Here is a 260,705-nt window from a genome sequence, read left to right as displayed (position 1 = left end):
AATAACCAATGGAAAACACAAATATTGCCCATAACTATACAGGTCAAGCCTTGATTAAATGGGCCCCAAAAGCTATCCCAAACCAGAACCAGGAAAAAAGGCCTAAATAACAGAGCTTTAGCTTTGGAGCAAGGGTTTTGGCTGGAAATTAGCACCAATGCCTTCACCAAGAGGGAGATCTTGCAGTATCAGTAGAGAATACGATCGAATCGAGAAACGCACCAAAAATCAAGTACAGTTGAGCCTACAAATAATGATTCCTCTCAAGCATTTCCTAAAGATTAAGACAGTCATATTGTCATGGGCCTAGGTTTTAGCACTCACCTGGGATCGTGCGGCACTTGAATTGAACTCTTTTAAGACAAATCACCAAAAAGAATCTCATAATAATCTGTCCAACAAGATAAATATATTAGCATGTCTTGGCGAGCCAATCAGGAAAAATATTACAAGGATTGCATATGAACAAGTATCTCAAGCATAATAAAGAATGAGGCACAAATATATCAAGAACGGGCTATTTTTTTCATTCATTGGTCACAATCGATACAATTAGATTGGTTGTCCTTACATCACTTATAGGCAGAGGGAAACGTACAATGAGTAGTGGGACAAGAACTCACCATGCCAGTGGCTAGTTATACCGATCGCTCCACAGTAGTCAACTAGTCACTCCCCCCCTAAAGAGCGTTAGGAACACAATGAGGTGTGGTAGGAGGAGACATCACGATACTTGAGCCATCACACCCCTAGTATTACATAAATGAAATTAAATACAAAATATCCCTTTTAGTCCTTGAAAATTACAATTTACTTCCCAAACTTCTAACCCCATAACACATATGACCCATGAGCATCAATAAAAGAAAAGCCATCAATACCAAATGATAAACCGGAAAAAGGTTAAAGAAGATTAAGGAAACTTTGCATTGACGCCAAGCAAACAGCGTAGATCGGTGGTGTGGTTCTATGGCATCCCACTCGCACATTCAAGACTAATCTCCTAAATTGCATCCCGTAAGCAACACTACCAATTGACTGTAACGGCTGCTAGATCATAGTTAAATAGGAGTACATCAACGCTTCAAACTTTCAACTCATACTAGAGAATTATAAACTCCTAGAAAATACGCATGCAATCATCAAACAAGACTACTCTAGCCTGTAGAATATACTCCTCACCAATTCAATTACTAATCCATCCAAAAAAACCAAAATACCTATATATCTACAACCACCACCCAACATTGGAGAGGAGATATACTCACATTTGGTCTTAGGGGATGAGGCCCCTCTGCCCTTGAGAAGTAAAGGAAGCCATTAGATCGATAGGAAAAAAGGGTTGAGAACCCTAGCTTAAAAAATCTGCAAACCATAGAAAAAAAAAGGGAAAAAAAACTTACAACTTTATTGATATTTAATGTTAAAGATTGAGAGTTCAAATATCGACGTTAGCCAAAAAGCCAATAAATCAGAGCCCTTATTTAGAAGACATGTTCATTTACTACTCATTCTAATGCAATATATGCTTGTAAATATAATTGAATGGCAGAGAAATAGAAACATGTCATGTCCACATCAAAAACTAGCAAGAAAAAAGAGAGAAATACAAGGTTAGGATAGAGGTAGGAAACTTGAAAAGAGAAGGAAAAGATTTTTTCTTTTATCTTGAATCATTGTGTATAATCAATATATATAGCGTACAACAGAGCTGCAATTTAGGAGAATAATTAGCTCTAAATCAGAGAAAGAATATATCAGTCCTAAAATAGGAAACCAAGAATATATCACTGCTATACAATCTCTAAATACAAGGAGATTTATAGGAGAGATTTATGGGAGAAAATCTCAACATTCCCCCTCAAGTTGGTGCATAGATATCATAAATGCCCAACTTGCTACAGCATTTGGAGAACATTTTATTTGAGACTGCTTTAGTAGGGATATCAGCCAATTGATTCTCATATTGAATCTTTGGTAACTCCATAACTTTCCCATCAAACTTTTAATTAATGAAGAATCTGTCTACCTCAATATGTTTTGTTCGACCATGTTGAACTAGATTATGAGCAATATCACATGCAGCTTTATTATCACAATACAATTGAATTGGTTATTCAGATGGATAACCCAAATCTTCCAAAAGAAATCTCAGCCATAACGCTTCACAAAGTCCAAGTGCCATACCTTTAAATTCAGCTTCTGTGCTTGAGCGAGCAACAACATTTTGTTTCTTACTCCTCCATGTAATAAGATTACCACCCACAAATGTAAAGTAACTTCTTGAATCTTCCAAACCATGCTTGTGGAGACTGCTTCAACCCATACAATGATTTCTTCAATCTGCACACCTTTTGACTATGTCTTTTTGGCACCATAATTCCTGGTGGAAGCTCCATGTAAACTTCTTCAGATAATTCTCCATGTATAAATGCATTCTTCACATCAAATTGTTGTAATGGCCAATCCAAGTTTGCAGCTAAAGATAACAATACTCGAACAATATTAATTTTAGCCATCAGTGCAAATGTATCCATGTAATCAATCTCATAGGTCTGGGTATACCCTTTTGCCACCAATCTTGCTTTGAATCATTCTATTGTGCCATCTGCTTTATACTTTATAGTGTAAATCCATCAACGCCCTACTGCCTTCTTCCCTATTGGGCAATCAACCAGGTCCCAAGTTTCATTTTTTTGCAAAGAGTTCATTTCCTCATTCATAGCTGCTTTCCACCTCAAATCAGCTAAGGCTTCCTGCACACTGTTAAGAATAACTATAGTAGATAACTAATTTACAAATGACTGATTTGATTCTAACATAGTGTGGTTAGACACATAATGACTCATGGGGCGTCACACCTTACCTCCCCGTAAGTATACTTAATAAATTACCGAACTTCACCTACCGATAACCCATTAAATATACTACAAGGGATTTTAAAATAATTTTCATTTATTTTAGGGTGGTGGGTAATGCTAAAGTATTATTAAAACCTTTAATTGAAATTTAGCCTCTAATGTAAATATTGCTTAATTTAATATTGCTTAATTTGGGTTTTTCTGCAAATTTTACAGAAAATTCGGCAGAGTGCCGGCTGTATTTTGAGAAAACAGTTCTTCAAAAACCTGAAAAGAAAGCATTTTCAATATATTTTCCTCAACCACAACTTCATCAAGTCTCAACTCAACACAATTTTTAACACAATTTCAAATTAATCTTAATGTTCACCAATTCTCAATTCAACACATTTTCAAATAACATAAATTTCATTTCATTCAAAAATATATACATACAAAAGTCATAATTTTACAGAAAAGAAAACGAAAGCAATAATATTACAACTTGTCAGTACAACTGCTCAACAAATTCAAAAGATACATATGAAAAAAAATATTTATATCAAACTAAATTACAAGAGTATAAATAATATACCCGTACAAAATCTCCAAGTATGCTCCTCTATCACTTTAGCAACTTACTCTGCTGCTTTATATTTTTCTTTATCTGCGACAGCAAATAAAAGTTATCGCTGAGTAACTTTTACTCAGTGGTACACAACTAATATTCATTAGAAATCATTATGAAATAAAATAAAACAATTCATAGCATATCAATATTTTCATACAAATGAAGCATGTCCAATTTATCAAATCACTAAAATCCCTATTTCAACATAGTTCACAAATTTCAAAGAAAAAGTGTTGCCAAGTACACACACCCTATACCATGACATAAAATTTTATGATCAATACCGTGTTGTACATCACGACAAAGTAAATCACCTGACTAACCATTATTAATGAGGGAAGGGCTAGCTAGCTAATGAGTACTCATATAGTCTTACTCCACTAATAGTTATTAATGGGAGACATAAGCAATTTTTAATTACCAAACCCCAAATAATCGTTACTACTGGGGATTTCCGAACGGGACTATCATGCTAACTGTGGTTTAAAAACTAGTTCATAAAATTCCATTCAAATAATTGCATTTCAATTCGTTTAACACAAATCATTCAAGAATTTACCCTTATAGGGTTGGCAATACATAATTCATAAAGTTCAAAGAGAAAATCACAACTGCCACCAAAACATTCAAACTCATAATTCATTCAAAATAATTTTTAATATTAAAATTAATTGAATAAACTTAGTTGTGTACAAACCTCTAGTGAGTCGTCTCTTTGCCTTGACTCACATTTTTTCTTTCTCTCCTTTCCAATCTCTTTTTCTACTGAAACACATAATTTAAAGTATTTCAATACCATGTCCCCTAATTAATCTAATAAGTAAATTCATTCACGCTTGATTATACTTTTTAAATTCTCTTAAAATGGAGTTCTTTGTATTTGGCATATTGGGGTACTATTCATTTCACTATTCATATCAAAATGTGACTTTTTCATACTTACTAGGTATGTTAATTATAATTATCCTCACATACCACATTTTGAGTCACATTTTTATTGGTATTGATTGCCAAACCCAATTTAAGGTTTCCTAGGAGAATTGGCAAATTTTCAGTTTTGGGTCACTTACTTCTATTGTTCCATTGGACCCTCTACAGTGGGAATTTGACTTACTTCCCTTCATCAAAGTTGTTCCTTAGTGTCCTAGCTTTAATTTCCTTTTTGAATCACTCCATTTGGAGTTTTGTAACTCAAGTTATGGCTATTTAACCATAACTGGCCGAATTGACCAAAGTCTAGATTTTTTGGCAAGTTTTATATTTTGGCAGATTTGGTGACTCAACTTTGGGTGGTAAATTGACTAGGTTATGGTTAGAATTTGGGTTTATGTTCTTCATGAAAGTTGTTGTACTATGTCATAGTTTTCCAATGGTCTAAAAATCAGGTTATTTGGACCTTTGTACACCAAGTTATGACCATTTAAATAAGTACCGTTCATATAGTCAATTATGTACAGTGGCAGTGTATGAAATCCAGATTTAACTTAATTTTATAACCACTTATGGTCAGTTTTAGGGCAAGGTTTCTACATGAAAATTGTAGCTTTGGGTCTTAATTTTGATTTCCAATTGACATCACATCAATTGGAGCAACAGAATTGCAATTATGGCCATTTGAGTGGACCATGGTCAGGCTATCTAGATTGGGGCAGCATCACATTCACATCTCAATTCATGTCTTGCATTCACTCACACTCCTACACACTCCAATTGACCAATTCAAACATCAATTAGGTCAAATGAGCATCAATTACTCAATTTCTCCAATTTTTCCTAAAACCCTAAAGGTCAAGAACCCTAATTCCATAATTGATTCAATTCATATCCAATTCACTACACTAATCACTTCTACATACTTAGTTAAGCCTAATTACACACTTAATTCCATTTAATTCACTTCAATCACACTTCCCCCATGGCTAGCAGAAATTCATGGAACTCCATACATGTGTGATTTCTTAATTTTCTATGTAACCATTTCTATACACATTACTCAATTTAAATGGGAAAGAAAAACTTACCTTATGGAGCTTTTCAAATCTTCTAAATTTCCACTTTCTTCTTGATTTTCTTTCTCTAATCCTTGTTACCAAGGTCTAGTTAAGGGTTTTTAGTGGAGAATTTATGAATTTTAGGGTTAAGTTTGGGAGTTTAAAAGCTTGATCTAGCTTGGCCATGGAGGAATTTTGAGAGAAATTTAAGAGAGAGAGGGACGGCATAGATGTATGAAGAAGAAGACAATATTTTTCTCATTTTAATTGTCATTATCTCTATTTATTTTTTTATCTCAAATGCTATACTTAATTAATAATTCCTTTATTGCATCATGCTTATCTAAGGTGATGTCATAATCCTTTTATATTTTTGAATTTTCCATTTCATTTCTCCTTTCCTTTTCTTCACCTCTTCTCTTTAAATTAAATTTTCAATATTTTAATTTCCTACATTTTATTGGAAAATTATGTCAAAAGTTACCTCTAAGGGTGAATTGACCAAATTGCCCCTTACTAGTCTAATCGTTTCTCCAATAGCATTTAATTGCTTCTGGAACTCTAGTTCAATTTTTCGAACTGATTTTTGATTCTTTTCTAGGGTTTTCATAATACTCTTAGCTTCACAATAATTCTTAGGCCTACAGTGTCACAATGTCTCATACGAAATTAGAGTTTTGACTGACCTCGCAGTCACTTTCCAATACGGTCACCCATCGCTGTGGCCTTGGCTCATTTAACCTTTTATGCTTTGTTTTTCTTATTTGTATTTTACTTTCAAGTAATTACTATTAATTTTTATTTCGGACTTTCCTAGGTGGTATAGACATAGTTCTAGATATCCTAACTGTCCAAATAGACACTGGTCACCGGAACAGTAGAATGTATAGTACTATGCATGTAGGGGTGTTACAATTCTCCCCCCCTTAAATAAATTTTATCTCGAAATTTTATCTGGTATCAGTCTCTGAACAGTTGTGGGTGTTATCTCCTCATATCCTCTTCGTGCTCCCAAGTAGCCTTCTGGCCTAAATGATGGTTCCACAACACTTTCACTAATGGTATCTGCTTATTTCTCAGCTGCTTCACCTCATCTGCTAGAATCTCTATGGGTTCTTTCTCATATGTGAGGTCTGAATTTACTTCAATCTCTTCTACTGGTAGAACATGAGATGGGTCTGATCTATACATCTTCAACATGGACACATGGAAGACATTATGTATCTTTTTCAACTTTGGAGGCAGTGCCAATCGGTATGCCAAAGGATCCACTCTTTCCAGAACTTCATACGACCCAATGAAACGAGGACTTAGTTTCCCCTTTCTGCCAAATCTCATAATTTTCTTCCAAGGGAAAACCTTAAGGAATACCTTATCACTCACTGCATATTCAATATCTCTCCTTTTCAAATCGATGTAGGACTTCTGACAGTCTGATGCAGCCTTGAGCCTGTCTCTGATAAGTCTGATCTTCTCCTCTGTCTGCTGAACAATTTCTAGGCCAATCAGTTTTCTTTCACCCACTTCGTCCCAACATAGAGGAGTTCTACACTTTCTACTATACAAGGCTTCATATGAAGGCATCCCAATGCTTGATTGATAACTGTTATTGTAAGCAAACTCAATCAGAGGCAAGTGTGTATCCCAACTACCTTCAAATTCAATCACACAAGCCCATAGCATATCCTCCAATATCTGAATCGCTCTCTCAAATTGGCCGTCTGTCTGTGGATGGAATGCCGTACTGAAGTTCAATCTAGTTCCTAGGGCTCTTTGCAAACTACCCCAGAATCTAAAAGTGAACCTTGATCTCTGTCTGACACAATCAATATCGGCACCCCATGAAGCCTCACAATCTCATCGATATACAATTTAGCCAATCTGTCCAGACTGTAGTCCATCCGTACTGGCAAAAAGTGAGCAGACTTGGTCAATCTGTCCACAATAACCCATACTACATCATGATTCTTCTGTGTTCTTGGAAGTCCCATCACAAAGTCCATTGTTATTCTTTCCCATTTCCACTCAAGTACTGGTAGTGGATGTAGCAACCCTACTGGCATTTGGTGTTCTGCCTTTACTTGCTGACAAGTTAGGCATTTAGATGCAAACTCTGCTATATCTTTCTTCATCCCATTCCACCAATAGTGCTCCTTTACTATTCTGTACATTTTAGTCCCACCAGGGTGCGTAGTAAAAGGAGACTTATGTGCTTCCTTCATAATGAGTTGTCACAATTCTACATCATTAAGAATGCACATTCTGCCCTAGTATAGCAATAAGCCATCACCATTCATTGAAAATTCAGGTTTCTTGCCATCCCGAGTTTCTTCCATCAATTTCACATACTTTTCATCATTCTGTATAGCCATTTTTATCTGATCAATCAGCACTGGTTTCACTTGCCAAGCAGCTATCATTTGTCCCTTATCATCTATCTCCAAAATAGCGTGCAGTGCTTTTAGTTCATGCACCATGGACAAACGAAAAACTCTTAAACTAGCCATAGTCTTGCGACTTAAGGCATCAGCTACCACATTAGCTTTCCCTGGCTGATAGTCTATCAAACAGTCGTAGTCCTTTATTAGCTCTAACCATCTCCTCTGTCTCAAATTCAACTCCTTCTGGGTACCCAGATACTTCTGGCTCTTGTGATCTGTGTAGATGTAACACTTTTTCCCATACAGATAATGTCTCCAGATCTTCAGAGCAAATACAATAGCTGCTAGCTCCAAGTCATGTGTAGGATAATTTCTCTCATGGGGTTTCAGCCAGCGTGATGCATAAGCAATGATATTTCGATCTTTCATCAGTACACAACGTAGCCCGTTATGAGAAACATCACTGTAGACAGTGTATTCTTTACCCGGTGTAAGTAAAGTAAGGACTGAAGCTTTAGTCAAACATCTTTTCAATTCATCAAAACTCTGCTGACATTTATTCGTCCACTGAAATTTTACATCTTTCCAAAGTAGCTTGGTTAGTGGAAATGCCAACATAGAAATTCCTTTAACAAAATGGTAGTAGTATCCAGTTAAACTCAGAAAACTGCAAACTTCTGTAATATTCCTGGGTGGCTTCCAATTAATGATAGCTTCAATCTTACTGGGATCGCCTTGAGCTGACACAATATGCCCCAAAAAAGAAATTTTTTTTAGCCAAAATTCACATTTTGATAATTTAGCATATAGTTGCTTCTCCCTTAAAGTCTGTAGCACAATTCTCAAGTGCCTATCATGCTCTTCTACGTTCCTCGAATATACCAAGATGTCATCAATAAACACAATTACAAATTGATCAAGATAGGGCCTGAAGATAGTATTCATCAGGTCCATGAATGCAGCCGGAGTATTAGTTAACCCGAATGGCATAACCAGAAACTCATAATGGCCATATCAAGTTTTAAAAGTAGTTTTTGGAATGCTATGCTCTTGCACCCTCAACTGATAATATCCTGATCTCAAGTCAATTTTGAAGAACACAGCTGCACCCTTCAACTGATCAAACAAATCATCTATACGGGGCAACGAATATCTATTATTTATTATCACCTTATTCAACTGCCTGTAGTAGATACACAGACGGAGAGTGCCATCTTTCTTCGTAACAAATAACACTGGTGCTCCCCAAGGTGACACACTAGGGTGGATGAAGCCCTTTTCAAGCAATTCTTACAACTGCACCTTCAACTCCTTCAACTCGGCAGGTGCCATTCTATAAGGTGTAATAGAGATTGGGTCCACACCAGGCATAACCTCTATTTCAAACTGCACTTCTCTTTCCGGAGGTAACCCTAGCAATGCTTCAGGAAACACATCTAGAAAGTAGCATACTGTAGGAGTATCCCTCACTGTGGGACTCTCTACCTGGGTGTTTATCACACGAGCCAAATATGCTTCACACCCCTTTCTGATCATTTTTTTAGCTAGTGCAGCTGAAATGAGATTTGATGGTAATAACTGCCTCTCCCCATGTATAACCACATCACCATATTGAGGGAGACTAAAAGTGATTGTTTCTGTCTACAGTCAATCATGGCATGATACCTGGCTAACCAATCCATGCCTAAGATGATATCATAATCTCTAAAGGGCATTTCAATCAAGTCGATAGGAATGTGTGTCCTTGGATCACCAAAGGATAATCCTTGTACATTCTGTTGACCCTGACCTCTTGTCCTAGTGGACTAGTTACTAGCACCTCAAAATCCATTTTCACATAAGGGATAACAAGATAACCAATGATGCTAGCACTAACATAAGAATGGGTGAAACCCGGATCAAACAGCACAAACACATCTTGATCAAGAATAGAAAATGTATCGGCAACTATATCAGAAGTTTCAACCTCTTCTCGCTACCTCATGGTGTATACCCTAGCCGGTACACCACTCAATTCCATTTAATTGATCAAGAATAGAAAATGTACCAGTAACTTAATTCCATTTAATTCACTTCAATCACACTTCCCCCATGGCTGGAAGAAATTCATGGAACTCCATACATGTGTGATTTCTTGATTTTCTATGTAAATTCGTACTTATTCAATTCCATTTCTATATATATTGCTCAATTTAAATGGGAAAGAAAGACTTACCTTATGAAGCTTTTCAAATCTTCTAAATTTCCACTTTCTTCTTGATTTTCTTTCTCTAATCCTTTTTACCAAGGTCTAGTTAAGGGTTTTTAGTGGAGAATTTATGAAATTTAGGGTTAAGTTTGGGAGTTTAGAAGCTTGATCTAGCTTGGCCATGGAGGAATTTTGAGAGAAATTCAAGAGAGAGGGACGGCATAGATGTATGAAGAAGAAGACAATATTTTTCTCATTTTAATTGTCATTATCTCTATTTATTTTTATCTCAAATGCTATAATTAATTAATAATTCCTTTATTGCATCATGCTTATCTAAGGTGATGTCATAATCCTTTTAAATTTTTAAATTTTCCATTTCATTCCTCCTTTCCTTTTCTTCACCTCTTCTCTTTAAATTAAATTTTTAATATTTTAATTTCCTACATTTTATTGGACAATTATGTCAAAAGTCACCTCTAAGAGTGAATTGACCAAATTGCCCCTTACCTGTCTGATCGGTTTCTCCAATAGCATTTAATTGCTTTCAGAACTCTGGTTCAATTTTTCGAATTGGTTTTTGATTCTTTTCTAGGGTTTTCATAATACCCTTAGCTTCACAATAATTTTTAGGCCTGCAGTATCACAATATCTCATACAAAATTAGGGTTTTAACTGACCTCGTAGTCACTTCTCGGTACGGTCACCCATCGCTGTGGCCTTGGCTCATTTAACTTTTTATGCTTTATTTTTCTTATTTGTATTTTACTTTTAGGTAATTACTATTAATTTTTATTCCAAACTTTCCTAGGTGGTACAGACATAGTTATAGACATCTTAACTATCCAGACAGACACTGATCACTAGAACAGTAGAATGTATAGGACTATGCATGTAGGGGTATTACATGGGGTATTTAACTTTACTAGAAGGTTCAGGTTCATATGTAGGTTTAAGGATACCTCTAGTGAGACGCTCTGGTAGTTGCTTCTTTGGTGGTTCATGATGTTCTTGACTAGCATCATCAGTAAACGATTCGTGTGGTATATTAGTGAGTAACTCAGTCTCTTTAATTAATGGACTTACATCTACTACTTCAATTTCTTCTTCGGCTTCCAAGTGTTCATCAACTGCTTCAATCTCTGCTTCGGCTTCCAAGTGTTCATCATGACCTAAAGATGCACCACTGTCATCACTCTGTCTAACATCATCATTTTCTTCATTTATCTTATAATCACACTCTATAAGATCATAATCTAGAGTCTTAATTTCCTTAGGATACTCCCCCAGAAATTTAGACTCAGAGGAAAAATACATTGGAAAACCACATCCATTATTATAAATATTCATTGAGCTGGGGGATGATAACACCTATAACCTTTTTGATGCATAGCATAACCAAGGAAAATGCACCGTAGAGCTCGTGGGTCTAACTTACTGCGTTGATGCTTATAAAGATGAACAAACGCTACACATTCAAAGACATGAGGAAGTAAATTTGGGACAGGAGGGGCAATCACAACATCAATAAATGCTTGGAATGGTGTTTGAAAGTCAATGGAGCTTGATGGGGTCCAATTGATTAAATATGCTGCAAAACAAAAGTGCTTCACCCTAATATGATAATGGCATATGAGCTTCAATCAACAAAGCACGAACAACCTCCAACAGATGGCGATCTTTTCGCTCCGCAATTCCAATCTATTGGGGTGTATTTGGACAAGTTGTTTGATTAATAATTCACTGTGCTTCAAAATACTATTGAAGTTTTGATATTCTCTTCCATTGTCACTATGAAGAACTTGAATCTATGAATTATACTGAATTTTAACCATTGTATGAAACTTCTGAAATAACAAATTTACTTCACTTTTGGATTTCATTAACCACAACCAAGTCATTCTGGTACAATCATCAATGATAGTGACAAACCAACGTGAACCACCCAAAGTTGGAATTTTGGATGGACCCCACACATCTGAATAAATCACCATAAAAGGAAAAGGACTCTTATTTAAAATCAATGGAAATAAAGTTCGATGACTTTTTGGAAGTTCACAAACATCACAACAAAAATTAGAAACATCAAATTTTCTAAACAAACTAAGAAATAATTTTTTTAGATAGCGAAAGGATGCATGTCCCAATTGTCGATGCCATAGCCATATTTCAGTTTTATTATTCTCCCCCTTAGAGCAATCCACCCTCAAAACCTTATGTAACTTGTCAAAACTCTTTGATATTAAGTTCAAGTAATACAATTTTCCTCGCCTAATACCACAACCAATCGTTTGTTTTGTTTGGATGTCCTTAAAAACACAAGTGTCAGGCCAATAAATTACAACACAAGATAAGGCTTTAGTTGTTTGAGAAATAGATAAAAGGTTATATTCTAGAGTTGGGACAACCAAAACAGAATCTAGATTTAAATGATTGGCGAGAGTTGAAGATCTTTCCCCAACAATTGAGGCCTCGTTACCATTAGCAGTGGAAATGAGTTTTTGTGAGGATGGTCTAATAACTTGTCTAGAATCAAATGTCATATGATTTGTAGCACCATAATCAATTATCCATGTACTATTAACAATAGGTGCAGAAACTTTTAAGACCTTACCAGTATCATTTGCAGTAGCTACCAGTGCTAAGTCGCGTCTAACACCATTATCATTCGTATTTGTTTCAATGACAGTGGCTATTGGTGTCCTCTTGAGGTTCCTTTTCCAGGGTGTGTGATTATGATCCCACCATTATGGGTATTCCACAAGTTCATAGCCACGATCTTTGGTATGACCAGGCTGATCATAATGGTACATTTATAGGAAGATTTTTCAGCTCCCTTGGCTGTCTTTGGTCAGTTTCGAGTCACCATCGCTATAGCTTCAGAACTTTTTGACTCGCCTTTCAATGTTATACTGTGTACTGCGTCTCGTCGAATTAAAGCATAAGATTCTTCCAAACCTGAAACTAGTTCCTTCTACAAAATCTCTTTAAGAACCTGTTCAAAATCACCATCTAGTTAAGCAAGAAATATATGTACCCATAGTCATTCAATGGACTTCTGGTATGCTATCAGGTCATTAGGATTTTTCATGACCACCTTATCTCGATGATCCAATTCTTGAAAAATTTCAGTTAACTCTCTGTATTACTCAAAGAGAGACATTCCACTTTGTTTGGCAGTGAAAGCCTTTTGGTTCAAAGCGGAGACCTACAATTCATTACTTTCATCGTAGAAAGCTTTTGACAGAGCACTCCATATTTCATGAGCAATAGGCAAGCGCAGGTATCGCTTCATAATTTCTAGTGTCATGGACATCAATAACCACATTTTCACTTTTTTAATTTTCGGCATACCACTTCTCATATCCATCATCTGATTCTGAGGGTTGCTTCATCTTATCATGAATATAGGAGAGTTTCTCCCTTTCGGCAATATGCATTTCCATCAACTGCAACCAAACATCATAATTTGATTCAATAAGAATGATTCCTACATTAAAAACACCTTCAGATTGAACAACAATAGAATTTGGTTTTATTTCTGAAGATTCAATGTTTTTTTCACTTATTTTGTCAAAAAAAAAATCAAGATTCAAAAGAGGTTGGCTCTGACACCAACTTGAAAAGAGAAGGAAAATATTTTTTCTTATATATTGAATCATTGTGTACAATCAATATATATAGCGTACAACAGAGCTACAATTTATAAGACTCATTAGCTCTAAATCAGATAAAAGAATATATTAATCCTAAAATAGGAAACTAAAAATATATCACAGCTATACAATCTCTTAATACAAAGAGATTTATAGGAGAGATTTATGGGAGAAAATCTAAACTAGGAATAGGCAACCAATAGAAAATACAAATGAGGAGTCAAAACAAGTAGAAGCCCACGTTAAGAGAAGATAAGATATGGATTGATTAGAGCCTGTGGGTGTGCATGCATCAAGGGGAGTGACTAGTGACCAGTGTGAGACAAAGATCAGACATTTTGGCCAATACATGTGGTATTTGGGTCCCTATGACATGTTTACTTAAATGAAGCATTACTACTGCTAGTCCCATTGTCAACAATGTCAAAATACCACACAGCAAAATCCCACTTTCTTTCACTTCAATTAGTTTGCCTCGATATTAGTATCTTGCTTTATGTGGACAATCCACCTAAATTATTATCCTTGCCACTTCTTCCCAGATTCTGTTGTCCTGGAAATTGCAATATTAGGGCCTAGTTTCTTAACTCTTAATCCAAAAAAGCATTAATTTTGCGTGCACTCTGTATTTTCATTTTTACTTCACCTTGGCGGCTTACTTATAATCATTTATATCACCTTTTTAATGGGCATAAAATTTTTAAAAATAATTTAAATACATGCACTCTTATAATATTAATTTTATAAAAAATTAATATTTATTGAAAATGACACAACAATTTGATAAGTGATGCAATTATAAAATCACAGGTAATTTATATAATGAATTTTGTATCAATTAACAGTCTAAATTTTCCTATTTTGTTGGTTTGGAAGTTTCTATAGAAAGATTCGAAACCCCCCATGTGAAGTTTCAGTACTTGTAGCGAAGGAGCTCAATCTTTACAGATTTTCAGTTGTCCTACATGTTTAAGGACTTTTCAACTACCAGACGTAGAGAAAGTCTAGTCCAGTATTGGGACTAATTAAAGACAGTGACACGGAAGCACTGGGGACAGGAATGTCTTGGCATTGCCAGGCATACGCCAAAACTTGGCATTACAGCCAGTTCTAATTGCTAGGATTTTTATGTTCAAAGTGCACACTTCACCACCAGTTTAATAATTTTTTCCTGAGAACCCTCAAGCATGGTCGCCTAATCCAGCCACGAATGATGTGCCGTTTGGCCAGGGCTCGCACCACCGACGGTATATTTGTCCTGCCTACAGACTCTTCTTGCACTCTTCCCTCTTCTCGCGCTCTGCCCTACCAGTACTTCTCTAAGTTTCATGGACCCCCACAACCACCCCTCCTCTGCCCCTTCCCCTAATTAAGACTGCGAAATGGTCATGCCCAACTCATCTACCCTCTGTTCATTATCATTTCATTATTTTGTTCCTCTCCTCTCTAAAATGGTGCTTTGTTTTCTTTAATAATATCATAATAATACTAAATTAATTAATTAGGGTTAATTAATTAATTAACCCTTTTATTTATTATATTAAGAATATTAAATATTGTCTCGAGGAAATTGAAATTAAATTTATAAAAAATTAGAAGGATTTCTTTACTGCCAATAAGATTGCTTTATTAATTACCACATTTTAGTTGAAAATGTTTCATTTCATTTTTATTAAAATATTATAATATATATATTTATTTATTATGCATTAAAAAGTCATTTTTATTATTTTTATCTAAAAAGTTATTGGAAATTAATTTTAATGAAATAATGGGCTCACCCCTTTATAGGTAGGGGTGAGTATTGTTCGGTTCAAATCGAATAAATCGAACCAAACCACCTTAATTCGATAATTGGGTTCGATTTTTAAAATAATTTGATTCGGTTTGATTTTATATTATTAAAATTTTAGTTATTTCAATTCGGTTTGATTTTAAAGAGAAAAAATCAGTTAAATCGAACCGAACCGAATAATTTTATTGATTTTTGAATTGATTTATTTTTATAAAGAATTTATGATATTATATATAATTTTATATATATAAATTATTTAATTTCATTTATTAATAGTTATTAGGTTTAAAATTATGTCAAAATCAGATCAAATAACTTAAAAATCAAGTCTAAATTAAAAAATAATCAAAAATCAAAACCGATCAGTCTGAACCAAACTAAAATAAAGCGGTTCGATTTGATTCGATTTTTCATCTATTTTGGATCGGTTTGATTTCTAAAATTTATAATTCGATTTTTATGATTTAATTCGATTCGGTTTGAACCAAATACTCACCCCTACTTATAGGTTAAAAACAAATTATTCACACCAAATTATAAATTATAATAAAAATAGCAGTTTAATATAAAAAAAAAATAGAGTGAATATATATAATGGAACAAGTTGTGTCATTTACATTCATATTCCGTTAGAAAATTAGATATGGAATGGGACAATGGAGGCGGCACATGGGAATGGGAATGGGAGATGGGAGAATATATACGTGATATAATAATAACTTAGTGTTGTAACATTTTAATATTAATTACTATAATTACTAAAGTATAATTATTTAAAATAACTTAAGCTTATTAAATTTAACTATTAATTGAAGTAAATTAAAGTATAACTTAAGTAATTTATTAAGTTTAAGTAGCGAATTAAGTTTTTCCATAAATATGTGTTTATTCTCTTATCTCTTACAATTCAACAACAGAAAATACTAAGAATAAAAAGTTTAGAGAGAATTTAAAAGTCAAAGAAATGCATATTTTGATGAAACTTTGAATTCAACCACGAGCACAATTGATTTCAATCACACAATAAAATTATTGGGTTGTTGTATATTGGAGGGAATATGTCAATATATAATATTTGTTACATCGATTTAAGAACATTGTCAGTACTATAAAGAGTTTAAATCTCCTTGAAAAGAGTAACATATATGTGTTTTAGTCTGATCAATTTTATTCATTTATTTCTTATATTTTAATTATTATTTAATTTATTCTTTATATTTTAATTTACTATAATTTTATCGACATTTGGAAATTATAATAAATAGGCAGTCACTTCAAAAACTAACTCAAGCAAATGTTGAACAAGTATGCCATTGCTCCTTCCCCTTATCCGGAAGTAAACTTAAAAAAAATGAATTATTTATATGTTAACGTTAGGTCATACGAAATTTTTTTTTCTAAACTCGATCTATTATGAATTTAAGATATAAACATATAAAATTTATATATTTAATGAATGAGTTTTATCATACATATTAAATTTACAATAAACCGATTTTAGAAAAAAAAAAAAATCCTAGACTGTTAAGCAATAACCCTCCAAGAGGATAGAATGTTATCTTAACCAATCCATAATTAGTCTAGGTTTCTGTTCATTAACTAACTACAAAAATAATCATAAGAAGGAGGAGGGTGGATTTTTATGGATGTATTGCTAAATTTATTATTAATAATATAGTTTAGTGAAAAATTAATAATAAATCAACAATAATTTTATAAATTCATCAATAAAATCCACTTTTTTAATAATTAATATTAATTACTAATTAAATTGTTAAATTCCACCAAAATTCATTTCTGTATGCATCTTATTGACTCTAATCAACTTATATAAAATTCATAAAACAAATTTAATCAAGTCAAAATAAAACCTTTAATAAAATTAAAGTATAAAAAAATTTTAATTTTTTAAAAAGTAAAATATTATTTTTAAAATACATATTAATATTTACATAAAATTAAAAAAAATATTAATTTATAACTTGTTAACAAACTAACTCATAAATTTTGATAAGTTAGTTATCTAATAAATTTAAATTTAATTTATTAATTTAATAAATTGAATCTAAATTTGATTTTAAATTAAGCTATAAATAACTCTCGAACATCTCAATTGATTTGTAATCCTATGTTAGAAAGGAATCTAGCCATAAATTTTAATTAAAAAAAAAAGAAAATGGTTCAATTAAAGAAAACATTTACGTCACTGTCATTAACCAAACTTACTGATTGATAATTGTAGGTTACAATGCAACTTGGTCTTAATTGATTGCATTCACTTGTACAAGCATATAGATCGATGCTTTTATCTTTTCTCTTCTATTTTTTTATTTTATTTTTTCAATCGATACCTACTCGTCATAAAATTAAAGCTGTTTATATTATAATTATTTTAATTTAACTTAATTTTATATTTTATTATTGCTTTTAAGTATTAATTCTTTAGTTATGGTTAATAATAAATATTTATTTTAATTTATTATTATAAATAAAATTTTCATAATACAATCGTATTAAAGTTTTTTTTTTTTTAAGAGATAGGCACACAGTACAGTGACAAAAATGAACGGTTGTTACGCGTTACTTAGAAACGGACGCTTCATGAGGAGATAACGAAGGAAGGAGTCAGTAGATGATATCGATGCATATATTTCCGCACTCTTTCCTCAAGAATAGCACGTGTCACGTGCCTAATTTCCTACCTGTGCAATGGTTGCCATTTTTCTATTTACGGGTAAACCATACGCAGCCTTTGACAGTTGACGTTACCCAATACCTCTCACTGCCTTTTCTCACCGACCAATCAAAACCAACGCAAGTACCTCTGGCTGCTGGGAACCACCATAGATTCCAAATCTCGTCCTCTCTATTGGCCTGATTGCACAACTCCAGGAAAGTCACAGTGTGTAATTTTATCCCCACCGCTTCACTCGGGGATTAGTATAGTATACTTTAGTACCCATTAGCCCAAAACTGAAGTAGCTGAAGCAGAAGCTCCCTCTCTCTCTCTCTCTCTCTCTCTCTCTCATTATCAGAGATAAATGGGATTTCCTGTTGGGTACACAGAAGTTCTCTTGCCAAAGCTGTTCGTGCACACACTATCCTTTCTCGGTTTTATCAGAAGCCTCATTCTTTGCCTTTTTAACTATCTGGGTCTCTCAGATTTCCTTGAAACTGATAACGTTTGGCCGGACAATCCGACCCCAATCCAGAGCCACACACTAGTTTCCGCCGACCTGATCCGGGAAATTCTACCCGTAATAAAGTTCGACGATTTGGTCCCAGGAGCCAGCGAAGTTGAGCTGCCGGAGAGTTGTGCCGTTTGTTTGTATGAGTTTGAGGGAGATGCCGAGATCCGATGGCTGAAGAATTGTAAGCACATTTTCCACCGGGCTTGTTTGGACCGTTGGATGGATCATGATGGGAACACGTGTCCGCTTTGTAGAACTACATTCGTGCCGGATGAGATGCAAGAAGAGTTTAGTCAACGGTTATTGACAGCTTCTGACGACGGTGACTTTTACAGTGAGTACAGTTCGGTTCCTGTTTTGTAGGAGGGCCATTTCGTTCTGTTCGTGTGAAACGTACATATATAATGAAATTTGGGCAATTTAGCTAAATAAAACAAAAAGGAAATGTTTTTGATATTAAAAAAGAAAAAAAAACTGAGTCTCTAAATATTGTTATTACTAATGCATATAAGTAGCATTGGAAAGCCTGGAATTTGAATTTTAATTAAATTTAATTATGTTAAAATAATTTTTTTAATTTAATTTTAATTAAATTTAAATTTAAAATTTTATTGTTTAAAATTAATTTTAATATAATTTTTAATGTTATTAAAATTTTTACTAAAATTTAATTAATCTCAACAAGTGGCCATTCTGCTGGTGTTGGCAGCTAATTTCATAGTTTTTTCATAGCTTTTTTTTAAAGTGTCTTAGGTAGGGTTGACAATAAATAAGGTGCTCATAAAAATCACTTTATTTAAATTTAATTAATATTTTAAAAATTTTAAATTATTTAATTTTATATATTTTAATTAATAATTTACATAAAATTTATTTTTTATTAATAATTTATTTTTAAAAATTTAATAATTTTATAAAATATTTAAATTTTATTTTATTTTAAATAAAAATATTGAATTTATAAATTTTAGTATAAAAATATATTTTTTATATTTAATTAAATATTTATATAAATAAATTCGATAACATATAATCAATATGTAAAATTTAAACCTGTCAAGAGCATTATTTTTCAAACAAGAATATATTTTGAACCCAATTATATATTATCTAAACTCGTTCTATTGAGATTCGATCAGATTCAGTGTCCGTAAAAATCAAACGTATTGCTATTATAGTCTTATAAAAAAGAGGTTTTTGAGATTTTTTTTTTAAATGTCAAAATTGAAATATAAAACAATTTTATTAAAAAATATGCTAAATGGTTAAGCAAAGAATCAGCTTTTTTAACAGAAAGAAAGGTTGCTTGAATTTTAGTACTTATAATTAAATCAATACTTACAATTAAATTGATACTTGTGATTAAATAAAGTAATTAAAAATGCTTAATAGAACACATATGATTAAGAGACAAGGGGGAAGGGACAGTTATCTGATGTGTCTTTGACTGACATATCTGATACGCGTTCTCAGGGTGTGTTGCTACTGGTAGTTATGTAAATTTGTGTAAATATAGCAATATCACATGTAAATGGAGATTCTTGCTTAATCACTCCATGTTTGTCTCATGGGTAGAGGCCTCCCCTGCACATGTTCCTTCATATGGGTGGTTACCTTATCGGTTTAGTCATCAAAATTGATGATTGTAGTTTAAAATTGGAATCAAATTGTAGTATTTCACTTGGTTTAAATTTGGTTATACTTTTTTTTAAGGAAAAAAATTAATTTAAAAAGAAATCAAACCAAATGATTTTAATTATAAATTAGATTAATTCGAATCATAACCAAGTTTAATTCTTCATATTTGTTTTGGGTCATATTCACTGGCAATTTCTGATTGATCGATGATCAGAATTTGAAGGTTTAACTTTTATAGGATAAATTATAGATAATAATAAAATATTTATATTTTACAGGATAAGGAAAGTGAAGAATAAAAAAAGTTATAATAAAAAAATTTATATTTAAAAAGAAGTGAATTAATAAAGAGTTAAAAAGATATATATATTTTTTATATTTAAAAAGAAATGAAAGAAAAATAGACTAAAAAGTGTAAAAATAAAAATACTCATAGGTTTTAAGTCTTTCCTTATCCTTTATTGTACTATAAATTAAAATTTAAAGAATAAAAAAAAATAAGACTTATTTTAATTCTATTAATTCACCCATTTTTGAGTAAGGGTACGTAATTCATCACCCTCACTTCTTTTATCCTTGTACAAACCCCTCTCTCTCCTCTCTCCCTCTCTCTCCCTCAAAATATGAAAATTCCATAAAGCACAACTCACAACAAATTGCAACTCTCAAGCACAAAAGATTTTATTATTATTTTTATATTTAACAACTAATTTAATAATTATTTTTATCGGACATTTTTATTTTAATAACTATATAAACAGTTAATTACTAACAGTTAATATCTAACATTTAACAGCTATTAAAATAATTGATAGCTCTTAAAATAGCTAACAGCTACTAAAATAACTAATATTGGCTAACAGGATTTAGTCTTTCTCTCTTTTTTTAAATTTTTTACTCTCTTTTTTTAAATTTTTTATTTTTTATAATTATTTTAGTCAAATGTGATCAAATGGGGTATTTTTGAATTTATGATTTCACTTTTTTTTTTATCATTTTTCCTTTGACTAATGTATTAGTTTGTTTCTGATAAAAAAAATGTATTAGTTTGTTGACTTATAAACTAGAAAATGTCATTAGTTAACGAAATTAAAATTAAAAGATTAATTAAATTAATATATAACCTTTTATCAAATTTTATATATTATTATGTATTTTATCCTTTCTTAAGTTTTAAACAAGGCTGAGGTGGTAAAAAAAAAGCCTATAGAGTGTAAACTTATTTAATGAAAACAAATAAGGATTTTGTCAACCAATAAATTTTAGTTCAAATTAAAACTATTTTTAATGTAAAAATATTAAAATTATTTTTAAAATGATAACATTTTAAATTTAAATTTCAATTAAAAGTAAATATAAATTAAAAAAAAAAAGGATTTGGTGAACTTGGATCTCCTTCCTATAAAACCAAAACAAAAGTAGTAAACTTTCTGTCTATTTCATATTTTTTTAAAGCAACTTTCTGTCTATATCTAATACTATAGGTTTGTGCTTTATATCATAGCTACTGTATAAATGATTGTGGCTTACATGGTGATTCACAGTATCCTGTAAGAACTGTGAAGAAACAAGCTTAGTTGGATCCCAACCTCGGTGTTCGTGAATCGTTGATTTTGACTTGCATAACAACAAAGAATATGATGCCTGAAAACACCTTGTTAACAGTAATGGTGGCCATCGCTCTTCTCGTACTGCCAACCAAGCAAGTCAATAGATATCTTGTCAATCCCAAACACAAGCAATTTTAACTGAAAAGTTACTACAACCTCGTAACAAATCCTATCATTTCCGCTTTGTCACTTCACTTAAATCCTAAGCTTCACTTGCAAAATGAAGATCAGAAGATGGACATGAACATGCTACAGTATTATCATAGTTTACTACCGATTTCAGTATGGCTTTCTATTGAGGGGATATCTCACAAATTCTATATGCGCACCAAAATTGGGGACTTTCACAACTTAGAACTCTGTTTTGAATTCAGAACAGATTGGGAGGAAATTTCATATATGGATGAATGACAAAGAACGACGCCCGTATGTCGTCGAAGTGTAGCTATAATGACAGGCAAGGAGGTTGGTTTAAGGCTGGCTGACATATTCATTCGTTAATTATTATAAACGACGACGCCATCGATTGCCAAAATATTGATTCGATAGTCACCAGTTTTTCACATGAGGTTCAAAGAATAACAATTGACCATGGAACTTTGGGGCCTACCATGCGAAAACACCGACTAGCTAGACAGTTTTCTTCCAAATTCTGAATTAGCTTAGCTTTGGTCAAGGCATCTCTGACCTTATGCAAGCTGCACCAAATTTGATGAGAAAATATAAATTCAAGAAATTAAAGTGGCGGAGTTAGTAATGCAGAGGTAAAGTAGCACAAGCCCATCGAAGTGAAAGTCGCAATAAAATGGCGTGTAGTATCATACGAAGTTTGGAATTTTATTTTTGCCTACAAAAACAAGTTCCTCTTTGCATCGATAAGGATTCAACACTAAATTGCACAAACTGTATTGAATAACCCGTGTTTATAGTTTCATTTATCCATTCCTGATTTTATACGATGAGCTATTTCACGTGTAATCAATGGACAAGTTTAAACTCAATTGCTAAACTGCAAAATGTTATAGCTATAAACGGGGCAATAAGTAAATATTACTTTATCACTTTGCATCTCTGTCCAATTCACTTGGGGTAGCCGCCCGGAGGATAACCAGGTGCTGGAGGATAAGCACCAGGTGGTGGTGGTGGTGGATAAGCACCAGGAGGGTACCCGGCAGCAGGATAACCTTGGGCATATGGGGGTGGGGGTTGCCCGTAAGGTGCATGCGCTTGTTGTGGTGGATAGCCCACCGGTGGAGGAGTTGGCTGATCAATGCGTGACATTTGCTGCATCGGAGGCACTGCCATTACAGGCTGTGGCCCAAACTTGCCGTCTCTTTTATCCATTTCGATCTTGTGCTGGGTCTGCATTTATACCACAATGTAAGGAACTTTAAAATCAACTGATTATATAACCATTCCTTTACATCATGAGTGAAGTAGAAATAATCTACAAGCTAGGAGTCTAGTTAACGCATTCATTGCAAAGCAGAAGCCAGATTGCTTGTTTATCACCAGATTTTACTTCTTATGATAGATTTTAGCCAAGAGAAATGGATCATATAACATTAACCGGGCCTAACATATTTTGTTACAAGAGTAAGATGCTATAACTTTCAAGCACATTGAGTTATATTTTCTGCATACCTGAATGCATGGGCAAACCCTGCCGAAACAGAACAAAGCATAGAATTAATAAAAATTTTAAAATCTCTCATTCCACAAAGAAAGGGTTGCACTAAAGCCTTACGAGCAAAAAACCAAGTCAGCCAAACAAGTCAACATGTCAGCAAGGTCTCCAATTTCATCACTTCCGGTTATACAAGCAACCAAGGAACATATGCATGCCAATTGCTGCAGGCACATCATGAATCCCTACAAAAAGAAGGCAATGTATTATTATTGGAATATAAGTAAACATGGAGAGAGAGAGAGAGAGAGAGAGAGAGAGAGAGAGAGAGAGAGAGAGAGAGAGAGCACAATGATGCAATTGTCACACTGTGTAGTCTGTATGTTGAATTCGTCTTGCAGTAGGAAGCGAGTTGAAGCAACTGAATTTGAAAAGCAACAGAAGACCTGAAGAAAACAGCGAATTTGAAGGAGAATTGATTTTTGAAACTACAGATATACACAAACGTATAAAGTGAAATGGCCTGGTGTTCTGTTGTTTAAGTTACTCTGGGTCAATAAGAACGGGGAGATCAGATCAGAGTCATACCTCAGTGCAGAGACATAGTTCAGGGCAATGACTTTCTCCGCACTTGCCACTACACGGTATGTATCCAGCACAGCAGATGTACCTAAAAGGATGTAAACGTGAGCAAGGGATAATTAGGCTAGCATTCACTATGGATGTTTTCAAGATATCACTTCTATAGAGAAAAACCAATTAATACCTTGACATATCATTGTAAAGAGCTCGTCTGCGCAGCATATAAGAAGCACATGGTCCGCTATAACATAATGAAAATGGTAAGGTTTTCATTTCACATATAACAAATATCTCATCTATTCCGTAGAGCTGAAAATAAAAACTAAAATATAGCTAATCCAAGATGGATAATCGCATAATTCCTCAAAAATTATATACCTCAATAATAACTAATTACTGATTCTTTTGAAGTTCAGAATCAACTGGAAAATTGAGACCCTTTTAGGTAACAGAATATCTACATTTTTTTCCTATTTGGCAACCATTTCTCCTAAGCATACAGCTGCAATGAGAAATGGTCATATCTTTACTGCAATGAGAATGGTCATATCTTTACTCATAATAATAAGCTCCTGAAGGATAGGAACTGCTATTTCAAAGAAACAGACACTACAATGTCAAGCAGTGGAGCAATTTCATTCATCCAACTCTGCTTATTCAGAAAGTAATAAGCATGACAAACTTACGGCCAAAACACTAGGAATCATATCCCTTACTGACAAGGAGTCTAATTCATTTAGAAAAAGAATCCGCTATTAGAAATTAGCCAAACAAAACGTTCCGTCACAAACAGATACAAAAAAAGCAAACAAAGATCCAAAGGCTATGTCAAACAAAAAAAGATGAGAGATGAGAGAACTTACCAAAACAGTGCGAAACAGCAATCTGTACGTTAGAGGGACAAAAAATAATCAGAGAAGCTCTAAAAAAAGTAACATAAAAAATTGATCAGTGACTCAATTTTCTGTTTGGCCACTGGGAAAACAAAGAAGTAGTAATAAATTCTACATACAAAAATAAAAATCTCATGTTCTCAAGCATAAAAATTCATAATACTCAGTTGAGAGGAGCTCTAAAATGTGACTTTAGTGTTTCTAATTTTTCAATTGTTTCCTCTTCCTACATTTTTACCAAGAACCAATCAGTGCAGAGCTAAAAGAACAACCAGAGCAACAAAACGACAAACAAGAGTTAGTCCTATGGCAGATGAGAAGAAAGGAGAAAATATAAATTAAATTACACGGAATTTTACGTCTAAGCAAAATCTCAAAGTCAAACTACGCCAAAAGGTAGAATTATGATTACTTTACGGAGTTTCATTTTCCAGGAAGCCAAACAGATCATTTTCTTTTTAGCGAAAAGAGGACATCTTAAAAAATGAAATTAAACGTAAACTAAATATGGCCACAAATGAATACTAATAGAAACTCTCGATCCAGTGGAGCTACTCTCTTCCTATATATCTTTTGTCTTCAACACAAAATAATGATCTCATTCACAGATCAAAACTAACGCAAAAAATAAAAATTCTCAACTCAAAATCGCAATTATGAATGGCGTTATAAAACGAAGGTGATGAATTTTCTCAGGCAGCCAAACAAAAACTTAAGACATTCAGTGAATTAAACGATGAGGAAAAAGATAAAAAAGGAAATGGAAATAGATGAATACAAGGAGTGTCGGCAACGACAGTGCTCAAGAGATCTGTGTGCCAGAAATTCCTGTAACTCTGACGCATCTGCATTTTCTCAACCCGATCGTTCAGCCCCATTTTCCTTGAGATCCAAAGAGAAAAACCAAAAATAATAACAATAAGTCTACTGCTTTTGCAAAGAAACTAATGGGGGAGATAGAGAAGGAGGAAGAGGAAGGGGGAGAGAGAGAGAGAGAAGTTTTGAAACGGAATTGAAGCGTCAAAGACGACTCTTAAATATAAAATAAGGCGCCATGGTCATCAAACAAGTGCGCAAGAAGGAAACGCTAAAGGAGAAAGAGCAGCCGTTCGTTTTGGAAGTTGCACGTAGAATCTCGCAGGGACAGACGCGGGATGGTAATTAATTTGGCATTACTTTTCCATTCTATAAAATTCACCATAATATTTTTGCCAAGGTTAAATGCTTAAGCTGATTTCTTAGCCTGTTCAGAATCAGCTTTTTAACGCAGTGTTAGTTTTTTTAACTAAAATTAAAATTTTAATAAAATTTAATTTAATAAAATATATAAATTGAATATAAATTTATATTTCAGCTCATATAAAATTTGACTAATTATTAGATATATTGAGAGTATTAAAAAATATTACTTTTTCTCTCATAAAAAAGTGAGTCATCTTTATAATATAAATATTGAGTCTTATATAATTATAAAAGATGATGCATGTGTGTCAAATAATTTCTCATAAAATTCTAACAAATACTATAAATATTTATATTAATAATGAATCATAAAATATTATTCTCCTAATTTTTAAAGTAAGTGTTATTGTTTTTACTATAATTATATCACTATTTTTATATTTAATAATTAATTTAATAATTATTTTTATTAAATATTTATACTATAAATTATTGTATAAAAAATTAACTAAAAAAGTTCTAGATTAACTTGTGTTAAATACTATGTCATTAAAAGGATTTATTCCTTACTTTCTAAAACTAATTTTAAAAAAAGAATTTTTAATCATTAATTTGAAAATAAATCAACAAGAAATATATGGTAAGTCAAAGTCATATATTTTTACTGATTATAATGCATTTTTATTTTCAATGATATGGACGCGATCGTTTTTAGCTTCTAGAAAAAATTTGAAAAATATGCATGCGTAGAAATTTCAAGTCTGAATCTGGCAGCAGTCTTACAGAATTTCTCCCTTCAATTGATGTTTTATTTTTATTTTTATTTTTTGAGAAATCTCAATTTGTTATGACTTTCTATCAGTATAAAAAAAAAAAATGCTTTTATACCTATATTAATTTGTATTACATAATAAAATTATCGTAATAATAATCAAATCAATGGAGGCTTTTATACTCCACATGTATAAGATACATTGATAATGTCAAATCCCATTTAAAATAATTTTTTTTTTCATAAAAAAATAATTTTAAATATTTAAATTTAAGTTAATTGTTAAATATATTAAAAATATTAAAAAATAATTTTTTTTCATAAAAAATATCTGATATAATTATAAAAAATAATATATATATAAATTTTGAATGCACCTGCTAATTTCTCTCAAACTTAATGGCAAAAGGCATGCAATCAACATTTCTCCCCACCGGTGCACTTTAGCTTTATAGGACCCAAGCAGGTCTGGCAAAATTGCGAGTTAGATGGGCCTAGGCAATGTCCAAACCATGGAGACGACGTCGTGTCACTCTGTCATTATTGGAAACAAACTATTGAACCCGAGTTTAAGGAACTCAAAATCCCAACTTTAATGAAGCCAATCTGTTTAAGAATTTCCAGTTGAAGCCAATATTTATTTTGTGTAGTTGATAAAAAAATTTGATTCGATAAAAATTATTTTGCATTAAATAAGCATGCACTTCGTTTTCTTAAAATATCATCAACATATTATTTTTTATTATGCATCATTTATCTATAAAAAACATTAAAAATAAATTATTTAAATTTAATTTACAATTAATTTAAAATATAAATATATAAAATTTATATATTAAATATGTAAATTTCGTTATATAGTTTATATTTTATATTTATAATAAATTAAATTTAAATAAAAAAAAATCTAAAATATTTGAATACACAAAGTAGCTGGCTATTGGTATTGAAGTATATAAGTGAGAAGTTGTGCGCATTAGCAAAATTAATAATTTCATTCGTAAATGTCATTGAAACATAGGTTTCATTATTATGGAGTGAGTCACCTTACCTAGGTAGGAGTCTAGCTAAGAAAACGACCCATATGGAAAAGATCCTCCAAAAGAGCCCGACATTGAAAACGAGTTCGACAGTGAAAAACAGTGCTGCTTGTCAGTTCTGCGGACAGGTACATTTTGGGTACAAGTTACAAGCATCACGAAGAAAACGCCAAAACAAAGAAAGAGGCAAAGTAACATGCGGCTCACTTGAGGCTCACTTGACCATTAATTGAACTGGCTTCAACTGGAGGACTTGCGTATGTATTTGGTATGCACAAAACCAAAAGCAACGCTTAACGCTTCTGTACACTACACTTCTAGCTCAATTCACTTGGAAAATAAAATTGTCAGCTTCATGAACATATCTGTGATGGAGAGGAGAGACCAAAAGATGGAATGAGCCTCGTGACTTCCCATCACCTTGTCAAAATTGCCTCCAATTAATGTTCATGTCTCTTCTAATTTATATATTTTTTTACTTTCCCCATTCTTGCTTTTATGTTATGGCCTAAAGCTGTTTTGTTGGATTCATCAAACTTTTCATTTTTGGTATTGTTTACCCTATTTAATTATATTCCCCTTTATACAAGTTTGGCTTTTAGGTTTTAGGGTTTCACACATTTGTGTTGTGGGTCTGTCTTTCCAGTTAACCCTAAAAGTTACCTTTCTGTCATTAATCTTGATTTAACTCCTTTAATCATTCTGGTGATTTTTAATTACTGATAGCTATGTTACTGTCAAAAGCTTATTGTTAGTTATTATATCAAGATTTGCAATTACCGTATATTCAAACTAGACCAGCTTTTTTCAAAAAAATTTTCCTTTAAGGTTAGGGTTTTTTTTTTCTTCTTTACATTACTATTTGGATTGTTCAACCACAAGGCCCCCCCCGTTTGGGATAAATCCATTTTCTTCCCATATGAGCTTAGGACAGAGCTGGCTCTAAAGTGCACAGCACAATGGTTGGTTGCCTGAAAATTGGTTGGTTGTTCAAGAAGGAAATTGCTGTCTCGAAAAGCATTCTGCTTTGGACCTGGTTTCTGCAATTCGAGCTGCAATATGCTGTGTTCTGTTAGGGCTTAGGAAGTCCTTCCTATGGCCAAAATTTCGCATTAATTAAAAAGATCACAGATCCAGGTGCTGGATCGGTTGTTGTTTTACTTCCATGCTTGAGGAGAAGAAAAGAGAACCCATTGTGGTGTATTGGCCATGAAGGAAGCAACCTCTGGTTATTGTTATTTATATATAAAAAGAAGGAATAAACCTAGAAGACAGAAATTCATTTTGCAGGAGACGGGTTCAATCTCTAGTTTTATATTACAACTCTATATACCCTGCTGATCAATGGAAGCTTATCAATTCCATGATAATTCAATATGTTTTCCCCTCCTTAATAATGTCCTGCGATGGATCTCCTGTTGGACAAAAACAAAGCAAAGCAATAAAAAGATACTCAAAGGGAAAGGCTTTCTTTCTACGAGAACCTTTCCACTACTATAAATTGATGCGTCAGGGGAAAAAAAAAAGAAAAGGAAAGACAAGAAAGAAAATGCAGCTAAAGATTGGGAGGAAATTAAAGATTCTTAGCTAAAGGAGGATTGCATATAAGGTGCTGGTAAAGGAAGTTTATAATTTACATGTGGCAGGGTTCATTGGATACGCTTGTGTCTGATTTTTTAACACATTTTTATAACCCAAGTGATGGCCAATTCTGGAAAAAATTTTTCACCAATGCTAATGTAATGATTGTTCTGTCTTTTGAGATCATTTTGGAAATGTTTCTTTATCTTTTTTTATTGGCCATTTATTACATTTTTTTATATATATAAATAAATATCTTCTTTTTTTGAAATGGGGAACCAGAATAGAGAAAGTGAGGATAGAATCACATGTACATAGAATAAAAGGGTGGTCCTGTGGTTTCAGGTTCTGCTCTATAATTCTCCAACAGACACTGCAGATTCATTCATTAATTACAGAATTAAAAAGCAAAACAAATTGATTCATTACATTGATCAACCAAAGATAGCAATATATGAGCCCTAATATTTGAGAAATTTACTTTGGTGCATTCAATTATGTATATGTTACTTCAACGAAACATCGACATCGATGGCTGCAGCTTCCCTTTATCAAATATGCTTCACTGATCAAGCTTTTTGTTGCTTAGCCGTTCCATGGAGAGAAAGTACCATATTCTTAATTTCTGGGGCATGTGATTTGTACTCTGTAATCAAGCAATTCAAGATAATGGTAACTAATGTTTTTCGAGGGACACTGCTGAAAAATTTATATAACTTATATTTTTGAGTCTGCAGTGAACTAGTCATGAGAAAAATCCCATAAATGAGTAGGGCACAACTAAAAAGGGGAATCGGAGTAGTTCTTTTGATATCTTTTTGACTCTTTTGGATTCTAATGGCTCTATATATGTGTCATCGCTTTATATGGTAGGTGGGTCCTCTTGAATATGGCCATTTACATATAGCTGGTGATAATGATAACATCTACATATACATCTGTGTTACCTCGACTCAAAAAAAAAAAAAAGATATATATATATATATATTTAAAATTTACTTATTAAATATATAAATTTTATATATTTATATATTAAATTTATAATAAATTAAACATAAATAAGAATTTTTTATCACATCTCTCTACATTGGTGGTCTTATGTGCAAGGGTATAAATCTCCTCTAAATTTTTAGCTTCTTAGGCTCTGGTTATTTTATGAAAGATGACTTGCACATAAAAAATAATTTTTATGAAAAAATTATTTTTTATTATTTGATTATAATATTAAATTAATAATATTTATTTATTTTATATATATATAAATGTGTTCATATTTTAATAAGATTTTTAAAATTTAGAATACGAAAAATGACTTTCTCTTTTGAAAAATAAAAATGACTTAGTATTCCTTTAAGTAGAAAAATATTTTTTGCTAACTAATTTTTTTGAGTGCTCTTAAATACCAAAAAATATAAAATATATTTTTTAAAAAAATATTTTTTATAAAAAAAATGGAGTCTTAATATCAAATTCAATTAACAAGCCTTTTTCGACTTTAGTCTTTTTATTTTAGTAAAACATAAAAAATAAAAATTTTGTTGTGTATAAATTAAATTTAATTTTACATATTTTAAAATTATTTTAACATTTTTATTTAGTTTTTTACATCATTTTTGTGTTTTTTATATTGAGAAACAATATTTAATCAAGTATTACTTGATTTAGATATTTAAGTAATCAAGAAAATTGGTTTCTAAAAGAAAAAAAATAAAAATAATGTATAAGGAATTGAATAAAATTATAGTTGAATAATTAAAAAAAATAAATTTAAATATAATTTTCACACAATAAATTTTTTATTTTTCATTTAAAAATATATATTTTTTAAATATAAGAACTAATTAATTTAATAATATTTTTTAAAAATATAAATATCAATTAATTAATTTTATTAAAGTAAAAAAATTAAATAATAATTTATCTGATAAATAAAAAATTAAATAATTTAATAATATATAAATTAAATAATATATTTTTAAAATATAAAATTAAATAATTATTTTTATTAAAATATAATAATTAAATCGTAATTTTTCCTTTATAACGACTTTGGACAACTATAGGGACGAGTAATAACAGTAGCTGTCTTTGCCTCGGACCAAACAATCGTAAATAACATAAAGGCGTGAGGATAAAATGGTCCATAAAAAATAATAAATCGAAGCATATGGGGGTCAAAGAAAGCAACAGAAAGTTAAGAATCCTTGATTATCGAGTAGGGAAATTATTGCATACTATACCACCTCATAAGCTGAGGTGGTGTTCAAACTAAAAATAATTAAAAAAAATTATACCAGTAATTTTATTAAAAAAATAAAAACTTAATAAACTTGACCAGCCTGCCCGTAACAAAAAGTTATCCGTGTTAAATTTATTAAGAATTTATTTTTTAATAAAATTACTAATGTGATTTTTTTATTACGGGTTGAGAATGAGATTGTCCTCGTGTAGGAATGATAATGAATTGAATTTTAGTGAGTATTTGATTTGATTGAATCTTAATATGATGAATTTGAGTATTATATAATGGTATTTGTAACGAATTTGAGTTTAAAAAATAATATTTGTGACGGTTCCAGTCAGATTTAATTTTATATATTGAATATTTATTATTCAAACTCATTTATATAAATAAATATTTAATTAAATATAAAATATATATTTTTTATAATAATATTTATAAATTTTTAAATATAAAATGAAATTTAAATATTTTATAAAATTTTAAAATATAAATTATTAATTAAAATAATACTTTTATGTAAAATATTAAGTAAAATATATAAAATTAAATGAGTTTGAATTTTTTTTTAGTAGTAATAATCGAATTTGGGACAGATTTGGATAATTAAAAATAAATTTTAATCGAATTTGGAACAGCTCAGATTTTGATAATATTAATAAGATTCAGATTCAGATAGAGTTATTTTCGCGAGTATTCTACTCATTGTTATCCCTATTCTCCTGTCTCAAGTAACAATTTTATTATCAGGTTTTATAAGACATACAAATAAATATATTAAATTTTTTATAATTATCTTAAAAATTCATAAATAATTTTTAATTATATAAAAATCAAAAAGTTTCTTAGAAAATTTTTATTTATTTATTTAAAATTTCAGATGACCAATTTTTTTGTTATTATTTTTCTTTACTTATTTATTTAAAATTTTAAGTCAATAAAAATTGAAATATAGGAGACATAAAAATTTAATTTGAGGGACCAATTAAATGTGCAATTTGTTAATTATTTGTTTAGATGTTAATTGAACATATTGAATGACTAATGATGTTAATTTTGAAATGATTGATTGATAAAATTATTACATAACTATAAAATAAAATATTTAATAAATAAAAGTGATAAAATTAAATACTTTAATTTTTTTAAATAAAATTAACTTGTTAAAAATTGAATGGAATTGATATTAATTAAAAAATGTAATGAGTATTTAATATTATGAATTATTGAACTTTAAATATATTAAATAGTTTAACATTAAAACACTTGTCCAAATTATTTTGAATCTATTTTTTTTAAATACAAAATACAAATTTAATTAAATTATAAATAACATAAAATAAATAATATAATTATAATATTTAATATTATATAAAAAATAATATTATGAAAAATAAAATATTTTGTAATATAAATACGAAAAAATTTCAACATGCGAATAATTTTAATAATAATAATAAAATTATAAAAAAAATTCAACTCAACTCAACTCAACTAAGCCTTTATCCCAAAAATTTGGGGTCGGCTATATGGATTCGCTTTTTTCATTCTGAACGATTTTGGGTTAAATCCTCATAAATGTTTAATGCTTCTAAGTCATGTTGTACTACTCTCCTCCAACTTAATTTAGGTCTACCCATTTTTTTCTTTCTATCCTCTAACCTAATGCCAAACCACCTCAATCTCCTTCTCTCAACTTATCTTCAATTGGCACCACTCCTACCTTTTCTCTAATACTCTCATTACTACTTTATCTAGTCTAGTATGGCCACTCATCCACCTTAACATTCTCATCTCCGCAACTCTTATCTTAGATGAACACTCACTACCATATAACATATAGTCAGTATGGTACATGCAAAAAATTTTCCTTTTAATTTATTGGGAATCTTACGATCACATAAAAATCGTATGACTAACATCCTCCTCACATCCCCATCTACAGATATTTAAAGTGATTACTCAATTCAAACTAACTCCTTCCCTATCACTCATCTATCGAACAATATCATCAACAAAAACATCACAAAAAGAATACTCTCTTGTATATGTTCATCTAAAACTAATGTAAAAATCAAATTGAGATCGGAAAATCACTTATGTCCCCTCCAAAATTATAAAAAAAATTATTAAAATTTAAATGAATAAAAATAAAATAAATATGGTAGACTTTTTTAATGATTTTTAAAATATTATAAAAATAATAGAAATAATTAGCTTTTTAAAAATTAACATTATACCCTAAAAAATCGGAATTTTCAGGGAGCCCAATGCCCAAATTGGACCCAAAGTGGGTCCCTCACTGTTCCAAGGTGTAAAAAAACAAAATCACAGGACACTTTCTTTAGTACTTTTATCGAAAACTTGTTCACAGTAAAATTATGAGACGGAACCCCCCTTTCTTCCTCTGCGCTGTGTGTGAGAGATTTTTAAAGACAGACGGAAAGAGAAGCGTCTCACTTTTTTTTTTTTTTTTTACAATAATTTTTTTGTAACTATCTTAAAAATTCATTAAATTTTTTTAATTATATAAATTTTAAAATTTGTCCAGAAATTATTTATTTATTTTTTAAAAAAATTTTAGATGGCGTTGTTTATTATTTTTGTTTATTTAATATTTATTTAAAAATTTAGGTCAATAAAATTGAAGAATAGGCTCTCAGGTGTCGAATAGGACCTTTTTTTTTTTTTTAATACTTTTTCTCAAAAAACTTATTCACAATAAAATTATGAGATGGAGCCCCTCTCTTTCTCCTTCCCTCTGTGTCTGTGTGAGAGATAGACTTTTAAAGAGAGACAGAAAGAGATCGAAGTGCCTCACTTGGATCTATATATAAATCTTGCCTTCTTTATATATCTACCAATATCTCTATCATCTATCAAATATGAGGATTCGCAAGAACGCAAAACTCTCCTCCCTCATCTTCTCGCACGCTTCGGGGCCTGAGGCGCTCCAGACACACGTGTGCCAGCTGAACCAGTCGCCATGGGATGTGATTCCTTTCGCTCAAGAGACTTGCCCATCTTCGCTTCACCAGGTTACTTCATCTCTCTTTATTTCTCATTTTTTTGTTTATATTGTGACAGATCTACCAAAACCCTCTTAGCTTTTCTCTCTATTTATCTTCCCTCTACCTGCATTTTCTCTTGCTCTTTCTAGGTTTTTCGAGTATGTAGGCTTAGGGTTTCATTTAAACCCTAAATTTTCTCGGTTTTGTCGTGTATTTTCATCCAAATGGCCGATTAGGTTAATGGGTCTTCGTCATTTCATTCTATTTTATTCGGGTTCGGTTCTTACTCTTTGGCTTTTTATTTTTCCTTCAGTTAGAAGGAGAAGATAGCTTTAATGGAAATGGGAGCTTAGGTGATTCTATTGGGGCTGTTGAGAGGTAATTTAATCTCTGTACTATTTCTTGTCATGTTTTTCGCTTATCGAGCATTAGGGTTTTTCAAATAGTTGGATATATCGAAAGCAATTGCTCAAAATTTGTGATGGGTATGAAGCGTCGATGGTTAGTTGGTGTTTGTGGTTGTTGAATATAGTACTATATGATACGCAGCAGCGCCGCGTCGTTAATGGAAGACTCAGAAGACAAGGTAGCGATAAAGATGAGGGTCGATAACATGGTCATCCACGATAATTATGGAATGGAAGGGATCCCAGAGAAGAAGAGAGTGTTCGACGATTACGGAGTGCTGAAAATAGGTAACGAATTCAAGTTTAAGAAAGGCGAGAAAATCCACTGCTGTAACAAAAGTGATGGTAAGGGCTGGCATTGCAAGAATGAGCCGAGAGAAGGTCACTCTATGTGCGACCATCACTTGCTCAAATCCTATGTCAACAACAACAATGTTACTTGCTGTCTTGGTCTCCCTACTAGTCCGACCAGCAAGAAACAAGAAAAGGCTATAACTGGGGTTCGCCGGGGCCGGGCAAAAGGAGCCAAGAAAGGGTCATCATCGAGCTCGAATCCTTATGAATTTTACTATTATTCTGGGTTTGGGCCACTGTGGGGGAAGAGGAGAGGGGAAGGGAACAAAAGCGGGGTTAAAGAAACTGAGATTGACGGCATTAGCATTGCCGCTGTGTCCACATCTCAAAATACGACGCCGTCTTCTACGCTTTCGCCAATTGAAAATCACGAAGAGTTCGATTATGTGGATGAGGACGACGACGACGACGAGGATAGCGAAAATGCCGATAGCGGGAAGAAGCGGATGCGAAAACCAGTGAAAGCAAGATCCTTGAAGTCCCTCATGTAAGAAAAGAGGGTTTTGGGGGCCGAGGAAAATTCAGCTGCTTCTTGTTTTTATTATTTCTGTGTTTATTATCCGTTGTTTTTTTTTTTTTTTTTTTTTTTTTCTTTGCTGCTTGTAATAATTTTGGTGCGTACTTTGTTTTGTTGTGTTGTATGGGGGGTGAGATTATAATTTCTCTGTAACATGACAGTAGGAGTAAGTATAGGGTGTGCGTCCTGCAGACCATGAAGATTGTATTAGTCAACCCTTTATGGATTGAAGGGTAGAATTGTAATCTGACTTTTCTTACATTTTTATCTTCCTACGGGTTGCATAGATCCCTTATGTCCGCATTCTGTAGTGACGTGGCGCATTATATTATAGCTGATTATTAAATAAATAAATAATTGATAACGTAAACCAAGCAATGAGAAATTGATAATCTCTTTTATTTATCCTCTCTCTCTCTCATCGTGTCTTTCATTCCTCTCTTTTTGTCTCGTGGTATCATGTTGGAATCAGCACAACAGGGCCAAGAATGCCATTGTGCTTAACATTAATAATTATTCATGTGATATAAGGCAGGCCTCTCCTAGAGATCTTTTGAAATACAAAGCGTATATAAAAAATGTAATTATCATTACACAATATCATGAACTAAGCTTAATAAGTACGACAATGATATCCTAAAGATCAAAATTCTTCTTAAGCGGCTCACATGTTAGCCTCTTGAAAACTCATAAATCGAAAGATGCCGCTTACACTCTGCTTCAAAAGTAGTATAGAAGAGAAACTCTTAATAATTCATTCTCTTTAGAATTAATTTACTCTCTTCAGTCTCTAAAAACTGATTTAATCATTGGAGGGCCTTTTTTAAGGAGCCTACGTACCCCCTTCTATTTACTTTGTAGGTTTCACATGTCGAGCCTCAAAGGACCTGTCAATTTTAAGCCTCTATTGCAAATAATTTTCACTAAGGTAAGCTCCAATGCTTCATCATTGGTAGGAAATTGAAAAGAAAACCTAATTCGTAATAAGAAGAAGAAAGAGAGTTTGAAAATGAAACCCATGAGAAACTAAAACTCTCCCAAATCTAAACAAGCAAATGAAAAAGTGAAGTAGTTCGATCCATTTGTTCCCAAGCTAAAGGCGCTGAGAACAGTGAGTTCGGATGTCGGGGAGACAAAAGAATCAACTAAAACGTGCTAATTCCTTGTACCTTTTGGAAATTGGAACTTTCATTTTCATTTCGCTTCTCCATACTCCATATATATATATATATATATATATATATACTGAATACGCACGCTCATACTATGACCGTAGAAACCAAATCAGATGACGCTTGTTCCATAGCTGTCTTGGCCTAATTTAGTGCCGTATGCCACGTGTCACGCAACTCGGTTCATTGGATAAATTATTCAATTAACTTGGTACACATACATTTTCTTTCTCTATGTGTATAGATCTCATTTTTTTAAAATTAAGAAAAAATTAATCTTTTCTCTCTAAAAAAATATTATTTTTTAATACTTCAGCGGTATATAATAATTCTCCCTTCATTGTTCGCATGAGGAATATTTTTGTTTTCTTAGACTTGTTTATTTTACATAGAATAATATGTATATAAAAAATATTTTAGATGTAATTATTTTTTAAAAAATATTTTTTATTTTTTATTATTTGATTGATAATGTTAAATTAATTATATATATTTATATTGTATATATAATTTTTTTATAGTACTTCAAATATTAAAAGATATGAAAAATCTTTTTTAAAAATATGAAGTCTTAATCAGTGCTTAGTTGACATTATATTTAGAAAGTTAAAATTGTTTTTTTGAATAAATATATTATTTTAGATGTTATTAAAAAAATAATTTAAAGAAAAATTATTTTATTATTTTAGTGTTATTATAATTAAAATTTTTTAAATTTAATTTTAAATTATTTTTTGATACTCTTAAATAATATATATAAAAAAATAATTCTGAAGAAAAATTACCGGATTATGTTAGTTTCTTATTTGATATGAGGATCAGAATATAAACCGAATTTGTTCTGATTACCCAATCATTTCCATCTTTGATGCTTATGCACAGATTCTACGTTTGGCACGTGCAAAGTGGAGAAAGGACAATGTACCTGAAGAAGAATTTGGAATAAAAGAAAAGGGTAAATCATTAAATATACTGGAATAACATTTTTTTAATTTATTTTGATTTGACAGTTTTTTGAAATTCACCTATGTATATGAATATAAAAGAGCCTACATTTATATATATATATATATATATATATATATATATATATATATATATATATATATAAAGATTCATGATTTTATACATAGCGTAGAAACTGGTGTAAAGAAAATTCTGTAGCCGCAGAAGCTCATACCAGTAAATTAGAAGTCGTGGAAGTGGCTGCAGGAACACTTCACTTTCACACGCTGAGAAGCAAAGACTTCAAAACATTGAAGATCATCACCCATAATTAGTTAACAACTTGCGGGCACAGTGAAATTTATTTCACCAGTAGGAGGAAAAGGATTCATGTAAACCAACCAACTAATTTGGGAGTCAAGACAGCTTACTTGGAACGTTAAAATGGATGAATAAATGGATGAAGGCTATTTTGCAATTATGTATCTACATCATCAAAATTACTAATTCATACATCCCACATCAAAATTATAACACTTTAAATTTTTAAATAATTATTTTATACATAAATTATATATTTTACTTTATTAAATATTATGAAAATTAAATATGAATTTTGAAATTTGAGTTTGATTTTCTTAAAATAAAATATTTTATCTATTTTTAAAAATTAATTTAAAGATCACGTGATAAATTTAAAAATATATTTAGATTTCACAAATTTTTTTGAATTTTTTATAATTTTTTCAAAATTTTTAAACCTCATTTTTGGACCAATCGAATCGAACCATGTCATTTTTCCTTTTTCTTTCTCTCTCTCACGTCACACCCGACACCTCCTCTTCCCTTTTCATTTTCTCTTTCTTCTCTCCTCCCCACTGCCGGCCACCGTCTCATGTCACACCTTACCCCTCTGTAAGGTATAACATGATCCCGTAGTATATCTAATGAATTACCGACTCCGTCTACCGATAACCTATTAAATACACTACAAGAGATTTTAAAACAAATTTCTTACTTTTTGAAAGTGGTGAGCATTTCTAGCAGGCATTAAAAACATTTAATTAAAGTTTAAAACTAGTTAAAATTTTTGTCTATTTTTATTTTTCCGTAAATTTTAGAAAAATTTCGGCAGAATGCCAGCAGTATTTGAGAAAAACAAAAAATTTTATCTGTAGAAAACACTTCCAATATAACACTTCATCAAATCACAATCACCATTAAAAGTCATGTCAACATAATTTTCCCCAATCTACACAATTTAAATCAATTTTCAACTCAAATATTTCAGAAATAATACTAAATAATTTTCATTCACATTCCATTCAAGAAACATTAATTTACATTCATCAGTCTAAATTACATCAGAAAATCCAAAATAATATTATTATAAAATCTGTACAACTGCTCATAACCAATTTACAAATGTACATACCATCAATTACATCAAAATAAACATGTACAATCAGGGTATAAAATTATACCCGACAAAAGGTCTAAAAGTAGCTCTGAAATCCTCAGCAGCTCACTCCGCTGCTCTACTAGTCTCTCTATCTGCGACAGCAATAAACAGCCATCGCTGAGTACTATGACTCAGTGGTGCACAACATATTAAAATAAAATTTTATGCATAAATTAAATCAAATTTATTCAAATATGGTACTAAAAATGAAAAACAACTACAAAACACAATTTATAATTTTAGTCAAAATAGTCTCATTTCGGAAGTTACAAAACAGATTTCATAAAAACACACAGTTATATCATGCCATCAGTAAAATGTTCATCTCAATAGCCGGAGGCTTATGAGGAGTCTCAAGGCTAGCTAGCTCAAACTATGGGTACCCATTCAATTTATTCCTCTACTGGCACACACCTCAATACTTCAGCCAGAGAGGGAATCAAAGTTCAAAACTAATTCCTCCCACTAGGCATGCTAGTGAGGCATTCAGATATATGGTAATGACACTGTGCTTTCAAAAACATATAATTGCATTTTCAACAATTTAGGTCAAAAGCATAATATTCATTTCAGTCACAAATTTGCAATAAAGATAAATCATAATTTATTCATCAAAACAAATTGTCAAAGAGAATTTACAGAAAAAATTTTATGCTGTGCACAAACTTTGTGCGAGTCGCCTCTAGGCCTTGACTCAATGTCTCGAGTTCTTTCCCAGTATTCTTTTCAACTGAAACACAAAATTTCACAGTGTTTCAATATCACAACTTATAATAAATCCAATAACAAATTCACAACTATTTATTTCTAGCTTTAATACGCTTAAATTAATGTTTTTAAAATTTGCATTTCGGGGCTACTATTCACGGTACTATTCAAGTCAAAACGTTAACTTTCTTATGCTTAATAGGCATGGGAATTTCAATTACACCCACATACCACATTTTGGTTACCAAATTTATTGGTTTTAGTTGCCCCTTCAATTTTTAAGTCTCTTAAGTACAATTTCAAATTTTCAGATTTGGTGTCCTGTTTTGCACTATTCCATTGGTCATGTTGCTGTGAGAATTTGTCTAAGTGTTTTTTATAGAAGTTGTTATTTATTGTCTTAGCTTTAATCCTCTTTTTGAATAACTCCATTCGAAGTTTTGTAGTCCAATATATGGCCATTTGAACATAGCTGGCAGGATTGGTCTAACCCATATTTCTGGGCACATACTTTGGTTATGGCAATTTTGGACTACTAATTTTAGGTGGCATAATGACTGGGTTATGGGCAGAATTTGGGTTAGTGTTATCATGAAAGTTGTAGTGCTATGTCATACATTTCCAATGCCACAAAAATCAGATCATTTGGACCTGTATAGCTCAATTTATGGCCAAATGAACATTGGTCATTTTGGTACAGTGGCAGTGCACAACACTCAGTTTTGACCTAATTGTTCACTGTGTTAATGTCATTTTCTGAGCATAGTTTCTAAATGAAAATTATATCTTTATGTGTCTAATTTTATTCCCAATTGGCCTCACACCAATTAGGTTGGTAAATTTTCAGTTTTGACCCCTGAAAGAGACTTAGGTCAAGCTGCCAGAATAATGACCCTAACCAATCCTAATTGCAATTTCATTATACCAATTCAAACATACCACAAATGGTCCCAATTGACCATTTCTCATCTCAATTAAGGTCAATTGCACTAATTGACCATTTTCCCAAATTTTTTTCCAATTTTCAAGAGGCCAAGAACCCTAATTACACAATTTTATAATCTAATGCAATTTAAGTGTATATTCATTGTTTACATACTTAATTCAAACCTAATTAACCATGCAATTCCATCAAAATCATTCAATTCAACCTCCACCTAAGGCTGGCCGAAATTTCTGATTAATACCCCATAGTTGTTTTCTTTTGATTTTAAGTTAATTTCTCTGTTACTTGAACTAAGAACACAAGTAATCAACTAAAATTTTCAATTTAAACAACTCACCTTTCTTCGATGTTCAATTCTTCACTTCTTCTCTTTTTTCTTCTTTCTTTCTTTCTTCTAATGCCTCCTCAAGTGAAGATAACAAGCTTTTGTGGGTTAATTTTGGGGAAATTAGGGTTTAGTTGGGTGAACTCAAGCTTTGCCCAAGCTTTGATGGTGGATTTGGCAATGGAGGTGAGAGAGGGTGAGGGCTACCGAATTGAATGGGAGAGGAAAAAGTGATTTTCTTTTTCAATTTTAATGTATTTTATGTGTATTTTAACTAATTTGACTTGGTCAAATAAATTGGGTAAATTAAATTTAAATTATGACTTTTCTTTTCTATTTTTTCATTTTTCTAAAATTTTTAATAGTTCTTTAATTTAATTCTCGATTCCAAAACTTTCATTTCTCTGATTTTATTGGACAGTTAGGTCAGGAGTCAGCTCTAGAGTGAATTGACCAAATTGCCCCTCGCCGATTCGATATGGTTTGCAAGTTATTCGATATTTCTTCCGAATCCCTGACCTAATTATTTGACCTGCTTAACAATTCTTTTTTGTGATTTTCTCTTTTCCACTGTGTTCGCAGTAATCCTTAGGACCACGATGTCATAATTTCCGGTTCAAAATTAGGGTTACGATAGCCTTCGCAGTCACTTCCCAAGAAGGTCACCCATCGCTGTGACTCCCGGCTCATTTAACCTTTATGTTCTATTTTTCTTATTTATACTTAACTATCTGGTAATTACTAATTATTTGTATTCAGGGCTTATCTAGGTGTCTTAGATGTTGTTATAATCCCCTTAATTGTTCGAACAGACACCGATCACCAGAACAGTGAAATATACCAGGCTATGCAAATAGGGGTGTTACAATTCTCCCCCTCTTAAAATAAATTTCATCTCGAAATTTTATCTGGTATTAGTCTCTAAACAGCTGTGGGTGTTGTCTTCTCATATCCTCTTCTCTTTCCCAAGTAGCTTCTTGGCCCGAATGATGGTTCCACAGCACTTTCACCAGCGGTATCTGCTTGTTCCTTAGTTGCTTCACCTCATAAGCCAAAATCTCTATGGGTTCTTCCTTATATATGAGGTCTAGATTTACTTCAATCTCTTCTACTGGTAGTACATGAGATGGGTCTAATTTATACCTCCTCAACATGGACACATGGAAGATGTTATGTATCTTCTCCAACTCTGGAGGTAATGCTAAATGATATGCCAAAGGACCTACTCTTTTTAGAACCTCATATGGCCCGATGAAACAAGGACTCAGTTTCCCTTTTCTGCCAAATCTCATAATTTTCTTTCAAAGAGAAACCTTGAAGAATACTTTTTCACCTACTGCGTACTCAATGTCTCTTCTTTTCAGATCAATATAGGACTTCTGACGATCTGATGCAGTCTTGAGTCGATCTCTGATCAATCTGATTTTCCCCTCTATTTGCTGAATAATTTCTGGCCCAATCATCTTTCTTTCACCCACTTCATCCTAACACAGGGGAGTTATGCACTTCTTGCCATACAAAGCTTCATATGGAGGCATCCCAATACTTGATTGGTAGCTGTTGTTATAAGCAAACTCAGTCAAAGGCAAGTGTGTATCCCAACTACCCTCAAACTCAATCATGCAAGTCCGTAGCATGTCCTTCAAGATCTGAATTACTCTCTCAGACTGGCCATCTGTCTGTGGGTGGAATGCCGTGCTAAAGTTTAATCTAGTTCCTAGGGCTCTCTGTAAACTACTCCAAAATCTAAAAGTGAACTTAAGATCTCTGTCAGATACAATCGATACTAGCACTCCATGCAATCTCACTATCTCATCAATGTATAGCTTGGCCAATCTTTCCAGGCTATAGTCCATCCGAATTGGTAGAAAATGAACAGACTTGGTTAATCTGTAAATTAGGACCCATACTGCATCATGGCTCTTCTGTGTCCTTGGAAGTCCCATCACAAAATCCATCATTGTTCCAGCTGCTCAATAAGCCGAATCATCTTATGGACATAATCTCCTACATTCTGTCTCTCAAACATCCTCATGCGGAATAGTTATCTAGATATTTCATACCTAGCATTCCTGTTGTGCTCACCATACAACTCTTGCAAGTGAAGGAGGATCTCACTTGCATTTTGCATGTTTTCATGCTGCTTTTGTAACTCATTAGTCATAGAAGCAAGCATGTAACATTTGGCTCTCACATCATGCTCCTTCTACTTGTCCTTTCGAGTCTAAAACATATCTAATACATTCTAGGTTCAGGACAAGTTTTTAATTTCTGAGCCAATTAGAAAGATTAGGTCCCGTCAACCTATTGTGATCAAGTATGCTCGCAAGGATATTGGATGGTGGTGGTTGTTATGTGCTCATTATTATCAGAAAAATTAATTGCAGAAAATAACTAGATTAATTAGTGAATGTATCAAGTAATTAACCAAAATGATTATGGTCTTTTAATCAAATTGGTCCTCCCACTAACTTGGCGAATCCTAAACTTCCAAAGTAGAAAATGGAAATCCTAGTTGGATGGATTTTTAGTGGGTGATTGAATTCTTATAGTCTTATTAATCATCCTCAGGCATATTCATTATTGGAATTACAATAAACTATAAATGAGCAACTCCTTGCCCATCACATCTCATGTGAAGTTCAATTATTTATTTAGCCCCTAATGCTCAAAATCTCAGGCACATCCATTATTAATTTATCTTGCATTAGTTAAGTTGATCCCATTGAGCCAGCAAACATGCAAATAATTTTAATGTCCTCAAGCACATCCATTATTGGCCACCAACTATTTACATATTTACAATATCTTATACTTAACAATTATTCTTAAGAAAATCTCTTAAATAAATGCATCACATGCAAGTATTTAAAATAATTGCCTCAATGGAGGACCATTATATAATTACCTTAATTGTATCATTTCCAACTTAATCATTTGTTTGGAATATTTTGTGGTCGACTTAATTACTATTATGGTCTCACTTTGTATATTATCCAATTGGCATGCATATATCATATACTTGCATATATTCACATACATCTCATGCATACATGGATAAACAAATAATATAGTATGATCATGAACTTTCTAAGGGATTCAATTCTAAGCCACCAAGAATTGAATCAGGGCATTCCTAGGCGTATTTCATTCATTCATTTTATAAGAGTTGCTGAAGGAGTACATAATCAACACTTGATCTTGATTTCCTTCCACTGGTCCCACCAATGCTCTTGACCTCCTTGATCTTCTTGCAATCTAATTACATTGTAATCCTTGGTATACCAAAGCGAGTTTACAATAATATAGACTTTAAAGTCCTCAAATAAATGAAATTACAACCCAAATTATTACAATATTTATAATGCATGCCACTAAAATAAAATTAATTATTTTACATCTCAAAGAAGAATAAAACAAATAAATCCAATCACATTGATATTTTATTGTCCATGATCATCCATCATGCATATTAAAATTTAACAATTAAATAAGATATACATACTAAAAATTAAATTGAATATCACATATTTAACCAAAAATTCAGATTTGAATATTATTCAAATAATTTAAATTTAGAAATCATTTTCCAAATTTAATACATTGAAAACAACTTTCAAAAATTAATTGTGTGATTAAAATTCCTAATTAAACAATTTAATTAGGTATGAGCTTAATTATGGACTTTAAAATACATAACAATTACATAATGGGCCCAAAAACTAAGCCCAAACTCCAAACACACCTTTGGGGCGTGTTTCACATTCATGCCGCCCCCTTTGAGCACCCAATCAGCTTTGAATCACTCCAAATTTGATTCAATCACACAATTAAACCTCATATACAATCTTAATGGCAAATATAGTGTCTCTGATACCAATTGAAGGAGTGGAAGCGTGATTATTGGGTATTAGAACCTTGAATTTTAAAAATTATTTCTAAGGTTACATACACCATACCAAGTTTCTTATGAACCTAATCAATTTACAATGCCCAATTGCATACCAAAATATATTTTAGCATGCATTAAAATTTTATTTGTCATTAAAGATTATGATTTAATATTTAATTCAATTAAACCCTAACTAAAAGAGGGATTTTTAGGTACTAACCTCTTAATGCACAATTGATGCAATCTTAGGATATTCTTAGGACCCCAAATGTTGTTCCTCTAATTTGTGCACCACAAGCACACACTAAAGTAGCGATGACAGCCCCTAGATTGGCTTCTCAAGCCTTGTCAACCAATTTTGAGATGGGGTTTATGCTTTGTGAAGGTTGTATGAATGTATTAGGTATTAGAAACACTTTCTAATAATTTAATTCAAGAGGAAATCTAAATTTTTTCCTTTGAATCAATTGAGAAATTGAAGAGGAGAGGAGAACTCCATGTTGCCGTCCAACATGAAGAGAGGAAGAAGTGAGTGGCTAATTTTTTCTTTATAATCTCTCTTTATATACTTAGGTCAAACCCTAACTCCCTTGCCACATGTCATCATAAGATCCCATATTGTTATTATTTGATTTAATCCTATGAAGCTAAGTGTCAAGCTCTATTTAAATCATGATATGTGGTCTTCCATCATAGGAAGACAAGTGGCAAGATCATATGGTGCCATGTGTCACCATCTCATGGTGCCACATGTCACCATGTGAAAAGACCAATTTGCCCTTACTTTTTAATTTTAGTTCTCAACCCAAAATTATAATTTCTCCTATTTAAATCAATTTATATCAAATATAAATTAATTAATTAATCTCCATTAATTAATTTCTCATAATTAAATTCATATTTCATCAAATTAAATACAAATTTAATTTATATTATACATCCAATAACCTAGATTTGGTTTCAAATCATGCTAAGGACTTTGCAATCTTATTGCAAACCAAACCTCTTTAATTAATTAATTAAACTCTTTAATTAATCAATTAAATCACATTTTAAATAGTGACTAGATTGTGTAGATGTGTAACTTACTAGGCTCATTATTTATTGGCAATGAGAAATGATATTAACTCTTAATATCGTTAGAACTCTTTCTTATTGTAAATGATTTCTCTAAATCATTTTAGCTATCTCATAGACCATTGTTGACACCTGGCATAGTATGCCATGACCACCCAATCAGTAATAAGGAATACCTTAAATGAACCTTTAATCATATGTTACCATGCACTATAATCTCTCCATTACAAAATCTCAATTCGAGCTGCAATCATGTTTAATGTCAAACCCCATTTGCTATGAATATTATGTTCTCTTTTAATTCCAGTTCTTGATTAATTAGATTTTCTTGTCAAAAACTCTTTTCTGACTAAATCTGTCTGTTCTGGCCAGGAACTTGAAACATCAAGAACAATTAAATGGACATAGGATTTTATTCCTATTTACTTAGGGTAATGGATTCTATCTTGACCAATACCTATCTCCATATATAACTAGTAGGAGCCAACACATGCCCACATACCCATACACAATACAAGTATGAAAGCAGTATCAAACTCAAATTACCTTTGTACAAGATAAATGTGTTATCTCAGGTCTAAAGATTATATGCACTAATATGATATATGACAATACATTGACAAGAATAAACTCCATGTGCTTGTCATAAGCATCACTGGTTCAGCCTACTTATCGTGTATAAGTACCTATCATGTTTGTTATGTGGCATGAGACTCACTACTCCATCTTATTTATATCTCATATAAATACCTTGGGAACAAACATGATTACAATCTTTTTAGATAAGTCATGTCCTTTGTGAAGTATCTTTGATTGTGAACAATTTATGATACTTTGTGCTATAAATATTGTCACTCATATTCTTAATAACTTAATAATAAAATTCATAACAAAACATCAATGGACCTTTTCTATTACACATAAATATATTATGTAAACGAAAAAGTGAAATTGCCTTTTATTAATAAGATATGTACAAGATACATACAAAAAAATATGCTCTATGACATACTACTAACATTTTATAGTATTAGGTTTAGAATAAAATTCCATAAAATATTCGTGGGTAGCTAGAAAATTATAGTTCTTTTTGCGTTAGCTCTATAATATTGCTAAGGACCGCGGGATAAAATTTTAGAATTTTAGAGCTAGCTAGAATGACATTTGCAAAATATCCATTTTAAATCTTATAATTGAATTGTTAGATTATGTGAGATTTTCTTGAGTTGGAGGGTCCGGGAGGGGCCATATGCTGTTGTTGAGATGATGTGTGGCTTTAGAAGTGTGATTTGAACTACTTTGCAGGTTGGGTAAGTCTTAGGTACAAGGGAGGCTTTGCTAGATTTTCGGCATAAATTAGGGTGTCCTTATTTTTTTAAAATTTTGATTTGGGTTAGCATTAATAAATTTATATTATAATTATTTAGGTAATCAAGGTCATCCATCCTTCTCTCCTTAGCCACCGCAACAGTTTCTGATCAATCAGTAAGTAGATATTTATTTTATTTATAATTTCAATATTATTATATTTCCGGCATGCTCATGCATCACTTATACTTATATTTGTATAGTTAAATATTAGGCATGCTTTGTTTTGCATTTATACATAATGATATTACTTTGGTTGCTGTATTTTGATAATGTGGAGCTGTGTGTGTGAGTTGGTGTGTATGTAGAGTATATTGGATATGGGTAGGACGAGTAGACGCGGCTGAAGATTGACTCGCCGAGACCTGATCCTTATTATGGATAAGTCGGGGTAGGTACGGATTTAAATTGATCTCGTTGGCCCCTGCATATGGATTATTAAGCGAAAATCTGGCTCGAGTTGATCTCACTGGCAGGTCTTGGATTAAGAGAGCTAGGTAGGGGGATCAGCTCCCTATATATGTACGTGTGAGTATGGACTTGACACAATTGCGTGAGTGCTCCAAATTATCCTTGATTTGACTTAATATGATTTGTTTGATTTGAATGAAAATGATGTATTTCATTTCCAATTATGCATTAGAATTAGATAGTTATAGAAATTATATGTAAAATAAATATTTACTCCCTGAGTCGAATGCTCACTCATTTTCACTATTTTTCCAGGTTACAGGAGAGCTTTTTCCTTGAGTTTAAGTTACTTTCATTCCTCGTAGATCCTCTTACTAATAATTTTATGTTTTGTACTGTTAAATATAAATTCTAGTCCTCCGCATGTGTAGAAACATATCATTTAGTTTGTGATTGTAATATTTATCAATTTGGGATTGTAATCTATAAACTTTAGGTATGTGTAATTGTGCGATTGAATACTTATAATAGATAAGGAAGCTGAGCTCCCATTGATTTTATTTTGAATTATGGATGGTTTATGTTCCCCAAATGTATTTTTATTAAGAGTACAGGTTGAGTGAGTTAATAACTTCCCGTTGGATAATCTCTTTTATTGCCGAATTATGTCCAGTTGATTTTTTGAAAATTGGGCTCAATATGAGCTTATTGATGGGTTAGGGTTTAGTTGGGCTTACTACGAGTTTCGGGGGCCTTATGCTGACCCAAGTTCTAGTGCTAGTCTGGCCCGTGGGATCGGATCATGACAAGAGAAAAACAGATTTTTAACCTTAAATTTAGAGGATATTTATTTTAACTTATAAATTTGTCAAGTTCTAAAAATATATTGATCCATTTGTTTATAACAATTTTTGAATTTATAAGTTAAACTTACAAATTAAAAAAAAAAATTAAATTAGGGACCCAACTTTTTTAATTATAAATAAGATTTATTGAATAACATTTTTAATTAATATAATAATTAAAATATTATTTTCTCAACAATAATTTTAATAATAATATTAAATAAACCTTAAATTTAACTTTTTTTTACTGAGAAAGAGGATATTCATCGGATGAAAATATATTACAAGGTCCTCAAGCCCCGAAATATATAAATTTTGCTACAAATCTCCACCCAAGTTCATAAAAGCACAAGGCTTAAAGCCCTATGACTAAACGGGTAACACCCGAAATCCTCTCCTACGGTAGCAAGTAAAGTTGGAACCATCTATGAGCGGAGAAGTCGAAGAGGAATCTGCATTCTTGTATGATAAGAGGCATAAAAGGGAGAGCCAACACAGGTAGAATCAAAGCTTCCTTCCCATGACTTCATCTCCCTAAGCCAAACTAACAACCTTAGCAAAAACTGAGGAAACACAAAGCAAAGTCAGAGGAATCGCATAGGTTAGGACCTTGGCCAAATAAAATCAAGAAACAACATGGCAATAGACAAAACTCGAACAAACCATTGGCACCTCTATAAATACCAGCTAAAAAAGGGAAACCTTAACATTATACGGGAAGCATCGTTCATATCGTGATGCTTTTTAACTCAACCTATAGCAGCCATAGATAGATTTAATCAAAACCTCATTCATTGAAGGAAACTTAAAACTCCATAGAGAGAGACTTACAAAACAAAAGAGAAAGAAAAAAAAAAATCAAACAAAATGAGAAGATATGGAGAGGGGTAGATCGACGGCCAAGAGGTCAGATCTTCCCTAAACTGGAACCGATAACTGGAAGTTTAGAGAGAAGAGAAAAAAATTGATTTTTAACCTTAAATTTAGAGGATATTTGTTTTAACTTATAAATTTATCGAGTTATAAAAATATATTGATTCATTTGGTTATAAAAATTTTTAAATTTATAAGTTAAACTTATAAATTAAAAAAAAATAAATTAGGGATCTAACTTTTTAGTTTGATGCTTGTAAATTTTATACTTATAAATTAATTTATCGGGTATTTTACTATATCATTTTTATTTAATTTTTAAAATTTCATTATAAATTTTATTTAATTTTTTTAACTATTTTAATAACAAATATGCTTGTAAGTTATTTTTTTACTAAACATATTAACTGATTATCAGTCTTCACTTATAAATATTTTAACCAAACATATAATTATTTAAGATTTTAAATGTTTATAAATTTTAATTAATTTATAAATATTGAATGTTTATAAACTAATTTTAATTAATCAAATAAATAATTATTTAAGATTTTTAAATGTTTATAAATTTTAATTAATTTATAAATATTAAGTGATTATAAATTGATTTTAATAAGGTAAACAAAAAACCTTTTATTTCTTTGGATCGTTGCAACATATCATTCCAATTTTATAGCCACACGTATAAGGAATGACAAATCTTCTAACTCCATAGCATTTAGAACGATTTGTTAAATGTTTCGAGTGTAAAATTTAATGCTAGCGCTCATAAAATTAATTCAATAATTTAGTTATCATTCAAAAGCTCATCTTACGAGTAAAATTTAAAATAATAAAATATAATTTAATTTTTTTATGTCTTATGTGATTACTTTAATTTTAATTCACTTTTATTTAGTTTTTATATATTTCATCATTATTAGATTTTAATTGTTCATTTAATAATAGTTATTAATTAAATAATATTTACTTTTAATATTTTTGAAAAATATATTTTTATTAAACATAGTTTCAATCTAAAATTTCTATGCATATAATAATTTAAAGTATAATTTAAATTAAATTATAACTCAAAATAATTTCATTAAAACTATTAAAAAATAAAATTCTAAACTAAAAAATAAATTCAAAATGACATATTCATGAATTTGGACTCATTTGGATGTACTTACGAGGATCAAAGCTTTGGAAATGTTGGTATTGGTCTGCAGAATCTCTTCACGTAATCTGCTGGTTCGCAGACATCAGGAAAATCAAAAAGACGTGTTGCATTCCTATTTGTTAGAGTACAAAATCATCAATCTGACTTAATATACCAACTTCTCCTAATAATTTCTCTCTTATATCAATCTAAAAGTTATTTCCTTAATGGTGAAGTTTGAATTAGTTGGTTCACTAACGTGGTTCTATTTTTGTTATTTTTAGATTATAAGAGATTATAAATAAAGAGAAAATAATTAGATGTTCATTGGAAAGATCTCCAATGTGGACTTTGTTTTCTTATTGTTTAAATTATGGATTTTAGGGAGCCATTCCATAATAAGCCTTAAATTTTATCTATTTATTTATTTTTTTAATTTTAGAGCTGTTTAATTTTCTATTGTTGTTCTGTTAGATTTTTCAATTTTGGAATGGATGTTGAATTGGATTGTTTTTCTTAAATAAATACAAATTTTATAAATTATTTTACGTTGCAAAAGGCGTTATGGGCACGCTCCGCCTCAGCACGTGGTTGTGTCCTGGTCGCAAACAACTAGCTTGACACAACAGAGGTCAACCAGGGCACCTCACCAAGTCATCCATGATTAATCAGATAAAATAGACTCATTCCTTTAATTAATTAATTCTGAGCAATATATTTTTTTTACTCTAATCCCTTATTAAATCATCTCTCTCTTATCTGTCGTCTCTAGGAATAATAATCTTAAAAAGGGAGAGAAATGGCAGATAATTCGATTCTATGTTCTGCTTGTTATACGATTCCAAGTCTTTTCTTGCTCTTTTCTTGCCTCTCCGCCCTTTCTCTTTCCGTAAACGACTTGGGTCCATCAAATACATTCACTGTTTCGAGCTTCAGGTACCCTAAATCTGCAGTCAAGCCTTACGATTTGCGTTATATTCGAGGTGCGTAACCCAAGTGAAACAACGCCACCCTTCTGCTTATTTGATTCATTCACTCTTTATTTTTGTTTTTTCAAGGATCACTGGCCGCTATAATTGATGGGTCGTGCTCAAATTTCTAACTTGTACGAAGAATTTTTTCCAATGAATTGAACAGTGATTTCTTGCTTTTGCTACTGGTTCAGTTCGACGTGAAATTACGAATGGTTTTTGAACTCTGCGATGTTGCGTCAGATATAGTTTGGTCAATGTTAATGTTTTGATCATAATTTTGTTTACTTTTTTGTTTCTTGGTAGATAAGTTTAGTTTCTTTAATGTTTTCGTATCAAATTGAAACTCATTAAACTGAGTTAAACTCTCTTGAATTTTTTCCTGGGTTCTTGGGTTTGGGGTGACTCTGAGTAACATGTTATGTTTAATTGACGTTGTTTCAAGCAACTCCTCAAGTAGCAGAAGAGCTGATTTGCTGTGTACTTTTCTTTGATTAATTCAAAAGTTAGCAGTAAACCTTGGTTGATTAATTGTGCAATGCCAATGTTTTAAGGTTCTGATGTTGTGCCTTGTCTCAGTTGATTTGCCCCCCTGGTTCTCGTCTTTGTCCATAGCAGTGGAGTCGGATGTGGACCTTGTAAGTATGCATGTGTAATTAAAAAGAAGTATTTAAAGATTTTAAATTGATTGGCATTCTGCGATTGCTAATAGCTATCATTTAGGGTTTATTTATTTATTTTTATGTCAATTCCAATTACGTGGATATGAACTGGAGTTGTAATAAACACCATTCATATGGTTAATTTCTGTTTTAGAGTGTGTTGTTGGTTGTAAATATTGCCTCCATATATATGATGAAATTGCATCTTATAGACTTTGAAATTTTGATCATAGCCATTTTGTTGCTTTTCCATTAGCTTATGGTTCAAGATTTTCACAGGATGCTAAAAGCATATCAAAGGTTCCTAAAAGCACACTGCCTATGATCTGCTTCAGAGATGGCAGCCCACCTCTGCCAGATGTCCTAAACAGTTCTATTGTAGAATTAGGTAAAGGTGATACATATTATCATTTTTGTTCTCAAAAGCCATTTTTTTTTTTAAAAAAGAGAAATTTTAATATTTAAGAGCTCCATGACAACCAAAAATTTAGATCCTGATTTTTCTGTGCCTGCTGAGTTCTTAATGACACTGTTGTATCTGAAGTCCTCAAACTGCAACACTATCTATCTGCTCAACTTTCCTCTTTCTTTTTTCTACTTTTTGGCCTGAATGAATTGTGAATTTTAATTCACCTATGTTCAGCTTCATTAATCCAAGCAGATCAAATAATGACTAAAAGAGATCTTACTGTTTTGTGTTAGGTCCTATCTCAAATGCATCATTTGAAGCACTAACGGGTCCTCAGAATGTTCAGTGCTATCCAATGCAGAAAAATATAAAGGTGGAGTTGACAAATGAACAGGTTTGTTGAATGTTTTTCTAGCTGTGATAGTGATAGACTTGAGAATTGTTTGCAGGTGCCAAATCTTCAAGCTCAACTTATCTTTCTAAGTGCAAGCATGTTTATCCATATGAATAATATGGTTTGTTGTTTTCAGGCACACACTTTTTCCTTTTATTTATTTTTTGGGAGAAGGGTTTAGATTGTTAGAATGGTATTATTAGGGCATGGTATATGTCATAAGTGTTTTTTCATTTTTTCTTGTTATTTTATTGTATATTATGTATATGGTTGATAACAGTTGATATAGTTCAGCTTACAAGTTTTTTCCCCCCTCAGATATCTCCTGGAGTTTGGTATCTTGGTCTCTTCAATGGCATTGGACCTACAAGGTCGCAATCAAAAATGGTACATTCATTCAAACTAGTTCTTAGTGAGTAATTGTTGTGTGATGTCTCCTTTCATTCAGGTCTATTATTTCAATGTACTTCTTATGCTTAAGTAACTAGTCTGCATAGTCATTTGACTTGGAGAAGTATAGTGAATAGGATCTAGATCTAGTGAAATAGCTGTTGTTATTGTTGTTCACCATCAGAAGTGCTTTCTAAATAAAGACTTATTGGTAAGATGGGAAGTTTATTGATGCGATTATTGGCTAAAGTAGATATCTTGTTTTTCACAATGGAAAGAATGAAGGCTTCTTTTCTGAAGTCCTAAAAGTTGTGCTTGAATTTGATGTCTGGATAATGGCAGCACAGGTGCTTATTTGTGATTTTTGGTATAATAAATAGTGCATCTGTATAGCTGTCTTTAGTGTGTGGTTGAGCCATCCTGTTTGTCTTGTTTTTCCTCAGCTCTTTAAATTTATTTCCTCTTCCATTCAATGAGAGGTTTGATTTCAGAATTACTGAATATTGTAATTATTCAAAATTTAAATATTCTGGCATTGCAGATTATCCGCAGCCCAGAGTACTCTTTTAGTGCCAATGTCAGTGTGGAAGGATGTACAACCTCAACAATGTGGGGCCAGTACTGCAATCAGACAATTAACTCACTTTCATGTTCTCTATTTGACAGCTATAATCCTGCAGAAAATATTTCTGATGCTAACTTCCAAGTAATTGAAAATATGGTTCATTGCAAAAATTTGGAGACTTCATGCCATGGAGAAGGTGAAGTTAAAGTTTATTTACTGGAGGTTTTGGGAGTTGCGGAACAATTAACAATTATGACATCAAATGTTATTCTTAGTACAACCATGTCAAATAACACTTTTAAAGCTAGTGGAACTAATTTAACTTATTATGTACGGCATGGTGCAGTGCCTTCAATGGCACTGCATGACTATTCTGGTGACATAAGTAAAGATCCCCTGGTTATTCACTCACCAAAGGTTGGACGCTGGTTTATTGCTATTGTGCCTGCTCTTTCTAAAGAAATCAGTGGGAGTCAAAATAGTAATCTACAAGTTTGTTATTCCATTACATGGCAAGTGGTCCGTTGTCCATTGGGGAAGGCTGGATTGAATTGTACCTCAGAAAGATATGTTCTTGAGGTAAGTTGTGACAAAATTTGTGTTCTCTGCTTCTTGATTGTGAAACAATAGTTGACATACAAATCTCTACCATATTCTCCAATTTAAATGCATTGTTGAAGAGTTCTATTTTTGCTTAAATTGATCATATCAAATGATATGGTGAAGAGATTTTTATCATGAAGGTATATGTTCCACCATGGGATCCTGTAGTGACCTCTTTGCTGGGGTGAGCAGGAAAAGCATTTTCAGGTCTTTTTAAGCTTATTCTACACCCCAGTTCGACTCCAACCAAAGAACTTATGGTTGGTGCCAACTGCGAAGATTATAATAGTGAAGTGGCACAGGTGTCAACTACTGTGTTAAACTAAGTTTGATCCACATTTATCTAAATCAGATCAAGGTTTTGTTAGGAAGTTTGCATTGGAGGCATTGTTTCACATGTCAGATTAAGTAAATTGACTTATTTCTACAGATTTTAATGTTGATAGTTTTCTTGCTTTAAAATTGAGTTAATATAGAGCCATTGTTTCATAGCTTTTTTTTTTGTTCTATGCTTGAAGTTATCTGCATGAATAGTTTTATTTGGAATCTGAGACTGGTTGTCTGCAGACAGTTCTCAGGAGAGATTCCTCCCCTTTTGAATCCTATTATTTGCCAGTTGGTGGAAAAGTGTTGCCAGATTCAGCTAATTTTCCTATTGAGCCCCTTTCAAGCAATGCCACATACGGTGGGGAATCAAATAATCCTTGGACTTACTTTCTTTTGAACATTCCCCGCGGTGCAGCTGGAGGAAACATCCATGTCCGACTAACATCAGATACAAAGATAAATTATGAAATTTATGCTAGAGTTGGTGGATCCCCATCTCTTGACAATTGGGACTATTATTATGCAAACAGGACAAGAAGCAGTGATGGTTCTGCATTTTTCTTGTTGTATAATTCAAGTGAAGAAAAAGTTGATTTTTACATCCTATATGTTCAAGAAGGAACTTGGGCTTTTGGATTGAGGCATTTAAATACCACCAATAGCCCTTCAAATGACCAGACTATCATGTCTGTTTCAGTTGAGAGATGCCCAAGAAGATGCTCCTCTCATGGGGAGTGCATAGTAGCTTTGGATGCCAGTGGATTGACATCATACAGGTCTGGATACTGCCACTTCACTTCATTTCCTTTTCCCTGGGAACCCACTCCCCCACCAACTAAAAAGGGGGAAAAAGGGAGGAAATGGGTTGCTAAACTAATTAAAGCATGCATCTCTTGATAAATGACTTTGCCCAATGGTTATAGTTGATGTATTTTGGATCCTCATGTAGCAGTTTAGATTTCAGACCGCATATGTTCTTTGCCTTAATGAATAATGATTCTTGTAACTATGCCTTTTCCTTCGCTTTTTCAGCTTTTGCTCTTGTGATCGAACTCATGGAGGTTTTGACTGTAGCATCGAAATTGTATCGCATCGAGGTACATTATGTTTTACTGTCTTGCTTCTCTGTCTCTCTGGGTCACAAAAGATATTCTGGAACATCTTTAGCTAACCCTCTGTTTCTTTGTATACTGAATGCAATCAAATAATTTTTAACAAGGCTGTAATTACATGGACCAATTTGTGGTTTACAAGTTTGCCCCTTATATCTTGGAAAAGTAATGATCTTATTAAATCAAAGAACAATTGACCTGTGAATGAAATTGGTAATATGGAAGTCCCAGTTGGCCAATAAAGGTTAAATGTTTCTTATTGCTCTCAAGTTCATGAGGTGAGGCTTATATGAGAAGATTTGCTCTACACTGGTTCTTCCTTTAAGATATTCGGTTTGCATGTGAAATTAATGTCAGTACTTGATAGCATACATTATAGTGGTTTTTACCTAACCGAGTAGCTGAAAACTGTTTTAGGCCACATACAGCAATCAATTGCTCTTATTGCATCAAATGCTGCAGCTGTGCTTCCTGCATATTGGGCTCTTCGGCAAAAGGTAATGCTATCCATTTTGACTTTGATGGAATAGACAATGCTTTCAAACTTCTGGCAATGAATTTTGCTGGTGATTTTTTCGGTGAATAATAGATATCTCTTGTGGCGTTTATTATAATATTACTGATCTTCATTAAGGTTATCATTGCTGTATCACTTGCTAAACTTCTTACAGCAATTGCTCATTTAGTTCTATTATCAGACTGGTTTACCAAACAGCCATTGAGAGGTGTTTGTGATACTTCATATATCTAATGGATACCAGGGGGAGAGTTATCTAGAAAGATTAGTCATATTTGATAATTGGGCACATTAACAAGTGGAATTCAGTTATGTTAATTGGAGGAATGAACTTGTTGAAGTATTATTTAGTTTTCCATTACCAAACGACTTTTAATTGCTTATGCAGGCTTTTGCAGAATGGGTGCTGTTCACATCTAGTGGAATTTCAAGTGGGTTATATCATGCCTGTGATGTAGGCACTTGGTGTGCATTATCATTTAGTGTCTTACAGGTATGACTTGTAAAATATTTATGTAGAATTACATTTGTTTGAAAAACCTAGAATGATGAGTTGTTCATAGGTTTTTCTCTAACAATATCATGAAAACTATTGTCAAAGGATTTTGTGTACCTTTTGACATGAGAAACACAATACAAAACCGGGAAGCCATTTGAGGATAATGCCTAGACATTTCTTCTGGTTGAGTGTTAATTTTGCATCTCTTTCCACGCTTTCAAATGTGCATGCGTGCAAACACATACAGATTCATATTTAATATGTCCAGTTTTGTTGTTTGCACATTACTTTGTTAGAAAAATGAGAGCTTATTTTTTACTGGTTTTGAGATATTATTTATTCAAATGGAAAATGTTTCAGTTCATGGACTTTTGGCTTTCATTCATGGCTGTGGTGAGCACCTTTGTATACTTAACTACCATTGATGAAGTGTATAAAAGGACAATTCAGACAGTTGTTGCCATTCTTACAGCCCTCATGGCTATAACTAAGGCTACCAGGTATTTGGAACTGGTATATATTATATAAGCAGTTCAAGCACATTTGGTGCATCTAGTGGACACAAATTGCATTTCAGCATTTAAACTTGATAAAATTCTGCAGGTCTTCCAACATCATTCTTGTGATGTCAATTGGGGCACTTGGTCTTCTTATTGGATGGCTAATAGAGTTCTCCACCCACATTAGGTCACTTTCCTTTTCAACAGAATTCTGTCTGAATATACCCACCAGGTGAGTTAAGTATAGAAAGGGCTTTTACCTTGCTTAATTGCACCGATCTGATCCATTTACACATACTGTGTTGGTATATGTGTGCTCGGACCTGTAAATAATGCACATATTTATATGGAATTGTAGTTATTTGTAATTCTCTTCAAAGAAAAATAGCAGTAAATTGTAATTCTCTTCAAAGAAAACTGATGATATTTATTACTATAGATGGCAAACAATTAGGGGATGGTTCAATAATTTAATCAAGACACTTTGGAGAAGATTTCGGTGGGGTTTTGTACTTGCGGGGTTTACTGCACTGACTATGGCGGCCATAAGCTGGAAACTGGAAAGCAGTGAAAGCTACTGGATATGGCACAGGTAGAGTAAAATCACCCCCTCCGATCCCTCTCCCTCTCTTTTCTCTTGCTGAGACTAATAATTGGCATGTGAAATGTTTTGCAGTTTATGGCACGTCACTATATATTCGTCTTCCTTCTTCTTCCTTTGTTCAAAAGTAGACACTGTAAATAGTGAGAATCAAAGACCTCCAGATGGAAATTATGCATTAACCCGACAGGATTCATTTCCCCGAGGTGAATAGGAAGGGAACAGAGATATTTTGGCAAAATTTAGCTCTCAACCTCTAAGAAAATAAGCTGGTTGTCAAGGCCTAGAGGAAAATTGGTTTTTTTTTCTTTTTTAGTATATCGGGAGAGTGGGGACTTGAACTTGACCCTGACAGGTGAGTGTTGTGTCTTCAGTTACTGTGCCATGTCAGTCTAAGCAAGAAAAATTAGTTGTTAATGCTGAATAAGACTTGTTCAGCAGACAAAGTAGCTCTTGCCAGAGTAAAATGAAAGCAACAGCTAAAGCAGTCCGTTGCTAATTATTTCTGTTCTATGTCCCCATTTTTCAGTTGGCAATTTTGTTTTAACATTTATGTAAATTTTCTGTAAAGGCTTGGTAAATTAGGTAAGAGGATGGATTGTAGTGTTACCTATAAGTTTTAAAGGGGGAATAGAGCGGGACGTGATAAAGGTCAAGGTGCTTCGTTTGTGTACAGGTTACTTGTTTCAGTATTGATTAGAATTTTATTGTTTGTTTAAATTGTGTTATAGTGGCTTCTGTGGCCTTATTGTCAAGTGCTTATAGCAAAGTCTGTATGTGACGGTACATGTTCTCATTTGATTAGACAAGGTTGCTGATTAAAAAAACTATTAAATTACTGTAATTTATAGGAATTCGAATTCTAGATTATTAGTAAATACTGTTCCTTTGATGAAAATGGAAAAAACCTTTATATGGAAGATAACGGAATTGAATCACTCAACCAAACCCGGCTGTCTGGAATACCATCACACCATGCACTGCCCTGATCGACCCAATTTGCTGTCCTATTAGCTATCCTCCTAAACGAACGCTATACTAAGGCCACCAAGAGTCTGGAGGTTGGTTTCAACAGTACTGCACAATCGTACCTGATAATTCCAGGCTATCCTCTCACCCTGGTGACATCGTTGCACGATCTTATTCAATAATTTAATCTCTGCAAAACCTAGAATCATTCCAAATGCTGCCTAAATGCAACTAATGCTTTTGCCATCAAAGGGAGGAGCAATATGTGGATCAGCAACACTAGATGGACTGACAGAAACATAAAGATGGCAGTGAAAAGAAAATAATAATAATAATAATACAAAATGAAAAAGAAAGGAAATATATTGCACTAAGTCGAATGATTAGGGGTGGAAAATTGGAAATAAGAAATATTAGTTCAATACGCACAAGTACAAACGTCGTTTCACATGATGCTCTACAAGATGACAGGAAAAAGAATCAAAGATGAAAATTTAATGGGCACAGAATTGGTTAGAAGCAAGGAGCTTCACTCGAAGCAAATTTCTACATACAACCCAATTTCACGACCATATTCCCTTCTATGATCTTGCATTTGCTAGAGCATGAATTTTTTTTTTTGGCTTCTTTCTATCCTGAACCAGTACAAATATTCTTGAATCAGTTGCATCTATTAAAAAGCAAATGGCTTTGGCTTTCATTTCTACCCATTAAGCTATAACTTCGCAATTTGCAATTTGGGTTCTAGATCTCATCTAGACACTTCTTATTCTTTCCTCAATGAAGAGCTTCTTGAATTTGAGGAAAGTGAACGAAAATCTAAAGCTGATAGTTCTCTGCAATCCTTACGAATGCCCCATAGAATCTCCCCACATTTCTTCATGCCCGGTCGGCTTTGTCTGCGTGGGGCCAAACACTGCAAGGCTAATTCAAGAATCTTCTCAAGGAGCAAATTGGTTACGTCAGTACGTTCCAGCCTTGGGTCCAAGGTTGAAATTGCATCTCCCTCAGCAAATTTCTTCATAGCCTGTGCTTATACCAACCCAAGTCACGGCAGAGACAACTTATTTAAAGAAAAAAATGTTATTTATTAAGTTTTTTTTGGTTCCTATATCATTGGAAAAGAAATGGAGGACTTGAGAATATCTGGCATGGATTCAATAAGGATGCCCTAGATAACTGTCGAACTGTGATTTTATAATTAGTAGTTTAACACAGAACAACAATTTAATAGTTTACAAAATTAAGCAAAGGCCAGAAGGTAAAGAAAATCATACCCATCTTGCAGTTATCCGCTCCCTAAGTTCCCTTTTTGGTTCAATAGGCCGCCTACCAGTTACTAGTTCAACAAGTAACACACCAAATGAATAAACATCACTCTTCTCGGTCAGTTGATAAGTCTTCAGGTATTCTGGATCCAAGTAGCCAGCTGTTCCTTTAACTTGAGTGGACACATGGGTGGCACCTGAATCAGTGTCTGCTCCCATTCTAGCAAAACCAAAATCAGCTACCTTGGCTCTAAATTTTTCAGTGAGGAGAATGTTGGATGACTTTATGTCCCTGTGAATAATCGGGTGATCTACAAGGAAAGCAAACAACTAATCCGCTTATATCTCATGCAACAGTTTCTATAAGTCTCACAGATGAGTAGAGATCTAATTTCAAAAAAGTGAATTAGCTAGGTTCCCATCAAAAAAAACCTGTGTACATGTGAAGATAGGTAACTGCATGAGCCACATCAATTGCAATATCTAGGCGCACAGCAAGCTCAAGAACGTGTCCATGCACGCCTGCATTAATTTGCCTCGAGTTAATTGGATTATGGTCATAGACACAGGCAAGAGAAGGAACAGAAATAACGTTACATAGAAGAACTCACAATCCAAGTGTTCCCTGAGCGTTCCATTAGGAACATACTCCACGACAACAATTCTTTCTTGTTCATTTTGCAAAAATCCATAGAACTTTACTAGATTCAAGTGCTCCACTTGTGCAAGCGTTCGAATCTCACTCTGAAATTCTACACCTAAATGCTTATCGTATATAATCTGCAAAAAAAGGTAATTGAACAATTAGTAAGACACATTACAACAGTGAATTAAGTTCTTTAATTTGAAACTGAAACAGAAAAAATAAACTTTTTGTGACTGGACTTTCACACACACACACACACACACACACAAAACCACCTTCTTGGCACGTTTGATTGCAACAAGGGTTCCATCTTCAAGTCTCCCCTTGTATACTGTCCCATAGCCACCTTGTCCAATCTTGAAGGATGGGGAAAAGTTCCTTGTAGCTTTGTAGATTTCCTCCATGGTGAATCTTACACTCCCTGGTTCTCTTCCATGAGTGGAATTCTGTGGACTGCCATAGATACCTCGACCTGAAGTTCGCCTTCTGTCTCTGTTGGATCCCGTTGATACAACTGAGATAAAACAGAAATTGGGTATGTTCGTAAAAATTATAAGAATAAAATGTTACCGTAAATTCATTAATGGATAATCCATAGCTTACTGAATTATATTTTACACCGAATAAAAATTTCTAACATGATTCTGGAATTACTCAAGGATCATATAGCTGAAGGTAGGAAGACACGGGAAATTCTATACTATTATAATAACTACAAAAGCAAAATTTTCAGAAATCTGTCCTCGATCAAGTTTTTTAAGATTATAACTAAACTACTCGGCTACAAAGATCCAAAACCAAAAAGAAGAAGATAAAGGGCAGTTCCAGCCAACCAGTAAACACGCAAAAGTCGTCACCAATTTGCAAATAAACAAGAATTTACCAGAGGGAGGTTTGAACTCTTCAGAGTCGCCGAAATTCTTGGAGTCGGTGGTCTCAGGCGGTGTAAAGCAGGCAACGAATAAACCAGCCACCGATTTCGCAGCGACCACCAGCGGGTTCCCCTTCCTGACAGTGGAGACGTCAGAATATGAGGAAGTCGGTGAATAACGGAAGCCGTCGGGCATTGAACTTGTAACGGACTCAGTGTTCCGGTAGCCGTAGACCGAGTGCGGATTTTTCATTGTTAGCAGGGAGAGAGAATGTATTTCGAAATGGCGCGTAGTTGTATGAGAGGAGAGGAGAAAAAAAAGAGGAAAGTGTTAGCGAAGACTTCGATTTTTCAAAGATGGTTGAGGCTAGGCTGGCGTGCACCGTTGAAGTTATTAGTGCTAAACGGCACCCACTATTTTACGAAGCTGTTGGTACATACTTTATTCAGTGCTCTCAAGTATTGAATTTCTTTTTTTTTTTCTGAAAAACACTTTTTTTTTATTTAAAATAATAATAACAATAATAATAATAATAATAATGAATTTTTTTTTTTATTGTCTGTTTGATTTTCAATTGTGCGAATCAAACATTGCCACGATTAACGCGTTAGAAAATATAGACAAAACTGCAGAAGAATGCATACGACATTAGAAGGTCATCAGTAGCCAATGGTAATTAATGAAAGTGATGGACAGGGTTGCCAGCGGAGAACAGCTCTGCCTTTGGCTTGGATGTCCTTGAAAGCTATAACGATACAGAGAGATCAGATCACCCAGCACACACGCATATATCTTTCTGAAAAATAGATCCCAGCTTAAAATTAAGAAAAATTAATTATTTTATATCTAAAAAAATAATTTTTTTATGGCTCTAATATATCTAATAATTAGTTTAAAAAAAATATATCACGGACTTCATTTCGTGAGATTCGGGGAACATAAATGTTTAATATTTATACACTTAAAATATAATAAAATTTATTGTTTAATTTTTTATTTTTAATGAAAAATAAATTAATATTTACAATATTTCCTATTAATAGAATAGTCATTATATTAAATTTACCTTTAGTTGGTTATAAATTAAAGTAGTTAATCTAAATTTAAAAGATTAAATTGTTATAATTATTATCTTATAAAAAAGCTAAAAATATTGAAATTAAAAATTTTAAAAAGTAAAATATAATGAACTAATTGTTACATTTCTTAATCTACTAACAATACATTTTAATAAAAAGAGTATTTTATTAATAAAAAAATATATTTCAATATTAATTTAAAAATAAAAAGATTAAATTATAATTTTTATCTTACTTTAAAAATAAATTATAAATTACTTTTTTTTTAACTTTTCTTTATTTTTTTCTTTCTGACCATCAAAAACTTTGCATGAAAATAACGGTTAGATGAGGGGAAATTCTTGCATTCTACTTCAAAATGGAAACAGACAATGGTTGTTGGCTGTGAACCCCACCCATCCCAAGTTTCAAAAACAATGTCCCACTGGGAAACATCAAAATCAGGATCAATTAACAATTTTTTCCCTTTTTTTTTTTTTTAATGAGCTAAAGCACCACAACGGCATATAATTTAATTGTTTTCCAAACCCCAAACATTTTGAATCATTCGTCCCTTCCAATCTGTAGCAACGCAAGCAGGACATAAATATCCCCCTTTCATCAAAGCAGGAATATCATAAGATCTGAGTCCTTATTGAATTTTTTTTTATTTAAATTTAATTTATTATGAATTTAGTAAAATTTATTTATTAAATATATAAATATCATTTTTTGATGATAAATAAAATTATTATATCAATACAGTGTATCATATCATATACACGATGCAGTGCTTGAAACCCATAAAATTAAGACATATCAATATGATAAAACTTCTTCAAAAAAAGAAACTAACATGTAATAACAGTTAAAGTTTATCCACTCAAATTTTAATTATTAAAACTAATAAGTTAATAGCTGATATGTCTTCATTTTAATCATTATTTGTATGTATGACGTGGTAAGCCAGGACCATACTATAATTTCTCTTGTTTTTAGTTTTTCAGGTTAATTGTAGAAATTAATGACCATAAAAATTCTTGTCTAAACCTAATACACTATGAATTAAAAACATAAGAATAATGATAAAATTCACCTATTAAATATATAAATTTTATATGTTTATATCTTTCATCTGTGAAAAACGATGGCCATATCCACAAAAAATGAGAGAGAGAAAATAAATGTTGGTCATAAGTTATATATTGTAAGTTTTTAGCAGGTCAAAATCGTTCACTCCTTCAAAGAATACACAAGCTATATCACTATGGTTGATAAGAATACGTTCACATCTCTCATACATTTTACAATTTGTAAAGCAACTACAACCGGTTGACAAGAATAGACATAGAACCAGCAACATACAATAAATGTCTACTGCACAGTAAATAAAAGTTTATCCCTTCGATTAGAAGTCAATCAACAGGCATCTGCAGTTAGGATGGAGATTATCAGAATAGTGGACAATGACAGAGTTCTGCAGGTTGTTGGAGATTGCCAGAGTATCAAGGAAATCCCTTCCCATCAACACCTATATTACATCAAATATAAATGGTTAAGCAGAATTAATTCAGGCTGGTAACAGAGAGATGTGTGATAATAGTTAATCAGATTCTAACCTATTTCAAAATGGTGACTCGTCATTCTATTTGAATATCTGTACCTAACATATATATTAAGAGCCAATAACATGAAGAAAAAGACACAAGAATGACACTTCTAACATGGATGATGTAATATTACAGTATGAAAGTTACCCTGTTGATAAGAAACATTTTAATCACTATTATATCTTAGTTGACTCAAGCAGCTCACATAAAGCCTCAATGAAATTTTACTAAGTCAGACTTCTAAGTAAGCATGGCTGAGGTTTGATGAATAGCATGGAAAGCCAATTTTCACCTGGGAAAGGACAATCCAGGTAGGCTTGATCAGATAAAACGCGGTTAATGCCCATAATTGAACTATCACAAAGAAATTTCATCATCAAAGAATGACAAGGAAGACAAGCTGAAATGAATTGTTCTTTACATTTTCTAATAAACCCAGAATGAGGTGATAAGTATCTCACATAAATACTGTTCTTAATTTAGAAGGTAGAGATATTTTTGTGTTAGCTGCTTTTTTTTCTTGGCCTACGATAGCATGGGGGGAAAAACGAAGAGAAGTTAAACAAAAGAAGCCCAATTATGCGCTAGGCACAAGGTAGGATTTAAGTGTCATCTCATTTTGTGTAAGTTAATATATAGGAAAGAGACCTGGCAATCTATGGTTGAAATGCACACATAAAATCCATGAAAAATCATAATTCAACTTAGAATCGTTATTCCCCTCATTGTGGTATTTAAAGACTTCCACCAGCAAACCCTTAGAAGTATACAATATTGCAAAATGTAAGAATCAATTATGATGAAAACTAATACTTCCAACATTCAGAAGGACTTAGAGCATATGGAAGAGAAGAAGATTATGTTTACAGTAACATATAAAAGCTTGGCTTATTCAAGACTATAAAAAATAAAGAGTAAGAAAATACCTAAGACAGCTTATTTATATTTTCATCACAAGACGTCATAAACGTCCGTATAGCACCCCCAAGTTCCATCCAGAAACAACCTGGAATTTTGTGATCAAACCTGTCTCTCATCAGTTTTCGTACTCCTGCGACATCATGCCACTGATTCTCAGAGCTAGGGATGGCATAAGGTCGAGTACTCACAAAAATCACTATATTTAAATTCAATTAATATTATCAAATCTGAACCCGTCTCAAATTTATTTAAAATTCATTCTCAACTATTTAAATCCGTCCCAAACCTGATTATTATTACCCAAAATAATTTCGAACCCGTTTAATTTTATATATTTTAATTAATATTTTTATATAAAAAATTATTTTAATTAATAATTTATATTTTAAAATTTTAATAATTTCATAAAATATTTAAATTATATTTTATATAAAATAAAATATATAAAAATTTATAAATATTATTATAAAAATATATATTTTTTATTTAATTAAGTATTTATGTAAACGGGTTCGGATAACGGATACCCAATATATAAAATTCGAACCCGATCCGAACTCGTAATGAGTATTATTTTTCAAACCCAAACCCGATTATATAATACCTAAACCCATACTATTAGAGTTTGATCGGATCAAGTACCTACAAAAATCTGATCCGTTGCCATCCCTTCCCAGAGCCATACTGCATACATGTTAGATATGAAAGCATTATTTACAGGCATGTTTGGCTCAAATTCCAAAAGTTTTTTTTTTTTTTTCTACAGCCCATTTAGCTAATTTAGCTAATTTCAGCCCTACCCTTGTACATAACATCTTTTCGAACGTCTTGATAGTCTCTTGGAAGACTGTTGAACGCATAAGCACCGATAATTGAAGTCCATGTAACAAGATTAGGCTCTGGAACTGAGTTAAAGCATTCAAGCTGCAAATTTCTTTCTATCAACTGGACATTTCCAATTGATAAAAAGGAATGAAACCCAATTTTTACTGCATAAGCATGGACTTGCATAGTTTCACAACTTGCTCTGATGCATTGCCACATGAACTAAGGACGCTAGCAAGAGTTAGTTCATCAGGAGCAAAAACCTCTCGCAATAAAATTTCCTTTAGAAGTTTAATTGCTTCCTTCCCATCCCCTTCCTGCCCATAATTTCACTTCCCTTAGAAGTTTCACAACCCTGGAGCTCCAAGACACTACATTTTTAGTAGCCATATCATCAAAAGCCTTTTGAGCATCTTCTATATTTTCACTCTTTCCATACATATCAAGAAGTCCACTCGCCACTATAATATCTGAATCGAAATACAGTTTTATAATAAGACCATGAATTTGCCTTCCTAACTCACAAGAAGCCAGAATTGTACATGAATTGAGCATACTAGAAAATATAAAACCATCCCCTATCAAATTTTCCTGTCGCATCAAGTTAAAGACTCTGAAAGCCTCTTCTCCCAAGGAATTCAATGCATAGCAAGACCACATTCCACGATACCACCATCTCTGAAGAATACTTTACCAAATTAATGCTTCTTGCCCCCTTGACCAATCCACATTCCCATACAAATCAGCAAGAGCACTTTTGACACAAAACAGCTCAACTCCAAACGTAATTTCAGTACAGTGCAACAGTCTCTACCAATTTAGCACAAGACAAGCACGAAGCAAACCATTGAACATTATAGGATCCAAACTCACCTTATCCAGCAACATTCTCTTGAAATAAGAAAAGCCCACGTAGAGGCCTTGAGTCATAATTACTACCACAATTAACAAGCCCATAAGTCACGATCAACACATTTTCTTACTCTCATTTCATCAAACAATCTATGTGCATCATTGAATACTTTGCATTTGATATAAGCGTTCAAAATCTGATTTTGCAAGGATAATACATTAAACAATCTTAATTTCATTAGATGTGCATCCATTTGTCATTATTATTAGAATTACTATTAAAAAAATATTTTCTTAAATTTATTAATTAAAAAGTATTGAAAAATTAAATTAAAATATTTTAATTATAAATATTAAAGTTTTTAAAATCGGTCCAATCATTAAACTAGTGAACGCAAAGAGTTAAGAATTTAAAATTCAATCGGAATCAAACCGAAATTTAATCAGTATACTATTAAATAAATATTAATTACATACTAATAATTAATAATCTTTTGAAAAAATAATAACGTATTTTTATAACCATTAATTTAATATTTTATAAATAATTATTAAAAAAATTATTCTATTTTAAAACGTAATTTTTAAAAAATAATTATAAATTTACAATTAAATCTTAGACTTAAATAATAATATTTTATAATAAAAAAATACTTAAAATAAATTCGTAATAATAATAAAGTTATTTATACCAATAAAAATATATAATTTGATTTATTAAAATTTTGTAACAATGCAAAAAAAAAAAAAAAAGAAAACTTTATATAATTTTATGATTTAAACTAGTGTAAAATCGTAACTCAAGGCAGATCGAGTCAGCCCTTAAATTCAAAGAAAGAGATCATTGAGAACATGCTTGATAAAAGATTTGGAATTTTAGCCATTTTTACTACCTGCATCAATTAATCCTAAGCCAATGAATGGGGCCTTCTGCCACCATAAATCTAATGAACACTTCTCTCTTTAGGAATGATAAAAGCAAACACTTGATCCAATTATACCACTCATACAACTGTGTTACATTCATAACTAATGCTTCCTCTAATTGCATCGAAACCTAGGAAGGTTCATTCTTTAAGAAACAAATAGCATCAAAATTTTAAAATCAGGTCTTTCTTTACCAGTTTCTTTGAAGCACTGTCGATGCACACTTTAAATCAAACAGTTGGGTTCTTGCATACATTTACAAATCTCTCGAACAATTAGATCGTAAAATTCAACGCATTTGAAGAATTTGCGCAATTTGAACAAACAAAATCAAGCAAAACACAACAATGAAACTCCTTAATGAATGCCTAAATGATGTTAATAGCTCAACACAAGACCCAGCAAGTTAGATCAAAAATATATAAATCCAAAGTAAATCAGGATAAAGAAAACTAAAAAGCACCTAATATTGGTCCATAACCCAATTTGATCTCCAAATTAAGCAAGGTTGAGCGTCAAAATGTGAACAAGAGCAAAAGACAATCCAATTATTACCATAATCATCTTCGAAATGATGATAACAAAGAGAGGTCTTTATTCTTTTTCCCCTTGCGAAAATCATTCGATAATAAGAACAACCGAAATCCTATTTGTTGAAACCATGTTTCTGGTATTGAGCAACCTCACACTCATTTGGGAAAAACCCCATGAGTCGACCCGCGGAGTTTTGATAAGCGTACATGAAACCCCCCATAAGGCCTATCAATCCTCCAGTAACCATCGACGGTCCCTTTATACCTGGCTTTATCCCTATCCATTTCAAAAATCTAAAAATTAGAAACATTTTGACATAAAATCATTCAATTCTTACGAATCTATAAAGCATACACAAACAGAAAAAGAGAGGAAAGTACCAGAGAGGTAGCCGACGGTGACGGAGACGCCTGTGATGGTGGCAAAACGGCAGTAATCGAGAAAGTTGAAGTTACCGACGACCTTAGTGAATGGAGGATTGCGATCTATAACTGGGTACTCTGGTTTCGCCGATGCAGTGATATCAGTGTTCATCTTTTCTCTTGTTCTTCAGCAAGAGATTTTAGTCTCTGTCACTTCTCTCACTTCGTCCGCTGCTGGTTTTTCCTTGGATTTTCTTGCTATCACGTTTGAGAATTTCCTTCTCAATAGGCCGACTGGGCCCGAAATTCAATTTTCTGGGCCCGAATTGGAGCCCATGATGCTCGCCATCATAATTGTATCATAATTGTAGCTGGAAAATTTTAGAATATATATATATATATATATATATATATATATATATATATGCCCATGTCTAAATATCGTACGCCCCATATATCACTACAGTACTCTTAATTAATATATTTTAATATTTATATTTAATGGGTTAATATTTTAATAATTTTAAAAAATTATTAATTATATTTTAATTTTTTAAAATTTTATTTTTTTATTAACTTAATAAAATTAAAAAAAATTAATAACCAATATTTTAAAATTTTTTTAAAATAATTAAAAAATTTAAATTATAAATAAAATATACAAAATTTATACCTAAATATTATATTCGCATAACACTAAACTTTTTAAAAATTAATTTAATTAAATTACTAATTATAAAATTACGTGGTTAGTGGCTCACTAAATTAACGGTTAATCATAAATGTAAATATCAATTAATGATAATTTTAAATATTGAGCCAAAATTTAAGAATCTAAATTTTAACTTAAAAACTTTTAAAAATAAAAAAAAATAATTAAATAAAAAAATTAGGGCCATTACACCGTCATTATGGGTCATACTCTCAATAATATTTAAATATTCTAATATTAAAAGGAATATTTACTAAATATACTAAAGGTGTCCAAAATTTTTAATATTTTCAAAATATGATTGGTAAAATTTATTAATTAGTCATTTTTTTATTAATTCAATTTAATAAAAAATTAGTTATTAATATTTTTTAAATTTATTTTTATATAATAAAAAATTTAAAAAATTAATTTCTTTTAAACTTGCAATACATATTATTAATACTCATCACTCGTTAATTTATTTTCATATAATTTTTTTATTAATTTTTTATATATAATATAATATTATTATACTATATTTATTTTTAATAGCTAATTAAATTAATTACTTATTATAATAATAACAAATAAGAAGACTATATTTTACTTAATTAAATTTATTTATATTTTTAATTTTTTTATACATTTAATTTTATATTAAATCATCTTCTTTGATTCTATTTTCTATATAGTTCATATTTTTTTAATATATATATATATAATTTTAACTATTTTATCTTTACATATTTTCTTTAAAAAAAATAATGTAATTTATTAGATTATTAATGTCAATAAGTTTTAAGTTTTCATGTGCAAATTAACTTTAACTAATTTAAAATTTTCTTATTTTCTTAAATATACTATATAAATGATCTATTTAGTTATATATAAATATATAATTAATTATGTTAAAATTATATAATGTAACTAAAATATTATGAAATAAACATGTATAAAATTAATTTAGTTTTAGTTCTTTTATTTGATAGGATTTGGTATGATTTAATACAGTATGATTCAAACATTAATTATTGATAAATAATCAGAATTTTGTCAAAACAATAAAATATGTTTAACCTGGTGCATTTTGACTCTTATATTATCAATTTTTTGACTTCAATTCTTATCGATTTCATTGTTTGATTTAATTTAAAATAATAAACACCATGCAAAACTCTATAATCAATATTAAAAAGAATAAAGACATAAAAAATATATCATATTTAAAAAAAATTGTACAAAATATAAAGTAAAATTTGAAAATTGTAATCATTTATAAATTAAATATTTTGATAAATTAATTTTAATTTATGTGTAGAAATTAGATTTTTGTATAATGTATAGGAATATTAAAAAAATAAAATTATAAAAAGAATAAAAGTGGTGAAAAAATATGTAATTTCATTATAATTGTATTTTTTTATTATGTAGTTTATATGAATTATTATCTTTTATAAATAATATAAATTTATAAAGGTATTTTAATGGATTTACATTATCTATAAAATGTGTTGAATATATATAAAACATAATTTTATTAGGAGTTTATTTTTAATATTTTGTTTATCTTAATTAATATTTATTATAAACAAATTATTACAAAAAATATAACTATATTTTAGTCTGTTTAAAAGTTTGTCTATCATTCGTATATTTATATATATTATAAATATATTATAAATAGATAGATTATAGATATAGAATTTCTATTGTTACTTTGTTTAAAATAAAGTAAATTTACTTTATTTGTAAAAATTAGTAAATAATTGACATGTGATATTTTTAATTAAAAATAAAGAATTAAATGTATATGTTATAATAGGTCATTCACTAAATTTAACAAATAATTTATTAAATGTGAAAGATTTTTAAATAATTAAAGTAATATAAAAATTTCATATACTCATATATTTTACAAAAAATAATATCATTTTATGAAAATATTGTGAATTGAATTGTAAAATTATTATTATTGTTTCACAACATTTTAATATTTGTTATAAAATATTATAATTTTATTTAAAATTAAAATTTTAAGTATGAAATATTAGATAATATTATGTTATTTAATTTTATTTCTAATTAATATTTTATAATATTATAAAAAAATTATATAGGAAGATGATTAATTTACAAGATTTGTGTGCATAACAATTGGCAGTCAATTCAGAAAAGTACGTCACAGGTGTGACTTTCACTCCCATGCAAGATTTTTATTATTTTAAAAATAAAAGGTTTTAAATTTGAATTGAATTAATTACTAATTTAATTTAATCTAAATTCAATTCAACTAAATTTTTATCCTAAGAATTTGGGATCGATTATATAGATTCTCTTTTTTCATTCTAAACAATTTTGAGTTAAATCATCGAAAATATGTAATGCTTTTAGGTCATGTTGTACTAATTTTTTTCAAGTCAGTTTAGGTTTACCCCTTTTTTTATTTCTATCTTATAACCTAATATGCTCTACTTGTCTAACTAGAGTCTCAATCTATTTATGCTTCACATGACCAAACCACCTCAATCTTCCTTCTCTCAACTTATCCTCAATTGGCACAACTCCTACCTTTTCTCTATTGCTCTCATTACGGACTTTATCTAGTCTAGTACGACCACTCATCCACCTTAACATTCTCATCTCTGCAACTCTTATCTTAGACACATACGACTCCTTCAGTGCCCAACACTCGCTACCATATAACATGGCTAGTCATATGACTGTACGGTAAAATTTTCCTTTTAACTTATTGGGAATTTTGCGATCACATAAAACTTCCGTGGCACTTATTCACTTCAATCATCCGGTTTTAATCGTATAACTAACATCCTCCTCACATCCCCCATCTACTTGAATGATTGAGCCGAGATATTTAAAGTTATTACTTTGGGACAGTAGTACTCCATTCAAACTAATTACTTTGGGACAGTAGTACTCCATTCAAACTAACTCATTCTCTATCACCAATTCAGCCTTCACTGAACTTACAATGCATGTATTCTGTTTTCGTTCTACTTAACTTAAAACCCTTTGACTCTAGAATACTTCTCCAAAGCTACGACTTTTTATTGACTCATTCTCGCGTCTCATCTATCAGAACTATATTATCTGCAAACATCATGCACCAAGAGATACCCTCTTGTATATGTTTCGTCAATTCATCTAAAACTAATGTAAAAAGGTAAGGGCTTACAGCTGAACCTTGGTGTAATCTAATTGAGATAAGAAAATCTCTTGTGTTCCCTCCCACTGTGCGCACAATAGTAGTTGCTCCTTCATACATATCTTTCAATACTTATATGTACCTAATAGATACCCTCTTTTGTTCTAACATTCTCCATAAGACATCTCTTGGAACACTATCATAAACCTTCTCCAAATAGATAAAAACCATATGTAGATCTTTCTTTACATCTCTATATTTCTCCATCAAGCTTCTAATGAGAAATATCGCTTCCATAGTTGAACGACGGGGCGTGAAGCCAAATTGATTGGGAGAGTTAGAAGTGTCATAACGTAGTCGATGTTCCACAACTCTCTCTCTCAACTTCATAGTATGGCTCATGAGTTTAATTTCTTGTAGTTTAAGCAACTTTGTATGTTTCCCTTATTTTTAAAAATAGGTACTAAAATACTCCTCCTTCATTCATCAGGCATTTTCTTTAAGTTTAAAATCTTATTAAATAATTTAGTTAACTATGCCACTCCCATATCTCCCAAATACTTCAACACTTCAATTGGTATTCAATCAGGTCTACAGGCTTTACCCACTTTCATTATCTTAAGTGCTTCATTTACTTCTAAAGATCTAATCCTTCTAATATAATTCATATTCTTTTCTATTGCTCTGTAGTCTATATTCACGTTATTACCACTTTGACTATTGTTAAATAGGTCATCAAAATAATTTATCCATCTTTCTTTAATATCCTCATCTTTCACCAATACTTTTTCTTCTTTATCCTTAATGCACCTAACTTGATTGAGATCTTGACATTTCTTTTCTCTCCTTCTTGCTAATCTATAAATATCTTTCTCCCATTCTTTAGTTCAAAATTTCTCATATAACTTTTTAAAGGCCTGCGCTCTTGCTTAACTAACTGCCTTTTTTGCCTATTTCTTTGCTATGTTGTATTGTTCATATGCCTCATTATTATCAAACTTAGGTAATTTCTTATACCATTCCCTCTTTCTCTTCACTGCCTTTTGTACTTTCTCATTCCACTACCAACTCTCTTTTGAGGGTGATCCATGTCCTCTAGACTCTCCAAGTACTATTCTAGCTACTTCTCTAATCTTTGATGCCATATGTATCCATATATCATTGGCCTCCACATCTAGCTTCCATACTTCGGACTCGAGAAGCTCAGTTTTGAACTTCACTTACTTTACTCCTTTCAACTCCTACCACTTTATTCGAGCTACACTATTGCTTCTAACCTTATTTAAATTGTTCCTAAACTTGACATCCAAGACTACTAACCGATGTTGACTTGTTAAAGCCTCTCCTGGAATAACCTTGCAATCATTACATAGAGCTCTATTTGTCTTCCTAGTTAAGAGCAAGTCAATTTGGCTTCTATGTTGTCCACTTTTAAAAGTCACTAAATGTGATTCTCTTTTTATAAAGTAGGTATTTGCTAGTATTAGGTCGTACGCCATAGTAAAATTCAGGATGCTTTTTCCCTCCTCATTTCGGCTGCCAAAACCAAAACCTCAATAAACATTCTCATAACCTTGCCTATCACTTCCTACATGTTCATTCAAATCTCCACCAATGAAAACATTCTCTTTTTTCGTATGCTTTATATTAGATTATCCATATATTCCCAAAATTTTTATTTACTCTCACTATCTAGTCCTATTTGTGGAACATAAGCACTAACTATATTTATTGTTTCTTCTTCTAGTACTAGCTTTACTAGTATAATTCTATCTCCTACTCTTTTTACAACTATTACAGTATTTTTCAATGTCCTGTATGTGATTATGCCCACTCCGTTCTTGTTCCTCTCATTTATGATAAACTACAGTTTATACAATGAATTATGCACTTTCTTACTTTTCTCTCCTACCCATTTAGTCTCCTTAATGCAAGCAATATTCACTCTTCTTCTTTCAAAGATATCCACAAGCTCCATTAATTTTCCTGTAAGTGATCAAACATTTCAAGTACCAACCCTGATTCTCCTCCTATCCTGTTCATTCCTAATTGATCTACTTCTATGATATATTATATTGTTCTCTATGCCTATCTTGTATTTTGTTCCAATATCTGTTCTACTGTCTGTCCTACTATCTGTCATATGGATTAACTTCTTTACCCACACTCATTCATAATGTAGGAACCCTTGCTCATTTAACACCACACCTGGGCGTCGGTATGGCGCGTCACTTTCGATGAACGCCCTATACCCTTATATATTTCTCACTACACCCGGGCTTCGATGTAGTACGTGGTAAGTAAAGGACGCCCCAACGTTTATATCATTTGAATCCATATCATAGGGTGTGACGAAATTTTTACGCTGGTTGTTACCTATCACAACCCTCCTCCTTTATCCGGACTTGTGGCCGGTTAAGTACAAATTTCTTAGGCAAAATTAATTTAATTTAATCTAATTAATCAATTTAATTCGGTAATAATAAAATATTAAAAAAATACTTTTTAATTTATTCTAATAATTTTAAAATGACTTTTTTAAAAATACTTTTTAAATCCTTAAATTTTAATACCAAAAGCAACTTTTGAGAGCTTTCGAGGAAAAGGAATGGACCAGAGTGAGGATTGGGTTGACTTGGCAGTGGGAGTGGACGGAAAGTTTTAGGCTGTTTGTTTTAAAAAAATAACTTTTTTACGTATAAAAATATCTTTTATTATTTAGTTATAATATTAAATTAATAATAAATATTTATATTATTTTTATAAAGTGTTTTTATATTTTAAAAGGATTATTGAAATTTAAAAAGTAATTTTATTTTTAATAAGATGAAAAATATTTTTTAAAAATTTATTTAATTTTCATTTTAATTAAAAAAATATTTTTGCCAACCCTTCTTTTCTTCTTTCATTATGTAAAAATATAAGCACACTTAGGCCAATAATAAAAATAGACTACACCTCAAAATTATGATAATTTTAAGGAAATCTTTATTTTTATATAATTTAAATACATGCACACTTTATAATCGATGTGAAATTCTAAAAAATCAATACATGAGAACGTCTCACATGCGACTTCAACTAAGACTATTACCACACACCGACAATTCTAAAAATGACTCAAGATTTATTTATTTTTTAGATAAAAATATACACACATTTAGAGTAATTATAAAAATAAATTATACCTCAAAATTATAATAATTTTAAGAAATCTTTATTTATATATAATTCAAACACATGCCAACCCTTCTTAAATACTAGAAAACACGAAATTTTTATAGGAAGGGTATGTTTTCAGCTAAGGTCCGCACATGACAATGACGCATCTTTCTGTACTTCTAGAGCGAATGAATAGGGACTTTTAGTCCCAAATCGGGCGCAAGATTCTTCCAAATCTACCAATTTTGACTTATAGATTTTCCTATTTTGTACTTCAACCCTCCATTTTGCATCTATTTACACTCCAAAAATCTACTCCTTCACAGCCAATGAGAAGGATATGAGTGGAGGACTCCTGCTTCGCGACAAACAGACTATAAAGAACTACTACAGAACTACAAGGTCTCTCTCTCCTTTTTCCTTTCTCCTATTCCAATTTCATCTACAGTTCTCTTTCTTGCTCTCAAATTAGGTTTTATGCTCTTCTTTTGGTCACTTTCCGACTAAATTTCGATTGATACTTTTGCTGTTATCACCGGTATTGTTATCTGTGATCCTTTGATAGAATTCGTTTTCTTTAGCTCTATTGAGATCTTCCTCTTCTTCTTCTTCTACTTTTTAAAAATTTGTTTCCCTTTTACTTGTTATCCTTGATATCTGGAATATTTGCAGTGTTAATTATCATGATTTAATTGTTAAATGATTGTTAGTGATTTCCTTACTGAGAGAAAGTGCCAAATTTTATGCGATTGATTGTTGCTTAAGCGCGTCATTGCTTTCTTTTTTTTAATTTATTCTATTTATATATGTTATGTTGTGCTGAGCTTTTGCAAGCTGTTAATTCATTTTATTTCGGGGAATTCAGATCATTTATCCTTGTAGTTCTTTTTTCTTTGCCACAAAGATCTTTCACGTGTAACTCGTACTTTCCTTCCATGGAAGAAAATGACTCATAGAGTCTGACTCCGGGTAGATTGTAATTGATGCTTAGTTGAGTCATTAATTGTTGACATTATGGAACTAGCAATTGTTGCGTCCTTAGTTTCCTTTCTTGGCATACGTTGTGATTGGATGTAGTTGATTGGTTATTCAAAATCATGGTCCTTCTTCATGGGTGTCCATACGTTTCTGATTGTGTTAATTAACTCTATTTTGACTCCTTTGATGAGATGACAGACAACAGAAAGCTATGCAATGAAGCTGGTAGCTTTGACCGAATAACAGAAATAATTGCAGGGGATGGGAGGTTGTTGTTGTTCTTCCAGGAAACCTCATCTGCATGGAACACCTGTATATTACTATGTCAGTAAAACTCCATCTTCTCTGGCACCAAGCTTCCCTATCTCTTTGCTTTTGTAATGCTTGAGCAGCTATTTCTATAATGTATGTGACATCTGATGTTTGCGTGATTACCGTCTGTTGCTTGCACTGATTTTGTGGGGGAGGGGGTGTGTGGAAGTCACCTGTTGGGAATAAAGTGAAACCTTTTTAACTTCAATATTTTCTTAATCTTCCAAAATTGGGAACTGAATGTATGATATTTGTTTTGCTCAGAAAGTCTCAGAAAGTTTTCGGAATTTTCTATGGCTCACTGAGGATTTTAAGATCATAATCATTCCATGGGATGTCAATTAGTTATAATTAAAGTTCAAAACTGGAGCAGAATGATATTTGGTTTCTATGAAAAATGTAATTTCACATGTGCAAGTCTGAAATTATAGCTTTCAAATTTCTAATGCCCTTGCACCGGCTATGCCTTGTCACTGTTTTTTTTTTCTTGATTAGTTGCCTTTTTCCTTCTCCTCGTCCTCATCTCTCTCCCAATCTCTCTCTTGTGTGTGGTATCACGATGACTGATGGATTGCAATCTTAAGAATTGGATGTCAATATTCTTTTAATGAGATTGATAGGAAATACCATATGGCATTACTTATACATGATTTGACTAAGATTGCTAAAACTTAAACAAGCGGAAATCTCTGGGCTGGCTAATTATTATGAAATGGAGTTCATGTGAATATTTTGGCTAACAAAATATCATTCTTGAAATTTAACACTTTTCTGCAGTGTCCACCAGCTTTGGAAGAGCATGAATCCTTAACATCTCACAATGGTGCAGCCTCTGCATTCGCTGCAGGTCTCCTAGCTGATTTGAATCTGAATACTTCAACACCTGATACTTTCCGGTCCCCTCCTGCACCTTTGCCATATGATGTGATTTTGGGAGGTCCACGATCATCAGATTCTGAATCTGTTAGAGAAACAATTAGTGGTGGTAGTTTTGAAACTTTAGCAACATGTGAGGATCTCGAGGAACCAGCTTGCAAAACTCTAGCAAGTTCTTTGCCTGTCTCACCAAAGAAGCCAGAAATATCAAAATCAATTGAAGCTATTGTTTCAGCAACAGAAGAAGAGGATGCTTGTCCCATTTGTCTTGAAGGTATAATGGTGTCTGTGTCTGTCTGTGTCTTAGGAGATGAATTCTGTTATTTTTCTTTTAAGGCAACAAATTTTGTTTCTGCATTGAATTTATATTTTAATTGCTCATAGATAATTGTCCAACCCTGTCTGCCTGCTTTTGCAGAGTATGACACACAGAATCCAAAGTTTTTCACCAAATGTGAACATCATTTTCACCTGTCATGCATTTTGGAGTGGATGGAAAGAAGTGAAACCTGCCCAATATGTGATCAGGTTTGCCTCTTAGAAAATGAATCTGCCAGCAGTATTTGGATGAAATTTTATAAATGTGAGATTATTAACATATTCTAGCTTTCCTCAACATAATTGTTTATAATAACCCTAGTTAATATGAGCCAAAAAGAACTACATTAGTCTTTACTTTCTAATGAAATGATTTTGTGTAACTCCTCCAAGTCACACATCAAAAAGGGATTTCTGATTTGATATATGTATATAATAGTCTTAGTGAACTACTACTAACAACTAGGGGAGGAATTGATTTTTGGGCCATGTGATTAGGCTTAGCACCATTGTTAGGTTTGTTGTCCATGTGGACTTGGATTGTGACAATGACATGAGGCAATCTATCAGTCTGAGTGCAGAACTAAGTGCTATGTGGATGCTGTGGAAGTCAGTGGCAGCCACCTCTAGAATCCATTGGAGTACGGTTTGACCTTGATGAAGACATTAGGATTTGAGTCAGGGATTCTCACATCAGAAAGAGACTTCTGAACTGATCTATATATCAGAGAACCACTACTAGAACCTAATGTTACTTTTGGACTATGTGGTTAGATTTAACTCCGCCCCAGTTGTTAGGCCAGTAGTCCTTGCAGGCTTGAGTCGTGATATTTTGGCACTTATCAGTTGAAACTGAAATAAGAGATATGCAGACTAATGAGGAACTGTGCTTTTTACTATATGCTGGTTAGATGAATGAATATCAACTTTTTATTTTTTGGTGCACTTATGCTCTGCTTCTTAAATGTTGCAGGAAATGGTATTTGACCATAACTTCAGTTAGTAGCTCTTTTATGATTTTCAAGAAGAAAACTTAGTAGCAGATTCAATTGAAAGCTTGCCAACTTAGTGGGCTGCTGTTCCATGTCAGTTCTGTCTCACAAATGGTAACTGGTCAGTAGAGCGCCCAAGGACTGTTTTAATTTTGTTCTTGGTTGGTTAAGAGCTCAACATATCATTGTTTTATGTGATTACTTCTGGGAAGGTCAAAAGAAAAGGAATGGAATTTCAATGCAAAAAGAGAAACTAGTGGCCTCTTCTGGCCCCTTTGTTAATACCTTGGTGGTTAGTTTTCAAATGCTTGTGCAGAGTGCAGATGGCAACATTGTTATCGAGAGTTCAGGAAAAACAACCTGAAAGGGAGTTTCATGCAAACAAAGTTACATCACAAAGAAAAAGCATATGTCCAGTTCTGCCTTCCATGTTGCGTTAATGACCTACACTTCCCTTTCTCTTGTATTTGCTTGCTTCTTTTTTCTCTTGGTTTTTTTTTTTTTGAGTCAGTCTTTGTAAATTAAATCTGCTTAGATTTCTATGGATTCAGGATTTCAGCGCTGGAAACCCAATTAGTGTATGGAAAGTGTAATGATCAATGAAAAGGTATACCATGATTTTATGGATTCAAATTAGCTCGGTATTGAATTGTACCCCTTCCTAATATTTACCTATGGCAGTTGGTTATTGTTTCAGCATACAGAAAAACTTAGAAAATTAATAGAATTTTCATCATAGTGGGAGATATATATTTCTGCATATAAGGTTCTGTTTGTTTTCTGAACATTTGAAATATTTAGAAAATGAGTGGATGGAAAATTTCAGTTTTAAGTTTTATCGAAAGGGTAAGTTGTTTTTTGAATTTTAATAATTTTATTAAAATATAAAAATATTTATATTTACATAATATAAATATATATTATTAATTTAATATTATAATTAAATAATAAAAAAAAATTTTCATAAAAAAAACTTTTTTTAATATTTTATATATAATTTATTTTTTATGAAATATACGTAATCTGATTTTTTAAATATAAAAGTGTATCTTTCTCCTACTCCATCTCAGATTTCTCGGCATTCACCGCTACTACCCTCATCTCTCTGTATCTCTCTCTCGGTTTTTTTTTTTTTACCTTCTATTTGTGGTTGTATGTCTTCAATAATGGTAAAATTGTTTCATATGTGTATTGGAGAAATTATTTCATGCAGCTAAAGCACATTTTTTCTCTCAAATGTATGTGCTTGGATAGAAAGAAAATTTCAGAGAGCAGTTTAACATTACGGTCAATAGAAAATAAATATATATAAATAGATTTTATAAAATTATTACGATTAAATATTTTTTAAAAAAATATTAGTAACTATAAATATCTACATGTGTATTTTTTATTGGCTTGTCAAAATAAATGAAAAAAAAAAAACACTAAAGTGACAATCATAACATCTTTGAAGCCTTCATTAAGCATTGAAAAAAAAAATAATTTAAATATTAAAAATTACCTTTTATTTTAAAATTTTTATAATTAAAATATTTTAAATTTTTTAAAATTAATTTTTAATATCTTTAAAATATAATTAAAAAATAATAATTTTCACCCAACAATAATACTCCTAACTCTGCTTTTCCATATAAAGCACAGCGTCCAACAAAAAATTGCATTTTTTTTCCACCTCTCTTTGGTAACACAAGCAAATAAATATATATATATTGTAACACCCATAATTTTTAAAATTATTATTTTATAGATAAATATTAATATTTTATTTTAATTAAAGTTTAGAAAATTATTTAAAATTTTTTGAATTTTAAAATCGGATTTGATTTTCTGAAAATATAAAATTTTGATGATTTTTAAAAATTAATTTAAAGACCACGTGGTAAAACTAAAAATATATTTGGACTCTATGAATTTTTTTGAGTTTTATATAATTATTTCGAAATTTTTGAGCCTTGTTTTCGATCCTAAGGCAGAGTAAAAATTTAAAATTTTGTATCTTAAATTGGATCAGCTGAATTGAACTAGATCGGATCGGACCGGTCCTCTTCCTCTTTTTCTTTTCTCTTCCGTGCATTCCCAACGCATTCTCTCTCTCTCTCTCTCTCTCTCTCTCTCTCTCGTTTTCTCTCTCCTCCCTTCACCCCTCGTCGGCCAGCCACAGCCCCAGCCTCTCCCACACACCGGAGCACCTCCGGGCCACCTCTCCGCCGCTAGTCAACCCTCCAGGCGGCCGAAAACGTCGCGAGAAGTCCCCCCTGTGCGCCTGCGTCGTTTCGTATTCCCGAGTCGATTCCGGCCGATCCAGCCACCGATCGGACCGAGTCTTGTGCCAAACCTCTTTTATATCTCGAGAGTTTTCCATAGACACCAAGAACACTAAAATCTATCAAGCGGTTTGCCCAATTTTTATCCGAGAAGTTTTGGCCCATTTCGACTTTTGGGCTAAATTTCTCTCAAACCGTGAACCCCATGAGAAAATCGAGAGTACAGGAGTATTCCACTCGTCGAGAGCTTCGCGGCAATATCAATTTCAAAATTTTCCGACATCATTTTTTAGTGGGTCTCACGAAATTTCATAGTATTTTTTCGAGCACCAAATGAGCTTAGAAAATTTCGTAAAAATTATGTACTAACCCCTGTGTTGTGACCTTTGTTTAGGTACCTTCAATTCATGGAAATTCAACGGTTGTCTAGGTCTGTAAATTTCGGGTCATGTAGACAGGCTAACGAAAAATTCTTGGAATTGGATTGAGATTTTAGCTACCTCACCGTTGTCAGACGTCCCGAGCGTGTTTCCGGGGTCGGAATTGGCATAGGTAAACCTAAACCTTATTTTTTCTTAATTATCTAGTGCTTTAATTGGATTAAAAATCCATAGAATATTCGTGGTAACTTAGAAAATTATAATTCTTTTTACATTAGTTTAGTAATATTGCTAAGGACTGCGGGGTAAAGTTTTAGAATTTTTAAAGTTCATTTGAGTAGTTTTTGCAAAAGTGTTAATTATAAGAATTAAATTGTAATTTTTCATATTGTGATCGTTGACTGTTTGGATGGGCCCAGGAGGGGCTATGTGATGTGATTGAGTTGTGGGTCTGTGGTTTGTGGATATAGAAGTGCGTTTTAAGCCCTTTTACAGGTTGGGTAGGTCCTAGGTATTGGAGAGACTCTGTCAGATTTTTGGTACGACTTAAGATATCTTTGGTCTTTTCTTAGTTTGTATTGAGTCAAATGTATTAAATAATTATAATAAAATTGTCAGGTGAGCTGGGACAGCCTTCTTCCTCCGTCCAGCCGCCACAGTGACTTCGGTTAAATCTGTGAGTAAAATATTAATTTTAATTGTAAGTTTGATATTATTATATGTTCAAGTATGCCATGCATCACTACCGGTCTGACTCATAGGTTGAGTCGTGACACACACGTACACACACATTAGCAATGTTTTTCAAAAATAAATCATTTGACTTCTTAAAAAATTATGATATGACATTTTAATAAATTAAATTAATATAATTTAAAAAATAATATAAATAATCAATTAACAAAAATTTAAAATTTTAAAAATTAAATGTTATACATCTTTATATTATCTATTATTTAAAAAACCGTATTAGTTATTGCTCATTGAAGAAATAATAAAAATAATATATTCACAAGCTTATCTTTTCTTAATTATTTAGTATAATATATTTAAAATAATTAATTTTCTTAAATAAGAAGAAACTAAATTTGAAATTTCAATTTAACTTGTCAAATTTTAATACAAGGTAAGGGATATAAAAAGAGTGATTTGCAACAAAATCATGGACTAGAACTACCACTGATTTGGTTAATTTAATTAATACTTGAATGTTAATTTTGATCAATAGCATTAGTTAGCAATTGTTATAATTTTAAAAAATAATTTTATTTATAAAATATGCAATATTTAGAATTTAAAAATATAAAGTATTTAAAATTTTGTTTTAAAATTGAACTTAATTTTATTAGATAATGCTAATTGAGCATGAAATTTTATTTTAATTTATTTTTTAATTATAAATTTAATTTACTTAACTTAATAATTTTATTTTAATAATATATATTATTTTAGTAATATTTGATTTAAATTAAATAATTGAGTGAATTTAAATTTTGAATTGATAATTTTTCTATTGTCTAGTTTTGATTTGGTTGAATTAAATTTTTTTAAATTAAAATTAAATTAATTTGAAAAAAATTGAAAATAAATATATTAAAGTTTAATTTTATTTACATTAAATAAAAATTAACTATAAAAAAATTTTAATTATTACTGTGTAAGCCGCGGTGAAGGACTAATTATTTATCTGTACTTTAGCGTGTACCTTTGATAGAATGTTTGTACAACTAGATAAGAAATCTCCCTTCGGAAAAAAAAAAAAAAATAAGGACAATAGCGCCAGCCGCCACGTTTACTTAGGTCAAAGTAGAGACTGCCAATAACTTCTTAACACGTCAGCTGACTGTGAGATCAATTTTTTTATATTTTTTTATGATCAAACAGACTTGACTGATCCAGAATTCGGATCCACAAAGCGAAGCGCGTGGCAAGTATCCTTATCCTTCATTACAATCTAGAAGATTTTTTCCCCCGAAGATAAGACCATAGAATCACAATATTCTTATATTATTAATTACACGAGTGTGTATGTGAAATTTCAACTAAATTATTTATTTTAAAAGTTAAGATTTATCTATAAAAAGATAATAAAAAAAGAGAAAAATAAAATTAATTGAACTAAAAAAAAGAGAATGAAGTTAATTATTTTTGTCATTTAAGAAATAATATATGAAAATAATAATATTTCAAAATTAATAGTATAAAGAGTCATCATATATTATAAGAATTATTTTTTTTTAAGTAATAGGTCATATGAAAGATTAGATTTTTTTTGAAAAGAACTATAAAATAGTATTTGAGAATAATATTTATTTGATAGAATAACTTATAAGTAAAATATAGATAAAAAAAATTAGATAAAAAATTATCATGTAACTTTTTTAATTAGTAAACTACTTTAATAAAATGATCTTTATTAAATTTTTTTTAGATAATTATTGAGAAATTTAAATAATAGTAGGTATTATTTTTGTGCATATAAAAAATATATTTTATAAAAATTATTTTTAAAAATTATTTGTTATTATTTATTTATAGTATTAAATTAATTATATATATATATATAAATTATTAAAGCTTAAAAAATATATATTTTTTAAATGAGATAATTTTTTTTAATTAAAAATTTTTCTTATTAGTTTATTTTTTAAGTATTTAAAATAATTTTTTTTTAGAATCATAATTTACTTTAAAAAAATAATTTGTCTTACATTTATAATAATTTATAAAAATCAATTTTATTGAAAAGACTCAGAGATAATTTCTCTGGTGGTGAGTGGACTTCCGGAACTCTCTTCTGTGAATAATTTATAAAAATCATTTTATTGAAAAGACTCAAAGAGATAATTTTACTGGTGGTGAGCGGACTTCAGCGCAATTGTCGGCCAATACATAATGATTTTACCCAAATAACCTTGTTCCAAGTTTTTAATTGCTATCCAGTCCTTTTCCTCTACTTAATGCTAATGGTATTAAGCTTAATAATACATTGTCTGATTAAATTTTTACAACTCATAATGATGATGCGATTGCGATCTTGTAATTTAAAAGTAATTAAGTCTCGCCAATTAGGACAATGCTTTAGAGGCTATTTTCGTAATATTGGTATAACTTTTTGTTCGTGTTAGTGTCCTCCAAAGGCCGCTAGTGCAAATATCTCCATATTCTGACTCTTAAAAAGGTACATTGGAAAGTGAATCGCAGACGACTTCGTCACTGAACCATCTACTGATTCCGTCATGTCCTCTCGTAGACGAAAGATTCCCTTTTTATTTTCTTTATTTCCCTCGTCCTCCCGCCAAATGAAACTGAAAACTTTCTGATTAAGCTTACCGTTGGAATGTCAATACCCTCCTTCACTGCCACTGCTTCTTCCATGATTTCTGTTTATATTTTCTTCTTTTTTCTGGTAACAACCTCCGATGCTTCTTTTGTTGACAAATTTGGAGCAAATGAAAGGTTGTCCGCCCCCAGAATTACCCAAAGTCCTAGCAACAGATTTGCAGTTTCCTCAAATTTTGCATTCACCACCCAAAAGCCGCTGAATTTATTAGCAAACTACACCAGGCGAAGGATCAGCAAGAAATTGGAATTGGCCAATGTTATAATCAGCGGAAACATCACAATTCATAGCGAAAACAATACCTTCCAGCTTGGCTTTTTTAGCCCACATGAAAGCTCTAAGTGGTATCTAGGCATTTGGTACTCTTCAATCCCGACTCCAACTTATGTCTGGGTAGCCAACCGAGAAACACCCATCACCAAACCTGCGTCTTGCACACTACAAATCACCGAAACTGGCAAATTGGCAATAATGGAGTCGCCAAATTCTGTCATTTGGCAGAGTACAAACAATGAACGTGCAACAGATTTTCGCTTTCTAGACAATGGAAATCTGGTTCTATTATCAGCTACAGGGGCAACATTGTGGCAAAGCTTCAATTATCCGACGGACACGTGGTTACCGGGCATGAACATTACCAAGGAGCAATCATTAACCTCTTGGCGGAGCTTAGCCGACCCATCGCCTGGATTATACTCTCTCAGGCTAAACCCACGAGAGTACAATGAAATTGAGCTCGTACATAACAAAAGTGTCAGTTATTGGAGCACAGGTAACTGGACCGGTGCGAAATTCGCCCGTGTACCCGAAATGACAATAGAGTACATATACAAATTCCACTTCGCCAATCCTTTTACCCCTGCTGCGTCATTTTGGTACACGGAAATAGCAAAAGATAGAGCGCTGAGCCCGCCGTTGACTCGATTTCAGGTAGATGTCGATGGGCGGTTCAAACAATATACGTGGTCGCCGCAGACGGAGAATTGGAGCAAGTTCTGGTCACAGCCGGATAATTGGTGTAAAGTTGATCGATTATGCGGGGATTTGGGATTTTGTGAAAGCAGTTCCACATCGCCAAAGCCTTGTTCTTGCCTTCCAGGCTTTAGGCCTGTTAGTGATTACGATTGGGAATTTGGGGATTATTCTGGCGGTTGTGTCAGGGAGAATGGGAATTCCTGTAACGAGACTGATGGGTTCATGGAGGTTGGTGTCATGGAGTACGAGGGAGCAGTTTTGATTTCGTTTTCGGGTAGTATAAGCTTTTGCGAGAGATCTTGTTTGGGTAATTGTTCTTGTATCGGTTTGCTCCATGACGAGAGGACTAATTTATGCAAGAATTTATATGGGACTCTATTGAATTTGAGAAATCTGGGCTTTAATACTGCATATCAAGATGTGCTGTTTGTTAGGGTTCCAGAACAAGGAACGGTAAAGAAGAATGAGTCCAAGTCTGTGCTTTTGATTGTTATCATTCTTGGGTCTATTGCCATTTTTGTGTTGGCAATAGGAGTTTTGCTGACTCTGCAGATGAGGAGGAAGAGCAAGAGGAGGACTGAGGATGGTGGCTTTCCGATGTTGAATTTGAAGGTATTTTCTTACAAAGAGCTGTATGCAGCAACTAGGGGTTTCTCAGATAAACTTGGACACGGTGGATTTGGTGCAGTGTTTCAAGGTGAGTTATTAGATTCTACCCTTGTTGCTGTGAAACGCCTTGAAAGGCCAGGGAGTGGAGAGAGAGAGTTCAAGGCAGAGGTATGTACCATTGGGAACATTCAACATGTTAATCTTGTGAGGCTTAGAGGGTTTTGCTCAGAGAAGTCTCATAGGCTTCTAGTTTATGATTACATGCCAAATGGTCCTTTGAGTGTTTATTTGCGCCAAGGTGGTCCCAGTTTGAGCTGGGAAGTTAGATTTCGAGTGGCCATTGGGACTGCTAGAGGCATTGCATATTTACATGAGGAATGTAGAGATTGCATCATCCATTGTGATATCAAACCAGACAACATCCTTCTGGATGGTGATTACACTGCCAAGGTATCCGATTTTGGCCTAGCAAAGCTTGTTGGTCGTGACTTCAGTCGAGTTTTAACTACCATCAGGGGTACTTGGGGCTATGTCGCACCAGAGTGGATATCTGGAGTGGCAATTACTCCAAAAGCAGATGTTTATAGTTATGGAATGACATTATTGGAATTGCTTGCAGGTCGCAGAAATGTAGAGGCACCAGCATCTGCAGGTGGTGGTAATGGTGGTGAAGAGAGCAAAAAGGGGGAGATATGGTTTTTCCCTCCATATGCTGCACAACAAATTATTGAAGGCAATGTAGCAGCAGTGGTAGATTATAGGCTTGGCAGTGCATATAAAATTGAGGAGGCTAAGCGTGTTGCGTTGGTGGCAATTTGGTGCATACAGGATAATGAAGACATGAGGCCTGCAATGGGGATGGTAGTGAATATGCTAGAGGGGGTAGTGGAAGTGCCCTCTCCTCCGGCACCAAAATTGTTACAAGCACTGATTTCTGGAGAGTCTTACCATGGGATTCGGATAGATTCTGGCAATGATATATCTATGAGTGGTAAATGTTCTGATGATAGTATGGGAGTATCTAGTTGTGGTTCACAATTATCTCCTGCTAATGCCAACTTCACAAGTCGGATACCATCTGTTGCCCTTAAATAACTTTGGCGTTATTCTTTCCTTTTCCTCTCCCTCTTAATGAGTTGTATAATATCATGTGTAAAATGAGTTGCTGCTGTATGAAAGTTTTGGCTGCTTCAAATTTCAAATGATTTTAAGTTCTGCAAGATTAGAGTTCATTATTGTTGCTTGGAAGTTGGTCATTGGAGTGTCACAAGATTCGTTAAACCAGTCCAGCTCCAGCCATGTGTTTTCTTAGAGATGATAATTATCTGTACTATTGAGGTGTATTCGCATGATCATAAAGAAGGAATGGTGGTCCTAAATGGCCAAATCAGCAAACTGCTTTTCATTGCTTGAAGGGCCTAGATCGAGCTCCTAGTCTTAGTCAAGGAGTCAATCAAGGCTTGCCTATCATTTTCAATTTTAAATTAAGCTACTGTTTGTGTTTGGTTGGTCGTTTTCAACTTCAATTTCTCTTTCGTTCTAATGATTTGGTAGGGATTCTCTTGGTCACAATTCATATGATCATGTTTAGGCATTTCACTAGGTCCTAGGTGTATAGGGAAAGACATGCTGAAATGAAATCATCGTTTTCTTTTCTTTAGGCAAGTATATACCCACTTTCATCAAAGCTTAAGCTTTTCGCTTTTTCTATCATATACAATGCATCAACGGAAGATCATGCCCGTTTTAAAAGCCTAACGTGGTATCCTGCGAGTTTTGAGGTAATGAGGTTCATTATCACGAGTGCCTTTTTCAACACTTTCTAGCAAAAAGTGAAGAAATCTTGACATTCTTTTCTATCTTGGGAAAGGAATGGTTATTTCCTCTTCTCTTTTGCGTCCAAACATTGGACTTGAGCTTCCTGTTAAGGCCCATATGCACTTATCGAACAGAAGAAGAAGAATGCTACCTGTGCGTATGAAAGACAAGTCATAAATGGGCCATCGCCCACACACAAAATTTGATATTGAAAAAGTTTTGTGTCTGTTTGGCATTAGAGTTGAAAGATCAAAGCAAGGTTGGAGTTCTGACATGGATTGGTTTTGCAGCTCTAATTATACACAATGGCGTGCCTTATCTCTTTATTACTATATTCAAGTGGGGTTTTGCTGGTGCTGCTGCGGCTTATGATGTCCCAGCTTGGGGCATTTCTTTGGCTCAAGTGGTTTATGTGGTTGGTTGGTCCAAGGATGGGTGGAATGATCTCTCTTGGTTAGCCTTCAAGGACATATGGGGCTTTGTTAGACTTTCTATAGCCTCAGCTGTAATGATTTGCCTTGAGATTTAGTATTTTATGACCATAATTGTTCTCACTGGACACCTTGAAGATCCTGTTCTTGTCATTGGCTCTCTTTCTATCTGGTGAGAAATCCCTTTGCTTTGTATGATTAATTTTACAATGCTCATAAACCATCTGAAGATGCTTTTTATAGAATTTGTTTTGTATTAATTCATCCTTGTGGCAATTGCATTTTTTTTTCAAGTTGATTTTAGTCGACTGTACTAAGAGATCAAGTCTCATGTCCCTCTCCAATACGTATCACTAATTAAAGCTCACTGATATTGCTCATCATTTATGCACATTTTAATTAATAGTTTGCTTTTTGTTTAATTTCCTGTTACAGCATGAACATCAATGGCTGGGAAGGAATGTTATTTATTCCAATCAATGAAGCTATAAGGTTCTTACTTCTTATTCCTTCTCGAGAACTTGAAACATTAGAAGTCTCGTGCACTGCAACACCCTTTCTAAATTGAAATTGCCTCTCTCTCTCTCTCTCTCTCTCTCTCATAGCGTTCGAGTTTCTAATGAGCTGGGATCAGCACATCCTAGAGCTGCAAAATACTCTGTGATTGTCACATGCTTGGAGTCTCTCCTTATAGGAATAATTTGCGCAGGCATTATTTTAGTAACTAAGGATGAGTTCTCCATAATCTTTACTAATAGCTTAGAGATGAGGAAAGCAGTGGCTAAATTGGCACACCTTCTGGGCATCACAATGATACTAAATTGTGTTCAGCCAGTAATATCAAGTATACAACAATGCATACATCAAAAATTGATCCTAATTATTAATATTTTGAGTCTTCATAGAAATTTGTGAAACAATCTCACCTATTAATGAGATTTTGACTCAATAATACTAGAATCATTTTTACAACTATTAGATCTCGAGTTTGAATTCAGTCAGAACTCACAGAATCAGGTGTGGCTGTGGGAGGAGGATGGCAAGCCTTGGTAGCTTATATAAACTTGTTTTGTTACTATATGATTGGACTTCCTCTTGGTTTTCTTCTTGGATACAAAACAAGTTTACATGTACAGGTAATTTATGTAATCTGATAATCATCGAACTCAAAACATTTTGAAGCATTTTAGATACTAATTAATAAATAAGAATTGCTACAGGGAATTTGGCTGGGCACGATTATTGGGTCTTTTTTGCAGACACTAATCCTTGTTTATATTATCTATAAAATCAACTGGAACAAAGAAGTGAGTTCCATTGTTTAAAGGGCGATTGAATATGTCAATAGGTATGCCTGTCTTTAAAATTGAACCATTTTGATCGTTAAAATCTGAATTATTTCAGGTTGAAGAGGCATTTGAACGAATGAGAAGGTTGGGTGCACAAGATGATTCTTCACCCACAAAAATAAGCGTTGTATTTAACCATTAATTGATTTCTTAGATAACTTGATTAGAATTCACATTTAGGTAGAAGATTTTTATTTTTATTTTTTAAATTTTTTAACCTTTTTTTTTTTACCCAAATGTGTAAAAACTTCATTTCAACATTACTTCCACTGTAAATCCACTAACTATGGTGTAAATTCCTCTTTGCCTTGTGCTTTTTCCCCTTTCCCTCCTATAATTTTTCCCTATTTATTTATTTGTTGAACTTTGCATTTTGACGGAAAAAAAATTAGTCAAGTTTTGGGTGACTTTTAATATTTATTGAAAATGGAGGTCTCTGTTGCAAATACGTTTCCCCTGGCCCAGACCGTTAAGAATCTAATATTACGTACGATGCATCCCCATTGATATTTATTATTAAAACCTTTCTACCATCTTTTCGTAATTACCTTTTATGCCCCGATTTTTACTTTCAATTATTTCAACTTCTCTAATTTTCTTTAATTTTCATTCACTACTTTCAAATTTCAACCAGAGTGTAGTGGTAAATATGAATATACGATGCTATTTAGGAAATGGACCCTAAGATTTAAATTGCATTAAATATAATATTCTTATTTAATATTATGAAAAATTATTTTCAAATTTGTAATCGCCAAACATTCGTTAAAAAAAAAAGTTTTTGTTGCTGCAAGTGATGTCATGTATAATTAATTTATTTAAAAAAAATTAAGTAATTAATATTAATTCATTTTAGTATAATCAACAGATTTGAGATAATTATTCTTTGGAAAAAAAATGATTTGATAAAATTATTAATTTGTATTTTTTTATTTAATAAAGTCTAAATTAAGAACAACTATATAAATATTTATTCATATTATTATTATTATTATATCATAATAAAAAAAATTTAAAAATAAAAGAGATATTAACTATAAAGGTTTAATAACTTAACAAAACATTAAGAGAGTAATGTAAGAAATATTAGGACTTCAATTTTAATATATATATATATATATATATAGAGAGAGAGAGAGAGAGAGAGAGAGAGAGAGAGAGAGAGAGAGAGAGAGAGGAATACATACTCAAACTTTAATTTGTCATTGAGTAATATATTTTTAGCTACTAGATCAAAACAATTAGAAAAATAACAATTACAATAGGCTTCAATCGTGTAGTTACTCTACTTAAGGGAATTATATCCCTCACTATGTTGCTGTTAGGTAGTTTGGACAGATCTCTCTAGGATAATAAAGCCAAAATAGAATTCTAAACAGCAATTCTAAAATTCTCCCAATAACATATTAAAAAATAATACTATTAATTGTAAGTATAGATGAAGAGAAGAGATGGAAGAAAAAGAATTAATAAATTTATGTTCAAAACTATTATTTATAATGTATTTGCACCTTACTTTGTATCTATTAGAATAATTATATTTGTTCATTTATATCTTTTACAACAGATACAATAATTTACTTTATATCTCGTAGAATAATTACATATATTCACTTACATTTTTTAGAGCTGATACAATTGTTCGTAATAAACGATTCGTTTTGACACCTTTTAAAAAATAAATATAACTCTTTTGATAAAGGATAATTTCGCCCTCTTACTCACTATTTCTAACAATTCTCTACTTAGTTAGTTATAAACATAATCAACATGAATTAAGATTTATACGTACAAAATGTATCTTTCGACTTAAACCTGCTATTATTATAAATATTTCAAAATCTCATTGAAATTAATGGCTATATTTAAATATTAAATCATAATTTCTATATTGATAATATCAAAAATATCATACACATAAATCTTATCAATTTCTTTAACACATTCATCGTAAGGTTTAGCACCAAGTTATGGCCTTATGCTATTTCTTGAATTCATAAACACTTACAAAGTTTTATTAACTAAGTCACAATTATGGACTTCTTGGTTCTAAACCAAATCCAGTGTCTTCATTAAGAGTAATAAATACTCATCCTCTTTTTTTTATTAATCACTGCTTAGTTTCTAGTGCTTGCAAACTCTCATAAACTATAACTTATTGTTACCTTTTAAACCTTTAAAATTACTGAGCAATAAGAAAGGTAAGGTTTTCATTATTAGTGACAAGTTAGAAAAATTTTAAACCCATCACACATATAGTGCTCCTAATTATATTCCTTGAAAGCGCTTTGGTTAATGGGTCAACATGATTGCTTTTTGATCTGATATAGACAACTGTGATGATATCATCAGAAATTAGTTGTCTAACATACTCATGTCTTAAACCAATGTGTCTAGACTTGCTATTATAAATCTTGTTAAATGCTCTAGACATAATAGCTTCACTATCACAGTGCAAAGAGATTGACGGCATCGATTGTGGCCACAACTTTATATCTAACAATAAATTTTTCAGCCATTCTGCCTCTTTGCTTACTGCTGTTAAAGCCATAAACTCAGATTCTATTGTGGAATGAGTAATACATAACTATTTCTTAGAAGCTCATGAGATAGCTCCTTCACCTAAAGTGAATATCTAACTAGTTGTAGACTTATTATTATTAACACTAGTTTCCAACTGACATCACTATAACCCTCAAGCATTGAAGAAAACTTATTGTAAAACAAGGTAAAAGACTTTGTCCTTTTAAGATAACCGAAAACTCTTCCAACAGCTCTTTAATGATCAGTGCTAGGATTATGATTATATCTTGAAAATTTACAAACAGCAAAAGTAATATCTGGCCTAGTACAATGCACAACATACATCAAACTACTAGTTGCATTAATATAGTCTAATTGACTTATAGATCTCCCAAATTTTTAACTAATTTGTTAGAAACATCAAAAGGAGTATTAGCTTCTTTAATACCCAAATGATTATACTTGGAAAGAATCTTATTAATATAATGAGATTGACTCAAAGCAAAACCCCCACTATATTTTTAATTTTGATACCTAAGATAGTATCAACTTCTCTTATGTCTTTCAATAATCATTCCAAGTGGTGAGTAATTTTACAATCATAGCATCCACTTGAAGTTGTTTAGACATTTCTATTTTCAAATATTTGAGTCTAGATACTAAAACAAACAATTCATCTACTTGATTCATAACAGGTTTATTTTCGGACATTTGAAACTCAAAAAACTTCATACTTAGAAATTTGTCCATATCTTATTTTTCAAAAGTATACTTGTACTCTAAGGCCTGCTAGATTTCTTGTGGAGATTTGACAAGTTGAAATAAATCATACAATCTGTCAAAAGAGAATTCATAATAAATCCTCTACATCGAACTTCATATTTTTCAAGTTTCTTGCGAGATGTTGTGATTGTTGCAACCTCATTATCAGATGATTTAGGAATTTTGGGCAAATTATCACTCAGCAGATATGCAACATTCAATGCAGTAAGCAAAAACAATAATTTATCCTTCCAGCGAATAAAATTGATTCTATTAAAATGCTCCAATTTGAAGACATTAGGATTGACAATTTTGTTAAAGACATAATCACAAACACTAGTACCAGAAGCCTACATTGTTGAATAATTCCCTTAAGATTGTTAGAAAAATAACAATTATAATAGTTTTCAATCATGTAGTCACTCTTTTAAGGGATTATTGATTGCATCAAATTATATAGACATTTAAGGTTAACATGCATTGCATTTTGTTAGCATTTAGTATCCTTTTATGTTTATTTTTATATGTTTTCATTGTTATTTTAGAAAGCATGTTAATCCGACTCAATTCATTAATTTTTATATTTTATCAGGTGTTTTTATGTGGTTCTAGAATCAAAGATGAGTTTGGAAGAGATCTGGAGGTCAAAACGTGAAGAATACAGGGCCAGAAGTAATACACGGGCTGTGTAACCTGCCCCGTGTAACTTCCTGGATCCTGTGTAACTCTCTGGACTGAAGAAAACGTGAAAAATGAAGTGGCAGAAATTTACACGGGGCGTGTATCACTACACGGCCTGTGTAAAGTCCCCTAACAGCAATTCTGATGCGACTTTTCTTCGCTTCAACTCGACCCGAATAGACTCCTAATGCTTCTAGGACTCTGAAATTAGGGTTTTTACACCAGATATAAATAGAACAAGTCAGGAATTGAGGGAAAAGAGAGAATTTACATCCAAGAACAGAAATTACATTCAAGGGGAGCCGATTTACATTCAAGGATGCACATCAACTTCAAGGGAGGCAAGGGAGAAACAAGATCTGCAAGATTGCTAAGGGATTTTCAGCTGAAGTTCCAAAAGTCCAAGGCTGCAACTCTCCTTTTGGATTCTTTCACTCTATTTTCTTCTCATGTCTTCTCTTTATCTTTTTATAAACTTAATTATAAAGCTCACCATGGGTGAGTAGGTTCTTTATTCTAGGGTTAGGATTTAGCACTCAATTTCATTATGGGTATGGTTTGATTTTATTTAATACATTGGGTATTTTATTCTTTGATTCAATCTCTTGTGATCTTAATGCATGCTATGTGTTGGCGCCCACTTAGTATTAATTACAGATATTAATTGAAGGACTGAAAGGTGAAGATTAATATTAGAAAATCGAATTTTGAACCTAGGAAATCTAACCTAGAGATAGGCTGATGACTTTTGTGGAGTTTCAAAATTAATCAAAAATCTTAAAGGGTATTAATTAATTTAATCACCACGAAAGTAGGGTTTATGTTAATTAAAATACACCTTGAGTGCCTTGAGAGAGGACTTTAGATAACTTAGAATTAATTTCTATCAAAATAATAATCTCCTAATTATTGAATGGATTAGATTGATTCTATAATTGATTGAAGTGTGAACCCCTAACTCTAGAATGTTCCCGTCCATTGGTATTTTAGTTTAGTTAATTATTTAGATTTTATTTCTTTTAATTTAAATATAATTATTAATTCTCTACAATTTGATCGTCTAGATAATTAAAATCACTATAGTTTGGTACTCAACACTGTCCTCGTGGGAACGATACTCTACTCATCACTTTATTACTTGTTAGCGATCCGTGCACTTGCGGTGGTTGCAAAATCAGCAAACAAGTTTTTGAGGGACAATGAATCCTACGAATTAATTGGTCTTGATCAGAGCATCGTTTCCTTTAGAATAGGTGTTTGGGTAAAGCCCCACAGTATAGGAGTGCAAAAGGGAGCTTGAAGAGGTCAAGGGACTGAGTATTATTGCTAATACAAAGTACACAGGTCGTGTAAACCAAGCCCCAGACCCGTGTAACTTTCTGCCAGAAGAAAGCCGGATAGCCAATGGAGAAACATAAGTACACGGGCCGTGTAACTTGCCCCGTGTAACTTCCTAGACCCCGTGTAACTCTCTGGACTGAAGAAAACGTGAAAAATAAAGTGGCAGAAAGTTATACGAGGCAGGGCCGTGTAACACTACACGGGCCATGTAAAGTCCCCTGACAGTAATTCTGATGCGACTTTTCTTCGCTCCAACCCGACTCGGATGGACTCCTAATGCTTCTAAGACTCTGAAATTAGGGTTTTTATACCAGATATAAATAGAACAAGTCAGGAATTGAGAAGAGGAGAATTTACATCCAAGAACAGAATTTACATTTAAGGGGAGCTGATTTACATTCAAGGATGCACATCAACTTCAAGGGAGGCAAGGAAGAAACAAGATCTGCAAGATTGCTAAGGGATTTTCAGCTGAAGTTCCAAAAGTCCAAGGCTGCAACTCTCTTTTTGGGTTCTTTCACTCTATTTTCTTCTCATGTCTTCTCTTTATCTTTTTATAAACTTGATTGTAAAGCTCACCATGGGTGAGTAGGTTCTTTATTCTAGGGTTGGGGTGTAGCACTCAATTTCATTATGGATCTGGTTTAATTTTATTTAATACATTGGGTATTTTATTCTTTGATTCAATCTCTTATGATCTTAATGCATGCTATGTGCTGGCGCCCACTTAGTATTGATTACAGATATTAATTGAAGGACTGAAAGGTGAAGATTGATATTAGAAAATCAGGATTTTGAACTTAGGAAATCTGATCTAGAGATAGGATGATGACCTTTGTGGAGTTCCAAAATTAATTACAGATCTTAAAGGGTTTTAATTAATTTAATCACCACGAAAGTAGGGTTTATGTTAATTAAAATATACCTTGATTGCCTTGAGAGAGGACTTTAGATAACTTAGGATTAATTTCCGTCAAAGTAATAATCTTCCAATTATTGAATGGATTAGATTGATTCTATAATTAATTGAAGTGTGAACCCCTAGCTCTAGAATGTTTCCATCCATTGGTATTTTAGTTTAGTTAATTATTCATATTTTATTTCTTTTAATTTAGATATAATTATTATTTCTCTACAATTCGATCGTCTAGATAATTAAAATCACTATAGTTTGGTACTCAACATGGTCCTCGTGGGAACGATACTCTACTCATTACTTTATTATTTGTTAGTGATCCGTGCACTTGTGGTGGTTGCAAAACCAGAAACAAGTTTTTGGCGCTGTTGCCGGGGACCGGTGCTTGATATTGAATGATTAGTGATTTGGTTACTCTAAACATTCTTATTTTTTTTTAGTTTATTTCTTGTCTAATTTTATTTTTGCTTGTTTTTCTTGTGTGCTACATTGAGATGTTTCATCAACAAGTCTTCACAAGTTTTATTCAACAACACAATGAACCATTTTAAGATTCAATGAATTGGTAGAGCAATTTGCCAATCATAGCCTTTCAAATTATGAACTTACTCTCAATTTCTACAATGGTCTGAATAAAGTGACAAGGAATTGGGTAGATTATGGAGCTTGGGCTACCGGTGATCATGTTCTTCAAAGAAACCATGAGGATGCCATTCACTTATTGAATGACATGACAGATTTTGATTACCATTGGCATTGTGATCCTTCACTGTAGGGTTGGAGTCACCAATACCCTCCAGACATCTATCAACATAATATTTCACACCAACCATTTGAGCTACAACTAGAGAAGAGAGTGGGACTTGAAGAGGCGATAGCTCCATTGGAAAATTTTGACAACCTTATGATGAATAATGAGCTATCACTCTATGAGGAGGGTGTTTTTGACAACCTTATGATGAACAATTTAAAATATAAAACACTTGATAAAATATAAAAATCAATGAATTGAGTCGGATTAACATGCTTTCTAAAATAATAATGAAGACATATAAAAATAAGCATAAAAGAATACTAAATGCTAACAAAATGATGAGAATCAAGCTACATCCACGCCAAAGGATTTCATCCAAGGTCCAATTACTAGAGCTAAAGCTAAATCACTTCAGAATTTAATTTGTGAAATCTTAAGGAGCAAGGATTATAAGCTGGAATGGCATGAAGAAAATTATAAAGGATTAAATTTGGTGAAAATTAAGCTTGGAAGTGACCAGGTGTCATGTGGAGCATTAGGTTACATGGAATAACCTGTGGACATGCATGCACCAGATCCAACCTATGCACATGCATCTGCTGGCACCTTTTTGAAGGAATATTCCTTGCTGTTATAACCACCTCTCTTTTAGACTTAAATGCCCTTATTTGCTGCTGTATTAAATTTGCTTTTTGTTGGGAGTTTTTAGTCTTTTGATAGATTAATTTTTGTTTGGACTTAAAGCTCCTTGCAGGTGTTACTAAAATGGGATATTTTTTTCTTTAGCTTTGGAGCCAAGAGACTATAAATACAAGTGTAATGAGAGAGTGGAGGACACACTTTGAATATTAATAAAAGATTGTTTCTGCTCCATTAGTGAGTAAATTGGCTGTTGCCTTTGTTCTTGTGAAGCTCATTAACTTGTTGAGATTTTTATCTTGCAAGGTTTAATGTGCATAATATTCTTGGTTTATTCATTCTCTATATGAATTAGGTCAAGAATCCCATTTCTGATATTTTCTTTGAATTACTCAGCAGTCTGATTGTGCTGGTTCAAAGAATCAAATTCATACATCTTGATTTGGTGCTTTCCATATTGTTCCTTTAATTCTTGAATGTAGGTTTTCAAGTTATCAATTACTTGAGGGTTCACATCACAAAATGCAATGGATGTTAACCTCAAATGTCTATATAATTTGATGCAATCAAATATCCCCAAACTTAAACCTTTGCTTGTCCTCAAGCAAATTAAAACTTTATAAAAACTTATTGGGGTACTTAGAAACATAACAGAAAACTTAACTTACACATAATTAGACACTCTTCAACCTTCATACCAATTCCTACTTTCAAGGCATAGGGACCTCAATAGTTGTCCGCTAGAACTTCACCCTCTTCATGGTGTTTTAACTAATTATTCCTCTATACAAGGCCATTAATAAGTCACAAATAACCTATTTTATCAGGATAGACTTGAGAAACACTTACTCTCCCAAATTTGCCTCTATTGCGTATAATTGTGATGAAGTGACTCAATTCCAACTCCATAGCCATATCTCAATTTTCTATCTCCACTAATGTAGCATACACTTTTCCAAAGATCAAAAGGTCTTTAAAAGGGTTCTAATGGGGCTAAGGGATAATGACTTGGTTGCCAATGAAAGGTTTTTAGGGAATGCAAATATGAAGATAACATATATGCATAAAAAACTTGTTTTGCTAGTTTTACAACCATCGCAAGTGCACGGATTGCTAACAAGTAATAAAGTGATGAGTAGAGTATCGTTCCTACGAGAACCGTATTGAGTACCAAACTATAGTAATTTTAATTATCTAGACGATCGAATTGTAGAGAATTAATAATTATATCTAAATTAAAAGAAATAAAATCTAAATAATTAAATAAACTAAAATACCAATGGACGGGAATATTCTAGAGCTAGGGGTTCACACTTCAATCAATTATAGAATCAATCTGATTCATTCAATAAATGGGAGATTATTACTTTGATGGAAATTAATCCTAAGTTATCTAAAGTCCTTTCTCAAGGCACTCAAGGTGTATTTTAATTAAAATAAACCCTACTTTCATGGTGATTAAATTAATTAAAACCCTTTAAGATCTTTGATTAATTTTGGAACTCCACAAAGGTCATCAGCCTATCTCTATGTCAGATTTCTTAGGTTCAAAATCCTGATTTTCTAATATTAATCTTCACCTTTCAGTCCTTTAATTAATATCCGTAATCAATACTAAGTGGGCGCTAACACATAGCATGCATTAAGATCACAAGAGATTGAATCAAAGAATAAAATACCCAATGTATTAAATAAAATCAAACCAGATCTATAATGAATTTGAGTGCTACACCATAACCCTAGAATAAAGAACCTACTCACCCATGGTGAGCTTTACAATCAAGTTTATAAAAAGATAAAGAGAATACATGAGAAGAAAATAGAGTGAAAGAACCCAAAAGGAGAGTTGCAGCCTTGGACTTTTGAAACTTCAGTTGAAAATCCCTTAGCAATCTTGCAGATCTTGTTTCTCCCTTACCTCCCTTGAAGTTGATGTGCATCCTTGAATGTAAATCTGCTCCCCTTGAATGTAAATTCTGTTCTTGGATGTAAATTCTCTCCTTTCCCTCAATTCCTGACTTGTTCTATTTATATCTGGTGTAAAAACCCTAGTTTCAGAGTCCTAGAAGCATTAGGAGTCCATCCGGGTCGAGTTGGAGCAAAGAAAAGTCGCATCAGAATTGCTGTCAGGGGACTTTACACGGCCCGTGTAGTGATACACGCCCCGTGTAAATTTCTGCCACTTCATTTTTCACGTTTTCTTCAGTCCAGAGAGTTACACGAGGTTTAGGAAGTTACACAGAGCAGGTTACACGGCCCGTGTATTACTTCTGGCCCTGTATTCTTCACGTTTTGACCTCCAGATCTCTTCCAAACTCATCTTTGATTCTAGAACCACATAAAAATACCTAATAAAATATAAAAATCAATGAATTGAGTCGGATTAACATGCTTTCTAAAATAATAATGAAAACATATAAAAATAAACATAAAAGGATACTAAATGCTAACAAAATGCAATGCATATTAATATTAAATGTCTATATAATTTGATGCAATAAAATAACCCCAAACTCAAACCTTTGCTTGTCCTCAAGCAAATTAAAACTTTATAAAAAAACTCATTGGGGTACTTAGAAACATAACAAAAAAAACTTAACTTACACATGATTGGACACTCTTCAACCTTCATACCAATTCCCACTTTCAAGGCATAGGGACCTCAACAGTTGCCCACTAGAACCTCACCCCCTTAATGGTGCTTCAACTAATTATTCCTCTATGCAAAGCCATTAATAAGTCACAAATAACCTGTTTTATCAGGATAGACTTGAGAAACACTTACTCTCCCAAATTTGCCTCTATTGTGGGTAATTGTAGTGAAGTGATTCAATTCTAACTCTATAGGCATATCTCAATTTTCTATCTCCACTAATGTAGCATACACTTTTCAAAAGATCAAAAGGTCTTTAAAAGGGTTGTAATGGGGCTGAAGGGATAATGACTTTGTTGCTAATGAATGGTTTTTAAGGAATGCAAATATGAGGATAGCATGTTTGCATAAAATACCAAGTATACTAAATTTATTCTACTGATTTTGTATAGAGAAAAGGGGCTTTTGATTTTTTTATAGTGCCAAGCATGCTTTCATGATACTTATCTTGGGACTTATTCTTCTCTCTCTTTTTTTTTTCTCTTTTTTTTATTTATGTCTCTTTTATCTTCTCCCCCAAACTCATTGCTTTGGCTGGGTTAGAAAGGCAAATTTTTCTTTGATTTTAGTTGCGCACTTGCACTCTTTCTTGAGTTCTACATCCTCTCTCCATTTTTTTTTTGCACTTAATATACTTTTTACTTATACATTTAGCTTCCTCAAAAGGGTAGGATAGGGGTTTTGGCTAGGGGCTAGGTAAATAATATGGGTAAGCAATAAATTTTAAGGGATAGATATAGGTTTCAAATTGGCTGCAAGAGACATATATATTTTAATTAGGGTTGGCTAAGGCTTAGTGAGGTTATATCAAAGAATGCCTTAATCATCTCTTCATCAAACATATACTAGAATTTCGCCTTGATAGGTCCAAGAGACATGTTCTAGAGCTGGTGAGGCATTTTTAGGTTTGCTTTTATTTCAAAAATTTTCTCCTAATTTTGCAAGTTCAATGTGACAGATTAATGGCTATGAAGGGGATTAACTAGTTTAACTCCACTTAGGTGATTTAGCTTTTCACAAACAACATATTGAAGCATTTTTGCCTATCCAGTTACATTCATTCCTCTTTCCCAGAGAGTCCAATCATTAGCTCATCAAGGTTTTAGTTATAATTCTAAGTTAAAAACCTTTTGAAAAGTCCAGAATTTTCAAATTTTGCAAAAATTTTCTGGATTTTTGACACACAAATATAATATAGACATAATAATGTGATGAAATGCAATATATGAATGCAATGCATGAAATGCACCCCCAAACTCAAATTTGACATTGTCCTCAATGTCATCAAGATAGCACAATCAGGTCAAGAGCAACATCATAATTATAATAACAAGGAAAATCTAATGGATATAGAATACTCCCCCTTGAAGCGTGCCTTCCCTTGAAGATTTGTGAGTTTGATCTTTATTGCTCCTTTCAAGTACTTCTTGAACATACAAAGTGAACAAACATCAAAATCAAGTTTGGGAGGGTGATAAAATAAAAAAAATAGACAAATGCAAAGATTAAATTTAAAACTTGGGTTGCCTCCCAAGAAGCGCTAATTTAAAGCCATTAGCTTGACCCTTTTTTAGAATTACTGATCAAAAAGCGGTTTTCGCTCATAGTAGTTGTCATGTAACACCACATATGGGTCTTGATTTGTGGTACCCTCAAGATTGGCAAGATTTGGAAAAATATTGCACATAGCACGAACAACACATGGTTTAGAGTTATATGCTTGGGAAGAGGACTATTTTAGTTCATGGAGGATATATAATGATGCAGGAGGTGTCCATGATAGAAAAGGGTCTTTTGGTGGTGTATGTATAAGCATCATTAATGAACTTAAATTGATAGTCTCATCAATTTCTTCATCCACCACCTTTATCTCTGATTTGTCTTCATGTAAGCACTCTTCCAATGACCCACCAACAATAAAGCAGTTGTTTTCTTCAAATTTAGGTTCAATTTCTTTTTCAAGTAACTCCTGCTCTTGTGGGAACTCTACTAATAAGTCATCTTCATAGGAATTTTATTCTTGAGGTTTAACTTCTTCTATAGGTTCAAATTCCAATGAAGCTTCTTCATTCTCCCAACTTTGTTCATTTGTTTCCTCCTCATAGAGTGATAGCCCATTGTTCATCAAAAAATTGTCAAAATTTTCCAATGGAGCTTTCGCCTCTTCAAGTCCTACTCCCTTCTCTAATTGCAGCTCAAATGGTTGGTATGAAATATTATGTTGATAGATGTCTGGAGGCTATTGATGACTCCAACCTTGCAGCGAAGGATCCCAATGCCAATGGTAATCAAAATCTGCCATGTCATTCAACAAGTGAATGGCATCCTCACGGTTTCTTTGAAGAACATGATCACCAGTAGCCCAAGCTCCATAATCTACCCAATTCCTTATTGCTTCATCCAGACCATTATAGAAATTGATAGTGAGTTCATAATTTGAAAGACTATAATTGGCAAATTACTCTACAAATTCATTGAATCTTCTGCAAGCATTGTAAAATAGTTCATTGTGTTATTGAATAAAACTTGTAAAGACTTGTTGATGAAACATCTCAATGTACCTCACAAGAAAAGCAAGTAAAAATAAAATTAGACAAGAAATAAACTATAAAAAAATAAGAATGTCTAGAGTAACCAAATCACTAATCATTCAATATCAAGCACCGGTCCCCGGGTCACCCGCGTGACAGGCGGGAATACTCACCACTATACTACAATCATGTAGTCACTCTTTTAAGGGATTATGCCCCCCATTACATTGCTGCTACGTAGTTTGGGCAGATGTTTCTAGGATAACAAAGCCAAAACAGAATTTTAAACAATAATTTTAGAATTTTTCGAAGAACAAACTAAAGAATAATATTGTTGATTGTAAGTAGAAATAAAGAGAAGAGATAGAAGAGAAAAAGTTAATAGAATTCTATTCAAAATTGTTATTTATAATGCATTTGTACCTCAATTTGTATCTATTAAAATAATTACATCTGTTCACTTACACCTTTTAGAACATATACAAATACATTTGTATATATTAGAATAATTACATCTATTCACTTACACATTTTAGAAGATATACAATAGTTCACTTTGTATCTCTTAGAATAATTATATATATTTAATTATATCTTTTAAAACGTATATGTAACCATTATTAATAAACAACTCGTTTTGATACCTTTTAAAAAATGGACATAATTCTTTCGACAAGGAATAACTTTTCCTATCACTAACTATTTTGAACAAACAGGCTAAACAATATAATTGATTTATATAATAGGTTTCCTTTTAAATAACTTGATTAAATTATATCATGGGTTAGTTATTATATAAACATTAACTTTATATAGTCTAATTTGATTCAGTAGCTATATATATATTACTCACTTGATAGTTTAGATTCAAATCTTTACTCTACAACTCATTAATTTAATAAAAAATTAAAGCATTTAAGAAATTTGAATAAGCGGAAACGAACCTTATTTAATGTATATAATCAAAATATTTTCATGTTAGCATACACAAACGGAAATTAAATTTTTCTTTGAATATTTTTAAGGGTGTACTCTCTAATTAATTTCAACGCATTCATATTTAACAAAAAAATTAAAGTACTTTGTTTAGTTAGCGTAAAATAATTTTTTTTATATATAAACTTGTATCCTATAAAGTCACGCCTACTGTGTATAATAAAGTAAATTTTAAAATAACTATTCACTATAAAATTGATAATTATTTTATCAATATTTCATAAAATTAATGTGTAGCTTTTTTAAATAAATTATTAAAAAAAAAGAATTCTCATATAATTATGTATGAATTCTATTTATTTTAAAATAAATTATTTTTGGAGTTAAAAAAAATGAATTATTTCAAACTAAAAATTAGAATTGACAAAAAAAAAAAAGAATTGAATTGAATAGAATCAACATTTGTGAATTTAAGGTGGGTAACATAATTTTTAAAATTCAATTTTGTGATATAAAGTCCTCTCAATATTAATTTAGGGAACATAAAATTTTTCTAACAAATAATCATCAATTTGTAATTTTTCATTTTAGTCAATCCAATAATAATCAATAATAACGTATCACAAATGAAACACAATCCAAATCCAATTTAAAAATACTCATAATTAACAAGCCAAATACAATTTATCCAAATCCACATTCTCATAAATCATATATGACTTCACAACTAAATTAAAATATAAATTAAAAAATATTAAAAAAAATCGGATCAATATACATAATTGGGAAATTCATAATCATATTTGGAATGACGGGAGAGATAATTGAGCAAAACTTGATATACTAATTTAAAAACCAAAAATATTGAATCAATTTATATAATTTTAGACAATGTAGTTTGGGTAAGGAAAACAATAATCTTGATATGAAGAATTAACAAAACACACAAGTGCATTAATCCTAGTATCATATATAAATCAACACTTAAATAACACAACGTATATGAATTATGAAATTATATCTCATATTGAAAAGACACATACACCAAAGTCAACACAATCAAATTCATTATGTGATTAATCATGTATATAAATTTACATAAAATTACCATTTCATCATGGAAAATTATATCATACAACTGATGTATATACATTAATTTTTATTATAATCGTTAATTATAGTAAATCTCATATGAATTCGATCATAATCATAGATACTACCAAATAAAAACTCTTATTAATGCCAGTGGGTGTCCTATTGGGCTACTAATATATTTTCCATTGGCTTAATTAGCCCATTTTTCTATCTTTAGTGGGCTAGCTTGAGTAAATTGTTTGACGTAAAAGACTCTCACCTCGTTTTATTTTTTATTATTTTTTTTTTTTTGGGGGGGGGGAGGGGGAGGGGGGAAATTATTGTCAACCAAAATGCAAAAATTTGATCATAAAGAGAAATTAAATATTTAATAAATATAAACAAATAATATAATAATTTATACATTTAATCTTTTATAATAAGAGGCTACAAAATGGATTTTTCCATTCGTATTCATATAAAATTCATTGGTAATTAAAATTATTAACAAATTAAATTGATTACAGTGAATTTCGTTGGTAATTTTTTTACCAATAGATTTCAAGTCCTACCATCAAAATTCAAAATTCGTTGGTAAATTAGGAGAAAAAAAATTAAATATGTAATTTTACCAATGAATTTTATTATTATAAATATGTTTTTATTTATGACTAATAATTATTAGAAATATATTATAATGGGAGGAAAAAAGTAGTATTTAAAAAAGAAAAAAAATGAAAAGAGGAAAATTTATGTTAAAGAAAATGGAAAACATTTGGTAAAAATTAAAAGGGAGAAAAAAAAATAAAGAAAATGATGGAAAAGAAAAGAAAATAATAGGAAAAAAAAAAGAAAGAAATTGAGAGAAAAGAATAAATGATGAGAGAAGAAAAGAGAATGATAGAAAAGTGGAGAAAATAAGAGAAAAGAGAAAAGAGAAGAAAATAATGAGATAAGAGAAAAGAAAATAAGAGAAAATAAAAAAAAAGAATTGAAATGAGAGAAAAAAAATATTAAATAAATAAAATGAGGAAAAAAAAATGGTGTTTGTAGATTTAAATGCATGATTTACCAATGGATTTATCAATGGATTTCAAATCCACTGATAAACTAAATAAAAAAAAAAAACTTTGTTTTCTTTTTATGAATTACCAACAATTCCAAAATTCATTAGTAAATTATTAATAGATTTCAAAAATCTGTTGGTAGTTGGAAAAAAAAAAGTATGCTAAAGAAAGGCCAAATTTTTCCTCTAAAATTTACAACGGATTTTGAATTTCATTAATAATTTAAACACTTAATTCTTTTTTGCCCTATAAATTACCAACTAATTTTAAATTCATTAGTAATTTAGCAACAAATTTCAAAATCTGTTGGTTACTTGAATGCCCAATTTTTTTTTATATCTCATAAATTATTAACAGATCTTAAATTCATTGGTCCATTTGCAACAAAATTTCAAAATCTATTGATAAACTATCAATAAATTTAAAATCAATTGATAATTTAAATACTCAAATTTTTTTTATAATATAATTTATTAATAGATTTTAAAATCCGTTAATAATTTAGCAATGAATTTTACAATGTCATAACCCAATTCCGTGAGCCGAACTGGCATTAGAATCTGGTCCAGCATAAAACTCCAGAGGCCCGGAGTAAGCCTTACTATTCACAAATCCATAATCAGGGCCAAAATTTGAGGCTTAATATGTAAATAAAATAAAATAAAATATTAAAATTTTAATTCGGATCAACCCAGCCTGATAACCATCAGAGAGCCCAGCTCAACCCAGATACTATCATTTACAAATTATTTAAATATCATAAAATTTTTTATTTATTAATATAAAACTTAAATTATTACAGTTTTTGACAAGATCAATGCTACTATTAGTACATGTGAAATTATAGATTACAAATTTAGGAAATAATTATACAAATGAATGATTGATAATAAACCTGCGAGAAAGAGAGTAGGTTACTCTGAAAAAGAACTTCTCTTGTATCCTGAAAAAATATGATGAACAGGAGTGAGCGTTCGACTCATAGAGTAAGATATTTATTTTACATACAATCTCTATAACTATCTAATTCTAATGCATCCCTGTAAATGAAATGCATCATCTTCATACAAGTCATACAAATCATATTAAGTCACAGAAAAAATAATCTGGAGCACTCACACACCCGTGTCAAATCCATACTCACTCATACATATATGGGGAGCTAATCCCCCTACCCAGCTCTCTTAATCTAAGGCTTGCCAGCAAGATTAACTCAAGCCGAACTTTTGCTTAATAATCCATATGCGGGGGTCAGCGAAATCAATTCAAAGCCGTACTCATCCCGATTTCCTCAAAAAGGACCAGACCCCAAGTGAGACTAGCTCAAACCGATTTGCCCATCCTACCCATATCCATATACACCACATACACACCCACTCACACACATAGCTCTAGATTATCAAAACATAGCAACCAAAGTAATATCATCAAGTATAAATGCAAAGCAGGGTATGCTTAATATTTAACTACATAAATATAAGTATAAGTGATGCATGAGCATGCCGAAAATATAATAATATTGAAATTGTAAATAAAATAAATATCTACTCACAGTACACCGGGGGCTATTATGGCTGTTGCGTGGAGAAAAATAGCTGATATCGATCACCTAAATAATTATATTGTAAATTTATTAGTACTAATTCAAATTATGACTCTAAAGAGATAATAGACAACCTAATTCATGCTGAAAATTCAACAGAGTTTTCCCTATACCTAGGACCTACCCAACCTACAAAAAGATCTAAATAATGCTTATAATTCACCAATTTCCACAATCACATCTCAGCAACATCATATGGCCTCTCCTGGGCCCTCCAAATTAGACAATAGTCATAAACCTAAAAACTACGTTTTAGTCCCTATAATTGACATTTTGTAAAAATTCACTCAAACAAGCTCTAAAAATTCTAAAATTTTGCCTTACATCCTTAATAAGGTTATAAAGCTATTGCAGAAGGAATTGTAATTTTCTAATCACCCATTAATATTTTATGAATTTTTTATTTAAAAATATTATTCAATTCCATAAGTTTTTAATAGCTAACATATTCTTAATTCAACCCAATTCAATATTCACATATTTAACTCTTCATTCTCAAGCTTCCACCAATCATATAAAACTTAAATACAATAAATTCAGATAATCTTATATGCCCATATGCTAAAATCTAGCTAACACTTATATATATTTTTCAAAAATATTTCAAAATCACTCAAAAATTCAATAAATATCATAGAATATCTTCAAATAATTTTACTTTTATTATATATTTTTCTTAGCATTTAAGCACCACAGACTGAGAAATAAGGAAAATAATCTTATTCAAAGCTTATGTGTGTCTCAAAAATTTCAAAAATTTATGATGAAACCTCTGAAAGTTGAATTATCCCCAAAGCTCGCCGGAGCCAACGCTAGAACCACTGCGCACAGTGGCCAGCCGCCGGTCACTGACAACATCTGCTGGAACTGGTCACACCAAAAGGTTCTTCTTCTCCTCCTGAGTCCATAGGTGGTCTCAGATCGTCGATCCAACAGTCGGATCGTCCTAGATCTGATCAAAAAGCTTAAAAAATCCAAAACTTCTCTCATCCATATCTCACTCATCCGATAACCAAATGTTACAAAATGGGTATCAAAAGAAAGCTCTCGTAATAAGCTTTCCAACTTTACCAGAATCGCCTTGATTGGACATCGGATGAGGCCGGAATCGGGCCGAAAAGCCATTGCCCTCCAGCAAAAGAAAGTGAGAGGAATAAGGTGAATTGGGGGGGGAGACCTGCGAAATTCTGGGTTCCTTTTTTTTTTTTTTTTTAATTCTAGAAATGAACCTGGACAAGCATGTTGTGCAGATTCATTCCTGGAAAAAATTTAATTCTTTTCCTTTATTTTATTTATTTTTTTGATAATAATAATAATAATAATAATAATAATAATAATAATAATAATAATAACTGTAACACCTCTTACCCGTCTATAGTGTAGCCGAGCGCCGTGTGCTACATTCGGTGCCGGAGCAACATAATTTATCTTACTTTATTCCTTTAATAATTTGTTCTAGTTATATTTTAATATCAATTATTTTTTTATAGAGAAACCAGCGGAGTTTCCCCTGTTTCTATTACCATTTGGCATATTTCATTATTCAACCTGCTTGAAATTTCAACAATATTTTCACAATAAAATCTCATCAGTTATTTTCATAATCATCTCATCACACATTCAATTCTTACAACTCATTTGCATATATATCCATTCATACTCAATTTATGTATCAAAATTCTCAAACTTCATATTTACATGATTTACAAGCTAATTTCATAAATTTACAATTTACATGATGTATAAATTAATTACAATACCATAATTTATATTACAATTAATAACTAATTATAAATACATAAAATAACTTTTGTGAGTCCTATCTACATGCATTGCTGAGGAGGTGATAACTTGAACACTTCTAACACTTCTGCAGATCTGGACTCTAAAAATCCTAGTCAAATGTTCACTGGGTTTTAACTTCAGTACATGTGCGAAAAAAACAAATTCATCGCGCTAAGCATTTCTGCTTAGTGGTGCAATAATATAACAAGAAAATAATATATTCAAATAAGAAAGAAGCAAGCATTCTAAATATTCAAGTATCGATTTAACTATCTTATATGCTAATTCGTTCCTCTTTGAAAGTACTGAGTTTATAGCCTTACAGTAATAATATTCAATATACATTTTATTCTAAAAGTATTGTATTTGAGGTCTCTCTACGATTCTGTAAATTATATTTTTGTTATGTTTCTATTGCTAATCTTTTTTTTTTTTTCATTTCATTCAATACTTTCTAATGTTTTTAATTACTAATGTTCTTAAATAATTTCAATAATTTATACTGCTCAAGTAACCTATGACAGGCTGACTAAACTGGATAACAGGTCGTTGCCACTGGACACCACAGTGCCTCGGGCCGTCATACCATGGGATGCGGAACGTCAACCACGTATGCAGTCAATATGGCTAAAAAGCCATGATAACACATAATCGGGCATGAAAGCCATGAGTGCGGGCATAAAGCCATGAGTATGGGCATAAAGTCATGAGTACGGGCATAAAGCCTTACGCAGTACTGCTAAAACAATACCCTATTGGCATGCCAATCTATCAAATCTGACACACATGTCTAGGCAATACAAGGGCACATAATATCATTAAATGTTAATATATTGTATTTTATGACTTCATTATTTCATGACAAATTCCATAATTTATACATTCATTTGATCATTCACATTATCACAATTCTCATCAATTATCCTTATGTCCCATTGTACTCAAAGTATATTTCTTTTCTCCAATAATGAGAATTACTATCTCATTCGTACATTAATATACTCAGGTACGAATTAGAGGATCAAATCCATCTGTAAATGGAAGTCCATTGTGAAATCAAAAGCTTCTAGCTGCTCTATCAATTTGATCATCTTATGATCATCCTCATTCTGAATAGTTGCTTAGATATCTTATATCTACCGTTTTTACTGTGTTCATCATATAATTCTTGTAGGTGATTGAGGATCTTTGATGCAGAATGCATCTTTTCATGTTGCTTCTGTAACTCATTGATCATAAAAACCAACATGTAGCACCTAGCTTGCATGTCATGTTCTTTCCATCTATCCAAGGTGTCCTATTCCTTCTGTAAGGCCCCTTCTGGTAAAGGACCAGAAATCTTTGAATCTAGAACATATCCTATACACTTTAAATTTAGGACAATCTTCAGATTTCTTAATCAATCCAAGAAGTTTGGACAAGTTAGCCTGTTGTTATCAAGAATGCTAGCTAAAACGTTGGATGGTTGAATGGTCATTTTATCAGATTATACTATATAAAATAATAAGATTTGAATTAACATATTGTATCAAGTTTGTTATCAAAATGATTATGGTCTTTTAATCAAATTGGTCTTCACACTAATTTGGCAAATCCTACACTTCCAAAGTAGGGAACGGAAATTCCAGTTGGGTTGGAAACGGAAATTCCAGTTGGCAAATCCTAATCAAATTGGTCTTATGTAACTATAGCCAATAATGTAAGTGTTTAAAACTTTTTAAATAATTGCCTTATTGGAGGGCCATGATGCAATTTTCAAAATTACACCATTACCAACTTAATCATTTGATTAAAAGATTTTCTTGGCCGATTTAATTATTATTCAGTCTCACTTTACATATTAACCATTTTCATGCATATCTCATATACATCATGAATATACATATCACATACATACATTCATCAATGGTAATGTAAAAGGTATGATTATGGACTATTCCATGGAAATACAATTCTAGCCACAAGGATTAGATTCAGGGGCATTCTAGGTTAACATTTATTTATTTGAAGCTTGATCACAAATCTTCAACTCTTGAATCTCCGTGCTCCCACTAATCTCCATCAATGATTGAAGCTCCATTTCTTATTGTAAATTTCACCAAGCCAATTACATCATATATCATTGGCATACCAAGGTGAAAATTATAAAAGAATTGACCATGTAAGCTCAAATAAATAAATATACAACCTAAGATTAATTATAACTACTTTATAATACAACCCTTTGTAAAAATTAAAATAATTATTACAATCCTATAGAAATAAATAAGAAATCGATCACATTGGTCTCCTAAAGTTCATGATCATCCTTCATGCCAATTCACACATTGAACACTTGAACATGCATTTTAATTCCAAATATCCAATATTCAAAATTAAATAAACCAACTATGAATCTCATTCACAATCATGTTATACTTATTTTGGGACTTAGATTAAACATTTTAATCATCAAGAAAAGCCATAAAATGATCAAACAAAAGCTATAAAATGATCAAACACACTTCCATCTTATGGTGGCCTAATGATCATACCAAATGGGTTAATTAGTGCTTCAATCAAAATTCATGATTTTTCTTAGATTTTAATAGCTCCAACTTGCATCTCATACATGTCAACCATCATTAAAACAAGAAAACATACAAAATCAAAATCATTTGGTTATGGTCCAAACATGGCCGAATGGTTATTCATCACGGTCTCACCGTGGCCGAACCAATTTTCACAATTTTCCTTCGAATTTTTCTTGTTCTCAATTGCATCTCATGCAACATTTAAGTGTCCCAAACATCATATAATATGAATCAATGTTCCTAATAGCAAATTAGGGTGGCTCTGATATTAATTGAAAGAAAAATATGCACCTTAACATCCCTTAGGGTGTAAAGTTAGCAATTTAAAGATTTTATAATCCTAGGTTTCATGCAATACAAAAAAAATCTTTATATTATTGCAAAACCACTTAATTTTGGTCATAAAACATGTTTCTCAATTGCTAATATGCCTAATTGCTATTAGGAAATAAAATCCCTAAATTTAAACAAAGTTAGGTTTTTGGAGAAATCTTACCCCTAAAGGTGCATAATCAAATTCTACTATTAATATGGAGAGTGAAGACTATCAAATATTAGCCCTCTAGCTTGTCCACACAAGCACCTTGATCAAAGGAACCTTTGATGAAGCAAAACCTTCCTTTCCTCTTCCTTTAGATTCGGCCAAGATAGGAGATGCAAGGAATTGATTTTCTTATAGGTTTTAATTGATGAAAGTGATGAGAAACTATTTCTCAAAGTTTAATTCAAGAGTTTAACACTTGATTCTCTTGAATTTCAAGCTAGGAATATGAGAGAATTTTCTTAGCTATGAAAGGATATGGTTCAGTCAAGGAGAAGAGATGGAAGAAGATAACTTTTGTCTTTTTTTTTTATCTCATCTTTTACAAATTAAATTTCTTTTATTAAAATTAATTAACAACTGTCTTTTTCTCATTCAACCTTTGAATGAGTTTTCTAAACATAATTGGTACACTTGTCAAAACTTAATTTTAATTAAGAAATTAAATTTTGATTAATTAGTATTCTTAATACTAATTAATTTAGCCTCCATATTTCACTAAGTCAACATAGTTAAAATTGTCAAAATTTGACCTAGTCAAACTTATCAAATTTTGGTCAAGATTAATTCCAAATTAATCTTCTTCCATTTACTTAATTAATCAAGTTTATATTTAAACACTTTAAATATTAACTTGATTACTTCCATAGATACATTTAGTTTTAAGTCATGCTAGAGACTTTGCAATCTAAGTGCCAACTAAAAATATTAATTTAATTAATTAAATCATTAATTAATCAAATTAATTTTGCTTTGATCATAATGCTCTTATGTGTGTGACTTACTAGGTTTACTACTAATTGGCAATGAGAATAATATTAACTCTTTAATTATTATTGGAACCATTCCAAACTTAAAATGAATTGTTTTTTCATTTAAGTTCTCATAAATCATGGTTGACATCTAGCATAATAAACCATGACTACCTAATCAGTATAAATTATTCTCTAATTCATGAACCTTGATCATATATGCCATGCACTAAAATCTCTTCGTTATAAAATTTTGATTTCAGCTAGAGTCATGGTTCATGCCACACTATTTTACTTAGAATCATATATCCTTTTTTAATTCTAATTCTTAATTAATAAGACTTACTTGTCATAAACTCTTTTCTGACTAAATCTATTTATCTTGGCCAAGAACTTGAATCCATCAAGAGTAATTAAATGGACATAGAATTTTATCCCTATTTACTCAGGGTAACGGATCTCATCTTAACTAACACCTATCTTCATATATAATTAGTCGGAGCCAACACATGTCCATATACTCATACATAGTACAAGCTTAAAACAGTATCAAACTCAAAACCATCTATATATAAGATAATTATATTATCTCATGTCAAGAGATTATATGCACTATTATGATATAGATGACTTTGTATTGACAAGAGTAAACTTCATGTACAAGTCATCTTATATCACTGGTTCGGCCTACTTATCTTATAAGTGCCCACCATGTTTGTCATATGGCATGAGACTCACCATTCCATCCCCTTGGTATTTCATACTAATTCATGAATACAAATATAAGTGACAATTTTTTCGGATAAATCATGCCCAATGAGATATCATAGATTGAAAAATCGAAATTTATGGTGCTTGTACTAGAATGTTTTGTCACTCATATTCTTAATAACTCAAGAATAAAATATTTAACAAGATATTAAAAGACATTTTCAATTAAATTTGAAAGAAAATAACATTTGCCATAAATGGAAATAATTTGTTATAAGATACAATACAATGATATGCTCTATGGCATATTACTAACAAATAGTTGGTTAAACTAGCTTATAAACACAAATTATTATTATCAAAATAAAAAGTTAGGACACCAACTTATTTTTTAGCTTATAAACTCAACTTAAAGGCTCAAAAATTGTTATAGATAAATAGGTCAATATATTTTTTTGAGCTTATAAACTAGCTTATCAGCTTATAAGCTAATTGTTTTGATCAGTTTATAAGTTAAGACAAATACTCCTCTAGTTTTTACTTTGACCTGAATGCTCTAAACGCTATAAAATATGAATTTATGTGAAATAAACAAGCAATAAGATAGACAAATCATCATTGAATTATTAGTTTGATAATAATAATAATATAATGAGAAAGACCTACATGATGGTCCCTTTTTATAGGTATCGGTCATATTTCTATTTGAATTGGGAGTGTTAATTTATCAAATTGCTTAAGAGAAAGTTTAAGTGTATTAAGACTTAGAATATGGATAAGGTAAAATACTTATCTAATAGAGTTTGTATTGGATTAGGAATATCATACAGTTAGATAAATATTATGGTGTCAATCTATATAATTTAGTAATTAACTCTTGTTCGATATATGGTTTTAAGTTCGGATTTTGAGATAGTTCGGATCATATTGAATCGGATAAAATATTAAATAAAATTTTTTATAGAAATTTAAAATTAAAATAAATAAATTAATTAAAAACAATAACAAAAATTATCAAATATATACTTAAAAATTAAACTGAATATTAACACATTAAAATTTTTTATATTACATTAGGTTTATGTATATCAATATTCAATACTCACATAAATTTAATTTAAATGCATAGTGATAAAAATATAATTTTAAGTGGACCCAATACCAAATATGGCCACTTGCAAATTTTTTATGCTCAAAATATCCTCACCCCAAAAGCCTTAAACCCAACCCTAGAGTTAAAAAATAACCAAGGTTTAGTTAATCATACCAACTATAAATAAGGGGCTTGTATCCCATCACAACTATATTGCAAGCTATTTTTTCTTTTTTCCTCAAAACAAAAGAAACAAGGAAGGTTTTGAGACCCGAAGAAAAGAAGAGAGCCTTAAAAATAATAGTATTGGTAACACAACAAGAAGGCCAAAAGGCAAAGGGGATTGGTGGAGGGGTCAAGGGGGTCACCAGAGGGTCATTGAAGCCCCACTCAAAATACCCACAAGGATTTCTGGTACGTTTTCCTCCTTTTTAGCCCAAACAAAGACTCTTTTGGATTTTGAAGACGAGGGTCTGTATCTGTTCAAAACTTGAATTATAACCCCTGTATTCTTTTTCTTTCTCTATCTCGCACACAGAGCTTGCGCGCGGGACAAAAAATTTCTTCGGCGCTTCAAAACCCTAGATCAGATTTTTCCCGCCAAAAACCTATCTTCCACGCTTGACCTAGATGCTTAATCGGTACTTTTTTGCCCCCAATACGTTTTACATTGTAAATCTGAATCTAAATCGAAATCGATTCTGCAAATATAAGCATACCTCTTTTTATTTCCTTCGATGTTTAATTAGTAGTCATTTTGTTGGGGTTTTTTTTTTTAAAAAAAATTATTTTATGAAGATTGCGAGACGATGACTCGTTTTTAGGGTTTTGAACTGCAAAATTAATGGCAGGGTGGTCGATGATTTCTGGTGATAAGTGCGCCTTAGATTGCTGCAAAACCCCACAGAAGAAGCTCCAGCCAAAAGGGCTTCTGTTCGCTCTTGACCCGTTTTCACAACTGGCTGGATTAAAAACCGAACCCGATGCCAAGCTTCGATGCCAATTTGATAAGTGTTTAAATTTTTTCCGGAAAGAAATCTGTGCCCTAGATGTTGCATTCCCTCCAATGTTTGGAGATGGACAATCTGTGGATTTGTTTAAATTGTTTTTGATTGTGAGGCAGAAGGGTGGTTATGATGCCGTTTCTAATAAATGTTTGTGGGATGTGGTGGCTGAAGAGTCTGGATTGGGCCCAAACCTTGCATCTTCTGTGAAATTGGTTTATGCCAAGTATTTGGATGCATTGGAGAAATGGTTAGAGAGATGTGTTGATGAAAAGAATTCAAAATCCAAATCAAGTGATATCATCAACTCAAAAACCAAACTGAGTGATAGTGGCGCAGATGTGGGTGGGGTTTCAATGGAGTTAGGGTCCGAGTTTAAGGGGTTGTTGTCAGAGATAATGGATTGGAAATCTGTACTGAATGTGAGTGCTGAGGTGGATTCAAATGGGGATGAGAAGTGCATTGTTGATGATGAAGAATCTGTGCACATAGACAATGGAAAGAGTGTTGTTGATTTTGTTGAAATTGGGAAGTTAGGCTATAATGTGGCAAAGAGCACTACCATTGATTCTTTTTCTGATGGGGACAATAGATGTAAAGATGTTCAGAAAGACCTGCAATCCAATTTAACAAGTGTGAAGGTTTGTGATGAGGAAGAGGTGAAGAGTGCAATGGTGGAAATGGATGGGAGCAAGAAAGATGACAATGGTGATGAAAATGATGTTATGGTATTAGATTTGGACGCTGTTGAGGAATCCATTTCCAGCTATGAAAGGAAAAGGGAGTCCATGTGTAGAGTGCTGAGCTGGATTACTGGGATTGCAAGGAATCCATGTGATCCTGTAGTTGTTCCGTTACCAGAGAGGTCAAAGTGGGAGTCTTATGGGAATGAGGAATTATGGAAGAAGGTTTTGTTGGTTCGGGAGGCATTGTTTCTGAGAAGGCATGTTGATTCAGGTGCTGAAAATTCCTTTTGCCAGGTATCTCTCAGCTACTAAATGCTGCCCCCCAACCCCACCACCACACCCACACGCGCGCGCGCGCGCACACACACACAACCCCTTCTTTTCATGTCCGTTTGTTACAATATGCAATGGTGCTCCACCCTGTTAGGGTCTTATCACTGTTTTTACTTGACATGTGTTCACCATTGACAAGGATCTTTTCATTGGTAGAATCATAAAAGACACTTGTGTTTTTATAGGTGAACCGAACATAGTTATTAAAGGCGCACCTCAGGCTCAAGGCTCGAACCTTAGTGTCTTATGCGCCTAGGTGTGCTCCTTTGTTCTAGGCACGAGATTCTAGAAAGGCATTTCTTCTTTATTTTTATCTTTTGTGCACACTTTCATTAGCAAAAAGGCTTTTAGAATTAGTATCACTAGTGATAACTAGTTATCAAAATCTCATCAAACCCGCACACCTAGGATTGCAAACCTCCCATGTTTTCATTTTCAACACTACCACTATATTATTCTTCTTTTTTAAAAAAATGTTACATTTACACCTATTTCAAGATATATGCCAAAGGAAAAAGGAAAAACATCACATTTATTTGACTTTTATGGATTTTAAATTTTTTTTTTTTTTTAACTTTCGCACATCACCTTGCTCAGGCGTGTGCCTGTACCTGGCGCCTTGCCCCTAGGCTGCAGGACCCCTTGGCACCTTAGTGCGCCTTGAGCCTTTAATAACTATGAAACCGAAATCATAAGTTCAACAATAATAGATTTGACTCTTAGAAATTGAAAATTTATTTCTCGGCATTGTGTTATTATCTATGTAATAATGATAAAATTTATCTTCACAGCAGGGTGTTGTTGCATTAACATGCTTAATCATTTTAAAAATAACAAAAAAAAGTCATTTTGTTATTTTATTTTATGTTATTTTATTTTTATTTTTAAGTTTTAATTGAAAGCAGATAAACTTTTTGTGGATCAAGCTTCCATAGATACTGTCATTGGTTTCACCTTCACTTTTACCCATTGTTATTTTTACGGATCTTTGCATTGGTTAGATTATTTATAAATATATGCACTAGAATTTCTTGAATAAGAGTGTTTGATTTGGCTATTTTTAACTTTTGACTTAAAATATATTTTTTAATTTATGAGTCAAATTAAAAATAAGTAGTTAATTGTTTGGTAAAATTACTTAAAAAAATAATTTTAAAATAGTTTAAATATTTAGTTAAAAGGTGTTTAAAAGTAATTTAATTGATTAAAATTATCAAAAATGGATATGTAATTAAGTGTTATAGTTATTAAAATGAGGATAATATTGATATTTTTAAAAATATTAGGATAATATAATTTTTTACTTGGTCAAAGACTAGTTTTAAAGTAAGTATATAAGTCACAAGTAAAATATCCTTATGATTTTTGACTTATTTTAAGTAGTGTTTTTAACTTATAAGTCAAACTAAATATTAATCTATTTATGACTTTCTATTTATAAGTAGGTTTGATTGATTTATAAGTCAAACTAAACACCTTCTAAGACATGTGTATCTTCTTGCACTTGAGAAAGTGTGCACATCATCTTAACTGCTGCTCCCGTTGAACTATAGAAACATTTATTTGTAATTGTCGATGAAGCAATTACAGTGTAGACTTGTCCAATTGACCACACAGTATAAGTTATGTTATTTTCCCACTTTTGTAGAAAAATCGGAAGATGCACCCATGCATGTATGACGATCAAGTTGGATCTGCTTACAATTTCAGAGAGAGGTTAAAAAGTAGCAAGAAGCTGCTACATAGCAAAACAGTGTTTCAGGCACAGGCTTGTTCACAGTTGTCTTCCTCAACCACTGAAACCGACTCATACTCTCGCAAAAAAGGGATTTTCAATGGTGATTCCTCAACAAAATATTCAGTGGTTGACCTTCCAGTTGAAAAGTCAATTCCCTTGGGCCCAGATTTTCAGGCTGAAGTGCCAGAATGGACTGGTGTTGTCTCTGAAAGCAACTCAAAGTGGGCTGGGACACGGGTTTGGCCACTGGAAAAAGTGGATAACAGAATAGTTATTGAACGAGAACCTGTTGGTAAGGGAAGGAATGATTCATGTGGTTGTGAAGTGCCAAAATCTGTAGAATGTGTCAGATTTCACATTGCTGAGAGAAGGTTGAGGATGAAGTGTGAATTGGGTGCAGCTTTCCATCATTGGAGGTTTGATAAAATGGGTGAAGACGTTAAACATTCCTGGACAGAAGAAGAAGGGAGAAAATTTAAGGCTATAGTGCGGTTAAATCCTCCATCTCTTGACAAGTGTTTTTGGGATGAGATATTCAAATTTTTTCCTACGAAGGGAAAGGAAGCTCTGGTGAGCTACTACTTTAATGTATTTCTTTTGCAGCGCAGAGCACAACAGAATAGGCTAACTCCAAATAACATTGATAGTGATGATGATGAATCAGAATGTGGATTAGTGACTAATAGTTCTAAGCGTGAAGCAGCACCCAAGTCACCAGGCTCCCTCCTATATTCTGCAAAGAAGCCTCGTAAAAGTGTTTAGATAATGTCTGATTGTTGGTGAAAGTACACTGCCTTTGCTGAGATATGTATAGTCTTGGCTTTCCTTTTTGTCCTTTTACGGTTTTGATATTTGGTGATTTTTCATGGCTATCTTGGCGTAATGCCAAAAATTTTTTTACCTCCTGTGGAAAGCAGAAGTTTTGTGATTAAAATTCTGCACCTAATGATAATTTAGTGGAGAGGTGAGAGCATTAAGCTGTAAGCTGTAGCCTACAGGGTTCAAGCAGTGTTGGCTCTGAAGGTGCTTTTGGTTTATTGGCTTCCAGTTTCTGAGACAGTTCCTGTTCATTCATGTATGCCTATGTCACATGCCGGTATTTCAGAGTTTCTTTATTAGATTTTCTGTGGCATTTGTGACTTTAATTGAAAGACTTGAGGAATATAGCAAGGAATCGGTCGATTAGAGGAATATGGATACAAGAAAAGTAATATTTTATTATTCAATTTGTAGTTTCTCATAGTTTTGGTACATACGTTAGATGTGATGAAGGTTTAAAATGTGGTATGAAATTGATCATGTCTAAGCATTTACATTTTAATACTTGTTCGGGGCACTCTGTGATCACTAGTTTATGTTGAAATCACGAAACGTATGCTCACATGTAAATATTAGTAAGAATAAAGGTTATTTTTAAAGTATATTTATTCCCTGACGTTTATGAATATTAGCTAGTCAGTCCTATTTTTTAAACCATATTATTTAGTACCTGTATTTGATTTCGTCAACAAATTTGTCCATTTGTCCAAGAAAGTGATATATGTTTGAGGAGGATTTGATTCAATTTTGTATCTGATGGTTAATGAGGTTTCCTTTTGTTTTGATTATAATTTGAAGTTGTGATTTTGCGGTTTTTTAGAAAATAATTTTTGCGAAATATATTTCTAGATATTTGAATTATTATGTATTTATCTAATAGATATTTGAACTATATATATTATCTTACACGTCAATTCAAAAAAAATATATCATTTAAACACAAATTACCACTGTCAGTAAGAGAGTGAACTTCACACATTAACAAGCAAGGGAAGATGAATTTGTTTGTTGACTTTGCACCCTACACGCCACTTCGCCTCTCCATCTCTTCAACTTGATTAACACACTTGTTTTCTTGCTGTTAAAATTTAAGGAAGATAATCCGGCCATGACCTCAATAAGGAACACTACATTCATTGCATCTAACGAGACCTCACAACACCTATATTGGCTGATGCGCTATGATGTGTTGGAACGTTTATACAAGTAATGAATCGCAGGCAAAGCGAAAATTGCTCTTGAGCATGGTAATTTTGGTGAGAGGATTCTTGATACTCAACCTTTTTTCTTGATAAAAAAAAAAATGAAAAAGTTAATGCTATAGAATCCCAAAAACACCGTAAGTCCATAACATGCTAAGACGCGAGGCAAGGACCATAAGCTTTTGAGGGATACAAAACTATAGGAATAAATAAGAAATTGAATTTGTTCGCAAAATAACAGCAACAAGATATAACTTAGATGCAAAAAATAACTAAACTAAGAAATTTAACTTCACTCAGCAGATGCTTCACTTTTTCTTTGCTGCAAACTAGTGACCTTTGCACCAGTTGGATCCTTCTTCTCAACACTCTTGATGACGCCAACAGCAACGGTCTAGCACGTCCCTCGCAACAAAATGACCAAGAGGAGAATACTAGAAAATATCTCTATAACCATGGGGCTTGGTGAGAGTCATATTATCACCCTCAAAACCATGGGGACAAATGGGATCTTCTCAAGGTTGTAACCAACTTTCTTAAGGTAGAAAGAAATTTCATGACAATTTCATCATACGTAGCTTTAGAGTACTTTGGGTTATGGCATCCATCTTGTTGCAGCAGCAAATCATCTGCTTGACACCAAGAGTAAAAGCAAGCAGGGCATGTTCATGAGTGGGTTGAATCGCTGAAATCAACACGGCCGATGACCATATTATTAATGTGAACTTTCTTCCCTATAATTAAATGTGGGAGAGGAGCTGGTAGTAATACATTCCCAATCTTAATGCCACATCAAATTAAGTTTTGACCATTTAGAAGTCAATTGACACGTCATAGGCGCATGCTCCTCACATTTTTATCGGTGTAAATATATGTTTAAGTGATATATATATATATTTTTTTTTCAGTTGAGATGTGAGATAGGCCAAAAAAAATAGTTCATGTGTTTATTAGGTAAAAACGTAATTATTCAAGTCTCTGGGAATGTATTTGGTCAAATAATTTTTATATTATTATGTTTAGGGTATATCTAATATAAATTTAAATTCATATAAAAATGAGTTTAAAAATTATTAGATCAAATATTTATATTTAAATTTGTACAAAATTAACAAAAGCATATATAACAAATGCACTAATCTAAATATAAATATTTAATTTAATAATTATTTAACTTATTCTCATATAAATTAAAGTTTTTTTATAGCCATGTCCTAAATTTTATTCAGTTCGTGATGTACTTCTAATAGTCATATGATACTAAATATTACTATTATTTTTCCTTTTAGGAAAAATTATAAATTTTTTTATTATAGGATTAGGGTAAAATGTTAAATCACATTCACACTTTTTTTTTTTAATTATTGCATCTTGAGAATAATTTTTTTTTTATTGAATTCCATTGAAATTTAAGCACTTACTAATGGTGTTTTGCTTTTGAATTTTTCAACGGTTGGTAAAAAATTTAAAATTGATTTTGTGGATTGCATTGCCTAACCAAGCCCAGACTTTAAAAAAAAACAAAGAGATGTGCCGATAGAAAAGCAACCGGCGGCGAGTCCGATCTCGTGAATATAAGGGAACGTGCCTGTTTCTAGGGACGGCGATTCTTCTTGATCCCACCCTGACTAATTTTGCTAGGTTTCACTAAGACTTCAATATTGAGTTTGCAGAGATGAAAATAAGGTCTCCCACTCCGATTCTTGAAATCTGCCCTGTAATAATATATTTTTTTATTAAAAAATTAATTTATTTTTATATATTTAAGTATTATAATTTTAATAAATAATATATGTATATTATTGATATTATGTTTCAAATTTATATTTTTACCTTAGATTTTATGTTATTTTTATGTATTGAAATACTTAAATATTACAATTTTAATAAAAAAAATATATGTATAGTATTAAAATTATAATTCAAATTTATATTTATATCTTATAATTTATTTTTTAATAAATAAATTTATATTGTATAATTTTATAATTATATATTAAAATAAAAAATAAAAAGAAAAAAAAAATTCCTGTGGTAAACTTACTACTCAATGGAGAAGTTTTCGCCCCCCGACCTCAAATATCTTACAGGACGAAAATGAAAATAGCGATCACTACCCTGTTGCTACTTTGGTTACCTCTTGATTGATATTAATTAAAAATAAAATAAAGGTAAATTAGGCAAAATGCCAATATTTTTTGGAGACTTTAATGTCAAATGTTAAGCCACATCCAAACCCTAATTTATTTTAATTTCTATATTTAATTATTAAATTTATTTTTCAATTATTAATATTTTAAAATTTTGATTTAATATGATTCACTAATTACATGTCATATAAAATATAAAATTTTTATTATGTCATATCAGGTTCTTAACACTATTAATTATTTTATTAGCTAAATGTTAAATACATAAAATTATATATTCAGAATTGTAATAAAAAAAATTCTCAAATTTTAAATATTTAAAACATAAAATCACACTATATCTATGTGTAATTTCCTAAAAATAATTATATCTTTTTCTTCTCTTACAAGTATACTACATCTTTTTTTTTTCTTATGTGGAGCAATATAAGGCAAATGGCTATAGCATAAAAATATTAATAAAATATTTTTAATTTCTTCTTAAATCAATTAAAAATATAAATGTAATATTTTATAGTAATAAAAATTATGAAAAATGACGTGTGGATAAGTTTTATTGCCACTAAAGTCCAAAAATAAAAGTACAAAAAATAAATAAAAAGAGGTTTTGAATCTTTTATGAAGTGGGAGATAAAAAAATATCCATTGAGCTTTCTTCAAAATAAGAATATAACCTCAATATTAAATTATATTCTAAATAAAAGTTTACCCAATGATTATATAAAGAGTTTAAGTGTCTAATGATTATATAAAGAGCTTAAGTATTTATGATATATTCAGTATTGTATTATTATTGACTTAAATATCGAAGAGTTTATCTAAATTAACCCACTTAATATTCTCCCTTTTATCTTGTAAGTTCAGACCTGATAAAAAAAAAATCAAGACAACATTAATATTATTAAACTCAACTTAAAAATTGACCCGACAAAGCAATCAAGTGATTAATAATTTAATTAGTAATTCATTAAAAATTAATTAAATATAACACTTATTAATAAAAATATATAAACAAATATAATTAATTAAATCTTAACTATTTAATATTTATTAAGCTATATTTAATAATTTTTTATAGTATTTTTAAATTTTATATAAAAATATTTAAATAATATAATATATAAAAAATTTTATAAATATATAATTCTCTTTTTAATATTTATAAAATATTAAGTATATATTTAAAAATAAATATATTAATTTAAAAAAATATATAAATACTAAGATATTTCAATTATTTTTGATTTTAAAAATTTTTATTAAATTTCGAGTTAAATTCTCTATATCAATATTAAAAAATAAAAATTTTATTAAATAATTAAACTAATTAAATCAATTCAATCCCATCAATCCACTGATTTAACCATTGGATTGACCGAAATACGCTAGATCACTTTTATATCTAAATCAATAATAAATCCAAATCAATTTAAGGCCAGTTCATCGTTTTATTAATTCAAGCCACCAATTCAATTCCAATTTAATAATATGGACAACATCATTACTATTAGAAGAATTTTACAAGCAGCATGTGACTTGTGAAATTAGGCACGGGTACCTAAGAAAGTTGCTTGTTGGTTGTTGCTTTCCCTATAAATAATGACAAGATAATAATAATAATACAATGAATCAGAAGGTGTGACAATTTTACTGGACTCTTTTTTTTTTTCAGCTGCCAATTCAGGGCAACCAAGTCTGCTATGTACCTTGCTTGCTTCATCAACAGAACTCTACCCTTCCTATACTCTTACAATTTATTTCTTTATTTACCATTTTTAAAAGAAAATTAATCAAAAGTGGTATAACAAACTTTTGATTTGATGGGTTGTGTTGAATTAAAAAAGAAGAGTCACTATGTGCTAAAAAGCATAGAAAGTTTGAACAATTGAAATGAAAAAAAATAATAATAATGTGTTAATGTAAAAAGAAGAATCCTTTGAAGAAAACTCATCACCAAGCAATATGGCTTTAATCTCTCTGGCTCTATATATATACACCACATGGCTCTAATGGGCGATTGTCAAATGCCAACTTGTTAGTTGTTGCTTGTCACCCCATTGATTGGGAATAAGACTTAGGGACTCAAAACTTAGCTAGTTGGCCAAAATTCTGTAATATCCTTGGAGGAGGAGGAGTTGGGGTTATAATTTTTGGGCTCTTCTTGGATGTAAATATTATACTCCCAGGCCATGAAGCTTTCTTTAAATGGCTCCAACTTTGTTCTCCATCACCATCCACATTTAGACAAGCCTAGAGATAAGATATGATTTCAAAGGTTAAAATCATCTTTACATATGTTTTCTTTTCCCTAAATCATGAAAAATAATTTAATAATTTATTTAAGTGAAATCTATTTAAATTGGGGATATGGACCCATAAAATGTTAGGAGTACATTTAATAAAAACTAAATTTTATAAAAAAATGAATAAATAATTTTAAATTAAATATTTTAGTATAAAATTAATTAAAATATATAATTAAAATAATTATTATATAGAAATTTATTTTAAAAATATTAAATTAATATTTATATAAAATAAAATTTATAATTGATTTGGGTACCTAGGAATTTTGATGGCGTGCAAGGCACTACGAGGCAAATTTTATAATATAAGAACAACAATAAAATGTTAAAAAAATATATTATTTTTTCAGAAATAATTGTCCCATTTTCTTTAAATAATTATCCATAAAAAGCGAAATTAATAATATTATTAGAGAGAAAATTATTTTGGTTTTTTTTTTCAAAAGGACAATGTCGGTATTATCTTATTATTAGCTCTCATTCTCTGTGCGTTGCCAGTTTTATTACTGTTGTTGGTTGCTTCTCTCAGTTGGACAAGCAAACTCCATTTGCTCTCTTTTTCTCTCTCGAAACTCTTCTCTTTGAAGCCATAGAACTTGAAAGAAGGAAACCATGTCGTCCCCAAGCAAACGCAGGGATATGGACTTGATGAAATTGTTAATCCTCTAATTAATTTCTTCAATATCATCGTTTTTTCTTATTCTTTTATCCCTCTTCTTATTATTGCTATTTTTTTTTTCTTATTCTGTGTTTTGATATAGGATGATGAGCGACTATAAAGTTGATATTATCGGTGATGACGTGCAAGAGTTCTATGTTCATTTCCATGGACCCATTGACAGTAAATCTTCATTTCTCATATATCTTTTCTTTTTCTTTTCTCTTTTTAGATTTTAGTTTCTTTTTAAATGGGATACTCTGAGCTGAGCAAGGTGATTGATTTTTTTTCTTGGATCTTTTTAAATGGTTCTCAATCTATAGTTATTGGAGAGGAGAGGGGATATAAAATCTTGAGTTGTGATTGATAAGATTAGTTATCAAGAATATTTCATTGCTATTTTGATTTTTTAGAATTTCTCATTCCACTATTTTATGCAATTTGTAGATTCTAAACAGTTAATATGCTTTTTGATCTTAGAAAGAGACTTGCTTTAGGCTGTTGTTTTTCATAGTGCATTTACTTTGAACTTTTTAGCCCAAATTAGAGCAACTTTGGCCTAAAAGCTTTTCTTGTCAAAATTTTATGTTGTTTCTGATGGATGAATTATGTCAGGTCCTTATCATGGAGGTGTGTGGAGGATAAGAGTTGAGCTGCCAGATGCTTATCCATACAAATCCCCCACGATAGTCTTTATTAATAAGATCTATCACCCAAATGTTGATGAAATGTGAGTAATTAAATGTGGAAGCAAAAAATGGTTACTTTCCATTTTAGGTAGATCATCGTTCACCACATTTCTCTGTTTAAAGAAGAATGATTTGTGAAGTTGATTATCTTGGTTGATACTAATTTCAGGTCTGGCTCAGTTTGTTTAGACGTTATCAATCAGACTTGGAGTCCCATGTTCGGTATAGACTTTTACATTGCCTTTTTGAGATAAATATTGAAGCTACTTCCAAGTTATAACAGAGCTATTAACTTAATGTTCAATCCAAATGTTCTCCAGATTTGGTAAATGTATTTGAGGTGTTTCTACCACAGCTTCTTCTGTATCCCAACCCATCAGACCCATTAAATGGAGAGGCTGCAGCTTTGATGATGCGCGACCGGTCTGCTTATGAACAAAGAGTTAAAGGTAGCAATCCTTTTTCCCGAGTTCTGGATTTCTGATTAGGCATCCTTGAAGAATTATGTAGAGACAGACAATGAATCACAGGGCTAAACTTCCAGATACAAGAGATAAAACTTTGGTTAGCTATGTTTGCTAGGTGTTATGCTATTTACCATAAAGAGATGTAGGAAACGGCTTAATTATCATACAACGTACCCTCAAATTATCACCATGCAAGTGAAATCGCAACACCATCATTACCAAACATAGGCCTCCAGTCTGCACGGTGGCTGGAAGGATTTGTTCAAATTCTGGGTTTTGCTAATTGGTAGGCCTGCAGTTTGCTCACAATTTGTTGATTCCTCGTGATTGCCTACTAGCATGCTTCTCACATGCAGTGTTGAAGAACTGATTTGTTGCTATCTTAAATCAAGATTTCTGTGAAACGTAAATAAGACTCTCGCTCTCACTCTCACTCTCTCTCTTTTTCTCTCTCTCTCTGCTTGAGCTGTGTGTAAATGGGATGATGTATGAGGTAAGAACTAACAGGGGCTAAGAATAATCTACTGCATTCTAATATACAGAAACATCATTAAGAGAAATATACTAGCAAATTTTGGTGTGAGCATTACTTGTTTAGTAAAACAACAAAAAGTTTCAAGGAGCATATTTACTTTGAGTGTTATTTATTTGGAGATGGATTTTGAACTTGTACTCCTGTGTCTGTCTTTCACTTCAAGATTAATTTATGCCTGTATATCATTAACCCTGCTTTTATTGGCTCACCAATCAGAATACCGTGAGAAATATGCCAAGCCAGAAGATATAGGGGCAGCTCCAGAAGAAAAATCTAGCGATGAGGAGCCAAGTGAGGACGAATACGAGTCTGAGGATGATGAAATGGCAGGCCTATCAGATCCATAGCAATCGACCACCAATCCTCTCTCAACTGTTGTATCCGTACATCATGATGATGATGTTTTTAGCTTCACTCTATGGACTTGTGTATTGGGTCATAGCCTCTCTTTTAGTTCCCTCCTGTAAATGAACGTATCATTGCTTCACGTTCCACTCCATTTATTTGAAATTTTTTAATTCACCGAGTAATCCCATTTCTTGTGCATACATCTAGCTGTAAATATATGAACGGAAGCCCAGTCGCTGTGGTTTTACAATTCCTCTATGAATAAAACCCAAGGGGCTGCCATGCCTTATTGCCCTGCGAAGGACTACAGAACTCGAATTTATTTCAGAAATGCAACCAGAGCAAATAGAAAAACACCAATTTTAAATTTTTGCTCGCATGATATATTTATTCATTCATCTACCCTCTGAAGGGAAGGTAAATCGGACTCTTGTAATGTGAATACCATTTAACCATGGCGTAAGCGCTATAAACAATGTAACAGAGGCATGGTATAACTGCAAGATGCAGAGGTGAAAACTATTGGATTTCTCAAATCATGGAAGGACCAGTATACAATGATCAATCACCTACGCTATATTAACAGTATAGACTAACTGCACTTGTTAAAGGCCACAAAGGGCCACTATTGCAGCTCAACTTAACAGCAACAATTTTTCTTTCCATTATACACTATCTTCATTAGGAAGTCATAAATGGCTTGGCCTCCTTTTACCAGCATCTGTCCTCAACCTTTTTACAGGATTTGCCCAACCAACATTGCCACCACCACCACCACCACCGATGCTGCTATTATTTGCTGGTTGAGGTTGGTTGGCCCACCCTTGTTGATGGGAATTCTGCTGAGCCACTCTCATATCCTTAGAGACTGAACCTGGAACTGGATTCGTTATATTACGACCCATGCTAGGGGGAGAAACTGGGCCACTAGATCCAGTCCTTGACTTAACCACCGACTTATCCCTGTCTTTCCTCTTCTTCTTGCAGATAACCAACTCCCCTGGATGTGGAGAATCACCCTGCTGGCATTGTTCCCGACTACTGCCAGTCCCACTCCCATGCCTTGTTTCCTTTGGCAAGTGGACTTTGATCCTTGTGTCATCACCAGTAGGTATTGATCCTTGTTGAATCGGCCTATGGCTAGAACTATTGTCTGGTTCTACCTCATTTATTATCCTGTGTCTCTTGCTTTGTCCTATAGCTGCTGGTCTTGGTGATGGAGTAGAACTGGTGCTAGAAAAAGAGAGTGCATTTCTGGCTTCTCGGAAGTCAGTGTCAGGGAATGCAATCTTCAAGATGTCAAAAAAGAGATCATGTACTTTCCTTGCTTCAGATCTCACCTGCATGATTTAAATATACCTTGAGATTATAACAGTTAATAAATTTATCAACAGATACAATACAAGAGGAATAATTTTGGAACTTTATTTTTAGGCAACCAAGCATGACAAAAGAATAAGATTTGTCAAAGACGATTGGTTTCTGGAAAGGAAAATTGAGTCGAGACAAACCAAGAAAAGCATTTTAGGTGAATTATTTGTATCATTCAGAATATCATTTTGTTTAATTTAGTATCTTAAATTTTATACGTCAGAATTGGCGAAATGCATCCCAAGTTCTAAACTGCCGCAGTGTGGCATGACACAATTTTAAATGTATTGCACTTTTTAATTGAAAGACATCTTAAAGCAGACCAACCAAACCAACATGGTAGAGACCTAAATATGCTCAACTATGCTTCCACAGAGTTGCTTCAAGAAACAACCTCGAAAGCATTCTCCCAAAGGACATACGAGAAAGGAACAAGTTAATGAGTATCATCTGGAAGAAAAAAGCAGTTAATAGGGCAATTATACCTCATGCGAGAACCCATAGAATTGCATTGCGCCCTTCAACATAAATTGCACATCGAATACAAGCTCCATGACTCCATTGTATTCTAATCTGTCAACACGCAATTCAATCTTCCGCAAATCCAAAAGATTATTTCCAGCACCACTCATGCAACTAGAATTCTCAATCCTCTTCCACAAGGCTGTTAGAAGAGGCACAATTTGTTGGCCTTCCTTGTCTATTCTCCTTTGAAACTTGCTAATTACATTTTTACACTGCACAAATGAGAACTTCCAGTTAATAAACAAATAAATAAATAATATAGCACAACCACCATATTCATGAAATTAAAATACTATTTAAGTTGTTAAAGTCTAATGTTCACCATAAAACTTCAAGGTACAAGGCATACATTAATAAAATAATAAAACAAATGAAATAGAATCAATAAAGTATAAGGGAGAGAGATGCTGTATTGGTGAATATGCCATGACATTCTTCTCAAAACAAATTCATCATAAAATATTAAATGCATTACAATGAAGAAGTGAGGTGGAAGGCGAAAAGTAACCGAGGGTACAACACTGCTACATATACTTGTATTATGATTTTGAGTTATATGGATAAGCAAAAAGTTGTTTAAGTTTGAAAATATACCATTTATTACTAAATGTTATTTTTTTAATCAAATATTAACTAATAATATTTAAATATTAATAGAACCACATATTTTTAATAGTTTTACAAATTATAAAAATAAAATGGGAATAACAGTCCCGACTCAAACTCTTTTCCAAATGGGGCAGGGATGGGAATTGAAAAAGATGCTATGCTCCATTTCTATTCCTATTTCCCACCCATGAGGCTACAGCGCTATTAGAATATAAAGCAATTCAACAACCATAAAACATCATCAGATCCTAAATCATGATAAATCATCTAAGAGGCCAACCATGATTTTCCAATTCCACGACCTTATTTCAGCTGCTATAAGCTGATGAATGACAAAGAATTTTCAGGTAATCCTATATGATAATATGAAAAACAATGTCAAAATACAGTGAATCAAACATACCCTTCTCTGGATGACATCTGACATCCTAGAGCCCAACAAAGAGTTTCCACTTCGATTTGTAACTTTGCCATCCCAATTCTCTCTGGAGAGTTCAGCAGCATCTTCTGCTGGAGCAGACTGTATATTCAATCTGCTAGACTTTGGTGAAGCATGCAACTTCGTTGTATTAGCTATTCTCCTTGATGGTAAGTTTCTCCTGCCTTTTGAGGAATCAGTCTGATCATGCCTGGAAGCACTGGGCTGTCCAAATGTTTTCATTTCAGCATCAGTCCTCAACTGTGATTGATGTTTATGGTCCACTTGGAATGGCATCAAACCTGAATCTCCACGATGCGCCTCAACGCCAGACTTCTCTGGTTTTTCTAAGGTATGGCGTGGACGAACCCGAATACTACGTTTCCGTTTTATCTTAGGTTGCAGAACCTGTTCATCTTCACCTTCATCACGATCCTGTATCCAACTTCCAGATTGCTGGTGATCCATGTGAGAATCTCCAGACACTGCAATTTCCCCTTCCTCCAATTCATCTGCCTGGAAACAAAATAACAGAATTCAGTGAATAGATAGCAACATCTGACCAATCCAATGACAGCACAAGTACAGAAAGATAAGAAACATACCAGCTTTTTAGTAACAGAATCTGGTCTAGCATCTAATGCAGAAAGGGACCCAAATTTCTGTGAAGAAACAGGAGACACCATTCTTGTCATTCTTCGATTATCAGAGGAAGATCCAGCGGAACCAGCTTCTTCTACCATCTGATTATTTCTAGTACTTTCTGAAGCCCGGTGATACTCATACCCACCATCGCATGCTGGACCATCATCTTCTGATTGGTCCTTAATGATGGGAGGTGCCTCAATAGCACCACTAGATTCATCATCTTCAAATTCTCGGATTTCTCCCTCTTCTTCACGTGCAGAATATCCATTCCTCTCATCAGAACTAGCCTCAGAGTATTCCCCATTGTCATCATCAATTTCTTTGTAGTTAGGAGACTTTTTCCCCTTGGGTCTCCCCCTTTTTCTTTCAGTTTCAACTTCATTGGTTTCCATACCCATACCACTAGCAAACAAGATATTTTTTGAAGGTTTCTTTGATAAATTAGCAATTGCAGCATTCACATCTCTTGTACTGGCACGAAGCCATTTAGGTACCTGGTCATAGCTTGTCATCTCTTCAGTCCAATCCAGCTCTTCATCCATTTGATCAAATAATTCAACTTCATCTTCACTCCTTGCTATCATGCGATTTACCTCTAGCAGTGATGGAACGTCATGGACTGTTTCTTGATAACGCTCTTCATCATGTAGTAATGTCTCCAAAGTCATGCGTCTCTCTTCATGTGTTGTTATTTGGTCAAAGCGTCCAGCATTGATAACCTCATCAGCCATGTCAATCTTATATTGTTGAATATTATTCCTTATGAGGCTCTCAATAGACCCCATGTATCGATCTTTACCAGCAAGGTCATCTTCTAGATCAAGTGAACCTCCACTTCTTAATTCATCCTCTTTCTGATGGCTAGAAATTTTGTCAACAACGGCTTCCATATAAATGACTTTGACCTCTCTTGTCTGTCCAATTCGGTGGGCTCTAGCCACTGCCTGCTCCTCATTTTTAGGGTTTGGATCAGGATCATATATGATAACTGTGTCAGCAGATTGAAGATTAAGACCCCTTCCAGCTGCACGAATGCTAAGCAAGAAGATAAAGCAGTCAGAATTATAGCTGTTAAAGTCCACAATAGCTGATTCTCGATCTTCCAGGCTAGTTGTTCCATCAATCCTCCTGTATACCAGCCTTCGCCATTGCAAGTACTCTTCCACTATATCAAGGAGCTTTGTCATTGTACTAAAAAGTAGTACCCGATGCCCTGTCCTTTGAAGTTTTGTGAGGATCCTATCCAGAACCCACAACTTCCCACAGGATCTAACAAGGAAATCCTTGGAAAAGTCGCTAAAATAAGGGTAATTGAGCAAAGGATGATTGCAAGCCTTCCGAAGTTCCATACATCTGTTATTTAAAGTTTTGTACACCTTAGGCTGGTATATTGGATTTTTTTGGACCCTGCGCTTCTCATCTTCAGGATCAACTCGAAGAGTACCAGTAGATTTGATCCAATCGTAAATGGCACTCTGAATAGCAGACATTCTACATCTCAAAACAATTGAAACCTGCAATGCAGCACTGATATTAGAATCAAGCAGTGGGAAAGACATGATCAACCGTAACTGACCAATAGCATACCTTGGGTGGAAGCGAACCTTCCACATCTTCAACACGACGTCTAAGCATAAAAGGCTCCAAAATTTGATGAAGGCGGTGAATGATGATGACCTTCTTTTCAGTTTCAAGCCAGTCATCCTCTGCATCATGTGCAGGACCTTCCTTTTGAAAGGGTTTTGAGAACCAATCATGAAATGCTTTCCGATTATCAAAAACTTCTGGTAAAAGTAGATTTAAAAGTGACCAAAGCTCCTTCAAATCATTCTGCAGAACAAAATTTGGTCCATGTCACATTTCCCTAGTGGGCTGCTCCAAATTAATGATCAGAATTCCATGTTCAGAATGTTAAAACACCAAATTTGGGCCTCATTTTTCACATTATAACAATTGAACTCCATAGACATTGAATTCAAAAGATTTAATTCCTATCCATTACTGTGTCCACTCCATTATACTGACCATACATTGAAGCCGTTTTATGGGTCATTTGTAACCCTAGTAGAATAATTTATTGTGTAAACAGATATATAACTAGATGCCACAGGACCAGTAATGGTTTGTTACCTTCCATTTCTGCAGTATTATAAGAAAAAACAAAAAATGCAAGTATCAAGAGAGTGTTTGGTTTGGCCTATAAGTTAGTCAAACTTATTTATAAGTAGAAAGTCGAAAGTATATTAATATTTGTTTTAGCTTGTAAGTTAAAAAAGCTACTTAAAATAAGTCAAAAGTCATAAGTAAAGTACACTTACATATGACTTATTTTAAAACTACTCTTTAACCCGGTAAAAGACTATATTATTCTAATAATTTTAAAAAATATCAACAGTATCCTAATTTTAACAATCACAACACTCAATGATATATACATTTTAGTCATTTTGACAAATTAAGTTCCTTTTAAGACCCTTTTAACTAAATACTTAAATTATTCAAAAGTTAATTTTAATAGTTTACCAAACAAACTATTTTTTTTTAAATTAACTTATAAGTTAAATAATATATTTTAAATTAAAAGTTACAAATAAGTAGCCAAGCCATTACACCCACTAAATCCTACTTTCAGAATCATCCTAGTCCAGAACATAGCCAAAATTTGCATATCTTTCTTGCCTAGGCTCCATTTCTAAATCTCAGTTCAAGAATGCTAATAAAACATATCAGACAAAGCAGACTTTTCAATAATTGAAAAATAATGTTACCAAGTACTTTGGAACTTTTTTCTCTTGCACACTGGTATTACCCATTGTCCCATCCTTTATAAGCGCATAATACATGAAACAGAAAAGCCATGCATGCAAGTATTATAGACACCTTTATAGAACCAAAATAAATCTGAGATAATGACAAGCATGCTTCCTTAATTAACTTAAAGTTCAGTTCAACAAGTAAAATCAGCTCAGCTGATGGCTTTTTGTGCATATCTGGGCAAGCACACTAGCATGAAGAAATAATACAGGAAAAAAGCAAATAGCAGCCCAACCATAGACACACCCAACCAAGAAAAGAAATAGTATAATTTAGCTAAGGCCTCACAAAACCCCAAGCATTTACATAAGTTTAGGTAAAAGCATATTACTGTTTACTAGAGAGATGCCTTTAACATATACCTGTAATGGTGTCCCTGTAAGAAGTAAGCGCCTCTGGCAGCGATATCTGTCAAGATCACGGGCTAAAACCGATTCCCTGTCCTTCATTCTCTGTGCTTCATCAATTATGATATACTTCCAATCCACTTTAGAAAGTTTTGACCGATCATACATGATAAATTCATAAGTTGTCACAAGAACATTAAATTTCATAGCAGAAACCTCCTACAGAATAACAGTAAAAGAAACTTCAGCAATTCACAGGAAACTCAAAAGATCAAATGAACAAGTAAACACATTTTTCTTACTTGAGAAAATAATTTTGACCGTTGATCTTTTCCACCAACATAAAAAATGCATGATACAGATGGAAGCCAGTTATGGAACTCACTCTGCAGCATGAACCCAATTAGACATGTTAGACAACAACAATAACAAGCCCTCCACAAGCAACCAAAAAGTAACGTACCTTCCAATTTACCATCACAGCGTTAGGGACAATTATAAGATGCGGACCATAGTTTCCTTTAAATTCCATCAGATAAGCAATCAGTGACATCACCTGCACGGTAGAGATAGCATTTAAGAACAGCACAAGTGTGCAAAAAATATTGTGTTGTCTGATCCATGAATTATTCCAAGGGTAAATTACTTTTCAGTCCTTGAGTTATGTCATAATTAACACTTTTGTCCCTGCACTTCTAAAAGTCAATGGTTATGTCCCTGTGTTTTAATTCTGTCAAATTCAAGGTCCCTCAGTCGAATTTTCTGTTAACTGTCTGAAAATTGACTAAAATACCCTCATTTTCTCTCTTTCCCTCCTTTCTACCCATTTCTCTCTCTCTCTCTCTCTCTCTCTCTCTCTCGCTTGCTCTTGTCCTCTACCCAATAGACCCATAGAATCTATGCCAGTCCAAAGCCTAGAAGACCCAGCTTTGCAAACTATTTTCCATTCCTTTCTCAGCTCCGTATACCCAATAGACCCACAGAATCGACAACAGTCCAAAGCCTTGAAGACCCAGCTTTGCAATATCATCAGCGAACCACGATTAAATCAGAGTCCAAGTAAATCACTCTGCAAACACAAGCCTCAGCAGATCAGCCAAGTGAATTCTCGTGTAATTGAGTGGCTGTTCAAGCGCTTGCCTCATGGAAGTGGAGATTAGATTTCGAAAAATCTCGGGATCAAAGTAATACACCTTGAACTCCACCCACTCCATCACTGTCCATAACACCAGAAGACAAAGACAGAGAGATCCAAAAATCATTGCTTGTTATCCATCAAAACCACTTGCAAATCAACCGCCACCTACCAATTCACTCCCACCAACAATATCTATGCCACCTGCCAAAAGTTCACCTCCACCTGCAAGTGCAGGGAACCAAGAAATATAGCCTCTCCCATATCTTGTAACAGTCAGATTTTGCACCATCATTCACTATATTAGCACAAAATTCCTTTTCAGCTTGTTGGTGGTTCTCAATTGCATTCTTCAATTGAAGAATGGCAAGAACCATGGCGAGGAATGGTTTCGTCAAACGGCAATCATAGACCTTGTGGGTACTTGAGAGAACCAAGGCAGAAGGTTTGGAGCGAAATTCGCATACCTTGTGGCGCCTATGGTTGTGCTTGACATGGGTTAGATCAACATTTTCAGAAATTCACTCTTTTACGTTTCTGTTTCAAGGGGCGATGGGTTTGAGAATGGGGCTTTTGGAAATCAGGTGAGGTTGAGGTGTTGAAGGAGATGGGTATGGTATTTCGGTTGATGTTGCTGCGTAAATAGTAGGTGTTGAAAAGTGGGGCAAGGGATTAGAGTTGACGCTCTTGGGAAGGATGAGGGTGGTCTTTGAGGCTTTGGATGTGGAGAAGGTTGCAGGTGGCTGAAGTGGTGTCAATTCCATGAGTCTGTGATGGTGTCAAGCAGAGGAGAGGAACCAAAGGGAGAGAGAGAGAGAGAGAGAGAGAGAGAGATGGGATAGACAGAAGGGAAAGGGAGAAAATGAAAGTATTTTTGGGATTTAAAATATTTCTCTCTCATTGTACCATTGATATTCTATTGACTTAACAGAAAATTGATTTAAATTTGAATGGAAGGACTTAACTGTGTATCATATTTAAATTACAAGGACAAAAGTGCTAATTATGGCAAAACTCATGAACTAAAAAGTAATTTACCCTGCTAATGATATATGAAACCATAGGCATAGAGTTTCGAGAAAAACAAAACATAAGATTGTTTTTCCAGGTTTTCTATTTTCTAAGAAGATGTGTTTAAAAAGGTTTAAGGCAACACGGCAACAGAAAGTCACCTGAACAGTCTTTCCAAGACCCATCTCATCCGCCAGGATTCCATTTAATTTATTGTTATACAGAGAGAGCATCCATTGCAACCCTACCTAAAGGGGATAAAGTATAAACAAGCACTGATGTAAGCAGCTCAAAGTTTTAATTAGCAACACAATAATGATAGTTAAAAAAAAAAATTGAAATATACTCAACATTAGCAACCTACAAGCTGATAATCTCGCAAGGTTCCAGCCCGTAGCATGGAAGGCTGCCTTATGACCCTCTCATTGACCGCATGAGCAAGATGGTAATATCTGGCGAAAACCACAAGGAATAACAAAGTTAAACCTATCACACTAAAACATGGACTTTTTCAGGAAAAGTATTAATTCCGAACAGAAGAATTGTTGCATATCCTAGACACAATTGGAATACATTACATGAAACGAAACTTCCATCTGATTCAGGCAACCAAAGCAGAAAAATATGGAGCATATAATCAAATAACTAACTTGCTAACAGATGAACTATCCTTGGGTGCATTCATTTCCATAAATTGGTTTCTTATCATTACTTCCCCTCCAGCACATGCAGCTGCTGTCCTTATTTCTTCGTCTGACAGACCCTATATCAACAAATAAATGGATTAGCAGATCTGAAATCAATTATTGCATAGAGCAAGAAAACAAAAAAGGAAAGATTTTGGTTTACAAATACAAAAAAAAAAATCAATAACCAGGTGGCGGGTGTTGCTGAGGGATAGAGGGGAAGAGAGAGAGAATTGGGAAGGGAAAAGAGGGAGTTGAAAAAAGCATGCCTGCAGTCTTGCAGCTGCAGCTGCAGCATTTGCAGCCTCCTCTACTTCCTGCTGATTCTTGGCAGCTGTTATTTTACTACCCAATTTATGAAGATATTCTTCAGTCTGAGTCAAGAACGATGAGAGAACAGCATATCTCTCAGCAGCATCACCTTGGATGCTAGTCTGCTGCTCCAGCAACATTTCCCGATACCTTTCAACGTCATTGTTCTTTAATGCCTCCATCCTTTTATTCCGATCATCATCCTTTCTCTTAGAAAATTCTCTCAATGTTCTCTCATGGTATTTGGCAACTCCTCTGTTGCGGGCAATTCGCGCGTCACGGATGGCCCAGTGGGCCTCAAGAAGTTTCTTACGCCACTGGAAGATGGACTTCAATTGTTTCTCTCTCATGGCTTTTTGAGAGGCCTGTACTTGTCTTGCTTGCTCCATCCGTTGACGCTCACATAACCGAACAAACTTCCGATATGGCCTGTCAGGCATTGCCATTATCTCCTGCTGTTGTTGATCTACTTCATCTCTTAAGCGTGCCTGTAAATCGAGAAGCCTAAGCTTTTTTTCTTCAATTTGTAACCGTAACACAAGATCCGGTCTAATCCTTTTCCTCTCCAGATTTACTGCCAGTAAACCATTGATTTTCTTCAGATTTTCTGACCTCTTCTTGTTAAGCACTTCCATGCCTTCCTCAAAAAGAAGATCTTTGACATCATATGCCAATGCTAGATTATTGTTAGTGTTGATCATCCCTGATGACCCAATGGAATCATGCTTCCTGGTAAAGAAGGGAAAATCAAATAATGGTCCATGATACTTTCTGGCAGAGCCAGTATCTTTTGACTGGGGTGGAGTGCTTGTTTGTGCAGGTTTCTTCACTTGTGCTGCATCAGACACAGGAAACTGTGATGCAACTGCTTTTCCCATGTCAGCTGCAACATCTCTTCTAACAGGTGTTTTCTGAACACTTCGTTCCACCTCCTGGTCGGACTTAACAGGAAATGTAGCAGTTTGCTGCTCTTCTTTTTCAGCAGTCACTGATGTTGCAGGTTCCTTTGTTGCAGCTGTTGTGGCTTGCATATGACTTGCTGAGACAGTTGCTTTCTCATCTCCTGCAAATGCTTCCTCTTTCGTGACATTCTGTCCATTAACAGATGGTATTTCCTGAGAGTTCTTCTCATTGGATTCCAAATGCCTAGGTTGGTCCTCAGGAATCTTCCCACCAGATCGATCCTGATTACCTCCTCCTGCAGGAAGTAATTGCTGCTGCAACTCAAGAGAAGGAGGAGCAATAGCTCGAAGAAGCTCTTGAGGAAGTGTACCTTCTCCTTTCTGTCAATTTACAAAGAAGGAATCGACATTGACTTCTTAGAAATTATTAAGTCAATTAATGTTCTCAACTGCACTTAGAGAAATGTACGATGACAAGAAGTGAGAGCACTTGAAAGAGAGAGAGAGAGAGAGAGTGAGAGCACTTGAAAGAGAGAGAGAGAGAGAGAGAGAGAGAGAGAGAGCTAGCTTCAGACCTTCAGTCGCCTAAATGCTAGTATTTGTGCTTTAAGAACATGTAATTGTTGTTTAGTGAACCCAACACGCGGTTGTGCCATCAGGACAGCAGGCCCACCCTGCGATGGGAAGTGGTTGATTGATCCTCCATCATTAGAAGGGCCAGCAGGTTGTAGAGAAGATCGACTTAATTGCTTGAGATGCTGTATTTGTAAGTTTTCTGGGCTATTTAATGCATTTTTTGCAGGAAAAGTCTGATCTGCACCTTGGCTCACGTTTGTAGATGACTGCGGTGGAAGCATGACAGGCATTCCATTTCCAAGGCCGCCCCCCGTTCTAGGAGGCACTTGGTTCTCTCTGCTGTGAAAGGCAAGCTGTTGCCCTGCAAGGTTGTTAGTGTTGTTGATTATCCCTGCATTGGATCTTGGGCCAGATGGGGCAGTGGAAACACTCTGCCTCACTTTAGGAGGGCCAGACTGCCCAGAGGCATCACTGGAGGAATTAGCGCACGGAGAACTCTCACTTGCAACAGGTGGGGAAGCAACCTGATGCTTTGACATTGACACAGGAACAGGTGATGTCTGTGGACCTGCACTACTTTCATTGGCCTTTTGCTGTGAAGCCATCCTTGATTGCATAAGTGGGATGAGCTGCGCCATCAAGTTTGCATTTGCAGGTAGTGACAGATCAATGTTTCGCTCAAGTGCCCATGCCTGCATTGCTTGCAACTGAGCAGCCATTGCAAGCTGATTGTTTGCCATATTTTGGAGGCTTTGCTGAGTCTGAGGTGCCTGCATGGGTCTTATAACATTAGAAGGCATTAGTTGTCCAATGACAGCGGGTTGGCTTGGAGGCTTTTGCTCATTCCTCTGTTCAGAGGCTAGCTGTTGTGCTTGCTCCACTGACTTTTCACCACGAGAAAAACTCTCAGGTGAGATTTTGGATGATGATGCCTGAGCTTGGTTAGCTGCCTGCATGGACATGAGTTCCTGCATTTTCAAATTTCCCATCCTCATGTCCTGATCCTTGCTAGTTGCAGGGCCCAAAATTCCCATTTTAGCTGCCTGTTGTGACTGCATTGCCAAAAATGACTTTTGTTGCTGGAGAGCAAACTGGAGATACGCCTGCTGGACAGGATTCAGAACTACTTGTTCAGCAGCTTGATTCCTATTCTGGCCATCCTGGGAGGAACCATGCTGCTGAGCCAAATCAAAGAATTTTCTGGACTGTTGAGGCATTTGCATTGAACCTGGAGATGAAGAAAAACTGCTTCCTCCCATAACTCCTTGAAAAGCACCAGCTTGATAAGCTAGAAGAGTTTCATTGCCTTCAGGTTTTCTAAGTAATTGGTGTTGCAATGCCTGCATGGACAGCTCAAAATTTTTATAAGAAAGCACATATGTATAACATTGAACAACATATTTCAAAGTTATTACCATACGCTATACAATCCCTAAAAATGCATGCCGAATAAATGAAGATGCACATATCCTTGATAAGGATAATTTAGAACTCAGAACACCATTGAAAAAAAAAAACTCACCAACTACCCACAGCAAGATGATTAAACCACATATTTACCAACTGAACTCTAAAATGTGATTGTGATTCAGAATTCACCAGAAAGCAAAGAAACAAACAGGGAGCATCTGACTAGAAGATTCATTATTGCAAAAACTAAAATTACACCACATGTAGGTTAAGGAGAAAGAAAACGACAATTCTTCCCTCCAGAATAGCCAGTCAATAATAATAATAACAAAAACATATTTGGCATACAACTAAAAACCGCAGAATTAATGCAGTCTACCATCAACAACAAGAACTTAAGATAATTGCTGGTAAGTTCCTTTTCTAGATTACCATTAGTAACCTTATCCTAAAAGTAATTGTACAGAGTTTTAAACCATAATCAAACACTATATTTCTGTGCTATAAATGAACCTCAAAAACATATTTACATGAAAAAAAAAAATACATAAAACTAAAATAACTTCACAACCCAAACAAGGAATGCCTTTGATCTTATTACCAATAACATCCAAATACATTTCCAATCAAAAAGTTGAAGAAACATTAAAAAAAAAAAAATACAGGAATCATGCAACACAAAAATAAACAGCAAAAAAGCAAGCAGACTCCACCTAGTTGTAGCAATTAAGTTTGCTCCAGTCCAAAGAAGAGTGGAGTTGATGCATAATTATAGATAATGCAACTCAAAGTTTAATGCCAGTTCCCATCCCGTCCTAAATTAGTAAACTAGTTGGACTCCTTAGACAACTAAAACTTACCTATTGATCAAAATTCAACTAAGTGCCTAACTGATCACTCGCATTAATTACTAAATTCACTGATCACGCATCAATGATATTCCCTTTGGCACGAGTTTCACTATTTATTAAAAAAAAAAAGCTTCAAATTCGTCAAGCCCAATGTGAAATCAACCAATTTCTATTTAAAAAAAAAAAAAAATTCACAAAGCCCTACCTGCCTAGACCCCATTTGTTGCTGCTGCTGCTGCTGCTGTACCGAGTCGAAACCTAACTGTGGCGTCGATACTGCAGAGGAAGACGAAGATGGCGATGCTGCTGATGACGTGGAGGCCGCCCGCCCAGCCGGCCCCACCCGGCTGGGTCCACCACCACCACCTCCAGCAGATTGCATGCAAATTTAATACCAAAATGAAACCAATCCTTTTAAATTCCGCCCCCAGAAAATGAAAAAAAAAAAAGTTAAAAAGCACAAACAGAGTAGAAATAGAGGAAAAAGCCAAATCGAGGCAAAACTTTGACAAAACCCCAATTTTACCCTCCCGATCCCAACGTTCAAAACATATACACACAGCTATAATCTCCGTCTATCCACACTCTCTCTAGGTTTTTTTAATTTTTGCTCCAATTTTTTCTCCCTTTAAAAAAAAAAAACGATAATTGCGGAGCGGTAATGGTGATGGATCTGAAGAGCGACAGATGTAGATCGGCGATTCAAGCAGTGACTCACTACGACCCTATCGCTGTTGTGGGCTTCACGCGATAGGAGGATGCTCAATTTTTCTTTTTTCTTTTTTTCTTTTCCTCAGTCAAACCCTAGAATTTGTTGCTTTCTTTTTTTTTTTTAATAAGATTTTTTTTGGGGGTTTAATATCACCTATCAGAGGTTGGACAATGAATGAGCCTTGTGGCGTTTTATGCAGTGGCGATGGGGTCCACCTGACTACGGTTAGAAATTCAGACAAGGGCATAATAGACATTTAACGCTGTACTTGGTCATAATTACAGTCTGAGCAAGCTTCTGGTGGATGAGGCCTTCTAGTTCTCGATCGAACAAGCGAAGAGAAGACTCAATTATTAAAAATAAATAAATAAAATGAAATTATTTTAATAATAATAACTTTTTATAAAATATTAAGTTTTTAATTTAATTTTAATTAATTATAATTTTAATCAAAACCGAGATTTTCAATCAAATCGAATCACTGATCATGCTACGTGTACGGTGTCATGCGTGCGTTGGAAGGAAGGTTTTGTAATTTTCAATGGCTTAGGTCCACCAATTGGCTGCCCTATAAAAAAATTAAGAAAATAATTTTTTCATTTTGATCAATTCATATTTTATTAATCAAATATTTTTCTTTTTACTTTAAATGGTAAATAATTATTAATTTTATTGTTAATTACAAACTTCATATAATGGATAATAATGTGATTACCAAAATAATTTACTTTTAATCAAAACGATAATAAATTAATGTAATTTACCCATAATTTGTGGAGCATTTAATTATAAAATAATATCATAAACACTTACAATAATACATAACAAGTGATTGAAAAGCGAGTGCTAAATAATTTTATTATTAAAATATATTAAAAAATTTCCGACCTGCCGGATTCGAACCAGCGACCTAAGGATGACAGTCATCTGCAACTACAGTCCTCCGCTCTACCAACTGAGCTAAGGTCGGTTATTGATCACTAAAATAATTATAATTAACAGATAATTGTTTTTATATTTTGGATAAATTATAATTAAGTTTGTCAAAACTTATAATACAGTGTTTTTCAAAATCAAATAATTTAATCTATAGAATTTGAAATAAAATTTATATTTTAACCTCCATTTTATTTTTTATCTAATTTACTGTTAATTATAGCAAATATTATTAAAATGCCATTAACTTTTATATATTTTTTCCCTTAAATAACTTAGTCCCTCAGTTTTTGTATTATAAATAAAATAATTTAAATTGATGAACTATTTATTTATAGAGTTCAAATCAAAGGACTACTTGTATTTATAATACAATTTAATTAAAAATATATCAGGTTAAGGTTATTTTGGTATTTTAATTATAGTTAACAGTCAATTTGATGAAAATTTTAATAAAGAAATTTTTTTGTAAGTTTTGCCAAATTTCAAGAATTAGGTTACTTGATTTTGAAAATATAAGGGCTAAATTATAATTTATTTTTTTTCTTAATAATACAAGTTGAACCATTCAGCACCCTGAAACTTGTCAAATGGGAGAAAATGTTTGCTCCTTATCCTTGGAAAAAATTATTGCCCTGGGAGCATGATTCCACTGAAAATAATTAGTCTTGATATGTTCTCATTTTGTAAGTTTCAGAGTTCATGTTCTTGGGCTTGTACTACCAGGTACTTTGTCTTGTTTTGGAATAACACAGTTTGTATCAGTTTATTATGATGGGTGTGCTTTGCTGAACTAGCTAGTTTGCTACAAATGTCCTGAAACAGTCTGTCAGGGAAGTGGGAATTGAAGCCATAAATGGGATTTCTATCAGACAAATAAGCTTTATCACAACAAATTTGCTGGACGCATAGTTTTTCAATCAACAGAACTTACAAGTAACATGATGTCAACAAACGATTGCACACTAGAGATTTAGTATTATTTATTGAACATTCCATTCGAAAGCCTTAGTCAACTGAAACTGGTTGCATATTTGCAGCCTCATTTCTGAGTTCTTCAAACAGTACAGAAGTCAAGTATCGCTCCCCGAAACTTGGATGAACAGTCTGCAGTTCAAAACAGCCAGTCACTTGTGCTGAGAATTTATATTCCAAGGAATTAAGATACAGTGATGACAAGGATTTACTTATTTTAGTGAAGTTGTAAGCTTTAGCCATTAATTTAGATATATGTAGGCTAATGATTGTAGGAAAAGCTAACTTGTTGTACCCACTTACATTTTTACATGAATCCCATTATTTAAAGAGAATAAGAAATGAGCAACATAGCTTTTTTCCTTGACTTTCTTTAGTAAAGCATTTGAATATTTCTATTCTCAATTTATAGATTTGGAAGATAAAAGTTGTCCTTACCACAATGAGTTTGCCTTCGTTCTCTGGCATTCTAGCAAGTCTAAGTGCCGCAACTGTGTTGGCTCCAGATGATATTCCCACCTACATGAACCAGAAGATTGAATCAAGATTTAAACAACTATTAAAAGCTTTATGCTGCCCATTTCTTAAAGCCAATGTAGTTAATAACTACAAGTATGGAGAACTTGAAAATAAAGCTGAAGCTCATACATTTTCAATTCACATCCAAGAAACTAATTAAACACTGCAGTTTGTGTGAAATGTACTGACAAAGGTGGTTGCAGTTGACCACCTATTTAACCAATCAGCTCATAGAAAATCTCACATAGCATTAGCGTGCTCAGTTCACTTAGAAATAGCATTATATTTATATATATATATATATAAAGAACAATCTGCGAACAAGTTAACGTAATTTATAATTGTTGTTCAAGTTATTACCATAAGCCCCTCCTCCAGTGCCAACCTCCTGGCCATCTTCACTGCATCTTCACTGCTAACCTGTCATTTGAGCATTTCACTGTCAGTTTGGCTCATCAGATCCCAAACATTATAGATAGCTTTCATTTCAGTTCTTTACCCTCTTTATATTTCCTTCTTCATGGTGATACCTACCTCAAGAACTTTTTCCATTACATCCAAGTCCAATATGTCTGGTTTAAATCCAACTCCGTTTCCAGTAATATGATGAGGACCTAATTTAAAATAACAGAACATCAAAAGCAGCAACTTCTCCAACCAGGCAAAGGATAATGAGGACTTAAAATAGATTTCACAATCACAGAATCAATATATCCTTCTGTCTTTTGTTCCTCCATTGAATTCTTTCTGTGGTTACCAAGTTTATAATAGAAGATAATAAGTTTAGCTTTGGAATTACAAAACCACTATTCATCATTTATAAATAGCAGAAAAGACTTTAGATTTCTTTTTTTGCAAAATTCTTTTCTTAATAAATATGAAATAAAGCCATAAAAGGGGAATAAAGAAAACAAAATTATAAGATTCTTACCTGGTTTACCACCATTCAGCACATTACTTTCAGCAGGCTCCACTCCATATATCTACCACAACAGAAACAAGTTTAAAACACTTTAGAAGAAATAAACCAAATATCTGACAGTATATGGTAGACCTGCTGTGAAATCAACCGTTGAAATTTATAGTGCATACCTTAACTTTAGGATTTTGTGATTTAAGGTACTGTCCAACACCGGAGACTGTTCCTCCACTGCCTATTCCCATCACAAAGATGTCAACTTGTCCAAGTGTATCCTCCCAAATTTCAGGACCCGTAGTTTCAAAATGGATCTGTTTTTCATTTTAAGGTCAGAAATAAATCTAACATTTACCAAGCAAGAAACCAAAAAACTTAATAAAAGTGAAGTGATGCGAATAGAGTATGTACCTTAGTATTTGCAGGATTTGAAAATTGTTGCAGCATGAAAGCATTTGGTGTGGATTCCAAAAGATCATGTGCCTTCTTAACTGTTCCTCCCATTCCCTTGGTGGGATCAGTGAGAATTAGCTCAGCGCCAAATGCCCTCATAGTTACCCTTCTCTCCAAGCTGGTGTAAGAGGGCATGGTTAGAATCATCTTGTATCCTTTCATGGCTGCCATAAAAGCCATACTAATCCCCATATTACCAGACGTTGGCTCTATCAAGATCGTCTAATAAAATACAAGCACACAAGTCAGATAAACGAAAAGAATATACATGCAAATATAGTTGACTGGGGAAAACATGTCGAGCAACCTTTCCAGGAGTGATTAAATTCTTCTTTTCTGCATCATTGATCATTGAAAAGGCCGGCCTGTACAAGAAATGAATGGTTTTTATCATTTCATTTTAAATTTCTTTAGATTTTATTTGAATTCTATGGTGGATAGTTAATAATCAAACCTACCTGTCTTTGATGCTGGCAGTTGGTTGCATCATCTCTTGCTTGACGGCTATGAAGGCTCCACATCCTTCGGTCACTTTGTTAAGATAAACAAGAGGAGTTCTCCCAATAAGCTGATATATTGAAAGGAAAAGGAAAAAAAGAAGTGAGAAAACAGAACAGCATAAGATTCAAGAAAATCTGTAACATCAAACATATCACCAATATGTGCACATGAAAATCTTGAGTAGCATCTGGGTTCAAGCAACACTTTATCAGAAATTAACAAGAGTAAAGAACAAAAAAGATACTGATACTGAATTCTCCAAGGCAGGTTCTAGTCAAAATAAAAGATCAAACTATTCACAAGCAGAACAGGAATAAGTAGAACACTATTGTTACAATCTCCGTCAAAGGTGGATTATACACAACTTACAGGGTCATCAGACAAAATTGAAATGATTAAAAAAAACTCAGAAAAAGGACGAACAGAAAGACCAAGTAGAAAGAAGAGAATGAAATGACGAATGAGAGACAGAGAGAGAGTTACTTGAGAAACTTCAGGCTTGATTTTAGTTCCAGGAAGATTATTGGGAAGTTTTTGAGCAAAAGAGGGAGATTCAGCAACAGCCTCGGAAGAGAAGAACCTCCTTATAGGAAGCTCGTTGGACGTTAAATATTTTTTCTTCAACAAGTTCCTAAGAGTAGCCATTAATGGAAACTTAAGACTCACACTCACGGTATTACAGCTTACAAGAGCAGCAACCGCAAGCAGATGATAACAGAGCCCTGTAAGTAGAAGGTAGCGTTAGGACACGTTTATATAAGGTTAGTGTCCCGAGTCATACGCATGGAAAATAGTAACTACAAGCGCATTTTGCGGGTTTTGAAGAAAAAATCAGATGAGCTTTGTTGTAAGCTGTGGAAAACTAACAGTCAAGGGATAATTCAGCTTGATCATTTAAAAAAATTGTATTATTGAGAGAAGTAAGTATGGATATAAAAGAAATTAAAATTAATTTTATGAATATAAAAAATTTTATATGCAACCAATGAAGTTTATATAAAAATTGCATTAGTTTTCTTTTTTTTTTTTCTCTTTATATTAAATTAAAGAATATTTTGAGGAAAGAAGGCTGGGAACTCGAAAATAGCTTTGTTTAATATCCCAACAAATCAATAATAGAAACTCAATGATCTGGGTTTGAATCTTGATGTGTTGTAAGCACATTTCATTTAAGTTTGTGTTTGGCTTCATGGGTTTGAAATTATAGATTTGGTTCAAATACCTATTGTTTGGAATTTTTAAAAAATATATAAATTTTAATTTTGATCAAATTTAAAGTACATATAAAAACTTAAAAAAAATAAGAACTTAAAATATTTAAACTCAACCTAAGAAATATATATATATATATATATATATATATATATATATATATATATATATATATATATATATATATATATATATATATATACAGAGATGTGCACATTTACCTAATCTGGATGGAATTAAACTTGCAAGTATCAATTATCAAACAAATTCCCCATTTATCAAGAGAAAATACCTACCACCTACAATAACTATTTATTTTTCAATGATTGATAATATAGTATTAAAATATTTAGTGAATGACAAGGGCACACTCCAAGTTAATAGTTAAATATCAACTATAACCACATAAGTTTATTAACAGAAAAAGAGTTCTCAACCAACGTTAGTTTCTGACTTTATGCGGTTAAGGGTGATTTATTATTTGGTTGTTGGGTTTTGGTTGATATTATAATTTATTTTTTATATTTTAAAAATTGAATGATTTAGTTTTTATTTATATTTTTATTAAAATATGATTTTTTTGTAATATTATTGTTAATTTAAGTAAAAAGATAATATATTATTTATTTAATTTAAAAAAATTTATTATTTTGTCTCTAGTTTTGATCGATATTACTACTCAGTTCTTATATTTTGAAATTTAATGATTTAATTATTATAATTTCTAAATTTATTATAATTATTTTTTTTCTTATTAACATTGTTTTTATTAAAATTTATCTTTAATTATTTTTATAAAATAAAAGGAATTAATTAATTTGTTGACAATTAATTTTAGTTGAAGAAAAATATAAGTGAAAGGCTAAATCGTTTAATTTCTAAAATATAAAAACTAAATCGTAATATCAGTCATCCTCAAGAGCCAAAATAATAATATTTTCACTTACACTAATGATTTTATTAAATGAAAGGACTTCAAATTTTGACAGAAACACGACTTAGAGATTAAATCGTTTAATTTTTAAAATATAGATATTAAATTGTAATATCTATGTAATTACCAAATAATAAATTTCGCTTAAGTTAAAAATCCTACTTTTTTTCTATTTACATATAATATTTATGGTTAAGGATATCATTAGGCCAACTTATACATTGATATTAAGTTTCATATTTTTTTAATATAATTCACTTTAATTAATATGTAAATTTAAAATTTTATAGTATTGAAAATAACTCTGATATTATTAAATTAATACTTATTAATGATCTATTTTTCTATAATAACATGATATATTAATAATTAAAAATAAAAAATAAAAAAATATTTTAAACGAAATCAAATATTAATTAATAAGAAATTAGATTTTCATCTTAAATAATTTTACAAATCCTATTGAATAATGAAAGTATCTTCCACTCAAGATTTGGATCTGGGAACACAGGTGGAATCTAATTGAATCAATGGCAATGTCTGATTACATATTTCTTTTGGTATGCTTGCATAAAGAATACTAATTTAAACCATAATTTATTAAAAAGAAGTAATAATATTAAAACCAGATTGATAGTTTACTCCATGATCAATACAGTAATCATATAAACTAATATCCCATTAGCAGTCAACTCTTGCCTTTACAATGTAGAGCACAGTAATCATAATTAAGTGAAATTTTTTATAATTACAATCTTTTAAATTTATTAATTTTAAAAAAATATATATATATATACATAGATGTGCACATTTACCTAATGTGGATGGAATTCAACTTGCAAGTATCATGTAACACCCCTAATTTTTAAATTTATTATTTTTGGGTAAATATTGATGTTTTAATTTTATTTAAATTTTAGGAAATTATTTGAAATTTTTCAGATTTTCGAAATCGGATCTGATTTCCTGAAAATATAAAACTTTGATGATTTTTAAAAATTAATTTAAAGACCACGTGACAAAACTAAAAATATATTTGGAGTCTACGAATTTTTTTGAGTTTTCTGGAATTTTTTTCGAAATTTTTGGACCTCGTTTCGGTCCCGAGGCAGAGTAAAAATTTAAAATTTTGTATTCTGAATCGAACCGGTCGAATTGAACAGGACCGGATCGGACCGGCCCTTCTTCTTCATTTTTCTTCTCCCCGCGCGCGTCCATACGTTTCTCTCTTTCTCTCCTGTTTTCTCTCTCCTCCCTCCTCCCCTTGCCGCGCCGCCACCTCCCCTGCCACCCGGCCCGGTAGCGCCGTCCCAGCCGCCTCACGGCCACGCTGAACGCCGAAAAAGCGCCCGGCGGCGACGCAGCGCAAGCGCGCCGCTTCGACTTCTCGGCCAAAATCCGGCCGATCCGGCCACCAATCGGACCGGATCTTGCGTCTAAATCCATCTACTCATCGAGAGCTTTCCATAAACACCAAGAACGCGGTTTGTCCAATTTTTGCCTCTAAAATTTTAGCCCAATTTGACTTTTGGGCTAGATTTCTCGCAAACCGTGAATCCCACAATAAAACCGAGAGTACCAGAGCGCTCCACTCGTCGAGAGCTTCGTGGCGATATAAATTTCAAATTTTTCTGACACCGTTTTTCGGTGGGTCCCACGGAACTTCGTAGTGTTTTTCCGAGCATTAAATGAGCTTAGAAAATTTCGTAAAATTTATGTACTAACCCTCGTGTAGCTATCTTCAATTTGCGGAAATTCGACAGTTGTCCGGGTCTGTGAATTTCCGGCCAGACAGACCGATTACCAGAAAAGTCTCAAAATTGGATTGAGGTTTTGGCTACCCCACCATTGTCAGACGTCCCGAGCGCGTCTCTGAAGTCGGAATCAACATAGGTAAACCCGAACCTTACTTTTTCATAATTTTCTAGTGCTTAAACGAGATTAAAAATCCGTAAAATATTTGTGGTAGCTCAGAAAATTATGATTCTTTTTGCATTAGCCTAGTAATATTGCTAAGGACAGCGGGGCAAAGTTTAAGAATTTTTAGAGTTCATTTGGGTAGTTTTTGTAAAAAGAGTCAATTATAATGACTAAATTGAAATTTTATATATTGTGATGGATGACTGTTTGGATGGGCCCAGGAGGGGCTGTGTGATATGATTGAGTTGTGGATATATGGATTGTGAATATAGAAGTGCGTTTTGAGCCCTTTTGCAGGTTGGGTAGGTCCTAGGTATAGGGGAGACTCTGCCAGATTTTCGGCATAACTTAGGACGTATTTAGTCTTTTCTTGATTTGTATTGAGTCAATTGTATTAAATAATTGTAATGTAATTGTCAGGTGAGCTGGGACAACCTTTTTCCTTCGCCCAGCCGCCACAGTGACCGCTGTCAAGTATGTGAGTAAAATATTAATTTAAATTGTAATTTCACTATTATTATATGTTCAAGCATGCACATGCATCACTTATATGTATGTATCTATGTAGTTAAACTCTAAGCACGTTTTATGTTACATTCATAACTGTTAAAGTGCCTTGGATATTGTTGTGGTAATTTGGAGCAGTGTGCGTGCGTTGGCTTGCGTGTGATGTGGTGTGGACTATGGATAGGACGAGTAGACACGGCTTGAGATCTTCGCTGGGACCCGGTCCTTCGGGGTAGACACGGCTTGAGTTCTTCGCTGGGACCCCGATTTGGTTATTAAGTGGAAGTCCGAGCTGAATTCTTCGCTGGCACAGGTTGGATTTAAGAGAGCTGTATAGGGAATCAGCTCTCATATATTATGATTGATATTACTGGGTGTGTGAGTGCTCCAAATTACATTTTTGCTACTATGATGTGAAATTATTGCTGATGTTGCATTTCACTCTATAGGGTGCATTAGCTTTAGATAGTTATAGAGATTATGGTTGAAATTGACATTTTACTCTCTGAGTCGAACGCTCACTCCTATTCGATATTTTTCCAGGCCACAGGAGGATATTTTTGAGGTTAACCTGCTTTTCTCCCTCGCATGTCATCTATTCATGTTTGTGTAATTCTATAAACTTCTAAAATTTTCGCATGTGTTATAAATATTTAATTAATTTGGATCTGTAATATAAATTGTTATTTTGGACCTGTGAAATTATTATCACATGCATGTTTGATTGACTGAATGAGGGAGCTGAGCTCCTATTTATTTTTATATTGATATGAGTATGTGGAGGGTGAGCTGAGCTTCACAATTGAGTATTTATTGTGTTTACAGGTCGGGTGAATAAAAAATTCCTCGTTGAAATGTCCATTTTATGGCCGGACTCTGTCCGGTTGATTTCTTGAAATTGGGCTCAAATAGGCCTTAGAGTTGGGTTAGTGAATAGTTAGACTTACTACGGGCCTCGGGGGCTTTAGGTTGACTCAGGTTTTAATGCCGGTTCGGCCCATAAGTTGGGTTGTGACATATCAATTATTAAACAAATTCTCCATTTATCAAAAGAAAATACCTGCCACCTTCGAGAACTTTTTATTTTTCAATGATTGATAATATAGTATTAAAATATTTAGTGAATGACAAGGACACACTCCAAGTTAATAGTTAAATATCAACTATAACCACATAAGTTTATTAAGAAAAAAAGAGTTCTCAACCTATCGTTAGTTTCTGACTTTATGCCTTTAAGGGTGATTTATTATTTGGTTGTTGGGTTTTGATTAATATTATAATTTAGTTTTTATATTTTAAAAATTGAATAATTTAGTTCTCATTTATATTTTCATCATTTTTTTAATTATTGTCATTAATTTAAATAAAAAGATAGATATATCATTTATTCAATTTAGAAAAATTTATTATTTGGTCTCTGGTTTTAATCGATATTACTACTCAGTCCTTATATTTTGAAAATTAAAAGATTTAATCATTATAATTTCTAAATTTATTATAATTGTTTTTTGTTCTTATTAACTTTGTTCTTATTAAAATTTATCTTGAATTATTTTTATAAAATAAAAAGAATTAATTAATTTGTTGACAATTAATTTTAATTGAAAAAAAATATAAGTGAAGGGCTAAATTGTTTAATTTTTAAAATATAAAAACTAAATCGTAATATCAGTCAAACTCAAAAGCCAAAATAGTAATATTTACACTTACACTAATAATTTTATTAAACGAAATGACTTTAAATTTTGACAAAAGCACAATTGAGAGATTAAATCGTTTAATTTTTAAAATATAGAGATTAAATTGTAATATCTATGTAATTACCAAATAATAAATTTCGCTTAGGTTAAAAATCCTACTTTTTTTCTATTTATATATAATATTTATGGTTAAGGATATCATTAGGCCAACTTATACATTGATATTAAGTTTCTTTTTGTCTAAATCATATTAAGAATATCTATTTTTTTCATATTTTTTTAATATAATTCACTTTAATTAATATGTAAATTTAAAATTTTATAGTATTGAAAATAACTCTGATACTATTAAATTAGCACTTATTAATGATGTGCTTTTCTATAATAACCTGATATATTAATAATTAAAAATAAAAAATATATATTTTAAATGAAATCAAATATTAATTAATAAGAAATTAGATTTTCATCTTAAATAATTTTACAAATCCTATTGAATAATGAAAGTATCTTCCACTCAAGATTTGGATCTGGGAACACAGGTGGAATCTAATTGAATCAATGGCAATGTCTGATGACATATTTCTTTTGGTATGCTTACATAAAGAATACTAATTTAAACCATAATTTATTAAAAAGAAGTAATAATATTAAAATCAGATTGATAGTTTACTCCATGATCAATACAGTAATCATATAAACTAATATCCCATCAGCAGTCAACTCTTGCCTTTACAATGTAGAGCACAGTAGCCAGCAAGCACCAGGTTGGTTAGCTGGGCAGTGCAAGTGTCGTGCCTGATTCAGTGCACGTGGCTGGTTTAGACATATCCCATCACACCCGGTTAGTTAGTTCTCACCACAGATTAATTAAAATTAAAATTATATATATTTTTATTTTAAATTATATCAAAAATAAAATTAATTTGATTTAATTTAATTTGATAACTTATTAAAAAAAATGAATAATTGAATTAATTCAAACTTAATTGAAATGAAAATCAAAATTGAATCAAATTGGTTTATTAGTTCAGTCTAACCTTCCATACCATTCCAAAATTTTGAACCACAAATGGCAAACAACCACTGTAGCTCCTGGATTTCGTTCAATGGGGCCATTTTGTAGAATAGGTGATTCACTGATCTGTTGCTTTTCGGCCATTGAAGAGTGATCTACAAAGAGCTTGATAGCCCTTTGAAAACCCACAAGTCATTTTATAAAGGGGTTACCTGTTAGTAGTATGTCATAGAGCATATCATTTAGTATGTATCTTGTACATATTTTTATTAGTAAAAGACATTTCTACTTTTCCGTTTACATAATATATTTATGTGTAATAGAAAAGGTCCATTGATATTTTATTAGAAATATTATTCTTAAATTGTTAAGAATATGAGTGACAATATTTCTAGCACAAAGTATCATAAATAGGTTCACAATCGAGGATACTTCATAATAAGGACATGACTTATCCAGAAAGATTGTATTCATGTTTGTTCCCAAGTTATTTATATGAGATATAAATAAGATGGAATGGTGAGTCTCATGCCATATAACAAACATGATAGGCACTTATAAATGATAAGTAGGCCGAACCAGTGACACTTATGACAAGCACATGGAGTTTACTCTTGTCAATGTTTTGTCATAAATCATATCAGTGCATATAATCTTTAGACCTGAGATAACACAATTATCTTGTATATAGGTAGTTTGAGTTTGATACTGCTTTCATACTTGTACTGTGTATGGGTATATGGGCATGTGTTGGCTCCTACTAGTTATATATGGAGGTAGGTGTTGATCAAGATGGAATCTGTTCCTCTAAGTAAATAGAGATAAAATCCTATGTTCATTTAATTGTTTTTGATGTTTCAAGTTCCTGTCCATGACAAATATATTTATTGAGATAAGAGTTTATGTTGAGATAATCTTTTAATCAAGAACTGGAATTATAAGAGAACATATTATTCTTAGCAAATGGAGTTTGACATAAACCATGACTCTAGCTTGAGTTGGGATTTTGTAACAGAGAGATTCTAGTGCATGGTAACATATGATTATAGGTTCATTTAAGGTAAACCTTATTACTAATTGGGTGGCCATGGCATGCTATGCTAGGTGTTAACCATGGTCTATGAGGTTCATAAAATGATTTAGAGAAATCATTTATGGTAAGAAAGAGTTCTGATGATATTAAGAGTTGATATCATGTCTCATTGCCAATTAGTGATGAGCCTAGTAAGTCACACACATACACAAGTTATCACCTAATTAAATATGATTTAATTAATTAATTAAAGAGTTTAAATTGATTAATTAAATAGGTTTGATTTGCAATTAGATTGCAAAGTCCCTAGCATGACTTGAAACCAAATCTAGATTATTGGATGTATAATATAAGTTAAATTTATATTTAAAGTGTTTAAATATGAATTTAATTAATGAGAAATTAATTAATAGAGATTAATTAATTAATTTATATTTGATATAAATTAATTAGAAGAAGAAAATAATTATTTTGGGTTAAGAACTCAAAATTAAGACACAGGGGCATTTTGGTCATTTTGCAGTGTGACACGTGGCACCATGAGATGGTGACATATGGCATAACACATAAGCTTGCCAAATGTTTTTTAATCATATAAGATGATTAAAATCAAGATTAAATATAGGTTTGACACTTGGCACAATGTGATTGGGTCGCTTAAACCTATAGCTAATCAAAGGGTGACATGTGGTGAGGGTTTAATGTGTTAACCTAGCTATTTAAGTGTTGTTATGAGAAAATAAAACACAACCAGCAGCCACACTCCTTTGTCACGCCACTTTGAGGGTTTTTATCTCTTCTTCTTCATCTCTTATCAATTCAAAGAGATTAGCCATCAATCTCTTGAATTAAGAACACTAGAAATTGTTTCTAGTGTCCTGTTTACATCTCTAATCTCTTAAAAGGCAGAACTTGAATTTCTAATTAATAGAAAAGGCTTTAGAAGCTGTTCAAGGGCTGCCATAGGTGTTCTTGGTGTGGACAAGCTAGAGGGACAACATCCGTGTCTCAAGACGAATCTCAAAGGCGCAGACACGCTGCAGTGCATCAAGAGGTTAGTGTAATCGTTCTTGATTTAATCTAGGGTTATAAAATTAATCTGATTAATTTTAAAATCTTAAATGGCAAATACAGATCCAAAAACATATTAAAAGAGTTTTAATATGTTGTTTATCATTGAAATCAAATAGATAAAAATAAATCTTGCATGATGCATGTGACCCTAGGTGAAAATTTTTGAATTCAATGGTATAAACTTGTGTTTTTCACGCCTGCCTTCAATTGGTATCGAGCCACTATATTTGCCATTTAGATTGTTGATTATATGATTTAATTGTGTGTTTGATCATGAGATCAAAAGTTCATTGCTGGTTGCAAAGCAAGTTGGCGGCATGCTTGAAAAAACACCATCAATGGTGCGCATGGTTTGGCTTCCATGGGTGGTTTAAGGTTTGGCTTTTAATTCTGCAATTGTTGTATGATCTAAGGCTTATTCTTTGACTAATTAAAGTGTTTAATTAGTAGTTTTTATCACACAATTAAATTATGATTCAAATCAGAATTTTAAAAAATTGTTTGAATGTAATTCAAATCTGAATTTTAAAAGTTGTTTGAATGTGATTCAAATCTGAATTTTTAAAGTTGTTTGAATCATATTTAAATCTGATTTTTTAAAATTGATTGAATAAAATTCAGATCTGATTTTTTTAAAAATGTTTGAATGTGATTCAAATCTGATTTTTTAAAAAATGTTTGAATGTGATTCAAATCTGAATTTTTGAAGTTGTTTGAATGTGATTCAAATCTGAATTTTTAAATTTGTTTGAATGAGATTCAAATCTGAATTTTTAAATTTATTTGAATCATATTGAAATCTGGATTTTTAAGTTGAATATGAGATATTCAATTTAATTTAAGTATGTATGTTTTATTTAATTGTTAAATAGTGATATGCATGATGGATGATCATGGATTATAAAAGACCAATGTGATTGGATTTATTTCTTTTATGTTTCTTTGGGATTGTAAATTAATTAATTTATTTTAATTTATTTTGGGCATGTATTATTAAGTTTGTAATAATTTTTGGGTTGTAATTTCATTTATTTAAGTTCTTGTAAATTCGCCTTGGTATGCCAAGGATTACTATGTAATATTGAATTGCAAGAAGTTCAAGGAGGTCAAGAGCATTGGTGGGACCAGTGGGAGGAATTCAAGATCAAGTGTTGATTATGTACACCTTCAGCAACTCTTGTAAAATGAATGAATGAAATGCACCTAGGAATGCCCTGATTCAATTCTTGGTGGCTCAGAATTGAATCCCTTAGAAAGTTCATGATCATACCATATTTACTGCTTATCCATGAATGCATGAGATGTATGGGAATGTATGTAATTATATGATATATGCATGCTAAATGGATAATGTGCAAAGTGAGATCTTAATAGTAAATAGAATGACCATAAAATCTTCCAAACAAATGATTAAGTTGGAAATGCTATAATTAAAGTAATTATAACATAGGCCCTCCATTGGGACAATTATTTTAAGAAATTTTAAATAGTTACATAAGATGCAATTTATTTAAGAGATTTTCTTAAGAATAATTGTTAAGCATGAGATGTTGTAAATATGTAAATGGTTTAGTGGCCAATATTGGATGTACCTGAGGACATTAAAATTATTTGCATAATTACTGGCTCAATGGGATCAACTTAACTAATGCAAGATAAGTCAATAATGGATGTACTTGAGATTTTGAGCATTAGGGGCTAGGTAAAGGATTGAACCTCACATGAGATGTGATGGGCAAAGAGTTGCTCACTTATAGTTTATTGTAATTCCAATAATGGATGTACCTGAGGATAATCAATAGAATTATAAGAATTCAATCACCCACTAGAAATCCATCCAACTAGGATTTAGTTTTCTACTTTGGAAGTGTAGGATTCGCTAAGTTAGTGGGAGGACCAATTTGATTAAAAGACCATAATCATTTTGGTTAATTGCATGATACATTTACTAATTAATCTGGTTATTTTCTGCAGTTAATTTTCTGATAAAAATGAGCATAAAACAACCACCACCATCCAATATCCTTGCAAGCATACTTGATCACAATAGGTTGACAGGACCTAATCTGTCTGATTGGCTAAGAAATTTGAAACTTGTCCTGAACCTTGAACATATAGGATATGTTCTAGATTCAAATGTTCCTGGTCCCTTACCTCCAGAGGCCACACAAGAGGAACATGAAACTTTGGACAAGTGGAAGGAGCATGATATGAGAGCTAAATGTTACATGCTTGCTTCCATGAGTAATGAGTTACAGAAGCAACATGAGAACATGCAGTGAGTGAGATCCTCCTTCACCTACAAGAGTTGTATGGTGAGCACAGCAGGAATGCTAGGTATGAGATATCTAGACAGCTATTCCGTATGAGGATGTCTGAGGGACAGAATGTTGGGGTCATGTCCACAAGATGATTCGGATGATTGAGCAGTTGGAACATCTTGACTTCAACATGGATTTCCAACTACAGACGGATTTGATCCTTCAGTCCCTTCCTGAGTCTTTTGGAAATTTTGTGACAAATTTCCATATGACTAAACAGGAATGCACCTTAGCTGGTTTACTCAACATGCTGGTTATTGCCCAAAAGAATATGCCAGGCAATAAAGGAAAAGAGGTAGCTTTGGTTGCATCTTCTTACTGGAAAGTCCAACAAGAAGAAGGGCAATAAGAAAAAGAAACTTGATTCTGGTCCTTCCAAGAAAATAGCTAAACAGAAAGGAAGACCAAAGTGACAAAGGCAAAGGAAAGTGTTTCCACCGCCAATAGGAAAGTGTTTCCATTGCCGAAGAAAGTGTTTCCATCACTAGAGTATAGCAATCTAAAAGAATGCAATGCCATGGTGAAAACCAACTCAAGTTCAAAATATATTTGGCACTTATGGTTATGTCATGTTGCAGAAAATAGGATTGCAAAACTGGAGAAAATGGGGATTCTATCTTCATTGGGCTCTGAGCCTACTCCAACTTGTGAATCTTACCTTGAGGCAAAATGACTAGATCACCCTTTGTTGGACAGGGCTAAGAGTGAAAATATTTTAGAGCTAATACATAGTGATGTATGTGGTCCATTTAAAGAAATGGCTAGAGGGTTTTCATTATTTTATTACCTTTCTTGATGATAAATCAAGGTTTGGGTATTTGTATTTGATGAAATACAAACATGAATCTTTTGAAAAGTTCAAAGAATTTAAATCTGAAGTAGAAAATCAAACAGGAAAGAATATTAAAGCTCTTCGATCAGATCGTGGAGGTGAATATTTGAGTACTGAATTTGATGAATACTTGAGAGAGCATGGCATTGTTTCTCAGCTGACTCCTCCAGGAACGCCACAGCTGAATGGTGTATCTGAAAGGAGAAATCGTACTTATTGGATATGGTATGTAGTATGATGAGCTATACTGATATGTCAATCTTCTTTTGGGGATTTGCATTAGAATCAGCTTTGTATATTTTGAATAGGATTCCATCAAAATCAGTTTCTTCCACACCTTATGAGATATGGCATGGAAGAAAATCAAGTCTTAAGCATGTTAAGATTTGGGGTTGTCCAGCTTATATCAAAAGTCGAACAACGATAAATTGGAGACGGATCAAAAAAGGTCGATTTGTTGGATATCCAAAAGATAGTTTTGGATATTATTTTATTTGCCTACTTCACAAAAGGTTGTTATAAGTAGAGATGCCACATTTCTTGAACAACAGTTTGTTCAGGAAGGAGGCAAAGGAAGGCAAATAGAGTTAGAATTGGAGAATTCGACCAACCAGCATCGGATGGATATAGATCCATCTAGTCAACCAATACCCGTTGATGAAACATCTACACTGTTCCTCGTAGAACAACTGTGTATCTCACCCACCAGTGAGATATGATTTTCTTCATGAAGAAGAACAAGAGTTGTCTACTCATGAAGAAGTAGATCATGGAGATGATCCACTTACCTATGAAGAAGCTATATCAGATATAGACTCTTCAAAATGGATTGATGCTATGAAATACGAGATTGATTCCATGTATAAGAATCAAGTTTGGGATCTTGTTGACCCACCTGAAGGTATTATACCTATAGGGAACAAATGGGTTTTCAAGAAGAAAATCGGTTCTGATGGAAAGTAGAGACCTATAAGGCAAGGCTAGTAGCGAAAGGGTTTCGCCAAAGGCAAGAAATCGACTATGAGGAGACTTTCTCGTCTGTTGCCATGCTTAAATCAATTAGGATTTTATTAGCAATAGCTGTGTACTATGATTATGAGATTTGGCAGATGGATGTCAAAACAGCTTTTCTCAATGGATACATTGAAGAAAACATTTTCATGGAACAACTTAAGGGATTTGAATCCCAAGATGGTTCCAAGGTATGCAAGCTAAAACGATCCATTTATGGGTTGAAACAAGCTTCGAGGAGTTAGAACATCCGTTTTGATGAAGCCATTAAGTCCTTTGGTTTTATCAAAAATGAGGATGAGCCATGTGTATATAAGAAGGTTAGTGACAGTGCTATCACTTTCCTTGTCTTATATATGGATGACATACTGTTGATGGGTAATGACACAGGTATGTTGACGACTATAAAGGTATGGTTGTCAAATACATTCTCCATGAAAGACTTAGGGGAGGCAACCTATATTCTTGGGATTCGCATCTATAGAGATAGAGCGAAAAGAATAATTGGTTTATCCCAAAGTCTATATTTTGAAAAGGTGTTAAAGAGGTTTAACATGCTTGATTCCAAGAGAGGATTGTTACCAGTGAGACATGGTATCCATCTTTCTAAAGAGATGTCTCCAAAGACACCTGAAGAAAGAGATAAGATGGCCAGGATTCCATATGCTTCGGCTATTGGAAGTTTAATGTATGCAATGTTGTGTACTAGGTTTGGATATCGCATATCTTGTTAGTTTGACTAGCGGTATCAATCCAATCCGTGTTTGGAACATCGATAGTATCAAGAATATCCTTAAGTACTTGAGAAGAACTAAGGATTTATTCTTGATTTATGGAGGTGGAGACTTGCAACTAGATAGTTATACCGATTACGATTTCCAATCGGATATCGATGATAGAAAGTCTACCGGATATGTGTTCATTTGTAATGGAGGTGTAGTCGGTTGGAAGAGTTCCAAGCAGAGCACATTGCAGATTCCACTACGTAAGTCGAGTATATTCTTTGCATCGAGATCGCAAAGGAAGTCGCTTGGATAAAGAAGTTCATGACATAACTTACGGTAGTTCCTTTCATTGAGTCGTGGTTCCACTACATCGTGACAACAATGGAGCGATCATCTGAGCTAAGGAACTAAGGTCTCACCCAAAATCCAAACACATAGAAAGGCACTACCACATTATCAGAGATATAGTTGGGCAAGGCGATATAGCCATGCAAAAAAAAAAAAAAAAAAAACATTAGCTGAAAAAATCCAGCTGATCCATTCACTAAGCCTATGTCACAGACTCAGTTAGACTGACATCTTGAGAAGATAGGTCTAAGATATTGTAATGAATGGCTCTAGTGCTAGTGGGAGATTGTTAGTAGTATGCCCTAGAGCATATCATTTAGTATGTATCTTGTACATATTTTTATTAATAAAAGGCATTTCCACTTTTCCGTTTACATAATATATTTATGTGTAATAGAAAAGGTCCATTGATATTTTGTTAGAAATATTATTCTTAAGTTGTTAAGAATATGAGTGACAATATTTCTAGCACAAAGTATCATAAATAGGTTCACAATCGAGGATACTTCATAATAAGGACATGACTTATCCAGAAAGATTGTATTCATGTTTGTTCCCAAGTTATTTATATGAGATATAAATAAGATGGAATGGTGAGTCTCATGCCATATAACAAACATGATAGGCATTTATAAATGATAAGTAGGCCGAACCAGTGACACTTATGACAAGCACATGCAGTTTACTCTTGTCAATGTTTTGTCATAAATCATATCAGTGCATATAATCTTTAGACATGAGATAGCATAGTTATCTTGTATATAGGTAGTTTGAGTTTGATACTGCTTTCATACTTGTACTGTGTATGGGTATATGGGCATGTGTTGGCTCCTACTAGTTATATATGGAGGTAGGTGTTGATCAAGATGGAATCTGTTCCTCTAAGTAAATAGAGATAAAATCCTATGTTCATTTAATTGTTCTTGATGTTTCAAGTTCTTGGCAGACAGATAGATTTATTGAGAAAGAGTTTACGATGAGAAAATCTTTTTAATCAAGAACTGGAATTAAAAGAGAACATAATATTCATAGCAAATGGAGTATGACATAAACCATGACTCCAGCTTGAGTTGGGATTTTGTAACAGAGAGATTCTAGTGCATGGTAACATATGATTATAGGTTCATTTAAGGTAAACTTTATTACTAATTGGGTGGCCATGGCATGCTATGCTAGGTGTTAACCATGGTCTATGAGGTTCATAAAATGATTTAGAGAAATCATTTATGATAAGAAAGAGTTCTGATGATATTAAGAGTTGATATCATGTCTCATTGCCAATTAGTGATGAGCCTAGTAAGTCACACACATACACAAGTTATCACCTAATTAAATATGATTTAATTAATTAATTAAAGAGTTTAAATTGATTAATTAAATAGGTTTGGTTTGCAATTAGATTGCAAAGTCCCTAGCATGACTTGAAACCAAATCTAGATTATTGGATGTATAATATAAGTTAAATTTCTATTTAAAGTGTTTAAATATGAATTTAATTAATGAGAAATTAATTAATAGAGATTAATTAATTAATTTATATTTGATATAAATTAATTAGAAGAAGAAAATAATTATTTTGGGTTAAGAACTCAAAATTAAGACACAGGGGCATTTTGATCATTTTGCAGTGTGACACGTGACACCATGAGATGGTGACACATGGCATAACACATAAGCTTGCCAAATGTTTTTTAATCATGTAAGATGATTAAAATCAAGATTAAATATAGGTTTGACACTTGGCACAATGTGATTGGGTCACTTAAACCTATAGCTAATCAAAGGGTGACATGTGGCAAGGGTTTAATGTGTTAACCTAGCTATTTAAGTGTTGTTATGAGAAAATAAAACACAACCAGCAGCCACACTCCTTTGTCACGCCACTTTGAGGGTTTTTATCTCTTCTTCTTCATCTCTTATCAATTCAAAGAGATTAGCCATCAATCTCTTGAATTAAGAACACTAGAAATTGTTTCTAGTGTCCTGTTTATATCTCTAATCTCTTAAAAGGCAGAACTTGAATTTCTAATTAATAGAAAAGGCTTTAGAAGCTGTTCAAGGGCTGCCATAGGTGTTCTTGGTGTGGACAAGCTAGAGGGACAACATCTGGTGTCCTGAAGACGAATCTCAAAGCGCAGACACTGCGGTTGCATCAAGAGGTTAGTGTAATCATTCTTGATTTAATCTAGGGTTCTAAAATTAATCTGATTAATTTTAAAATCTTAAATGGCAAATACAGATCCAAAAACATATTAAAAGAGTTTTAATATGTTGTTTATCATTGAAATCAAATAGATAAAAATAAATCTTGCATGATGCATGTGACCCTAGGTGAAAATTTTTGAATTCAATGGTATAAACTTGTGTTTTTCACGCTTCCGTTCCTTCATTACCAAGTGCCGTTCTGGGTGAAGTATTAGTGGCCCAAAAGGAATGTAATAGGGTATCCATATAGAAAAAGGCAGTGGTCCTGTGCAAGAGTAGCAAAGCAAACTCGTGTGGCTTAGGGCAATCGGTACCTCTAAGCCACACGACCATAACAAAACAAGTATAAATCACAGGACAGCGCCCATCTGTTTTGATGGTAAAACAAAAGAGCTGCCAAGTTCCTATTAAGCTGTCACTCGACGGTCCACACCATGCTTAGTCCAATAAGTTCTGATAGAGTAAAATTGGAGTATTTCATCCTTTAATTTTTTATAAATAATGAAACAATAATTTTTTTATTTATTCATTATAAATCTATTAAATTTAAAATATATAATAAAATTTATCTATTAAATATATAAATTTTATTTATTTAACTTTATTTAATTAAAAATTTTTCATAAAATAAAAACCCCTTACCGTTGGAGTGAGGGATGATGGTAAATCTTTGTCTCTTACAATGCTAACAAAAGACCAAAAAAAGTCCTCGTGGTTAATTTTGGAAAATCATGTTTTTGTCTTATTATTGACTTTTTAACGCAGATAAATGATGTTTATACATGTAATTTATGCGGGCGCAAGCTGTTGCGAAAGTTAAAAGTATTTGACCGTTATTTACTTTAGCTTTTGTCATAAATCAATTTTTTTTTATAACTTTTTTCTCAATAAGAAACTTATCACCGAAGACTCTCAATGTATTTTAAAATAAAAATAATATTTAATTTTTAAATATTAATACAAAGAGTCAAAATCAAGATAAAATAAGATCGTTTTATCATATTAATTATTAAATTATCACGATCAATAATTATTATAAATCAATTAATTTATAAGAAATGAGATAGTTTTAAATTTAAAATTTTCAATGAAGTAATTATTTATTATTATTATTATTATTATTCAGTAATTATTATTGTTTGTTTTTATAATTAAAATATATTTAATTTCGTTGATAGCAGATTACATCATTAAAAATATATAAATATATTTTTAAAGAATTTTTATTTTATGTTAAATAATTTTTTTAATCAAGCAACATGAATTAACTTGATAAATTAATTTGTCAATTCGAAGTATCTATCACTGTGATTCGGATGATACTATTGTCAGATTCTTCATTCAGAGATTCCCATGGACATTTTTCTGCCATTTGTACCGTTTACAAACATGACACGACATAAAGACCTTTGAAGGACGAGGTTTTCTATGTGAATGCTTTATCATTTAATTATATATTAAAATTATTAAAATTTATTAAAAGTTAATGGATTCGACGAATTTGATGTTGGTAGATTGTAATACGCGACATAATTGAGTTTTTAATTTAAGATTCAATCAAATTGAGTAAAATTGTCTTACGTTAATGCCATTTAATCGATATCTACAATAGACCAATCGATTCTCTCTGCCTGTCTCTGTCGTTTTATCAGGATTAATTGCTTCTCTAAAGTAACATTATCTTGGGGGCATCGTGAGATTTGAAATAGATGAAGACATTTTGGTGATCTGACAAGGCTGTAATTGTTAGGGTCCATGGTGGGGCTGATTCTTGCTAATTTGGAATCGTACAAGCTGGCCTCAGAATATTGACGATAAACAGGATAGAAGAAATTATATATGTTAGCATTTAATATAAAATAATAACTTAATGAAAATATAATAATTATTATTTTTTTAAATACTACAAGATAATTATAAAATTTTGGAATTCATCCATGTTTGTATATAAACTCACTAATCAATATATGTCCATTTCATACATGATATTTTATGTAAAATAATAATTTTACTATATAATTATTCGATGGTGGGAGACTAATGAATTTAAATATTTAATTTAATTAAAATTTATTAGAGTGAATTTAAGTAATATATAATTAAGTTCTGGATGAATTTAAATTTAAAAAATATTATTTTTATAAGTTTGGGTTAATATTGAATTTTATGTTTAAATTATTGTTATGTGAATTTATTTATATAAATAATTAATTAAATATAAAAATATATATATTTTTTATACATTACAATTTAAATAAATAAAAATAATATATTTCACAAGATTATTAAAATTTTAATTATAAATTATAAATATAAATTATTATATTTAAATATTAATCAAGTAATATAATAATAATAATAATAATTAAATTTAAGGTATATAAAGATTCATATAATTTAAAATAAATTAGAGTAATTTAAAAAATACAAATTCAAATATTAAAAGTATTAATTAAGTTTAGATTCACATATAATAATATTTACATATACTTGTTGTAGTTTTTATAAATATTTGTCATTATCATCTTTAATAATGATAATAACATAAATATATATATATATATATATATATATATATATATATATATTTTATGGAGAGATAAACATATATATAATTCAGTGATAATAATAAATATTTATTAAAATTATAATAATTTTAATAAAATTTTTATTTTTATATAAGTAACGTACACATAAAGCCTGCAGCTAACGAGTTATTATGCAAGCGGATCATCGTCGGTTACCAAGGATCTTCAGGACCAAGGCAAATATTCAGTTTTGTAAACATTGTAGTTGATGTTACAGAAGGGTAGATGAGTCAAAACACTCTTAAGTTGTTTCAGTTTGATTAAAAAATTTGTACGAATCGACTTGGCAAATTGTGTTTGAGTTATATAATATTCGACTCAAGCAGCTCATGGGTTTAATTGAATTTATTTCAAATTTTATTTTTATCTTTATAGTAATACATAATTAAAAAATAATAATAAACCTAAAGTCTAAGCTCAATTGAACTGATTTTATTTTGTATTTGAGATTCTAAACTTAGTAATTATTGAACTCAGCTCGAATATTTCGAGTTAGGACCCAATTGGGCCATTTCCATTTCGTCTCTATTGCAGTTTGTAAAATTCATGAGCCTTTTCTTTGTCATCTTCACTTAGCCCAAGACCAATACGCACTCATCGTCTGCTCAGGTTGGCTGCCTCTCGTCTCTCGTCTCTCGTCTCTAGCAACTCTCATCACCAACATATATATACAGTATACACAGGCCACGCTCAGTTACGGTATTATCTCAATTTTGCACACATTTATCATGACCAGACCTAACTTCTTCATTATTCTCCTTCTGCCCTCGGTATTTTCCCGGAATGACCATTTTTTCCAATTCGCGGACGGTGGGAAGCGAAGAATCCACATCGAGGATGATCTCGATGACGTGATTGACGACGAGGAGGACGAGGCCTGGAAACAGTGGGGCAAGAAATCAACGCCGTCTTCCGATGAGTTTGATCCACCGCCTTCCGATTTGCCCAACATGGAAATGTCGCAGATCCAGGAGTTGATGAGGAAGCAGCATTTCGGGCCGGTTTTTGGGTTCGTTAAGCTTCAATTGGGTGTGCGCCGGACTCCGGTAAATGGAATTTTGATTCTTTGCGAATTTGGCTGAATCGTTGGCTGGGGTTTGGTTTTGTTTTAGAATAGAAGTGCATTCCTGTTTCTGGGCATGTATTTTTGTGATTCAGGTTCTGATCTTCCGTTGTCAATACTTGTATTGGGTTTTATATTGATCTGTGAATGATGATACTCTCTTACACTATAATAAGCATTTGCTCTTTTTGTGGTAAAGCTTCACCTGGGCTAATTATTTTGCAACTTTTATTTTCAGGATATGGTGGCTGAGCATGCAATGAAATGGACAAAAGTTCTAAGAACTGCAGCAATTGAGGTGAAGTTCATGGGTGTTGATACGAGCACAATTATGTTCACCCTGGAAAAAGGCGAAAACATGGTTGAGGTGAGTCCGGTGCGTTATAATTTATAACTTTCAAACTAGATGGTTTGAGTTTTTTGACTGCTGACTGCCGCAGTTTGACCATTTCCAACTTAATTGGTTGCTTATTCGGTAATTTGAATCTTGTCAGTGTTATCTGCATCACTCCGGAACTCCCATTTCCATGAAGATGCTGAAATTATACGCTTTCGGCCTATAATTTGCTGAATCTTTTGTTTCTGATCTCATATCCAAGCAGTGAAATATTCATTACATTCTTGTTCAGTCTTTTAAGTTTGGTATGCAATTTCTTGAACATCTGATTTCATGTTCTTCTAGCACGTCATCTTTCCCATATTCTCTTATCAGTTGACGGAGTTCATCTTAAACGAACCAGAGGCTTATGAGATCAAGATTGGGGATCAAGTCTTCCGTAGACCTGGAGATCCTCCCTTGGAGGAAGTTATTGAGAAGCTTCAATGTAACGACAAGACAACTGATACTGTTGAGCATCTGAAAGAAGAATTATAGTTTACCGGATCTACATTACATGCAACTTTGACCCATTAATCTTAACATTAGTTCATTGTACATTTAACTTTGTAGTCTCTAATTGTAGCACTTTACCCTCAACCCTCCACTAATTAGTTCTCCTTCATTTTCTTTTCCAATCACATTTAACTCCTAATCATGCTTCGTTATTACTCATTATCCGACATGGAAGTGTGACTTCATCTTTTGTTTCAGAGTATCACTCATATTTTACCAATCATACGGTAATCCTTCCCAGGCGTTAGCGCAGGCTTTCTCTCGCTGCCATAAGATATCCTGCTGTAGTGTTACCGACTCATGCATATTATTATGTGCTTTCTCAGCCTCTCTCGTACAAGTTTTGATTTGAATTTCGAGACGTGTATACTTTACTGAGTTAAAGCTTCCCAAAGTCAACGAGTATTTTGAGAATCTATTCTTTATTTCCCCTTCCCTGTTGAATTTAATTTAGAAGTTCAAATATTGCAAGCTTCTTGTTTTATATTCAAAATGTCCACTTTATTCCCGTTCTGAATACAGCTTGTTCACACATTGATGTGGTGATTGAACGCTTGTCAATTTGGTTTTGAATACCGATCAGTTTTTACCCCAATTCAATTGAATTGCTGTCTATTAGCTTGAAATGCAAGCCAGTGCCATTTGTTATTCGATGTCACTTGCAAGTTGCAATATAAGTAATATTGCATTTTAAGGAGAAAAGAATAAATTTCTGGGTTTAATCTGTTACCCAAACTCCAGCATATATAAAGATAAATCACAGTACTGCAGAATGAATCGGCTGATCTGACATGTATGGTAAATCAGTAACTATTTCAGCTTCTTACTAAAGTCAGAGATCTGTAGAAGGTGAATCCTGGGAATGCTAGCTGCTTCTTCTCTCTCTTTCTGAGTGTTGTAACCCCAATCCCCTGTGCCAATTAGTCAACCTCAGCAACCATAAAAAACAAATTGGTACAGGTAACTGAAGCTTAAAGAGAGTAGATAATACCTAAGTACAAGTTCCATCCGTCCAATTCAGGCTCTTTTATGACATTCTTTAGGGTTGCAAGTCGATCTTCCACAAAACTAAAATTTAGGAGAGTCAATTTCAGTTTTCAATTTAAATTCACCAGAAAGCAAAAAATAATAATAATAGAGAAGGTTGGCAAAAGGTCCATCAAAGGATCAAATTTTATAACAAATAAAAGCGAGCGTCAATATGTCTTACTGCAGTGTCAGTCCCTGGTGTTCTGGTTTCTGTTGGAGTTGCTTCAGAACTTCCACCTTGGGACTAAAAAGTATAACCAAAGTAAGGGTGGAAAAGAAGTAAAAAACTTGTCATTATTGGAAGCAAACCATGGTTGAAAGAATCAAAGAAGCCAACATAGCTTTCCCAATACCATTTAATCACTACATACTAACCCCGTTCCCAAACCATATATTCTTTCCGGTGGAATTATTACTCCAGCAAGCTCTCGTAATAAAGTGTCTGCAAATCGGCTCTGATAGAAAGAGAAAAACAAAGGGAGACGAAGGATTAAGACAACAAAGAAGATGTAAAATACTAAATGCTTTAAATATCTTGAAATTCCTACTTTTTCCTCTTCCTTCTTAAACCTGACAAGGACTTAGCTAGAATGTTCTAACACCGCATGAATGCCAGCTTCTATCTGGAAGAACATGCAAAAGATATAATAGGTCACACCTGTTTTGTGGTGACGATATACACCTTAGAACTGGCAAATTTCAAAGCTTCAGGAACACCTGGGTAGAATCTGCAGAAGAAGCAACCTCTAGTCAGATATTTGAGGGCTAAATTATCAAGTCTAAAGCAGTTTCGCAAATAAAATCTCATATCACACAATTGCATTTAAGATTTGCCAATACTTGGTGAACAGACTAGAAAAGATCTTTGAGCTTTCAAGACACGAAAGTCAATTTACGACATCAAGTGTTACCCAGAAAGGGAAAGGTGCCAACACAATCCTTATAACCAGTGTTAAAGAAAGCATGACAATCTTGTATATTCTCTAGAGTGATTGCTTTCTTGTAGAATATCCCCTGAATGAAAGTGAAAGTAGTTATGCACAATGTCTAGCATCTCCAAAATGCAAAGGACTTCAACTCCAAAAATTCCCATAGCAATAACAATGAAAATGGTATCTTTCTGACCCATAACTTTTGGTTTAGGTTTATTCATCATGCACTTAGTAAAAATATTATTTGCTTTTTCCATCTCTTAAAACTTGATTGAAATACCTGTTTGCTCGGATCCATGTTGCCAAATCCTCATCCATCCACTTATCCCTGACCTCTCCAAAGAGATTTATTAAAGCATCCCTATTCTCACCCCATGCTTCCATAATTATAGGTTTTATCTTCAACCAGTTTTCCAATATCCCCTCGACTGTTAATCCCTCTGCAACCTTCAAATTGAACCAGTCATCAGGTCTAGAACAATTATCAGCACAACAATTGAATAGAAGTTTAAGCAGAAGTATTCTGGATTGGTGTTATCTTTTTCAAGAACAGAGATAAAATATTGAAATGTGTTATCCATATCCATCATATATTTTAAAGCAAGTGCTTTGGTAATATATACCCACCGAAGACTTCCTAATGGATGGTATTCTCATCTCCAGAAGCAACCTCACAAGTAAAAGATTTTCATATCCAGTTTCCACCACAGGCCGCACCTGTCACAAAATAAGCCAACCAACATCTCTACATCACAATCAAGCATCAAATTACCACAAAAGTGAATAGATTTAGACATTAAGATTGCCCTTTCTTTAATATAGTAAAAAAAATCATCCAGCTTAAATCAAACAAGTTAGATAAGGACTTACAATGAACATCTGATCGACAATCCACTCTTCCATGGTGGAATCCACAGCGTCGGACAAATCCGGCCATCTCAGTTTGGCAGCCTATTATATTATGAATAAGAGTAACGAAAAATAGTAACACCCCTTAAAATGGGAGAACAAATACAATTAAAAACCAGATTTCATTTTCTAAAGTTTCGTGTTCAATTTTCTCAGCAGCCAAACTAGATTGGAGAAGAGACCTTGACAGCAGAAAGAGAGCTTTCGCCGCAGCTGTCACAGAGAACTCCATCGAAGTCTAAGGCGTACAGATCTCCCATTTTCTTCTTGCTTTCTCTGTCTCTCTTTTGCAGCTCTAAAGATAATGTGCTCTTATCGATTCCTCTGCGCTTGCCACTCGATTTCTTGACTCTTGCGGAGCAAATAGCCAAATACGGCCTCGTCCGACCTTTTTTATCCCCCAAGCGTAATCAGGAACTGCAAACGACATGCTGTGTTAAAAACATAATAATAATTTAATAATTTTATTTTATTTTTTGTTAAATTTAAAAGAGTGAATTACAATTTTATTGATATGGTAAAGCAATATTAACAAACTTGTATTTATTTTTTTAGACTCACATCCACTAATGAATCAGTCCTTCTATTAAAATATATTTTAAATATATATAAATATATTATTTATTCTTAATTAAATTACTATTTAATCAACTTTCATAAATTAATAAATAAATCCCGTATTTTTCTTAAATTTTTGAAAAAAAAATATTTTCAGAAGATTTTTTAAATGTTAAAAGAATAAAATTCTTCAAAAGAAAAAAAAAATTATATTTAAAATTTTCACAATTAGGTATGCATATTTGATGACTACATTAAAAAAAGATTTTGTTTAAAATTTTTTATGAGAAAAACTTTTTACTAAAAATTTTATTATTTCTAAATTATTTACTTAAAAATATTCTTTTTCAAAAGTAAATAAATATTTTTTTTATAGAAAAATGTTTCTTTTAACTTTATCTTTAATTGAGTTTCTATTGTTGACTTGATAAAGGGCATTTAAAAAATTTCATAATATTTTAAATTTTTACTATTTTAATTAATAAAAAAGTATAAAGATGAATAAAAAATTAAAGTGTTAAGCTAATTAAATATTAAATAATAATTAATTTCATTTAAAAAAATCGCGCTATTAATGTGATTAAAATTGAAATTAAATAATAATTTAATAAAAATTATTTTAGAAATTAATGTAATGTAAATTTAAATTAAGGCCCATTAGTAAAAAATACATTTTTTTTTGTTAATTTGTAATTTTATTCTAACGTTTTAATTTTGATTTTGAGATTCTAATGTTTAACATTGGTATATTGGTATACAATTTCTAAAATTAAACTTGCAATTGTATATATAAAAAAATCAAATGCTTATAGTAATTTATAATTATATTAAAATATTTCAATTTTTGATCATAAATTCAAATATTTTAGAATTATAATCAAAACTCAAAATTAATTTAAAAAAATTTAAGTTTTTATACTGAACTTATAATTATGATAATCAAATATCCTAAATTTTAAATTTTATTATCAAAATTCATAAAAATATTTTAAATGAATTGTTTATTCTTTTAATTGATGTGTCGTAATTTTTAAAATAATCAATTAATTTAATTACTAAAATATAAAATTTTAAAAATATTTAGTCATCATAATTATAAGATTAAAATATTTACTTATCATAATTATAAGTTTATTAAAAAAAATTTTAAAATTTTCAAATCAATATTTTAAATTTTAACTATAATAACATCCAATAAAAGATGTTGTAATTAATTTTATTCAAAATCGAAAAATTTGATTATAATTGCACATTACTATAAATAGTTAATTTTTATAACTAATTATAAATTTAATTTTAAAAAATTGAATACAATTCACTTAATGTGTATCAAAATAAAGTTACAAATTGATAAAAATGTTAAAAAATACTTTAAAAAATAATTTGAAAGAAATTATTTAACAGTTTAAAAATTTTTATAATTAAAATGTATTAAATTTAATTTAATTTTTTAATATTATATTCTTAATATATTTATAAAAAAAACTAATAATAACTCTAATAAGAATATTTATGAATTAAGAAATTCAAATGTAACCAATAAATTTTCAATGGATTGTAATTAACGAAAGGCAAATTCAATCTCCTCTCAGCACGCAAGTCGCAAACCGGCGAACGCCGCGCTTTATTGCCATTTTTTTTCTCGTTATTTGTAAAACCGGTGCCGCAATTTCTTCCACTGGCACGGAAGTTACCAGATAAATGAGATATTATCCCACAACACGACGCGCTTTACCCACTATAGCCGGTCAAATCTCCTCCCTCCATCGACGAAGTAACCGGTATCGCTGGTTACCCCTTTTCCTCACCCGAGAATTCCCGTACCCAATATAAAAGTATAAAGCTTGTTCCTCTGTATTTCTCCAGGCAGTCTCATCTAAAGCATCAGCGTCTTGGTCTCCGTTACTGTGCTCTCCTCGTAGATATTTTTCGTTTGCGAATCTGTAAGTATTATGGCTGTACATGCTCTTATCGATTTTTTTGCTTTCTTTCTCGGAGAGATCTTATACGTTGGGTAGTTTTTGATTATGGCTGGATGGATGACGAGTGTTATGGTTTGATGAGTAATCGTTTTCTTTTATTATGTTGTTTAAGAGTTTGTTTAGATCTTCTAAGTATTCTTTTCTGACTGATTGTTTATCTTATGTACTCATGATGTTGCTATAATTGTTGATTGAATTAGGGCTTTTTTTATTTATTTTTTATTTTATGGACGAACTGGTAATCTTATTTTGTTGCTATTGAGTTTCTTGTGACTGCTAGAAATCAATGATATTGACTAAAATTGCTGTTGAAATAAGCCAGTAGTGTGTTTTGATTGAGATGTGATCAATTAGATGATACTAATAGAAAATCTTCATTCTTAATAATTTGAGCGTGGTTATCAGTGTTTAACCCAAATTAAGGTTGAAAGAAACCAATAATATATGTAAGAAGATAACTAAGTTTTTTAAACAATTGCCTTTCTCTATTGGCCCATTTTTTGTTGAATTATTGTTTTAGAAAGAATGAGGAAAATTAATAGAAAATTACAAATGAAGGAACATGGGTAACTTTGGGTCTATAACTTTACGTGTCTGCTTATGTGTTTAGTATTTTGCATCGTGTTTGGAAACAAATAAAAATGTGATTCATTTCATTTATGTTTTTTAAGTATAAAATCATAAAATGCTAGCACAATGTTCAATTCAAATACCCGAAATTTCATGTCCGAAGTCATTTCCCCTGGTTGGCAAAAATGTTGTGATATGGTGGAAGAGAATTATCTCTTAATTTTGTTGATCTGTACACTGATCAGATAATTCATTATTTTCTCAATATTTTTGTGTGGGTGTGAATTCAGGAAGATATAATACTTGGAGGATGGCAGCTAATGAGGAAGGAGAGGAGAATACCTCTCGTGGAAATGAGTGGGAAGTTGTATCACTTACAGCATCAACATATGCTGCTGCTTCTGGTCCAGAAGTTGAACTGAAGTATGAAAACAAGGATAATGCACATGAAGAGGATGAAGCAGAAACTTCTCGTGCTTTGTTCATGTCTGGTCATTTTGTCTTTCCACCGAGCCAGCATGAGAATTTGCCATTGGATCCTGATAATAGTGAGATTCTCAATGAACAAGCGGGGGAGAATTTTGCCTCTGAACAGGGTGCGGAAGAAGGGGATGAATCTGGCAGAAAGGATGAAGAATACTTTAAACTTGAGGAGTTGAATGTATCTGAAGAGTTTCCTGGGATACAGTTTTTTGATGACAAGGAACAGAGTATATACAGTACATCTACTTTCAGTTCTTTGCACAGTGAAACTGGACTCGGTGGATCAGCTGCATATGGAGAGAACCTGGTTATTCCTGAAGTAAATGAACAGGCTAAAGAGGAGTTGGATTTCTCAACAGACATTTGTCACTCCCCAAAGCCTGCTATAGATGGTAAAGATGATGGGTCTGACCTTCCATGTGAGGCTTGGTGGAAGAGAAGGGCAGCTTCCTTGTACACTCATGCAAAAGAGACAAATGCATTTTGGTCCATTTTTGTTGCAGCAGCAGTTATGGGCCTTGTAATTCTTGGACAGCGCTGGCAACAGGAGAGGTGGCGGGTTTTGCAACTCAAGTGGCAGGCTAGCATTAATGAGGTACTTTCCCCAATTCCCAATATTATTAATTGATGCAGTAATTTGATTATCACTTCTTGGATTTCATGATATGAAAAATACATCTTTCACTTTGGTGGGCTCTGCCTAATTTGACTGGAAACTTGCTTCTGGGAAATTTAAGCCTTACAGCTTGGGTGGGATAGTTGATTGCTAACTCATGTTTGTTTTCATTTTATAAAGCTACTAGTGCTAGAGAATCACACTTGCGTTGGCTTTGAGCATGTGTTAGTGGAAATTAATTCACCTTTTCGTTTCTTTCTTTCTTCTTCTTCTTCTTCCTTTTTTTTTTCCTTGGTCAAAATTGATCCTTATAGTTTAGGACTTTACACCAATTCCTTGTTTAGAATTTGTGATCATTTCGTCAGCTTTTTGGTTGGGAGGCTATGTAGCTCTTCTCAGCCTTAAAGATTGGAGTCTTTGGTAGATGGTAGCGTGATAGAAGGAAGTTCCTTGGAACTCTAGTGTTGTGTCCTGCATACAATTATGATATTTTTATGATGAGGGTTATGGAACTGCTCCTGTTGTACCTGAGATTCCACTGATATTGACATCATTGTAATGCTTTTTTAACAGAAAAGTGGCAGGATGCTGGGACCTCTATCACGTCTTAAGGATGTGATTGTGGGTGGCCATCGCCGTGGATCCCTTATCAGGGGAAGTTCCTCAAATGAAAATTAAGATGATGATGAAAATGTTAAAAGAGATTGTTTCAGGGTGGTTATTATTGTATTTTGCTGTGTGGTTGACCTATTTTTCTAATGACAAAGCTCAGTAAGTTTTACTTGTGTAATTAAGGTGGCATATTGGTTCGTGGAGGGAAGTATGGCAATTTAATTTCTTTGGAGAATGGTGGGTACATAACTGAGCATCTAAATATCCATAATTATTATTTTATTTCGGTAGTCACGAAGGCTTTCTGTCGAGACTTTGAAGCCATTCAAGTGTAGCATACCACTAAAAAACCTGCCCCAATCATATATACATTTAGGTGAGAGCCTAGGAAATCTCTTTCGAATTTGTAGAGCAACTGTCGTTTACGTGACATTCTTCACTGTTCATACGCCTGGCTCGAAGCGAAAACTTCTTCTGCCTCTCTCAACTCCTGGACATGATAGGAGAATGTTAAAAATATTGTTATAACTATTGGCCCGTTTGATTCTTATATTAGAATGGGAATCAATATTGGAACCCTGAAATGATGAATTTTTATTTATATTTGATTCATTGTGTCAGATTTTCTTTTACAGTGTTTAATTTGTATATATAGATCGCAAAATTAAAAATAAACTTATTTTATATTTAATAAAAATTAACTTAAAATTATTTATTATATTTTTAGTGTTTAATTTTAATTATTATAATAGAATATCAAAATAATATTCTTTATATTTTTTAATTTGGATTAATTATAATTATAATTTTTTATTTTATTTAATTATAAGTAAAAAAATATATTTTATCATTTTAATTATTATTAAAATTAATTATATTCAAAAATTTTATTTTAATTGATTATGTGAAAATATAAAAATTATATCTTTATTGTGTTTCATTCTAATTAGGTGTAATTAATTATAATTATAATATTTAATATTAATTATTTATATGAAAATATAAAAATATTAGTTTTATATTTTAATTATTGTTATAATTATTTTATTTGTTTATTTTAATTAATTATTTTAATTATAAGATTATTTTAATTATTGTAATTATTTTAGTTATTATAATTATTTTAATTTTTTACAATTATAATTATAATTTTTAATTAATTATTTGAAATATGAAAATATTGTAATTATTATAATTCAATTTATATAATTGTAATTATAATTTTTATTTTTATTTTATTTTTAATTAATTATTTAAATATAAAAATATTATTTTTATGTTTATATTTTAATTAATAATATGAAAATATAAAAATTAAAACATTTCAATAAATACATGGTTAAAGTTGAGTATTTAGCCTTTAACAAGTTGATCAATATTTTGATTCTCAAGTTGAAAAGATGAATGATGGTTCCATTAATTGTGAGAATCAGATTTTTTAGTTTGTGGGAATGAAAATGAAAAAAATAATTTTTTAAATACTCACAAAGAAAATCATTCCCATTCACTATTATTTTTGAATAAATTTTTGCTGAATCAAATAGTACCTATATAAAATATCTTTTTTGTTTATTTTTATTCGTTGTATTTATTAAAAGAATAATATTTTTTTTAATTTTATTTTTTTTATTTTTATTAAATATTATATTTTTATAAAAATAAAGTTATCCAAAATCTCCTTTTAAATTTATCATGATAATGTATGGAGGTAGTAGCAGATAATTTCGAGACCCAAAAGAAAAGCTTAATAGAGCTCTCTGCTCGAACCAAATGAGGCCAAGATACACGCTGCACATCAAGCTTAATTCCTCTCTTGGTTGCTAACTTGCTATGGATAGTAATGGTTTAAATGGAAGGATTGTCTATATCTAATTATCTAGGAAGAAACTAGTCAGGTTAGTGGAAAATATATTCAATAAAACTAACTCGAAATAGTAGAATTATATTTTTATTTTTCTGACCCATTTGAGATTAATAGTAACTTATCACTTGTCTATACTGTCTCCAATCCGTCCAATTTATTTTATTTTTTTTAATTTAACAATCCATCCTATTTGATATCTGTGAACTGTAATGATAACTGCCACTCACTCCCACATCGCAGCACTTGTCTCTGGCCCGGCGGAAGTCCACATGTCCTGGCTACAAGTTCACTGAAAAAAAAAAAAAAATCGAGCGTCCGTAAAGTTGGAAGTTCTTTTGCCTTCCCAAAACGGCATGTCGTATTTCCTTTGCTCGTGGCCAGATCAGGCTAAAGAAAAAAGAGGGAGAAAGTGAACTTAACCTCATGGGATTCCAGGTCATTGGCAGGAAAAATTCTCACATTTTCCTTTTTTAAATTTTCTTCTCACATCACGTCTATTCCCAGCTACGAAATTAGGGTTTTGATTTCATAATTGCTGAAACTCTGTTGCCCTATTGATCTCCGGCAATTTCTCATCCTCTCTTTGATCAGGTAGCCCTCAATATTCCATCTTCTTCTCCCTGTTATTATGATACAATGCTTCTATTCCTTCTATAAATCTCAGTCTTGATTAACCCCAAACGATACTTGCAGTGTGTTTTTTCCATCTTTTCCAGTTTCCATTAGGTTTATCTTTTTAAGATTCTAATTGATTTTTTGGTCATTGTAAATGCCATTGGTGTTGTTGTTCAGTCATTTTCAGCCACATATTGCCCCTTCTTTGAATGAGATATTCTGGGTTCTCTCTCGGCCATCCCCCTTGAAGTTGAATCCAACAAGGAGAAAAAGAAGAAATGAAGCATAAGAAAGTCAGGACGTGGTGAAGATTTTCCCTAGTTAGATTTTCATACGTCTGCTTCTGCAAAGTATCTTCTTATTTCAGCAGTCATTGCTTCAAGAAACCCTGCTACTCTTGATGCATCTTTGTTTGATTCAACTGGTGGTTCAGATAGTCACAAGCATGAGATGAAGCGAAAAACCGCATTGTTATTACTATTTTACTATGGTATTCAAATTATCTTTTTCTTTTCATCTCAAATGCCCAAAAAGTTGTAGTACCTCATTTCACCTTGCTGGTTACGCTAATAAAGATTATATTATCTGTTTCAAAAATTTCCTGCACAGGGCTTTTGTGAAATCAATGGAGCAGAAGGAAGCTGCAGAACAGGAATTACTTACGAACAGACCAGGAACATTTCCACTGGAGAGGTTATTAGCTATATTTCAATCTAGAGCTTCTGTAGCAGAAGGTCCACTTGATGAAGAACATGAAAATGATGTGCTAAGAGTTGAAGGCTGGGATAGTGGGGGCATGCCGGATGTTCTAATGCAATCTTCCAGCCTCTGTGATGCTATTGGCATACAATTACGGAAGATTTGGCTTTGTAGGTAAAAATTTTTTGAGTTGCCCACATTGAATTTTATATAATGTTATTCAATATCTAACCTCACAATTTTCCTCCTCTCTCTTACCTTGATATTTAATTGTATCATCTTTGTATATATTTTGCTGAAATTAGATGCAAATGGCAGAAGCATGATGTTCCCTTCTTTTATTTAAATGTCATCCAGACTTCGTCTGAAATGGATTGTAGGTAGCTAGAAGCCTGAAGTTTCCTTCGCCAAACTACTTGTACAGAAGATAATGTCTGATGTGGCATTAGGTATGATCTTCAAAAGATCAACCATAAGAAGCTTGAGTGGTAATGGAGTCTCACTTTTTTATGACTGCATATTCAGTGCATCAACGTGACACATTATTATGAAATTATTTACTAATTATTGTGATCCACTACACTTGAAACGGGCTATTTTGAAAAAGTTAATTTACGATCTGGCAAAAAATAGTTCCTGGAAAGCCAATGACCTGCTGTTCATTCTTCAATTTCTGCAATGAATGCCTTATTGCTCAATTGTCTTTATTTAGGTTTGAAGTATAAATAAATATGAGCCCACTTTATTTTATGTTAAAATAATCAACTGATAAATGAGATGATCTTTTGATATGAAAGACTCTGATATCATTTTGAAAAATCACTCAATTTAAAAATTTAAACTTATAAATGAGTATTTTTTTAATATCTCTCTTTATAAAATGCATTGCAGTAGGACAGTTTTCTTGATTGCGATTTGGCACGTATTTGCTGATGTGAATGTAACCTTGTCTTGGATGTGCATCCTGCTTATATTTGATCAGCATTCTTCTCTCTGTATTAATTTCTGCAGCAATCAAATTCTAGCCCTAAATTATCATATGATATCCAATTCACATAACAGTTTTTCCACGTCCAGGCAAAGCCATTAGTATAATTTAAGAAATAAGAAAGCGAAATAACAGTGGCTCTGTTTTTGGTTGGTCACCTCGACAGCAAGACTTCATTATTTTCTAACAAAATGAAGGGAATTATTATTATTATTATTGGGTAGTCATGTACTCATCAATCTCCTAGTTCTCGTCATTTCTTATTATTAACAATTCCATTTCTTTATTTTAAAAAATAGATTAAAATATTTTTAAAATTATGCTCTATTAAATATTTTACTTTTCATCCATTTTTAAGTATATTTCAATATATTTTGTTGGTTAAAAAAATAAACGAAAGATGTTGTTTTAAGTAAATTATTGTTTCATTTCTGAGTTTTATTATTATTACCAACGCTTCTATCCTTTTATTTTTAAAAAATAAATTAAAATATTTTTAAAGTTGCTGATTTGAGTATTTTGAACTTTTCTTTAAATATTAATTGTTAAATGAACTAAAAATAAATTAAAATATTTTGACAAAATTAAATTTTAAAGATTTATTTGTTAAAATTAAGAGAAAAATATGAAAACTAAAAAATAATTTATCCTATCTAAATTTCAAGGGACACCTAAAGTTGGTCATTCTTATCTTAAAAATTAATCATATTCTATAGTGAGTAATATCCTATATGAAATAAAAATTTCACTGTACAATTACTCGTGAAAAATTTTATGATAAAGTGTCAACCCAATAGTAAAGAAATATATATACATAATAGATCTATATATACACATGAGTGAGTCTCAAAAATTTATAACCACCTTATAATTATTTTTTTAAAATAAAATAGTAATTATATATATATATTATTAAATTATTTAAATGCTTATTATTAAATTAGTAAATAAAATAGTAAAGAAATAACCATTTTATTATATAATTTCCTACAACCAATCTACAATTACAAGAATGGCCTTTCGTTTTTCAATGTTGAATTGCTGACCCTAAATTCAACTCAATCAAATATCAACCATACTAACGAGTCTTCTTTACATTTTCTTTTCGTTCTTTTATGCATATATTTATATATTCGAGAGCAAGGGCATTGAAGATAGCCAAGACCGTACAGACTTGTTGGTCAATGGCGTGGAATTAATATCTAGAAGATGGATTAAAGAGTAATTCCATTCCATCCCAATGCTTATTAGAAAAGTTCAATTTAACTTATTTTAAATTTTTTATTCAATTTAACTCATAAATTTCAATTTAATTCAAAAATAAAGAAAATCAAGAAATTAAACTTTTTAATTTTTGAGTTTAAATCAAGAAATGAAAAAAAAAATTAATCTCTAAACCTCTTGATTTTGGATTTAAATCAAAAATTCAAAAATTTTAGCTCATAAATTTTAAATTTTGAGCTAAATTAATTTTAAATTAAAACTTTTAAGCGAAATTAGATAAAAAATTAAAAATTTAACTAAATTAGACTTTCTCAATAAGTACAGAGGCTCAATTCAGCATTTTGCCTCTAGGAAATCAATCAAATAACCCAAAAGAAGGGTTAGCCCTTTCATGACTCATATCTACTGATCCCAAGTCAACTTACATTGCACTGCAATATGTGATGGAATTGCATAGCTAAAAAGTCTTCCTCATTTGGTTTCTTAAAATTTATGTTTATGTGAATCGGATATGTTATACAAGATATATTCGACTTGGATATATTGTATTAATCCATTTTCCACTCCCAACAACATAAGAATATATTCCATTTGTATATATTATATTAAATACTTTTTATTTTACTGGTCGTGTGAGATATCTTTAAATTATTTTATATGTATTGAAATTAATTAAGAAATATAGTTATTATAAGTTCGATCTCATATAAAAATAAATTTAATATCATTAAATTAAATATTTATATTTAAATTCACACATTTATATTATATACTTTAATTGATTGTACATAAATTTTAATATAAATATTTAATCTAATAAATTTATTCTCATATAAATTTAAGTTAATATTAGATGCATGGAAACTTTTATTCTTAATCTACTATGCCAATGTCGGTATACTTTTCCAGCTCTCTCCCAACACTCATTACATTTTCTTATAAAATATGAGTAAAAGGAAACTACGTATATTATCCAATGGAATTTCGATAGGTGAAGAATCAGAGGGTAGCTTCATCGAATCGACCTGCATTTGGTCCCCATTTATTTACTTTCTTTCATAAACACTTGTGATTGGTTTAGTAATTGAGAGGATAGGTCCTTGAAAACATTTTCATCTTGATGACCTTAGCTCCCAGCTTGTCATGAACCTGAATTTTTCAGTTCATTTATTATAGGAAGTTTGTTTGCATAATCAATTTACAAAAATATAATTTTCACTTTTAATTCTTCTCAAATTAAGCTGTTATTTTAGTTAATTCTGTAAAAGAAAGAAAAATAAATAAATCTGTATCTTGAAACCTAGTTGACATTAATTTCTCATTCCTTCAACTGAAAACTTCATTGGAAAATATGAAAAAGAGAAAAGTAAAATACAATTATAATTATTGTTACCTATGTATATATATATATATATTTTGTTAAAAGAGAGGGCAAGTCCAATGTGCAGACTGCAGGTACAGGGTGTTGAATTGAAGAAGAACATATAAAACAATTGAGTTTTATCCAGCAGGTAGTCATATATATCCACCACTATCCATTTTTTTCTTTTTCCTTTTTTAATATTTATAATAAAAAGTTATAGCATTAATACAATGTCAAAAGTCAAAACCGTGTGATGAAACACAGAAACATATATATATATATATATATATATATATATATATATATATATATTTATATAAAATTTTTTGCAGGGAAAAGATAAGAAAAACAGTGAAGAGTGAATTCCACAAGCAAACGTTACAATTAAATTGTCGGCAGGTTTGATTACCGGACCATAACCAGAACACCACATGACCAGCTCTTTCTCATTTAAGACTTCCCTCTCTATAAACAAGAAACATACTTATTGTAACCCTACAAAGTCGTCTTAATTTCCATTTGAATATGATCATAACACGCACACAGAAAAGCAAAACCAATAACCTTAAGCTCCCAAAACAGACTGGATTACATTGCGAGATCTTTTTTTTTTTTTTCATAATTATTTGCTCTCACTGCTTTTACTTTGTTAGTCTCTTCATTTAATGCTTGAATTTAAGACCCTTGCCTACAAAATTAGGTGTGCACTGCATATATATATATATATAGGGAGAGATAGAGAGGAAGGAGGGAGGACGTTTGGATCAATTTAGGGCTTTCTGCTAGAGTAGTTTCCTTTGCTTGAGGAAAAATAAGAAAAAGGAAAAAAAATGGCTGTTTTAAGTTTTAACCTTCAAAGTCTCAACGACCTCTCAGGGCATTAATGGCGCTGCATTTGATAGTGAGAGAGACAATGGTGCAATTTCAAGAAACAGACTGGCCTTCATAATTGCTTCCAATACATTTCTCCTATAAATCTCCTCTATCATTACACTCCATTTTGTGCTATTACTCTATTCCTTTCCATCTCTGCCCCAAAACCTCCATTTCTTTCACTTTCTTGTACAGTTCTTAGTTCTCACTTCTCACTTCTTCTCATGGTAGAAAACCCAAAAAGCAAATTTCCATCAAAACAGAATCTGGGACAACGTTTGAGCTCAGTTTTTATATCCTAAGGTACGTTGTATAGTAAGCAAGTTTTCTCCATGGATATATCTACGGCCTTAATGCTTTTATCAGCAATCACTGCTTACCTATTGTGGTTCACCTTCATCTCGCGGTCATGGAAGGGCCCCCGTGTCTGGCCACTATTGGGCAGTCTTCCCGGCTTGATTGAAAACTGTGACCGGTTGCATGACTGGATCTGCGACAATCTACGAGCCTGTGGTGGCACGTACCAGACATGCATCTGTGCAATCCCCTTTCTGACCAAGAAGCAAGGTCTCGTCACCGTTACCTGCGACCCCAGAAACATAGAGCACATCTTGAAAACCCGATTCGATAATTACCCCAAAGGCCCCACCTGGCAAGCCGTCTTCCATGACTTCCTTGGAGAAGGGATCTTTAACTCCGATGGCGAAACGTGGCACTTCCAGCGTAGGACTGCTGCACTGGAATTCACCACCAGAACTCTGCGCCAAGCCATGGCTCGATGGGTCAGCCGAGCCATCAAGTTGAGATTCTGTCCAATTCTTGAATCCGCTCAGGTCAAAGGCGAGCCGGTCGATCTTCAAGACATGCTGCTTCGGCTCACGTTCGATAATATATGCGGCTTGGCTTTCGGCAAGGACCCGCAGACATGCTCGCCGGGGCTCCCAGATAACAGCTTCGCTTCGGCTTTTGACAGAGCTACCGAAGCCTCTCTTCAACGGTTTATTTTGCCTGAAGTATTGTGGAAGTTCAAAAAATGGTTTAGGCTGGGCATGGAAGTAAGCTTGAACCGAAGCCTTAAACAGCTCGACGACTACTTAACGGCGGTTATCGAAGCCCGTAAAAAAGAGCTATTTTTACACCAGCAAAAAGACGGAAACCCCCACGATGACTTGCTCTCCAGATTCATGAAGAAGAAAGAATCCTACTCAGACACTTTCCTTCAACACGTGGCACTCAACTTCATCCTAGCTGGACGTGACACGTCATCAGTTGCCCTCAGCTGGTTCTTTTGGTTGATCATTCAGAATCCATCAGTGGAAGAGAAAATCTTAAGCGAAATATGCACCGTCCTGATTGAGACACGTGGCGATGACGTGTCAAAATGGGTTGATGAGCCATTAGCATTCGAGGAGCTTGATCGCTTGATTTATCTAAAAGCAGCATTATCAGAAACCCTAAGGCTTTACCCATCGGTGCCTCAGGACTCAAAGCACGTGGTGACCGATGATGTGTTGCCGGACGGCACTTTCGTGCCGGCGGGCTCATCAGTTACGTATTCAATATATGCGACGGGAAGGATGAGGTCTACGTGGGGTGACGACTGCTTGGAGTTTCGTCCAGAGAGGTGGTTATCCCCAGATGGAAAGCAGTTCATAAAATATGACTCATATAAATTCGTAGCATTTAATGCAGGTCCAAGAATATGCCTAGGTAAAGGCTTAGCATATCTGCAAATGAAGTCGGTGGCAGCAGCGTTATTGCTGCGGCATAGGCTGACGTTGGTGCCAGGTCACAAGGTGGAGCAGAAGATGTCGTTAACATTGTTCATGAAAGATGGACTTAGGGTTAATGTACATAAGAGGGATTTGGAAGAAAGTGTAGAAAGAGCAAATAAGAGGAAAGCAAAAGGAGGAGGAGGAGAAAAGTTGCATGAAGGAGTTGACGTCAGATGTAACGGCGTTAGTAGAGGTGTAAAAGAAGAGGTAGTTGGTGCAGTTTAAAGTACTTGTTGGGTATTGGTGAGGTTGGTGATGGGTATTTAAGGAGGGTAGATCGTACCCTGCGTGATAGACTTTGAATTGCCGGTGGGGAAGGGTAAGGCCCATTTCTTTGTGATTAATTATGTTTTTCATTGATTTTGAAGACGCAGAGATAGTCGCTGCTCATATATCATAAATCGTTCCATAGAGATGCTCATCAAGGGGGAGAGAGAGAGAGAGAGAGAGAGAGGGAAGAGTAGAGTGAGTTTTTTTGAACTAATTCTTGCTTTTATTAATATGTGGGCAATCCTTGTGATATTTCATAAATTCTTTCTTTGTTTATGATATCATTCTCTCTTTCATTTTAACTTGTAATTAAGTGCATTACTGAATAACAGGAAAATAATGCTCATGATTGATACCAATATTAATTTAATTGTTATGTCAATTTATTTTTGGTGAAGTATAGAATCTAACAAGTGATTATTGATGTTACTTTTCTTTAATTATTGTGCTTTCTTGTACTTCTAATTGCTCTTTCTTTCAAGTATTTGTATCTCTTTGGTAAATATATTAGTCATAATTTAGAACGAATGGAGTCGATTAAGTTCATGTGACTTGCTTTAGTAAATAAGCTCTAGCAATTTTAAAGAATGCCTTGAAGGCCAAGCTTTCAATATCAAAAGCTTTATATGACTTTTCATGCAGAGAAAAGGTTGGGGAAGAATGAATGCTGGAAGTGATTAAGCTGTTGGGACATATTTCTTAGTGTCTGATTTTTTTTTTTTGATTTTATCCCTTTCATCTTTTGGTGTGGCCACTGGATGATTCTCTAATTATATGATTAATAAATCAATAGAGGAAAACTCTCTCCCAGTTTAGTATATCATACTATAATGGAATTGTTATATAAGTTTCCAAGCTAATTAAGCCGACTGATACCATCCTAGACATTCCTTAATTAGTTTTCATCTAAGCTATATAAAGGCCCAACCCCAACAAATCAACAAGTGGATGAATGATGTTCTATACATAAAGCATGTATTGTATGGCTGCAATTCCACATTTCATCTACATGGCAAAACATGTAAATGAAAAAGAAAGGACCACTTTCTTGATTAGCAAAAGAAAACAAAAGGAGATATAACTGATAAAAAGGTCTTTTAAAGCCAACCCAAAATATGTCAGAGCAAATAAAGGACTAAAAGGTGGCGGCAAAACTTCGACGAGGGCTTCTTAGCTTTTAATTGTTTCAGCAAGGTTTTCAATCTTGCAAATGTGGGTTTTTTTTTTCATCTTTTTCTCATTACTACTTCAATTTCTTTACGCTTGGATCTCCTTAGCTACGTAAACTGCATCTTCATTATGTAGAGCATCCTCACCCCATTCCTGCACCCCTTGATCTAGTCAAGAACTTTCTCTCCAGTGGAAAAGATGTTCCACACTAACGTGCCTATGATGTACAATACTACAGCCACCTTAAACACATCATCCCAAGAACCTGTACCAACAGAGTTTGAGAAGTAAAGGATAAACACAACACCGGTTGGAAGAAAATAAATAGCCACAACACAGTGAAGGACTGCTTCCAGGTTTTTACCTCTTTGGAGAATGTAGCCAGTTGCAGCAGTGCCAAAAACACCAGCAAGCACTCCCGCAGTATTTGATAGTCCTAACAGAACTCCCTGTAATTGAAGTTCGTTTGCTAACTATTCAGAAACATCTTAAGATTATGTTAACAAATTCTATAATTATAAAAAGATTTTTGAGTTTTTCTGGTTCATTGCTCAAATAAAATTTGATTGATCATTGTATGTGATCACAGGTGATGTATCATTACTACACCAACAATTATAAGTGTTACATCACAAAATTATTAAGATAATAACTCACAGCATAACGGGGGCCAATGTCTTGGTGGTTGGAATATAGACCAGACTGAGAGAATGCATCAGATCCCTGCCATTAAAAAAGGAATACCAAGGTCAATTTAGTGAAGATGTTGATAGCTAGAAGGTCATCTAACTTTACAACCTACATCCGCGCCCAGTTCCTTGCTGGAAGCATGCACACATGGTACGTTTATTTATATATACATATATTAGCTTCTATAGAGTCTTCATGTCATTATACCAGCAGACTGCAAACATGCTTACTTGTCATGGCATTGAAAGTCCTAGAACATTTTGGGATTCTATTCATTTCAAGTATATCTGCATAGAGTCATCTCATTGCAAGATGATTATAAAAAAAAAGGTGCACGGATAGAGCTTGCTTGGCATTCCTTCACAAAGTGGGATATTGTGGCCTTCAAAAATCATTTGATGCTCAATGCCATTATGAACTGTAATATCCCAAATTTTTAAATAATTATTTTATGTGTAAATTATGATATTTTAATGTATTAAACATTATGTTATTTAATTTGAATTTCTGGATTTTCATAATTGAGTTTTTATTTTTTGAAACAATTAATTTTAATGATTTTTAAAAATTAATTTAAAAACCACGTGACAAGTTTAAAAATATATTTAGATTCCATAAATTTTTCTGAGGTTACTGTAATTTTTTTCTAAATTTTTGAGCTTTGTTTTAGGTACAAGGGCAGAGCAAAAATCAAATTTTGAATATTTTTAATTAAACCGGCCGAATCGAACCCGAACTAGATCGGACTGATCGAATCGGACTGGCCCATCTCTTTTTCCCCTCTCCTCCCCTCTCTCTTCTTTTTCTCTCTCTTCTCCCTCCCCCATCGCCGGCCAACCCACCCCCCTGCTCCTCCACTCGTCAACGCACCTCCAGCTAGCCTCCCCTGCCGTCGCTGCCCCTCTAGCCGACTAGAAAAACGCCCAAAAGTCCCTCCCTTTTCTCACGCGCCGATTCAACTTCCTTGGTCGATTTCGGCCAATTCAACCACCAATCGGACCTAGTCCAATTCCCTTCGTGTTCTACTCTTCGAGAGCTTTCCATAGACACCTATTTTATCAATTTTCATTGTGTGGTTTATGCGAATTAAGCCCAAAAAATTTTAGCCCATTTCGACTTTTGGGTTAGATTTCTTCCAAACCGTGAACCCCACTGAGATTCCGAAACCACCAGCACGCTCCACTCGTCGAGAGCTTCTCAACAACAATAATTTGAAATTTTTCTGACACCGAAAATCTAGTGGGTCCCACGAATTTAGCAATGATTTTTTTGGTCTTTAATGGGACTTTTTAATTAAATGAAAATTATATTCTAACTTCTGATATTGTGAGCTTCACGTAGATGTTCTTGTTTTGAGGAAATTCCACCGGCGACCGGAACTGCATTTTTGGGCCGAATAGATGGGTTGTTGGTACTACAATGCTTTTCACCATTTTCAAACGCCCCGGACAAGTTTCAGATGTTAGAATTAGCATAAGTGAACCCAAATTCCAAAATGCCTTTTCTGTCTAATGCTAGATTTAAAATAAAAATTTATAAAATATTCGTGGGTAGCCAGAAAACTATAATTCCTTTTACAATAGTATAATAGCATCGCTAAGGACTGCGGGTCATGATTATAGAATTTTTGGGGTTAGTTTGGATAACTTTTGCAAAATATAAATTTTAAACTTAAAAGCTAAATTATGTAGTTATATGAGTTTTGACTTGTTTGGCGAGCCCAAGAGAGGCAGTATGATGCAGTTGTGATATGGGCCTAAGGCCATTGGATTTGGAAGTGTTATTTGAATTGCTTTGAAGGTTGGATAGGTTCTAGGTGCAAGAGAAACTCGGCCGGATTTTCAGCATAAATATAAGATGCCTTTGACTCTTTAACTTCCTTGTTTTATTTTAATATTGATAAATTTATGAATATAATTGTTTAAGTAATTCGAGTCAACCCTCCCCCACCCAACTGCCTCAGTAACCTTCGGTTAATCTGTGAGTAGATATTGATTTTATTTATAATTTCAATATCATTATTATATATTCAAAGCATGCTCATGCATTCCCTTATATGTATGTGTGTGTGTATATATATATATATATATATATATATATATATATATATATATATATATATATAATTGAATGTTGGACACTCTCTTATGTTGTATATTTTACTGATGGAATTGTTGTGGATGTCGCTTTAAGGTAATTTAGAGCTCTGTGTGTGTATTAGCGTGTATGTGGCGTGGTTATAGATATGGGTAGGACAAGTAGCCGCGGTTGGAGCTTGACTCGCTAGAACCCAATCCTTACATGTAGATAAGTCGGGGTGAGTATGGCATTTAGTTGATCTCGTTGACCCCCACACTTGGATTATTAAGAGAAAGTTCAACTTAAGTTGACATCGCTGGCAGGTATTGAAATTAAGAGAGCTGTATAGAGGATCAGCTCCCATATGTATATATATATATATATGTTGATGTGACATACAGGTGTGTGAGTACTTCAAATTATCTTTTGTGTGAATATTATTTGAATTGTTTGAAATTATGTGTGTATGTTTCATTTCATATATAGGAATGTATTAGGTTTAGATAGTTATAGAAATTGTATTTAAAATCAATGTCTTACTGCATGAGTCGAACGCTCACTTCTATTCAACTATTTTTCCTCAGGTGACAAGTGGACTTGTTGAAAATAACCTACTTTCTTTTCTCGTAGGTTAAACCAGAGAAGTTCAGTTTACTTTTATTATCTTTTGTTAAATTCTATAACTCTACATGTACCAGTAGTGTATTATCCTTATCTGGGGTTGTAATAACTAAACTTTTGGAGTTGTAAACTATTTATGTGGAAATGTTTAGATATATGAGATATTCATTCCTTTTAATGATGAAGCTGAGCTCCCAAATTATTTATTTATCAGCTAGAGGATTGTGAGGGTGAGTTGAGCTCCCCGTATTATTGTTTTATTGATTTACAGGTCGGGTGAATTGAGGCTCCCCGTTGGATAGTCTAATTTATAGCTGGACTTTGTTCATTTGATTTTCTAAAATTGGACTATATTTATGGGCTTTCTGATTGAGCTATAAATAATTAGGCTTTCTGGGGCCTTATGCTGACTCAAGTTCTAGTGCCAGTCCGGCCCAAAATTCGAATCGTGACATGAACCAACTGTATAATCCATCTTCTCTCTCTCTCTCTCTCTCTCTCTCTCTCTCTCTCTTTCTTTTTTGACGATTTCTCCTTTCTCTTTCTAGGACTGTGGTGAGGATATCTACACTGCACTTCATAAAAAGGAAATTTTAAAAAAAATGATAGAATAAGGAGGGGGAGTAAGCCAAAAAAATGAAGAAAAAGAAATTTCAAGGAGCTGGCCTAAATCAACTTCCTTCAAGTGTCCTAATCGCTTGTGACACATTCTCCTGTAAGTTAATCGCAACATATTCTAATCTTTTTGTGCATAGCTTCCATGACTTGCAAAATAAAGGTCAAAAGAAAACTTGTCTGGAACAGCACTCTAGTCAAGCTAACAGCATAAGTTTTCCTACCTACCTACTTTCATAAAAGAAAACAAGTCACCAAAGGACCCTCTACCATTCCCACTCTAGTCAAGCTAACAGCATAAGTTTTCCTACCTACCTACTTTCATAAAAGAAAACAAGTCACCAAAGGACCCTCTACCATTCCCATTGAAGCTACCAGGAATCCAAGACACACTTATGAGGATAATGTTTAACAAGAGCAATAAAACAATTATGATTTACAAACAGTGGCAACATACCAACATTCCTTTAAATACTAAGAATTGCATATCTAAATATCTTGAATTCATATATATTGGTTTCTTTCAACTACCTTTATCATGGATGATAAAATTCATGGTAATAGATGAAAACAGTAAATATTCAAGTATTTGAAGATAAATGAAAAATAATTTAAGGTTGGGTGAAAGTGAAATTAATTTAGAACAAACCTGACTGCATGCCATGCACAGTACAGCCATGGCAGGAGTCCTAACATGACTCAACTGAGTAAGAAAGAAGGCTGGTCCTAAAAACCCAATTGATTGCATGATCTGCAATATTTAAAAGTTTTAAAGAATTATTACTCAACAAAAAGAAAGAGTTCATCAAGGAAAAATTATTGCCAAAAAGCAAAGTGGAACACTTAGATCACCATGTCTACAACATTTTGAGCTTAAAAAATATAATAGAACTTTCTCATTTGTTTACTTCATCTAAAAATATGTGCGCATTTGTGGAAAGATGTACTGTCCATTCGCATACTCTTGATCTCTTCCTGAAATTAATTTACCATTTAGCAAGCAGATATTGTTGAAGAAACAAAAACCAACTTTATAACTATGACTGCCACATGGATTCTCAGTAATAACATTACAGCCATATTTGGAAAATAAAAAGAAGCAATGGATGTTATGAAAATATATGGCAAGAGCAGTGTACAGAATACCCTTTTTGTGGGTCAGAAATACAAACTAACAAAATTTTAGAAAATTTGAGTTAGGATCAGCCACATTAACATACAGTGGCTAGCCTTGAAAAATATATTGGAAACTCAAATGCTTAATGACACAATATAAAAATTAAGATTAATAGATAATTTAATGCTTGCCTTTCGAACTGCAGTTATGGAAAGACCTTTGCTTACAAGTGTGTCAGCAATCCACCCTCCAATATTTGCAAAAAGAGCCATGGTTAACCATGGCAAGACGCAGAATAGACCAGATTCAGTGAGGTTAAACTTCAAAACCTAAGAAAACCACAGAAGGAAATAAGTTCATTTATTCATGAGATTAGCTATCATGTTATAAGATCTTGCTTATCTGGAATCAATCACTAACAGCATCTACTACATCCAGAATAAGAAAGTGAATTATGCATCCAGTGCTGGACTCATTTCTGAATTGTGAGATTTTGTCTCTTTAAAAATAATAATAAGACGCTTAGAAATTACATTGAATTATACTAATAAATTATATAGTGGATGTTCACAAGTCTGTTCCTGTTTTCTTAAACTGCAACAGATTCATAAGAAAAATTACACCCAAAGGAAAAAAAGATCTTGTTCTCAAATGCAAATGAACAGAACTCGGAATATGAGATGAAGGATGGAGAGAGAAAAGTACATTTCTAATTAACTAAGACAACATACAAAAACAAATGTCAACAAATAACTGAAATCAAATGCATAGACAAATATCAACCACACTGCAATGCCTGAGTTACCTGATTGTAGTATGTAGGCATCCATGTTAAAAGAATAAAGGTACCCCAATTATGGCAGAAGTGAGAAATAATAAGTGCCCAAACAGGTGCTTTTGATAATATTAATTTCCAAGGAATAACAGAAACAGGTTCCTTTGATGTGCTGCCCCACAAGATAAGTTTTTCTTCCTGTGCACTAAGCTCTGGGTCGTCCTTCGGTGAGCTATATGCCTGGCGAGAAACCAATCAAGGCAGCAGAAAACTTTCTTAGTTAAGTTCCATTTCATACCATATACATCCTTTTCTTTTTGATATTTGATATCTCATTATGTTTCTAGAAATGGACTAGTTCTTTTTTTTTTTGGCCCTAAAATAATGCAATCAGAATTGCCAAATAGTGCAATGTCAAACAGAAATCAATAATTACGAGGTAGTGCTGTAAATTAGACCCGGCTAAGTGCCAGTTCAGAACCTGAACCAAACCAGTTCAACCTAGAACCGGAACTGGTCATAACCAAATTGACCAGAACCAGCCGGTTCAGTTCCGGGCTAAAACCAGATTTTTTTATATAAAAAAAAGTTTAAAAGATGAAAAAAAAATAGTTAACCGTTGGATTTGGTCAAACCAGAACCGCCAGTTCAGCCATTGGCCGGGCCTACTTCAAGTGTTTTGTCTTCTTCTAATGATTTCTCTTATAAACCCAAAAAAAAAAAAAGCATATGTTCATTTTATAGTTACACACAAAAATCCGCTGAAAGAAGCAACAACTTACCTTTCTTAGCCATAAAGCAAACCAGATGCTGCCCAGGGAGCCAAATAAATAGAAGACAGAAGGCCACCCAAATTTATGGATTAGAATAGGAGAGACGGCCAATCCTGTGACAGAACCTAGATACATGCCACTATAAACTAAGGCAAGTGATCTGCTTCTCTCTGACACTGGAATCCACTTAGAAAGAATGTTATTCATAGCAGGCATAGCAACACCCTGTATACAAAGTAGCCTACCATTAACAACAAAAGTCATCTATCCTCTTGTGAAAAGAAACGTTACTTATGTAGAATACAGGATCCTTGGATTCAAAGCAATTCAAGTTACAAGAAGAATCATATCTTTTTTGTTTTTTAATGAGATGTAAGAAAGCATGACATTGAAATTGTGCTGCTAAATGACAGGATCAAATTCTCAGTAGTCAAACATAAATGAAGTTTTTAAAATTTTCCATTTGTTGAACAGGTTAGCTCAATCAAAATTAATTTCATTTTGGACTAAATTTTTCTCCGTACTAATCTTCAGGCCAGATTATTACTGCCTTTCTATCGAAAGTTAATAATAAACTTGACAAAAATTTTCTATATTACTAAAAAGTTGTACTTAAACACTAGTAAAATGTAATAAAGCCGAAAAACAATGACACCAACCTCTCCAAGTCCCATGAAAGCACGCATCATCAGCAGAAAAGGGAGTCCAATTCTTGCAGCAATAGGAGTCAAAACTGTAGCTACAGACCACCAGACCACTCCAAAACCCAAGACTAACTTTCCACCTATTTTATCTGCCCAAATGCCTCCAAGAATCTATGTGCCATGAAAAAAAAAAAAAAAAAAAAAAACTCATTATTACATATGAAAGGCTAAAAGGGGAAAAGAAATCTAATCCTAGTGTCTGAGAGTTTAAGTAAAAATAAGTTCAGTGCCAAGTCATGAAACTGCGCTACTTCAAACTGCAAGTGTCTGCTAATGCACTAAACAAGCAATCAACATTCTTTTGTTTCCAAAGTATTATGGTTAGTCAGAATCACACCTGAGTCATAAGGTAGCCCCAGAAAAATGAGGACTGAATTAAACCAACTGTTGCACTGTTCCAATTGAACTCTTGTGACATTGGAAGTATTGCAATGCTCATGTTTACCTGCAATGAACATATGAATAAGCTAGCATATCATGATTAAATAATACAATGAATGAATTATTCTAAATTGCTCGTTGCAGCTTAATTGAGATCTTGCAAATAACTGAATATGAATCATCCATAATGAAATCTGCAGCACTATTAACTTCGGAGAAGAATTATACATGAGAAAGATCAAAGATGTGGACAACTTGATAAAAAAATACTCACACGGTCCATGTTGCATAATAGAAATGCACAAAAACAGAGTAGCACAATCACCCAACGTTTAGGAAACTGTTGCCACCAAGGTGAAGTTTCTTGAAGATTTCCTTCAATTAACACAGCCTCAGCTGACCCCTCTGTGCACTTCAATGAGTCCAAAGCAGCATCTGTTATGTCATATTCCTCGGATTTGTAGTAAGCACGGGTTCGATTGACCTTGACATAGTCAAAATGCCGACATTGCCTTTTGCTCAGCTGACACCAATTACCAACAGAGGAATATGAAGAACACTCATATCTTCCAATATTTTTTTGTTGAATAAATGGGGAACATGAGAATCCAGGAGTAAAAGCAATGGCCATCCGGCTATGAAACTTTTGATAGAAGAAGCTCCCATGTGGAAACCTTGCAGCAGCTATTCCTGATAGCTCTCCCTTATGATATGAAATTGATTGTTCTTGATGACAAACTTTCCCTGCTGATATCAGAAAGTTAAAAAAGTAAGTTGTGCTCCAAAACTACAAAAATGCAGATATAACTGACAAGAATTCTCATGGTTAAGTACTTAAGTTAGTAAATTTAGCCAAATGACCTTATATGCTTGATTTAACCTGAGAAATAAACCATCACATGCTAATGCACATGGCACTTAGGAATTAGCAACATTTCATAAAAAAAATTACCGTCCATGGCTTTGACAAACTGTGGGTCACACAGGCATGTTGGACAAACAGATATCCCAAGGCTTCAGATGAGTTAATAATAGAAGAATACTTCTTAATCAAAATTAGTTGATCATTAAATGAATGCTCTGAACTAACTTGGATAATATGCTCCAAAGGGGGTTCAAAAGGAAGCCAAACAAATTTTTATTTTTTTGGGGAAACGATTTATCAATTGCTCATCTAATTAAACCACACAAGAAAGTGTTGAATCATCAGCAGAAATTTGTCAAAACGATACTTAGCAGGGAACTTGTTAAATAACTATTCAAATCAAATTTTATACAGAAATTCCAGCAAGCAATTTTAAGCAGAAACTGAATTTTCAAACTTAATTTCTTAAAATATATAGAAAAATCATTTTTATTTTCTTTAGTTAAATAATTCTACACTGCTCTTCATAAAATCCAATTACAAAAAATTATCAGACTTCATCTCCAAATTTAAAAAGAATATTAAAAAAAAAAAGAGGTCAAGCTGCTAAGCATAATCCACAAAAAGGCACGCAGGTGTAAATAGGAAGCGATACCTGAGCCGACAAAAGAATCGAAATTCCGGCTACAAATCAGGCTGCCGATAGCCATTGCTGAAAACAACTAGATTGAAGCTGAGAATTAATTATACCATTTGCGAATACAATTCATTAAAAGTCGATGCCGTTGGTTGGCTCTCTTTCTCTCTATCTCTGGTCTCTTAGTCCAGAGAGGATAACAGGTTGAAATATTAATATTTTTTCTCAGTGGTTTTTCTTTCAAAAGCGGGAAAAATCCCAGTGGCCCTCAATTGCTCATTTACCCAGGAAGCGAGGTCGAGCGATTGACACGCGGCATATCATCCTCGTGAAGAATGGCTCGTGAATTCCTAATTACAAACATGCTAAATTCATAAAAATACCCCATCATGCGCTGAGAAATTGCGTGGGTTTTTTTGGCTGAGTTGGTAAATAAGGGTTAACGGAAGGGTATTTCTGGAAATTGAGATGGGGAAATATGAGCCGTGATTATCGAGGCAGCTTTCTCCATCGCAAAAGTTGCCATCGGATCACCGGAAAAGGCACCGAGATAATAAAAAGGTTTTTTTTTTTATAGTTTTTTAAAGAAAGAAAAATTAATCAAAAAAATACGTGGAGTATTCGAATCGCGACACATTGCAATTGGGATCCTTTATCCTTACAAAGGCGACGCCTCCCCTATTATAAATTTATTTCTCTAGAATAATTAGTCTCGTATATTCATCGGACTGAATCTTTTTTTTTTCCAGGTCACAGAATGAATTTCCAATAATTTGTCGCAATCTATCTTGATTATGACTGTTCTAAATCGTCGAAATTAAAAGAAAATAATTGTGAACCTCAGCAAAGGGATTGTCGCATTACTGAATATGCAACCAGATACTTTTTTTTTATTTTTATTTTTGTAACAACAAAAGTTAAGGAACTTGAATCTTTTGTTCATTGTCGCCCAAGCGCAACGATTGCCTTGCATATTTTCGTTCTTGTTCCTGTGGCTGCAAAGTACAAACTAGTAAACAATAAGTGCAAAAATTTCTTACATAATAATATATGGGCTTGTTCTTTAATTGGGTTGAGTATGAGATTCCTCCATCGTCCCATACCAAATCTGCCGGTCATAATCTTTCTTTTCATTTAAGAACATCCCTATTGCCTTGCCCATTGGTCTTTTTTTTTTCCTCAAAAGATGGAGATTTCATTACTGATTTTAAAATAAGGCCAAAGCCCAATTACATGGTCAGACTTCAACCTCAATTAAATCTAACATGTAGTCTACAAATTATGAAGAAGTGAAATTGTCCATCTAAATCCAACAGCTTTCAGAAAAAGGAAAAAAAAAAAATCTAAATCCAACAAGCATATGTGATCTGACCTCATAATCAGACTGGCTAAAAGAGCAATAAGCGAGATTTGAATATATTAAAGATAATTAGAAAAAAATTAGAAGCAGTAATTTCTAGTTTAACATCGATGGTGATAAATATTCAATAATCAACCACATCATGCAATCATTTATCAAAATTCTCATCGGGTCCAAATAATTTTATATTTATAGTCTGTTTGATTTAATTATATAATAAAATTTATTTTATTTGTAAAATAAATTTCATAATAGAATTAATTTATAAATGAATTTATTTATTTAATATATTTTATATTAAATATAAAATTTATTTTAAATAAAAAAATTTATATTTAAAATAAGTAAAATAAATAAAGTGATATATAATAAGAGGATAATTTTATCACTTAAAATATATTTGATTTTTAATTTTAATTTCATTTATCAATTTTATCAATTTTAATAGAATTTAATTTAATTATAATAAATTTTAAAAAATTAATATTAAAAATTATAAATAAAATTTCATTTAAATTAAATACTAAAATTTTGATATTTATAAACGAATTTCATAAAATTTCTATGAAATTCATTTATACAAAATACTCACAAGCTCAGAAACACATCCTTATAAAATCTATGAGTGGCAAACCAATCGATTATTTTTTGGAGTTGTACATTGACTCCACTTTGCCATCGTTTCCTCCAAGCAACATGTACTTATCCTTCCTAGTTAATCCAGTGCACTCAAACCTTAACACATCACCCAACACCTTTTGCACATAATTAGCCACCTCGATCGACGATTTCCCTCCGGCCTTCACGCTCATCTCTTCCGGCAAGCGATCCAGGAATGTCAACTCATAGGTTGGCCTTGGGTTCATGAAGAAGAAATAAGGGTCCCAAAATTTGACACCGCGTACGGTAGTGCCATAGAACATGTTTTGCTTGCAGTTGACAGCCACGGGCACGATCCTATCGCTCATTTCTGCAAACAATGCACTGAATCGCAACAAGAATGGCTCGCGACACGTGGTCCCCTCTGGGCAAACTACCAGATCACCCTTTTGGAGTAGCTCTGAGATGCGAGCTGCATCAGCTGCACGATCACGGGTCAAAGCAATGGCTGGGATTGGTGATAGGAACCTCGAGAGGCGGCTTACGCTGTATGTTACACACGAAACTTTGCGTCCGAGTGCTATTGCAATAACTATAGGATCCAAAGCTGTGCGGTGGTTGCACACGTAGAGGTTCCCTGGGGTTCCAGGCGATGGGGCAGGAGGTGGTGTCCCGCGGATCACCAGGTGAATGCCGAGCATCTCGTATGTGTAGCGAACGATGCGTTCTGGAAGTGGGAGATTGAAGTATACGCGAATGATGGAGAGGATGAATCCAAACGGCAGCCAAAGATAGGCAATAAGGGCGTTGAGAGGGTCTGGTCGCTGGACGAAGCGGCCGTCATGGAAAATTATACGACTTTTGAGGCGATCCAGTGACACCGGAGTTGCTGATTTGCTACGATGAACCATGTAGCCCTCCTGAATTTACAGTCCGTTAGCATAACCGCTCTTAAATATTTGATCACTAATGACACTGCAACCTAATTCGGAAGAGGAAATTCTTGCCTTAATAAGTTTCCCCACTATTATGTCATAGATTTATAATATAACATAAAAAAAAAATCCATTAAAAAGATAGCAGTACTAAAACCTTCTAATAAACTTCTATACGCCCCTAGAGTTTTTAATATAAAAAAAAATGAAAATAACAACATTAACAATTAAATTTTAAGTTTAAACCAGTAAAAATTAATTTTTTTTACTATCATTTAATTTTATTTAAATTCCATTTCGTATTCATATCATAAAATTTTAACATAACAATTAATTTAAAAAATTTTTGAAAACTACTTACTAAAAATGTATTCAGTGCCCATATAATCACCCATTGTTCATGTCTTTTTTTTATTATTTTTTTCAAATTGCAAATAGCATTCAATACAAGGCCCCATGGTCATAATGTGGAATTCATTTAAAAAAATGAGTGAAAGGATTCATCTTTTATGAGAAAATAAATATCCATTTATCTATAGCTAATTATTAGTATATCACAGGAGCACTAAAAAATAGAGTTCCCTCTCTCACAGAATCCTTCCTATTATATAATCCTTCCTATATAATAGGAAGTGAATCGCACATGATTGTGAGATAAAATATATGTGTATCAAATACACTTAATAATTCATTTTTATCCGTTTATCTCCTTAGTATATATAATAAATACCCAATTACTCTAATGTTTTGACAAAAATTTAATAGCCACCAAATTGGTTAGCTGGTTGCTGCAGGCAGTTGGGATGTGGGGATATATGCTTAATACTATGGGTCCCAGCATTAACCATAGATCAGCTTTCCTGCCCTTCCACCCTTGCTATTTTTCCTGTGAGCTGCTAACAGCTCATGAAACAATGGCACAAAGAACTTTATATGATAAATGGAAGCATCGATCAATCACCTTTCTATCTTGTTAACTATCTAGTATACACTAACATAACGGAGTATATGGTATTAGTTATATTTAAGAAAATAGAGGGAAAAGTAAACACGGACCTTGCAAATTGACATGAAATCATGATCGGTCTTGCGGTCTCCAATCCCAAGATCCGGTGCTTCCTCTCCAAACTCCTTCAAAATGGCCAACTTCTTCCATTTGCCTACCAAAACGCCAGGCTTCTTTACGAATCCGGTGGCCCTCTTAGTTTTAGGGTTTACTTCGATCTCCGTACCCAAAACCTTGTCTCCTCCAAGAAAATCTTTCACAAATGGCTCCACCATAATAGTCGGATTTGCCGTCACCACCACCTTCCTCTTGCACCTGTCAAATACCTCATAGCTATCCTTCCTCACATCCGCAGCATAAAACCTACCACAATTAATTAATGCAACAATCATATTAATAATACTAATTACCTCAAAAACAGTCACATTAAAACATAGCGCACTGGACCCACTGTAATGCAGAGTGCATTCACAAAAGCCGCGTGAGACAGACAGGAGACGGTTACTATAATAATAACCCTTTTCCCTCTTCCTTTCGGGAAATGGAACAAGTAAGATCTAGAAAGTAGAAACTAGAAATAAGAGAACTGAAATGGAACCATATAAGCAAATATAGACCTAGGCAAAACAGCGCGGGAAGCCAGCTCGATGTCACGGATCTTGAGGCCAGCGAAGGATATGAATATTAGGATTTGGATCCCGATGGCCTCAGATATAAAGAAATAGGAGATGATCACGAGAGGTAGAGACAGAAGCAACATGAGACCACGGAAGAGACTTCCAGCTTCGACAGCCACGAGCATGAAGTAGGGGAAGGAACTACTGGAAACGAGAAGCGTGCCATCGAGATCAGCCGCTATTGACTGATAGATGGAGCCGCTACATGCTGTTATTGAGGGGTATTGTTTGGGTGGCGACATGACTCTCGGATGATTTTCTCTCGCAAAATCTTATCTTCGAAGGTCTTCTACTCTTCTCGCTTATAACTTCTTGCAAGGAGTGAGAGTAGGTAGGAGAACGGACGTCCTAGTTTTTAAATGCAGGGTTAGAGTGTCAAATTACGATATTGGGCTACCGTGTGAAAAAAAAAAAAAAAAAAAGCTTGTCTGCATTAATGCATGGAAACGGATCCGGAAAATTATACTGTAACTGTATATACAAACAGTTTTATTATAATAAAAATACCGTAAATATATATCTCTTTTATTTGAGAATGGTTAAATGTAGGGGTGAGCAATCGGTTTAAATCGAATCGAATCAAATTAAATTATAAAAATTGAACCGTTAATTTTAGAAATCGAACCGAATCGAAATTGGTGAAAAATCGAATTGAACCGAATCGCTTTATTTCGATTCGGTTTAAACCGATTAGTTTGATTTTTTATTGATTTTTTAATTTAGACTTGATTTTCAAGTTATTTGGTCTAATTTTAACTTTGGTTTGAACCTAATAACCATTAATCAATGAAATTAAATAATTAATATATATATAATTAAATATAATTCATAAATTTTTCATAAAACTAAATTAATTCAAAAATTAATTCGGTTCGATTTGACTATATAAATCACTATTCAGTTTGATGATTTTTTTCCCTTCAAAACGGAACTGAACCGAAATAATCGAAATTTTTATAAATTAAAACCGAACCGAACCGATTAAATTTTAAAACCAAACCGAATTGACTCGATTCGGTTCGATTTTTCAGTTTAAACCGAATTCTGCTCAGCCCTAGTTAAATGAATAATTAAATTATATAAATTATAATAAAATATTTATTAATTTGACTAATTAATTACTTTTTATTTTATTTAACTAAGGAGTAAGTATTAAAAAAAATTTTAAGAAATTATATAAATAATTATTATTTTTAATAAAAATAAAAATAAAATGAAAAAAATAATTAATACTTTAAAATTTTTTAAAATAATAAATAATTATAAATAAAATAATTTAAAAAAAAATCAAATAAAAGTAAACGAAATGAGTAATCATTAGTTACAATGAATTTTATGTATATCCCATTATAAATAATTGTTATTTTAAAATTATTATATGTATATCAATTTTATTAGATAAAATTTGTGGAAAAAAATTAAAAATATTTTTTTAAAATAATATTTTAAATGTTATAAAAATAATTGAAAATTTTAAATTATTTTAAAATTTTTATAATTAATATTTTATTAACAGCAACGTTAAACAAATTATAAAACACTAACATTTCTTTATTAGAAATGTTTTAGATAATGAAACTTTTTTAAAAACTCTTAAATACAAATTAGGAATTTTAAAATTTTTATTATTTTTTGAAGTATTAAAAACTCTATTTAGATTTTTATAAAATTGAATTCTTCCATTAATTCAAATTTTAAAAATTTATATACTTAAGAATGAAAGTGAGAAATAGAACAAACAGAAACCATAATTGTATTTGGAAAATTCATTTCCATATTTATAGTACATACTGAGCTAATAGACGATCATTAAATATAAATAAATATATAATAATTAAAATATGTTAAAATTATTTATTTAACTTATATAAAATATTTACGTGTAAATTTTATATCAGTCTTGCAATAGTTTTTGTAATATTTTTTATTTTAATTTTAATTAAAATATTATTTTTTATATATTTTATTTAGCGTTATAGTATATTTTACTGAATAATTTTAATTTAAAATTACTAGATAAATAATTAAACACTAATAATTAATATTTAAACAGTTAATAACAAATAAATAACTGATAATTAAAAAAACCATTAACTACTATAAAAATAATTAATATCGCTAAACATCCTAATTATCTCACATAAGCTTTTGGCAAAATCTGCCATTGTTTCACTTACATATGTTAATTAATGGCTTTTTTTTTATTTGAAGTGGCAAAGATTTCAATTTTTTTAAAATAATAATTAAAAAAAAAAACTTTTAGTAAAATTGTAACAGAGAAAGCCCTTTTAAACTTTCATCGGAAAATGGAAGGCTTTAAAGCCACATGGAAGAAGTTGTTTCGAGACAGCGAGTCGGTACAACAAGAAATGTCGGTGAAAAAAAAACTAAATTACTCTACTACCCTTGCATTTACTCCTGATTTATTTTGGTTGTCTTGTCTATTTTAATTTAATTTCTAGCTTAAAATTCTTTATTTTTTTATTTTTTATATAAAAAATTTAATTTTAATTTTAATTTTAAATCAAACCAAAATAATTGATAAATTCAAATCCACCTTAAGAGTTAAAAGGCAAATAAATGCATATGGCTGGTCTGCGGTGGCAACCGGCAATAATGGAAAAGAAGAGTGGTGAAATTAAATGCCGCTAAGAGGTGTCATTGTTAAATATTGGAAGTTAAGATAAAGGCAATTTTATTTTATTTTTGTGTTAGTTAACATCATTGAAATTGGGTCAAGTAGTTGGAGTCTTGAAGAGGTAATCAACAATAATAATATGCATGGGCTTTGTGTTTTCATTAGATGAGTTGGGTGGCCATCTCACTTCTCTCTCATTTTTGACCAAAATCTTATTCTTCTTCTCTTTATTTAATTCCCTCTTCATTTCGTGCAAGACTCTGCTTACTTACAATTTAGACACTGTTTAAACTTGGGAGGGTAAACTATATCGTATACTCACTATATTAAAAAAATAATATATTTATTATTTATAAAGAATTTTTTTAAAAAATTTAAGAGTGTGAGACGTATTTATGAGTGAGGATGTACGTTATGTCTAAAATAATCTTAAAAAAATGTTAAAATCCAAAAAAGAAAAGTGCTGTCCCATGTGTGTCGTTGAATCGGATTTCTCAAAAAGTCCAGGGTAGGTGTGGAGAAGAAAGTGTTGGGTTTGACTAATGGATTTTGCAGACGATAAATGGGGAAATTAAGAGCCTCAACATGCAATTGCTTCGCAGTTAGGTGGATGCAGCGTCCACCAACCTCACCAGTTATGTTGGCTTCCATATTTATTTGTAATAATGCTTCGGTTATTGATGTCAACAGTATGGATGAGACGATTTATTCATTGCCTCCTCCTTGATCTTTACCAATTCAGTCTAAACTCATCACAACCTTCCGATTCAACAATATCTAATTTTTATATGAATTTGTTTTGAGCAGCTAACATGTTTCAGACTGATCAATTACTTTCCAAGTAATTGCTTGCCTACCTACATTTCCATGTATACATCTCACGCCTAGTTTTTTCTTTTATTATATAGCTATTATTAAAATATAAATTTATGATCTCATAAATATTAAAAAAGATTTGGGCCTAGATGCCTGGACTCGCCTACCCAACCTTCTGCTTGTGGTTCTTAGGGTTTATTGTAATGGGACTTGGATGCTATTTGGGCTGCTTGTTCTGGGCCTTTTGTTTGTAATGTCTTCTCTTCAAGGCATGTTTGTAATGTAATTTTCTAATTAGACGTTTTCTATGGTTACTTTGTTTGTAATTTACTATGTTTGTATTTTGTTCTTTTAATCATTAAATTAGGCTTTACTGATTCATCTAAAGGTAGTTATTAATAAAGTAATTAAAAACAAAGTTACAATAGAAACTTATCTTAAAAAACAAAAAAAAAAACTCTAAATATTAATAATATGATAATAGAGGAAAGAAAAGACAAACATAATTATATAATGGGGTGAACTAAAGTGGAACATAAAAAGAGGATGAAAAATGTTTATGATTACTACCCAGAAGATCCACTGAAGCAAATAATTGAAATCATTTTTAATTAAAAAAGGCCTTACAAGCCCATGACAACAAAGTTTCAAACCCATTATAATACAGCCTCATGGCCAAAAAAAATAAAAGCCTACTAGCTTGAAAGAAGACTGAAATTCATTAAATAAGAGGCCTAAGCCTAGAACTAATAAATCCTAACTTAGAATGGGTTCGTGAACCACACGCCATACGCCGCAGGATGAAGACAAAGAGGGGAGGAGCTTGCCTCTTTCCTGGTTGAGCCATCGAAGCAACCACCAGTGGGCAATGAAAACAAATTGAGACCCCAAGGGGACTGACTATAGCCCAAACACCAATAAGAAACCTCCCTAAAAACTGCAACCCCAGGGTGTTAGAAAATCAAGCTAGAAACCTAATAGAATGGATCCAAGGAATTCAACCATGGAGGTGAAGCTAATCATCCACCTAGAGCAAGAAAAACCAATGAAACCTTCTTCTAGCAACCATGCACTGCAAATATGGGGCCAAAAAGAAAACCTAGCACACTAAAGGAGCCATAGACTCCAGATTAAAACACAATCTCTTTCTTTAGCACTATAATGGAGAAGAGGGTTAGATCTCCCATCCTCTCATTCTCATCTAACTTTAGGGTCATATGAATACCATAGGTATCGGTAGAAAGACACCTGAGAATCACCTCTTTCTCCTACTTATAGGACGGCACTTAAAAACAAACCCAACCAACACAAAACCATAAAGAAGCATATCCTCTATTGGAAAGGCAGCTGTTAGCTGCCACTTATTTTGCATTTATTTAGGGCATTTGTTTAGGAATTTTTGTGTGCATATCTGTTCTTACCTTTTGTTGTATGATTCTGATACAATTTTGGTAGTTTAGGTTGATTAGGAACCTATTTGTTAGCTGTAATTTTTTATATATATCTTTGATTTCTGGGGCAATAAACATCAGAATTCTTATTCCAAAATTTCTTAGTTCTTTTACATGGTATCAGAGCCATGGCTGATGAAAAGAAAAATGAGAGTTCTGGTTCAAGGAAGAAAAATTATAGTTCTTACACACTGAATTCGAATGGCAACCCAGGTAACTTGATTACCCAAGTTCAGTTGAAGGGCGAGAATTACGAAAATGGGCGCGAGCGATGCGGACTACACTGTGAGCCAAAAAGAAATATGGTTTTATTGATAGATCTGTTAGGCAACCAGCAAATGACTCACTGGAACTCGAAGATTGGTGGACGGTTAACTCTATGCTAGTTTCTTGGGTGTTTAACACCATTGAACTGACGCTTCGCTCAACCATCTCTCACATGGAGAACGTAAAGGATCTGTGGGAGGATATTAAACAGAGGTTCTCGATTGGGAATGGTCCACGAATGCAAAGAATCGAGATCGATTCGCGAATTGTAGGCAGGAAGGTCAACCGATCATGTCCTATTTCGGAAGACTCAAAACGTTATGGGATGAAATAAACAACTATGATCAGATACCAGTGTGTATCTGTGCAGGCTGCAGATGCAATCTTACCATTGAATTGGAAAGAAAGTGTGAAGAAGAGAGAGTTCATCAATTTTTGATGGGCTTGGATGAAGAAGGATACGGAACAGTGCGCTCTAATATTTTGAGCACTAAACCCTTGCCCAATTTGAATCGTGCCTATGCTATGGTTGTTCAGCAAGAGCGGGTGCAAACTATGACACGAACTAAGGAAGAAAGAGGCAATCCTATGAGTTTTGCAATTCGAGTAAGAAGTCAAAATTCAGGGGGGAATAAAGAAAACTAATTGCAACCGAGAGGGACATGATGCTGAAAGTTGTTTCCAATTGATAGGTTATCCAGAATGGTGGGTTAATAGACCACGTGGAACTTCTGCTGGATGAGGAGGTGGTCAAAAGCGTGGTAATGGAACAGGACGTAGCAAGGGAGAAGTTGCTCGTGCCAACGCCACACAAGCAACTGGAGTTGATGGTGGGCATGGAATTGTGACAGATTCAGATCGAAAGGGTCTTAGTGGATTAAATGAAGAGCAGTGGGCTGCTTTGCTGGGCATGTTGAATTCTTGTCAGAATGGTGGCAATGAGAGGCTGATAGGTACGCAGAGGATATTTCCTTGGATTATTGACGCAGGAGCTTCCCATCATATGACAGGCATTTTTGAGTGAATTGCGTGACATTGTGCCATGCTCAGTTGGGTTACCTAATGGAGAAAAGACCTTGGCGGTGAAAGAAGGAACTGTGTTGCTTGGAGGAGACTTGAAATTGCAACGAGTCCTTTATGTGCCAAATTTGAATTACAATCTGATCTCTGTATCACAACTACTTAATGATTCAAATTTGGTTATTCAACTCACTAACAAAATTTGTGCTATACAGGACCTAAATTCGAGGAACCTGATTGGAACGGGTGAGCAACGCGAGGGGCTGTACTTTCTCAAGGGAGTGACATAGGTACATGCTTGCAAGGTAACTGATGTGGGGTCTTTTGAGCTTTGGCATAAGAGAATGGGTCATCCTTCTTATAAGGTGGTAGAGTTAATTCCAGAAGCTGGTAGCATAGTTAGGAAAACTAATAAAACTTATGAAGTTTGTTTTAGAGCAAAGCAAACAAAAGAGATTTTCTTTTATAGTGGTAATAAAGCTGATAGTTGTTTTGAATTGATAAATTGTGATTTGTGGGGACCTTATAGAGTCCCAACTTCTTACGGAGCAATTTACTTCTTAACAATTGTTGATGATTACTCTCGTGCTATTTGGATATATTTGCTGAATGGAAAACAAGAAGTAGCTTGTGTTCTTAAGAAATTTGTTGTGATGGTTAAACGCCAAATTGAAAAAAATGTGAAAATTGTCAGAAGTGATAACAGAAGTGAATTTATGTGCTTGAAAGAATATTTTGATGAACAAGGGATGTTGCATCAGACTTCCTGTGTAGGAACACCTCAACAAAATGGCTAAGTGGAAAGAAAACATCGCCATATTCTTAATGTGGCAAGAGCCTTGAGTTTCCAAGCAAATTTACCCATAGAATTTTGAGGAGAATGTGTACTTGCAGCCGGGTATTTGATTAATAGGACTCCATCTATGTTATTAAATGGTAAAACCCCATATGAGATGCTCTTTGGGAAAATACCTTCTTACAAACACGTTCGGGTTTTCGGTTGTTTGTACTATGCGCATAATCTGAATCGGGATAAAGATAAATTTAGTAGTAGAAGTCGTAGGTGTGTTTTTATTAGGTATCCATTTGAAAAGAAGGGATGGAGATTGTATGATTTGGAAACTAAAGAATACTTTGTATCAAGAGATGTGATATTCGCTGAAACAGAATTTCCATATGCAAATGAGAAAATAATGGGTGATGAACTCATTAAAAATGGAGTTGAGCAGTTGGGTGATGAAGTTGATAGTTTAGAGAACAACTTGGGAAAGGAGCACGATGAAAGTGTGGGTAGAGAAAGTGAGGTGAAACCTGAAACGGAAGAATTGATCCATGAAAACAGTGAGGGAGTGGATAGAGGTGAAGTTGTTGAAGAGCAACTAGGTAGGGGACAAAGGGCCAAGCAACCTAGTGTTCATTTGAAGGATTATGTGACAAACGCCATCAAAACAAGCCCCTCGGTATGCTCACCTTCCCAATCTGATTCCTCAGGTATGCCTTACTCTATAGCACATTACGTGGGTTATGATAAATTCTCTGCACAACACCGATGTTTTTTGACAGCCATTACTACAGGACATGAACTAAGCTCTTATGCAGAAGCAGTTAAGGATGAACGGTAGAGAGCGGCTATGAGAAAAGAAATACAGGCTTTGGAGGATAATGGTACATGGACAGTTGAAAATCTGCCATTTGGGAAGAAAGCAATAGGAAGCAAGTGGGTATACAAAATTAAATACAATTCTGATGGAAGTGTTGAACGATACAAGGCGCGGTTAGTGATATTGGGAATAATCAAGTTGAAGGCATAGATTATCAGGAGACTTTTGCTCCTACAGCAAAAATGGTTACTGTGCGCACCTTTTCTTGCCGTTGCGGCTGCAAAGAATTGGGAACTCCATCAGATGGATGTTTAAAATGCTTTCTTACACGGTGATTTGGAGGAAGAGGTTTACATGAAGATGCCGCCTGGATTTGCTTCTCAATCACTATGGAAGGTTTGTAAACTCCGAAAATCTCTATACGGTTTGCGGCAAGCACCTAGATGTTGGTTTGCGAAATTAGCTGCATCTCTGAAAGCTTATGGATTTCAGCAATCATATTCAGATTACTCTTTGTTCACTTTTTGAGCTGGGACTGTTCAATTGAATGTGCTTATTTATGTGAATGACCTTATTATCTCCAGCAATGATGTTTCCGTTGTACAAAAATTCAAGAACTATTTGAGTCGTTGCTTTCATATGAAAGACTTGGGGAAGCTAAAAATTTTCTTAGGGATTGAAGTAGCCAGAAACTATAATGGTATTTTCTTGTGTTAACGTAAGTATGCGTGGGATGTAATTTCAGAAGTTGGATTACTGGGTTGCAAGCCGGCTAAAACTCCTCTTAAACAAAATCACAAGCTGGCCCTTACCGAGAGTGATGATATGGATGACCCTACTCAGTATAGGCGTCTGGTGGGACGGCTTATTTATCTAACAATAACTCGGCCCGAGTTGTCTTATTCTGTGCATATTCTTGCTCAGTTCATGCAACAACCGAAGAAAGCTCATTGGGAGGCAGCTGTTAGAGTTGTGCATTATTTGAAAGGAAATCCAGGTCAGGGTATACTACTGCATGCCAATTGTGATCTCAAATTGTCTGCTTACTGTGATTCTGATTGGGTTAGCTGTCATTTAACGAGACGGTCTTTGACCAGTTATTTTGTTCTTTTGGGTGAATCTCCTATCTCGTGGAAGACTAAAAAGTAACAGACAGTGTCTCGCTCATCCGTTGAAGCTGAATATCGGTCTATGAGTACTACAACTTGTGAACTTAAATGGTTGAAAGGATTATTGAATTCTCTTGGTGTGGCGCATACTGAACCTATGAATTTGTATTGTGATAGTCAGGCAGCTTTGCATATAGCTGCTAATCCTGTCTATCATGATCGTACCAAGCATATTGAAGTGGACTGTCATTTTATCCGTGATGAGATATTGAATGGTAACATTCGAACATATTATGTACGTAGTTCAATGCAACCTACGGATATCTTCACAAAGACGTTGGGAAAGGATCAGTTTGACTTTCTTCTTCGCAAGTTGGGCATTCGAGATTTCCATGCTCCAACTTGAGGGGAGGGTGTTGGAAAGGTAGCTGTTAGCTGCCACTTATTTTGTATTTATTTAGGGCATTTGTTTAGGAATTTTTGTGTGCATATCTGTTCTTACCTTTTATTGTATGATTCTGATACAATTTTGGTAGTTTAGCTTGATTAGGAACCTATTTGTTAGCTATAATTTTTTATATATATCTTTGATTTCTGGGGCAATAAACATCAGAATTCTTATTCCAAAATTTCTTAGTTCTTTTACATCCTCCAACTCAACCCTCTACATTAACCACCAATCTGCACAAAAGGGACCTAAAATAAATATGTACAATCCGCCATGAAGTGGGAAGATACTAACCTAAAGGAGGAGTCCTCCCTATCCGTGAGAAGCAATTTTGGGTTTTGTTTGCCGATCTCTAGAGTTTTCAAAGGGAGGGTTGCACGAAGTAGATCGGTGATCCAAGAGTTAGATGGTTTTAGCTCAGTGTTATTTCAGTGAAGATCTAGACCTAAAAGCTACTGTTTGCCAAAAGGGAAGGCTTTAAAGCATTGTAGGGATGTTGACTACTCCATGGGTACACACTTCTTCCTCTATGTTTGAATGTTGATCCATAGGCTAAAAGAGAATGAGAGATTGGTGAGTTTACAGCGTCACCCTCCTCGACAAGTAAACGATTCTAAAGGTTTTTTTTACTTCTTTAAGACAATGGGTTCTCAAAACTTTTTTTTAGCGTTTTTAACTCAAAGCAGCGAGGTGGGCGACAACGCCGAAATATAAAGATGGCTCTGTCCTCTACTAGGCTAAGGTTTCCTGATTGTGTTTGGGGCTGACTTGATTTGTTTTTTGATTGATTTGTTTTGAAACTGGTTTGAGCCTTTTGATTTGTTTGTTTCAAGACTTGTTATTGTATGTTTTGCTTTCTGAGTCATGTTTAATTTAAAATTTACTAGATTTAAAAAAAAAATTTTATCGATTCATTTAAAAGTAATTATCAATAAAGTAATTAAAAAAAAGTTACCATAAAAATTTCCTTCCAATTAATGAACTTGTCTTCAAATGAAAAAACCTCTAAATATTAATAACATGATAATAGAGGAAAGAAGAGGACAAACATGATTATATAATATGGTGAACTAAAATAGAACATAAAAAGAGGGTGAAAAATGGTTCTGAGGTACTACCCAGAAGATCCACTAAACAGAGAATTGAAATCATGATGATAAATAAAAGCAAAAAAAAAAAAAAATCCATAAATATACTTGCAGCTTTCAGTTTAAACCTCGCTTGCTTCCCGCAGATGAATTAATAGAATTTTGTGCGCAGGAGGGACATGGACTTCTCTTCTCTAGCGCATCTCTTGGCATCAGTGGCAGAGAAAGCAATGTAAAGGTGCCAGGAATCTCAACACCAAGACCATCGCCGTTGAAATTACAACGTTAGCTTCATCACCCAACGTTTCCTACCCCTTCACAATAATCCCGGCTCCGCAGGTCGCTCCAAGGCACTACATCACCACGTAGAACACTGTAAATAATAAGATGCCTATTATTCATTCATTAAATGCTAATAACACTTCATGTTATTATTATTATTATTATTATTAATTTTTTAGTTATTATTTAAAAATTTTTTAAAATTCTATTATCATGCCTTGGTTTTAAATCAATGGGACAAAATTTATGTACAATAGTAATTGCTATATCACTATATGTAATCATTTTTAATTAAAAATTATTAATTAAGTATTTAAATTCTTAATTTCTTGCATTATAATAAATTCATACTGAAGGAAAAGAAAAAAGAAACAAAATATGAGAAAGCAACCGACTACCTGCAGCCGTGAAAGGGGTAGCAGCAGTAGCAGTAGCAGTCAACAGACAGGGGGCCCTAATAGTTCACGCAGCGCGCACCTCAGTCTCAGATTTTGTTTCGCAATCACATAATTTTTATCGTTTTTCAATTTTTTTAAAGCTTTTATTTTCATTTCTCTCTCTAAACGCACCTCTCTCTAATTTATCCATTCTTCTGGTTTTGCCGACAACCGCCAAATCTCTCTGCAACTCCTACTCCGTTTCCTTTCTCCTTTCAGGTACATTCATGAATTCCTTTCACAATTTTCCATTTTTCTCTTATTGGATCGATTTTGTGTTTGAAACTTGAAATGATTTTTCTTTAATCTTTCCCCGTTGTTTCGTGTTTTGGTTAAGCATTTCCCTCTATTTATAAATTTATTATTTTATCGAAAATGTATTTAATTCAGCTATTAACCTCAGCGTGGTTAAGTTTTCTATAGTTTAGGAGCCTGAGAATTAGAGAAAGATAATATATTTTTTTCTTCCTTTTTTTCTACAATGTCTCAATATTAGGGTTAACTTAGAGGTCTTGTTTCTTTCTTTAAAATTAGTGGCTGACATGCAGAGGATTGAAGGTTAGGTGATAGATTCGTAAATGGATGCAACTGTGACCAGTAATAATTGTGGACTAGTTGGGATGGTGCTCAATGGAGGGTAAAGAAAAGGGGCACACTTTGACTATGGTGGAGTAAAAACCACTAAGAATATAAACAACTATTTTTACGTTTATGGCCGAAAGAACTTCTGATTTGGAGCTGAGTTTAGTTGAAAGACTGGATATACTCTTTCTCAAATTATTTCCTAACTAGTTCTTTTATTGTCACTAAAAGCCAGTTCAATACAACAATGGATGAGCCGTTGGGTTCATGGGTGTATTGAAACACCTATTCGGGAAGTTAAAATTGGAGTGTGAATTGGATCACATGACTTCAAATATGTGAAATTTCTTGTCTAAGGTTAACGTTGAGAGATCTCTGGTGGAATGTTAATAATCAAGTAATTTATTTTAGCAACACAAGATGATTGGAAAGATATTGGCGTATACAGTTGGTTACTTTTTATGCTGGAAAAATATATAAGCAAGATGATTTAGGCTTATCCAAAAACAGAAACTGGCAGTAGTTGTTGAGTATAAGGGTAGGTAAATATTTTTCAGTTTTATATACACAAGGAAACACTTATTTGACTTGGAAGATTATTCAAGTTTGACATATTACCTAAAGATGTTTAACTGTTTATAAAGAGATCAGCTGTTTAAATATTTACTTTTTCTACTCATTTTGTATTTTTTTTCTGTCATACATATATCTGACACTTGTAATGTTTTAACTTTTTTTTTTTATTTGTATTCATACAAATACCAAAAAGAAACTGTCATTGTCTCAGTTTTGTACAGGGTAGCATACCCCCTGGAGAATCTTCCAGGTTTATATTCCAGTACCACATGCAAAATATACCATGCTTCAGCTAAATTAGAATGATTTTAGTGTTCCTAAGTGCTTGCATTGTGAAAAAAGTTGCTACCCAAGACCACTTAATTTTGTACATCAATATTAATACATCTATATTGGCTTATGCATGCATTTTCAGATGATGAAATCCTGTATCTGGCTCCAGACCGTCGATGGATCAATTCAGCAAGTGGAACAAGAGGTTGCCATGTTTTGCCCAATGCTATGTCATGAAATAATACAGAAAGGCCTGGGATCTTCCAAGAACTATGCTATATCTCTTCCACAGCGAGTCAATCCTGCTATGCTGAGCCTAATTCTTGACTATTGCAGGTTTCATCAAGTACCAGGTCGCTCTAACAAGGTTTCTTTGCATTTCTGAGTTGCCATTTGCTGTTTGTTGCCTTGTATGCATTTCTTTCTTGTGCAATTCGATTTGTGAACTCGTCAACTGGAGAATCTTCAACTAGTTGCTTGCCCATCTTCACTGATTTAGACGTTTCCTTCATAAAATTTTGCAAAATGAGATGGTATAGGTACAATAAACTGTGTCAAAACTCAAAAGCAATATTTAACTCTGAGCTGTTGTGTTGGCTAGGAGCGCAAGTCTTTTGATGAAAAGTTCATTCGAATGGACATAAAGAGACTCTGTGAGTTGACATCTGCTGCTGACAGCCTCCAGTTGAAGCCTTTGGTTGATCTTAATAGTTGTGCACTTGCAAGAATTATTGAAGGAAAAAACCCTGAGGAGATACGTGAGATATTTCATTTACCTGATGATCTTACGGAGGTGTCTGGTGCTTGTGGGAACTGTCCTTAGATGCATTTTCATCTGTTTTGTTATTTTAACATAGACTATGCTATTGTAGGAAGAGAAGTTGGAGCCATTGAAGAACACAACTGATGATCCACGAATCCGACTTTTGAATCGACTTTATGCAAAGAAAAGGAAAGAATTAAAAGAGAGACAAAAATTAAAGGTGAAACATGGCTTTGTCATTAAATTTACATCCCTTTGTTTCCAATTTTATGCCCAATCAAGGGTTCTCCAATTTGATGTCAATTTCTACTAACTTTATGTGTTATTTGTGAATGAACCGTATCACGCCGAGCTGAGCTTTGGCTTGTTTATGCTTGGCTCGTTAATATTGATTCAGGCTTGAACTTGAGCTTGGCTCGTTTGAAAAATGTTAAATTCGAGCTCGTTTTAAGTTCGTTTATTATATTAACGAGTTAAGCTCGAACTCGGCTCGTGTCAAACTAGATAAGCTTATTAAAACAAACTCGAACGCAATCTCAATAAATTTGAGTTCGAGTTCAAGTTAAGTTCGTAAGCTCAAGCTCAGTTCGACTATTATTATACCTATTTTAACTTACAATTATTTTCATAATATATTATTACCAGAGTCCATAGTTATTAATAATAGAAAATAACAAGAAAAAATAGTTTAAAACACATTACAAGTTATTTTAAAATAACACAAATTACAACATCACCATAATTCAAATAAAATTAATTATTCTTTATTCTTTCAATTCAAAGCTACATAATTTTGAATCAAAACTTCGTAGTTTTAAAATTACACTATAAATTTTATGTAACTATAATTAAATTATTTTTTTAATGTTATTCTGATAAAATATTTTACTTTTTGTATCATTAATTAATTCATAATATTAATAAATTAATTTATTTTTATATAAATATATTATAATTTGAGTTATTTTTATATTTAATTTATTTAAATAAGTTTAAAAAGATTAAATATATTATATTATTTAATTTATCAAAGCATATTTGGTGCTTTATGCCTTTTACTAATGCTCTATTTAAGATATGAATAATTTAATTTGTATGGAATAAGTAGACAATATTAAGTAGAATAGTAAACATTAAAGCAAATATCTAAGTTTAAAAATATATATAGGAGAGATGGACTTGTGCTAAATTTAAACTTTAACTTTTTAAAAATTTAAAATTCAGAGAGAGAGAGATATATATATTATAGAAATAGAGATTAGGAGAGGGATAGTATAGAGAGTAATAATAATATATGGATGGATTAGTTAATGTTAATAGAAAATAATAAGTGGGAGAGCGCAAAGAGAGAGAGAGTGTAATAATAATGGTTAGATATATTAGTATTAAATTTGAAATTTAATCTTTTAAAAGTTCAAAATATAGAGAAAAAGAGGAAGAAAGGGAGAGAGAGGGATTCATGTTTTAAATCATACGACCACCACCAAAACTACGTAATTAAGTTTCGATTTATTTAATACTTTAATATAGATAAAATAGTTCAAAATAATTTTTATGTATTTATTATGTAATATTCTAAATTTATTTCTCATATAAGATTTAACTTTATTTTTCATAAAAATTATATATAAATTATAAATAATTATATTTTATATATTGATAATCTTATGATTTTAAATAATATATTTTTTATATATTATTTTTGGAACAATCATAAATAAAATAAATATATTTACAACATTATAAATTATAATTTCTAATATAAATGTTTTTACAAACGAGCCAGTTCACAAGCTTTAAATGAGCGTATTTACGAATTTATTCACGAGCTTATTTAACGAGTCAGATTGTGAGCCTATTTAACGAGTTAAATCACAAGCTTGTTCAACGAGCCAATTCGCCAGCCTTTAACGAACTCGAGCCAAATATGACTCCTTTATTAAACGAGCCTAAAATTCTAACTCGAATCGAACTGAGCCGAACATTTATTGAGCCGAGTTTCAAGTAGCTCGCGAGTGGCTTAGTTCGTTTAAACTCCTATTTGTGTTCAATGCACAATTATAGTGCTAACCTTTGTGTACAGTGTATTGATTATAATTAAACCTTGTGTTGTAGAATGTTGTGGTTGAAGAAGAGAGTGTAGATGACCGCTCTGTTGACGATCTTTTGTCATTTATTAATGGGGAAAATGGAGGTATTATTTTTTTTCATTGTTTTTGCGTTTGTTTATTTCTTTTTTTAATACAAAGAAAATTTGCGACTACAGATCACAGCTGTAGATCCACATGTGCCAAAATAAATTTTGTAGATTGACATTTTATTTCTATTTCATGATGTTTATAGTTGTTCAGATCAAACTTTATGATGTAAACTTACATGTTAGTACTGCCTTTTAGTAGGAAATTTTGAGGGTCTCATTAGAAATAGGAAATTTTGTTTCACAGATTCCAAAGTGATTGAAGCTTCAAAGAATAAAAAAAGAACCGAAGAAGAAAAGATCAGCCAAAAAGAACTTCTTCAAATGAAGCCATTGTAACACATGATAAGGTTGGACCAACGATGTTGCCATCCCTTATTTCTTTGTTGACATACTTAGCATGTGTTTTACTAAAATTGTATTTAGCATTTCTGTAGGATTCAAAAGTTCTCAATTCTTTATTCCATAGTGCTGAGGTTAATGATGAATTCCAGCCTAGTACCAGTGAGATGCCAAAGTTACGAGGTGCAGAAAATGACATTTTCACACCTAAAGTTGAATTTGGTGATGTTGATATTGATGATGAGATTGATCCAGCATTAAAAGAAAAAATTGATAGGTGAGCTTGAAACTTTTTGAGTTATTGAACTTGATCATGAATTTTACATGTTCATTATCTTAACTGCTGATATAAGGTGGAGGAATTACTTTTTTAGCTATTCACAATGGTTTGTCTTTGGAGTAAAAAAACTAAAAATTTTTGGTCTTTTATTTTTGGACGCACACTTTAAAATGTCTTTGTAGAGAGAGGGAAAAAAAAGAGAGAGGGGGGGGGGGAGATGGGGGTCAATTTTTACCAATGTTTTCTTATCCCTCGTTTTCACCAACATTTCTAGATTTTGTGCCATTGAATCTTTATGAATAGATGCCAAGCAAGATGCTTTGGTTTCAGATTTTGGTTAATTAACTCGTAAAAGTCTTTGTAATCTTTGTCATTTGATCTTTTGGATATTTTCTTTTGACTCAGGGAGGTTGAAGATTTTGCTCGGAGACTTAGTTCAGATTGGCCTGAAAGGATGCAAGAGCTTCTGTCTTTGGGACAAGGGAGAAGGCCAGTGCATTTTGCAATTAATGGCAATGGTGCCTTGCGAGGATATGGAAGTACGTGTTCTCTTCCCTTGTGGTTTTGAAATTGCCCTTATGATATTTTCTGCATCTGATCCTAGGTTTTCTTATTTTTATTTTTCTTTAACTTGCCTCCTTTGTTTGATACTATAAGAATTTTCTTCCTACATGTTATTTATAATTTTAGTTATGGGATTGAGATTTTAAAATTTTTTATTAATATCATCAGGTGCCTGCTGGTGTTGTATTGATTCTGTCACCTATTCACACTGCATGGTTTGAACCATATAGTATACAAGTCAAAATTCAGTTTTATCTAAAATCAGAAGACTTTCTGGAACTAAATCATTGAGCATGGCCAATCAGCTTTCAATTAGCAGAATAATAAATGCCGTGTAAAGAGTAAAATAAAAAGAATCAATATTTTTTTGATTTAGCTTGAAAAGGCACATTTCCTTTTACCCTTGTGAAATTAGTTTCCTGTGTTTCTTCTCAAACTATTCTTCAGAGATAACTGTGAAGGAAAGTTTATTTCAAGAATCAGATAAAATGCTTACTTGCATTTGATTTAAGAAATAGACCCAGCACCATGCTTTAGAACCTCAACCCATTGAGCCATCACCATCATGTTCTTCAGTAACTCATGAAATGCTTTGTTTGGATGGAGAGGGCCAGATCCTGAGCAGAAATGAATTTTCCAGTATGGATATTTCGTAGGAAGGCCAATGGCTGGAACAATTTAGACCAGATGCTAATTCAGTGTTTTGTGGATAGCACCAAGAATTGTTGTTATTTTCATTGATTGTGGATCCACGTGTAAGTTTTTTCACATTATTTTTTATTCTTTTTTCTTATGGGAAAAAAAAGAGGGAAAAAGGTTCCTTGTGCTTATTTATGAGGTAATTTTGGTTCTGGGGGCAACCTTTTTGTGCCATTAAGCAAAGGAATAAAAAGGTAAATGTGATACTGCCAGTCAGTCATTTTCAATTGTCACAAGTTTATTGGTGATTCTTGTTTCTCACCCCTACTTGCTTTGCAGCTTTTCATGAATTTTCTTTGTGAATGAAATTTATGAGATTTCTGCTCATTTAGCGACCAAGTGATTATATTTGAAAGGACAACTCTATCAAATTATCCTTTCATTGTGCTCAGAGTTTATGTAGTTTGAAGTGATCATGTAGGGTACACGAGAGATTTTTCTTTGATGACAGAATGACGAGTAAAGCCATTCATTGTCAATTTCTTGTATCGTTGGACAATAATGTAAATATTGAGGTGATGCATCATGTTTAATAGCAGTCTTATTATTATTAATAACACATTGATATTACAAGAAAGCACTCAATAATCATTTGGCTGAGCAAGAATAAGGTTAATTAGAAATACTGAAAATGATAATAGATTGTATGGCGTGCTCAACCAAGGAAAGCAAAGGATTAGGAGTATTACCTTAAGGATTAGGAGTATTACCTTGTGATGCCGAGGCAGGCGTAATGTAAAACAAGCAGTCATGCATACGAGCCACCGGTTTCAGTTATTAACTAATTTAATATTAACTTTAATTCCCACTCGCAGTTGGTAATCTTTTATACTAATGTTATGTATCAGAAGATCTCTCGCCCTCCTACACCTTATACAGGTAAACGTTTTTTTGTTCCTTAATCTACTGGACAGCCTAAAATTAATACAATTACAATGAGGTGCGTGTTCATGGACTTATGTGTTATTAAGATTGAGACGGCTGAAACTGGATGTGTGGACAGGATCGCTCGGGTGCCCATAGAGCTTTGAGATCACCTCTCTTCTTTCCCAGTGTCAAGAAGGTGCCTGCATCCATCATAGAATTAAACATCAGTAATTGTGAACTAGTAGTTCAAATCATTAGGCATCGGTGTTGATGTCAAAATATCCTTCGAAAGAGTGACTTGAGGCAACCATTAGAGTGGTCTCAACTGCCCTGTTTCATACAGGGTAACTGGCTGGCATAGTGTCCTCTCTTTCGTGAATATATTTATCTTGATTCGGTGAATAGATTGTCAATGTGAATGCACCTTCTGAAGCTATTATTGTCACTTACCAAGTGTGAACGGAACAATGTAGAGCAGTGCTGGCTGGCCATGGCCATCCATCATGTTCAAAGCTATATATGTGATTAGGAGACCTGCAACAAAAATATCAAGAGTTCAGGGCATTTCCCGGACACCCATACAACTTTACAAACGCCAATGGGAAAGTTCATATTTAACGACTCTTACAGGCAACAACACAAGTATCTGATTCTGTAAAGTGTAATACAAGCAATGAGTGTGCTTTAGCTGTGGTATTCGTTACAATTTTATGATTGCCAGAAATTATAACAATCAGTTAATTTGCAATATGCTAGTGATTTGCTTGATATATGCATCAGATTGATGGTTTCCTTTTTTGGCTGTCTATCCATCATTTTTCAAGCATTTATGTGAGCCCTAAAGAACAATAATGCTGTCTCTTAATCCATACACATACCTAAACCATAAGCAGTCATTGCCCACAGAAAATATCCTGCGCGGAGATTCTTCTTTGTCAGCCAATCATATCTGCAAACACAAGCACATTGCACATATAAACAGTCCAAACACTAACTTACAGTTTTCTAGCTTGCAAGTTTGATGATGAAGCATGCAAGTTACTGGGTTAACGGACCAAGAATTCTAGCCTATTCCATATCTCATTTGATCCAAAGTGTTACACGTAACATGCTGCACTCACGAATCTCATGACCTTACAAATTTACTTTGCTGAGAAGAACTGAAAACAGGCAAATTTTCAATTAAAGGTACGAGTAGGTTGGTTTGCAGAGTCATGAGTATCTGGCTTTTAACTCCAAAGTCCAAAATGCATGCTCAACTCTAGGCCCCACAAAGCAACAGAGAAAACAAAAAAAGAAAAATTGCTTTCAAATGGAAAAAGGGCCGCAGGAGGAGGGGACGCAGATTCAATTTTTTTGGGAATCAAGGAACATTAACCGGGAAAGTTTTATGGCTTAAAATTCAAACCTTAATGCAAAAGCAACAAGCAATCCTGGTAAGATGATATCACCAAATCCAATAATGCTATAGCCACCCCAAGGATCAAACATACGAGGGATTTTCAAAAGCATTGGTATACCATCCTCTCCACTCTTATCACCACGAGCTACCTGTATAAAAAAGGTAATAAGAGGAAATTATAATCTCTCATGATAAATAACATAGAACAACAGTGCAAACATCAGGCCTTGCCACTACTTACCACTATCATCACACTTTCCTTGAACCACAATTTGGAAACAAATACCCAGAAGATGTCATACAAGAATGCGCAACTGAGAAGAACTGTTCCAACCTAATTACATTATTTGTCGCCGAAACAGAAGATGAAGAAAGAAAGACAAAATCAGTTATCATTGTCAAAATAGTTCTTAGTGCACGCTATCCATTTGGATCATGCCATGACCTTGAACGATTAAAAGCTTCTTATCCAATAAAAGAGGGACTTGAGCTAGATATTCTTAAGAGCTTGAACTCAGAACATTCCATGGTGCAAAACATTTGTCAAAATAAAACTAGAACCCATGTAAAATTGATGGCTTTCAGCTGGAGTTAGGTATCTCAACAAAGATCAAAAGAATAGGTTTCTTTAGTAAATCAATCTAAAAGAAGGGAAACAAAGGAGAGAATAACAGAAGAACAATGCTATGGATAACATGCTTTCCAGAGTGAATTTGCACAATCACCTTGAGATTCGGTACATGAACAATCTGAAGAACTGTGATGATTAGCGCAATGCCCTGAACAATGGATAGGAAAAGCAAATTACACATTAGATGGCTTCTTTGAAAGAATTACCTCCAAATATAACATCAAGTATCTATGTGAATGTATGCTACTCCGAAGAATGTAAAGCTAGAAGAGTAGCAGGAGAGTCAAGAATAGAAGATACTTGAGCAATAAATTCTGATAAAAATAAAATTCCAAATATTGTGCATCATATACTAAATTTTAGGATGGAAGAAAAAGAATGCAAAGCTGAAAATTGTTCATCACATACTGTACTACATTGTAGGAAGGAGCAAAAAGAAATGCAAAGCGTATCAGCAATTTCATAGTTCATACAATGGATCCTTGCTATGTCTAAAGGTTAGTCATCCACTATGCAAGTAATCAAATTATAGTTCAGCCTTATGATCAAATTTCCTATGAGTTGCTGAGTAGCCTGAGCAGAGAGGCTTTTCCAAGTTGTTTGACTTTGAAATCATAATGCTTTTAGCATGGCTTGAATGAATCTGAATTGAGTTGAAATGGGAAAGCAAAAGAATTTTATCTTACAAGGATATCTTGACCTATCCAGGCAAAGGAGACACGACGGTAAACTGCCCAGACAACAGCAAATGCTATGCAAAAGGGAGAGACGGCCAAGGTCAAATATGATACAGCTCCAAAGAAGGGAACTTTAATAAATGATTCTCCAGCATGTTGAAAGCATCTGAAACTATATATGTTAAGTTGTCAGTTCCGTATTGACATAAACTCTGAAAACAAAATAATAAGATTAATATGCAATAAAGATGCAGTGCTCACTCTACAGTTAATGAGTAGGGGAAACATGCATGCATTTGTTTTTGACAAAAATAAACAGTTCCGCTAATCAAGTATCACCTAGATGCAGGCATTTAATGTTTTTCAATTCTTTTGCATTTCTTCTTTAACACATAATAACATGAATCCATTTTTTATATTGCTGATAGCAAATTCGTCACATCATCATCCTGTCCCATCTTGAACTTGAGAAGAAAATGAGACCTAACCAAGAAAAAGGTGTCCACTCAAAGTACACTATATGATTTTGCCTACTGCTCAAAATTTCCTTCATTTCCATCAACAATAATTTTGGTGATGAGGTGACGACCCAAAAAATTGTTTGTAGTCCATTACATGAACTGTTAAGAAATGGTCCAACACCTGAACATTGCATGTTTTCTTAGCTTTTTTGTCCCATCTGTTCTTTTAAACATATAATATTGAGCTCCAAGATCTTTTTTTTTTTCCAAGGAAGGAAATTGCATCAAAAGAAAGAAAAGAATGAGAAAGAAAGAGGAAAAGGTATCCTCCTAAGATGAAAAGAAGATAGAGGGGGGAAAAAAAAGAGCCCAGATCAGAATGAAATGGCTCTTCCCCCAGGCCACCACATAAGAACAAATAACAAATATTTAATTGGAGAGACCAACCTATGGGAAAGGACAACATTAAAGTTAAAAATGAGGCATGCATGCATTTCCTAGAGAGTGTTAACATAATCAAATGGTACCAAGAAATGGGGCCAAAAAATAAAGAGAATGGAGAAATTATGCTTTGTATATTCTTGATCTTTATTATTGAATAATTAGTTAAATTCACGGTGCAATAATAGGATTTGTTTCGAGGTTCAAGATGCAGAAAAGGTGAAGAATAGGCATACCATGATAACAAAGCTACCAAGCAAGTTTGCAAGCCCTGTAAGCAGGAAGAAAGTCAACATTAATCATAAAATAATCTTGAAAATGTTGCAGAGTGGATGTAACAAATTCAAGGGAAATTAAAAAGATGTAAGAAAAAATCTTCAGTGTTGTCACCCTTAAATCCAATACCCAATGATGGAAAAGAAAGATTAAATATCCTAAAACCATTGTTCACAGGCATTGAGATGTCTAAGGCTGCTGGATAGAATGAAATTCATGATGTTTTGTTTCCCACTTAATAAATAATTCAAAATCTGTAATCATTCTTTAGCCACCACACATAAATCATTGAGAGTACTGGTTTCAGTAAGACTCTAATTTCAACAAAAACTTCCTACGAATTGAAGTCCCACAAATTACAGACTTTAAAGACCTCATACCAAATTGTTTTCCCCAGAAAACTACATACATGGATTCCAATGCTCAACCTGGAAAGAAAAATGTCCAATACAGCAACTTCCAAAGGAACTATTATTTGTAGGAGTCTAGATATGATGGAATATAATACATCATGTAACAACGAAAACAACAATTAGTAGTTAGGACCTAGCATTCAGAGACAAGCATAAATGACAATGTGAAACCAGTCAAGAAAATAATATTAAAGTAGCTAACTGACCCAGCATTCAGAATTCCTACATCCATTTTCATATATATGCATATTAAAAAAATGCAAGTATTTTTGTTGCAATAAGGAGACACACCTCTATCCCACCAATGCAGAACAGAACCACCAGAACATCCATAAACCACAATGACATAAGTTTGTAAAGCATGACCAAGAAACATGAAGCAATCACAACAAATAGAATGGCAGATGTTGTGTTGATGTTAACCACACCACTAGATTTAACACCTTCTTTGAGCGTAAAATCACCTGAAGCATCCTGTACACACAAAATTATCCTCATCACTGGAAGGAATCAGAAACATATTGACAAAGGATCATGCTCTACAAAGATCTACAAAATTTTGCAGTCAAAAATGCCTAATTTGACCTTCAAAAGCTTGTCCTGCTCTATAGCCACTTCTCTGGCACTCCATGCAGACCAATAAGAAGCACCTAAGATGGTACCAACAGCCATGAGCCACAAAAACACTTCTGCAACATCAACAAGTGGCCGCTGTGGAGAATATAGCTGCACAGAAACTGAAGAAGTGGGATCAAAAAAGTGGAAGTGCAAACAAAAGAACACGTCATTCAAAAAATTAACATCTCACATTAAGCATTTGTTTCGTTGTTTCTTGAAGATTCGATTTAATTTTGATGAATGATTATTTTTAGTTTTGTTTCTCCTTCCTATCCCCTCACCTTGATTCTTTTTTGTCTATGCATTTCTTCTAATGTAGATTTAACTCTCTCATTTTGTCCTTGTTATAATTAAGGACAGTTGAGGGATTGCAGAACCAATTGACAAAATCAAATCAAACCGATTTATTACGATTTGGTTCAGTTGATCTCTTTAATTCAATTCAGTTTTGATTTTTAATAAATTTTGGTTTTTGGTTCAGTTTAGAACCGAACAGTTTGCAGACCTCTATCCTAAATATCTCGCATATATTCCATCCAAATCAATGAAAAGACATATAAAACTGTCTTATTAATTTAAGGGCATATCTTCATATCAAGGAAAGAATACCTGCAGAGCTATTCTTTATATAATTTTCCAAGCTTGCACCAGCATCCTGTGGAAGCATGACAGCAGGAATGCCTATTCTTACATCAGTTTCATTTGCTTCACAAACCATTTTAAAAAGTTCTGCAGAGAAAGTGCAAATTTCAAATCAAGAAAATAAAAATAAGAAAAATCAAACATGATAAAATTTTAATGTAGTTTCAAGTAAGTCATTAACTGATGAGTTCATCCACATAATTGGATTAGCACTCCTTGTGTCTTTTATCAATAGTTTTACTTATAAAAATAACTGATATTTGATGTATTTATGTGATTATTCATTATACTTGCAATTTTTCAGTGGACTGCTGCATACTGCAGGCAAGTTTACAATTGACTGTTACATACTGTCAAAAGAAAATAAGATAAATCCAAGGCAATACAGATAGAAGTGGAAATGTCAATAATGAAAATTGTTCCTTAATTTAAATCACAAATTTGAGAGAATACAAGAAATCTTGATGGAAAAAACAATAAAAAGAAGAATATTAATGATAGATGCCTTTGAGAATTATAAGGAAAAGATGCAATGACATTTGTGCACATGGAACACTAACCTGATAAACAAATGGGCCGATTTTGAAACTAAAACCATAAGGGCCTACTTGCAGAAAAGTTTTATGTTTTTCATTTTCCGTTTTCTGTTTTCTATTTTCTAAGGAAACTCCAGTTATCATTTTCTATGAAAAACAAGAAAAAATTATAAAAATTGTGTTCATATGCAAATAATAGAAAATGATTATATAATTCAAATAAATAAAAAACTTATTTATATCTTTCACAACTAAAAAAAATATTATAAAACATATTAAAAACTTAATTTATTATCAAAATTTTTTAATATGTGTTACTCAAAATTATATTATCCATACGACCGGCCATGTTATATAGTAGTGAGTGCTGAGCAATGAAGGAGCCATATGTGTTTAAGATGAGAGTTGTGTAGATGAGAATGTTAAGGTGTATGAGTAGTCATACTAGACTAGGTAAAGTCCGAAATGAGAGTATTAGAGAAAAAGTAAGAGTGGTGCCAATTGAGGATAAGTGTAGAGAAGGGAGATTAATGTGGTTTGGTCATGTGAAGGATAGACACATGGAGGCTCCAGTCAGACAAGTAAAGCACATTGGGTTAGAGGATAGAAAGAAAAAAAAAAAAATATAGAAGGAGAGTGGTCCAACATGATCTAGTAGCATTACACATTTTCGAGAATTTAACCCAAAATCGTTTAGAGTGGAGAAAGTGAATCCATGTAGCCGACTCAAAAAATTTTTGGAATAAAGGTTTAATTGAGTTGAGTTAAGTTGTAAATAATTATATTAAATAATTATGTAATTTTAATTATAAAAAAGTATAATATAATTTTGATTACAAAAAAGTCATTGTTTTTCATTTGAAAAACAATTGGAAAAAATTTTTTTGTTATAAAGGTAAATAATGAATCTAAATCATAATTAAATTTTGGAAAACTGTTTTTTTAGTTCTGTATTTGAAAAACGGGCACATATGAATAAGAAATTTTGTTTTCCAATTTCCCTATAAAACTTTTTAGAAAAACAGCCCAGTTTTCCATAAGTAAATAAACCCTAAAAAATCCTATAAATTGCTATTGTATCGCCATAATATATGCAATCATGCATATTAAGCTTGTTACTCAATATGACATTGTAAAATTGTGGGGAAAGAAAACCCTAAAAGAAGTAGATAAAAGAAATATAAAAATTACGTAAAATACCTGTTCGATAGTTTATTATAAGAATAGCTGAAGCATTAGCGTCTTCAGCAATATTTGACTTGGTTGTGAAGCTGCAATTACCTCGGTGCGCCAGAATGACATCTCCGTTGAGCTACCAAGAGGCATGGTCGTCCAAATTACAATGATATTAGACGAATTGCTAGATTGTAAGCAAGTAATTAAGGCTGGACAAGAAAACATTAAGAGAGCTGAAACGGATGACTTTATTATACACAGAACATGATTTGAAAACCTTATTTTTGGGTGGTCTGCAAAGATCAGGTGGGTCTGCCAAAACGAGTCTAGTTTTATTGGCATGTTTTTCTTTTGATTCCAAAGTAAGACCAAATCGAGCACCAACACCAACATACTCTATATCTTCCACACCATCAACCCAAGCAGGGACTTTTACCTATCAAATAAAACAATAGAACATTATATACGATGGCCATATATTCAGAATGAAAGGACATGAAAAAGCAGAGAGCAAGCCTAGGCCTGGAGAAAAAAAAAAATAGAGAGATTGGAGTTTTAGATTTTATTCAGGCAGAATCCCTTGATAGATTAAAATAATATCAAAGTTCTAACTTCTAATTTGTCAGCATACAAAGCCCCGAAAAAACGAAAAATACCACTTGACGTAACCTAATACTGCAAATCTTGAGTAAAATTAAAGTTAAAGAGATTTTTTATTTCCTGATTCTTCTTTTCTGTCATAACAACTATTTCTCAACACAACCTAAGCCAGAATCTTGACAATTTTTTTTTGCTACATTGACATTTCCCAATTTCTTCAGCAACCAAACACACAGAAAGACGGGTGGAGAGAGAGAGAGAGAGAGAGAGAGTTAACATCAGTTAACTATGACTACTCAGGTGAAATTCAATCGAGACCTTCATTTACCAATCTCAAAGCAACACAAGGAAAAATCTCCTCATCTTTCCCTTGTTTTTCCAATTTTCCCCATTTTATAAGCCAGAAAACAGAAAACCAAAAGCAAGAAAATAAAATATATCAAAAAAAAAAAAATCAAACGCAACACTTCACTCAAGTGAATCTTTTCAAAACTATTCAGCATCCAATCCAATTAAGCAAATAAGCTTATTCATCATGGTAAACAGCCAAACACAACATCCAAACACAAAGTAAAATAAAGTAAAATAATTCCCCTTTTCTTTCAATTCCCTTTTGAAAATTTCCCGGCAACCAAACAGAATCAACAGTAACCATTAAAAAAAATTTCTTTTTTGAACAGGAACTCAGAATAAAATTACACAAACAAGATGAAGTTAAGAAGATGTACCAGAACAAAGTTATTTTCGCAACCAGGCCTCTTGGGAGCTACATCGTCGTGATGTACTATATCTCCAGCAGAGGCGAAACATGGAGCTAAAGCTAAAACAGCTACAATCATAAACAGAGGTCCATGAATACCCATTTGGAGAACAGTACAGTACAGTACAGAATAGCTGGAGCTTTAGGGTTCTACAAAGACACAGAGAGGGAGAGAGAGGGTTAAGAGGCAAAGGAGAATAAGAGATGTGAAATGGAAGGGGCAGAGGTAAAAATACCGTGGATTTTCAGCTTTCTCTCCTTGTTGATTTAGCATGGTACATGAGGCAAACGCCGTCTGGTAACCGTCAATGAACTGGTTCTCTTCGTGTTTTACAAGTGTCGGGTGGTAGTTCCAATGACGCGCCTTGTCAATGCGTGCTAAGCACTGCTCGCATTGACACTGATTTCATGCAAAGTTAAAGCCTTGGAGAAAATCTTGTATGAAATTAATTTATTTTTTATATTTTATTCTTTTTTATAGATCTTCTCAATATAATTAATAATAATTATTGTTGATAATGTAAATTTTATTTTATACAAAATAAAATTATAATAAAAACTTATTTTAAATGGATTCTCCTAGTGAGTTTGATATTAATATAAAAAAAATCTCAAAATGAAAAAAATTGAAGTGACGATTATAAAAAATAATAATAAAAAATAAATAAAAGAAAACCTTTGCTGAAAGTAGTTGACAGGGGGCAAAGCGCGTGGTGTTGTATTTTAACTTCATTCAAAGGTTACCGGCTACAGTCTAAACAGGTAAATATTAAGATGTTCAGTACATATCGTACGGATAAGACGGCAGAATAAATCATTAAAAAGAGATAAGATCAGCTGGGAACAACCACATGTAAACCTTTTCAGAAGTGAAAACTCCATTGGCAAAAGAATTCAACCTGGAATGTCAAAGTCAAAATACGTAGGGTCTAACCCAATAGTTTGACGCAACGAGTCTCAACTCCAGTGGAGCTGGTCTTACTTGAGCAGTATATTTTCGCGCATGACACGACGGCAGAGGGTAGTGTAGAGCTAAAAAAGAGGGGACCCGCACATGGATAAAAATAAAATGTCTAGTCAGTTCTTCGCACATGCTCCACTTGTACCGGTGGAATCACACGTGTGATTTGATGGCGGCCCAAACGAGTTTTTGCTGGATAATTATCAGGTGGGCCTCCACCGCACTCAGCTTACAACTTATACAATATAATTGAAAAATATATATTTTTAAATATATTAATTAAAAATTAATTAAACTGTATTTTTTATTTATTATTTTTTAAATCTCAATATTAAACTGAGCTCAATTGTTACGAGAAGATTAGCAAGTCAAGGCGATTAGGTCAACTAGAAAATGGTTCTTTTTATTTAAATGAAAAAGAAAAAGAAGGTGCAACAATGTGAGAGACATGCAGACCACAACTATAAATGAATATCAGAAATGGATATTTCACCGCTCTTATCCGACAACATGCATACTTTATAGGTTGATGCCTCTTTGTCCAATAGAAAAATGAAAATCATTATGTTATTAATATACTATATATACTTTTTATTATTCTTCGTTGAAGTGGATAGGATTAAAATAGAACAAGAGACATCTAATATATAAAAGTTGTTTCTTTATGGCACTTGGCATAGGCAAGTGTTTTTCAGTGAATCACATATGCAAGGATTGAACCACATTAATTTACCTGCTAAGACCCATTTGTTCTAACAGCTGATCGCAGAGTTGATCATTCATACCTTTATATGGATTTTGGACCTATGAATAGGGACATTCTCTTCACCCATTTAAATTTGAATTTCTTCAACTTAATGATTCTGAAATGGTCAGGTCCCTTCCAATCTTGATTAATTCCCCTTATCCTCGTCAATTCTCTTATGCCTTGTAGCAATTCTCTTGAATTCTACTGTTCCTATCCTTCCAAGATAATTTCAACACAACCCAGAGGGATGTTTGCATGTTGCCAAAGAAACAACTTTGAAAAAGAAATATGAACAGATACACAACCAAACAAGGAAACTATATTTCAATGCTGCTGCAGTCTTTCTTGCATTACATAAAAGAAGAGATGGGAACATGAGAACATGACTGCCAAGTGCTAGCTTAAGGTTAGTTGCGAATCTAGAAAATGGCATTTGGGTGCTGTTGCTGCCAATCCTGAATTGCAGAACGAAGAGAACGGTTGGGAACAAGATTCAAGTTGTCAAGCACTAGGTTTGTCATTGGTGAAGTGTTGTGCCCACTCTCCAGCCAGCCTGTCAATGCCTCTGCTTCATAAGTAAATCCATCTGCTGCCACATGAGGATCTTGCATCACTTCCTGCAAACATAAGCAAATAAAGTACCAAATGAAAATGTACCTAATGAAAGTTGATTTCTGGGATAAGTGAAACATACAGTGGCATAAACCTCAAGGATAATTTTTTTTTCCCTAGTGTTTTCATAAATTTAAGAGAATCAAGTTTCACCACATAATCAACTCCTATGTGATATGTCAATAAATAGATAGAAGGCAGCAGAATTACCTGCAAAATAGGACAAAAGAAATAGGAAGGGGGCTGTTCACCCTCTTGAGAACCAAATTGGACCAGTGGTGAGGAAAATGTTCTCATCGGTTCAAGCACCCTCCACACCTCTGATGCAAGGTCTGGTCGGCTACTTTGGTACCTTGCGCAGCAACTCAAAGCCAGTTGAGCCAATTGTTTGGCTTGGACAAATGGCCAGTCGCCTCCTTGGGGATCCAAAAAGGAACTCAGATTTCTTTCATCTATCACATCTCTGACTTCACTTGCTATGCTAAAGGCTGATCTTCCTGTCAATAATTGTAACAATATAATTCCAAATGAGTAAGTGTCTGAATTCGGAGAGAGTTCTCCTGTTGCAAGGAAATGAGGATCCAGGTAGAGGAAAGTGCCCGTTGGGTCAGTTTCATGAGATAGTATCATGCCCCTTGGATTTTCACATAGAGAGAGTGCTCGACAGAATCCAAAGTCACTGAGTTTGCATGCAAGGTTAGCATCAAGGAGAATATTTCCTGGCTTTAAACCACCATGTACAATGCTGTGAGGCTTGCTGGAATGAAGAAACATAAGGACAGAGCATAACTCAGTGGCTATGCGTATTCGAGCTTGCCAAGGCAAGGGTGGAGTGTTGTCCTTGCAGCTGAGCCGATCCTCAAGGGTTCCATTTGGTAAATATTCATAGACTAGAGCACAAGCTTCTGAGCAGGCTCCAATGAGAATGGCCAAGTTCGGATGCCTCAATTTACTTAATAATTCAACCTGAAATAAAACCAGAAGATGAGACACACAGACAATGGCATATTTTACTTCACTATTGCAGAAAGACATAGCTTATGATTATGTTATTTGTTTGAATTGCAAGAAATAAGTACAACTGGATTTGCATATGCCTTGTAGATTCACGAAGAATACAATATTAGGAGAAAGTAATGTTGGGAGTTTGGAAGATAGACACTTCTTGTTCAGCTTTTATTTGTCTCCACACCCGCAGTTCTGAACAAAGCATTAGCCTCTACATAGAATTTGTGCATACATGAAAAAGACAAACAATTCTTAATCAATGCTGATATGATTTGATATCAATGTGAAAATAAGAAAGCTTACGGGTGATAAATTAAGAGTTAATGGAATAGACAATATGGACCAACATAGTCAGTGACCACAGGTTAGCAAGCTGCTCAGGCATATCAAAAACACCATTTTCAAGAGAATTTTTTCACATACTGTGTTATATATCTGCAATATTTGCCATAGATTCTAATATGAATGAAAACAATATCATGAGCAAAAACAAGGGTAATTAGATGGAAAATAAGTACAATTAAAAACATGGGGAAATAAAAAGGAGTTCATTAGCAAGGAAGCCAAACCAAAAAGAATAACTAGATACAGTGCCTCCACAATAAGAGACTATGGGTACATCTAGAAATTTGAACATATATTGTTTCAAGAAAAGTACCATGTATATAGCAATGATATTTGAGATGTTTTAGACATTTAATTCCTGCTTACGAAATAACGTAAAACCATTATTCAAGTAAATAATATACAAGTCAAACTACTGTATCAAACTCATGTCAATGCTCACCTCCTGTTCAAACTCCAGACGCCCTTGCATGCTCTCTGGGTTCAGCACCTTTATAGCTACTGGGGTGTGACGAAGATTAGCTCTGTAAGTGTTCCCATAACCATCTCTCCCAATCCTTAAGATTGGGTCAAAGTTGAAGGTTGCTTCATGAATTTCTGACAAAGAGAACACGGAAAGAAACTGATGCATTTGTGAGCACGAGGCATCTTCTACTTGCTTTTTTGAAAGCTCCTCAGCCAGCTCCTTGGCTAATTTGAGAACATTGTCATGCTCTACCTGCAACTTATCTCTTTCTTTCTTATATTCTTTGCACTGTTCTACAGCAGAAAGTCTTTCATCATTCAACTCTTTTATCTTTTCATCAAATTTTGAAACTTGGATATGCTGTAATAATTTCTGATCCTTGGTAATCACTCTCTCCTCATCCCACTGATTCTTTGTCCTCTGATGGTTTTCTTTCTCTCTTGCAAGTGCTCCCTCAATTTCTTTCCTACATCTCAACTCCCTAGCATACAAGATTTCTAAATCTTTAGCCTGTAAAATGGCAGCTGTCAAGATAATTAGCAATTTGGATGATTGTTCAAGCTTCTGTACTGAGTTAATAAGAGTTGCTAGCTGATGCACAGATGGGTGCTGAAATCAACTTCATATATTCAAATACAATGCCAAACTCATTTTATGAAAAAAATGCCCAACTTCAGGATGGATAGCACAGAAGCTTTATGAAACTTTACAGCCTGATTTTTTTTTTTCTTAATTAATTCCAATATATAGTAGAAACATTTCTTTTAGTACTAAGTATTGTACACTTATTTTATCCACCATTTCCATCCAAAGCTGGTTCACTAGTGGTGCATTTGATGAAATAATACATGACATAATAAAATGTGGACATAGCACCCCTTATTATGTGTTAATTTATATCTACAATAATTACAAGCATTAATCAATAAATTCAATGTATAGAGGAAGACTAGAAGAAAACAATCTACCTTTTGGAAAGGAAAAAAATGCCTCAAACAAAAGACCTTACCCTGCGAACAGCGTTAACAGCAGTCTTTTCAGCTACTCCACACCTTAGCGACTCTTCAAGTGCTTGTTTTTTAAACTTTTCAGCCTCTGACATGGCACGTTCCAGTTGATTGTAAAGTTGATCAATACTACTTTCTTCCTGCCAAATAATTTGATTTACTGAATTAACTCATGATAATCAATATATGAAAGATGCCAATTCAACATTGATCAAAAGAACTTTTTATGTCTGATTTATAACAGTTCTTGAAGTACCAGTGAATCACGATTGTGACTATTTTCCTCAGATAGAGACACTTCATGTAACTCCAACTCAAGTCCACTCCCGTCAGTTCTCTGCTGCAAAAAAGAAGCAGAGTTTCCAAACCCATTGGTTGTGGAGCATGTAGAATCCCTTTTGCTATAAACACAGTAACTGTTGTTAGAGACAATCGAGTATTAACCAGCACTTGAGACAGTGAAGTCCATGATAAAAAGCTATAAAATATATTAATTTATATATTAATTTAAATCTCTGTCCCACAAATATTTCCTCAACAGATGATATGCACGCATTATGAAATGTGTAATATCAAGCATACCATATGAAGTATCCATTGCAGATATACCAAATTTGACAGGAAGAAGGCACATGTAGTTGGATATATTTAGCCTTCTTGGACTTAAGATCCATCATTTCCCTGCAACATTAAGCCAGTTAAATGAGCAATCTCACAGTATTCAATGGTACTTGGAGGAGAGAGACAAAGAGAGATGGTTCTTTTGTTGAAAAAGTAATAAAAAGTAATGATGGAATCATCAAATGCTCGGAGTATTTCCTTTTTGTAGGCCATTTTGGGTCTCTCAACCGCTACTTCTACTTGGGGTTGACTGTTCAACTACTATGTAGCAATGTACTATTCGATGGTCCGTCATTGTGGGATTTTTTTTTTTGCATTTTAGAAGGCATGCCAGAACTCAGTATGATATGAATGCCATCAATCCATTGTGCAAAACAAAACTTTGCTCAGGCACTATGTAATTGTAGCAATAACATAATAATCGATGAGTAGGAGATTTACTTAAAACCAGAGAAAAAAAAAACTGAATATCAAGTAAATCAAAGATGCAGTCAGTACTCTGAATAGTGTTTGTTTGCCGCTGCTCCCATAACAAGCTTCTTAATATCATAATGGTATGCGAGTTCTATAATCCCCTTCCCAACATCATCCATCTCCACACATAACTTGTCTGCATGGACCTTCAAAATAAATCCATAAATGCCAAAATGGATTAGGTTTAATGGTCTATCTTGTACTATAAACACATCTTGTTTACAGTCTCTTAAAAACATCATAGGGCTTTTCAAAAAATACACTGGAAAAGGCATTGTTTTTGCTGAATAATTTTTGAACCAGGCTGCTATCAATGGATACCGGAATGCAGTTTTATGTGTTTCAAAAATTGAGACCAATTGACCTTTAAAAACAACATAATAAAACATAAAAGTATACAGAAAGACATTGATGTTCATCAGCCATTGCGAGTAAAATGATGCATGAATTTCTTTTTTTTTTTTTTTTTTTTTTGCACATCGCACTGCCAGATATAAAGAAAGAAGTTGACAGAACAAGAAACATACATCTAATTGACCGCAGAAGAGGACGTAATCATCCAGGATCTTGAGCATAATGTTCCTTTCAAGTTTTTGGAACTCCTTCAGCTCATGTTGCGCAAGCCTGCTAGCCGGAAATTTTCCGCCGACTGCAAACCCAAGAATAAATAAATAAAGAAAGTAAACACATATAAAAAACGTGGGAATAATTTATTTCCACTACTAATTATGGGACTTCTCCAGCAACAATTGCATTTAAACAAACAATAACACTTCGAAACTCTGAAATTCAGGTACCATAACATATAAAGTGTAAGAAGATGCCATCGAAGATTAAGTCTAGTAAGAAGATCCCATCAAAGATTAAGGTTCTCTCAATTGAAGTTTATGAGTAAAGATCGTAACTTAAAACCCATCAAAATCAAAATGCTGACACTAGTTATCAAAGTCTTTAGCTACTAAAATAGTTGTCAAAACCCAAAGAAAAATTACCCATTCATGATAAATGTTGGCAACGCAAGAAATATCCCAGGTACGTTGTTCATGGAAGATACTACTCTTTAAAAGTAGCTTTTTTTTTCCAGCATGTAAGAATACATAGAATGAAAAATTGTAAGGACTTACCGAAGGGGATCATTTTAGCAGGCTGATGAACATGAATAATACACAATCTCTTCCCGGGAAAATTCTCTATTGCCCATACCAAATTCAACTTGTTTTCTTCAAAATCCTTACCCACTGCAACATATACAGTGTCATCATCATCTTCATCTGCCACTTGCGACGTTGATCCCCTCCTTGAGGAGCTCTCAGCTTCCCATTCTGCCATCGTCAAGTCCTGCTCACCTAAGCAGACCCAGGCAGTGAAATCGCTAAAGCATGCCCCAGCTAGCACCAGTAGCTCCAGGAATTTAAGCACTTCAGCAGCTTACTAGCCAAGTTTAATCATCAATGTGAAGCCAAATATCTTCCTGTGAGCGGTCGTTTTCAATTCTATACTAAATATTTTTTAATTTTATCAGTTTATTTCATAATTTTTTTTAATTGAATTTATACGAATTGAAAAGTCTTCTGACCAATAGTGTGATCTTAAAATAATTAAAATACTATTTTTAAATATAAAATGTAGTTGATTAAAAATTTAAAAAAATTAAATTAATTAATAATAACAGTAAAAGAGGTTCTTATTAGTCTACTCTATTTCTAAGTCAAGGTAAGCGCGCGTACGAAGGGAAGGGCCCTCTCTCTTTCCTACGCACCAAAAAGTAAACAAAAAGGAAAAGAAGGGACCTCCATTGCCCTTAATCTCTATCCTCTATTTGGATTGGAAAAATTAAAATAGACAGAATATTTTTTTTATTTCTTTAATATTTTTTATTTATACATTAAAATAAAAATAATAATAAATGAGAAATTTTATTTATCAAAATATTTTCTTTAAAATTAAAGTGAAATAAAGAAAATAAAAGTATAATAATTATTTTTTTACAGAGAAATTATAATTTTTTTATTTTAATAATTTATTTAAATTTTTTTTTTATTTTCTGAATGTATGAATAAAAGTAAGTGTTTATTTTTTTAAGAAGTGAAAGGTCTTTTTTTTTACACTATTAAATCATATTTCTGATAAAATTTTAAATTAATTTAAATAAAAAAATATTATATATTTAAAAGTTTATACACTTTTAAATTTTTATTGTAACTTTTTAATAATAAATTTTATTAAAATAAAGTGATATAATTATATATATGAAAAATTGATATATGACTTTTAATTATTTATATAGAGATATGTATTTGATAACATTAATAATAATCTAATTTTTTTATATAATTTTAAGAATGTTAGATTTTGTATAGTTTAACTATAAAATATTAATATTATATATTAAATTTTTTTATAATATTTTGTAATTTATATTTTATACATTGACTAAAAGAAAATTTTCTAGGTTTTTCACTGTATAGTAGTTTTTATTAAGAAATGAAGTTTTAAAAAAATTAAAATGATAAAATTTTTGTAATCACATGTCTGATAGAGAATTGGAATTTTTTATTTTTTAAAATTTAATTAAAATTGAAAAATAATTTTAATTTATTTTTAATAGTTTATTTTATAATAAATTTTTTTTTTAACTTTACAAATAAAAAATAATAACTATTTTTATAATTAAAATTATACTATAATTTTTATAACTAAAATTAAATAATTATTTAAAAAATATTTACTTAAAATAAAAATTAATCATATTATTATAAAATTATTTTGATAAGTATTTTTTATTTTTCTTTATTTTTCATAAAAATAAAAAATGAAAATTTTCTTAAAAAAAAAATAGAGAATTATTTACTATAATGTTTTATCGTGTTGATCGTGCATGTCATCTCTACCGCACTACCTAGTTGATCGTGTCTTCATATTTACGCAAATCCGTTCGCTACCGTCTCAATCTTTGGCCATTACCATCCAAGAACTCCTTCGTTTCAATGAACTGATTCATGGCCTCACGAATATTTCCCATGATTTTGAAGTGTGGCTTCGAGTTTGCTTCATTCGTTATGATAGTTATGGTCTATGTGTGTATGAAAGTTGAGGAATTGGAATCGGCACTGAAGTTGTTTGATGAAAGTCCTCGGAAATTTATTTCTGAGAGTGCATTGTTGTGGAACGCGTTAATTAATGGGTGTTGTAAGGTAGGGGACATAAGCAAGGCTGCGATGCTCCTCGAGGCTATGCAGGTGATACTTTCTACTACTGTGCACCGTGTAACTTTATTCAATTGTCAAATAATTTTTTGAATGAGCTAAAACCTTGCCTTATTTGCGAGTATATGAATAGATGAAGTTGGCCAAATTATGAAGAAGAAGAAGAGTGCGAGTCACAATGAGGATTCAACGTCAGTGAGGCTAGAGAATGGTGTTATCGATGAGAGAGAATATACATATACATAAAGAGAGAGAGAGAGACAGAAAAAGAGAGGAAAAATGAAAAAGAAGAGACAGAGAGAGAGAGCAAGTTTTTAAGGGGAGATATCTCAAGTGGCTTAAACTCAAATCTACAGGCAATTAAAACGGTGATAATTGTATTCTTTTCATTTTCTATTATGTAAGTCACAAACTAATGAACTAATTTGTTTTCAAAAAAAAAAAAAAAAACTAATTTTAAACGGCGTTAGTCGTTCCAGATGTTAAATTGCTAATTAATATTATTTGCGAAATTCAAATAACATTACCCTACTTAAAAATGGGTAAAACCATTCACTGTAACTTTATGTCTGTTGTCCTCTGCACAATGGCAGAAAAAGGGAAGAAAAAGGACTATAGTATGTGGTCCCATTGCCCATAATCTTACAATATAACAAGGACAAGAAAGAACAAATAAAAATCTTACAATATCTCTATTGGCCATAGAGACACAAATATAAACAATGTGCTGAACTAAATGAGAACTCTTACTAATTTACTGCTGCTGCAGCCATTCCTGGATTGCTGATCGAAGGGCATGGTTGGGCACCAGATTGCTGTGTGCAAGCTGAAGGTTGGTCATGGGCGAAGTTTCGTGTCCACTGTCCAGCCATCCTCTTAAAGCCTCTGCTTCATAAGTATAACCATCAGCTGCTACATGGGGATCTCGCATAACTTCCTGCATATTTAAGTGCCAAAATAGATCAATTAACTATATTCAAAATGATAAGAAAGTATAGTCAGGTTTCTATGTGTTCTCCAACTGAAGGGCTCATGCACATGTCAACTGAAATATTATAACCTACAACATAAGATAGGAACAGAGCAACTCGCCTGAAAAATTGGGCATATAAAATATGGAGGAGGTTGGCAATGCTCTTCTGAACCAAGCCGGAAACATGATGAGCCTCCACATGAAGCTTTCATTGGTTCAAGTACCCTCCATACTTCTGATGCAAGATCTGGCCGGCTCTTTCGATTCATTTCACAACATCTCAGCGCCAAGTGGGCCAACTGTTCTGCCTGCACAAATGGCCAATCTCCGGCCAAAGGATCCAAGAGGATTTTCAAGTTTCCTTTATCTAATGCATACTGCACCTCCTTTGTTATCCCCAAGGCTGGTCTTCCAGTCAACAGCCTTAGCAATATAATCCCAAATGAATAAACATCTGACTTTGGACTAAGCTCCCCCAAGGAAAGAAACTCAGGATCCATGTATGCAAAAGTGCCTTTTGGGTCAGTTCTGCAACATATTGTTGTGTTGATGCTTGCGCCTTCATTTTGAGAAAGTAGACGACAGATTCCGAAGTCGCTTAGTTTACTCACAAAATTGGCATCAAGAAGGATATTAGCAGGTTTTAGATCGCCATGCACTATGCTGTGTGGTTTACTAGAGTGAAGAAAGATAAGGACAGAGCATAACTCAGTAGCGATGCGTATTCGAGTTTGCCAAGACAACGGAGGAGAATTACCCCTGCAGCACAGTCGGTCTTCAAGGCTTCCATTGGGAAGGTACTCGTAGATAAGAGTCCATGCTTCTGGACAAGCGCCAATGAGAGTAACAAGATTTGGATGCCTCATGTTGCTCAAAACATCAACCTGATATACGGCCAAAAGACATCATGCAGTACCAAAAATAAATATTAAATTCCAGTCTTCTAAATAGCAGATGTGAATATTTTCCCTTCTTTGGTAAACAGGCCACCATAAAAGAACATGAGTGTACTATTTAACTTCTTAATGTTCAAATCTTACTTAGCCTGTCATAATTGCCATTCCAAATCCTATCGATGTTGGGCATACATAACTGGCTAGCACCATATTGTTATACTAATGTTTAATCTAACAAACAATGCAAAATATATTCACAAACTTAACAAAAGCACCCATGCCAAATTACACAAAACAAGTAGTAAGAACTAAGAAGACATACCAACTGCACTCAAGTGCTTTTTGACAAGACAGTTTAGCAATTGCTTAACAGCAGAAGACAAAGTTACAAACTCCAATAAAAAAATATACCTAGCTGAAATACACCATATTAGGAACCTAATTGGAACAAATTATTTTATATGAAAACCAAATTTCTAATAATAATATTCTTAGTAATTTAGATTTTCAACTCATGCTTAATGGAAATTTCATGCCAGAAAATGCTGTATAAATGTAAAATTAAAGAGAATTAATTATACCTCCTGCTGAAATTCTGCAGGTCCTTGCAAACTATTAGAGTGCAGCACCTTTATAGCCACTTGGGTGTGACGCAAGAAGCCTTTATAAATACTACCATATCCCCCTTCCCCAATTTTGAGATCTTGATTAAAGTTCTGAGTTGCTTCTTCAATCTCAGAGAAACAGAAATCAGAGAAGAACTGTGGCATGCTCGAACTTGAGGCCTCAGTTCGGCTCTTCCTCAGCTCCTCTGCTTCTTTGAGTGCATTATCACGCTCCATCAGCAATTCATCTCGTTCATTTTTGTAATTTTGCAACAGTTCCACAGCAGAGATGATTTTTTGTTCCAACTCCTTTACCATCTGATCATTATCTGCAATTTGTCTCTCCAGCGATTTTTTTTGATCCAGGGCAATATGAAGTTCTTCCATGACTTCATCCCTCTCCTTCTTGCTCTTTTCAAGCTCTTCCTTTTCTTTTGCCAATGCTTCCTCAATTTCTTTCCTTTGTCTTGACTCCTCAGCATACAAGCCCTCAGATGCTTTGGCCTGTAAATTGACAATCATGATTTGCATAATTTAGATTTTTTTTTTTTTTTTTGGGAGGGTTTGCGGGGCGGGGGGGAGAGATTGCCAACCGGGGATTGAAAATACATGTTCAAGACCTACATTTTATAATAGAGAGTGAAGAACAATGACAGAAACTATTCAGAAAATTAAGGTCTGCACATGATTTTGTTAAATCCTATCCATCTTACTACTGAAATACTAATTAGTAATGTAGAAATTCAGGACAATTTATATCATCCACTGACCATCCTCTACTCCATATCTTCAACTGCGATGGACTGATTTCTATCAACTTTCATTTGATGTTCCTTGATTTTAACAAAACTGAAAAGAAAGGTGGATAAAAGGTAGAAGAGGAACAAAAAGGCAGTTTGTGATTGAATATACCCTGCGTATAGCCTCCCTGGCATCTCTTTCAGCTTTTGCACGCCTTACTGTCTCTTCAAATGCTTCTCTCCTTGAATTTTCAGCCTCTGACATTGCTTGTTCAAGTTGATCATAGAGAGGATCATCTATATTTCTGTCCTGCTAGAATCCGTCAAATATTAAGCACTTTGAAAATAATAAATGCAATCATCAGATTACCACAATAACTTAAATGTTAAAAGTGCAAAATAGAAAGTTTGAAGGAATCTTATTTATCCCCAACACAAACTTAGAAAATTGTAACATGGATATCAAATAATAATTTATACCAGCACACTGGAAGGAGTTGAGTGGTGAATATCCTCTTTAAGTTGAGCCGACTCTGATCCATTCTCACTCCCTTCCGTTCTATCAAGTGGAACCAAACCAACATTGACCATTCCACTGGAAGGGTATGTTGACAGAAGGGAGCCCTCAGAAGTACTCCTTGACAATGCATCACAGTCATCAGATGAAGCAGATGAAACAGATGAAGCTCCTTCTGCATCTGACCTGTTCTGTGAAGTTGATGGCCCTCCAATGTTATCTAGGGAAGCAGGAGTTAGAGATTTACCTCCCTGGTGGCCAAAAGTAACAGAACGTGCCCTGCGGAATAAATCTTGAGCTGGATTGGTGAGTCTTGGGTAACTTTTCTGACCTAGAGTAATAGACTGTGACCTCAAATGATTTGATTGTCCAATTTCAGTGTTTGGGCTTGCTTGCTGTAAGGACGGTCTGAGCTCTGTACCATTTGCATCCAAAGCACCTTCCCTGGTCAGACACAGACTTCCATTATGGCCATGATCATCACAATTGACCCAAAGTTCAACATTATTTTATGGTTGATGATTGTTCCTTAGCAGTAGTAAGAATAGAATCTCTCCAACAACAACAAATAATTAACATGTACACATAAACAATTAAGAAAGGAAAAATAAAAGGGAAAAAAAGAAGGTGGGGGAGATACATAAGCAGCAATAACAACATGCCAAGCATACTTTGTGTATATAAGGTGCTGCTTGCAAATAAACCATATGTGACAAGAAGCAGGTGCTTGTAGGCGCACAGAGATGGCCTTCTTAGACTTGATGTCCATCATATTCCTGCAATTATTAAGCAGCTGGTTAAACAAACCTGTATTTGCATTACATATGAAGGGGATTATTCTCGTCGCAGTTCTAAAGCGAAATCCCACAGAACTAAAGATGAAAATGATGGTAAGTAATCCATATGAGTTCTAGTGGTTCTACCTTGAAAATCGCTTGTCTGCCGCTGCTCCCATAGCAAGCTTCCTGATACCATGCCCAGAAATAAGTTGCAAAATTCCCTTCTCAATACTTTCCATTTCAATATAAAGTTTCTCAGCCTGGACCTACAATATAATAATTGACAAATGCCAAAATCAATCAAAAAGTGATCATGATAATTCAAAATCCAAATATGAACTTTAAATTCAAAGCCATCTACTAGACTCTAATTTTGCAACAAGGACATGAATTTATATATTCCTAACGCATTTTATATTATATCCATTTCAAACCAATGCAATATTCAAAGTTCAGATTAGAACTCTTCCTTAGTAGTTCTTCAATTCCATTATTCTTCATTAAAATATGTGGCCTCCACAGATGACCCGCTTCAAAAATAATCAAGACTAACATATATAGATGATGAAACAGAAGAACTCATACCCCCATTCGCCGACAAAAAAGAAGGTATTCGTCCAGTGTTTTATGCATGTCTTGCCTTTCAATTTCGCGGAAAGCCCTGACTTCCTGATCTTTAAGTGAGCTTGCGTGAAATTTTGTACCCACTGCAGTACAAAGAACAAAAATAAAACCCGCAATAAATAAAAACCATTTCAATCAAGAGGTGTGATTATGCAAAGATCAAACAAAACAATAACCGATTGACCCTATTCACTTTTTTGCTCTTTACGACCAGGATAGTTTAGATGTATTGACTACTGGACAAATTTTATAAGATAGGATTTCAATCCCAAATTCTGTCAAATTTGTTGGAGGAAGATATATAGTCAATAGGTACAATCATGGAAATTCTTCAAATTTAGCCAAGTCTCCATTATTGCTGCCAGATTATGTCTACAATTTTTCAAATCCAAATTCAAAATCATAGTATGATTTAAAGAGATAGAATAAAATAAAAAAGGAAACAAAAATCCCAATATATGAAGGTCGAATTTCAAACAATTACAAAAGAATTTCATATTCTTCGAAAAAATATTTTTATAGCCTACTTACTCAACGGAATCATCTGAGCGGGTTCGTGAACATGAATGATGCAAATCTTCCTCCCTCCTGAGTTCTGTAATGCCCATGTAAGAAGTGATTTGTTTTCCTTAAAACTTTTTCCCACTGCAACGTATATCTTCTCTTCAAGTACCCGTGCCACCGGCTCCTCCACTATCTCCCTGGCGGCTGCCATGCTTCCTGGAACTATATATTCAGGAAAGTTTATCGGAGTCATCTGTTGGGTAATTGCAGGAGCAGGACTCACCACAGCCATGATAATTACAGTAATTAAACACCTCAATCATCAAAACTCACCTAAATTCTATTATTTTCACTCTATTGGAGACTCTCCAATGTTCAAAGACTTCAAATAATTAACTTATCTTTCTCATCAACCTCAAGTCCTTCCCTCTCCAAAACTCTCTCTCTTACTCAAAAATCCTCATTGAATCAAACCTGAAAATATCGGAAAAAGGCAATAGATAAAGCTCAAGAGAAATGGAAATGGAAAAAAAGTGGCTTTTCTGTGTTGGGAGTTTGGAAGCCTACGTAGCTGTGATTAGGCTTGAAAAGAGGTTGCTTGTCTTAAGCTATGGGGGCTACAGTGCTTAACCAAACAGGGACTGCAAATAACAATAAACAATTCCCCAGCTCTCCTATGGCTTCTTCACTTTGGTCTTTCTATAATTCTTATTTGCTTTTCTTTTTTTTTTTTAATATATAAGTATCTATGTTCTCTCTCTATCTCTAAGCTCAACTCCTCGTTGTTTGCTTTGCTTCCTTTGAAAGGAAGGTTCTCTGAACTGACGGTGGGGTGGGCTCTACACAGCTCGAATATGGTAAACTATAAAGTGGCGCTACAGTGAAGATGCAGCCACGGGTTTAACATGGACCCTTCCTCTGATTGCAAATGATCAGGGACTTGTTTAATGATTGAGAAGGTGAGGGTTCATGATAAGAAGGAATGGCGCAGTCCACTTAGGATATTTCCCGAGGTGGCCAGCCCACAGAGGAATATTCGCTACAGGTTATTGATTCCCTCTCTACATGATCGCCGGGTTGGATAGCTTTTGTCCAACCCAACCAGCTAAAACCGAACAACTTTTCAGTTTTCACCGCGATGTTCTTCCACGTGCATCATATTAACCGACACGTAACTGTTTAAACTGCCTCGCCCGGCGGGATAAGTTTAGCCGTTCAGGACAGCCTCAATAGTCTTGCCTGCAGGGGATGTCATGCTTCGAATATGATAAATTGATAACCGTCGTATTCGCGCCACTACCACTAAAGAGGCCACCGGCCGATTTACATTACGGTTGGATAAATTTTAAGGAAGGGAAGAAAATAATATTTAGATAAATAAAAAATAAAAAGATTTTTTATTATTTATTTATTTTTTTAAAATAATTAAAAAAATTTTATTTTCCTTCCCTCTTCTATTTTCATCTTTTTTCAAAGTAAAAAAAATATATTTTTAAAGTTATTTTTTTTATTTATTTCTTTTTTTCTCTTTTTTACCTATCCCAACATGATGTTTGTCTAATTTAAATTAAAGTAATTTAACAATTATAATTTTTTAAATTTATTAAAAATAGTCAATTTAAATTAAATTATAATTTAATAATTAATTGTAAAGAAACTAAGGCCATTTCTTTTTTAAATAATTTTTTATTAAATTAAATTATTAAGTATTAACCCATTTCAATTTTAAATTTTATCGAATCAATCTTAATTTAATATAAACCCTTCACTTCACTAATTCAATAATAAAGTGCAGGGATCACAATTAAATTAAATTAATTGATAATGGTTAGTTAAATTGTTAATTAGTATTTTAAAGTTTTTTAAATCGAAGCATGGCCCACAAAGAGAAAGTCAAAGTTGTAAGATTGGTTGATCAAATGGAGTCTTTAAATAAAACATGATAAAATATCAAGATTTTAAACCATTGATTTCAATCATTAAATTACCGCTCTGCAAGTTAAATAGCAAATTAAGGCACATTTAACATAATGTGCGATAAAAAGAGTTTATAATTTATACTTTCTTCTTGTTATTTAAGTCATTGACTTGAACATTTTATAAATTATTTAGTGTTATCGTTAGAATTATTATTAAAATAATTATTTTTTTAAATATATTATTTAAAAAATATAAAAAAATAATTTAAAATTAAATATATATAACGTAATGCCAAACAAATACTTACCAAATACCTATCAAAGTCTTACACAGTAGATAATGGAGGTGGAGAATGATCAACGATGGCATTTAATGAAAGTCACAGCAAGAACTAGCTATTAGGGTCTCTTTCAGTTCGAAGATAGGAAGAAGTTATAGTGGAGTATCATATGTCCTAGTGGTACTTTAAATTCAATGGACAAACTCATGCTACATTTATTTTTGTTACTGAATTAATTAAGTTAGGAATACCATAATAAACAGGCTATCCATCACTAAAAACGCGTAAGCAAGATGGCATAAGTTCTGAATTTTTCTTGGGAGCTTTAAATATCAGTATATTTTAGGATTCGCGCGACGCAGGTAAACCAAGTAAGGACAAAACGGGAGCAGCAATCATCGCTACTCTTGCGATGTTTGGTGTAATATAGTACAAGTTGCATTAAATATTAAGACGCGGTTTTGATCAAAATTTTAAAAGTCATGTATACAAAATTCCAAGGGAGAAAAAGACAATCCAAACATGAAAACTACCTCATTGTTAGGCTCCTCCCGGAAGTAAATATGCTCATCCAAAATCAATTGATTTTTAGGAATCTTCTCGCAAGTCGTCAATCGTCATGGCCTAGTATTCACCAAAGTGTTCATAATTTACAACGCAACTATTTTTTGGACCATTAATAAATACATACAGAAAAAAAAAAGAAATAGAAAAATATATAAAATTTAGTTGATTCTGATACCTCTAGTTTGATTTTGTTTCCACAGTTGAGGAAATAATGCAAAGAAGTTAGAGAAAATCTACCATTTGACTGCGGTTGGTAGGTGGCACTGTAGGTTAATGCTATTAAGCCTCTGTTTGTTTGGATGGAGTGAAATAATGCTGATTAATAGTAAGAAATATAAAAAAAATAATATGTATTTTTATATTTAAAAAAGTAAAAAAAAATAATAAATTTAAAAAATATAATAAATAAAATAGTCATAATTCTCACATTTTTATCTTTATTCCTCATTACACCATAAATTTAATAGAATAAAGATTTAAATTTAAGAAATAAAGAAAATTAAAGTTTATCCTTACTTATAATGGTAATTTTTTATTAATTTATCTATTTTCAAACAATAATATATAAATTATTTACTTTTCCTATTTTTACTTGTTTTTCTTTTACTTATATTTATGTAGCTCAATTTATATATATATATATATATATATATATATATATATATAATATCACCATGAATTAACTTAATCTTCATTATTTAGCGTAAACTCAATGCACACAAATTAACATATTTTGTGATCGTAATGAAAAGAAGGATCAAGCTCACTTGTCTTCCCTCTCGCGTGGCCTCTTTAATTGCGCTTAACGAGTCATAGCTAGAAGGTGACGAATCTTCGGATAAAAGAAATTACAAATTACATACGAAGCTGATTCCACGAAAGAATCAAAACCCCGAACTAGTAATTATTTAATTGGAAATCATAAAATATTCGTACATCCAAACCCAATCCAACGCCGCCACATTCATTCTTTATTTTGCCAAGCTTCCTAGTTAATTAATACACAAGGATTCAAAATTCAAACTTTAGATTTTTCATTGAAAAATATTCAAAATTCAAATTTTATTTTTTTGTTTAACAAAATTTCAGAAATATGATGAAATTATAATTAATAAATGTTATTATTTGTTTTAAAATATATTCGTACCAATACACGCACCTGTCCTTTTCTTCTGGTTATTGGCCTGCTCCTACGCTGTGCTTTTCATATAAAGTAGATGTCACATAGTTATTTAGCATTGAATTTTGATGGTTAAAATTATTTTTATGAATAAAAATATTATTTTAAATATTATTAAATAAATAATTTGAAATTTTTATTTTATTATTTTAATATTTTTATAATTAAAATCGATAAATTTAATTTTTAATTATTTTTTAATATTTTTTAATTAATATATTTAAAAAAATAATTTTTTCAATAATAATTTTAATAGCAATATTAAAAGAATCCGTAATCTTAAATAATGTGATTGGGGTTGATCAGATCTTATAAAACTTAATATTTATTAAAAGAAACTCGTAGATTATATATATATATATATCAAAGCCCTATGCGAATCCAATTGGGGATATTTTATATAATGATTGTACCAATTGAGAAAAATAGGCTGTAAAATGGCTAATTTTGATAAATTTTAATATCTATCCTAAATTTTAGTAGTTATTTTTAAAATTAAAATTTATAATATAAAACTCTTTAAATTTTAAATTTTAAATTTTTATATAATAAAATTATTTTTTATTCACAATAACTGATTTATAAGTAATATGTTAATATAAATAATTTAGAGTTGTGATAATGTTGATAACCCTCTATTTTTTATATAATAATGATAAAATTTGCTATAATTTTTTTCATAAATCTGCCACAAAAGAATCTCAACTGTATAAATTAACGAAGCACTGAATATATAGTAGCAAATTAAAAAGATTTTACCAATAAAAAATAATAATAATTATCTATATTACTACTACTCTTGATCGTTCACATTAACATATTATTTATAAACAAGTTATTTTAAGAGTTTTAAGAATTCTATTACATAAAATTTTTATATTTATATAATTTTATGCCATATTTTAAGTTTAAAGATATTTCTATTACAAGATTATCATCGAGATATTAAAATCATGGTTAAAATATTTTATTAAATATTAATTTAATTTTACAAGAGTTAATGTGACTATAAAATAAATGTTTTCATATTAATTTATTGACTTATAAATTATTTTATAAATAAAATTATTTTATTTTATTAATTTTAAAAAATAAAATATATAAAATGTGTCCATTTACTTTTTATCCCTCTCTTTTACCTGTTTCTTCTTCATTAATATAACTAGTTAATATAACTTAGTTAAGTAATTTTATTTATAAAATAATTAATAAATTAATAATTAACATGAAAATTTTAAATTTATTTTTATAAAATAAAATTAAAATTTAAAAATTTTTATAAAAAAATTAAAATTTAATAATTTTTGTGAAAATATTGGGAAGATTAATTAAGTCACCGCAGATTATAATTATTAAGGAAAAGAGTTTTGATTATTAGATATGCCAGATTTGTTGAATGGAAGTAACAGGGGCGACGGTCTGGCTGGTCGAGACTTATTTTGCAAATTGATTCTCCTATATTTCAAATGAAGAATAATCAAAATTATGCCACGGGACCCATCAAAAGTAAAGGACATATTTAATTATTGTCCCGTCAAAAACTCAAAGGGAAAATCGTCATCACACAATACACATTTAATTTTAATTTGCAGAACACGAAGCCTTCACTCATTAGTCCATATACCCCGCACCACATTGGTCAAAGCAGAAGCGGAGACAGAATTTTTAGCCTGTGGGGCAAAAATTAATATCTTCTTTTATTTATAAAATATTTTCTTTTGTTTATAAAAATGTTAACTAATTAATAATAAATAAATATATTTTTCAATAAAATATATTTATATTAACATTTTAATTTATCAAACTTTATTTTGAAATAAAATATTCAATATTCAAATATATCATTTATTATAATTTTATGCAAATTTGGCAAAAATAGTTATTATTTAATTTATATATGATCTTTAATTATATAGATATAATTAATAATAATTATTAATCAATTAAAAAATATATATATAAATAATATATTTATATTAAATTCAACTTAGACTAATGAGGTAAAATTAATTATTTTAAATTTTTTATTTTTAAACTTATCACTAATATATGAAATTTAGAGTAAATTTAAATTTATTTTCATTTAAAATATTTAAACAATATATTTAATCCAAATTAAAACTTACCAAGTCAAGTCTCTCAATCTCAATCCAAGTATAGTATTAGTTTATTATATTTGAATTTAATACTTTAATTAATTGAATTGCTTATAAGGCATGAGTCGTGTTGTTTTTGGATTCATTATTTTTTTATTCTTAATAACTGTAAGATTATACTGTTTATGCAACAACAGCCAAAGTATTGATCAGCTGATGGATCATTTAATTTTAACAATTGCTAAAACAAGTAAAACATAACTTCAACTCACACATTATGATATGCATTCAATAATTTAAAAATATATATATTATATGACTTAGTCTTATTAACCCACTTAATCATAATAATTTAGGGTTACTGGTAGAGTGCCTTGTTAATTGCCCGGTCAAAAACTGATTTAAAAATTGAAATTAAAATCAGATTTATTAAATTTATTTTTAAATCCAGTCAAAATTAATTAGAATTGGTCAGTTTAATTTTAGATTAAAACTAAATTTAAATAAAATAAAAAATTGAATCATTTGATATATATATATATATATATATATATATATATATATATATATATATATTTATATTTATATAATCTATTTTAAAAATTAAGGCATTTGAACTTGTTATTTTATTATATCTATGACTATTTATTTTTGACATGCTGTATCATTTTATTTTTATTCTGATAATTAATAAATATAATTTTTTCAACTAAAAAACAAATAATTCATTAAATTTAATTGATCGTGAAGCGAAAATTTAGCGTATGATATATTTAAATTTTTTATTGATTTTTTAAAAATAATTTATAATAATTATTAAAAATAGAATAAATTAAAACATAAGAGTAAAATATATCAAAATAAAAAGTTAAGACATGTATTAATTTTAAAAATAATTTAAGAATTAATTTATGTATTCGACTAAAAGAAAATTAAATGAATCTACATTATTATTAAATTAATAGACTATTTTATAGATTTCGTTAAATTTTAAAAATAAATCGTTTTATATTGAAATTTGAGGGTATTTTAATAATTTTTATTATAATTTATAATAAATTAGATAATAAATTAAACAGGGAAAGTGGGCCCGGCCCAAGTAAATCCTAGGACGGGCCCACTAGACTTGCAAAATCCCTTTCCCGCCATACCACCCGCATAACCCCCGCGACTCGCTCTTCTTTTTCAGCTCATAAGCCTCAAGTCGTAACAGATATCTCTCCCTCTAAGAAGTGCAAAAGATTGTATCGTTCTATTCAAAAATCGATTTCTTCGCTGCCATCGTAACCCAAGGCTTTACTTCGCGTTTGAAATGAAGTTGAAGATCAACAAAGCCTGCGATATCAACTCCATTTCGGTCCTTCCTCCTCAATCAAGGTTCGATTTCACTTCCTCACTCTTTCTGTTTGTTTTCTTAGAAAATGCTCGAAATCTCAACTTTCTAGATTTCAGAAATTAAAATAACAGGAAATTAAATTGTCCATCATCTTTTTATTTTTTTTTCCCTCGGTTTTCTTAGCAGCCAAACATAGGTCACAAGCACACATTTTTCTTCTCATTTTGAAACTTCGTATTTCTTTTTCATTTCTCGGTGAGATCCGCTTATTTGTCTCGGAATAAAAAAATTTCATTTACTTCTCAGTATAAGTTTGTTATCACGGAATGCTTTTACTCTAGCATGGCCTTTAATAGCTGCTTAGCTTAATTTTTTTGTTTCTTCTGTTGATTTCAATTAAAAATTGCCAGACATAAAACTGCTTTTTCCACTCTGATTATTCTCACCTGTCTTTGGCTTTTGTGATTGACCTAAAGACTGAATTCTACCCATTTGTGAGAAAATATATGTAATTTAGAGCTTTCAAATCTTATGAATCACTATTTCCTTCTGCTGAAACTATAAAAACTATAAAAACCTGTGTGTATAAGGAAAGCGAGAGACAGAAACATTTTGAACTTCAAGACATTGTAAATGAAGACCTGATAAATTGTGGAACTCTGCTAGATATGACAGAATCTGTACAGTTTGGCTTTATTTTTTGAAAATCTTGTTCGTTGTCATTTACCCTGTTTATTAATGATATGAAGGAGACTGAGTACTCTACCAACTGGACTACAAACATCACAGCTTAGACCACATCCATCGCAACAATCATTTTCACAGGGGATTTCATCGCAGCCTGGCATGCTTTCTCAGCTCTCTCAAACCTCTTTTGATGAATCTCTGACAAATGACCAGGTTCAATCTCATTTCTGCTTTTGGTTTTATGGTGCACACCGAGATAATGGAGAATGGGAAATTAAATTGTCTTTTTTTTTTTTTAATCTCGAAATCGAAGGACTTAGTTCAAAGCTTAATGGATGTATCAGTACCAACTACCAAGCTCAGTTGTGTTGAGGCACTTTGATGACAAAACTTAGACATTACCTTTAGTCAATTTCTTTTTCAATTATCTTGTAACAATTAAAGCAAGGAAATTGAGGAAAACTCCCCGGGATTGTGTTTTTCACCTCTTTAGAACTTCTTTCATATTCCTTCTCCAGGGCAGAGTCCTAGTCTGAATTCTCCCTATCCCTTACTATATGTCATACACTGGAAGAGACCAGTATTTCTCATAATGTTTTTGGTCTTTAATGGCATTAATGATGTTAAATTGAAAGAAATTATCTTTGCTTGTATTGTTGATGCATCGAATATGAACTAAACCAAAATAAAATAGAATGTATTCGTTGTTTGCCCTTTTCATTGTTTTTGTTAATTTATCTTTTTACAGAGATTTAATTTGCAAGAGCGGCAGAACTCTGTGAAGAAGACAGCTTGCTTGCCCTCAGTTAGCTATGCAAGTGAAGAGAGTCAAATGCCAATCTCAAGATCTACTACCAATTTATTGCGTAAATGGAATTCCGTATCTGTTCCAGATCATAAATGTAAGTTTGTACTTCGAGGGTAAAAAAAAAAAGGTTATAATGAAAAGTGCTTAGTGGTAAGAAGTGCGTATTTACTTGAGCAGGTCAGATAAATGAAGAACTTGAGCACCGGATTGGAATGGTGGAAACTTCATTGAACAAGTTTGGAATGATCTTGGGTTCTGTTCAGAGTGATGTCATGCAAGTAAACAAGGGAACAAAAGAAGTATCACTGGAGAGTGAGTAACCCAAGTCCTTGATAATTAAATTAAATGATAGGTGCTCTGAAGGAATTTTTTTTTTTTTCTCTTTTTTGGTTGAAAGGAAAATTTTAAATCAAATGAAAATTGTTGGTTCTATCGTGACAAAATCTAATTGAGGAATTTAGATTTCTCTTTCCATAATTTTGAAGTTGAACGCAGTAAATAATTAATTTAATACTTTTTATTTATTTATTAAATGCGATCTGTTCTCCGTCTGCTGCAAATTCAACAGAGAATGTCAAAACCATTTTTTGAATAGTCTCCAGCTTCGTTTCATGACATATAATCTTCAAAAGGAAATAGAGTGACCGTTTTTCAATTTTCATGTTATTGCTGCGAAGTGCAATGTAACGAGGCTTTAGCAATTTTTTTTTAAAGTATACTTTTTTTTTTTAATAAATTGTCATGCAGTGGAAGGCATGCGACAGAAGTTGATTGTCCTTGACACCTCACTGCAGCTAATGGTAACAGCACTTTCTACCTTCCTTCTTGTTAGTGAGTCGATGGGTGTGAACCTTTTTTTACTTGACATCACTGAGGTATTGAAAACCAGATCAAGGGACAAGAAGACGCTAAATTTAGCCTCAATGAGAACTTTAAATCTATATCTGATCGCCTGAGCAAGGATATATATCAAGAAAAATTACAGCAGATTTTTTCGGTGCTTTCTGCCCTACCAAAGCAGATGGAAGCTTCTCTGCTGAAATTACAAAATGAACTCTGCATGACCTTCACCAAAGTGATCACGCAGGCATGTATAATGGTGTTGTGAACGATGGTGGCAACTCTCGCAAATGTGAAAAATGGAACATTTAGTTGTACTCCATTTCTCAGCTTAAAAAAGATTTTACAACTTTCTGTTTTAATTATAGTGCCATACTTCTCAGCTTGTTAATAGCTTTTTTATTCATCATTTCCATCTCTGCAGGCAACAACTTGCGACCTGAAAACTTCCAGCCAAAATAGCCCGTCGATTACTGTGCTTCCACCAAAGGTATTTTGTTCTGAGCAAAAGACAGAATTACTTTTCCAAGCAGTTGACTTTTTTGAGCTTAAATTCTCAGAATACCTTTTACCCTTGCAAAATTTGCAGGTTACTGGCAGTTACACCACTCCACAAAGAAAGCCGGAGCCTCTTAGGAAGTATGCAGAACTCTCTCTTTCTTTCTTTCAATGCAGAACTCTCTCCTTTCATTCAATTAGATGAATATAGCTTATATCCATTATATATGACCCTATACATATTTAATTCTACAAAGTTCCAGTTTTTGGGTTTATCAGGCTTATCTGATGGGATTTTTTCCCCTTTGAGTCCTAATAACTGAGAATGTTACGTATATGGGCCTTGGAATGATATCAGGGGGGAAATGATATTTTGGTTGATGCAAATTATGGTTGAACTCCGAGGACTAATATCTGCATCAATGGGTTATCCTGTATCTGCAATTAAAATGACCAGAAATATTTTCAGTGTGTTTCTGACTTGCGTAACTCGGTTTTGTGCTCCCACATATGTCTATTGCTCTATATGTGTTTATCCTAAATTTCTAGGTGTTTCATGCAATAACGTAACATCCAAATGCACACACGATATAGAGGTGCATCAATGCCACGGTACCTGCATTTTGCTTGGAATTGATTAACTGTCCAGATTTCATACATGTAACTTCTGTAATTCTTAATCTTTATTACGTTCATTACACTGCATCTAACCTCTTGAGAATTGTCAATGCTTTTTTCTTGATATCAGTCCAGCCATGCCTCCAATGCCATGTGGGCAAGCAACAGTGTGTCCAAAGATAGAAATGGGAGCTTGGAACACTGTAAGGCCAGAACAAGCTACATTCACGCAAATGGCATCCCACATGGAACAGAAAAGCAAACGAGTTTCTTCTTTTCAAAAGGTATTTGATGTTACATGTGCGCATGCTGCTTTTGGGTATCCTTGGTCAAAGATCATACTTTATATCGGCAAGTCTTAATGACATCTGAATATGTACTCAACTAATCTGCATATGCAGATATCATATCATATAAAATTATGATAAATTTTATTTAAAATTATTATAAAACCTATTTAAATTTATAATTTGTTATTTTTTGATTAATTAGGTGTATATTCGTATGGATGCATGTAAGAATTTTCCTATTTTATTCACCCATTAGGTTATTGGATTGGTCTTCATTAAACTAGGTAAGAAATTTATTGAAAAAAAAAAATACACTAAGTGATCTGGTCGGATTGGTAACCCAAGCATTGACCTGGTTGACCGTTCCATAATTTATAAATTGAATTATTTTTAAAAAAAGTCAATGTAAATTTGAATTTTTAAGAATTAAAATGACGTTGCTTTTTTTCAATCCACTTAAATAGTTATACTCCTTATAGTCTTTAGTTTTTTTTAAATTTTAATATATATAATTAATACTTTATAAATATTAAAAGATGATTAAATAAAAAATATTTAGTAATAATATTTAAAACTTGAATTTTTTTTTGTATAAAATTTATAAATACTGTTAAGAATTTTTACTGAATTAGTTTCTTAAAATTTTCTGCTTACATATTTGGGAAGAAATTTGAACTTTTTGTTTCATTATCTATTTGAGATGGTAGTCCATTGTGCAGGAAAAACAATGTGTTATCATCGAATCAGATGAGGAGATTGATGGAGTTTTTTCATGCTTGATTGATGATAAGAAAACAGGTATTTAATGAAGCCAATATTTTAAGGGTTTATTATTATCCCCAATTAATTACTTTCTCACCCCTACCTGTTCAAAAAACCTCCCATGGAAGGTACATACCATAGCTGCAATGTTTAATATAAGTTTTAGGATAGTTGTTCATTTAGACGACACTATTAGGCTGTTATCCAGCATTCTATGAACTATATATATATAAGGATGATATTAAGCTTTGGATAATTCTTTTCCCAGAGAAAGTATACAATTTTTTGAAGAGCTATTAGCTGCCATTTGTCAGAATCTATACATGCCTGATGTTTTTAAACGGTTTATTAATCCAGTGGCAACTGCACCCATAGAGGATACATAATTCTTTTCCTTTTACAATTTTTTGAAGAGCTATTAAGCTGCCATTTGTCAGAATCTGGGTGAGTGGGTTTCTGTTATTACTATAAACTTTACCTGTTTCCTTGGTAAAGGCATTGGAAACTACATGATTGGTGAAGCAACAGAAGAGTCGGAGCGAATTCTGAGAAAAGCAAGGAGGAGAAAGAGAAAACACTGTAATCTAATAATTATTAATTGAAGGTATGCCACTGTACCTTTATTCTCTGCTGCCCCTCTAAAGTTTAGTTTCTTATAAATCTTGCCTTAGTAGATTGAACTCCCCATGATTTAGGATTAAAGAAACTAGATACTGAAACAAGGAAGATTTGTGTGTGTGCGTTTATGCTAACTGTGCAGATGGAAGATTTCTCTCTTTTCATGAAGTATCAAAGGTTTTGAAGGAATTCCTGCCAATTCCCTTCTTCCCTCTCCCACCACCAAAATTCATTTGTCCCATACAAGCATTTTTTTTCCCACACTCAAACGCTCTCGGACCTTAAGAAATAGCCAACCAAACATCTGGGATATACGTGCAATTATTGGTCTTATGAGCAGTAGATGTGCGTGGGAAGAAAGGCGGTTTTTTTTTTATCAGGTCCTTGATAGTCTTTTTCCATTTAAATCCCTTTCCTTGAGGAAGGCAAACCAATATGTTTTACAAGCCAAAATTCATTCCATGAATGACTTTACTAAGAAAAGATCAATTAAAAAGGATTTGAAAGCTAACCAACAATGCTTAATTCGAATGATCACCGAGAAACACTAAACAGTGTATTAAGTGTGCGCCTAAAACAAAATTATAACTATCATGATCAATTAGCAGTTTATGAATAATTGCCCGTCTCGAAGGAAAGGAGCTTGTCTTGTCAGTTTAAAATTTTCAAGTTGGGCCCATATCATGTGCCAATTTAAAGCCCAATTACGCCTTTCGTTGGCAACAATACTGGGCACGACAGCTTAAAAGGTGTAGGGGCTCGTACGGCCTATGCTTATGACAATCCCTGGCTCTCTCCTAGTCACAAATTACCGTCTTATTTTCTTTTTTGAGAAATATAAATCACCGCCTTAACAAGCCGGAAGCCTTATTTTTTCATCAAACAGAGTTTTAAAATTAATTTTTTATAAATAGATATCTTAAATTGACGTGTCATTAGAGTAAATTACAATTAAGGAATTGTAATCTATAATGAGTAAGATACATATTTTCAAAATTTAAGAGCATTTTAAAATTATTTATTATCAAATTAATTAATTTCTTTTTTAATTCTTGAAGAATTTTTAAAGAAAATAATAAAAATAATTAAAATTGAACTTTTAACTTTTTACATTATAAAGCATGCGTTTAACCTTTAAACCATCGCATGGGATAACCATTGTTATATTGCCTCTATCGGGAAGGATCGTATACGTTGTTAAAATCCTTCATTTGTTGCTCAGTTAAAATAATTTTCCCGTCTTCCGCCCCTAGCCCATATAAATGGAAAATACATAATTTGGGTTTGGTAAGTCGTAGTGTCGGCAATAGGGATAGGTTGAGGGATTTAAACATATCTAATTTTGTCTGCGCTCCGGACCATTAGAAAACCAACACGTGTGCCCCATCCGCAACTATATTCCTTATTTTTTAAAAAAATCATCATTGTTATCTATGAGCTAAAGAATCGTGTAATGGATTTGGGCCCCGCCACAAGTTGCTAAAGCGATTTTTTTTTTTTTAGTGATTCTCTTTTAGGAAATAAACTTCAATGTAATTAAGTTTTTGATATGGGAATTTTCTAGTGTTAGCGTACGAGGCAAATTCCTGTACAGATGGTGCAGTGGCGACTGTTTATATTTTTATCAACTTTAAACAAATGATTAGAAATTGGTGGAATGTCGCTTACCGATCAAATATTTTAGTTTATTTCTCAAAGACGAAAGCTTTCTTGTCTTATTGGAGAATCAAGACATGAGAACTGTCTACAATTTCAATGATTCAAAGAACTCATTTTCAATGATATTGATGCCATATGTAAAGCATCTTGAGCATACATATTTTCCAGCTTCTACTATTACGGTGACTTTTGTGTGATAAGACAAGAAATTTATATGGTGCAAAACTAATTGCTATGTCTACCATATATATATATAAATATAACAAACTTCATATTATTAAAAAATCCATATAATTTTCATTATGAATTGTCTTGTAGTTCTTCTCTCTTCTTTTTCTTTTATTTTCAAATCATGAAAGGTGATGACATTAAAATTCAGAAATTCTTTATACCAAGAGAAAAATATGAATTGTCTTGCACTTTCTTTCTTGGAGAATGAGGTTTGGGTTGGGATTCATTTTTGAGTTGAGATATTGGGTGTTCATCAAAAGATGAAGCATCCAATGCTTAAAAAGAGTGGTGGTTGTGGAAATAGCCAAAATTCTTGTATTGGAGAAACAATCAAACCTACCCACCTACATTAGTTGAAGAAATTAACTTGCTGGAGTCAGGTGACTTGTACCAATGAAGGGTTTAGTTTGTTAACTTTGTTATGATTATTGCAACTAACTTAAATAAACAAACTATTATCTTCAAGCATGAAAAATGAAGTGCATTGGTTACTGCTAGCTAGTACTAATCTGTTGTTGTTCTGGATGAACATCACTTGCCCTCTTCAACCAAGCCGCATTTCATTAGGGATTTAATCACTTGTATATTCATTTAACTAATATTAACTGCTAGTGTTAATTAACTACACTGAGAATCACCAATCACCAAATAAATTTCGGATCATTCAGTTTTTGTTATGTAGTGACCTAACATGACAATGGGATTTCAACTAACGATGTCCCGGAAATACGAAGAAATAAACTGGTTTGAATATGGTTTAAGAGAAAGTAAAATGAGACAATTAACTGTGTAACTTGAATTTAGAAAAATTTTCACATATACCTAAATCATTATAAATTTAAGATATAAATACGTGAGATTCATATATTTAATAAATGAATTTTACTATTCATTTTGTGTTTTAAACTCATAATAAATTATGTTTAGATAAAAAAAAATCATAGAATTTACACTAAATATATGATATTTATAGAGTTAGTTATATGCAATTGATGAATCTATAAATAGCCATGAATATTTTTCATGAAATGGTTAAAGTAATTATTAACTTTAATTTAGTAACATTAAAATTATTTATAGAACTATAATAAAATTTACTGATTCTTCATCTGGGTCCAGGGAGATGTAGTAATATGCAATGACACACCCATTGTCTGTATGCAGAAGGTAAGTTGGTGGAAAATAATTGAGTTAGAAATGAGTGCTTGCTGTGGTCTTCAGTGTCCATCCCAAATGCCTCTCTGCCTTTAATAATATTTAATGTCTTTAAGGGAAAGCAAGAAAAAAGCTGCCTGCCTAAATGTTAGAATGCAAAAGCTTTCTAAGGCTCCCCCTCCCCCTCTTTCCCTTTCTTTCCATCCCCACCCTAAACCCCAAATAAATATCATAACTTTCAGCTCCTCCCATTAAATTACTTTTCTTTTTCGTTTTTGGTTTTCAGAAAAATAACTTTTTAGTTGGTGATATTTTAGTTAATTTTAAATTAAAAAATTAACATTTCTTACAATTAAAGGATTGAACTTATGTAATCATAAGATTAGTTAATTAGTTGCAACTAATGAAATAAAAAAGAACTAATTTTTCCTGGTTTAGAAATCTATTTTCTGAAGTTAGTTAAATGGAAATGTAAAGATGAGACATTAAGGGCTTATCTTGTAAATAAAAATATTTTTTTAAATATACTAATTAAAAAAATTAAAAATTAATTTAAAAATTTATACAATTTTTTAAAATATTTTTTATATTTAAAATAATATTTTTATTGGCCTATAACCTATTGAATGAAAGATCAAATATTTCTGTTAATTGACAATTATAAGCTATAATTTTGAATAAAAATATTTGACATTTTTTTTATTCAATTAGCCTTTTTTTTTTAAAAAGCACTTTTTTGCCTCTAAACGGAAACACCAAACAGGGATTAAGGATTAAGCCGGTAGCCGAGCCGTCACTCTCACAGGGGCTGCACAGAATAGTATCATGTGTTTTATAGAAGACTGGGTTGCCTATTGGTGGTCCACCATTGCTGGTTAGCAAAAGAATTTATTGTTTCCTCTACAACCAAAACACGGTTACCAAACAACTCTCCAAGATTCCATAGTTTGGAGATAAACCCAATTTGCAAACTCACTTCTAATTGCAAATAATGACAGATTTCATACTTGATTGTCCTATTATTATCCCTAATTGTTATTATAATCATAGCCATTATGTTAAAGGGTATCCTATATTCCAAATATCTCTTCTTTTTTGAGCTTTTGTTCACCTTAGCTGTTGTCTTTTCTTCCCCACCATAACAAAAGCACCCATCAAAGCATCAATGGTTGTGTGGAAATATTGAATGTAGAAAAAAGAAAAGCATATAGGACAGTGAAGAGGGTAGCAATTGTCTCATATGGGCCTGGCTCCAACAAGTCACCATTTCAGTTGGTAAATGAGTGGACCCAACTCGTTTTTATTTAGTGGGGACCTAACTTAACTTCATTAATCACTTCAGGCCCAACCACTCCAGTGGCATGCTAAGCCTTTCTATTTTTTGCATGTTTTTGTGTCTCTTTGGCATTCTTTCCCCCTGCAACCCTGTCCCTAATCCTTTTGTCAACAGTAAAATTTTGGGGTCTCAGTCAGAACACCAGCCCCCCATTATTAATCCAACCACACAATCACAATGGAAACTGGGCTCATTTTTTCGCT

The 260,705-nt window shown here is 32.6% G+C and overlaps 22 protein-coding genes, 1 long non-coding RNA gene, 1 other non-coding gene and 3 pseudogenes across 44 annotated transcripts; 14 read left to right on the top strand and 13 right to left on the bottom strand.

Moving 5' to 3' along the window:
- Nucleotides 1-18,461: 18,461 nt before the first annotated feature.
- Nucleotides 18,462-20,241, top strand: LOC110635915 (brassinosteroid-responsive RING protein 1). Its single transcript, XM_021785414.2, has one exon. The coding sequence runs from the start codon at nt 18,524-18,526 to the stop codon at nt 19,034-19,036; it is 513 nt and encodes a 170-aa protein (XP_021641106.2). The 5' UTR covers nt 18,462-18,523; the 3' UTR covers nt 19,037-20,241.
- Nucleotides 20,242-22,803: 2,562 nt separating this feature from the next.
- On the bottom strand, nt 22,804-26,154 carry LOC110635941 (probable pathogenesis-related protein ARB_02861). 2 transcript variants are annotated; one of them, XM_058152440.1, is made up of 8 exons: nt 25,802-26,154; nt 24,994-25,052; nt 24,315-24,371; nt 24,137-24,218; nt 23,899-23,994; nt 23,669-23,793; nt 23,566-23,584; nt 22,804-23,283 (listed from the first exon to the last, which is right to left on the bottom strand). In XM_058152440.1, the coding sequence occupies exons 3-8, from the start codon at nt 24,350-24,352 to the stop codon at nt 23,002-23,004; spliced, it is 642 nt and encodes a 213-aa protein (XP_058008423.1). In that variant the 5' UTR covers nt 24,353-24,371; nt 24,994-25,052; nt 25,802-26,154; the 3' UTR covers nt 22,804-23,001. The 2 variants fall into 2 exon arrangements, with proteins under 2 accessions (XP_058008423.1, XP_021641139.2); XM_021785447.2 differs by having other exon boundaries at nt 24,994-25,015; nt 25,802-26,153.
- Nucleotides 26,155-34,562: 8,408 nt separating this feature from the next.
- LOC110635919 (uncharacterized) lies at nt 34,563-36,388 on the top strand. 2 transcript variants are annotated; one of them, XM_021785416.2, is made up of 3 exons: nt 34,563-34,878; nt 35,165-35,229; nt 35,404-36,388. In XM_021785416.2, exons 1-3 carry the CDS (start codon nt 34,726-34,728, stop codon nt 36,101-36,103), a joined length of 918 nt encoding a protein of 305 aa, XP_021641108.2. In that variant the 5' UTR covers nt 34,563-34,725; the 3' UTR covers nt 36,104-36,388. The 2 variants fall into 2 exon arrangements, with proteins under 2 accessions (XP_021641108.2, XP_021641107.2); XM_021785415.2 differs by having other exon boundaries at nt 35,401-36,388.
- Nucleotides 36,389-51,996: 15,608 nt separating this feature from the next.
- On the top strand, nt 51,997-59,564 carry LOC110635929 (uncharacterized). 5 transcript variants are annotated; one of them, XM_058152437.1, is made up of 15 exons: nt 52,150-52,277; nt 52,353-52,399; nt 52,845-52,903; nt 53,207-53,321; nt 53,630-53,730; nt 54,049-54,117; nt 54,662-55,264; nt 55,856-56,391; nt 56,648-56,712; nt 57,145-57,224; nt 57,633-57,737; nt 58,104-58,243; nt 58,347-58,475; nt 58,683-58,835; nt 58,920-59,564. In XM_058152437.1, exons 4-15 carry the CDS (start codon nt 53,249-53,251, stop codon nt 59,056-59,058), a joined length of 2,193 nt encoding a protein of 730 aa, XP_058008420.1. In that variant the 5' UTR covers nt 52,150-52,277; nt 52,353-52,399; nt 52,845-52,903; nt 53,207-53,248; the 3' UTR covers nt 59,059-59,564. The 5 variants fall into 5 exon arrangements, with proteins under 5 accessions (XP_021641119.2, XP_021641121.2, XP_058008422.1 ...); XM_021785427.2 differs by lacking the exon at nt 52,353-52,399 and having other exon boundaries at nt 51,997-52,277; XM_021785429.2 differs by lacking the exon at nt 52,353-52,399 and having other exon boundaries at nt 51,998-52,277; nt 53,207-53,315.
- A 594-nt stretch (nt 59,565-60,158) lies between these two features.
- Nucleotides 60,159-63,004, bottom strand: LOC110635937 (calmodulin-binding receptor-like cytoplasmic kinase 2). Its single transcript, XM_021785440.2, has 6 exons — nt 62,611-63,004; nt 62,003-62,241; nt 61,693-61,861; nt 61,514-61,603; nt 61,091-61,392; nt 60,159-60,840 (listed from the first exon to the last, which is right to left on the bottom strand). The coding sequence occupies exons 1-6, from the start codon at nt 62,849-62,851 to the stop codon at nt 60,580-60,582; spliced, it is 1,302 nt and encodes a 433-aa protein (XP_021641132.1). The 5' UTR covers nt 62,852-63,004; the 3' UTR covers nt 60,159-60,579.
- Nucleotides 63,005-66,830: 3,826 nt separating this feature from the next.
- On the bottom strand, nt 66,831-68,119 carry LOC110635920 (pentatricopeptide repeat-containing protein At2g46050, mitochondrial-like; annotated as a pseudogene).
- A 1,142-nt stretch (nt 68,120-69,261) lies between these two features.
- LOC110635914 (NADH-ubiquinone oxidoreductase 20.9 kDa subunit) lies at nt 69,262-69,927 on the bottom strand. Its single transcript, XM_021785413.2, has 2 exons — nt 69,707-69,927; nt 69,262-69,602 (listed from the first exon to the last, which is right to left on the bottom strand). The coding sequence occupies exons 1-2, from the start codon at nt 69,858-69,860 to the stop codon at nt 69,439-69,441; spliced, it is 318 nt and encodes a 105-aa protein (XP_021641105.1). The 5' UTR covers nt 69,861-69,927; the 3' UTR covers nt 69,262-69,438.
- Nucleotides 69,928-76,916: 6,989 nt separating this feature from the next.
- LOC110635939 (probable E3 ubiquitin-protein ligase RHB1A) lies at nt 76,917-80,819 on the top strand. 4 transcript variants are annotated; one of them, XM_058152435.1, is made up of 4 exons: nt 76,917-77,109; nt 77,884-78,009; nt 78,775-79,147; nt 79,292-80,819. In XM_058152435.1, exons 2-4 carry the CDS (start codon nt 77,947-77,949, stop codon nt 79,477-79,479), a joined length of 624 nt encoding a protein of 207 aa, XP_058008418.1. In that variant the 5' UTR covers nt 76,917-77,109; nt 77,884-77,946; the 3' UTR covers nt 79,480-80,819. The 4 variants fall into 4 exon arrangements, with proteins under 4 accessions (XP_058008418.1, XP_058008416.1, XP_058008417.1 ...); XM_058152433.1 differs by having other exon boundaries at nt 77,107-77,245; XM_058152434.1 differs by lacking the exon at nt 76,917-77,109 and adding an exon at nt 77,117-77,245 and having other exon boundaries at nt 77,573-78,009.
- A 5,204-nt stretch (nt 80,820-86,023) lies between these two features.
- LOC110647294 (G-type lectin S-receptor-like serine/threonine-protein kinase SD2-2) lies at nt 86,024-89,277 on the top strand. Of its 2 annotated transcripts, XM_058152430.1 has the most exons (2): nt 86,024-87,845; nt 88,377-89,277. In XM_058152430.1, the coding sequence occupies exons 1-2, from the start codon at nt 86,171-86,173 to the stop codon at nt 88,850-88,852; spliced, it is 2,151 nt and encodes a 716-aa protein (XP_058008413.1). In that variant the 5' UTR covers nt 86,024-86,170; the 3' UTR covers nt 88,853-89,277. The 2 variants fall into 2 exon arrangements, with proteins under 2 accessions (XP_058008413.1, XP_021656749.2); XM_021801057.2 differs by having other exon boundaries at nt 86,025-89,277.
- A 352-nt stretch (nt 89,278-89,629) lies between these two features.
- LOC110647288 (protein DETOXIFICATION 34-like) lies at nt 89,630-91,641 on the top strand (annotated as a pseudogene).
- Nucleotides 91,642-116,509: 24,868 nt separating this feature from the next.
- On the top strand, nt 116,510-121,472 carry LOC110647293 (AT-rich interactive domain-containing protein 2). Of its 4 annotated transcripts, none has more exons than XM_021801055.2 (4): nt 116,510-116,704; nt 116,829-116,931; nt 117,142-118,274; nt 119,962-121,472. In XM_021801055.2, exons 3-4 carry the CDS (start codon nt 117,150-117,152, stop codon nt 120,811-120,813), a joined length of 1,977 nt encoding a protein of 658 aa, XP_021656747.2. In that variant the 5' UTR covers nt 116,510-116,704; nt 116,829-116,931; nt 117,142-117,149; the 3' UTR covers nt 120,814-121,472. The 4 variants fall into 4 exon arrangements, with proteins under 4 accessions (XP_021656747.2, XP_021656745.2, XP_021656748.2 ...); XM_021801053.2 differs by having other exon boundaries at nt 117,115-118,274; XM_021801056.2 differs by lacking the exon at nt 116,829-116,931.
- Nucleotides 121,473-127,021: 5,549 nt separating this feature from the next.
- On the top strand, nt 127,022-129,425 carry LOC110649535 (ubiquitin-conjugating enzyme E2-23 kDa). Its single transcript, XM_021804128.2, has 6 exons — nt 127,022-127,184; nt 127,290-127,369; nt 127,802-127,916; nt 128,045-128,097; nt 128,196-128,324; nt 129,094-129,425. The coding sequence occupies exons 1-6, from the start codon at nt 127,141-127,143 to the stop codon at nt 129,222-129,224; spliced, it is 552 nt and encodes a 183-aa protein (XP_021659820.2). The 5' UTR covers nt 127,022-127,140; the 3' UTR covers nt 129,225-129,425.
- A 294-nt stretch (nt 129,426-129,719) lies between these two features.
- LOC110649534 (ATP-dependent helicase BRM) lies at nt 129,720-143,715 on the bottom strand. Its single transcript, XM_021804127.2, has 14 exons — nt 143,046-143,715; nt 140,579-141,919; nt 139,059-140,384; nt 138,754-138,866; nt 138,468-138,555; nt 138,265-138,351; nt 136,421-136,513; nt 136,260-136,343; nt 135,973-136,176; nt 134,384-134,626; nt 132,754-134,310; nt 132,134-132,664; nt 131,082-131,333; nt 129,720-130,565 (listed from the first exon to the last, which is right to left on the bottom strand). Exons 1-14 carry the CDS (start codon nt 143,220-143,222, stop codon nt 129,915-129,917), a joined length of 6,747 nt encoding a protein of 2,248 aa, XP_021659819.2. The 5' UTR covers nt 143,223-143,715; the 3' UTR covers nt 129,720-129,914.
- Nucleotides 143,716-144,434: 719 nt separating this feature from the next.
- On the bottom strand, nt 144,435-144,522 carry TRNAY-GUA (transfer RNA tyrosine (anticodon GUA)). Its single transcript is given in 2 exon segments — nt 144,435-144,470; nt 144,486-144,522. It is a non-coding gene; the product is annotated as a tRNA-Tyr (tRNA).
- An 828-nt stretch (nt 144,523-145,350) lies between these two features.
- Nucleotides 145,351-148,603, bottom strand: LOC110649537 (bifunctional L-3-cyanoalanine synthase/cysteine synthase 1, mitochondrial). Its single transcript, XM_021804131.2, has 10 exons — nt 148,336-148,603; nt 147,810-147,919; nt 147,659-147,716; nt 147,310-147,573; nt 147,075-147,212; nt 146,914-146,965; nt 146,517-146,596; nt 146,343-146,402; nt 145,902-145,982; nt 145,351-145,595 (listed from the first exon to the last, which is right to left on the bottom strand). The coding sequence occupies exons 1-10, from the start codon at nt 148,495-148,497 to the stop codon at nt 145,497-145,499; spliced, it is 1,104 nt and encodes a 367-aa protein (XP_021659823.1). The 5' UTR covers nt 148,498-148,603; the 3' UTR covers nt 145,351-145,496.
- A 19,144-nt stretch (nt 148,604-167,747) lies between these two features.
- Nucleotides 167,748-169,374, top strand: LOC110660067 (uncharacterized). Its single transcript, XM_021818229.2, has 4 exons — nt 167,748-167,979; nt 168,085-168,326; nt 168,582-168,719; nt 169,056-169,374. Exons 2-4 carry the CDS (start codon nt 168,231-168,233, stop codon nt 169,215-169,217), a joined length of 396 nt encoding a protein of 131 aa, XP_021673921.2. The 5' UTR covers nt 167,748-167,979; nt 168,085-168,230; the 3' UTR covers nt 169,218-169,374.
- Nucleotides 169,375-169,850: 476 nt separating this feature from the next.
- LOC110660092 (uncharacterized) lies at nt 169,851-172,499 on the bottom strand. The gene is made up of 9 exons (XM_021818262.2): nt 172,288-172,499; nt 172,067-172,147; nt 171,824-171,913; nt 171,477-171,643; nt 170,923-170,992; nt 170,640-170,719; nt 170,446-170,508; nt 170,227-170,303; nt 169,851-170,146 (listed from the first exon to the last, which is right to left on the bottom strand). The coding sequence occupies exons 1-9, from the start codon at nt 172,363-172,365 to the stop codon at nt 170,046-170,048; spliced, it is 807 nt and encodes a 268-aa protein (XP_021673954.2). The 5' UTR covers nt 172,366-172,499; the 3' UTR covers nt 169,851-170,045.
- Nucleotides 172,500-174,230: 1,731 nt separating this feature from the next.
- On the top strand, nt 174,231-177,220 carry LOC110660091 (ATG8-interacting protein 1). The gene is made up of 3 exons (XM_021818261.2): nt 174,231-174,606; nt 175,506-176,293; nt 176,888-177,220. The coding sequence occupies exons 2-3, from the start codon at nt 175,526-175,528 to the stop codon at nt 176,990-176,992; spliced, it is 873 nt and encodes a 290-aa protein (XP_021673953.2). The 5' UTR covers nt 174,231-174,606; nt 175,506-175,525; the 3' UTR covers nt 176,993-177,220.
- A 1,576-nt stretch (nt 177,221-178,796) lies between these two features.
- Nucleotides 178,797-180,791, top strand: LOC110660064 (uncharacterized). The gene is made up of 4 exons (XR_002495861.2): nt 178,797-179,381; nt 179,583-179,895; nt 180,015-180,278; nt 180,462-180,791. It is a non-coding gene; the product is annotated as an uncharacterized LOC110660064 (long non-coding RNA).
- Nucleotides 180,792-184,123: 3,332 nt separating this feature from the next.
- Nucleotides 184,124-186,994, top strand: LOC110660089 (cytochrome P450 86A8). Its single transcript, XM_021818259.2, has one exon. It carries the CDS (start codon nt 184,885-184,887, stop codon nt 186,550-186,552), a length of 1,668 nt encoding a protein of 555 aa, XP_021673951.2. The 5' UTR covers nt 184,124-184,884; the 3' UTR covers nt 186,553-186,994.
- A 548-nt stretch (nt 186,995-187,542) lies between these two features.
- LOC110660088 (ascorbate transporter, chloroplastic) lies at nt 187,543-197,605 on the bottom strand. 2 transcript variants are annotated; one of them, XM_021818257.2, is made up of 11 exons: nt 197,043-197,605; nt 195,797-196,266; nt 195,479-195,586; nt 195,097-195,252; nt 194,447-194,662; nt 193,695-193,904; nt 193,081-193,218; nt 192,422-192,523; nt 188,425-188,490; nt 188,132-188,216; nt 187,543-188,032 (listed from the first exon to the last, which is right to left on the bottom strand). In XM_021818257.2, the coding sequence occupies exons 1-11, from the start codon at nt 197,095-197,097 to the stop codon at nt 187,935-187,937; spliced, it is 1,704 nt and encodes a 567-aa protein (XP_021673949.2). In that variant the 5' UTR covers nt 197,098-197,605; the 3' UTR covers nt 187,543-187,934. The 2 variants fall into 2 exon arrangements, with proteins under 2 accessions (XP_021673949.2, XP_021673948.2); XM_021818256.2 differs by having other exon boundaries at nt 195,797-196,269; nt 197,043-197,603.
- A 1,265-nt stretch (nt 197,606-198,870) lies between these two features.
- Nucleotides 198,871-201,940, bottom strand: LOC110660090 (probable glycerol-3-phosphate acyltransferase 8). The gene is made up of 3 exons (XM_021818260.2): nt 201,543-201,940; nt 200,976-201,288; nt 198,871-199,904 (listed from the first exon to the last, which is right to left on the bottom strand). Exons 1-3 carry the CDS (start codon nt 201,842-201,844, stop codon nt 199,026-199,028), a joined length of 1,494 nt encoding a protein of 497 aa, XP_021673952.1. The 5' UTR covers nt 201,845-201,940; the 3' UTR covers nt 198,871-199,025.
- A 10,735-nt stretch (nt 201,941-212,675) lies between these two features.
- LOC110660087 (SKP1-like protein 21) lies at nt 212,676-219,592 on the top strand (annotated as a pseudogene).
- A 211-nt stretch (nt 219,593-219,803) lies between these two features.
- Nucleotides 219,804-228,834, bottom strand: LOC110660085 (signal peptide peptidase-like 4). The gene is made up of 14 exons (XM_021818255.2): nt 228,504-228,834; nt 227,453-227,611; nt 227,200-227,311; nt 225,431-225,550; nt 224,789-224,940; nt 224,495-224,677; nt 223,751-223,785; nt 222,622-222,784; nt 222,030-222,083; nt 221,546-221,638; nt 221,311-221,453; nt 220,781-220,851; nt 220,353-220,436; nt 219,804-220,102 (listed from the first exon to the last, which is right to left on the bottom strand). Exons 1-14 carry the CDS (start codon nt 228,636-228,638, stop codon nt 220,002-220,004), a joined length of 1,605 nt encoding a protein of 534 aa, XP_021673947.2. The 5' UTR covers nt 228,639-228,834; the 3' UTR covers nt 219,804-220,001.
- A 1,707-nt stretch (nt 228,835-230,541) lies between these two features.
- On the bottom strand, nt 230,542-236,218 carry LOC110660084 (U-box domain-containing protein 33). Its single transcript, XM_021818254.2, has 9 exons — nt 235,902-236,218; nt 235,305-235,426; nt 234,802-234,923; nt 234,265-234,363; nt 233,939-234,083; nt 233,685-233,822; nt 232,652-233,185; nt 231,067-231,822; nt 230,542-230,861 (listed from the first exon to the last, which is right to left on the bottom strand). The coding sequence occupies exons 1-9, from the start codon at nt 236,104-236,106 to the stop codon at nt 230,664-230,666; spliced, it is 2,319 nt and encodes a 772-aa protein (XP_021673946.2). The 5' UTR covers nt 236,107-236,218; the 3' UTR covers nt 230,542-230,663.
- Nucleotides 236,219-238,483: 2,265 nt separating this feature from the next.
- LOC110660083 (U-box domain-containing protein 33) lies at nt 238,484-244,386 on the bottom strand. Of its 3 annotated transcripts, none has more exons than XM_058152426.1 (10): nt 243,955-244,386; nt 243,649-243,843; nt 243,079-243,200; nt 242,638-242,759; nt 242,386-242,490; nt 241,678-242,158; nt 241,370-241,510; nt 240,434-240,961; nt 239,072-239,840; nt 238,484-238,916 (listed from the first exon to the last, which is right to left on the bottom strand). In XM_058152426.1, exons 2-10 carry the CDS (start codon nt 243,830-243,832, stop codon nt 238,738-238,740), a joined length of 2,631 nt encoding a protein of 876 aa, XP_058008409.1. In that variant the 5' UTR covers nt 243,833-243,843; nt 243,955-244,386; the 3' UTR covers nt 238,484-238,737. The 3 variants fall into 3 exon arrangements, with proteins under 3 accessions (XP_058008409.1, XP_058008407.1, XP_058008408.1); XM_058152424.1 differs by having other exon boundaries at nt 243,649-244,095; nt 244,189-244,386; XM_058152425.1 differs by having other exon boundaries at nt 241,370-241,507; nt 243,649-244,385.
- A 6,458-nt stretch (nt 244,387-250,844) lies between these two features.
- LOC110660063 (putative recombination initiation defects 3) lies at nt 250,845-256,325 on the top strand. Of its 5 annotated transcripts, none has more exons than XR_009151094.1 (12): nt 250,846-251,041; nt 251,750-251,900; nt 252,436-252,589; nt 252,673-252,807; nt 253,243-253,295; nt 253,385-253,582; nt 253,760-253,825; nt 253,925-253,974; nt 254,582-254,735; nt 255,461-255,539; nt 255,917-256,107; nt 256,264-256,303. XR_009151094.1 is itself a non-coding variant. In XM_058152421.1 (12 exons), the coding sequence occupies exons 1-11, from the start codon at nt 250,977-250,979 to the stop codon at nt 256,103-256,105; spliced, it is 1,212 nt and encodes a 403-aa protein (XP_058008404.1). In that variant the 5' UTR covers nt 250,846-250,976; the 3' UTR covers nt 256,106-256,107; nt 256,264-256,325. The 5 variants fall into 5 exon arrangements, 4 of the variants coding, with proteins under 4 accessions (XP_058008403.1, XP_058008406.1, XP_058008404.1 ...); XM_058152421.1 differs by having other exon boundaries at nt 255,999-256,107; nt 256,264-256,325; XM_058152420.1 differs by lacking the exon at nt 256,264-256,303 and having other exon boundaries at nt 250,845-251,041; nt 255,999-256,129.
- The last annotated feature ends 4,380 nt before the right edge of the window (nt 256,326-260,705 follow it).

Source organism: Hevea brasiliensis, chromosome 9 (genome assembly GCF_030052815.1).
Source record: "Hevea brasiliensis isolate MT/VB/25A 57/8 chromosome 9, ASM3005281v1, whole genome shotgun sequence".
Taxonomy (NCBI): domain Eukaryota; kingdom Viridiplantae; phylum Streptophyta; class Magnoliopsida; order Malpighiales; family Euphorbiaceae; genus Hevea; species Hevea brasiliensis.
This window is presented reverse-complemented; position numbering and strand designations above follow the sequence as displayed.

What these genes read in the sequence shown, in the direction of transcription:
- LOC110635915 (XM_021785414.2), top strand. Translation starts at nt 18,524, where the DNA reads ATGGGATTTCCTGTTGGGTACACAGAAGTTCTCTTGCCAAAGCTGTTC.
- LOC110635941 (XM_021785447.2), bottom strand. Translation starts at nt 25,901, where the DNA reads ATGGGGCTGAACGATCGGGTTGAGAAAATGCAGATGCGTCAGAGTTAC. An exon ending in TGTCGTTGCCGACACTCCTT is followed by an intron (nt 25,016 to 25,801) that starts GTATTCATCTAT and finishes TCTAACGTACAG; the next exon opens with ATTGCTGTTTCGCACTGTTT. An exon ending in CTTTACAATGATATGTCAAG is followed by an intron (nt 24,219 to 24,314) that starts GTATTAATTGGT and finishes ACATCCTTTTAG; the next exon opens with GTACATCTGCTGTGCTGGAT.
- LOC110635919 (XM_021785415.2), top strand. Translation starts at nt 34,726, where the DNA reads ATGAGGATTCGCAAGAACGCAAAACTCTCCTCCCTCATCTTCTCGCAC. An exon ending in GCCCATCTTCGCTTCACCAG is followed by an intron (nt 34,879 to 35,164) that starts GTTACTTCATCT and finishes TTTTTCCTTCAG; the next exon opens with TTAGAAGGAGAAGATAGCTT. An exon ending in TCTATTGGGGCTGTTGAGAG is followed by an intron (nt 35,230 to 35,400) that starts GTAATTTAATCT and finishes TATGATACGCAG; the next exon opens with CAGCGCCGCGTCGTTAATGG.
- LOC110635929 (XM_021785427.2), top strand. Translation starts at nt 52,094, where the DNA reads ATGGCAGATAATTCGATTCTATGTTCTGCTTGTTATACGATTCCAAGT. An exon ending in CAGAAAGATATGTTCTTGAG is followed by an intron (nt 55,265 to 55,855) that starts GTAAGTTGTGAC and finishes GGTTGTCTGCAG; the next exon opens with ACAGTTCTCAGGAGAGATTC. An exon ending in ATTGGGCTCTTCGGCAAAAG is followed by an intron (nt 57,225 to 57,632) that starts GTAATGCTATCC and finishes TTGCTTATGCAG; the next exon opens with GCTTTTGCAGAATGGGTGCT.
- LOC110635937 (XM_021785440.2), bottom strand. Translation starts at nt 62,851, where the DNA reads ATGAAAAATCCGCACTCGGTCTACGGCTACCGGAACACTGAGTCCGTT. An exon ending in AGAGTTCAAACCTCCCTCTG is followed by an intron (nt 62,242 to 62,610) that starts GTAAATTCTTGT and finishes GTTTTATCTCAG; the next exon opens with TTGTATCAACGGGATCCAAC. An exon ending in AGCGGATAACTGCAAGATGG is followed by an intron (nt 60,841 to 61,090) that starts GTATGATTTTCT and finishes GTATAAGCACAG; the next exon opens with GCTATGAAGAAATTTGCTGA.
- LOC110635914 (XM_021785413.2), bottom strand. Translation starts at nt 69,860, where the DNA reads ATGAACACTGATATCACTGCATCGGCGAAACCAGAGTACCCAGTTATA. An exon ending in CACCGTCGGCTACCTCTCTG is followed by an intron (nt 69,603 to 69,706) that starts GTACTTTCCTCT and finishes TGAAATGGATAG; the next exon opens with GGATAAAGCCAGGTATAAAG.
- LOC110635939 (XM_058152435.1), top strand. Translation starts at nt 77,947, where the DNA reads ATGGGAGGTTGTTGTTGTTCTTCCAGGAAACCTCATCTGCATGGAACA. An exon ending in GAACACCTGTATATTACTAT is followed by an intron (nt 78,010 to 78,774) that starts GTCAGTAAAACT and finishes ACTTTTCTGCAG; the next exon opens with TGTCCACCAGCTTTGGAAGA. An exon ending in TTGTCCCATTTGTCTTGAAG is followed by an intron (nt 79,148 to 79,291) that starts GTATAATGGTGT and finishes CTGCTTTTGCAG; the next exon opens with AGTATGACACACAGAATCCA.
- LOC110647294 (XM_021801057.2), top strand. Translation starts at nt 86,171, where the DNA reads ATGTCAATACCCTCCTTCACTGCCACTGCTTCTTCCATGATTTCTGTT.
- LOC110647293 (XM_021801053.2), top strand. Translation starts at nt 117,135, where the DNA reads ATGGCAGGGTGGTCGATGATTTCTGGTGATAAGTGCGCCTTAGATTGC. An exon ending in CTGAAAATTCCTTTTGCCAG is followed by an intron (nt 118,275 to 119,961) that starts GTATCTCTCAGC and finishes CCACTTTTGTAG; the next exon opens with AAAAATCGGAAGATGCACCC.
- LOC110649535 (XM_021804128.2), top strand. Translation starts at nt 127,141, where the DNA reads ATGTCGTCCCCAAGCAAACGCAGGGATATGGACTTGATGAAATT. An exon ending in TTTCCATGGACCCATTGACA is followed by an intron (nt 127,370 to 127,801) that starts GTAAATCTTCAT and finishes GAATTATGTCAG; the next exon opens with GTCCTTATCATGGAGGTGTG. An exon ending in CACCCAAATGTTGATGAAAT is followed by an intron (nt 127,917 to 128,044) that starts GTGAGTAATTAA and finishes TACTAATTTCAG; the next exon opens with GTCTGGCTCAGTTTGTTTAG.
- LOC110649534 (XM_021804127.2), bottom strand. Translation starts at nt 143,222, where the DNA reads ATGCAATCTGCTGGAGGTGGTGGTGGTGGACCCAGCCGGGTGGGGCCG. An exon ending in GTCTTGGAAAGACTGTTCAG is followed by an intron (nt 136,514 to 138,264) that starts GTGACTTTCTGT and finishes TCTACCGTGCAG; the next exon opens with GTGATGTCACTGATTGCTTA. An exon ending in GGTCAAAATTATTTTCTCAA is followed by an intron (nt 136,177 to 136,259) that starts GTAAGAAAAATG and finishes GTTATTCTGTAG; the next exon opens with GAGGTTTCTGCTATGAAATT.
- LOC110649537 (XM_021804131.2), bottom strand. Translation starts at nt 148,497, where the DNA reads ATGGCTACTCTTAGGAACTTGTTGAAGAAAAAATATTTAACGTCCAAC. An exon ending in TCAAGCCTGAAGTTTCTCAA is followed by an intron (nt 147,920 to 148,335) that starts GTAACTCTCTCT and finishes TCAATATATCAG; the next exon opens with CTTATTGGGAGAACTCCTCT. An exon ending in CACTGGAGGAGGGGCTTATG is followed by an intron (nt 145,983 to 146,342) that starts GTAATAACTTGA and finishes TGGTTCATGTAG; the next exon opens with GTGGGAATATCATCTGGAGC.
- LOC110660067 (XM_021818229.2), top strand. Translation starts at nt 168,231, where the DNA reads ATGGAAATGTCGCAGATCCAGGAGTTGATGAGGAAGCAGCATTTCGGG. An exon ending in TGGGTGTGCGCCGGACTCCG is followed by an intron (nt 168,327 to 168,581) that starts GTAAATGGAATT and finishes TTTTATTTTCAG; the next exon opens with GATATGGTGGCTGAGCATGC. An exon ending in ACATGGTTGAGGTGAGTCCG is followed by an intron (nt 168,720 to 169,055) that starts GTGCGTTATAAT and finishes TTCTCTTATCAG; the next exon opens with TTGACGGAGTTCATCTTAAA.
- LOC110660092 (XM_021818262.2), bottom strand. Translation starts at nt 172,365, where the DNA reads ATGGGAGATCTGTACGCCTTAGACTTCGATGGAGTTCTCTGTGACAGC. An exon ending in GCTCTCTTTCTGCTGTCAAG is followed by an intron (nt 172,148 to 172,287) that starts GTCTCTTCTCCA and finishes ATAATATAATAG; the next exon opens with GCTGCCAAACTGAGATGGCC. An exon ending in CACCAGGGACTGACACTGCA is followed by an intron (nt 170,304 to 170,445) that starts GTAAGACATATT and finishes CCTAAATTTTAG; the next exon opens with TTTTGTGGAAGATCGACTTG.
- LOC110660091 (XM_021818261.2), top strand. Translation starts at nt 175,526, where the DNA reads ATGGCAGCTAATGAGGAAGGAGAGGAGAATACCTCTCGTGGAAATGAG. An exon ending in GGCAGGCTAGCATTAATGAG is followed by an intron (nt 176,294 to 176,887) that starts GTACTTTCCCCA and finishes CTTTTTTAACAG; the next exon opens with AAAAGTGGCAGGATGCTGGG.
- LOC110660089 (XM_021818259.2), top strand. Translation starts at nt 184,885, where the DNA reads ATGGATATATCTACGGCCTTAATGCTTTTATCAGCAATCACTGCTTAC.
- LOC110660088 (XM_021818256.2), bottom strand. Translation starts at nt 197,097, where the DNA reads ATGGCTATCGGCAGCCTGATTTGTAGCCGGAATTTCGATTCTTTTGTC. An exon ending in CGATTCTTTTGTCGGCTCAG is followed by an intron (nt 196,270 to 197,042) that starts GTATCGCTTCCT and finishes TTCTGATATCAG; the next exon opens with CAGGGAAAGTTTGTCATCAA. An exon ending in TGGCTACATTCTCCAAAGAG is followed by an intron (nt 188,033 to 188,131) that starts GTAAAAACCTGG and finishes CTGTTGGTACAG; the next exon opens with GTTCTTGGGATGATGTGTTT.
- LOC110660090 (XM_021818260.2), bottom strand. Translation starts at nt 201,844, where the DNA reads ATGTCGCCACCCAAACAATACCCCTCAATAACAGCATGTAGCGGCTCC. An exon ending in TCCCGCGCTGTTTTGCCTAG is followed by an intron (nt 201,289 to 201,542) that starts GTCTATATTTGC and finishes TAATTGTGGTAG; the next exon opens with GTTTTATGCTGCGGATGTGA. An exon ending in ATTTCATGTCAATTTGCAAG is followed by an intron (nt 199,905 to 200,975) that starts GTCCGTGTTTAC and finishes CTGTAAATTCAG; the next exon opens with GAGGGCTACATGGTTCATCG.
- LOC110660085 (XM_021818255.2), bottom strand. Translation starts at nt 228,638, where the DNA reads ATGGGTATTCATGGACCTCTGTTTATGATTGTAGCTGTTTTAGCTTTA. An exon ending in GCGAAAATAACTTTGTTCTG is followed by an intron (nt 227,612 to 228,503) that starts GTACATCTTCTT and finishes TTTATTTGATAG; the next exon opens with GTAAAAGTCCCTGCTTGGGT. An exon ending in TCTGCATTGGTGGGATAGAG is followed by an intron (nt 223,786 to 224,494) that starts GTGTGTCTCCTT and finishes TCCTGCTTACAG; the next exon opens with GGCTTGCAAACTTGCTTGGT.
- LOC110660084 (XM_021818254.2), bottom strand. Translation starts at nt 236,106, where the DNA reads ATGGCAGAATGGGAAGCTGAGAGCTCCTCAAGGAGGGGATCAACGTCG. An exon ending in GCAAACAAACACTATTCAGA is followed by an intron (nt 234,364 to 234,801) that starts GTACTGACTGCA and finishes TTAATGTTGCAG; the next exon opens with GGAAATGATGGATCTTAAGT. An exon ending in TGCAATGGATACTTCATATG is followed by an intron (nt 234,084 to 234,264) that starts GTATGCTTGATA and finishes CTGTGTTTATAG; the next exon opens with CAAAAGGGATTCTACATGCT.
- LOC110660083 (XM_058152424.1), bottom strand. Translation starts at nt 243,913, where the DNA reads ATGGCTGTGGTGAGTCCTGCTCCTGCAATTACCCAACAGATGACTCCG. An exon ending in CAGCACCTTATATACACAAA is followed by an intron (nt 242,159 to 242,385) that starts GTATGCTTGGCA and finishes GTGTCTGACCAG; the next exon opens with GGAAGGTGCTTTGGATGCAA. An exon ending in CTGCAGAATTTCAGCAGGAG is followed by an intron (nt 239,841 to 240,433) that starts GTATAATTAATT and finishes GCCGTATATCAG; the next exon opens with GTTGATGTTTTGAGCAACAT.
- LOC110660063 (XM_058152421.1), top strand. Translation starts at nt 250,977, where the DNA reads ATGAAGTTGAAGATCAACAAAGCCTGCGATATCAACTCCATTTCGGTC. An exon ending in ACACCTCACTGCAGCTAATG is followed by an intron (nt 253,296 to 253,384) that starts GTAACAGCACTT and finishes ATTGAAAACCAG; the next exon opens with ATCAAGGGACAAGAAGACGC. An exon ending in AAGCCGGAGCCTCTTAGGAA is followed by an intron (nt 253,975 to 254,581) that starts GTATGCAGAACT and finishes TCTTGATATCAG; the next exon opens with TCCAGCCATGCCTCCAATGC.